Source organism: Salvelinus namaycush, chromosome 11, assembly GCF_016432855.1.
Source record: "Salvelinus namaycush isolate Seneca chromosome 11, SaNama_1.0, whole genome shotgun sequence".
Lineage (NCBI taxonomy): Eukaryota > Metazoa > Chordata > Actinopteri > Salmoniformes > Salmonidae > Salvelinus > Salvelinus namaycush.
Genome location: NC_052317.1, coordinates 6,715,424 through 7,003,781, shown reverse-complemented (window position 1 = coordinate 7,003,781; position 288,358 = coordinate 6,715,424). Strand labels below are relative to the sequence as shown.

General features: G+C 43.4%; 5 protein-coding genes across 6 annotated transcripts; 2 read left to right on the top strand and 3 right to left on the bottom strand.

Annotated features, from left to right (window-relative positions):
• Positions 1-4,804: 4,804 nt before the first annotated feature.
• Positions 4,805-15,513, bottom strand: LOC120055741 (phosphoglucomutase-1-like). Of its 2 annotated transcripts, none has more exons than XM_039003678.1 (11): positions 15,182-15,513; positions 14,256-14,418; positions 13,839-13,985; positions 11,649-11,774; positions 7,153-7,343; positions 6,534-6,688; positions 6,218-6,333; positions 5,976-6,111; positions 5,483-5,666; positions 5,255-5,389; positions 4,805-5,106 (listed from the first exon to the last, which is right to left on the bottom strand). In XM_039003678.1, exons 1-11 carry the CDS (start codon positions 15,437-15,439, stop codon positions 5,017-5,019), a joined length of 1,701 nt encoding a protein of 566 aa, XP_038859606.1. In that variant the 5' UTR covers positions 15,440-15,513; the 3' UTR covers positions 4,805-5,016. The 2 variants fall into 2 exon arrangements, with proteins under 2 accessions (XP_038859606.1, XP_038859605.1); XM_039003677.1 differs by having other exon boundaries at positions 14,220-14,418; positions 15,182-15,510.
• A 1,257-nt stretch (positions 15,514-16,770) lies between these two features.
• LOC120055742 (angiopoietin-related protein 3-like) lies at positions 16,771-20,092 on the bottom strand. The gene is made up of 7 exons (XM_039003679.1): positions 19,476-20,092; positions 19,012-19,122; positions 18,772-18,895; positions 18,498-18,611; positions 18,321-18,416; positions 17,874-18,146; positions 16,771-17,670 (listed from the first exon to the last, which is right to left on the bottom strand). The coding sequence occupies exons 1-7, from the start codon at positions 19,989-19,991 to the stop codon at positions 17,459-17,461; spliced, it is 1,446 nt and encodes a 481-aa protein (XP_038859607.1). The 5' UTR covers positions 19,992-20,092; the 3' UTR covers positions 16,771-17,458.
• A 26,765-nt stretch (positions 20,093-46,857) lies between these two features.
• On the top strand, positions 46,858-60,986 carry LOC120056247 (KN motif and ankyrin repeat domain-containing protein 4-like). Its single transcript, XM_039004497.1, has 9 exons — positions 46,858-46,873; positions 47,064-48,686; positions 50,611-50,686; positions 50,922-51,278; positions 51,532-51,625; positions 55,682-55,901; positions 56,142-56,284; positions 58,229-58,429; positions 59,614-60,986. The coding sequence occupies exons 1-9, from the start codon at positions 46,858-46,860 to the stop codon at positions 59,710-59,712; spliced, it is 2,829 nt and encodes a 942-aa protein (XP_038860425.1). The 3' UTR covers positions 59,713-60,986.
• Positions 60,987-66,204: 5,218 nt separating this feature from the next.
• LOC120056246 (low-density lipoprotein receptor-related protein 8-like) lies at positions 66,205-240,264 on the bottom strand. Its single transcript, XM_039004496.1, has 18 exons — positions 240,249-240,264; positions 239,915-240,041; positions 161,785-161,903; positions 135,445-135,573; positions 116,402-116,797; positions 103,286-103,362; positions 102,704-102,818; positions 95,854-95,973; positions 94,932-95,057; positions 91,481-91,652; positions 89,129-89,362; positions 88,465-88,583; positions 82,861-83,000; positions 75,159-75,300; positions 73,845-73,997; positions 71,636-71,932; positions 68,126-68,194; positions 66,205-66,551 (listed from the first exon to the last, which is right to left on the bottom strand). The coding sequence occupies exons 1-18, from the start codon at positions 240,262-240,264 to the stop codon at positions 66,205-66,207; spliced, it is 2,898 nt and encodes a 965-aa protein (XP_038860424.1).
• A 35,985-nt stretch (positions 240,265-276,249) lies between these two features.
• On the top strand, positions 276,250-277,425 carry LOC120056245 (transmembrane protein 125-like). The gene is made up of 2 exons (XM_039004495.1): positions 276,250-276,816; positions 277,357-277,425. The coding sequence occupies exons 1-2, from the start codon at positions 276,250-276,252 to the stop codon at positions 277,423-277,425; spliced, it is 636 nt and encodes a 211-aa protein (XP_038860423.1).
• Positions 277,426-288,358: the final 10,933 nt, after the last annotated feature.

The window sequence follows — 288,358 nt, the reverse complement described above, 5'->3', positions numbered from 1 at the left end:
TATTGGATCACTACACACATGATGCCCACAGACTGAGAACAAGATATATCTCATAGTAATGGCTGGATTGCCATAACATTTGTTGTGCAGAATCAAGACCCCATGTGGAATAAACCTATTGATTTGATGACCACTTGATTTTTCCTCTAGTGCCACCATCAGGCCTTTATTTCCATTTCGTTTTCCATTTTCCATTTCCTCTTTTACAGCTGCTTATTGTCTAGTTGGTATGTATACTTAGTTCAAAAATCTGCTGCTGATTTTATTATTTTGTTTGTTATATCATTCTATAGATGAGAATGTTCATTTATTTTAATTAAAGAGGTTAATGTATGTTTATTTTAAGTTATTCATTAATGTTAAGAGAATTTTCCATTCAAGAATTTTCCCATTAACATTACATTTAGACTGTAAAAGCACATTTCTTATAGAGGATATCAGTATCAGAGGATGATACATATATTTGTATTTATTATGGATCCCCATTGGTATGTTATGATCTGCATAACATACCAATTGACATACCTTTGTATGCCTCCTCATCTGTATACCTGCAGACACAGACACAAGTGTGTGAGCAGTTTAGTTTTTTTGTGTAGGCTTACCAGTGTTCTTAGAAGGGAGGGTCACTCTCATTGGCGCCACTGGGTCTCTGGCAGTCATCAGCTTGGTTTTCTAGGAGAGGAGGCGGAGGAGGGCCCGGCACTCATACTAGAGGAACTGTCACCATTGATTGATTAATATGATTTATTTAAGTGTCATACAGGTACCAGTGGCCAGCCCACATGGGATTGCAAGACAGTACAGAACAAAATAATATTTAACAAATGATACGAATACAATAATCATGGCATGTACAGCTTCCATCTAGCCACACTACACAAACAGTACATTTCTCTTTCTCCTCCAGGCAATGTGAACAAATTGAGCAATCTCAAATACGCCCTGTCTGAAGCAAAATACAAGCCTCTGCTCGTTCCGTAAGCAGAATACTTCATAGTTATCACAATCATTTTTCACAGAAAAGAACATGTAGCAGATCGTCATACAGAGGGCAATACAACACTAAATGGATTTGGTTTTAGATTTCTCCAAGATCACACAGTAGGCAAATTCTCTCCTCTTCAGGCATGCTGTTAAATCTACTCGTCTCTATAGCCAGAGGAAGGGTGCCAGATGACACAGATAATATAGAGCTGGTGGGATTTTCCATGCACCGGCAGAACAGAGAAGAAGCTATGTCTGGTAAGACGAGGGGTGGGTGTCTTTTTGTCAATAACAGATGGTGCTCGCCTGAGGTAGGGTACCTTATGATAAACTGTAGACCACACTATCTCCCAAGAGAGATCTCATCTATATTATTCGTAGCCGTCTATTTACCACCACAGACCGATGCTGGCACTAAGACCGCACTCAACCAAATCTATGAGGCCATAAGCAAACAAGAAAATGCTCATCCAGAAGCGGTGCTCCTAGTGGCCGGAGACTTTAATACAGGCAAATTTAGCATGTCACATGTGCAACCAGAGGACAAAGAAACTCTAGACCACCTTTACTCCACACAAAGAGATGCATACAAAGCTCTCCCCCACCCTCCATTTGGCAAATTTAACCATAATTCTATCCTTCTGATTCCTGTTTACAAGCAAAAACTAAAGCAGGAAGTACCAGTGACTCGCTCAATACGGAAGTGGTCAGATGATGCAGATATTACGCTACAGGACTGTTTTACTAGCACAGACTGGAATATGTTCCAGTGTTCATTCAATGGCATTGAGGAGTATAACACCTCAGTCATCGGCTTCATCAATAAGTGCATCAACAATGTCATCCCCACAGTGACCGTAAGCACATATCCCAACAAGAAGCAATGAATTACAGGCAATATCCTCATCAAGCTAAAGGGTAGAGCTGCCACTTTCAAGGAGCGGGACACTAATCTGGACGCTTATAAGATATCCCGCTATGCCCTCAGACAAACCATCAAACAAGCAAAGCGTCAATACAGGATGAAGATTGAATCCCACCACACCGGCGCAGACGCTCGTTGGACGTAGCAGGGCTTGAAACCTATTACGGACTACAAAGGGAAACCCAGACGCGAGCTGCCCAGTGACGCGAGCCTACTAGACAAGCTAAATGCCTTTTATACTCGCTTCAAGGCAAGCAACACTGAAGCATGCACGAGAGCACCAGCTGTTCTGGATGACTGTGATTACGCTGTCGGTAGCCGATGTGAGCAAGACCTTTAAACAGGTCAACATTCACAAAACCGCAGGGCCAGATGGATTACCAGGACGTGTACTCAAAGCATGCGCGGACCAACTCTCAAGTGTCTTCACTGATATTTTCAACCTCTCTCTGACCGAGTCTGTTATCCCTACATGTTTCAAGCAGACCACCATAGTCCATGTGCCCAAGGAAGCGAAGGTATTTTACGTTACGGCAAAAATGCAATGAAGTGCCTATGCAAAGCCCTAACTTAGTCACTCAGAAACGTATTCCAATATCTGCCGGCTGAAAATCTTTGCCAGTGTGTGTATAGGCTACCTGCCCCTCCCCTTCCTCCGATGCATAGTCTACTGTAGCTACTGACGTTACACGCATGATTCAGAAATTAGGGAGAGAGATTTTTAATAAGAGAAGAATAGATTCACTTTTTCAGAGCTAGTTAAGGATACTATAGTTATCACGTTTCACATTGGCTTTATTATCAATAAAAAGGTAAGACGTTGTTTTTATTTTGGTGCCGCTCTGCACACACAAGGTTGTTAGCTAGCTAGCTAGCTCTGGTCTAGCTCTCAAACTCTGGTCGGAACAGAACAAGAAAATTAATGGGTCTGTTTAGAATGAAACAATTGTACTTTTAGGGGTTTCCTGCTCTTCCCTCTGAGAGGGGAGCACCGTACTGTAATGCTTTAATGAGCTCCCCAGGGCCTCCCAAGTGGTGCAGTGGTTTCAGGCACTGCATCACAGTGCTAGCTGTGCCACTATAGAACCTGGTTCGAGTCCAGGCTCTGTCGCAGAGTCCAGGCCCTGTTCCTCTCTAACCAATAAAGAAGCATTTCTAAAATACTGATAGGTGGAGGGGCTGGATCAGAGCATGTCAGCAGCCTCTGGGTTCACTGCTCCCTCCAGGACCAGGTTGGACAGCATGGTTAGGAGAGGAGACCAACATCAGAGTGGATACTATAGGTCTATGAACATTGTAAATAGTACTGCTTTTAATATGCTAACTGCTGTTAGTAAAAACCTCTACATGTTATTAGGGACAGACAAATCTGCGGCGGCTGGCTTTTCTCAAGGCACCAGAAGTGATTTGCAAGACAAACACTAGTGGAATTGCACTAGCAAAATGTAACTAAGTTCAGTTTTATTGATTAAATACGCATACAAAAAAACACTGTAAGGGCATGAATATTGTAATGCAAATGTTCGACCCTAGCTATCTGGTGACTTTATTGTATTAAAAAATGTGCAGTACTGCATTACGCTGAGTAGAATGCTGCTAATCGAGAGGCTGGGGTTCCACTCGCTGTCCAGGCAGGGGATACATGGCCTACCTGTGTCCTTGTCCACTTCAGCCAAAACAGATAGGGAAACAGTTTCCTTTTTATGACACTATCATGGCAATAGATACAGTATTGCTGGCAACTCACCATTGGTGTGGAAGGGGACGGTGTTGATCTTGACAGTTGGGGGGACAGAGCTATAAGCCTCACTAAACTGTAACACCTTATAGAACAGAAAGATTCGAAAAATAAATAGCATTTTTTTTTATTTTGGCAGACAACAAGTTTAGACACCAAGTGTAGACACCATATAATCATCATCATCAGTAGCTGATCATCATCAACAATATATGCTCTGAACACTCCATGGCCATATCACACCTTCCGACAAGGTGTCCTTCAGTCCCTCCACTTTAGCCGCCCATTCACGCAGGTTGTCACTCACTGGCTTGGCCTCCACCCCCATAAAAAATAGTGCTCACAGGTTATTTGAAGGTGACATGAATACACACTTGTTCCCGTGAAAACATTTTGACAAGCACACACAGGTAGGATGACCTAATATCTGAAGATATGATGGATACAGAAAACATAGCTGTAAACTAAGTTAGAAAAACTCACTATTAGATCCGCTGTCTGCAGTTTTGAGGTATTGTTTTTGTTGCTGCACAACTTGACAACAGTATGTGGCAATATTTCATACAACAAATGCATGCTTTCCATGATAAAATATTGCATTGGAGCTAGGCACACTTGAACACATTCTTTACAAGAGAACAATGGAGCAAGTTGATACGTTTCGAAGCTGTTGTCAGCCAATTTGGCGGGAAGAACTGCTTTGGATGGAGCCAGACAGCCAACAAATAGTCCTAGTCTAGGCTACATACCTCTCATCTTCACTTGATGTAGTGTACCTAAAACGACCTATTTATAGTACGGTAGTTATAGATAGTATTACAGAAAGCACTTAATCTTAAATCCCACTTTGAAGACAGAACAGGCATATCAATATTTCTGTATTGAAATTATTTTGATATGGAATGTTTCTTTCATTTTGATGATGCAATATTTATGAAGACCAAGGCCTTCTCATTACCGATTCATTGGGGAATTTCCCATGCTACTGTCTGTAGACCTATACCATCTATGGCAGGGCTCTCCAACTCTCTGTTCCTGGAGAGATACCCTCCTTTAGGTTTTTGGAGTGAATGGACAGGACAGCAGCTCTCCAGGAACAGGGTTGGCGAGCCCTGATCGATGGGGATTTCACTAATGACACCAACAACCGAATACAAAGTTGAGAATGTTTTATTTTTGGTACAGTTCACTCGTTCTCAATTAATAAGAAGCTGAGTGGTGATAGTTGGGGTTGATCTGAAGGTACAAAATCGCACAAAGATGCCTTGGATGAAGGGTAAAATGACCATCTCAGTGAAGGTAGGATGGGGGATAGACAGTGTAGTTTGAGGCTTTTATTAGGAGGGGCAGGGGTGGTAATGGACGATCATGTGATGACTGATGGGCCACTGCGGCCTGTCCTCTCATGAAGCTGTGAAACCTTCAGGGCTATGGTAACCAGGGGTGCCAGCATCACCTGGCACACACACACACACACACACACACACACACAGGTTATACACTTAGTATGTAGCTACATGGCCATGATGATATTATTAGAAACACCATAGTTTGGTAAGTGAGATCTAATCTCTGAATCATCGTTTGCCTGGTGTTAGACTTACCTGTGGGTCTCGGAAGATCTTGTCAGGGTCTTTCTCATAGCTGTCGATGTAGACCCGAACTGTTGCCCCCATACTCCCTGTTCCACTGAGCCTGTAGATGATCCGGGAGCCATCTGTGAATATTATCCTCAGGCCCTGCAAGAGAGAGGAGATGAAAATGAATTAGTCCAATGTAACATGTAGGTCCAATTCTGCGTCCACGCCGAAATAGCCGCCTCCATTCCTCACTTGGTTTCTGCAGATGTGCCCGTCTACGGGATCAGTGTATTCAAAGTTGTCTGCCTTCTCCACCTGGTAGAGCTTCTCCCCCACAGCGAACCTCTGGCCCATAAAGGCCTTCTCCAGTATCATCAGCTCCAGATCCTCCATCATCTGAATGGCTGCATCCAGGTCGACTTCCTCATAGTCATACCTGCCCAAGGCAGCACAGCAGAAGATGAAATAAGAAGCTTTGGCTACGTCGCTCACGTGTTTCATCTTTCTGAGGCCAACCCCTCTGTCATTGTCTAAGAGAATCACACTGCCACTTTTTGACACTTTTTCAGCTTGATTTGATTTTCAGCATGTTATACAACTCTCGGGTTTCACTCAGACTTGAGCAGTAGCCAGCCTCACTACATCTCCCTGAGAAAGTCTGTGAAGATTCAGAAAAAGGATGTCTGCAATGATATGCTTTGACCACCAGAGGTCAGTACTGTGATTCACACTGTCCATTGCTCACTTGGTAAAGAAGTTCCTGCCAAACGTCTGCCAGTGGTCCTTTATGATATCCTCCACACTCTGCTCCCTCGTTGCCAGGATGGACAGCCATGCCAGCACGGCCCAAAGTCCATCCTTCTCACGGATATGGTCAGCACCTGACATGATAGAAACAGTGTAGATTGCTTGAGGTTCTTGCAGTGTTTGCCACTTTTCATGTAACTACAACATAGTTCCTGACATTTTGACTCACTGATGAGCTACCTGTGCCGAAACTCTCTTCTCCGCACAGTGACAGCTTGCCTGCGTCCATCAGGTTGCCAAAGAACTTCCACCCCGTGGGGGTCTCGTAAAGTTCAATCTTCGTTGCCCTGGCAACACTACAAAATACAGAGAAATGGGTGATTTAGTCATGTTGTTGTTTTGGTTATCATACATGATTATGGTTTATGATCATTCTGCACACATTCTGTACATTCAATATTCAAGTTCGTTATCATTTGTTCATTGAGACAGGATGAAATGCAGTAGTGGTCAATGGCTCATTTTCTCATTGGATAATGCCAGGCCGAGGCCTTACTTGTCCAGGGCAGCGCTGGTGGGCATGCTGCGGGCATAGCCTCTCACCCCTGTGTGCTGAAAGTAGGGGATGGTGAAGACATTGGCAGCGATGACAGCCACCGAGTCCGAGGGGTTGACAAAAAAGCCATGCTTACCCAGAATCATGTTACGGTCCTGGAACACCAGACAGAGGTTAGAGGTCAGGCGACAAGAGAGAGGTCGTCATTGTAAATATGAATGTGTTCTTAACTGGCTTGCCTAGTTAAATAAAGGTTAAGTAAAAAATAAAAAAGAGAAGGTTTAGCAGCATGGTGATTTATCTAAATACAATTCAAGGCATCTAACCCCTAACCCTAAAGTTGTGATATAAGTCTTCAGTCTGTCTGGGATGCTTGATGGGTACTATTTTAACATTTCCTTAATTATCTTGGATGAAAAATAAGAAAACGTTTCTCAGTAGATTTTCAGTTGTTGTGTCAGCATTGGCTGTTAAAGCACTTTAATATTTCTTGGGGGGGGGGGGGGGGGTTCTAGGTTTTTTTCTATATAAAGGAGAAATTCACAAATGAAAGATGATTACCTAAAATGGTGATCATGATTATAAAGACAGTAAAATGATTGGTTGATTTAGCACGCACACCGTCACCATCAAAGGCAGCTCCAAAATCGTACTGGCCCCCCCTCATGGTCTCAACCAGGTCGGCTGCGTAGGTGAGGTTGGGATCAGGGTGCTGGCCCCCAAAGTCTTGCAGGGGGACACAGTTAATGGCAGAGTTCGCAGGGGAGCCTAGCTCCTCACACAGTATCCTCTTCACATAGGGACCCATCACTGAGAAGTAGACAGAGTTACATAGAGAGAGCGAGAGGAGGGAGGGAGGGACAGAAAGGGGGATAGAGTCACGTTTAATAATAAACAGTTTAATGGGACAAGTGCCATGGGGTCCAAGAGACAGGATTAGAGAAATAGAGAATTTGAATTGGACCAGTCTCTAGTGCCTGTTTTATAGTGTGGCTGTTGAAAGAGACTGGAATTAGGGAAATCGCAGTCTTTGACAGAGTAGAGAAACAGGATCAAGGTGTGGGATTCTGTAAGTGGGTTTTGGCGGTTATGGTGAAGAATTTGAGAGTTAAATAGTGATAGTTTAACACTGTGATGGGGACATTTGGGAAACCATAATGATAGAGATTATTGAGAATTGGAAGGAAATTTGATTGAAAGAGTATCCTTTTTCTTAATGGATTATTGAATGATATTGTAACGGTATTCCTCCTCCTCTACAACCGAAGAGGAGGAGTAGTGATTGAACCAAGGCGCAGCAGGTTGTGATGACATAATTTTAATAAAACAAGACGGGAAAAACACGAAACCACTTGAAATAATTAACAAAATAACAAAACAAATGTAGACAAACCTGAACTATACGAACTTACATATAACACTAAGAACGCACGAACAGGGAAAATAGACTACACAAAAGGAACGATGTACAAACAAACCGAACAGTCCCGTATGGTGCGACAAACACTGACACAGGAGACAACCACCCACAACGAACACTGTGAAACAACCTACCTAAATATGACTCTCAATTAGAGGAAACGCCAAACACCTGCCTCTAATTGAGAGCCATACCAGGCAACCCTTAAACCAACATAGAAACAGAAAACATAGAATGCCCACCCAAACTCACGTCCTGACCAACTAACACATACAACAAACTAACAGAAATAGGTCAGGAACGTGACATAACCCCCCCCTTAAGGTGCGAACTCCAGGCGCACCAGCACAAAGTTTAGGGGAGGGTCTGGGTGGGCATCTGACCACGGTGGTGGCTCAGGCTCAGGACGAGGTCCCCACCCCACCATAGTCAATCCCAGCTTTCGTCTCCCCCTACGAATGACCACCCTCATATTACACCCCCTAAATTGAAAACGTAACCTTAAGATAAGGGGCAGCACCGGGACAAGGGGCAGTTCCGGGACAAGGTAGCTCAGGACAGAGATATAGCTAAGGACAGAGAGGTAGGTCAGGATAGAGAGGTAGCTCAGGATAGAGGGGCAACTCCGGACTGAAGGGCAGCTCCGGACAGAGAGACAGCTCTGGACTGAGGGGCAGTTCTGGATTAATGGCCGCTCTGGGCTGAGGGGCAGCTCATGACTGGCTGACGGCTCTGGACGCTCATGGCTGGCTGACGGCTCTGGACGCTCATGGCTGGCTGACGGCTCTGGACGCTCATGGCTGGCTGACGGCTCTGGACGCTCATGGCTGGCTGACGGCTCTGGACGCTCATGGCTGGCTGGCGGCTCTGGCAGATCCTGTCTGGTTGGCGGCTCTGGCAGATCCTGTCTGGTTGGCGGCTCTGGCAGATCCTGTCTGGTTGGCGGCTCTGGCAGATCCTGTCTGGTTGGCGGCTCTGGCAGATCCTGTCTGGCGAATGGCTCTGACGGCTCGGGACAGACGGGCGGCTCTGACGGCTCGGGACAGACGGGCGGCTCTAATGGCTCGGGACAGACGGATGGCTCAGACGGCGCTGGGGAGACGGATGGCTCAGACGGCGCTGGGGAGACGGATGGCTCAGACGGCGCTGGGGAGACGGATGGCTCAGACGGCGCTGGGGAGACGGATGGCTCAGACGGCGCTGGGGAGACGGATGGCTCAGATGGCGCTGCGGAGACGGATGGCTCAGACTGATCCTGTCTAGCGGAAGGCTTTGGCTGCTCCTGTCTGGCGGAAGGCTCTAGCGGCTCCAGTCTGGCGGAAGGCTCTGTAGGCTCATGGCAGACGGGCGGCTTTGCAGGCTCATGGCAGACGGGCAGTTCATGCGGCGCTTGGCAGACGGACAGTTCAGGCGCCGTTGGGCAGACGGCAGACTCTGGCCGGCTGAGACGCACTGAAGGCCTGGTGCGTGGTGCCGGAACTGGAGGCACCGGACTGGAGACACGCACTTCAAGCCTAGTGCGGGGAGCAGGGACAGGGCACACTGGACTCTCAAAACGTACAATTTGCCTGGTGCGTGGTACCGGCACTGGTGGCACCGGGCTGAGGGCACGCACATCAGGACGAGTACGGGGAGAAGGAACAGTGTGTACAGGGCTCTGGAGACGCACAGGTGGCTTAGTGCGTGGTGCCAGAACTGGAGGCACTGGGCTGGAGACACGCACCATAGGGAGAGTGCGTGGAGGAGGAACAGGGCTCTGGAGACGCACTGGAAGCCTGGTGCGTAGTGTAGGCACTGGTGGTACTGGGCTGGGGCGGGGAGGTAGTGCCGGAAATACCGGACCGTGCAAGCGTACTGGCTCCCTTGAGCATTGAGCCTGCCCAACCTTACCTGGTTGAATGCTCCCCGTCGCCCGACCAGTGCAGGGAGGTGGAATAACCCGCACCGGCCTATGTAGGCGAACCGGGGACACCATGCGTAAGGCTGGTGCCATGTAAGCCGGCCCGAGGAGACGTACTGGTGGCCAGATATGAAGGGCCGGCTTCATGACATTTGGCTCAATGCCCAATCTAGCCCTACCAGTGCGGGGAGGTGGAATAACCCGCACTGGGCTATGCACACGTACAGGAGACACCGTGCGCTCTACTGCGTAACACGGTGTCTGCCCGTACTCCCGCTCTCCACGGTTAGCCTGGGAAGTGGGCGCAGGTCTCCTACCTGCCCTTGGCCCACTACCTCTTAGCCCCCCCCCAAGAAATTTTTGGGGTTTCTTCACGGGCTTCCGTGCTAGCCGCGTACCTTCATAAATCCGGTCTCGAGCTTGATTCTCCGGCTTCCATCCACGTCTCCTTGCTGCCTCCTCATACCACCGCTGTTGGGCTCTCGCTGCCTCCATCTCCTCACGAGCGCGGCGATACTCCCCAATGTGCGCCCAGTGTCCTTTTCCCTCCAATACTTCCTCCCAAGTCCATGATTCCTGTGTAGCAGGCCACTGCTCGAATTCACGCCGCTTGGTTCTGGATCGGTGGGTGGTTCTGTAACGGTATTCCTCCTCCTCTACAACCGAAGAGGAGGAGTAGTGATTGAACCAAGGCGCAGCAGGTTGTGATGACATAATTTTAATAAAACAAGACGGGAAAAACACGAAACGAAACCACTTGAAATAATTAACAAAATAACAAAACAAATGTAGACAAACCTGAACTATACGAACTTACATATAACACTAAGAACGCACGAACAGGGAAAATAGACTACACAAAAGGAACGATGTACAAACAAACCGAACAGTCCCGTATGGTGCGACTGACACAGGAGACAACCACCCACAACGAACACTGTGAAACAACCTACCTAAATATGACTCTCAATTAGAGGAAACGCCAAACACCTGCCTCTAATTGAGAGCCATACCAGGCAACCCTTAAACCAACATAGAAACAGAAAACATAGAATGCCCACCCAAACTCACGTCCTGACCAACTAACACATACAACAAACTAACAGAAATAGGTCAGGAACGTGACAGATATTGACCCTCTTCCCAGTCCTGTTAAAACATTTGCCAAGTACACTGTTAGCCCACATTTTAGATATCAGAGTATCCAATTACTCATCATCATCATAACTTTGATCTCTCAATTTCAGAAGCTTTGAAGTCAGTTCAACATGGACACATCCTTGGGTTGACCGGCTGATTGCTCCAAGCCACATAGACATGAACGTCTTATTGGAGAGAGGGAGTAGGCATGATTCCATTCACGTCAAGATCTTCGGCGATTTGGCAGTCTAAGGACACCGGCTTTCCTGTGCGAAGGGGGGTCCCGCCTTTGGTTTCAGTGTTATCACAGGGGAGCTGTAACCCCTCTCTCCTGAAAGACTGGATCATGTAACAGATAGTGAGATACGACAGCTGAATTCTCGACTGGGCTTCTGCTCTCACAAATCGTGCTCTGCTCATCTTTACTGTGGCACCGTGTGAGATTATATGAAACCTAAGCTATATATCAACATATGCGCTTGTGAAAACAGCATAACTATAGTATATGTTTTGCTGTACTGTACATCTGAATAGAGTAGCCTTCTTCTTACCTCCTAATCTTGCAGAGCCAGTCGAGTGTGTCTCTGAATATTGCATATACTCCAACTACACGTCGACGTCGTATCTGTGAAGTCTGGCCCTCTAGATTACTAACCTCCATGCATGGCATCTAGCTGGATCTTGATGTGGTTCTCCCCAGACAGCAGCTCCTTCAGTGCAGCAAAGTCAAAGATGTTCCTTAGCATGTTGGCGTAAGACTCTACCGAGTCCACTATCTCCACTGTGGCAAAGACAAAGAATCCCTTCAGTTGTACATCTCAGTAAGCAAAGGAGGGAAACAGTTCAAAGAGTAAAAATAGAAGCAATGTTCAGCGGACAGATTAAGTCAAACCAGAAACTGTGCTGTTAAAAAGTCACATTGATCTTGCGCTGCAAACCTGGACTGTCATGGTTTTTATTTGTTTTTTATAGTGCAGGTTTTATTTAATCCTAGCCTAAGTATGTGAGTTATCTCTTGTTGCCGACTCTAAAACAGCCAACAAGGAACCAAACATCCAGTACTAGTTTACTTCTCCAGTTCTCTTGAGCTCCTTAAACCTGACCCCCAAAAAAACATCTGGGTCAGATGGTTTAGACCCGTTCTTCTTTAGGTTGCTGCCCCTGTCATCGCCAAGCCTATCTCTGACCTTTTTAACCTTTCTGGGGAGGTTCCCATTGCTTGGAAGGTAGTCATGGTTCTTCCTTTATTTAAGAGGGGGATCAAGCTGATCCTAACTGTTATAGGCCTATTTCTATTTTGCCCTGTTTATCAAAAGTGTTGGAAAAACATACTCTGGTATGTAATCTGGTTTCCGCTCAGGTTATGGATGTGTCACTGCAACCTTAAAGGTCCTCAATGATGTCACCATTTCCCTTGATTCTAAGCAATGTTGTGCTGTTATTTTTATTGACTTGGCCAAAGCTTTTGATACGGTAGCCCATTATTTTCTTGTGGGCCGGCTAAGGAGTATTGATGTCTCTGTGGGATCTTTGGCCTGGTTGCTATCCTCCTCTCTCAAAGACTGCAGTGTATAAAGTCAGAACATCTGCTGTCTCAGCCACTGCCTGTCACCAAGGGAGTACCCCAAGGCTCGATCCTAGGCCCAACGCTCTTCTCAATTCACATCAACAACATAGCTCAGGCAGTAGCAAGCTCTCTCATCCATTTATATGCAGATGATACAGTCCTATACTCAGCTGGTATCTCCCTGGATTTTGTGTTAAACGCTTTACAACAAAGCTTTCTTAGTGTCCAACAAGCTTTCTCTGCCCTTGACCTTGTTCTGAACACATCCAAAACAAAGGTCATGTGGTTTGGTAAGAAGAATGCCCCTCTCCCCACAGGTGTGATTACTACCTCTGAGGGTTTAGAGCTTGATGTAGTCACCTCATACAAGTACTTGGGAGTATGGCTAGACGGTACACAGTCCTTCTCTCAGCACATATCAAAGCTGCAGGCTAAAGTTAAATCTAGACTTGGACTCCTCTATCGTAATCGCTCCTCTTTCACCCCAGCTGCCAAACTAACCCTGAATCAGATGACCATCCAACCCACGCTAGATTACGGAGACGTAATTTATAGATCGGCAGGTAAGCGTGCTCTTGAGAGGCTAGATGTACTTTACCATTCGGCCATCAGATTTGCCACCAATGCTCCTTATAAGATACATCACTGCAATCTATACTCTTCTGTAAACTGGTCATCTCTGTAAACCCGTCGCAAGACCCCCTGGTTGATGCTTATTTATAAAACCCTCTTAGGCCTCACTCCCCCCTATCTTAGATATCTACTGCAGCACTCATCCTCCACATACAACACCCATTCTGCCAGTCACATTCTGTTAAAGGTCTCCAAAGCACACACATCCCTGGGTTGCTCCTCTTTTCAGTTGGCTGCAGCTAGCGACTGGAACGAGCTGCAACAAACACTCAAACTGGACCGTTTTATCTCAATATTGTTTGTACCATCTTTTGTGCTGCTGCCATGTTGTGTTGCTACCATGTTGTTGTCATGTTTTGCTACCATGCTGTTTTGTCATGTGTTGCTGCCTTGCTATGTTGTTGTCTTAGGTCTCTCTTTTTGTCGTGTTGTGTTGTCTCTCTTGTCGTGATCTGTGTTTTGTCCAATATTATTATAATATTTTTTTTATCCTAACCCCCATCCCCGCAGGAGGCCTTTTGCCTTTTGGTAGGCCGTCATTGTCAATAAGAATTTGTTCTTAACTGACTTGCCTAGTTAAATAAATGTTAAATAAAAATAAATAAAATGCTCATGTCAGGTTATAAGTGATGTGTTTGTGCTCACCTGTAAAGGGTTTGAACTTGTTCTCCAGGTCAAACGTCTGTTTGCTCAGGGTAGCCAAGTCCACCCGGAGCTCTGGGCAGATGGCATACTCCTCTATGGTTCTGCTGATCTGGAAGATTCTGTTGGTGACCGCATCCTGGGCTGGGCCTGGGTTGGGTCAAACAGAAGCAAGACTTAATGCTGTATCCTCTGAATACACATTCAACTTCATGTCTTGTGTTACACAAGGGCACTCAATTTGTGTCGACCTTAATTGTGCTGCTCTAGTCTTTGCAATTGTTAATATAGACTGAAATGGTATCAAATGTGTCAAATGTCTGCATCACTGAGGATGATACGTGTGAAATGTCTCTATCTCATCTTGTAACACTCTTGGCTAACCCTTTCCTCCTGTTCCCTCTTCTCTAGTTACAGCACCTCCATTAGCGGTGTTGAACTTGATGCCAAAGTCTCCTTCGCGTCCCCCAGGGTTGTGACTGGCTGTGAGGACGATACCGCCGATGGCCTTGTACTTTCTGATCACACAGGAAACCGCTGGCGTGGACATGATCCCATGATGACCAATCACGAGCCGTCCAACCTGCGAAGATGACACAGGTCAGTTGTGTATGTTTTGGCAGCGGTGTTGTGAAGTTGACTTTCAGGTTAGTGTATCTGTTGCGGTTACATATTTTAGCAGTTATTTTGAAACAAGCCACTATGGCTTGGAGTTGAACACGTTTCGTGACTGAAAGCCTCACGTTGATGGTATAGATTTCATTTTATTCCATTTTTACTTCTGGATTTTAACATGAGAAGTCCATAAGCTATGGTTGCTGGTGGTTATACTTAGGATGGCCATAGAAATGACAGCGGTAGAAACACATTAGGTGCAGGTGTCGTCATGTGCAACTTCCTTTTAATCCCCCTAAAAATCCCCCCATCTGCAAAAGCGTCCGAGGTTCTCTAATTTATGACCCAGCACCTCGGGGCCACATTAGTGCTGGCACTGGGACAACAACAAAGCTAGTTTAAATCTATTTCAAGACAGTGAGTCCTCAGTTAAGAAAGTTTGTTTTCCAGACCAACTTAGAATAAGTATTCAACAATTGTAATAAACGTGGCATATATAGACAGTCTTCCTTAAAACAGTATGTGATTCAAAGATATAAAACCAGTTGTTAATTTGTTAATTTCATCCTGGCATATTTTCAGACACCTTTAATCCATTACTAATGTTTGCATGCCCTGGATAGGCCACGTGGTGTCAAATAGGTAACACCACCAACCAGTGATTTGGAAAAGGTGACACTGATACACAGTCGCCCACATAGTGACAGGTTACAGTGACAGGTAACACTGACCCCATTCGCAGCTGCCATCTGAACAATGACCTCGATGGCTGTTTGATTGAAGTAGCGTCCATCTCCCCCAACTACCATTGTGGACCCCTGGCGGTCCAGCAGATCGATGGAGGAATATATACTCTGGACGAAGTTCTGAAGGTAGTCCTTTTTGGACTGGAAGACAGACACCTTCTTCCTCAGACCACTAGTACCTGGTCTCTGGTCTGGGTAAGGGGCTGTGGGTCGAGTCAGAACTTGCAGTGGACTATCATCCATTGTTTCAATGTGGTACAAAAACAAAAAAACAAGGAAAGAGGGGTAACCTGTTGCGTAGATGTGATCCCCTGACAGTTAAAAGGGTGTACAGGCGTAACGGGAGGGAAAAGTCTTAGCCACTCCCAGTATTTCACAGGCTGGTAGAGGGTAGTTATGGGTCCAAAAATAACCAGGCAGACTAATGTGTGTGCAGAGACAGATGGTAACTGAAGACGCTCCTTAGTTTGCACATTTACAGGGGGATCACTGTCAGGGCTGCAGCAGACCCTGTGTGGTCCTTCCAGGCAGTAGGTGGAAGTGCCATGTGGTTTAGGCTCTGTACTCTGCAGCTATGCTGACAATGATATTTGAGAGGTGGATGTTGCCTCCAGTAAGAGATTCCCTGAGCACTGATTCGTGGTCAGGTTTGATTTGAATTGACTTGCTGATGCACAGGATTGAGATGTGGTGGTAATACTAGCGCAGACCAGTGTGAAGGGTCAACTTCTTCTCTGAGAGTAGAATGCATTGCTGCTTCATAGGGCTAATGTCGGATATTGTTTTGCTAGTGCTGCATCGCCAACATTACGGGGGTCTTTCTTTCAACTTTTCTTGTGACCCTCCAGTCAGACAAAACAATATTTCCAGTTGAAAGCTGATTTAAAGTACAGGTGCACTCTTTTTGGAAAAAAACACTAGGGCTCTGCTGTCACATTATGTCCTCTCATTAGCTCGGTAAGAAAAGATCAATTGTAGGTCTGATTTCATCAGAGATCGGTGCGATATCGGCTATTTTTTCAGGTCAAGGCTGAACAGTGTATACAGGGGAAGTACCTGTCGGACACTCACCATGTTGTCATACGCTCACTGAAGGCCGTCCCTCTGTTTACGTAAAGGGGCAAGCTTATAGCCTGGGTACCCGTCTGTTTAGCGAACATTCCACTCCCGGCACTTTGTGCCATTGCGAAACAAGACACGAAGTACAAGGAGAGGAGTGTTAGCTAAATAGACTGGTACTCAGGCTATACTTATTCTGCCAATCATGACACTCCCATCCCTCCCATAACCTCTGATAAGTCCATTCAAGTCCATTTTAATTGAGTAGTAATAATACACTGTGTAAAGGCTTGAATAGAGTGGGGTTTTAGGGTACAGTATATTTACAGGTATAGCTACTAACGGCTATAGATAGACGTGGACATAGATAGGCATATAGACATTCCAATCTTTCAACTGGATAACCATGTTTTTGCTGATTAGCTCATTAGAAATCAAATGATTTGTGCTAGTCTTTCGTCGTAGTCGAAATACCGTTGTAGTCTTTCGAGGGTAATTATTCAGAACCACACCAGTAGTGTCATAAATATGATTTATTTTCCAGAACTGTAAAAATGTGATAAGTAACAAAAATACAGTATTTACAGTACAGATGTGCTGAGAGTCAATGTGACTAAGACCCTGGTGATAACTGCTGTCATTAAGGTGGATGCCTGTGTGCTGTCCATCCAATTCCTCACCACTTCATACCTGGTTATATTCAGACTTAAGATCTGCACGTTTAACACTAGTTTGACATGAAAGAATGATGTACGTTTTGCATATTTACAAGGTTTGTGCGCAGATCACATGTATGAATAACCGCCCACCATTAATTCATCGTTTCCAATGATTAAACAAGAACTCTATAGGATTCCACAAATGCATGTAACAATAGGAGGATGTTATCAATCAATTTCACCCAAAAATTTGACCGCTAAACTGAGTATAAAAATGTTTGACAATTCATTTGGTTCCTTGTGTCCCAAAGCCTTTAATGCTGAAGAAGAGAAGCGAGTCCTTTTTAGATTAGCTAAAAGACAAACAGTGGCTTAGAGTCCTATTTAATAAACTTGGTCCCACTGTGCAGTCGACAGAAGAGACCTGACTCAACTGGCCTCCTAATTCTCCTTAAGGCCTTGTTGTCAGGGACTGTCAGTCACATGTATCTTTGCCAAAGGTTGGTCAATGTCTTGTTTCTGTCCATACGTCTTGTGTTTGTTCTCAGCGGAAGTTGCCTGTTTCTGAGGAGGTTGAGGTGGCTGTAGTGGTGGGGGTGGAGCGAATGGAGATCTGGGTGGATCGGAGGTAGTAGGAGGCCCCTCTGGTGGGCTTCCAGTGGATTCCCCTCCTACACTCTGAACGTCCCTTGGGTCTCACGTGGATGTATCTCCCGTTCAGATTGGTGTCTCCACAAGCGTTGAACCACCAGCCACCTGCGAAAGCCCAGAGGATTAGTTCAACTTGATGCTGGTGTGAAAAACAGCAAACTCCATTCAATCTAATGTTCCATCAAACCATATTCTTCATAAATTAGATTAAAATCTTTCAATAAATAATTTTATTCAGAACAAACTTGAGCCTTGTGATAAACCATCCATCCATAAAATGTCGTCCTCCCCAGTCCCCACTACTTTACCTGTGTAGGTGTAAGCGCAGTGTGAGTCTTCAAGGTTGTCATTGTCCCGGTCCTTAGTGGAGAACTTCATACCGGTATGGTTGCTCATTGCATCAGGCAGATTTCCGGATGCCTGTGAGAGGTGGATAGTATAGTGGACCTCGGGTCCATCCAGAGAGAAGTTGTATCCGATGAAGCGTTTGCCCTGTTTCCAGTCCTCCAGTTGGATGTTCAGGAAAGAGTCACCTTGACTAGCCAGGGAGTGGACCTTCTTCAGACCCAGCCAGAACTCCCCTGGTAACACAGACAAATCAACAAGGCTCAGTGCTGCACACACACACACACACACACACACACACACACACATGAGGTGATGACAGCATCAGTGCTTTAATAATTGAGTACTCTGGTCTGGTGCACTGGTCATGAGAAAAAATACACATTGCACCTCACAACTCGATCACTCACCTCGAAAGTCTCCAAATCCGTTTTCATACTTCTCCCAATTCTGATCGAAATTCACGGAACCATCCTTCCTTCTCTGGATTATAGTAGCCCCTCCATCTGCAGAAAGGAAATAGGAAATACTTAATCAATAAATATACATTAGTACACAGCATTGGCGCGACTCGTTGTCTGTCTTACCTTGATCCATGTCGCAGTAGACCATGAAGGGCTCGGATTGGTTGGGCTTGATGGTGTACATTCCACTGGCTCTCTCGCCCCTGGTAAATAGCTCACAGCAGTCTGATGGGAGATCTGTAGCACAACCACACTCACAGTCAATCAGCAGCACTAAGGGGATCAATCCCGCAAACATTGTGTTTTGTAGGGCCCCTAAAATTGTAGCTGTTGCCAAAGAATGAGCTGAAGGGAATACAAATCAACAAATGATCATGACTCTTTTAAGCTACCTTACCTGTCATGTCAAAGCTGCCATTTGCAGAGGCGTTGGTCAGATACCCAGTGAGGTCCGGCGTGACAGACTGGAAGTTGTTAGATGGTTTCTCAATAGTCTCTTGCATGAAAGGGTTATAGGTGAGCTAAAAATGCGAAGGAATAATGTGGTGCTATAAAAATGTAGTCAATTGCCTGCTGTCATGATTGGAAGACTGTAAGGCTCAAGCTACATCATTTGTTGTACAATAGCAGCAACTACCTTCTCCTCCAGAGTCTTGATCTTGCTCCTCTGGTGAACAAGCTGGTCGCTCTGCTCTCTCACAGCCTTCAGCAGCTCAGCGATGCTTCTCTCCTGGGTGTGGATCACATCCTGAGGGACACATGATGGGACAGGGTAATTTCTCCAGACATATTTATCATTGGGTACAATATGTCTATCTGGTAGTATTGTGCTGTTCCTCTTCAAGAAAATGGAGTAGGCTAATCACTACTGTATGTTAAAGAACCAAAGGTGACTTTAGTTAATTTACCTTCTTGAGGTTTGTTGAAGTTTCTGAAAATCATGTAAAAATTCCCTGTAAACTTTACCTTGGTTTCTTACCATACCAATATTCTACATGGATATTTTGTGAGTTTTTTGAGAATGTTAAATCAGCTTTAACCCCATGCTCAATTCAAAACAGCATTTCCCCCATGGGTTAAGGTCAGTTTGGGGTGACTCACCTTCAGTGTGCTGATCTCAGCCAGCTGCTCGGCGGGCACCAGGCCCTGAGACAGGCCGCTCAATTTCTCCTCCAGCCCGCCCACCTTGCTTTGAAGCTGGCTACGCTCCTGCAGTATGCTCTCCACCTTGGAGTTGATCTCCAGCGATAGGCTCTTGATTTCCTCGTTGTTGGCCTTGAGCACCACCGTGGTCTTCTTCAACTCCTCCTCTTCCTCCTTGATCTCGCTGGCCAGCATAGAGAGCTGGTTGAAGGAGTGGTCGAATATGTTGAGTTTCTGGAAGATGCCATTGATCTGGTCCTTGGTCTTGTGGACGAAGTCCCTGAGGCTGTGGCCAAGCTGGAGGAGACCATTGGCCAGGAGACGCACGTCATCCAGAGCGGCGAAGTGGGAGCGGGCCTCGACGGCGGGAACCTGAAGGAGGGGAGGGTCTTCGGACATGGGCTCCTCCTTGGTAAAGAGGACCATTGGCCAAGAAGCCACAAGTACGAACATAAAGGTTAGCGTTAGCTTCATGACGTTGTTTCTGTCTTTAGACCGTCTCGTGTTGATAGTGAGCTGGCCAGCCGGCCACTTGAGTCCCCTCTTCCCTTGAAAAGACGCCACAGGACACAGTACTGGGAAACTATATAGGCTGCCTTGGATGAGGTTGATTATTAACTGACTTAGTCTCAACTGAATTTGCTTCTGCAAATATGGCTGCAGCATCCACGAGTCCAGCTTACAAAAGAGCTTAACCCTTTGATTATAGGCTTTGTTTGAAATGACTGCAGTCAGTTATTTCTGTTATTTCAGTGTTCTATTCTGAAATTCTAAACAAAAGAACTGAGTGGGCAGCTGTGTGTGATGCAATCAATTGGAATGTTCAGTTCAAAACACACTGGTGTGCCAGCCTGGTACCAGCATCCACCAACAATGGCTATTCCAAAATGTCCACTTCAGTGTCCCAGTCGGTGAATCATCATGGATGCCCAAATAAATTGTTGATGGTTCTCAATGGTGGGGCCAAAGTCCCCAAATATATTTGCACTTGGAACAGTGTGCACTATTATCAACAACATCTGTGCATAACATATTATATCTGATTTGAGTTTCTTATCTTCCTTTGTATAGCCATTCATAACATTCACATTTGGAGAGTCGCAGGTAATGAAGGGTCTGTTTGTCTCTCAGTGAAAAAGTTACTAATGAGGCTGGGTTGTTTTTGAACAGTTCCTGGCAATAGTTTGTAGTAAACTTCAGATGACCCAGTTTACATATTATATTGATTGCGTAACATGTCCTACAGGTGTAGGATCTTAATTGTATCACTATTTTGTTGCTGAGAATTATTTTGCGCCACAGGAAATGCAGATGAGCTTCAAGATTGACATCAATTCAATGACAACCCACACTAACACAGTTATATTAACATTATTGCACTTTTCATGTATCCTCATTTTGACCAGCTAATAGCCTAAACACTGATCAAGAAACATTATAGACAAAATGTTAAAATCATGTTGCTGACGGATTATTTTGCTACGACAATACAGGTGTAATTAAGATCCTACATTGTCCTATAGTTTTGCAATATTTTGTTTGAGCTATTTTTTACCTGAGAAAAGGTCAATGATGTAACTAAGGTTGGAAATGTAAGCAATGTAAATATTTAAATGGCAGCCCTCTGCAATGACTGAGAATGTACGGTCAACATTTCGCTCTGAGATCACCGTGACATATTTTTTGTGCGTCTAATTAAATCACCATGGGAGCATATCAGAGTTGCGGACATTCCTTTCTACTCGTGCATCTATCCTACAAAATAGGGTAATCCTTCCTGCTGATACAGCTGATACTGCTACATGTATAGTAGTGGTGATATCCCAGCTAGCACACAACGTTCTGAGAACCATATATTTCTTAGAGCTTGACTAATTCCATGGATAGAGAACATAATATCATAGCTTCTAATCTCACTGATGCCGTGCCACAATAAAAAATACATGTGTTTGCATGATTACTGCCTAAGCAAATTTCATTTAATTTTCACTTCTGTTCTCAGAACAATTAAAAAAGATTTAACATTCCAGTAATTAAACATATGGCTTCTGTTCCCACAACCAATGTGAAACCAAAAACATACGTTCCCACAACTTCCAAAGATCCAAATGTGCTAGCTGGGTAGTGTGCGACTTTATTTTTATACAGTTTACTCTTCCTTAGTCAGCACCTCCACAAACATTTTTGGGTGTGTGTCAGATCATGCTTTTTAATAGTCTACGTAAGAACACAAAAACAATTAAGCGCAATTGGCTATGCAAAATAGTTATCCTATGTAGTTGCACCGCAAAAATAACACGACAGGCATAAACCGTAATGGTTGCCAACAGTCTTTTGGCTATTGTCGTCTTTTGAATGTGGAACCAAAGGAATACAAAAAGGCAACGAGTATGATGCTGTGAACTACTTACAAACATATACAGTATACAAGTAGGACCAGATGACCATATTATATTACTGCAACGCATTTCGACCAAACAGGTCTTACTCAAGCAGTGTCTGACCAACCAAAGGATACTCAAAAATTCTCATAGTGATGCAGTAACCTAAGGTAGAAACGGCTGAGTGGAGTTCCCACATCCGTGTTTTAGCGGCAAAGGAAGCTAGGTTGAATTAGCTGTATCCCTGAAAACCTCATGCTTCCAGCTGTTGGCAGCTCCGCTAAGGGTGGTGATGCAGGAGCAGTTACAAAATTGTTGACACAATTTGTAACGCTAATTGTGGTCTTGCGTTCTGTAAACAGTAAATTAGGCTTGAAAATTGTCTCGTTGAGGAAAACCTGATTTGACCAATTGATCTTTAAACTCTAATTTGTACTTGATGTTTAATAGATTTCGATCAAAATTGGAGAAATAGCTTTTTAGATAAACTATTTCTCAAGCAAGAATTTTGCTATGACTGTCTGGGAGTGGTCTAAATGTTGAGGGGGAAACTGAAAACTAGCTGTTATTGGCAGAGAGATTTTGAACTCTCTTTGTTATTGGTCTATTAACCAATTTACCGTATGGTGATGTCACCATTGAAAGCCGAAACTCCCGTCCATGCAAACCTGCTGATTAGAAAGTCCTGTGTAGACTGTATTATCAACCAGCAACTATCAGGAAATAACACTGATCACATTTATTCACACATTTACAGTGTTGGTTTCATCAGAATTTTGACTGCACTGGGCCTAAAAATTCAGTAAGTTTGACAGTCGATAACTGGTTTTCCTTTAACTGTATGTGGCCAGGATATTGCCATGCTATGTGAGTGTACAGGGGTATTTTACAATCAACTAGTCAAACAGTTTTACCGGATGATAATCTACAGTAGACACATATTGGGGCCACAGTGTCGGATGGGGCCACAGTGTCTCCTGACCCCTCCTGTCTCAGCCTCCAGTATTTATGCTGCAGTAGTTTATGTGTCGGGGGGCTAGGGTCAGTTGGTTATATCTGGAGTACTTCTCCTGTCTTATCCGGTGTCCTGTGTGAATTTAAGTATGCTCTCTCTAATTCTCTCCTTCTCTCTTTCTTTCTCTCTCTCGGAGGACCTGAGCCCTAGGACCATGCTTCAGGACTACCGGGCATGATGACTCCTTGCTGTCCCCAGTCCACCTGGCCTTGCTGCTGTTCCAGTTTCAACTGTTCTGCCTGCGGCTATGGAACCCTGACCTGTCCACCGGACGTGCTACCTGTCCCAGACCTGCTGTTTTCAACTCTCTAGAGACCGCAGGAGCGGTAGAAATACTCTTAATGATCGGCTATGAAAAGCCAACTGACATTTACTCCTGATTATTATTTGACCATGCTGGTCATTTATGAACATTTGAACATCTTGGCCATGTTCTGTTATAATCTCCACCCGGCACAGCCAGAAGAGGACTGGCCACCCCTCATAGCCTGGTTCCTCTCTATGTTTCTTCCTAGGTTTTGGCCTTTCTAGGGAGTTTTTCCTAGCCGCCGTGCTTCTACACCTGCATTGCTTGCTGTTTGGGGTTTTAGGCTGGGTTTCTGTACAGCACTTCGAGATATTAGCTGATGTACAAAGGGCTATATAAAATAAACTTGATTTGATTTGATATTGCTTGTTTGTTGGCTCATGGTAACCAAACCAAAGCCAATATGTGCTTTTTGAGAAATCACATTTGATCCGTCATGTTTCAGGCCCAACAACAGATGTCTTTTGTTCTGTTCTTGCTGTCATACACCCGGCAACACATAATTGCTGATGAAATAACTCGTAACTTTGATGAAATGATGACGTCTTTATAAGGGTCAATAGCTAGGTTCCCATCCAAATGGCAACAGATTTTCATGTAAATATACTAAAATAAGCATAAAAACAATATACATGCTTTGCGGTTAAATTCCCTTTAAATTCCCATGTACCGAATAAAAAAATACAAGTTAAATGAGTTTTCCATTGTATTTTCAACTCTAAAAAATGTTGCGTTGCCTACTCTTGTCTTGGCACGTACACTCTAGCAAACAGTTTACAGATACAGTGCAGGTAGGCTAGTCTACATGATGAGATTATTATGGACAAAAGAGTGAGATCATTTTTATATGTCAAATGGCAGCCAAGCATCGATCGTCATGTCACCAGAAAAATACCCTTGATATTTATTAAACAGGAGCATCAAGCTCATCACCGTGCACTTTCACCACCCTGTGAAGTTCATCATAATTAATTTCATCTGTAGCCTAATAAACTGCATGCTTTCCCGAGTCGTAGTGAGAGACCACACAACATATCATCGCGTAACTTCAAATTTACTTTGATATTATGGTTAATATATATCAATATTTGCGCATAAAGGCGATTCAGTGGCCATCTCTCGCATAATACATTTTACCGACACAAAAAGATCCCACCTAGTCTAGTGTATTTTGTTTTGTCGACATTTGGAAAGTTTAGCGACAAATTTGCTGTTTCCATCAGGCCTGTCGTGACATTTTTTATCCGACATGTATTTTACTCGCAAATTAAATATATTATTATTCTCAAATAGTAAATTGAGCTTGTCTGGTGCATTGGAATGGTCCCAAAAGTGAAAAACCCTGCCTATCTGGCACTCTATGCAGGCTCAAACAAACACTCAGGAGAACATTTCCGTCACGCAAAAGAGCCCAGGGCCCGGTAAAAAAAATGTAAAAAGCATTTTAAGGGTAAATTCATCTTAGAACCATTGTTAAAACCATTGCACCATGGATTATTTTTTAAGCTTTATTGAGCTTTATTGAGCTTGCCTGGTGCAATGGAACCATGTGGTTCTTACTCATCACTCATGAATAGCGACTCATAACTCAAAATGTCATAGTCAAACTTTCAAGGTCAAATACAACATCATCATTGTCCCTGAGACAATGCCTATCTTATTTACATTGAATGATGGCTTTAGGGATGACTTGACATTCAACACAGGGAGATGTATCTAGCAGTAGGCAATGACACTATAAGGCTCACAATCACATGGACATTGACTCTATTGATTGACTTGAAATCTTGGTAATAAAATAGCTTATTCAATATGAGAGGACAAACAGATTTTATTTAACCTTTCGTTATTGTGTATGCAAACGTGTGAGGAAAATGGAAAGGGTACACAGAGACAGGTGAATATTAAATGTATTTGATCCTTGACATATAAACTCAGCAAAAAAATAAGCGTCCTCTCACTGTCAACTGCATTTATTTTCAGCAAACTTAATATTTGCATGAACATATCAAGAATCAACAACAGACATAAACTGAACAAGTTCCACAGACATGTGACTAACATAAATGGAATAATGTATCCCTGAACAAAGGGGGGGGGGGTCAAAATCAAAAGTAACAGTCAGTATCTGGTGTGGCCACCAGCTGCATTAACTACTGCAGTGCATCTCCTCTTCATGGACTGCACCAGATTTGCCAGTTCTTGCTGTGAGATTTTACCCCACTATTCCACCAAGGCACCTGCAAGTTCCCGGATATTTCTGGGGGGAATGGCCCTATCCCTCACCCTCCGATCCAACAGGTCCCAGACGTGCTCAATGGGATTGAGATCCGGGCTCTTCGCTGGCCATGGCAGAACACTGACATTCCTGTCTTGCAGGAAATCACGCACAGAACAAGCAGTATGGCTGGTGGCATTGTCATGCTGGAGGGTCCTGTCAGGATGAGCCTGCAGGAAGGGTACCACATGAGGGAGGAGGATGTCTTCCCTCTAACGCACAGCATTAAGATTGCCTGCAATGACAACAAGCTCAGTCCGATGATGCTGTGACACACCGCCCCAGACCATGACGGACCCTCCACTTCCAAATCGATCCCGCTCCAGAGTACAGGCCTCGGTGTAATGCTCATTCCTTCGACGATAAAAGCGAATCTGACCATCACCCCTTGTGAGACAAAAACGTGACTCGTCAGTGAAGAGCACTTTTTGCCAGTCCTGTCTGATCCAGAGATGGTGGGTTTGTGCCCATAGGCGACGTTGTTGCCAGTGATGTCTGGTGAGGACCTGCCTTACAACAGGCCTACAAGCCCTCAATCCAGCCTCTCAGCCTATTGCGGAAAGTCTGAGCACTGATGGAGGGATTGTGCGTTCCTGGTGTAACTCCGGCAGTTGTTGTTGCCATCCTGTACCTGTCCCGCAGGTGTGATATTCGGATGCACCGATCCTGTGCAGGTGTTGTCTGCCACTGCGAGGATGATCAGCTGTCCGTCCTGTCTCCATGTAGCACTGTCTTAGGCGTCTCACAGTACAGGCATTGCAATTTATTGCCCTGGCCACATCTGCAGTCCTCATGCCTCCTTGCAGCATGCCTAAGGGACGTTCACGCAGATGAGCAGGGACCCTGGGCATCTTTCTTTTGGTGTTTTTTAGAGTCAGTAGGAAGGCCTCTTTAGTGTCCTAAGTTTTCATAACTGTGACCTTAATTGCCTACCGTCTGTAAGCTGTTAGTGTCTTAACGACCGATCCACAGGTGCATGTTCATTAATTGTTTTTGGTGCATTGATCAAGCATGTGAAACAGTGTTTAAACCTTTTACAATGAAGATCTGTGAAGTTATTTGGATTTTTACGAATTATCTTTGAAAGACAGGGTCCTGAAAAAGGGACGTTTCTTTTTTTGCTGAGATTACGCTTCTGTTAGGCTAATTGACATCATTTGAGTCCATTGGAGGTGTACCTGTGGATGTATTTCAAGGCCTACCTTCAAACTCAGTGCCTCTTTGCTTGGCATCATGGGGAAATCAAAAGAAATCAACCAAGACCTCAGAAAACAAATTGTAAAACTCCACAAGTCTGGTTCATGCTTGGGAGCAATTTCCAAATGCCTGAAGGTACCCCGTTTATCTGTACAAACAATAGTACACAAGTATAAACACCATGGGACCACGCAGCCGTCATACCGCTCAGGAACGAGACTTGTTCTGTCTCCTAGAGATTAACGTACTTTGGTGTGAAAAGTGCAAATCAATCCCAGAACAACAGCACATGACCTTGTGAAGATGCTGGAGGAAACAGACACAAAGGTATCTATATCCACATTAAAACGAGTCCTATATCGACATAACCTGAAAGGCCACTCAGCAAGGAAGAAGCCACTGCTCCAAAACGGCCATACAAAAGCCAGACTATGATTTGCAACTGCAAATGGGGACAAAGAATGTTCTTTTTGGAGAAATGTCCTCTGGTCTGATGAAACAAAAATAGAACTGTTTGGCCATTATGACCATCGTTATGTTTGGAGGAAAAAGGGGGAGGCTTGCAAGCTGAAGAACACCATCCCAAACGTGAAGCAGGGGGGTGGCAGCATCATGTTGTGGGGGTGCTTTGCTACAGGAGGGACTGGTGCACTTCACAAAATGGATGGCTTCGTGAGGAAGGAAAATTATGTGGATATATTGAAGCAAAGACATCAGTCAGGAAGTTAATGCTTGGTCACAAATGGGTCTTCCAAATGGACAATGACCCCAAGCATACTTCCAAAGTTGTGGCAAAATGACTTAAGGACAACAAAGTCAAGGTATTGGAGTGGCCATCACAAAGCCCTGACCTCAATCCTACAGAAAATTTGTGGGCAGAACTGAAAAAGCGTGTGCGAGCAAGGAGGCCTACAAACCTGACTCAGTTACACCAGCTCTGTAAGGAGGAATGGGCCAAAATTCACCCAACCTATTGTGGGAAGCTTGTGGAAGGCTACCCGAAACGTTTGACCCAAGTGAAACAATTTTAAGGCAATGTTACCAAATACTAAATGAGTGTATGTAAACTTCTGACCCACTGGGAATGTGATGAAAGAAATAAAAGCTGAAATAAATCACTCTACTATTATTCTGACATTTCACATTCTTAAAATAAAGTGGTGATCCTAACTGACCTAAGACCTACATTTTTACTAGGATTAAATGTCAGGAATTGTGAAGAACTGAGTTTAAATGTATTTGGCTAAGGTGTATGTAAACTTCCGACTTCAACTATAATTCCTAAAATGCTTCCAGTCTCAGTGTGGCTAAGTAACCACAAGGCCACAGAGTTGGTCACATACAGTACATATACATAATACTTTTGTGGGTGTGGATTCTAGTAAAGAAGTTGTGATTGGTCCTTCTTGTTGAAAAAGGCCAGCTGTGTTTAAGGGTCTGTGAACTTCCGATCAAGGGGAGGCATCCGCATCATAGAGGACTATACCAACACAGTCAATATGTAACCGATAACCACAGTGGCCTACAGTAGCATAGAGTTACATAATGCACATCAATTATGGAGTCTGCTGTGACTGTCAAACCCAATGGCACCTACCTATTGATTGTGTATCACTTCCAATAGAATTTCTATTTTCAGTTTTCTATTTTCACACTACGCTATTGATACTTACTAAATGTGGGTTGAAAAGTTACCCACAAATATCATCACAGTAACACTTTAACCTAAAGCCTCAATTATAAAGGCTCATATAGTAGATGCTTAAAAGAAGTTATACAGCATTATATCTGCAGGCGTTAGGTAAAGTGTTACCAGTATCACATGTAAACCTTGTAAAAGCAACAATCTCCCCAATTGAACATCTTCTACACCGGCTATTCCCAAACTGGGGTGCACGCTTATGACGTCGGAGGTTACGCCAAATAAAAATGTGATTCACATTTTCAAACAGTCCATTTACATTTTCCAAAGGGGTTATACATTTGGGTGAGGTGTTTTTCTCGCCTGAGTAGCCTTGTTTCACTGCCAAAAATAAAATTAAACCATCTACAGTAGTGTTCAGCGAAATAACTACACAATTTAATTAACCGTTACTCTCTCACGGGAATTCCACTAATGGTCCGTACATAGCCAAATGTAGCTGCTGCTTATTCTGATTGCTCGAAAATTGATAAATGGTTGAAAAAAGTAAGGCCCGCCGCATCCATAGAGACACATACCAGCTCTACTGGTAGTACTGCTACTACCAGCAGTACTACACCTGCACCTGTTAATGACACAAGTTGTTCTGCTTCCATGAGCACATCCAATTCTAGCATCAGTAATTCTACATTTGTTGCTAGCCCAGCTAGCATGGACACTGACAGTTGTGAATCTGATGCAGCCGAAGAGCTACTGCCCCCTTACCTGGCAAAGCATCGAACAACAGACAGGGGTGTTGGACCATCGAAGAGGTGAAAATATGATGAGAACTACATTGATTTGGGGTTCACTTATATTGGGAGTAGTGCCTTTCCTCAGCCACAGTGTGTTATATTTGCAAAAGTACTATCTCACAACTCGATGAATCCTTCACTCTTGGGCAGACATTTAGAAACGAAAAGTTCCCATTTGAAAAATAAGCCACGGGAGTTTTTTGAGTGAGAATTAAGACGACTTTCGAGTAGTAAGACATGTATAAAAGCAACAGATACCATTAATTAAAAGGGGCTAGAAGCGTCTTATGTGGTGAGCTACTGAGTGTTTAGGACAGGCAAGCCCCATACTATTGTGGAGGACTTAATTCTTCCTGCTGCCGTGGATATGGCTGGGACAATGCTGGGGGAAAAGGCCCAAAAAACTATACAGACAATGTCTTCATCAAACAACACTGTTTCACGATGCATCAGTGACATGGCAGGAGATGTTTTGAAACAATTACTGCTTTGCATACAAGCCAGTGAATTCTATGCGTTACAGCTGGATGAGTCAACAGATGTGGCGGGCCTGGCACAGCTGCTGGTATATGTCCTTTACGTTTATGGGGGGTCAATTAAGGAAGACATCCTCTTCTGCAAACCACTGGAAACCAGGACAACAGGAGAGGATATTTTTAAAGTACTGGACAGCTTTGTGACATCAAATGGACGTTGGTGGTCAAGATGTGTTGGTATCTGTACTGATGGCACAAAAGCCATGACAGGGAAACATAGTGGAGTGGTAACGCGCGTGCAAGCAGTTGCTGCTGACGCCACTTGGGTACACTGCAGCATCCACCGAGAGGCTCTTGCTGCCATGGAAATGCCTGACAGCTTGAAAGACGTTTTGGACACTACAGTGAAAATGGTTACCCTTGTTAAAGCAAGGCCCCTGAACTCTCATGTATTTTCTGCATTATGCTTTTACAACATACAGAGGTGCGCTGGTTATCAAGGGGCAAAGAATTTTTTTTTTTTTTGAGAGACGAGATTCAAGTTTTCTTTACTGACCATAATTTTCACTTGTCTGACCGCTTGCATGATGACATGTTTCTCACACAACTGGCCTATCTGGGTGATGTTTTTTCTTGCTTAAATGATCTGAATCTACGATTACAAGGATTCTCCGTAACTATATTCAATGTGCAGGACAAAATTAAGGCAATGATTAAATTGGAGCTCTTCTCTGTCTGCATTAACAAGGACAACACACAGGTCTTTCCATCATTGTATGATTTTTTGGTGTGCAAATGAACTCAAGCTTATGGACAATGTCAAATGTGATATATCGAAGCACATGAGTGACCTGGGTGCGCAATTACGCAGGTACTTTCCCGAAACGGATGACACAAACAACTGGATTCGTTATCCCTTTCATGCCCTGCCTACAGTCCACTTACAAATATCTGAACAAGAGAGCCTCATTGAAATTGCAACAATTTAATCAGAAGCCACTGACAGATTTTTGGATTGGGCTGCGCTCAGAGTATCCTGCCTTGGCAAATCGCGCTGTTAAGACACTGATGCCCTTTGCAACCAAGTACCTATGTGAGAGTGCATTCTCGGCCCTCACTAGCATGAAAACTAAATACAGGCACAGACTGTGTGTGGAAAATGATTTAAGACTGATACTCTCTCCAATACAACCCAACATTGCAGAGTTATGTGCATCCTTTCAAGCACACCCTTCTCATTAACCTGTGGTGAGTTATTCACAATTTGTGATGACCAACTAAGGTTTAATATGTAAGATGGCTAAATAAAGAGCAAAATTATTTATTATTATTATATTATTATTTGTGCCCTGGTCCTATAAGAGCTCTTTGTCACTTCCCACAAGCCGGGTTGTGACAAAAACTCATACTCATTCTTATGTTTAATAAATGTAGGCTTACAATGATGGCAAAAAAACAACATTTGAGAATGCGCTGACCCTGGTGCTAGAAGGGGTACGAGGCTGGAGGTTGAATGTTTGAAGGGGTACAGGACTATAAAAAGTTTGGGAACCACTGTTCTACACTAAACCTTGGGATATTGTTAATATAGATAGATTTTTTTAAACTACTAACCTTGGTTACAACTTTGTGATGATCACCTTTCACCACTAGAGGGCATTCTTGGCAAATGAACAAGAGAGGCAAAAGGGGAAAGTTTACATTGAAAATACATGTATAGTAGACAGAACAAGGATTTGTACAGGTAAAAACAAACCTCTACATAATTTGCTGTCTTTGTACAAATCAAAAGATAATGATCTTCAACTAGGCTACATTAGCACTTAAAAGGGATAGTTCACCCAAATTACAAAATAACATATTGGTTTCCTTACACTGTAAGCATTCTATGGACTAGGTATGACAGCAGTCCATGCTTTGGTTTTGTTTACCTGGCCACTGTTTCAAATGGTAACTTTTTAGCATTTCTGGCACAAATCCAATGCAAGTCATTGGTGCTTACACTGAGTATACCAAACATTAGGAACACCTTCCTAATATTGAGTTGCACCCCCTTCATCAGAGTATGGACTCTACATACAAGGTGTCGAAAACGTTCCACAGAGATGCTGGCCCATGTTGACTCCAATACTTCCCACAGTTGTGTCAAGTTGGCTGGATGTCCTTTGGGTGGTAGACGATTCTTGATACATAAGGAAAACTGTTGAGTGTGAAAAACCCATCAGTGTTGCAGTTCTTGACATAAACAGGTGAGCCTGGCACGTACTACCATACCCCATTCAAAGGCACTTAAATGTTTTGTCTTGCTGAATGGGACACATACAATCCATGTCTCAATTGTCTCAAGGCTTAAAAATACTTATTTAACCTGTCTCCTCCCCTTAATCTACACTGATTGAAGTGGATTTCACAAGTGACAGCAATAAGGGATCATAGCTTTCACCTTAATTCACCTGGTCAATGTATGCCATGGAAAGAGCAGGTGTTCTTAATGTTTTGTATACTCAGTGCATATTAGCATTTTCACACTTCATGTGCAAATCATGTCCAAGTACCTTCCAATGCAATCAATTTTTAAATACTTTAGAATTTCTTCTCTTTATACTGTAGCTGCCATAACCAACTAAGGCAGCTCTGAGTTTTCTGTTGTGTACACTGCAGTATGTGGTCAGTCAGCAGTGCTTTTGTCCAATAAAATGTTTTTTTTTTTGCCCTCAGTAAAACCACAATCCCTTTCGGAGTCAGTGGTCTGTGTGTGTAATGGAAAATGAGCCTTTCTTCGCTAATTCCTTTTCCATCCGTGTTATGAACATGGCGAATGTGAAATGCTGTGGTCATGGCTCTGTGGGTATCTCTTTCTGCTTCATGGAATTCTGAATGTTATTTTGAGTAAGTCAATAAGATGTGTCGTTAGTTTGTGCACAGGCTGCAAACTTGTTTAAATATTTCAATTTTTTTAGGGGTACATTCTTCCTCTATTGCTGCTTGGATTATATTTATCTTGGCCTGAGAAGATTGCCCCACTTCACAAACAACACACACACACACACCCCTCTTAATTGCTCTAGCAAACAGTAGCTTGGCGGAAGGAGGGGTCATAGGGCTGGTTTTTGACAGTAATGACCTTACGACAAGGGGACGATTGTAGCATTGTGTAGAGGGGGGTAGACAGTATGGTGGTCATGGGGGAAAAGGGGACTCATGAAGAATGAGAGGTATGTCCTGTGAATTGCCCCCCACATCTCTGCCTCCTTGTTATTTTCTTGATTGTAAAGGGTGGTCACAGTCCACATAACAGAGGATACGTTTACACCAGTTGCCTGTGTGTACGTGTGTCCATGCATATGTAGTAGTGCCATTAGCTGAGTTAAAAAAGAACTGTGTGTGTGTGGTGTGTGAGTATTTTCATGCACAAAAGTGGCATTACTTGAGTTAAAAAAGAACTGTGTGTGTGTGGTGCATGTTGTGTGAGCATTTTCATGCATAAAAGTGGCATTACTTGAGTTAAAAAATAACTGTGTGTCTGTGTGTTTTGAGGGAACACTGCACACAGTACCCTCACTGACAACCGAGGGGAGTTTATTTTGAAAACCCACTACCAGCTGCCAGGGTGTGGGGTGAGCTGCTTTGAGTAAGGGGCCCCACCTGCATGCTCCTATTGGTCGATATCCTATGACATGGGTGTGGCCGCTCTGTGTGGGCCTCCACCCGCAGTCTCATTGGACAGAGGGAGAAAGTCCTGCTCTGAAACCCCTCCCCACTCTGCTCTTTACACACAACAACAACACCGCTTGTGCTATGAGAGGATTCCAAAGAGGTATTTGCCAAGCAGCCACGGCATCCCACTCTCCCTGATGGTACCTCCTTCTAGGAGAGAGACAGACAGGCAGGGCTGAGATGAGAGAGAAGTGACTGGAGAAGTACTGGAACTCAGACTGGAGTGGATACTCTGACACACTCACATCAGGTTACAGTGGAGAACACCAGCATTGTTAAAGGTAAGAGAAAGTAGCTTTTTCTTCTATTTCTCTGCTAGTTGAATGTACTGTTATTGTCCGTGGGTAAAAGTTGGTCATTCAAATAAGAATGGGTTGTTTTAATCTTAGAACTGAATAGATAGGAAAGTGTTATTTAGTAGTCTGAACGAATCAGGCATACAGGTTGGATTTGGTGCACTTAATGACCATCTGATAGACATCATCTGATAGACATCTGCACTCTTAGAAAAAAAGGGGTCCTCAGCTGTCCCCATAAGAAAACCCTTTTTGGTTTCCAATTAGAACCCTCTGTGGAAATGGTTCTATTTTGAACCCAAAAGGGTTCTACTGGAGCCAAAAAAGGTTATTCAAAGGGTTCTCCTATTGGGACAGCCAAATAACCCTTTAAGGTTCGAGAGAGCACCTTTTTTTTCTAAGAGTGTGACCTCTAAAAATTGATTGTCTATCACACATGCATTACCTCTCAACCCCTCACACACACACACATATAAACTCATTCACTCACTCACTCACTCACTCACTCACTCACTCACTCACTCACTCACTCACTCACTCACTCACTCACTCACTCACTCACTCACTCACTCACTCACTCACTCACTCACTTGCTGTTGGAGAGACACCAGGACAGAACAAACTGGATGGAGCGATAGAGAGAAAGTGTGTGCGCGTGTGCATGTGTGCGAGAGAAAGACACAGAAAGCGAGAGAGAGAGAGTTGGGAGGAAAGAGAGAGGGGTTAGGTGGAGGGAGTTGGAGTCATAGAAGTTGGCTTTAGTTTCTAAAACCAAGTCCAAATAGAAGACAAGGAATGAGGTTATGTGCTGGAAAAACCACACAGTCAGCATGTCCATACTGGAGGAAGAAAATATCCCTTTTTTAAAGAACAGAACACGAAGAGAGAGAGAGAGAGAGAGAGAGAGAGAGAGTTAAAGACAGACACATGCTGTACACATACATGTAAATGGTTATTGAGAACTTGAGAAGGGCCCACAGGATGCCATAGGATATCCAATTCATCCAAGTCACTGCCCCCTCCAGTTGTAGAGTGTGTCCCAAATGGCACTGTATTCCCTATATAGTGCACTACTGTCGGCCAGAGCCATTCTCGAGTCCACAGCACTTTGTAAGTAGCACTTTGGGTTTGGGAAAAAGTGCATCGCAAATAAGAGGCATACACGTCACCATCACAGTTGACGAGAGAGAGAGAGAGAATCATCTGATCTTAGCAGAATAATCAGTCCAGGAACAGCTGAACAAATTGGTAGTCTTCATGTTCATGATAGCGGTATATTTTCCACAACATTCTTCACAAAGCTTATATCAGAGCCCAAATCCCAAGGCTGAAAACTCTGACCTCTTTGTTTAAGTGTAGCAACGTCAAGGTAGCCTGGTCACAGATGTGTTTGTGCTTGCCAATTATGGTCATTGTCACATAGATAGGTGTTGCCAAGACAGCACAAATAGATCTGGGACCAGGCTAACTTCGAGGTGTTCCAGGAACATCAATCCAAAACAATGTGAGTATGTGCCCAAACTAATATCTAAAATGTGATATTCTGCAGCAGAGGCCTCAATGTTTTAAAACATGTCTTCTTAGTGAGGCTACCGTTTTAAGTGTCATGTGTTCAAATGTAATTTGTCGTCAAGAATGCTGTGGACGGAGATGTTTGGATTGCAAAGTTTATAATGATGTGAGGAGGCTGTGTGAGGAAGAAGGCTCCATTTATCCCCAGGACAGGAAAGGTGGGAACAGGAAGAAACAAAGCCCTGAAATTGGCCGCAAAATGGCTGTCGAACAAAATATTGACACTTCCTTCTTCTAAGACCTTTAAAATGGGAAAAGGGCTTTAGGAGGATAAATAGGGTGCCTTGATCTGGAAAAGTCACGAAAATATGAACATAGTGAAAGCTCTAAGTACTCTAACCTGGTCTCAGATCTGCTTGTGCTGCTATGGTCCATAAAACTTGACAAGGTAACAAACAGATCTGGGATCAGGCTAAAAGTACTGAAGTTCATATATTTGAGGTAGCTTACTCTAGGTTACAGTTGGATGGGGCTTATGTGGGGAAAGTGAATATTTTTCCTTTTGTTTCTCCCAAATGAGTTTCCTGTGAGGTAGGCCAGTCACGCTAAGCAGTGACAATTAAAATGTGTGCCATGGAAATGTGGAGAGGTTTAGGGTAGGACTGTAACCGATTGTGCTATATTCTATCCTCTGTGGTGAGCCGGTGGGGAATAAGTGTGTGTGTGTGTCTGTGTGAGTGAGTGAGTGAAGGAGTGAGTGTCTAGCTGTCTCTCTGTCCATCTCAAAATTACCATAAACATACCCACTGATACCCTATTAACATGAATGTAAACCAATCAGGTACTGTGTTTGCGCTATGGAGGTCAATCTCAAGAGCAATTAACACAACTCTTATCAATGCCTGCCTGTTTTATCATGATGCCGTTGAGAGATTGAGATGATCATAGCAATAGCTGCTGTAGTGTTGATGTGACTCAACGTTGGAATGTCTAGCTATGTGTAACGGACATGAGTTGGTCGTGGTTGCTCATGGTCACGTGATGAGGTAGCCCACCTGCGACTTAAAAATCAGTGTCGGCCCTTTGCCCTAGGGAGAATTTCATTTTGGTCTAATGGTCAAGACGTTGGTTTCTCCTGTGGCAGTCCTGGGTTCATATCCTGCCGGGTACATGTACACGACAGTAAAAGTTATGGTTATGTCTGTAGCAATACACCACAGTTAAAGTGTTGTATGTAGCTATGCACCATAGTGTGGACAATTCAGGGGGCAGCGTACCGTTAAGCCAAGAGGTTTGAACCCCTTATTGAGGTTGCTAGGTGTTGGGTTAAAGGGCGATTTCACCCTGGGGGAATCTGGGCTTGTTTTCATCATGTCCGAGGCATTTCTAGGACAGCGAGATGTGTTTCATCTCACTGATTTGTATTCTGGCCCCTGTCCCTCCCACAAGGCGTTTTAAAAAAAAGGAGGCCAACACTAACAACAACAATCCTTTGGGCAAAACTGAAAGAACTGTCCAGAGGCAATGGCTTCAAGTGATTCCTCTTATCAACATGAATTCGAGCATGGAGCACTTTGTGATGTTCTATTAGCTACATGGTGACATTCAACCGTACATGTTTCAACCGGAATATAGCGAAGACTATTCGAAACAAAGAGTTGGCTAGCTAACGTTTAGCTACAGCTGATGCCAGCACCAAGAGAGCAGATGACAAATACGGTGCCTAGCTAAGTTATTTTTCCTGCAAGCCACCTAGCTAGCTAGCAAAATGTAGTTTATCTACTGAAACCCATACTGTATTGCTGGCTGACATACTACTGTGTTACAGTGGGGAGAAATCAAATTATTTTTCTGTTTGCTAACTTGGCTATGTAGCTAGCTAAAGCTAAATCTATGACTAAAAATAGAAGAGATTTACAATTGGAGATATTTTGTATCTTGATTGTAAAACCTCTTCTCTTTTTAGTTGTAGATATGGCTACAGCAAGCTACAACATTAAAACCAGCCAACTAAACCTAGGTTTACCAGCAAACGTTACCAGGCTGTATCACATCCGGCCGTGATTGGGATTCCTATAGAGCGGCGCACAATGGCCCAGCATTGTCAGGACATTGTAAATAAGAATTTGTTCTTAACTGACTTGCCTAGTTAAATAAAGGTCAAATTAAAAAAAATCCAAACAGATGTAAATATCAAGTATTGAATATCAAGCTAGCTAGATAAGTTTACTAGCAAACAGTGAGGAGAAACAACAATACAACAATTTACTGGTGTATTTAGAAAATGTGCCACGCTGCCATCTTGACTATTTCAAGTCTTCTCTCATTTATCGAGACAGGTCTGTGTCATCAAGAGACATGCAACACTTTGGGGTTGACACCCACTTGTCTCGATCAATGAGAGAAGACTTGAAATAGACAAGATGGCGACAAAAATCTTTGAGTAAATCACAATGTCTTGTGTAACAATCTGTAGCTACATTTCTCTGCACTTGTGTGTGTCTACACCTGAGACACACTCGGACACACTGAACAGTACCACACTGTTCATACAATTTATTTGGTATGTTACTTTTATCATATAACATTCTTGTTGAATACCCAGTTCTCTTGAGTTAGCGATAAAAAGTGTACACTCCCCTGTATTTGAGATTTTGACTCAGCCATACTAGCTGCATTTACACAAGCAGCCCAATTCTGATATTTTTCCCACTAAGTGGTCTTAATCACATCAGATCTTTTTCAGAACTGATCTGATTGGTCACGACCAATTAGTGAAAAAAACAAAACAGAATTGGGCTGCCTGTGTAATTTCTGCACAAACTGTCAGAAACCATCTCAGGGAAGCTCATCTGTGTACTTGTCATCCTCACCAGGGTCTTGACCTGACTGCAGTTCGGCGTCGTAACCGACTTGGTAGACAGCGTGTATGGCGTCGTGTGGGCGAGCGGTTTTCTGATGTCAACGTTGTGCCCCATGGTGGCATAAAGGAGGAGCTTTATCTAGCAAAGACTTAGATGACCTGGAGCCAGTGGGTTTGGTGACGAATATGTAGCGAGGACCAGCCAACGAGAGCATACAGGTCGCAATGGTGGGTAGTATATGGGGCTTTGGTGACAAAACGGATGGCACTGTGATAGACTGCGTCCAATTTGCTGAGTAGTGTTGGAGGCTATTTTGTAAATGACATCGCCGAAGTCAAGGATTGGCAGGATAGTCAGTTTTACGAGGGTGTGTTTGGCAGCATGAGTGAAGGAGGCTTTGTTGCGAAATAGGAAGCTGATTCTAGATTTAATTTTGGATTGGAGATGCTTAATATGAATCTGGAAGGAGAGTTTACAGTCTAGCCAGACACCTAGGTATTTATAGTTGTCCACATATTCTAAGTCAGAATCGTCCAGAGTATTGATGCTAGGCGGGCGGGTGGGTGTGGGCAGCGATCGGTTAAAGAGCATGCATTTAGTTTTACTAGCATTTAAGAGCAGTTGGAGGCCACGGAAGGAGTGTTGTATGGCATTGAAGCTCGTCTGGAGGTTTGTTAACACAGTGTCCAAAGAAGGGCCAGATGTATACAGAATGGTGTTGTCTGCATAGATGTGGATAAAGAATCACCCGCAGCAAGAGCGACATCATAGATATATACAGAGAAAAGAGTCGGCACGAGAATTGAACCCTGTGGCACCCCTATAGAGACTTCCAGAGGTCTGGACAACAGGCCCTCCGATTTGAAACACTGAACTCTATCTGAGAAGTAGTTAGTGAACCAGGCAAGGCAGTCATTAGAGAAACCAAGGCTGTTGAGTCTGCCGATAAGAATGCAGTGATTGACAAAAGCCTTGGCTGCACAGTATTGTTTTTTATCGATGGTGGTATGATATCGTTTAGGACCTTGAGCGTGGCTGAGGTGCACCCGTGACCAGCTCGGAAACCGGATTGCATAGCGGAGAATGTAAGGTGGGATTCGAGATGGTCGGTGATCTGTTTGTTAACTTGGCTTTCAAAGACTTTAGAAAGGCAGGGCAGGATGGATATAGGTCTGCAACAGTTTGGGTCTAGAGTGTCTCCCTCTTTGAAGAGGGGGATGACCGCGGCCGCTTTCCAATCTTTAGGAATCTCAGACGATACAAAAGAGAGGTTGAACAGACTAGTAATAGGCAAATAGGGTTGCGACAATGGTGGCGGATAATTTTAGGAAGAGAGGGTCCAGATTGTCTAGCCCAGCTGATTTGTTGTTATCCAGATTCTGCAGCTCTTTCAGGACATCAGCTGTCTGGATTTGGGTGAAGGAGAAGTGGGGGCGGGGGGGGCTTGGGCCAGTTGCTGCGTGGGGTGCAGAGCGGTTGGCTGGGGTTGGGGTAGCCAGGTGGAAAGCGTGGCCAGCCGTAGAGAAATGCTTATTGAAATTCTCGATTATGGATTGTCGTGGATTTATCGGTGGTGAGTGTTTCCTAGCCTTTCTTTGCTGAGAGGAGGAGCCCTTATTCTCCATGGACTTTACAGTGTCCCAAAACGTTTTGAAATTAGTGCTGCAGGATGCAAATTTCTGTTTAAAAAAGCTAGACTTTGCTTTCCTAACTGACTGTGTATATTGGTTCCTGACTTCCCTGAAAAGTTGCATATCGCGGGGAGTTTTCGAAGCTAGTGCAGTTCTGGATGTTAGTGCAAAGCTAGTGCAGGATGTTTTTGTGCTGGTCAAGGGCAGTCAAGTCTGGAGTGAACCAAGGGCTATATTTGTTCTTAGTTCTACATTTTTTGAAAGGGAATGCTTATTTAAGATGGTGAGGAAGGCACTTTTGAAGAACAACCAGGCATCCTCTACTGACGGGATGTGGTCAATATCCTTCCAGGACCCCGGGCCAGTTCGATTAGAAAGGCCTGCTCGCAGAAGTGTTTTAGGGAGCATTTGACAGTGATGAGGGGTGGTCGTTTGACCGCGGACCCATAACGGACGCAGGCAATGAGGCGGTGATCGCTGAGATCCAGGTTGAAAACAGCAGATGTGTATTTAGAGGGCAAGTTGGTCAGGATGATATCTATGAGGGTGCCCATGTTTACGGATTTGGGGTTGTACCTGGTAGGTTCCTTGTTAATTTGTGTGAGATTGAGGGCATCTAGCTTAGATTGTAGGACGGCCGGGGTGTTAAGCATATCCCAGTTTAGGTTACCTAACAGTACGAACTCTGGCGATAGATGGGGGCAGTCAATTCACATATGGTGTCCAGGGCACAGCTGGGAGCTGAGGGGAGTCTATAACAAGCGGCAACAGTGAGAGACTTATTTCTGGAGAGATGGATTTTTAAAAGTAGTAGCTCGAACTGTGTGGGCATAGACCTGGATAGTAGGACAGAACTCTGCAGGCTATCTCTACAGTAGATTGCAACTCCGGTTGTTGTGTTAGCATTTTACACTTTTTTGTGGAAGGGACGTAGGGCAACATGCCTTTGTTGAATGCAACCGAATGGGACCAACTAGCGTATTGTTTAGAGGCAATGAAAGGAAATTGGGAGCTGCTTTTAAGAGGAAAGATCAGTCAACAAAGTGAATGGGGTGGGGGAGGCTAAAGAAGATTTGAAAAGTCTGTATAATCACAACCCTGCGCAACCAAACCCCCCCTTTCTTGTCTCAAAAGTATTGTCTGTAAACTTCCACCAATGACAGATCATTCTTGTCAATAGTAGCCCTTTGTCTTTGTGTAGTTTTTTAAGAATCCGTAGAGAGAAGAATGATGTGGTTGTGTCGTCACTGTTGTAGTCTTGATATTATACCTTTCAGTGTCCCTTGCTGGTTTCTGTCCGATAATGTTGTTGTGCTCCATAACCACAAGGTGTATCCGTTCCCCCATGCTTGTATACCCGAAATGACCTTCACCTTGTGCAGAGCTAGGGGTTGGAAGCACATGATGGTGGAATCAGATTCTGTACCACCTACAACAAAATACAGAACAATACACTATTTAACCACCCCACTAATTGTATTGACCTCTATTAGACTGGCTAGTTTACAATAGCTAACATGGACATTTCAATAGTCTGCTTACTGTTAGCTAACTGGCGTCACTAAATTGGCAGCAAGATTGCTATCCAGTTGAGACTGGCTGTGAACCCACCATAGATTATTTCTACACATTCATCATTGTTAGCTATATCGACAATTATAGTTTTAGTAACGGAGTGTTTTCCAGACCCAGTCCACCTGGTCGTGCTGCTGCTCCAGTTTCAACTGTTCTGCCTGCGGGTAGGGAACCTGAGACCCGTTCACTGGACGTGTTACCTTGTCCCGGACCTTCTGTTTTCATCTCTCTCTCTTAACGCACCTGATGTCTCAACCTCTGAATGATCAGCTATGAAATCCCAACTGACATTTACTCCTGAGGTACTGACCTGTTGCACCCTCTACAACCACTGTGATTATTATTTGACCCTGCTAGTAATCTATGAACTTTTGAAAATCTTGAAGAATAAACTGGCCTTAAATGGTCATGTACTCTTATAATCTCCACCCGGCACAGCCAGAAGAGGTCTGGCCACCCATCAGAGCCTGGTTCCTCTCTAGGTTTCTTCCTAGGTTCCTGCCTTTTTAGGGAGTTTCTCCTAGCCACCGTGCTTCAATATCTGCAATGCTTGCTGTTTGGGGTTTCTGTATAGCACTGTGACATCTGCTGATGTAGAAGGGCTTTATAAATACATTTGATTGATTGATTGGATTGAATAGATGGTTTACTCTGCTGAAGATAGTTACCAGTCTAGCAGTGACTACCATAGCATTGATTGATTTGATTGAATAGATGGCTACCAGATTGAGCTACTCTTATATGCTAACATTAGCTAGCTTACGTCAGTCAAAGATAGAATGAACAAACAAACATGTTTACTCTGCTGAAGATGGTTACCAGTCTAGCAGTGACTCCCATAGCATAGGCGAAATTGATTGACAGTGTGAATAAAAATCTCCGGAAGATAGAACGTTGAAAGAAAACTCATTTTTGCGCTTGTTTGTAATTAGCACAGCCAGGCACAGAACACCACACAGGCATGACAAACTTTACTGAATAACAAGTATTGTCTCAAAAAATGTGTTGTTCGTTCAAAGTACAGTCTCATAGTCCGAATTTGCGGGCACACCCCATCTACCTTGGCGGGCAGTATCTGCATTCGCTATGAATGCCGGACTTTGTGGTTCACTATGAGCAAACAAATACACAGTAAGTCAAAACTTCCCGATTCTACCAGTGAAAGGAGAATGTGCTAGTTCTAGCTTGTGGTTTGGATAATTGTGATATTTATGACAAAAACAGAATGTTGTTTATATAGTAATGTCTATATGCCGTGGCAGAGCCAAAGTGAAATTCCCCTTTAAGGTCGCTATGTCACCCCCTTCTTTTGGGGAGAGCATGTATCAATGCTTCTCCCCCAATCCCAATGCTTCTCTAGAAGTCCCTCACGGCGTCATTCCACTTTTGGGGGTAGCCCCGTCCAGGACTCAAACCCAGGTCCATCAACTGTCAACTGTCAAGGTCTGAACCTCTTGACGAGATCTGTAGGTTTTGGGTTAAGGTCGTTACAATAGTAACAGTTATGTATGTATACTGAACAAAAATGTAAACGCAACATATGAAGTGTTGGTCCCATGTTTTATGAGCTGAAATAAAAGATCCCAGGAATGTTCCATATGCACAAAAAGCTTATTTCTTTCAAATTTTGTGCACAAATTTGTTTACATCCCTGTTAGTGAGCATTTCTCCTTTGCCAATATAATCCATCCACCTGACAGATGTGGCATATCAAGAAGCTGATTAAACAGCGTGATCCTTACACAGGTGCACCTTGTGCTGCGGAAAATAAAAGGCCACTCTAAAATGTGTATTTATGTCACACCACACAAAGCCACAGATGTCTCAAGTTTTGAGGGAGTGTGCAATTGGCATGCTGACAGCAGGAATGTCCACCAGAGCTGTTGCCAGAGAACTGAATGTTAATTTCTCTACCATAAGCCTCCTTCAACGTTGTTTTAGATAATTTGTCAGTACGTCCAACCGGCCTTACAACCGCAGATCACGTGTAACCACACCAGCCGAGGAACTCCACATCCGTCTTCTTCACCTGTAGGATCGTCTGAGACCAGCCACCCAGACAGCTGATGAAACTGTCTGTAATTAAGACTTTTTGTGGGGAAAGACTCATTCTGACAGGCTGGGCCTGGCTCCCCTGTGGGTGGGCCTATGCCCTCCCAGGCCCACCCATGGCTCCAGCCCGGCCTAATGAATGTATTTCAATTGACTGATTACCCTTATATGAACTGTAATTCAGTAAAATCGTTGAAATTGTTGCATGTGGTGTTTATATTTTTGTCAGTATAGCTTTACACCACAGCGAACGTTTTACATGTAACTGCTAAAATAATGGAAACACTCAAGTAAATGAGGGCTACAAAGTATACTTAACGCATTGAATGCCTCAACAAATGTGTGGTTCCTGAGTTAATTAAGCAATTAACATCCAATCATGCTTAGGGTCATGTTTAAAAATACTGGAAAGGTCGTTAGTTTGGCCAATATTTTGGCTACCATGGCTTTGCCCCATAGGAATGACAATTCCCCCATCCACAGGGCGCGAGTGGTCACTGAATGGTTTGATGAACATGAAAACAATATAAACCATATGCCATGGCCGTCTCAGTCACCACATCTCAACCCAATTGAACACTTTTAAAAGATTCTGGAGCGGCGCCTGATATGGTGTTTTCCAGCACCATCAACAAAACACCAAATTATGGAATTTCTCCTGGAAGAATGGTGTCGCAACCCTCCAATAGTGTTCTAGACACTCGTAGAATCTATGCCAAGGTGCATTGAAGCTGGTGGTGGCCCAATGCCCTATTAAGACACTTTATGTTGGTGTTTCCTGTATTTTGGTAGTTACCTGTACATACAGTTTAACATCTCAGAGGTTTTAGAGTGTTGCAGGGAACACTTCACTAACTCAGACAGGTTGTTTTGATTGACATTTCCCACAAGCAAAGGGGCCTCCTCTCTTTCCTTCCTAACATGTCACTGTCTTTCCCAACTGAAGATATTAGTACTCTGTCAAAAGTCAACTTTGAACATGAATACACGTGTCCTATGATGTACAGTGTACCCTCTGCTGTCACGGGCCCCAGGTCTTCAGACTAAATATCAGCGCTGCGGGCAAGGCTTAGCTTAGTTAGGTGTTGAAAGACCTCTCTCATCTCTGTGAAAATGCCTGGCAGGACAATGTATCTATCATCTCTATCGACCATCGTACTGTAATTTTTTCATTTGTTTATATAGGGGCAATTGGTGCCAGCAGTGTGTAGCTAGGGGAATAGAACAAGTCACAGGTGGTGTGTGAATTGTTGTGGGTTACATGGCACAGGTCATGTGCTTGTATGTGTGTAACAAGAGCTGTAAATGTCAATACATACCATTGATACAGGATATGTACTGTACTGTAGTATGCACATGTATTTGAGTGATCTTTGTGAATGTTCTGTATGTATGGAGCATGTGTACAGTGTGTGTGTTACTGTGCTTAATCGGGGTGTGTGTGCTGGGCTACTTTTCCAGCGGAGCTGTTCAGTCAGTGTTTTCTTCTGTTTACTGCATAGCTGACATTGTTTGGGTCTGTGGCTGCGTGTGGCTGTCACTGTGGTCCCCCAAGAGGCCAGAGAGTCTAGCACTCACTGAGCCTGGTGGTCAGGAGCGAGAGGGAGGGGGTTAGGGTTTGAGAGGGGGAGATGGGGGAGGACAGACAGAGAGGGGGAGGGGGTTAGGGTTTGAGAGGGGGAGGACAGACAGAGAGGGGGAGGGGGGAAGTTTGGGAAGAGAGTAAAAGAAGAGCGAGAGGGATATACAGTATATGTTCAGGAAAGAGAAAAAGTAAAATAAGAGATGGGGAGAGATGAGGCAATAGGGGAGAAGGTAGCATGAGGGAGAAGGTAGGATAAGGAGGGAGAAGGTAGGAAAGGGAGGGAGAAGGTAGGATAAGGAAGGAGGAGGTAGGATAAGGAGGGAGAAGGTAGGATAAGGAAGGAGGAGGTAGGATAAGGAGGGAGAAGGTTGGATAAGGAGGGAGAAGGTAGAATAAGGAGGGAGAAGGTTGGATAGGGAGGGAGAAGGTAGGATAAGGAGGGAGAAGGTAGGAAAGGGAGGGAGAAGGTAGGATAAGGAAGGAGGAGGTAGGATAAGGAGGGAGAAGGTTGGATAAGGAGGGAGAAGGTAGAATAAGGAGGGAGAAGGTTGGATAGGGAGGGAGAAGGTAGGATAAGGAGGGAGAAGGTAGGAAAGGGAGGGAGAAGGTAGGATAAGGAAGGAGGAGGTAGGATAAGGAGGGAGAAGGTTGGATAAGGAGGGAGAAGGTAGAATAAGGAGGGAGAAGGTTGGATAGGGAGGGAGAAGGTATGATAAGGAAGGATAAGGAGGGATAAGGAAGGAGAAGGAGGGAGAAGGTAGGATAAGGAGGGAGAATGTAGGATAAGGAGGGAGAAGATAGAATAAGGAGGGAGAAGGTAGAATAAGGAAAGGTAGTGAAAGGTGAGAAGAGAGGGGGCAAAGTAAGAGGAGAGAAATATATGAGAAGAAAGAGAAAAACTTGAGAGAAAGCACTGGGAGAAAAGTGGGAGGCCGAGAGAGTAGAAGAGAAATGAGTCAGAACAATGGCTGTCTGTATTTATTTTTATATGTAGGAGTGTATTGGGTTCCATGGCTACTGGTCTCAACAGTCTAGGAGTTATTTTGAGATCTGTATTTGGACTGAAGGGCTATAATCAAGAGAACATCAGGTCCACCGCTGTTGTATGCAAGCCGGGAGGGTTCACTCTGATGTGTGAGTGAGAGAGAAAGAGAAATAATATATGAATGAGATTAAAGTGAAGGCTAGTGCCACACGTTCATAATAAGCTGTCTACTGGAAACCCTAGGGCGAATTTTCATTTGGAAATACTAGAACCTAAGCACAAGTCTACCAGTATCAAAACCTGTAGGGCCATAATGCAATAATGATGTATTGGAAGGTCACAGAAGGTTATGTAATAACTACATTTGTAATTAGCAATTATTGTGTGTAATTTCCATAGCTTAAATATACCACGGCTAAGGGCTGTTCATAGGCACGACGCAAAGTGGTATATTGGCCATATACTCAAACTCCCAAGGTGCATTATTGCTATTATAAATCGGTTACCAACATAAATAGAACAGTGAAGAAGTATTTTTGTGTCATACCCATGGTACATTGTCTGATATACACACGGCTGGAATGCTGTTACAGCCAATCAGCATCCAGGACCCAAACTACCCAGTTTATAACTTCTATTTAATCATGGATACCTTTCTTTTTTTTAAAGACCTGCACACTGCTCTCACCAGTATAATTTCAATTCAGTTTAAACTGCAAGTCTTTCTTTTCTTTAAAGAGTTCTAATTATTCCGACTCAGATGTGATCTTAGATGTGATCTCCCTTGAATCATGGAGAAATTAATTGTGGTTAACATGCTTAAGGTACAAAAATGACTTTTGATCAGCAATTTCTCACCTCTTCCTTTGTCCTGTTTTCACTCTCTTGCCAGGCAATCACCCGATTTACACCACAAGAACAGAGTCACAACACCTGTAGAAGTTGGCAAGAGAGCAGACACACTCAGACTGGCACTCAGACTACCAACAACCATGTGCCAACAAACAATGCTCACAGCTGAAGCCTGCAAATGATGGACAAGCAAAATGGTAACAGCCTTTAAAAACATATGAAATGTATCACCAAAAATTGGCATCTTTTTTTTATTGTTGGTTATCTATAACTGTATGTTAGATTATTCCTAAATACATGGTTTATGGTATGATCCACATACTATAGTGCTTATTATGTTTCAATACTATGGCAACAAGTATTGAAACACTGCTTTTACTCTTTTAGGAAATGGGCCCAAAGCCCCAGAGAATAGGGTGAAGGGGAAGCCTCCTCCGTACTCGGTGGAGACGCCCTATGGCTTCCACCTGGACCTGGACTTCCTCAAGTACGTTGACGACATCGAGAAGGGCCACACCATAAAGAGGGTCCCCATCCAGCGCCGGAGCAAGGGGCAGAGGCCCAGCACACTCCCCAGACACCTCAACCTCTCTGGGCTTGGCTATCGGCCTACCCCCTGGGGCTCCACTGGAGCTCTGGCCCCCAGGTCTCGCCTAGCCGACCCCCACTATGGCTCCTGGGCTTATGATGGCAGGTCGTCAGCCTCCTCTGGAGGGTATAAGTCTGTGGCTGAGATGGAGGCCAGTATCCGAGCCTTTGATGAGCAGCCCTTGGGGGAGCACATCAGGCCAAATCTCCTGCGGGCCTCCAGCCTGCCTCTCACCGTCCTGCTGAGGAAAGGTTCCGAGTCAACTGAAAACCCGGCCAGTCTCCAAAGCTCCAGAGACCGTCTCGGAGGAAGGGACATGTCCACAGAAGACAGCTTCTACTCCCTGGACTGCTCATCCGACTTTCGGTCAAGCCAGGACTTTTCTGGAACCCTCCGGCGCCTCACCGAAGCCCTGGGGCGCGTTGGCGAGCTGGAGGAGGAGGTCCGGGTCATCCCGGAGCTCAAGGCACAGATCTGCATCCTGCAGGAGGAGAGGGAGAGGTTCCGTCTTGGACTGAATCCCCGACCCAGATCCCAAACCCTGGTCAACGGGGCCAAAAACCCCTCTTATGTGACCTCTGACCTCAAAAGACCCAGGAAAGAAAGTCATCTCTTCACCCACAACAACGATGTCAGCGATGACGACTCTAACCAGACACACGAATGGAGGACGAGCACAGACCTAGACGAGCTTCTTACAGTGACATCCCTGCAAGCCAAAGTGGCCATGCTGGAGCAAAGGCTTCATGAGAGCAGCTTGGACCTCCAGAACGCCACCTTGCTGCTGAGAGAACAGCAGGAGGAGGGCCGGAGGAAGGAATTGAGGATGAAGCAGCTCACCAGAAACACTGGGGGCTGGGTGAGAGCGGAGAGAGTCCCAGTGGACCAAGATGATGAAGAGACCGATACTTATTCTAGGTGGTCTTTAGCAGGTGCGCATGGTGCGTCCAGTCGAGAAATGTTTAATGAAGGAGAATCTTTGTCGACCAATGCAGTGGCCATCGGAACAAATAGACAAAACTCTGGCACTCAGATCGAGGGCCTTGGAGATCATCACATTTGGATTTCAGCTAGCTCTTCCATGATTGAGGTCCAAGCTGGTCAACACAATTCAGAAATGGTGCTCCATCGCTTTGATAGAGAACCAGGCCTGGCAGTAACCATGGAGCACATGCCGCAGAAAGAAGCCTCCCCAGGTGGCATGGAGCAACCTGTGGCAGCCCTCCACGTGAAGAGGATCCAGGTTCTCCTGGAACAGCAGTGGGGGTGTCTGTGTGGGGGGACCGCAACAGAGGGGGGCAAGGCCCTGGAGCACCCAGACCCCAAGGTCAATTCGCTACAGGAGGAGATGATGAGTCTGGTTCATACTCTTTCCTCTTACTACAACAATGGATCCAGTGACGGAGAGGCTTTTCAAGGAGGTATGGTTTTGGGTTGATTTCAACTTTGGGTTGATTTCCAGAATTAGCATGCTCAATGGAGAATCTCCATTGAAAGTGCGTTCTAATCCAGGAAAGGCCTGGACAATAATGTACAGTCTACATTAACCATGTTTCCATCCACAGTTTTTATGCGAGTAAAGTCATATCGCACTAACAAAAAAAAATCACGACCGCTGTCATGAAAACAGTACGTTTTGTCACAGAAATGTAAATGCCGACAGATCATTTCTTCATTCGACATGGCGGGATCTTTTTGTGTCGGTAAAATCAATTATGCGAGAAATGGCGGTGGAAACGCCTTCATGTGCAATGTGTGTGGTCCCCCACTACGACGCAGGAAACCATGCAGTTTATTAGGCGACAGAGTAAATTAAATAACTTATGAGGAACTTGACTGGGTGGTGAAAGTGCACAATGATCTTGATGCTCCTTTCCAATAAATATCTAGGTTCTTATTCTATCTAGTGACATGATAGATACTTGACTGCCGTTTGACAAATACAAATATTAGGCTATCCATGATACTCTCATCATGTATACTAGGCCACGCGCACAGACTAGCAGTTGGCTAGAGCGCACGTGCCAAGACCATAGTAGGCACATTTGCTATTTAACGCAACAGTTTTTGTGACAAAAATATGGGTATAGTTGAAAATGCTATGGAAACATGAAAACGTAAGTGAAAAAAATACATTTTGTGTGTACTACATCATCACACAATGATTTTTATCCACAACAAGCCCGTTTGTTGGAAACACATCACTGGTGGGAAAATGTGCATACTTTCTTCATGCATTTTTTTTTTAATATTCGCAAGAAAATCTGTCGCCAAATGGATGGAAACCTAGTTACTGGCGCGAGTGAATTCCAATGTTTCTTTTATAGTACAGGGCTCTTTTCTGTCTTTCATAAGTCATTAGATATATTCCAACTCATTTGAATGCGTCTAACTGTAACACAATCCATTCCCAGTGTTTTGTTTTACTCCATTCACGTCATGTCAGCACATTTCACTCATAGCTTTGAGCTGTTTCTCCATCTATCATGAAAGATCAGGTCCGATATGCGAGTCAATGGCGGAAATTCACTGTGCGCAAATTCCATTGCCAATTTAAAGAGACCACTTTCAGACAACTTTATTTTCCTTTCTCAAATTGAGACCCACAATTTGCTATGCAGTGTAAATTGATGGTTGTAGTTAGTCTGGCTTTATGCATGATAGGTTTTTTATTGATGACTGTAACTCTTCCTGACTGTTTGTACTTGATTAAGGATTTTCTTTTTGCCATACTGGAATGCCCTGACTCAGTCCTAGGAGACTGAACCAGCACCAGTACTTCCCATTTCTTCCTTTCTTCTAAAACGAGAGCAGTTTTGGTCATAATTACAGGGAAACTATTTTGTTCTCATGCGAAGAACAATTCGAAGCTGCTATGGAAAGAACTCACCAGACCCATTTGTTTCACTAAAGCAGGGAAATGAACCGTAATACAGTTTATATGTAGTTATCATCCAACTGGAGAAAAAAAACTCCACTCAAAAACGATATTTTTTAAAGAATGAAACTACTAATACCAACAGTTAGTTTTTGACTGGAGTTTCACTTGAATTGATAGTTATCAATGCCTCCCATTGTGATTAGGCATCCAGCCATGTATAATAGAGTATGTCGACAGACTTTCTATCTCAATTTCTATGTCATGGGGGCCTCCTCATCATCCTCTTATGCTGTGGTTGGTCCAACTTAGCAAAGCGTCTACAATTCTGTAGCTTTTTATAAACGGTTAATTTAAGCCTTCAGTTGTGGTTGTCTTGTTTAGCTCTTTTTGTATTCAAAGTGGGAGCGTGTGATTTAACAGCTCCGGCCTTAAAATACGATCGGCCTCGTCTTTTTCTCTCTTAGCCCCGAAATCTATCATGAAGAGAAATGGCGGTGCTCAGACGTCAAAGAACCTCCACTTTGCGGGTGTGAACAGCGGGTAAGACACAAGGCTCCTGCTGTTTATTGTTGACAAATAACTAACTTGAGCATCACCCTTTGAATTTATGACCAACTTATGGCTAACCCTGACGATTTCACTGTGCAGCAACACTCATTTTGTACTGTCTGTGTTCAGCTACAGTATAAAACCCAATCATGATGGCTATAATGGCAAAGCACATTGGTTCATAATGACACTGTAGTGTCTGAATATTTTTTTCACATGTGTTTAGCTTTGAAACGACACCAAATGAGGATTTGGACAGTAAGAGCCATGAGAATGTGGACATCTCCGACCTACAGCGACAGCCAGAAGGACAACTCTACCCTGGGGAGATGGTGGAGAAACCTGCAGAACATGGTGGTTCCAACCATGGAGACCAGAAAGAGGGAGACCCAAGTCAAGAGATGATGGAAGGAACCAATCCAATGGACCAGACTACTCAATATGTACAACCAGACTCACATACAGATAGTGGTGAAAATCTGAAAGCTGGCCAAAAACAGGCCAAGATAGACACCCACAAAGATGAACCTATGGAGGCAGAACCAGACGCAAACAGAGATTCCAAACATGAACTGAAAGACAGGTGAAGGGAACTGAGTATATCTTTATATTTTTTTGTTCATGAATTAAACAATTTGAGGATTTGCCAGTTAACATTTGGGCATATTTATTTAGCAATTTTCACATTTTGAAGAGTGCCATGATTTGTTTTTCAGACTATGAAAAAAATTGCAATATTTATTCTAATTTATTGATGTTAGTGAGAGTATATGAATACTGCTGCCAATCCAACTCATGGGACTAATTGTCTGATTGTTGATTGTCTTTCCTCATAGGGACACTGTAGATGGAGAGTTCATAGCAGCGTGTAATTTCCTCAAAGATCACATGGACAACATGGATAACCCCAGTGATGAAATGGTACGCATGGTACAGCAATTCACTTAAACATAGGCACATAGACACAACCTAATTACACAAGCGTCATTCAAAAGCTCTGTGAATATCTGTTAAGATAAGACGAGGCACTACCAAACACAGTGTCTTAAAGATGAACACAATTGTTCATTTATTGTACGGAAGAGGATAGTTATGCACCTCATTTCTTTCTTCTATTTCACCAATATTTAACCAGATAAGTCAATTGAGAACCAATTCTCATTTACAATGGTGACCTGGCCAAGAGGCATAACATCGCAACAGTGAACAGGACAACACAAAATAACACAAATAAATCAATAAAAACACTATACAGAGGAACGGTAAGAAATACACAGCAGACTTAATGATCAGCAGGTACATTGATCCGATAGCAGCTCAGTTAATATGTTTTTGAAGGAGTGTGGTGGGATGAATGTGTCAAGATTGAGGGTCTTTTGCAGCTCGTTCCAGTCATTGGTGGCGAAAAAAATGGAATGAATGACGGGTGAAGGATGTGCGGGCTTTGGGAATGACCAGTGTGATATACAGTGCCACATTTAATTGTATTTTTTTTGTAAAGAATCTTCACAAAATACTAACGTCAAAGTGGAAGAGAAATTCTAACAAAAATATAGCCGTTGCATAGTTACACTGAACAAAAATATAAATGCAACATGTAAAGTGTTGGTCTCATGTTTCATGAGCTGAAATAAAAGATCCCAGAAATGTTCCATATACGCAAAAAGCTTATTTCTCTCAAATGTTGTGCACAAATTTGTTTTCATCCCTGTTAGTGAGCATTTCTCCTTTGCCATGATAATTCATCCACCTGACAGGTGTGGCATAGCAAGAAGCTGATCATTACACAGGTGCACCTTGTGCTGGGAACAATAAAATGCCACTCAACAATGCCACAGATGTCTCAAGTTTTGAGGGTGTGTGCAATTGGAATGCTGACTGCAGGAATGTCCACCAGAGAATTTAATGTTCATTTCTCTACCATAAGCTGCCTCCAATGTCGCTTTAGCGAATTTGGCAGTAAGTCCAACTGGCCTTACAACCGCAGACTGGTGTCGAGTGGGTGAGCGGTTTGCTGATGTCAACATTGTGAACAGAGTGCCCCATGGTGGCGGTGGGTTAGGGTATGAAAAGTCCAAGGCAACACAGCAGACTTAATGGGCAGGCATAAGCTACGGACAACAAACACAATTACATTTTATCGATGGCCGTTTGAATACACATAGACACAGTGACGATATCCTGAAGCCCATTGTCGAGCCATTCATCCACCACCATCACCTCATGTTTCAGCATGATAATACACAGTCCCATGTCGCAAGGATCTGTACACAATTCCTAGAAGCTGAAAATGTCCCAGTTCTTCCATGGCCTGCATACTCACCAGACATGTCACCCATTGAGCATGTTTAGGATGCTCTGGATCGATGTGTACGATAGTGTGTTCCAGTTCCCGCCAATATCCAGCAACTTGGCACAGCCGTTGAAGAGGAGTGGGACAACATTCCCCAGGCCACAATCAACAGCCTGATCAACTCTATGTGAAGGAGAAGTGTGGCGCTGCATGAGGCAAATGGTGTTCACACCTGATACTGACTGGTTTTCTTATCCAGAACACTACCTTTTTTTGAAGGTATCTGTGACCAACAGATGCACATCTGTATTTCCAGTCATGTGAAATCCATAGATTAGGGCCTAATGAATTTATTTCAACTAACTGATTTCCTTATATGAACTGTAACAATAGTAAAATCTTTGTTGAATTTATATTTTTGTTCAGAGTTTTTTAAGCCCATTTGTTTAGCCAAGCCTAAATTATTTCAGGAGTAAAATGTGACATAACAAATCACATAACTTACACGGACCCACTCTGTGTTAAATAATAGGGGTTGACATGATTTTTTATGACTACACCTTCCTCTGTTCCCCATACATACAACATCTGTAAGGTCCCTCAGTCAAGTATTGAATTTCAAGCAGAGATTCAATTACAAAGACCAGGGATCTTTTCGAAAGCCTCATAAAGAAGAGCAGTGATTGGTAGATGGGTAACAATAACAAATCAGACATTGAATATATCTTTATGGTCAAGTTAATAATTATGCTGTGGATTATCTATTAAACCACCCAGACACATCAAAGATACAGTCGTCCTTCTGAACTGAGCTGCAGGTAAGGAATGAAACTGCTTAGGGATGTTACCATGAGGCCATTGGGGATTTTAGAACAGCTACAGAGTTGAATGGCTGTGATGGGAGAAAACTAAGGATGGATCAAAAACATTGTAGTGACTTCACAATAATTGCCTACATTACAGAGTGAAAATAACAATACAAATATACAGAATAAAAATATTCAAAAACATGCATCTTGTATGCAACAGGCACTAAAGTAATACTCCCAAAAAATAACACAGCAAAGGAATACACTTTTTGGGCTAAATGCAAAGCTTTATGTTTGGGGCAAATCTAATACAACACATCACGGAGTAATTGCCTCCTTATTTTAAAGCATAGTGGTATGCTTGACATTGGCAAATACTGGGGAGTTTTTCAGTTTGAAAAGAAACTGAATGGAGCTAAGCACAGGCAAAATCCTTAAGGAAAACCTGCTTCAGTCTGCCTTACACCAGACACTGGGAGAGGAATTCCCCTTTCAGCTGGACAATAACCTACAACACAAGGCCAAAACTACGTTGGAGTTGCTTACCAAGAAAAGAGTGAATGTTCCTGAGTGGCCATGTTACAGGTTTGACTTAAATCTGCATGGAAATATATGGCAAGACTTGAAAATTGCTGTCTAGCATGATCCCCAAAATCTTGACAGAGCTTGAAGAATTTTGAAAAGAATAATGGGCAAATATTGCACAATTCAGGTGTGCAAAGCTCTTAGACACTTACCCAAGAAGACTCAGCTGTAATTGCTGCCAAAGGTGTTTCTAACATGTATTGACTCAGGGAGCTGAATATGTATGCGATGACCTTTATTAATCATAAAAATAAAAATAAATCTTCCACTTTGACATTACAAAGTCTTTTGTGTAGATTGTTGACAAAAAAGACAACTAAGTCCATTTTAATCCAACTTTCTAACACAATCAAAATGTGAAGAAATCCAAGGGGTTTGAATACTTTTGCAAGGCACTGTATCTACAGTACCAGAGTACAGGATGCTATTGGTAGTGGAGATGTTGAGGAGTGAGCTGAGGTAGAGGGGGGATTTGCCTATGAGGGACTTGTAAATAAATTGGTACCAGTGGGTCTGGCATCGTGTACTGTATGTAATGAGGGCCAGTTGACCAGGGTGCAAAGGTCACAGTGATGAGTGTTGAAAGGGGCACTGGTAACAACCCACTGGGCACACACTGGTTAAATCAACGTTGTTTCCACGTCATTTCAATTAAACCAATGTGGAATAGACGTTGAATTGATGTCTGTGCCCAGTGGGAAAGCGGCTGGCAGTGTGGTAAATGGCGTCTAGTTTATTGAGGGAGGTTTTGGGGGCAAGCCTTTAAACTACATCACCATAGTCCAGGATTGGCAGGATGGTCATTTTTACAAGGATGCGCATGGCAGTGCGGGTGAAAGATGTTTTGTTGAAGTAGAGGAAACCAAATTCTGGATTTAACTTTAGACTGAAGGTGGGTGACGTGGGTATGGAATGAGAGTGATCAGTCCAGCCATATACCAAGACATTTATAAGTGTCGACATACAGTACTCTAGCTCAGACCCGTTCAGGGTGAGAATGTTAGGAGGGCAGGCAGGTTGAGGTAAACTCCGGTTGAAGAGCATACATCATTTTGTTGCTATTGAGTAGTAGGTGAAGGTCAGATAAAGCATGCTGGATGTTGTTAAGGCTATGTTGGAGGGTGGTCAGCACGGATACTTTCATTAGTGCTATTAGCCTCAAGCTGTCTATCTGCTGTATGCATTTTCTCTCGGAAATCTCCAAGCGTTATGAACAGAAGTTGCCCTCGGATACAGATCTAGGACTAGCTTACCCTCCATTTTGGGGAGAAAAACGGTCAAATTTCATCTGCTCCCCAGAGGCGGGCTTTGGTGGTGCTGTTCCGAGATTGGTTCCGGGTGGCGGCTGAAGAGGACTCCTTGGCCAATACCGTGTCTGTGTACCTCAGAGAGGTGAGGAAGGCCACGCCCTCGCTCCTCCCCTTCCTTGCTAACATGGCGGACGACAACGGCAACACAGTGCTGCACTACAGCGTATCCCATGCCAACTACCCCATCGTCAGCCTGCTACTGGACACAGGTTGGTACCACTGTGTGTGTGTTATTACACAGCTATGGGGCAATCTAAGGTAAGACAGTGAGTGAGTGAGTGAGTGAGTGTATATAAACACTTATTGTATGGAATTATGTGTATCTAAATGGTTATACATTTGTACCTATGATTCCATATCTAACAAGTTGACATTGTGTATTGAGCATTCCAATACACCGTATGTGTTCCTAAATGTGTGTGTGTGTGTGTTTGTCCTTCCCCATACAGATGTGTGTGAGGTGGACCTCCAGAACAAGGCGGGGTACACAACGGTGATGCTGGCCTCCCTAACGGCCCCGGACGGCTCTGGGGACATGGAGGTGGTCCGCAGGCTCATGGAGCTGGGGGACGTCAACGCTCGAGCCAGCCAGGTCACTACCTCTATAACTGCCAAGTACACACCTCATACTTCATCCTAACACTCTTATATGGCACATAATGTACTATACGACCAAGTATCTTAGTATTCCAAATGTATAACTGTGTGTTGTCCAAACGGTTCCATAACACAAAGCAATAGACAAGAATGGCTCCAACAATCCACAGTGGGTGTTTCGGAGTTACATGCAGTACCATGGTGGTTATCACTATGAAACATCAAAGTCATGTACAGTAAATTGGACCTGTGCAGTGAGTAGTTGTTTTGAATAATAATAGATGTCAATTTCCATGTCGCAGACTATAAACTATAAACCATATGAATCCGCACCAAGGGCCAGTGGTCTGTCATGCTGCTCACACAGAGGGTAAAATGGCTTTAATAAACAGAGGCTTAGAGCTCTGCTTTGGAGAGAGGAGATATTGAGTTGACCTTTACAGCTCTCCCATGCGGCCTGGGTTAGGATGAATCACCTCTGTACCACTGAGAGCAGTGGGAGAAACCGGTAGCCTGGTTACACCAGAATGAACACTGTCCTCACCATTGTTTCAGAGCATGCATTCAGTCTGGTTTAACCAGGCTAAGGTACTGGAGCATGAATACCCTTATGTTTCTGGCATGGCTACAGAAGACTGGAGGTTATCATGAGCTCTCTCCTGCTGCCTGGGCCTCTGTCCTCTCATCTCCTCTCACATACAGAGAGAGCTTCACCTTCTCCATGATTACTCAAAAAGCAAATTACACAAAAAACCATAATAACATGTCTTAACGGACCCATGGGCCGCGCCTAGGGCTGTTGCGGTGGCTGTACTGCCACACCGGTAGTCATGAGTCATGACCGCAGTAAAATTCCACGTGACCATCACGGTAATCTTCTCTTATGCACTCAGGACATGCGTTGGTAGTACCCTAATGACCATCGGGTCGCTAATGGCCTGGTACTCAGGGCTCTATTGTCCCTCTACCCACTCTGACATCAATGCAAATGCAGTCGAAAACCACATCAAACACGTATCATCAAAACAGTATCATGCTTTTAAAGCTCACCTCACTGTGATGATCAATTTGAGGAAGTTCAACAGCAGGTTGAAACTGAGTGGAAAACATGGTCGTTGTGGATGTTGTTTCAAAGCCAAACACAACGAAATGGACAGCGTTTTCTAAGGTGAGGATTAATTCAAAACATCCATAACGCATATTAGAGTTTATGCATACCCATAGGTATGTTTTGATTTCATTCTAAGGTTTGCATTATACCCAACTAAAGTTGCCAAATAACTCAAAATCTAGCATATAGGACCTGTTTCAAATGATCACTTTTATGCTCAACATATCCACATCATATGAGCACTCTCTCCAGAATGGGATATATATCCTTTCTATTTTATTCAGCTAAGATCAATTGTATTCTTCTTATTATAAAATCGTATAATATAAAATAATGGCACGGGACTTATAAGCATATCTTGTCTGCTAAATGAACCAGCCTACAGCCTATGGCATGGCGCATAGCCAGACAAAGAGTTGGTCAACTCATTTTCTGTTCTTTTGAAATACATTTTCTTCATATCATAATGTTTCTTTAGACCTGCCTAAAATAAACAATGGATTTATTGTGATGGTGTATATTCAATTGATTCATTCAACTTTTTTCAAATGTTCCAAAGACGTGCATCAGCGGCTTGTATGCGTGGAGACCTGGAGATGCTAAACGTGTTTATGTTCATTAACGGTCAATTACCATGAGACCGGACGTCTTTTGCATAACAATAACAGGCGGACAAAATTTCATGACCACCATAGGCCTAGCCTGCATACTTTGTTTCTCTCTCTTTTAAACACACAGTAAAATATTCTCCCATAAGTTTCAGCTCGGCATATTGAGATGATTCTCCGCTTCTCCGCTCATCCCTCTCCCTGTCTCTCTCACCTCCAGGGGGGTCAGACAGCTCTGATGCTAGCAGCGAGACATGGCCGGGGCCTGATGGTGCGTCTGCTGCTACGCTGCGGGGCCGACCCCAATGTCCAGGACCGCCATGGGGCCACGGCCCTCATGTGTGCCTGTGAGAGGGGCCACACACACGTCGCCCGGATTCTGCTGGAGAGGGCCGAGTGTGACACCAGCCTCACAGACCAGGTGAGTGTTGGATGGATAGACTAGAGAATACACAAACACATGTGCATAGACACACACACTACACGCATAGTGTGTAGTAGCATCATAAACAGGTTTTGCCCTGTGCAGTAGGTCAGGATTTGGTATCTAGTGCTAACAGGAAGTCTATGCCTGCAGTATGTCACTGGCTCTCATTGTGCCTGTTGGACAACTCAGGAAGAGAAACAGATTAACAGTGCTATGCACTTTATCATACACACAAACACAGATATGGATGCACACACACACACACGCACGCGCACACACACACACACAATCCCCCACCCCCCTGCAGGCCCTCAGTTACTAACCACGACTTCAGGAGTAAGCAATACAGCTAACAACCAGACCCTACGCCACCTAGGGGACAAGTATACAAAATACGCCCTTGGGGGAATAAGAGCGCCTCGAGTATTGCCATTATAAGATTCAATGTGAACAGGATGTCAGTCCTCTTTTCTCACTAGATTTAGCGCCTTTGCTGAAAGAGCAGCTTAGGCTATTTGAAGCATTTGAAAGCCCAAATACCTTGGTTGCGTCCCAAGTGGAACCATATTCTCTATGGGCCCTGGTCAAAAGTAGTGGACAAAATAGGAAATAGGGTGCCATCCCGACTCAGCGATTAGCTCATCGTAGCCCAGTGAGGATTGCCTCTACAATAGGCTTCATTAATCCACAGAGAGCTAGCAGAGCGTTAGTCAGGCGGTCACGCTTAGCTCACTAAAAAGAGGAGAGCTCTCACGATTAAGGGCCTCCTGCCTTGAATTGACACTATCCTAGATGCAAAAGTGTTAATTGTATAAATTCTAATTCACCCGGGAATGTGCACTCTACCGTTCTCTCTCATTTTGTCTATATCCATGTCGTTTAGCATGGTTACATACCTTAGTAGTGTGTGCCAAACATTTCCTCAAGTACCCCCACCCATTCCCCTTATTTGATGTATTCTAGTACGAGCACACCTGATTCAATTGGTTAACTAATCATCAAGCCCTTCATTAGTTGAATCAGCTGTGTTAGTACTGGAATAGATTAAAAAAATGGAGGTACTCGAGGAGAGGTTTGGGAAACACTGCCTTTGCATAAACCAGAATGGTTTAAACTGCTTAGTGCATACCTCAAGTGTTGACCTTCTCTGCTTTCTTCCGCCTCTTTTCCTCTTCCAGCGTGGTCGCACGGCCCTCTTCGTGGCCCAGCAGGGGTCTCACGTTGACATCACAGCCCTCATCCAGGCCCACCATAGACACGCTGGGACATCTCTCTGAGACCTTGACCCCCCCTGTTCCCGTGGATAGGTCAAAGACACAGACGCCACAGTGCAAGGAATGTCCAATCCTAAATGGCAACTTATTCCCTACTGTATATAGTGCACTTTTGACTACAACCTAACTAGCTAAGTACATCTAAAAGCTATGGTAGAAAACTGTGTTGGTAGCCTTCTGGCTATCACTTGACTTCTCCAACACTCACCACTTACTGAGCTCAGCATGTCATGTTAGCATTTCTCACTGACTTCAAGTACTAGGCTCTGGCCAAAAGTAGTGCACTATACAGTAGGGAATAGAGTGCCATTTCAGACACAGGCGAAGATCCCTCACCTCTGCTCGTCTGATTCGGAGGTGGCCCGTCTCTCTTCTCATCTCCATCTTGGGCCACTAAGGTTCAGGTTGGGAGGTCAATGTCATTCACTATTCCCAACCATGCTTGAAGTTAGCTCTTCAGTTCACTTCCTGTTCCTGGACAGGAAAACATTTTATTTTAAGGCTCTTGTGTGCCAGTGGAAGTGTTATTATGACAGGCGTGTGCACAGCTCCAAACTTGGAGGGCGATATTGTCTGCTGGTTTTTGTCCTTGCCTATTAAAATTGATCCAGGTGTCTATTCCTACCTGGGCAAATAGCAAAGTGGACTCGTCAGCCGAGTTCCACAATGGGAGATTTTTTTTTTAAAACAGCCAAACTGCAGCCCTTGAGACCTCGAGCCGTCTATCCCTGTGTTATTTTCGAAAATGCATTATTACAGTATATGCTGGACCACCAATGGGTGGATGGGTTGATTGCTCTGCTGGTACTGTATACGTTTCAGTGCCGTTATGCTATCCCCTGTATGGCATTAGGGGAGTGACAATGTTCTATCTGTGTGTCAATGTCTTTACATCTCTTCACATGGCCTTTATTGTGTGATTGTAAGGTGGGACTTCTATTTTTAATATCTATTATTTTGACTCAGCCTTACACCATCTCTACCATGTGCAACAGGGAAGAGAGCAATTGTGTTAGATAATATAGAAATATCAGAGAAATCAAATCTAGTTGGTATTCAGGTCTGCACCACTACCCTCTGGGCATTTCATTCAGCTAGAGAGAATTATTACAGTAAATATGCAGTACATTTACATTGATGCTTGTCTGGATTGAACTGTTTCCCACTATCAGCAAAATGTTGCATGCATTTTAAAATATCCGTGCGCTATACTGGTAAAGTTTGTTTCATTATTATCAATATCAATTATAGACAAACCAGACAGTGGATTTCTCTACTCATTTTTTATGCATTACTCTTAAAGCTAAGCAAGATTGCTGACATACGACAGTTTGAATAAAATGTCTGATGTTTGCCAAAGATTTTGTATTGATATGGGGGAAACCGCATCACACCCATTGTACTCTGTCTATGTAATGAAATAAATGGCCAGCGGATGGCGCTATTTTTCCATACTGTTATAACTGCGCGCATGCAATGAATGCTACCCTGACTGAATGTCTTTCAATTCAGACACGTACATTCTGTACGTACGGGATTAGGAGATTTACAAACCCTTTGTAATATGACACACAATTCTTTCTGGGGAGTGCTACTCATTGGTAGTAGTGCATCTGGATAAGGTGAGTCCGCCCCCATGAAATGCCAAAATGCTTTAGGCGTTTACGAAAAGCTCCAATCCATTACTTGTATTATAATAATCATACAAGCATTCAAAGTAATCCACCTTGCGCTTACACTTTGAAATTCAATGCCCTGTCAGCCATAATAGATTATATGAATTCTTGGTACTGGACCGGTAGGTCTCATTCTCTATGCTGGTATGTGTATGTATGTGTGAGGCTTGGCTGTATGGAGATATGGAAATTGTGTGTGTGAGAAATAAGACTGAGATAGAGGCAGTGTGTGTGATAGTGAAAGATAGAGTGTGTGTGTGTGTGTGTGTGTGTGTGCATGTGGTTGGCTTTATCGCCATGGCAGCAAAGCCCCGCATTTCCCCATGGGATCCCCAGGATGCCTGTTACTGTCTGTCACACTGACCCCACGCCTGCAGTGTTGCATCCCCATCACACAAAGAAGAGACTGAGTCAGCACTATACGGTATCTATTACAGCCACACACATGCTCGCTCGCACATTAGAATGCAAGCACACCAACACACAATCACACACTTCCATCCCTGTTACAGAATCCAACAACAACTGCAATACCAAGTAAATATAAAGAGAGACCTACTGTATGTCATTTATATTCATACAGTATATGGTGTGTGTGTGATGCATCACTGTCACAGTAGGATGAAGAGCTCCATCCTCTCCATCATCCCCAGCCGGTGTTCACGGGGCTCGGATTTAAGGTGTCCATCTGGGCTCTAGTCTGGAGGACCAACATCTGTGACGCATCCCTGTCTGGCCAAAGTTCAACTGGGCTCCCTATGCATCCTGCATGATTTCCTGTTTAAATGGGGATCATAAAGGAACTATGCAGATTAATGGTGAGTTTAACTTTCGGGCTGTCAAATGCTGCCTTAAAAGTTAGCATCCTTGTGGAATGAGACAATTTTTGCTAATTAGCAACGATGTGGAGTCTGTGACTTGGTTTGCTCGCCGCCACTCTACTCCCTGCTCTTGAATACACACCTGAAATGTCCCGCGTCTTCCGCCAGCTACGCCATTTTAACGTAACGCATCGCAAATGGACTACTCTATAACTACAGTGCAGACGCAGTCCACATAAGACAATGTCGAAAGTCCCAGAGATTCTTGGTCAGTCTAATGTGTCTTGATAGGTGCTCTTGACAGAAATGATGTCTGTAAACATACGAAGATACAAATATTAAGAGAAGCAGACGGAAACAAAAGACACAGGGAAGAGATTTGCAATGAAGTTTTATATAGCAATATATAGATATTTAAGAACAACTTCATGAAATGATAAAGGTGAGCGAGACCATTTTGTCAATTCTGGGTACAGATGTTCTCATTTGCATGTACAGAAGTTGCTTGAAAAGAACCTATCCCCCACAGCGAAACAGCAGTACAAAATAAAAAGAGGGAGAAAAAGGCACCAGAAAACAACCATTCATACTATAAACACTGGGGTTGAGAAACAATGAGATATGGGAAATACTGAGGGGGAACCACGTTGTATTACTTGTACTGATAAAGAAGTACACGTTTGGAGAGAGAAAAGGATATCAAATGAAGCAAGACCAAGTAACAACACAAAACACTTGGGTGGATAATTCCTATTTCGTACAGTCTGGGATTGCAGTGCTCTTTTATACAAATAAATTCATATACTGTCATCAACACTTTATTCTTATCTAAAATCTTATGTACATATTTTTTTTTTTACAGAATTGTATAATACTTTATCAAAAACTTGTTTGCAATATGAAAATGTATTTACAAATCATGATTTCAAAAAACACCCTCGCAGTTACTCCGGTCCCAAAAACATACATACTCACATGCACTCATTCTGATAAACATGCACACACACACACACACACACGCACACACACACGCACGCACACGTTCTCCCATGCAACACACACAATACAGAAGGCATTCTGAGAGGGCTGAGCAACAAGGTGTACAAAACGTTTCCAATATGGCTGTGGAATGAACAAAAATACTCGCACACATGCATAAACACACACACAGGCACACACACATATCCACCCCCACTACACACACCTATCAATCTGTCTCTTTCCAAATCCCATTTCATCCCAACACCGTGATCGACAATACTACAATGGAGGGGACTCAGAAATGTACATTTTCTGAGCGGATCACCAATGTGCGGGACAGGACAAAAGGAGAGGTGGACAAAAGACAGTTGTGTTTACTGACAGGAGAATCTAACCTGACTGAACCTCATTACTGTTTAAGGCCATGTCCCAAATGACATCCTTTCCCCTACATAGTGCACTACTTTTGACCAGAGCCCTATGGGTATACCTATGGGTCCTGGTAAAAAAAATGTAGTGCACTATGAAGGGAATAGGGTGCCATTTAGGAAGCAAGCCAAAATCTGCCACAGTGATGTCGGCCACCAAATCAGCTGACAGGGGCCTTTTGTCAGCAGTCGACCTCCCTCTGACTGAGTGCCTCCTATATGAAAGCTCACATTGACATCTTCTCAAAGAATGAAGACAGGGGCATGGATGTTTGTGTTCGCGTGTCTGGTGTGTGTGTGTGTGTGTGTCTGTCTGTCATTGGAGTGAGTGGAATGCTTGTGTTTGTGAAGGGTCGAGCGATTATGCATGCTGTGTGTACATAGTATCTTCCTAGTGCAAGTGAATGTTTCTGTAGTTCCGTCCAATTTATGGAGTTCTGTCCTTGAGCTGTTCTTGTCTATTAATGTTATGTATTATGTCATGCTTCATGTTCTGTGTGGACCCCAGGAATAGTAGCTGCTGCTATCTCAACAGCTAATGGGGATACTAATAAAATACCCCCTGTGTATGATCTCTTGAGGGTGAGTGACTCTGTGTTGTACTGACAAAGAGAGTAGATGGGGAAATAAAATGAACAATAACAGATGACAAATTCACCAGTGGCCATGGAAAACAGCTAAAAAGAGGAGAGGAGAATAATAGCCGAAATGATTCACCTCAGTACAACAACCTTCTAATTGCTTTTCTCAAATGGCTAGCTAAGCATTAGCCTGGTAGCCATTAGCCATATCTGGATCTGCTTTAGCCTAGTTAAACATTAGCCGTCTAGCCTTCTAGCGAGCTAATTCTGCTCTAGCCAACTCTGTTGTCATTATCATACCTAAAGGCTGGTTTTTAGTCCATCTATTGACATGTTGTTGCAGTGATATCATGAAAATTATATTTACAAACTTGGTTGTTTGTATAAACACAAAATTGACATCATGAGCATCATATTGTCACGTGATAGTGAATTACATTCTATCCTTCGTATAAATGAGAAAACATGGAGGAAGCTGCCTTGCTCCTAATCTTTTTAAGTGCTGCCTTTCTCCTGAGAAGAGATGAATATTTGCTTGTTTGATTTCTCATACCCACACCTAGTCTAGAATTAGATTGACTAGATAGCCAGCTCAGCGAAAGTCAGTTTAATTACAGCTTGATATTAAGCTGGCTACCAATTGCTAACCAGGATTTTTTGTTGTTGAGAATCTTTGGAGTCTTCCCTCTCAACGGCAAAGAGACAAGGGTGCTCCATAACTAAACATCTGCTCTACAAAACATACAGTCGTCCATAATATTAAATGTATGTATATTCTGTATGCTAACGCAAGCTAGCTAGCTTTCAATCAGGCGTTTGGAATTTATTGTCATGGTTATGTAGCGCCAGTGGCTCAATCTACTCGTGACAATGGACACTGTGGCAGGGTTAAAGTAGAACAGTTTTCACTGTAGTGATGATCTACACAGTCAGCCTGAGTATAAATGAACTGTAGTTTTGACCAGCAATACTTGCCGCATTCTAATTGTCTAGAGACATGTCGTAGACACACACACAAAAGCCTTAACACGGATACTGTTAGCCACTAGCTAGACGTCTTCACTGGGCCTAAAAATCCAGCCTACCGCTAATAACTACAAAGGCTTCTCTCGCTAAGCCTTACGCTTTCTTTTGGATCCCAAAGCTGCCACAAAACTTTCTCAACGACCCTTTGCCCTGCTTGCCCTCTTGTAGCCTTTAAGGTTCAATCAGGAAAACGTCAAAGAAGAACTGTAGAGAAGTACACACACACACACACACACACACACACACACACACACACACACACACACACACACACACACACACACACCTCTCTCAAACCTTCCACTCCAAGACAAAAGCCCTGACCAAAATAACAAAACACTATGACATCTTTAGTAATCGTGAGGTGAACGATAAAACGTGTTGAATTAATAGCTTCAAACTATACAGATTGTCCCATCAACCAACTAAGGTGCTGCCCTCATTTTAAACCTCTTCCTAAAAAGCCAGAGAACGAGGATCCACCAGGGATTTAAAATGGAGAGCATAAATGTATAACGTCAAGGGCAAAGTGAATATCTTGGAACTCCTCTCGGCCTTAAACGTGAGACAGATAGCACAGCTCAAGACTGCTGAAATGGATCAAAAGTGGATGAACAGAATTGGTGTCGACTCAGTTGCAACTCAAGTCCAGTGATCTAAATTCAATTGATTCGTAGAGAATTCAAGAACTGAATTGACAGGAATTCAAACCGAACCAACCCCAACTCTGACATAACATAAATAAACCTTAGAAAGTGTCAAAACTGTCAATTTTGTGTGATGAATTGGCACAGCATGGTCCCGAATGGCTGGATGTGATGATAACATCATATGTCCATCCCTTGAACAGACTCAGTGAGTGACCCCTGACCTTGGTACGGGTGCATGTGTGTATGTATGTGCGCCTGAGCAGCGGCCATCTTGAAAATTAACCCCCTGAGCAGCCATTTAGTCTAGCCTCCATCCTCCTACTTTGCCCACCTCACTTAGCCGTAGTGGACAGCATAGGCTGCTCCGTGTACCAGTGAGTCCCCGGGTCGGGCATACTGCCACCCAGTGGCAGCGCGATAAACTGCGGGCATGTATTTCCGCCCCCGCCGACTACGCCACACCCCACTCCAACTGGGTACGGGTGATGCCCGTGCTGGCCGCTCATGCCACTGTCCGTCCGTCCGATGTGAATCTCGTCCTCTTCGCCCTCGCCTGTGGTCTTGCGGTAAACGGGGTTGTCAAAGTTCATACTCTTGGTAGAGTTTACACGATAGTTCCGCCAAACCAGGTAGACGCCAGTGCAGAGCAGACCGAAGACCACTGTGGCAACAATAGGAACTGCATGCGTTTAACACACAGTGGCAGGGGGAAGGGATGGGGGGACACGGGGAAGACGGAGGAGTGTTAATGTTGTCGGACCATGAGCATCGTGAGATGACAGGCACAGAGCGGAAGTATAGCAAATCAAGACATGCGGATGGACAGAGGGGGAGGGGACGGAGTGAACTGGCCTTGTGGTGGGGATTTCTGTGCTAGGCTTGGTGGATCAATTGACATTAACATCATCAGGGAATAATCTCATAACTTCGAAGAGCATGGTTTGTAGGCAGGTAGCCATATAGTTGTCACACAACTTCAAGCCAAGCCAGATGGGACATTTCTGAGAGATCTTGGCAAAACTGAGCTTGAGGCAGTATTGATGAAAAACAGTGGGTACGGTTTGTAACAGAGGAACCGCAACTGTCCAGCATGCTTTCAGCAAGCTCATAAAACTGAGAATTGACTATAATCTTTTTGTGTTGTATATTTTACTAGTCCATTTAAGTATTGAGAGAGAAGTGTGTCTGGAAGCTAACATTACTTAATTTGCTACTTCAATATAATATTTATATTGAGTATTACTACAGCTCGCAGGTTAGCTTTAAGTGTAAATGAAATACACTTATATATGAGCTGGATTCAAAAAAGAGTTGCAGATTATCTTCAGTCAAAAGGTGACATCATTTCATCACCATTTCATCATTTCAAAACCTGCCATAGCATCATAATACTATTACTTTTGCATGCAACTTTATTACCGTATAAGGGTATCCTGTCTGAGTCACTTTATGCAGATGAGAGGCGTTGCCAGGTGAAGGGGGGCAACCCAAAAATTGCTGGGTTATTTAGGCTGATTGGCTAATTCCCTGCTGACCTGTGTGCCCATCACCCTTGTCATTAGAAGGGCAGGAGAGACTGGCATTTCCCATATGCCCTCATTGCCCTACATGTAAAACCTCAGCTCCACATTAATTATGATAAAACACCCCAGAAAAGAAGAGTAGCATAGGGTTGTGTTCATTACGGCGAGCAATGTAAAACGTTTTGCTGCGTAAAACGAAAATGAGCTTTTCTTATTGGACAAATCCATGTACTCCCCCACTGTTTCAGTCAGTATTATTCCATTTGGAATGGGTGTTTTCTGACTGCCTGCAATAATATATCCAAACAAACTCGCCTGCCACCATGGTTGTTTTGGTTGGAACGTACCCGACACACAATAAATGAATGGATATGCAGTGGCAGAATGTCAAAACACAGACACACAATGGTTTCTGAGTGGCCATGTCTCTAGGCATGGTCCCTCTGGTCCAAACTGAACCAGGATCAGTGGATAGTGTAGACAATAGACTAAATATAGCAAGCTTGGGTTCAAATACTATTTGAAATAATTGTAACTACTTTTATCTATGCATGATTGAACATACCTGGCTTCATGGACCCTCCATCTGGCACTCTAGGGCAAACACTCAAAGTATTTGAAAGATTTCAAATACTATTTGAACCCAGGCCTAGTAGGGAGTAGACTAAATATAGCCGGTCAGACAGGACAAGCAGCCCCTGAGGGGTACAGAGAGAGGACATGTACTTACCTATAGGGATGACTACTCCCAGAACTGCCACTGTCAGGTTCTCCCCCAGGAGAAAATGCTCACTTCCAGCTACAGAGGAGGAGGCATGGAGGCAAGAGAAAGAGAGAGGGACATAGGAGTGACAGAGCGAGAAAGGGACATAGGAGAGAGAGAGGGACATAGGAGAGAGAGAGGGAGAGAGAAGAGTGGGGGAGACAGATGGTGAAAAAAAGAGTAAGGATGACAAAGGAGAGAGAGAGAGAAAAACAGATAGGGAGTGTCAGAGAAGAAAATAAAAGTGGGAGAGAGAGAGAGCGTGGTTAGCCCCGCTATTAGGTGTGTGTGCGTTTGGAACATGGTTTCCATTAGGAAAATGTGGCACCAGACAACGTGACCGGGAAGATTGTAATTTACCGGCCATTTGAGAAATTTACCGAACCCATATGGATTGGGTTTGTAACCCATTAGGGTGTCCACCCACGGTGCTCAGGAATCCCATTTCGATTATGGTAATTCATCTTAACAGAACATGCAACTCCCTGTAATGAAAGAGCCGATAAAACGTCAATTTCTAACATTTTCCAAAATGCAATTCGCAGGAAAACACCACTCTAAACAGCGCACCTGATGAGAGCGGTTCCATATGTGAGAGAGATGAAAATCTCTTCTTCATTTTTTTGTTGCTGTGGATTGTTTCAAATCACAAGCTCGTAGGCTTATGGCTAGTTGGGAGGCCCGCAAATTTGGGCAGCGCACGTGGCAATAGGCCTAGCTGATTATTAAGTTGCGGCTGTCAGTGAAAAGCATCTAAAACGTGTGAATTGGATGTGTATTGAGTATGATTTGAAATGTTGAGACAAGAAGAAGGGGATGGGTGTGTGGCGAAGATATAGGCAAGTCTCTCTCCAGAATGGCTCAGTTGTCTCCCACAAATTCTTGCACATTCATTGTTTCACTGTGTGAATTGTTTACCCTTTGATTGTTTCTTTTTGATCAATTCCCCATTACATGTGTCACCAGTAGTAAATTTACTGTTAATCCCCGTCATTTGGTTCCATTCATTTCTGTTACAGTCAGATTTCACAACCTGCTACACTTCTGAGAAACAAGTTTTGGTTAATTTCATAACCATCATTTCCAAGTGTTCCATGTGAGCAATGAGCATGTGTCTGGTTTCTCTGTCCTGATAATGTTGAGGGAGCGCGTGCGCCTGAGCAGGAATAGAAGTACCTGGCCTGCTGTGCGGAAATGTAGGAAGTGGTGAGATTCACCACGTCCCTCACTAATAAGCTGAGCTTCTAAGTCATTTTTTCTTCACCTCACACAGTAAGTCAGCGAAGTCTGTTTTAATAACATCCACTGCGGATTATAATATATTAAAACTATAGTTCCCCAGAGTAGGCTATTGAATTTTCTTTCAACAATCTACCCCTCAATAATCACCAATCCTCGGTGTGAAAGAGCAATGGAAGTTATAGGCCTACTGCTGCATTGGCCTATAGGCTGTGAATTCCATGCGCTCGTTTCTTTAGCTGCCAATGGATCACAGGGGTATCAATGTGTCCATATGGCGGAGGCTGGAGATCTCAAATTAGTTGAATTTTTACTTTTAGATTGGTAACAATTGAATTCAGATTTTTACAATTAACCACATGAAAATGATTTTGAGAAACGAAAATGCGCATATGAAAATCATAAACGGCACGCAGATCGGTAGCAATGGTAGCATAATTGTAAGCTTCCCGGAGCTTGAAATTCACGTGCCGCCAATGAAGTCTTAATAAAAGAATTGCCTCCACGTTTCGATGGTCAGATTTTGGCAATAAACTACTTTGAAGCAAGGTAAGACATGCATCATAATATGAAATAAAATGTTCAGGTTTCAAACAATTAAGTATGTTTTCAGAACGCATACTGTCTCCAGCTCTGCATCGCAGCGCTAGCTGTGCCACCAGAGTCTCTGGGTTCACGCCCAGGCTCTGTCGCAGCCGGCCGCGACCGGGAGGTCCGTGGGGCGACGCACAATTGTCCTAGTGTTGTCCGGGTTAGGGAGGGTTTGGCCGGTAGGGATATCCTTGTCTCATCGCGCTCCAGCGACTCCTGTGGCGGGCCGGGCGCAGTGCGTGCTAACCGAGGGGGCCAGGTGCACGGTGTTTCCTCCGACACATTGGTGCGGCTTGCTTCCGGATTGGTGCGGCTTGCTTCCGGGTTGGAGGCGCGCTGTGTTAAGAAGCAGTGCGGCTTGGTTGGGTTGTGCTTCGGAGGACGCATGGCTTTCGTCTCTCCCGAGCCCATACGGGAGTTGTAGCGATGAGACAAGATAGTAATTACTAGCGATTGGATACCACGAAAATTGGGGAGAAAAGGGGGTAAAATTTCCAACAACAAAAACAACAACAAAAAAAAGTGAAGTGGTGGGTGACTCGCTGATGGCCTGTCGCCTGCACTTGAATGGTGAATGGGAGGCGAGCTTCAATTACCAGTTCAGAAATAAAAATAGTAGCTCTTTTTAATTGTGCACCAAAACTGTTTTTAATAATAACTGTTTTTAATAATATTATAATTTATTAATTAATAATAATTAATAAATGCTTGAGGTCCCCCTCCTCAAGCATTTAGTGTTGAGGAGCTGCAGGAGAAATCCCGCTCAAAATAGTGCGTGTGTGATTGTTGTGTTGAATAAATAAGATACATGACAACTATCGAAAATACACACACAGGCCAATTGAATTATAAAAAATTACACAAATTAACCTATAGACCGATAAGCATGAAGATCAAACGTATTTCCATCGACTGGTATTTCTATCAATTAATAAAAAACATTATTTTGCATTGGGCAACACATTTTTTCCCCGGCTTTTGACAGCTAACAGAAACCCTGGTTTGGAAATGAAGCAGTATTTGGCAGGAGACAAAGAGGTGGTGGACTAGGCCGCGCGTTATCAGATAACACTCTGGCTGTGCCCAAAATGACACCCTATTGCCTATATAGTGAGCTATATGCCCTGGTTAAAAGTAGTGCATATAGGGAATAGAGTGCTATTTGCACCCATAATGTCCAGGATGGTTTCTGAAATATGATCATGTCAAATTCAGGTGAACTGATCATTTTATCGCTGTAAACTGCTGAAAATCACACTTCCATGCTAATGGCTGTAGGTAATTTCTTCAAATGATGTCCCCCTCTCCCTCACTGTCCTAACGAGTTCCAAATCTGACAGGAGGGCTACAAAGAGCTGGTTTCTGAAATGTTAAATATTGCGATCTTGCTCAAGAACTGTAGGTAATTACTACAAATTCATGTCAATTAAACATAGTACACACGGATACATATCTGGTACACACGCAGACATAGACAGACCTGTTACACACACACACACACACACACACACACACACACACACACACACACACACACACACACACACACACACACACACACACACACACACACACACACACACACACACACACACACACACACACACACACACACACAGGCATTGGTGGCCACTTGATGGCACTTACAGTGGTGAGAGAGGTTGCTGTCCTCCTTGATGACCTTAGTGTCCCCAGACCCTACTGTGGTGGAGGTAGTGTGATCCAAACGCCGGCCATCTTTCTCCTTCACCTCTGCCCCAGGTTTGGCGATGAGGAGGGGTTCTGGGGTGCTGGAGGGGGCGGGGGTGAGGTGGCGGACCCCGGCATCTGCCTGGGACAACCCAGAAGTGGAATGGGAGTCCTCTTTGTCCTCCTCGATACTTGCCGTGATGATGGCTACCGAGCTGGTGGGGAATGGCGACCGTGTGGTAATAGTCTCATTTGCTAAAAGAACAGGGAAATACAATTAGTTACAGTACATCCTTGTATGTATGCCATATCAACTATATGTAGCTGTTTTACAAGATTAGAACAGTAAGATTATCATAATAGAGTATTACTCAATCAAACCTCAACTATGGAAAACTCCCGATGGCGCCGGAAGTACACTACTTGACCAAAAGTATGTGGACACCTGCTCGTCCAACATCTCATTCCAAAATGATGGGCATTAATATGGAGTTTGTCCCCCCTTTGCTGCTTTAACAGACTCTACTATTCTGGGAAGGCTTTCCACTTGCTGTTGGAACATTGCTACGGGGACTTCCTTCCATTCAGCCACAAGAGCATAAGTGAGGTCGGGCACTGATGTTGGGCGATTAGGCCTGGCTCGCAGTCGGCATTCCAATTCATCCCAAAGGTGTTTGATAGAGTTGAGGTCAGGGCTCTGTGTCGGCCAGTCAAGTTCTTCCACACCGATCTCGACAAACCATTTTTGTATGGACCTCACTTTGCATGGGGGCATTGTCATGCTGAAACAGGAAAGAGCCTTCCCCAAACTGTTGCCACAAGTTGGAAGCACAGAATTGTCTAGAATGTCATAGTATGCTGTAGCGTTAAGAATTCCATTCACTGGAACTAAGGGGCCTAGGCCAAACAATGAAAAACAGCCCCAGAACATTATTCCTCATCCACCAAACATTACAGTTGGCACTATGCATTGGGGCAGGTAGCGTTCTCCTGGCATCCGCCAAACCCACATTTCTCTGTCGGTCTGCCAGACGGTGAAGCGTGATTCATCACTCCAGAGAACGTGTTTCCACTGCTCCAGAGTCCAATGGTGGTGAGCTTTACACCACACCAGCCTACGCTTGCCATTGCACATGGTGATCTTAGTCTTGTGTGCGGCTGCACGGCCATGGAAACCCATTTAATTAAGCTCCCGACAAACAGTTATTGTGCTGACTTTGCTTCCAAGGCAGTTTGGAACTCGGTAGTGAGTGTTGCAACCGAGGACAGACAATTTTTAACGCGCATTGTGCTTCAGCACTCTGTGAGCTTGTGTGGCCTACCACTTCACGGCTGAGCTGTTGTTGCTCCCGGACGTTTCCACTTTACAATAACAGCACTTAACAGCTGACCGGGGCAGATCGAGCAGGGCAGAAATTTGACGAACTGACTTATTGGAAAAGTGGCATCCTATGATGGTGCCATGTTGAAAGTCAATGTCTGTTTATGGAGATTGCATGGCTGTGTGCTCGATTTTATACAACTGTCAGCAACTGGTGTGGCTGAAATAGCCGAATCCACTAATTTGAGTATGTCCACATACTTTTGTATTTGAATTTGAAGCGAGCCATATTGCTGTATGGGGCTGAATGGCACCAAAAAATCGCTAAGGATCATAGAGAAAATGACCGTAACTATCAAAGGATCATGGTCGATGTAGTCATTTTAATCCTGCCTGAGAGACACGTGCAAAGAGCGTGCATGAGGGCGAGCCTCCTCGTAGCCTGCCGGCCTGTGATTGGTCTGTCAGCATGTGGTTCTGTGTTACGACAAATGTAGTAGTCAGAATGGATCAATATTTAATTAAATATCTCCTTTTGTAGCGAACGTAAAAATAATTCACAGTGGGGATCAAACTTGATCAGAATAAACCAAAATGGGCGCCTAAAAATACATTGTCGCCGTTCTGGCGATCGTAATTTACATAGGCTTTCTAGGGCAGACCAGGGCTTTTGGCACTGATAGGTTGCTACGCAGTAGCCGACCAGCAGAGGTCGTGACTTTGAAATGGAGGACAGGCTCATGGAAATGGTTGGAATTAATGGATGGTACCAAATGAGCCCATCCCCCCTTTTTCTCCCTCCACCAGCCTCCACGAACAGCCACCCACTGACACACACACTCTCACCTGGCACACAGCCCCGCATGTCGGGCCCCAGGTCCTGTCCTGTGGGGCAGGCGCAAGTATACTTGGGGGAGTGCTCTGTGATCTGGGGGGCTTTGAGACACAGGTACTCACAGCCACCGTTGGCCTCACTGCCCAAGTTACAGCTGTCTGGGCCTTAGAGAGGGAAATAGAGAAACACACAGTCAGAGACAGAAATACAAAAGGCTGTGTTTACACAGGCACCCCATTTCAGATCTTTTGCCCATTTATTGGCCAAAGAGCTGATCTGATTGGTCGAAAAAGATCAGAATTGGGCTGCCTGTGTAAACGCAGCCAAAGAGACACACAGAGACTCAGACGCATTGGGGTAAGGAGAGTCTCTCTAGCTAACTTCGACACCAAGCTAGATAAGCTAATAACCAACGTGCCAGGGGAGATCTGAGGAATTCCTTGCTAGGCGGCCTTTGCATTGCTTGCTCTTTGGGGTTTTAAGCTGGGTATCTGTAAATCACTTTGTGGCTGCTGATGTAAAGAGGGACTTATAAAATACATTTGAATGATTGATAATCCAGGCGAACTGTTCACTTATTCATATAATAAAAACATTTAACAGTGTAACTGCACTGTTAAGATACACGTGGCACTTTGATCTTCGTAACTACTAGCTTCTCAACTTAATAATGTGATGGGTCTGTTACATGAGACCAGGGATCAGTCTGTGAAGACCAGGTGGAACTAGTGTAGTTTGTGTGTTACATGGCCTTTTAGTCATTTAGCAGACGCTCTTATCCAGAGCAACTTACGGGAGCAATTAGGGTTACGTGTCTTGCTCAAGGGGACATCGACAGAGTCGGCTCAGGGATTCAAACCAGCAACCTTTCGGGTTACTGGCCCGACGCTCTTAACCGCTAGGCTTCCTGCCGCTGTTGTGTGTGTGTGTGTCTCAAAGGATCACAGAGGAAGAATGACTCACACCTTGTGTACTCAGGTAGGGACATGTGTACAGTCATAGGGAGAAGTGTACTGGAAGCATTGCATAACACACACACTAGGGACACAGATAAACAACCAGAGACAACAAGCTCTTTCTTGTTCTTTCTCTCTCTCAAACACACACACACACACACACACACACACACACACACACACACACACACACACACACACACACACACACACACACACACACACACACACACACACACACACACACACACACACACACACACACACAGAACAGAGAAAACAAGTTATTTTTTGTTCTCTTACTTGCTCTCTCAAACACACACACCACACACACAGATATACAGACCCCCCCAACCCTCACCCCCACACCTTGGGGCTGTCGGAGTGGGTGGAAGACCACTATGTCGTGGGGGTCGTTGAGGTGCTCGGCCAGCGTGCTGACATCTTGGCCTGTTAGCCTGTTAGCGCTGTACACCGCCTCCCTCTCCCTGTCTGTCCAGTAGATACGGTCCTGACAGGGGGAAGAGAGATGGAAAGAGGGAATAAGAAAGAGAAAAAAGGAGGAGAGGGAAGGAGAGAGGGATAAAGAGTAAGAGGAGGCAGATAGATAAGAGGCAGGAGAAAGGGAGGAGAAGCAATGAACGCACAATCACTTTGTCGGTCAATTAGCATTGTGTGTAAGTATCTGTAAAAACAATGAGGTAGACAGACAGCAGTTCGTAGTTTCTCTCGCCTGATTTATAAAAGGCTGAGCTAGCTAGCACAAGACTTTTAGTGCGGCTAGCAAGAGTAAGGACGTTTGGAACATGTTGTTGTAAAAACACATTTGATTGTCAGACAAACAGAACGACAGACAGACAGTGACCTCTGAATAAGCGGTACGTTTACAGTTAAAACTGTCTGGCTATAGCCCTCTCTGCAGAAATCCTTGCAAAGATCTTATCCGTGCTACTGTAAAGGGCGAGCATTCCAATCCACTGCTCCTCCGTTGGGAGGTTAAACAAACTCTGACTGCAACCAGACTTCACCTTGTGGTTGTTTATTTCATTATATCCTGTCTGTTTACCGGAACGTTCCCCTAACGTTATCAGCCTTCGGAAGATGCTGTGCGGAGGGGAGCTGGCATCGTTCCACGGTTGCTGTGGAAACCATGGGCTTAATCCCCATTAGAGTGCGGCGGCGAGACAGCACATCCTGTGGTACAGAAGTGTGTATAGGGGGAATGTGCGTGAGAGTGTGTCTGCATGTGCGTGTGTGTGTGTTACAATCCACTTAATAAAACTGAAGTAGAGCATGTTTAACCAAAAGCTAACATTGTCAAACAAGGTCAGTTAGAGTAGAAAGGCATTTCCTCTTCTCACAAAATGGACAATAAAGAATGTATTATTAACCACCTTCCTGCAGTAGCTTTTTCTTATTGGTCTTACATTTGTAGCAGCTTTCAATAAGACCATATTTTCCCTTTTAGCTACTTACTGTACCAATGCAATAGAGGATTTGCACTTTTAAAAGTAGAGCTCTACTGTGGATTCAATTGTGCTGTAAAAAGGTCCGTTCCAATCCACCAGCAATGTTAGGAGCAGAGAGTTAAGAGTCTCTTTAGCAATTTGCACAGTGGAATAGGCAGCATTACCACAGTGGAATAAGGCAGCGGGGTATATGTCATTACCACAGTGGAATAAGGCAGCGGGGTATATGTCATTACCACAGTGGAATAAGGCAGTGGGGTAAATGTCATTACCACAGGGGAATAAGGCAGTGGGGTAAATGTCATTACCACAGTGGAATAAGGCAGTGGGGTAAATGTCATCACCACAGTGGAATAAGGCAGTGGGGTATATGTCATTACCACAGTGGAATAAGGCAGTGGGGTATATGTCATTACCACAGTGAAATAAGGCAGTGGGGTAAATGTCATTACCACAGTGGAATAAGGCAGCTGGGTATATGTCATTACCACAGTGGAATAAGGCAGCTGGGTATATGTCATTACCACAGTGGAATAAGGCAGTGGGGTATATGTCATTACCACAGTGGAATAAGGCAGTGGGGTATATGTCATTACCACAGTGGAATAAGGCAGTGGGGTATATGTCATTACCACAGTGGAATAAGGCAGCTGGGTATATGTCATTACCACAGTGGAATAAGGCAGTGGGGTAAATATCATTACCACAGTGGAATAAGGCAGTGGGGTATATGTCATTACCACAGTGGAATAGGCAGCATTATAACAGTGGAATAAGGCAGTGGGGTATATGTCATTACCACAGTGGAATAAGGCAGCTGGGTATATGTCATTACCACAGTGGAATAAGGCAGTGGGATATATGTCATTAACCACATTGGCTAAACAGGCTGTGACAGTCCCAATGAGAGATGAAAGTGACACACACTTGGGAGTAGGGCTGTAACGGTGATTGTGTTACCGCCACATCGGTGGTCACGAGTCATGACTGCTGTCAAATTCCACGTGACCGTTGAGTCACGGTAACTACTCCAAAACTGCGCTCTGTAAATGGATGGCGCTGACTGCCGTTAATAGCCTGACTTGCTAACGGCCCTCAAGTCGCAAATGGCCTGGTACTCTACAGTCTTATATTTACCATTCGAATCACTCTGACTCTGACAAATGGAATCGAAAATCAAATCAAACACATGATTGAATTTGAGTAATCTGAATGATGAGGATAAATGATGGGAGTTAGAGGTCCCGTTCCAAATGAAAACATTCCATGGTCGTTGTGGATCTTGTTTCAAAGTCAAAGCCAAACACAATGGCAGGCATTTGGACGCATTTTGGATGCAAAGCTAATAATTAGCTGGTTGATAAGCTGAATCAGGTTAGTCACATCTGAGGTTGGAGCAAAAACCTTCAGGAGGGTAGCTCTCCGGGAACAGGGCATCATCACCTGTCGCGTAGCGAGAGCCAGTTCCTCAAATAGCTGGTCAATGCATGGAATGAAATACGTTTTCTTATAAGCCCAGGAATTGCGCAACATTTCTTTCACGTGTGAAAACATATGTTTTGATTGCCTCTATTCAAAAGAGGAGGATCTCAGCTATATTTGCTAGGCTATTTATTTCTCAACTTGGCATATGAGCACATTGCTATTCAAGTGCATACGGATTACATGTCCCGTTTGATAATGGCCCATTGTAAATCGAAACAAATTCCACACATATTATTTTGTATATGTAAAGACAGGATTAAATTGAGAATAGTCTGATAGGTGAAAATAGTATCGCTTGTGAATGAGAGACGGAATGCCCAAACGTGTGCAGTCTACTGAGGCAATAAACAGAGCCCATACATTTTTTGTAGTTGACTTTTTCAAATTAGTTGCATCATGCAGCCCATATATGTTTTGATTTAAAATACATTCTAAGGTTTGTAACACAACTTAAGTAGCCAAATAACTCTATATTAAGCATATAGGACCTGTTTCAAATGATCACTTTTTATAACCACTCAACACAGAACAGCTGCTCAATGTGCGCAATCACTCAGAAATCCTTTGGGGAAAAATATCCTTTATTTAATTCAGCTATGTTCAAATTGTATTCTTCTTACTATAAAATAATATAAAATAATGGCATATAAGCAAATCTTGTCTGCTAAATGAACTAGCCTACAGCCTAGGCTATGCCAGTGGCAAGGCATTTAGCCAGATCAGTAACAACTCCAGAATATGTTATTCTGCTCTTCTGAAATATATTTTATTCATATCATAATGTTTCTTAAGACCTGCCTAAAATAAATCATGGATTTTTTGTGATGGCTTTATTATTGTGATGGTGTTAATTAAATGGATTTATTATACTTTTTAAAACGGTTCCTCAACTGGCGGCCCGCAGGATTTTATTAAACCCCCCGAGATTCCAGCAAATTTTTTGTAATCAATAACTTTCTTTATTTTTTTGTATTGTTGGACATAAAATAATATAAAAACCCCAGCATATCAGCTCCAAGTGATTTTTAATTTTGGAAATTTGTTCCAAAGTATTCCCAAGTATAATATAGAGATATACTGAACAAAAATATGCAACATGCAACAATTTCAAAAATGTTACGGAGTTACAGTTCATTTAAAAAAAATGGTATTGAAAATCATATTGGCGGTTATTCCGAATACCCCGGTATAAACAGTATATTGCCCAAGCCTAGCGTCCACCTACGGTGCTCAGAATTAAAGAAAATGCACAGTGCATATAAGGAAATCAGTCAATTGAAATAAATAAATTAGGCCCTTATCTATGGATTTCACATGACTGGGCAGCGGCGCAGCCATGGATGGGCCTGAGAGGGCATAGGCCCACCCACGGGGAAGCTAGGCCCAGCCAATCAGAATGAGTTTTTCTCCACAAAAAGGCTTTATTACAGACAGAAATACTCCTTAGTTTCATCAGCTGTCCGGGTGGCTGGTGAAGAAGAAGCATGTGAAGGTCCTGGGCTGGCGCGGTTACACGTGGTCTGCAGTTGTGAGGCCGTTTGGACTTACTGCCAAATTATCTGAAGCTTATGGTAGAGAAATGAACATAAAATTCTCTGGCAACAACTTTGTTCGACACACTCCCTCAAAACTTGAGAAATCTGTGGCATTGTAACGTTCGTCTAAGTCGTTCTCCTCCTCAGACGAGGAGGAGCATGGATCGGACCAAAACGCAGCGAGGTGTGTAGATATAATGATAGAATTTATTAGACAAGACGAACACGAAGCACACTTGATAAATTACAAAATAACAAAACGACGTAGACCGACCTGAACATGAGAACTTAACAAACAACGAAGAACGCACGAACAGGAACAGACTACACAAACGAAACAGTCAGAACAGCCTACCTTGATATGGTTCTCAATCAGAGGAAACGTCAAACACCTGCCCCTGATTGAGAACCATATAAGGCTAATTAACCATGAACCTAAACAAGAAACAAATAACATAGACTGCCCACCCCAACTCACGCCCTGACCATACTAAACAAATACAAAAACAACAGAAAACAGGTCAGGAACGTGACAGGCATTGTGTTATGTGACAAAACTGCACATTTTAGAGTGGCCTTTTATTGTCTCCAGCACAAGGTGCACCTGTGTAATGATCATGCTGTTTAATCAGCTTCTTGATATGCCACACCTGTCAGGTGGATGGATTATCTTGGCAAAGGAGAAATGCTCACTAACAGGGATGTAAACAAACTTGTGCACAACATTTGAGAGAAATAATATTTTTGTGCGTATGGAACATTTATGGAATTGTTTATTTCAGCTCATGAAACAAACACTTGACATGTTGCGTTTATATTTTTGTTCAGTATATGTGACCGTATACAAATGTAAGCAAGGTATGAAATGATTATGTTTTAGTCTAATATTATATCTGTTTGGGCTTCTTGCCGTCAATTTTCAGTCCCCAAATTATTAGTAAATGTGTTCCGGCCCACTGACCATCCGCAAAATAAAAAGTTGTGCCACAGCTGAATTTAGTTGATGATCCCTGATGTAGACGTTCCAAAGTTTCATGACCACCGCAGCCCTACTTGGGAGTAAGCAAATGCACCACGCACAAACACACGCTGTGTATGCATAAGCACACACACATCACACAGACACACACTTCCCTCTGGCCCACCCGTTACCCAGCTGCCAGCCTGTCTGTGTGCGATATGACTAGGGCCAGCAGTAAAACTTTAATCTGGGTGGATGCCAGTGTGTCATAGCTGTGCCTGCAGTGTGTGTGTGTGTGTGTGTGTGTGTGTGTGTGTGTGTGTGTGTGTGTGTGTGTGTATGTGCCCACGCACTTGTGTGTGGCATCTGTGTGTGCCACTGTTGTGGCCAGTGCCTGCAGTGTGTGTGTCACTAACAACAACAACAGAGCTCTGGGCAGCTCTCAGCTCCCTCTCCTCTCCAGTAACTCCTCTGTTTATTCCGCACAGTCTGCCATCCCAGAGGGGAAGACAAAACAAACACAGCAGTCATAGACTAAACACACACCCGCACACACGGCAGTGGGAGACTAAACACAGACATCAAGCGCTGCGTGACACAGCAGCACTCAGCTAATGATAGCTCCTTCAGTCAGCGTTACACCATTCAATGACTTGAATGTCTTTCCGTCTGGGGTCCCTAGTCTGCATAGGTCAATAAGGACAGTCAAACAATGAAAGAAATACACAGTAAAAAAAACATCTAACGTGTGTTGATATTTGTTTAGGAGAAGATAGCAGCCCAGGGTAACGATCGCTCCGTCTGTGTAGCGCCATTAATTACTTAATGGCTGTCTTTACTTCTGGAGTTTCTGTCTCAGGAGGGTAATGGGGACAGTCAAGTCGGAAATTAATGATATTTGAAAGACATTAAAAACAAATGTGTCTAGATATTGAATTAGGAGGACATGGTACCTACAGTATATTAGCATGTTTGTGCTTCATGTCAAAATCATACTTAAGGCCCCCCGAGTGGCGCAGTGCATCGCTGTGCTAGCTGTGTCACTAGAGACCCTGGTTTGAGTCCACGCTCTGTCGCAGCTGGCCGCGACCGGGAGACCCATGGGGCGGCGCACAATTGGCCCAGCGTCGTCCGGGTTAGGGGAGGGTTTGGCCGGCAGGGATGTTCCTGTCCCATCGCACACTAGCGACTCCTGTGGCGGACCGGGCGCAATGCACACTTACATGGTCGCCTGGTGTGTACGGCGTTTCCTCTGACACATTGGTGCGGCTGGCTTCCTGGTTGAGTGGGTGTTGTGTCAAGAAGCAGCGCGGCTTGGCTGGGTTGTGTTTCGGGAGGACGCACGGCTCTCGAACTTCACCTCTCCTGAGTCCGTACGGGAGTTGCAGCGATGGGACAGGACTATAACTACCAATTGGATACCTCGAAAAAGGTGTAAAAAAATCACAAGTTGATTGTGTAGCTCAATGAAGTTACTTATGGATGATTTGGACATGACGCGCGAAAATGCTAATATAGAACCATAGACTTTGTGCATCAAATGCAAAAAAGTTAGCATTTGAAACAGTGGCCAGGTAAACAAAACCAAAGGATGGATTGCTGTCATGCATTGTCCATAGAATGCTTCAAAGTTCAATGCAGATGTTTTTATCTCAATATAAAATCCTTTCTGGGTAACAATTAAGTGTCTTACTGAGATTCTATTAAATTAAAATGGTAAAAAATAAACAAAAATAGCTTCTTGGCAAAGCTCAATTTCTCAATAAATAATTTAGCTAGGAATGTCTGGGAGTGGTCTGAGTGGGGATGGGGAAAACTGAAAACTAGCTGTTATTGGCAGAGAGGTTTGGAACTTTCTTTCTTATTTGTCTATTAACAAATCCACCATGCAGGCCAAAGCTCCAATCCCACCAAAACAGGCTGAATTTTAAGCTTTTACACTAAAAGGCTATTATCAAAATGTTTACAATTTCACAGTATTATTCCAACCTCATAGTATGGAAATATATATAAAACTAGTTTTTGACTGCACTGGGCCTTTAAGGAAACCGATGTGTTATTTTGCAATTTGGGTGAACTACACCTTTAACTTTTGTAGCTTGTACACAACGCTTGTAAAACTATTGGCGTTACACAAATAGTTACTGTGCACCCTGGCTGATCCTAGGACAAATGGGACAAGGGTTGCAAAATTCTGGTAACTTTACAGATTCTTGATTTCCTGCTCTTTCCTTCCTGATTCCGGTAAACTTCCAACTGGGAAACCTGGGAATTTTGGGAAAGTTACTGTAATATGCAACCCTAACTGAAAGTATATAATTGAATAGACAATTGTCAGGCCTTCATTTCCCATCTTAACCCACATAGAGAATGTTTTTATACTTTATTTTTACAGAATAAAGTTCTCTCTCTGCCCCTTCCCCTCTCTTTTCACCTTTTATTCCTCTCCTTCCCTTCCTCCCACTCTCTGTGTCTCCAACTTCTCATCAGCCTTTATTTCAGCTCATTAAAGGCGTGTCCACAGACACCTATCTCATTCCTCTGCTCGCTCAACCTTTCACTCGCAAGATGTTCCCATTAGAGCGGCACACACCGGCAAAACCACACACACACTCTCTCACCTCAAACACGGCCAGTGCGTAGGGGTGTCCCAGTCTCTCTGAGGAGGACAGGTGTGTCCGGCGGTGAGCCCCGTTCAGGTCCACGCTGGAGATGAGGTGCAGCTTGGAGTCTACCCAGTACAGACGCCTGTTGGCTACATCTGATGCACGCACGCACACGCACGCACACACACACACACACACACACACACACGCATTGATGGCCACTTGGGCAGACATACAGCTCCGAAAACATTGCTCATTATAATATTTAGTCAAACGATCAATTGGGGTTAGATCAAGAAGTTTCAACTCAAAGGAGATGAGTTATCAACTGTAAAAGTCTAAGTTCACTATGTAACAAAACTAGTGAAATCCAAACCAGAACAAAGCAAGAAACAAAGGAAAAGCACTTTACAAATGGACTGTATTATCATTATTAACATTGGAACTGCTAAAGCAGATATTTTGACTGCTCCTTGATTTTTCCAAAATAAGTCTATATAACACATCGTCAGTGTTAGAACCTTAATATCACAAACAGAACTGGAGTTATAACCAGTTTTAGGAGGGCATGTCATTTTTTAAATGGTTTTCCCCCGTTGACCCTCCTTTTCCCGACAGTTTGGCCTGCTCCGCTCCTTCTCCCCAGCTGATAATCACCCCGATAACTGCCTCGATACTGAACCTAAACTATACCAAAACTAATTTTAACTCATATAACAACAGATTAAATAAACTAAAGTATGATGGGCGAAAGGGGGAGAATGGGTGAGTTGATGAGCGAGGGGAAGTGAACGATGCATAATTATGTAATCACCAATTGTGAATGAAGAACAGGGCGGGCCATTCTATTGCATTGGTGTACTCTAATCATAATCTCTAAATGGTATGTACCCTATATCAGTCCACCAAATCAAAGCAGTCTTATCAGTCTACTCTGACCTACTTGGAGTAGGCTACACAGTGAGAGCATGCGTAATTGTACCGGAGACTATCAAGCACTACAAGCAAACAAGGCTTTGTTAAAGTGCGTCAAGCAAGTGAAGGTTACGAAGAACGTATCTGTTAGGACAAGGGATAACAGCTCAATTAAATCCAACTGATGCCATTGCGTGAAGACGCACTCAATGTAAGCACGAGCTGACAATAATCGACTATTTTTTACTACTGTCATATTGACACATTCATTATAATTCATTATAATGCCAGAGCATGCACAGACCAGCTGGCTGGTGTGTTTACGGACACATTCAATCGCTCCCTATCCCAGTCTGCTGTCCCCACATGCTTCAAGATGGCCACCAGTGTTTCTGTACCCAAGAAGGCAAAGATAACTGAACTAAATGACTACTGCCCCGTATCACTCACAACTGTCATCATGAAGTGCTTTGAGAGACTAGTCAAGGATCATATCACCTCCACCTTACCGGCCACAATAGACCCACATCAATATGCATAAAGCACTAACAGGTCCACAGACGATGCAATTGCCAGCACACTGCCCCATCCCATCATGTACAAGAGGAATACCTATGTAAGAATGCTGTTCATCGACTACAGCTCAGCATTCAACACCATAGTACCCACCAAGCTCATCATCAAGCTGGAGGCCCTGGGCCTCAACCCCACCCTGTGCAATTGGGTCCTGGACTTTCTGATGGGCCACCCCCAGGTGGTGAAAGTAGGAAACATCTCCACCTCGCTGACCATCAACACTAGGGCCCCACAAGGGTGTGTGCTCAGCCCCCTCCTGTACTCCCTGTTCACCCACGACTGCGTGGCCTTGCATGCCTCAAACTCAATCATCAAGTTTGCAGATGACACAACAGTAGTGGGCTTGATTACCAAAAATGACGAGACAGCCTACAGGGAGGAGGTGAGGGCACTCGGAGTGTGGTGTCATGAAAACAATCTCTCACTCAACGTCAACAAAACAAAGGAGATGATCGTGGACTTCAGGAAGCAGTAGAGGGAGCACCCTCCTATCCACATTGAAGGGACAGCAGTGGAGAAGGTGGAACGTTTTAAGTTCCTCGGTGTACACATCAACAACAAACTGAAATGGTCCACCCACACAGATAGTGTGGTGAAGAAGGCGCAACAGCACCTCTTCAACCTCAGGGGGGCTGAGGACACTTGGCTTGTCACCCAAAACCCGGACTAACTTTTACAGATCCATAATCGAGGCATCTTGTCGGGCTGTATCACAGCCTGGTACGGCAACTGCTCCGCCCTCAACCGCAAGGCCCTCCAGAGGGTGGTGCGGTCTGCACAACGCGATCACTGGGGGAAAACGACCTGCCCTCCATGACATCTATAGAACCCGATGTAACAGGAAGGCTAAAAAGATCATCAAAAGACAACAACCACCCGAGCCACTGCCTGTTCACACCGCTACCATCCAGAAGGAGAGGTCAGTACAGGTGTATCAAAGCTGGGACCGAGAGACTGAAGAACAGCTTCTATCTCAAGGCCATCAGACTGCTAAACAGCAATCACTAACTCAGAGAGGCTGCTGCCTACATGGAAACACAATCCCTGGCCACTTTAACAAATGGATCACTAGTCACTTTAAATAATGCCACTTTAATAATGTTTACATATCTTACATTACTCATATCATATGTACAGTTGAAGTCAGAAGTTTACATACACCTTAGCCAAATACATTTAAATGCAGTTTTTCACCATTCCTGACATTTAATCCTAGTAAAAATTCCCTGTCTTATGTAAGTTAGGATCACCACTTTATTTTAAGAATGTGAAATGTCAGAATAATAGAATAATAGTAGAGAATAATTTATTTCAGCTTTTATTTATTTCATTACATTCCCAGTGGGTCAGAGGTTTACATACACTCAATTAGCATTTGGTAGTATTGCCTTTAAATTGTTTAACTTGGGTCAAATGTTTTAGGTAGCCTTCCACAATCATCCCACAATAAGTTGGGTGAATTCTGTCCCATTCCTGCTGACAGGACTGGTGTAACTGAGTCAGGTTTGTAGGCATCCTTGCTCGCACACGCTTTTTCAGTTCTGCCCACAAATTTTCTATAGGATTGAGGTCAGGGCTTTGTGATGGCCACTCCAATACCTTGACTTGTTGTCCTTAAGCCATTTTGCCACAACTTTGGAATATGCTTGGGGTTACTTATTTGCAACCAAGCTATAACTTCCTGATTGATGTCTTGATGTTCCTTCAATATATACACATAATTTTCCTTCCTCATGATGCCATCTATTTTGTGAAGTGCACCAGTCCCTCCTGCAGCACAACAGGATGCTGCCACCCCCCGTGCTTCACGGTTGGGATGGTGTTCTTCGGCTTGCAAGGCTCCCCCTTTTTCCTCCAAACATAATGATGGTCATTATGGCCAAACAGTTCTAATTTTGTTTCATCAGACCAGAGGACTTTTCTCCAAAAAAGGACAATCTTTGTCACCATTTGCAGTTGCAAAAAAAGTCTTTTTTATGGCGGTTTTGGAGCAGTGGCTTCTTCCTTGCTGAGGGCCTTTCAGGTTATGTCGATACAGGACTCGTTTTACTGTGGATATAGATACTTTTGTACCTGTTTCCTCCAGCATCTTCACAAGGTCCTTTGCTGTTGTTCTGGGATTGATTTGCACTTTTCGCACCAAAGTACGTTCATCTCTTGGAGACAGAACGTGTCTCCTTCCTGAGCGGTATAATGGCTGCGATGTCCCATGGTGTTTATACTTGTGTACTATTGTTTGTACAGCTTAACGTGGTACCTTCAGGCATTTGGAAATTGCTCCCAAGGATGAACCAGACTTGTGGAGGTCTACCATTTTATTTGAAGTCTTGGCTGATTTCTTTTGATTTTCTCATGATTTCAAGCAAAGAGGCACTGAGTTTGAAGGTAGGCCTTGAAATACATCCACAGGTACACCTCCAATTGACTCAAATGATGTCAATTAGCCTAACAGAAACTTCTAAAGCCATGACATCATTTTCTGGCACAGTCAACTTAGTGTATGTAAACTTCTGACCTACTGGAATTGTGATACAGTGAATTATAAGTGAAATAATCTGTCTGTGAACAATTGTTAGAAACATTACTTTTGTCATGCACAAAGTAGATGTCCTAACCGACTTGCTAAAATTATAGGTTGTTAACAAGAAATTTGTGGAGTGGTTTGAAAAACGAGTTTTAATGACTCCAACCTAAGTGTATGTAAACTTCCGACTTCAACTGTATATACTGTATTTTATACCATCTATTGCACCTTGCTGTCACGTGTGTTCCCTCTCCGGCCTCTAGGTCACCAGGCTGCTCGTTAGGGCGCACACCTGTCACCAGCAGTGCGCGCATAATGACACTCACCTGGACTCCATCACCTGACTACCTGCACTTGATTACCTGCACTTTATATGTCATTCCCTTTGGTTTCTTCCCCAGTCGTCATTGTAGCTGTCTCATGTCGGTGCGCTGTTTGTGTTTCTTTTTTTGTTCATTTATTTATTAAATGTATTCACTCCCTGAACTTGCTTCCCGACTCTCAGCGTACATCGTTACCCTTGCCTATGCCGCTCGGCCATCGCTCATCCATATACTTATATGTACATATTCTCATTCACTCCTTTAGATTTGTGTGTATTAGGTAGGTGTTGGGGAACTGTCAGATTACTTGTTAGATATTACTGCACTGTCGGAACCAGAAGCATGAGCATTTCGCTACCCTCGCATTAACATCTGCTAACCATGTGTATGTGACCAATAAACTTTGCTTTGATTTGATTGCTTTTGTGCTGATTTTCACTATTTATCAAGGCCACTTGGCACTCATAATGATGTTTAGGCTACTGATGTTTTCATCATTTGGGGTATTTTTTCTTTTTTTGTCGTTATAAAAATAAACTGTTACCGTGTTCCAACACATATGCTTTCTGTTTCATAGTTGTAACAAAGACACTCCATGAATAAAATTCATTGAACACTTGAATTTTGTGTTTTTACAAAAAGCCTGCATAACATAATGAAAATTCTGTTGTGTTATAAAATAATAATAATAGTATTCTAATGTTACTCAAGACCTTATTATTTTTGCAATAGCATATATGAAATGTATTAATTACACTGTTAGAATGTTGCAGTCACAATGCCCAGCTGTTCTAGTGTTAAAAGGTTTCTAAGGCACACAGATATAGAGGATTTTTTTTTTAAGCTTGCTTGAAAAATACATTTTATTGTTAAAACCAAAGTATTTCAGCAAATGCTTTCAACAGGGTATATCTAACGCGGCGCCTCCTCTTGACAACGCTTCGCTCCAACACTTTACTCCAACGCTTCGTTCCAACCCAACGATTGGCTTGAAATTTGCATAAAGTAGAGCAAAGCTGAACTTTTTCTACCACTCCGCTAGCAGGATTCTCGCCGCTTACCTTCCTACAATCCCCCGCATATCTCTCTGGGGGCAGAACTTCTAATGCAGTGAAAACCCACTGTAAGGCGCTCACCTAAAAGTGGTGTTGTGTAAACCCCCCGTGTGTGTGTGTGCGTGCGTGTGTGCGTCTGGGTCTGTCTAGATCTGTTTGCGTTTGTGTGTGTATGTGTGTGTATATATGTGACCATATATGTGAGTCTGTGTGCGTGCCCTCTTACCTAGGGTGATGCCGTTGGGCCACTCGATGTTATCTGACACCAAGACCTGTCGGTCCACCCCATTCATCCCAGCCTTCTCAATCTTGGCCCGGGTGCCCCAGTCAGACCAGTACATGAACCTGGGAAGAGGAATGGTGGTCCTCTGTAGATCAGTTGGTAGAGCGCTTGGAACGCCAGGATAGTGGGTTGATCCCCGTGACCACCATTATGTAAAATGTATGCCTGCATGACTAAGTCGGTTTGGAAAAAAAGCATCTGCTAAATGGCATATATTATGATATTCTAGGGAAACCGACACAAAATCAAGCTGTTTACTGCTGTATGCATGTTTACACAGACAGACATACTCTCTACATATTGACAAACATTCACATCGGTGTCCAACTCATGTTCGTTCGTCATCATTGACGACAATGACATAATATTAAAACATATATCACAAGTACAGTGAATATGTGCTGACAGCTGGTGAGGTCAATCTGTGCCCTTAACACTCGTGGCGCAGTGGACATGATATATTATTGGTGGAAGTTCTGCCAGAGCAGCAGCTACTCGTTTTTCACTTGTGCTCTTGTCTTTTCCACATGGCATTGTTGGCCTTCTTGATTTATGCGATTGTTACGCCAACATGACCACAAACCAACACACAAACCCTCACACTTACCCGTGCTGGGGGTCCAGGGCTATGGCTCTGGGCTCGCTGAGTTCCGTGTCCACCAGCACCCTCCTCTTGAGGCCGTCGTAGGCCGAGGCCACCGAGACGGTCTTGTGGCCCGAGTCGGTCCAGTAGAGGTTGTGCTGGACCCAGTCTAGGGCCAGGCCCTCGGGCGAGAGGAGAGAGCCAGAGTCCACCAGGGTCACCTGCTGGGACGGGACACTGGCCTCCGGGATTAGAGCACTGGGGGATGGCAATATGACAATAGATAGGGGTGTAAAAAGAAAAGCTTGTGAATCACACTCAAAGACTTGCATCAGCTACCTCAAAAGAGGGAAAGTAAGAGCCAGGATTCAACGCAGATAGACGACCTGTGCACTGTGATTGAATTTTAAAGGGGATTTATACTTAAGCAAACGTCAGACGGGTAACGGTCTGCCAGAGGAGATTTATATCCCTGCTGAAGACACATTTATGAAGATTCTTTTAAATGTATGATTTCAAAATAGGATTATAATTAGCCATCTTTTTCCCCCAAATCAGTTCTTTAAATATGCAACAAGTGTTTTGTTTCATTATGTTCAGCCATTTTCTTTGGCCAAATTAAGTTCCAACTGTAGTTGGAAAGGCGAGATGCAAAACTTAATTTAATGCCACAATATAATAACCTGTTCATGTTTTCCCTATAAACAATGACTTGACTTACTTTCGATACTACCCTAATAAAGTTGTCAAGGTTTGATGTGGTATGGCTATTAGTAGGACTAGCTACTGCAGGCCTATGAAGGCAGAACGCATCAGCCCTCCCAACTGGCTCCGACAGTTGAACCTGAGGTGATGAAGAATGTTTTAGACCTACCAGAGTTAATCCTTTAATCTAACAATATAATGTTATGAAACATATTCTGATTGAAAAGTAACAAATTAGCTTCCTGTATGCTTTATCTGTGTAGCAGAAGCCTGTTGGTGTTGGGAACATATTGCCGGCATATCTCTATCTTTCTCTTGGTCTCTCTAGGGCTAGGAGTAAGCTTCTCTTCCTTTATGTATATTTTTTGCAATATTAATATCATACAGTGGATGCCTTAGCTTATAGGCCTACATGCAAGCAATGCCCTGATGAATGTAGCTCTTAAATCTCAGAGGGGGGCAATTCATGTTTTAGGAAAGTTAAAAACCAATAAAACAATAGGCTATGAAGTTTTGAATATGCTACACATCGAAACACAACTGAATATTTTTGTTGTTGTTATACGCAATTTTTGAGGACACGTAACTGTGGATCATTTGGACAGTATCGCTTGTTTATTGATGGCGCTGGCAGCACCCAGTCGGAGGTTTCTTTCGCTCTTTCGTTCTACTCTCAGATCTGAATGGGTGTCTGGGATCCAAACCAGCACGGGTCTGTTTGGGTCTTATTATCAACAGGCCTTTTCAGAACGGGTCTGACTGTCCTCAGGTTCATTCTGAGCGGGTCTGTTTTTAAAAAATGTATTAATGCATATCGGGTTGGGTGGGAAAGCCACAGATCCATTTCAGAACAGACTTAACTTTTTGGACCCGTGAAGACCTCTAGTGCACAGGTCAGTAATCTGTGTTGGTTTGAATCTCTGCCTCAGTTGCTGATGGTCCTAGTGGTGCCAGTAACAGAGTGACACTTGTGGCTGGCCATGGCTTAACGAAATAAATTAACCTTGTGTTAATTTCAAAGGGTTCATCTCACAGTCAGTCTCTGTAGGTGAGACACTGTATCCAGAATAGCAGCTGTCCACACAGGGAGCTGTCCTACAAGCTAATGACTGGGCACCTTTACAACAGGGGAGATGAGTATAGGTAATGGGTATAGATTCCAGTTCTCTGATATACTGTCCCAATTAGCACACTCCCATGTGGGATAAGAGACACCAGGTAGAGGTTAGAGAGGTATGAGGGATAAAACAAATGAGTTTATTAAAAGTGACTGGCTCCCACTCAAGTAGGAAAAAATGATAATATAATAATGTACATAATCCACTAGATTAATCCATATTAATCCAATCCATCTGTGTTGAAATGCGTTCAGATGAACAACTTTTGAAATATATTTATTTTTCAAGACAAACATTTTCAAAAACAAAGCAATCCTAAGAGGTGATTGCATAAGGAAATTAGTGAGTGAGTGATTGTCCTTCCCAAAGTTCATAGGTTATCTATTCGGAAAGGGGTCCGATTTTTTCCCCTCAAAGTTCCCAGGTGGGAATCAGGAAGCAATGATTAAATTGGAAATCCTCCAAGTAGGATTTCTGAAAAACCTGTGAACTTGGGGAAAGTTTCAGGAATTTTGTAAATTGCAGCCCTAAGGTCAAGTGTCAGAACCAGTACCTGTAGATGTTGCGGTGGAAGCGGTCGCACCAGAACAGGCGGTTATTGGTCACGTCTATGTCAAGTGCCACAGCGTTTTTCTGGGTTGCCAGCACCTGGCTGTAATCCTTCTTCGCTGGGTCCACCCGACGGATCTCATGGCGGTTGGTGAACATCAGGTAGGGAGACTTCCCTGTAGAAGGGAAAGTGGAGAGGTCAACTTATTTCGCCCATATTCTATGGCCAGAATTCATATTCTATGGCCTATCTTCCTGGGGTCTTTCTACAGAAGGGGTGAGAAAGTATTCACACCCCTTGACTTTTCCAATCAAATCTCATTTTATTTGTCACATGCGCCGAATACAACAGGTGTAGAACTTACAGTGGAATGCTTACTTACAAGCCCTTAACCAACAATGCAGTTTTAAGAAAATAAGAGTTAATAAAATATTTACTAGATAAACTGAAGTAAAAAAGTAACACAATAAACAAAACAATAACCGAGTCAAGGTAAATGAGGTCATATGTACATGTAGGTAGGGGTAAACCGAGTCAATGTGTGGGGTACAGGTTAGTCAGGGTAAATGAGGTCATATGTACATGTAGGTAGGGGTAAACAGAGTCAATGTGTGGGGTACAGGTTAGTCAAGGTAAATGAGGTCATATGTACATGTAGGTAGGGGTAAACAGAGTCAATGTGTGGGGTACAGGTTAGTCAAGGTAAATTAGGTCATATGTACATGTAGGTAGGGGTAAACAGTGAGTAGCAGCAGTTTAAAATGCAAATAGTCAATTTGATTAATTATGGCTCGGGGGTAGAAGCTGTTAAGTAGCCTTACCCAGAAAGACTTACCCTGAAAGACTCACGCTGTAAACCATTCTACTGCCAATGTTTGTCTATGGAGATTGCAAGGCTGTGTGTTAGATTTTATACACCTGTCAGCAACGGGTGTGGCTGAAATAGCCGAGTCCACATAGCGTACATGATACGCAAGTGCACACTGTATATGCTCTTGCCTGTATATACAGGCACACACACACACACTGAACCCCCCCCCCCCCCAAAAAAAAGCTAGTGGAGCAGGATAAAGAAACATTATCTAATTAAACCACACTACTTTCCTATCTAGCTTTAGCGACAGATTGACGTATTTACATTCTGAATCAATCTAATTACGCTCACATGCCCTCGAGGCACCAAGGTGAGTCACAGCAGTTTAGCTCATTACAACAAATTATTTCTAATAGCGTGACATGAGTACCTCTCCAAATAACAATGCCAAGAGGGTAATTTCTGTCATTTTTGTCTCATCAGAAAATAATCCCCAAAAGTTTGAAGAGAGAGGAATTGAGAAAAGAGGAGAGAAGAGGCCATGTTTACATTCTTAAAAAAACATTTCCTAATTGGAAGCAGTGGGAGAGTTACACACAACGCTCATTCACCGACTAAAGAAGCAGTGGTTTGTGTGTGTGTGTCAGTGAATGAGTGATTGAGTGAGTTTGTGAATGAGTGAGTGTGACTAAAGTAGCAGTGGGTCCCTCAAGCCTGTCGACTGCTGTGATATTACTGTCATTAAAATGCACTAATATCATTTAGCACGGCTGGGCTGTGTGTGTTTAAGTATGAGAGTGTGCATCTGTGTGTGTGTGTGTGTGTGTGTGTGTGTGTGTGTGTGTGTGTGTGTGTGTGTGTGTGTGTGTGTGTGTGTGTGTGTGTGTGTGTGTGTGTGTGTGTGAGAGAGAATCAGTAGTCACACTGACACTTGTTAGGTGTTTTAGATGAACTACGTACCATCCCAGGTGCGTGAAAAGACAATGAGGAGCAACAAGATAATTCAGAGGAAAATGTAAGTGCTTCTTTGTTATCAAAAACCAATATGGCATTAAAACCTTTATATGGGTGCTACGGGTGTTGTTTCTTTCCTGAAATACAGAAACACCTAATTGAACCTCTTGGGTGCTTGTTGATGCAGCAAACAGAGAGCAGATATAACCTTATAGTCTTCTGTATAAATATAAAACAATTATCCAGCTCCTGTGCCATGTGCCACACATCCATAGGCACTAGATCTCAGGAGAATGGATATGAACAACGCTGAAAGCTCCACCTTGCGATCTGATAGTCTAGGTAGAATTTTAACCATACTGCATACACCTATCCAACTCTTTCAGATTTACATGAGCGCTTAAAACTTCTTTAGGCTAGGGGGCAGTATTTTGACGTCCGGATGAAAAGCGTGCCTAAAGTAAACTGCCTGTTACTCAGGCCCAGAAGCTAGGATATGCATATAATTGGTAGATTTGGATAGAAAACACTCTAAAGTTTCTAAAACTGTTAAAATAATGTCTGTGAGTATAACAGACCTGATTTGGCAGGCGAAACCCAGAGGACAAACCATCCAGGGGGGTGGGAAATTGAGGTCATAGGATTTCCCAATGGTTTTCTATGGGAAGCCCTATTTATGAGGAACCTTGTTGCAGTTCCTATGGCTTCCACTAGATGTCAACAGTCTGGAAATTGTTCGATGTTTTTCTTTTGACAAATGAAGAAGTAGTCCTATTCATTGTAAGTGTCACTCCAGGTGGACTCTACTGTTTTGACGTGCGTGAACTGGAACGCGCTTCACGTTGTTTTTTATCAAGTATTAGAAACAGTTTATTCCGTCTTAAATTTGATCGATTATTTACATTTTAGGATACCTGAGGTTGGATTAGGAACGTTGTTTGAAATGTTTGGACCAAGTTTACAGGTAACTTATTCGATACTTTGTAGTCATGTTGGGCGAGTTGGAACTGGTGTATTTCAGAATCAAACGAGCCAAATAAATTGACATTTTGGGTATATAAAGAAGGAATTTATCGAACAAAACGACCATCCATTGTGTCAATGAGAACTTTGGGATTGCAAAAAGAAGAAGATCTTCAAAGGTAAGGCATTTTTATATGGCTATTTCTGACTTTTGTGTCGCACCTGCCTGGTTGAAAAATTATTTTTATGCGGGGCGCTGTCCTCAGATAATCGCATGGTCTGCTTTCGCAGTAAAGCCTTTTTGAAATCTGACACAGCGGCTGGATTAACAAGAAGTTAAGCTATATTTTGATGTATTACACATATATTTTCGTGAATGTTGAATATTGATATTCCTGTAGTTTGAATTTGGCGCGCTGCCATTTCACTGGATGTTGTCAAATCGATCCCGCTAAAGGGATTGGCGCGTGAAGGGATCCATAAGAGGTTTTAAGGGGTATGGGCTAGGGATCGGTTTGGGGTTCATCTCTTTTCCTTCTCCCTCCCTATCCCCCTTCCCTCCCGCTGTCACTCACCCTCTGCCTTGCCGGTCTTGGTGACGGGGTCCATCTCATAGCCTTCGTAGCACTCATACTTGATGTCTCTACCTCCCTCTGTCTGTCCTCCCTTCATCCCTTCAACCCTCACTCTATCCCTTCCCCCTTCCCTCCCGCTGTCACTCACCCTCTGCCTTGCAGGTCTTGGTGACGGGGTCCATCTCATAGCCTTGGTAGCACTCGCACTTGAAGTCTCCCTTGTAGTTGATGCAGATCTGGCTGCAGGCGTTGGGGCTCTCGCACTCATCAATGTCTGGGGCGGAATGGAAGAGGGGGTTATCAATCACACTGGACTCTAATGGCGGAGGTGTGTATGTTGGTTGGTTGGTTCTTATGTCCTCGTGAGGACCTAAAATCCCCCAAAGTCCCCACAAGGATAGAAAAAAAACAAGGACAATCCTCCCTTGTGGGGACATTTCCCACGTCCCCATGAGGACAAAGGCTACTTTAAACTTAGGGGTTAGGTTTAGGGTTAGGGTTACAATTAGTGTTAGGGTAAGGAGTTAGTGGTTAGGTTTAGGGTTACGGGTTAAGGTTAGAGTTAAGGTTAGGGTAAGGGAACTAGGATTTTGAATGGATACACATTTTAGGTCCCCACGAGGATAGAAGAACATAATGTGTGTGTATATGTGGGTGCAGTTGTGAATTTAATGTGGGGGGTAAAGAGCTGTCACCTTGGACCGACCAGATCTCGCTTGGTAAAATAAAAGGTACAATCAATTCTGTGGCTTAAAAGCTGTACTTTGAAGACAAAATTGCAATTCAAAAAGAGGTGAAAATATGAGACCGTCTCTGTGGGTTCAAGTCTTCACATTTCTTCCAACAGATAGCAGTCTTTAACTTTGAGTGAGATGGAGAAATGATACTGATAAAAAGGAATGGAATTTCGAGAAGGGGGTATAAAGGTCACGGTACTATTTATGTGTGTGTGTGTCTATACTGTTCTGTGTGTCTGTGTGTCTGTGTGTGTGTGTGTGTGTGTGTGTGTGTGTCTGTGTGTGTGCATCTGTATACTGTCGTATGTGTGTGCGCGCGCTCTCAATATTCACCTCCACATGTCCTCTTGTCCAGTAGCTGGTACCCGGTGGGACACTGGCACTCGTAGCCGATTGGTCGATCCAGACAGATGTGAGAGCAGCCGCCATTGTTGAGCGTGCACTCGTTGAGTCCTGGGAGACAGAGGTCAGATATAACCACTAAGAGAGGCCTTTTAGCACCTGGGTCATGTCCATTCAGCACCAAACAAAAGATAACGGACTGAAACAGCGAGGGACTACTTGGACTTAAAACGTTTTCTGGTGCGTGCCCAAATTAACACAACCATGACAGTAACTGAGAGAGTGGCCCAATTCCACTTCTCATTCTCCGTTCCCGTCGCTCACCCCACTTGCTCAGTTCTACTCCATGGAATCTCCCTTGAGTTCCGAAGGAGTTAACACCGTCCTATTGAGAGCCCTTCAATAATTCATTTGGAAGCTTCTCAGCATCTCTGATCCTCCACAATGCCCAGCTTTCTCCTCTCCTCTTCGGTAAAACCCTATCAAATAGCTGCCAGTCAAGTTGCGCTCACATGTTCCCTCACTGTTATGAAGTAGGACTGAGCGAGAGAAGGAAGCGAATGAATGAAAGCATTCAGGAAGTGAATTAGGATTGAACACAATAAAGATGAATTGAATCACCAATTAAACAATCAAAGATGGCTGAAAAATGCTTTCCACCAATAACGGTATATCAGTGAATAACAGCGTATCCCAGCGGTTCCCAAACTAGGGGTCGCGTGATATGAAGATGGGGTCGTGGGAGAATTTCCAAAATCATGATAGAAATAAATATATATATAAAAACATATACAGTAGATACACTACATGACCAAAAGTATGTGGACTTCGAACATCTCATTCCAAAATCATGGGCATTAATATGGAGTTGGTCCCCTTTTGCTGCTATAACAGCCTCCACTCTTCTGGGAAGGTTTTCCACTAGATGTTGGAACATTGCTGAGGGGACTTGCTTCCATTCAGCCACAAGAGCATTAGTGAGGTCGGGCACTGATGTTGGGCTATTAGGCCTGGCTCGCAGTCGGCGTTCCAATTCACCCCAAAGGTGTTCGATGGGGTTGAGGTCAGGGCTCTGCGCAGGCCAGTCAAGTTCTTCCACACCGATCAAACCACATACTTTTGTATATGTATATTGTATCATAATATCGTACTTGTATCTCAAAATCATTGTAATTTGGTTAACCTTAAAGATCTAAATGAAAATGATTCAAATCTAAAAGACACAATTCAACCACAGAGCCACCTTAGATCATGGGAAAAGGCAGCACTTGATCGTCCCACGGTGAATGGCTACGCTATGAAACAACACAATATTGCAGAGACTTTGATATTACCAGCCACAATTAATATGGTGAAGACAATGTGCGGGAAACGCAAAAGCACAGAAACTCAGATCAGTACCTTAGTCAGATAACACTGCTGCGTGGCTACGTTGACGATAAACAGATACCATACGGGATCGAATGGTGGGCTTTTTCACAGATGGGGATCCATCTATCACGGGACGGCGAGCAGGCTTCTGCACTCTTCTGCACTCCCTCTGCCATATGGACCACATTGTATGATACCCCGAGAACAATTGGCGGCAAAAGAGCTGGGCAGAGAACTCAGAGATACTGCAGCAGGTAACTTCGATTGTAAACTTCATCTAACTACATCCACTGCGCACACGCCTGTTTGCAATACTATGTGGAGATATGAGAAATATGGAAATATTTGTTGCATTGAGAGAGGAACTGTTGTAAAAAATAAATAAATAAAAAGATCTGGTTGACTTTCTGTGTAAAGGAAAGAAAATAACAGAAAACAGCATCAGTAAGTGTCCCACACGAGTGATGTCTGCTCACCTCCAACGCTTGGAAGAGCACTTTGGGACGGACCTACTTCCCAATCCGTTTGACTGTGATTCTGGATCAGTTGACATGCCAGTAAGTGGAATCAAATAGCTGATCGGGCTGTCGTGACCGAATGCGACAGACAACGCATTCATGGGTCACTACAGAGGAGTTTTGGTTCCTGACTCAAAGGGAATACCCCGCCGTCTCCCTCTGAGCATTAATGCCGCGTTCAAAACAACTGGGAACTCAGAACTGGGAACTCAGAACTGGGAACTCAGAACTGGGAACTCAGAACTGGGAACTCAGACCTGGGAACTCAGACCTGGGATATCGTAAATCTCAGACGTCTGGGAAAAATCACTTTGAACGGTCATCCAACTCGGAACTCCAACTCGGGCCCCTTTCTAGAGCTCCGACTTTCCGACCTAAAGATCACTGATGTCATGAGTTGACCTCGTTCTCAGTTGTTTTGAAAGCACCATGAAACTCATGGTAGGCTACCCTTTGCCGGCTCATATCTGTGTGAAGCTGGATTCAGTGCTCTCGTCTGCATTAAAACCAAATATCGATCCAGGTTGGATGTGACAGCAGAGATGAGGTGCACACTGTCGACCATCTCATGACATTCTTTTTTTTTTCATATGGTTGGGGTCACGAGAATTTTCAGATATCAAAATGGGGTCGTGGGCCAAAAAGGTTTGGGAGGCCCTGGGCTAGCTCAAGGAAAAGAAGAAAGATGCATCACAATCAATTTGTGAGAAGCCAGTCTCCACCTAGTGTGTGTGAAAGGTGTTCAATTTGGCAGGTGACCTCTAAATCATTCCTCTCTATTCATGAGAGCTGGTTTGGAAAGCTGCCACAGTTTTCACACTCAAGTAGCCTCAAAGGACCTTCCTGTCACATACACACACACGCACACACACACAGGTAACTGCTCAAATGACAGAAACACCAAGACAACGTGTCTTAATAAGGTGTTGGGACACCACGATCCAGAACAGCTCCAATGTACCTTGGCATAAATTCTACAAGTGTCTGGAACTCTATTGGACGGATGTGACACCATTCTTCAACGAGAACTACCATAATTTGTTGATTTGTTGATGGTGGTGGAAAACACTGTCTCCAGCACCGCTCTAGAATCTCCCATAAGTGTTCAGCTGGGTTTAGATCGACTGAGCATATGGCTTACATCATTTTCATGCTCATCAAACCATTCAGTGACCACTCGTGCCCTGTGGATGGGGGAATTGTCATCCTATGGGGCAAAGCCATGGTAGCCAAAATAATGGCCTGCCCAACATAATGGTATGTTAATTAACTTAGGAATCACACCTGTTTGGAAGCCATTGCTTCCAATACACTTTATATCCCTCATTTACTCAAGTGTTTCCGTTATTTTGGCAGTTACCTGTATGTGCTCACACACACACACGCACACGCACACGCACACACACACACACACACACACGTGCGAACACACTTTCTCTCCCTCTCTCTCTCTCTATCCCTTTTTATCTCCCTCCCCCCCTCTCTCCTTTTCCCTCTCTCTTTTCAACCTCTAATGCATCGGCGCTCCTCATAAGCTCATCCGGGGAAAAAAGCAGCATCTGCCTGTGTTCAAATGAGAAAGGCTGCATCATGATACAGCATTCAATCAATACTTGTGCTAATAGGCTTTTATTTCTAATGGAACGGTAAAATATCAAATACATAAAAATACACGCCTGAGCGCACCGAGAAATACACTCCGGTTTATTTTTGCAGCGTTAAGGTTGAGGGGAGTAAATTGGAGTAAATTGGGGCCCATTATCCTGGCCGCTGTGTGTGTGTTTGTGTATGTGTGCTTATAAATACGCTTATACATTTGTGTGCGTGTGTGTTGTGTCTGTGTATAAATGTTTGTGTGAGTATATAGGTGTGTGCGTGCTGTGCATGTGTGTGGTTTACGGCATCTGTGTCTTGGTGTGTCTACCGTATGCTGTATAAACATGAGTGTGTTTGCTGCTCCGCTTTAAGGGGAACATCTTGCAAGTGAAGGGTTGAGCGAGCAGAGGGATGAGCTAGGTGTCTGTGGACACGCTTTTAATGAGCTGCAATAAAGCCTGATGAGACCCTGAGTCGGAGAGACAGAGAGGGAGGGAAGGAGAGAGAGAAAAGGAGAAGAGAGGGGGAGGGGCAGAGAAAGAGAGAGATGGGGGCAGGAGAGGGGGAGAGATGGAAAAAGGGAGAGGGGGAGGAAGGGAAGAGAAAAAAAGGGAAGAGAGAAAAGGAGTTAAAAAGAGACGAGACAGATGGAGAGACAGAAAAAAGAAAGAGAGAACGAGAGAAGGGAGAGGAGCTCCCTTTGGGATTTCTGTTTCGGTTTCATACTTTCTCCTTCCTTGCCCTTCCTTTGCCCTTCCCTCTCTTATGTTCTCTCCACCCTCTTCTCACTTCTTTAATCTCACCCTTACACCACCCCTCTACCTCCCCTTCCCCCTCTACCTCCCCGTCCCCTGTACCTCCCCCTCCCCTTCCCCCTCAACCTCCCCTTCCCCCTCAACCTCCCCTTCCCCCTCAACCTCCCCTTCCCCCTCAACCTCCCCTTCCCCCTTTACCTCCCCTTCCTCTCTCCCCTGTCTCCAGGGATTTGGCGGTGTGTAGTCCGTGAGAAATCCGTGGCACAGCAATTTACAGATTTTCCAAATTCGATCTATGAATCCTATCAGTCTGGTTTTGACCTCACCACCCGTATAAAAGTCACTAATGCCTTATTACTTGTTATTACTTATTACCACGACACTAATGCTTCTCAGTTTAAGCTCCGCGTTTGATACTATCGACTATCACATTCTCATCAGGCGCCTAGAGACAAATGTTGCTCTTCAAGATCAGGCGCACTCTTGGTTTCGCTCCTATCTGTCAGACAGACTGTGCAATTAGATAATGAATCCTCGCCCATAACCAGTGTCAGATTCGGCGTACCTGAAGGGTCGGTTTAGGGACCGTTATTGTTGTCATTGCACACCCCTAGGAGATGTAATTTACAAAAACAAAATCAACTTTCATTCTTATGCTGATGATACTCAACTATATCTGTCAATGAAACCCGGTGACGTCACACAAATATTAAACTTACAGAACCTAAATTCATACAAAACCTAAATTATTATTATTTAACAACCCCGTTGTTAAAAATAGACGGTGCGGTCTTCCACTCGACTCTAACCTCTCTCTCCTTCGACACCCACATGAAAAACATTTCCAGAGGAACCTACTTTAATTTACCGATGCCGTACTGGCCACACACACCAGTGGTGGGTTTGGCACCGAAACGAGAATGCACAAGCAGAAAAGAACCCCATACGTACTGTAAAATAGGGTGGCGGATCTTTGATGTTATTGAGCTGTTTTGTTTCCACTGGTCCTGGGGCCCTTTGTTAAGGTCAACGGCATCATGGACTTTACCCAGTACAAGGACATTTTTAGAAAAACCTGGTTGCCTCAGCCAGGAGGATGAACCTTGCTAGCACGAACTAGGCTTGGGTCGATATACCGTTTATACCGTATGCCGGGGTATATCGAAATACAATACCGTCAATACCGTTTAAAAAAACAGGGGTGCGTGCTACGCCACTGCTTATAACTAACGATAAGTTAAGTATAACTATAATAAATCTTAAGATGTGTCAAATGAATTATATCCAGCTCAGGGCTCCAGCTATGCATTTGATTTGCTAACTTGCTAGCTAAGTAGCTCGATGTCAAGATCAAGCTTCTTGACTACAGCAGACATTCAATCCTCTCCTGTATCAAGGTCCCTGTTGCCTGAATGGTTTTGTCCCCCCCCAAGAAATACAAAATAACAATTATAATACTTCATTATTTCCAAAATAAATAGTGGCCCTAGTGTGTACTTCCGGTAATACCGTATACCCTGGTATAGTACAGAGACGGTATGGCGGTATGAAAATCTAGATACTGCCCAAACCCCAAGCACAATTACTAAGCACAACGATTCAACAACTTTGGGAGAGCAAGCATGCCAAATAAGTTAAAGTAAGAAATGCAATTGAAGCCAAAAAAAGCACAGTCAAAGAGGAGAATAATTACTCTGTCAAGGAAACTTTAAAAAAAAAAGAATTAGAGGCATAATAAGACAAAATAATCCTTGGTCAAAAGCAGTGCACTATATACAGTAGAGAATAGGGTGCCATTTGGGACAAACGGTCTGTCTCACTGTCTGTAAGCCCTACAACAATCAGGGAAATTAACAATTAGGTCAGGGCCTACACCACGAGGCACAATTAGGCCAGGCGCTACACCACGAGGCACCTGTATTTTGTCTTTACCCAGAGAGCGGTGAGATACAGGGAGCGTTACAAAAGGAAGGGACAGAAGACAGACACAGTTTCTTTACCTCTCTCACACACACATGCACACAAACGCGTACACACACACACACACACTGTTCACAGATCACTCCGGTCGTCTACTACACGACAGGTTGAGACCATGAGGAACCATGGGTGATTGGCAAGTGGCTAGTGAGCAGGGATTGGATGTAAAGTGACCATAATACCTTTGAAGAGGACTCTCTCAGTGTGTTTAAAAAAAAAACACAAAAAAAAGATCTTACTTTGAACAGACTGAAATACCAGCCCCTTGTGTCATGCCTGAACAGCTTTGGATATGAGTGCAAACTTATGGTAATGATATTTAGCAGTCCATGTACATAGGCTAACAGTACATGGCCTTCAGATTACAGGCCTGCATATAACAAAGCAGCTAGCCAGGTACTGCTCTGTGTCAGCCTTGCTGTACGGACAAAAAGTACTGTACTGTCAAGGAAACTTTTTAAAAAAGAATTAGAGGCATAATAAGACAAAATAAACCTCTTTAAGGTGTTTGAATCCTTTGACTGTAATGTGATTTGTGGATTCAAACAACGTATTTACAATGTGTGTGTGCCCGTGTGTGTGTGTGTGTGCCCGTGTGTGTGTGTGTGCACGTGTCCTTACCACACTCCTTCTTGGGCTCATCGGAGCGGTCCTTGCAGTCCTTGACGTTGTCACACACCTTAGCGCTGTCGATACACTCTCCGTTCTTACACAGGAACTTCAGGGGCCCCTCACACTTAGTGGCTGTTGCAGGAAGAGAGACGGGGAAATCGTTTTGCTACAGACAGGTAGCCAGGAAGACATACACAGAGAAGCAGTCAGACAGGCACAGACAGACAGACAAAAAGTCAGCCAGACATACATCCAGCCAGTCAGGAAGTTGGCCAAACAGCCAGACAGACACAAGCAGCCAGCCAGCCAGATACATAAATAGACAGCCAGCCAGCCAACCAGCCACACACACACAGCCAGCCAGCTATCCAGTCATCCACCCAGCCAGCTAGACATTCAGTCATCCATCCAGCCAGCCACAGACAGACATGTGACCGATATCCTGCCCCGAGATGGAGGCCAGAGTAGAATGGCCAGAGTGGAGCCGAGTCCACCCCCCCAGTCGCCATTAATTCCCTAGCCCAGACATGAAACTGCCTTCCTACCGTTGACACAGCCTGACTCGTCACTCTGGTCAGGACAGTCGTGGACCTTGTTACACTGCTTGGTGCCGTGGATACAGGAGCCGTCGCCACACTGGAATTCATCTGGGCGGCACGTCAGCAGAGCTATAGCACACACACATACCCCCACACAGACAGACATACCCACACACAAGGACATATCCATACACACACGGACATACAAATACACACGGACATACCCACACACACGGACATACCCACAGATACACACACACGGACGGACACGGACACACACACACACACACACACACACACACACACACACACACACACACACACACACACACACACACACACACACACACACACACACACACACACACACACAATGCTAAAAATGAGCATTGAAACTAGACTACAGGTAAAAAGAGCAGGAGATCTATAAACAATATACAGTTTCCCCTATATTCATTTATATTCATTATGAAAATGTATGCACTCACTACTACTGTAAGTCGCCCTGGATAAGAGCGTCTGCTATATGACGTTCATGTAAATTTAGCAGCGGTGGGATCTGATTAAGGCCCACTAATCTAGTGCTGCGCCAACACGAAAACACACTCTCATACACAGGCAAGACTGCGGCTGGGAATGCCTCTCCACATTATTTAATCATACTGTAGATACTGTACCAACAGTAGAATCTGATAGCTCAGAGGGGGTTTGCAAGTTGTGGGTGGCTGTTTTTCTCCTACCATTGTTTACAGTTTTTCCCAATTGCTAAAACACAATTTTGCAAACTAGGCTGGTTTTATCAAAATACTAAACACAAAACCACACACCCAAACTGCAAAATATCTCATATCCTGCAAAATGAAGCACTGCAACCAAAACTACATATAGCATTATCAAAATCAAACGTTTGCACGAAATGGCACACACTTCATTCATATTACCAGATTTTTGTCTAACCAACTACACACTGTTGGGCATAATGAAAAGCACTCTCATCTTTAGTATGCTTTGCCATAATACTAAAATAGTTCAAATTGTAGAAAATTCTTCAGATGCACAGAAATATGTGCAGATACACACACATGCTGTTGAAACATTTTATTTTTTATTTTTCACCAAACAAGTCAGTGCAACATATGTACAGCAGATATATTTACACTGGACTGAACAAAAATATTCTCACAAAAAAACAGTAAACTGAAAAAGAAAATTGCAGAAAAAATGTGCAGAAAGAATATATAGAAAAAAAGAGGCAAGAAAAATAATTAGGCAGCATCTTGCCGCACAGCTGGGTCTGGCCACAACGCCTCGTCTCACAGCTGGGTCTGGCCACAACGCCTCGTCCACATCACAGCTGGGTCTGGCCACAACGCCTCGTCCACATCACAGCTGGGTCTGGCCACAACGCCTCGTCCACATCACAGCTGGGTCTGGCCACAACGCCTCGTCCACATCACAGCTGGGTCTGGCCACAACGCCTCGTCCACATCACAGCTGGGTCTGGCCACAACGCCTCGTCCACATCACAGCTGGGTCTGGCCACAACGCCTCGTCCACATCACAGCTGGGTCTGGTCACAACGCCTCGTCTCACATCACAGCTGGGTCTGGCCACAACGCCTCGTCCACATCACAGCTGGGTCTGGCCACAACGCCTCGTCCACATCACAGCTGGGTCTGGCCACAACGCCTCGTCCACATCACAGCTGGGTCTGGCCACAACGCCTCGTCCACATCACAGCTGGGTCTGGCCACAACGCCTCATCCACATCACAGCTGGGTCTGGCCACAACGCCTCGTCCACATCACAGCTGGGTCTGGCCACAACGCCTCGTCCACATCACAGCTGGGTCTGGCCACAACGCCTCGTCCACATCACAGGCAATATCTTCCCTTGCCAGACATCGAGGGAAGAAGCGCCTTGAGTGCCTTATCCATCCCTGAATCGCACCCACATCAATCTCATCACAAGAGGCATGCGCACAAAGGGCTGCCGGTCGTATACCTTCCACCGCCATGCCAAAAATAACTCTTCTATGGGGTTCAGAAATGGTGAGCATGGTGGGAGGTATTGCACGAGAAATGGTGGGTGGTCAGCAAACCAGTTTTGGACTGGGGCTGCACGATGAAAGCTCACGTTGTCCCATACTACAACGTACCGGGTTCTTTGATGGTCTGCATCATTCATACGCTCTGGTGGTATGAGAATGTTGTAGAGTCTGTCCAGAAATGTGAGAATATGGGCTGTGTTGTATGGTCCAAGGTTGGCATGACCGGTGGAGGACACCATGCGTATTGGAGATGGCAGCGCACATTGTGATGTTCCCACCACGTTGGCCAGGAACATCTATAATGGCTCTGTGGCCAATGACGTTTCTCCCACTTCTTCTGGTCTTTGCTAGGTTGAACCCAGCCTCATCTATGAAGATGAACTCATGTGGGATTGCATGAGCATCCATTTTCAGTACTCCCTGAAAACAAAGAACAAAAGCAGTCAATATTGTGTTATCCAGCACACTGGGAAACAATGTTGCGTGTAGTGTACTGCAGTCAATATTGTACTTACATCCACATATGCTCGTCTGACCTCTTTGTTTCTTTGAGAGTTTCTCTCAAACGGCACCTTATAAAGTTGTTTCATTCTGATTTGGTTTCGCTTGAGAATGCGAGCCAATGTGGACAGACTGACTCGTTGAATGTTGTTGAATATGGTGTTGTCTTGGATGATGTGGCTTTGAATTTCTCGTAATCTGATTTCATTATTTTCCAAAACCAAGTTTACAATGGCAGCTTCCTGTACCCCGGTGAACATTTGGCCCCTTCTTCCACCATGGTTGCGTCTCTCAGTCCTTTAGAAAAACAAAAAAACAAAAATATAGGGCTTGGACAATGCAGCCTAAAGATATTTCCCGCACAGTAGAGTAAATTCTACAGGACATTTGTGCAGTAAGTGTATGACATTAGCCATTCATGAAGTAAACAGGTGTCACACAACTGATGACATGGGGTGTACTACATAGTGTGAAAGAAATTTTGGTTACATACCTGTACTCCAGTCTAAATGTCCGGATGACACAGGCGACAGTAAAACGGCTCAAGTTGGGCTGCACTCTCTGTCCAGCCTCTCGCATTGTCAGCCAATGGTTGATGACATGATCAACTAAGGTTGCTCTGATTTCATTTGAAAGTTGTTGTCTTCTTTGGCCATGAACTCCTCTACCAGCTCTACCCCTACCTCTCACTCTTCCTCCCCCTCTCATTCTCACCCTCCCTCTTCCTCTTCCTGTCACGAATCCCGCTTCCTGAGTCTGTTTTTGCCTGTGTTCTGTCCTGGAGTGTTTTTCCGGTGTCCTGGAACGCACCCTGTCTGGTTGCCGGGCGACGTAGCTAGTTGGGAGATCTCTGATTACCCGCACCTGTATCCCATCAGCTATCTGCACACCTGGTCCTGATCATCACCCCTCCACTTCATAAGCTCTGACCTGACATCCATTCCCTGCCGGATCGTTAGCCATGAACAGTATGTTGTGCCAGCGTATCAGCCTCCAGTTTGATAGAGTTTGTTTTGTTGTTTTGTACGTCTTGCTTGCCTTGAACTTACCTCCGTTTGTTCTGTCTACAGTCATTCACCCGGAACACTCACCCCATCCCTGCCTGGTCGTCGGTGGCTTCTGTTACTCCCTTGGATCTGCCTATTCACTCCCATCAACTCACCTCCGCTGCCCGCTCCGCCACCTGGATCATTCTACCTCTACGTTTAAACTTGTAAATAAATACTCACCTTCGTCCTACTCTCCTTGTCCTGGTCTGCTTCTGGGTTCTAATTTAGAAAACCGTGACAGAACGATCCGGCCAAGGATGAACCCAGCGGACCTGGACTCCGTTCGCCATGCCATTACCCATCAGGGGAGGATGTTGGGACAACACAGTACGGCGCTACAGGAGTTAGCGTTTTCGGTTCAGAACTTCTCTGCTAGTCTGACGAGTATCCAGGCTCAGCTCAGTTTGCCGGCGGATCATCCACCACCTGCTTCACCTCTCTCACCTGCCGCTTCTGGAGCTGTTTCCTTCCGTGAGCCCAAGGTTCCAACGCCTGATAAGTACGAAGGGGATTTGGGAAGATGCCGTTCATTTCTTATGCAGTGTGGTTTAGTTTTTGATCTGCAGCCCCACTCTTACGCCACAGACAAGGCTAGGATAGCTTTTGTTATTGAACTGCTGCGTGGTAGAGCTTTGGAATGGGCTTCAGCTGTTTGGGAACAACAGGACACCTGCATGGCGTCATACCAGGAGTTCACGGCAGAGATGAGAAAGCTTTTTGACCATCCAGTCCGAGGTAAGGACGCAGCTAAGCGTTTGTTCTCTCTTCGCCAAGAAGCTCGTAGCGTGGCAGACTTTGTGATTTAGTTCCGGACATTGGCTGTGGAGAGTGGGTGGAATGAGGAGTCACTACTAGCGGCTTTTTACCAGGGGTTGTCGGAGCAACTCAAGGATGAGCTGATCTCCTATCCAGAGCCTAGTGACCTGGACAGTTTGGTCGCATTATCTATTCGGGTGGATAACAGAGTCCGAGAGAGGAGGGAGAAGCAGTGGGTCCCGTCCAATCAATCAGCTACTCGGTTACCATTCGGGTCAGGAAGTGGACCAGAACGTGTCAATCATGTTTCCCCACACGGGATTAGTGGAGGAGTCCTGCCGCCAGATCCTGCACCTATGCAAGTGGGGCGGCACGGGTTAACTAAGGACGAGCGCCAACGTAGACGTGAGACCAACAGCTGCCTCTACTGTGGTAGCTCGGGACATTACATCTCCGCTTGTCCTCAGCGCCCGTTAAACTGCTCGGCTCGCTAAGTTTGGGAGGTCTTTTAGCGAGCCAGTTTCAACCTCTCAAGAGCCCTGTCAGACCTCGTTTTCCTGCTACCCTCATGAATAAGAATCAGAGTTTAGCGATTAACGCTTTCATCGATTCAGGTGCCGATGGCAGCTTCATTGATGCCGACTTAGTGGAACAGCTGGGGCTTTCCAAGGAGCAATTACCGGAAGCCATTGAAGCTACCACTCTGAACGGCAGTAGTCTGGCTCGGATCACTATGAGGACTGAACCGGTAAAGATGCTGTTGTCGGGGAATCATTCTGAGGTTATCTCCTTCCTCATTTTGCCTTCCCCCCATGTTCCTCTGGTTCTTGGATACCCCTGGCTGAGAGAACACAATCCCTCGTTCGATTGGGTGACTGGAAAGGTAACTAGTTGGAGCATTGAGTGCCATGCTAACTGCCTCAGGACTGCCTGTTCTCATGCTGTCCCCAGTCGGGTCAGTGAGTCTGCTCCTCCTGATTTGTCCCTGGTTCCTGAAACATATCACGAGTTGGGTGAGGTGTTCAGTAAGCAGAAGGCTCAGTCACTTCCTCCCCACCGACCTTATGATTGTGCGATTAATCTGTTCCCTGGAGCTGCCTTTCCCAAGGGACGGTTATACAGTATCTCTCGACCTGAGCGGGAAGCCCTGGAGACCTACATAAAGGAGTCTCTAGCTGCAGGTCTCATTCGTCCCTCGTCATCACCCCTGGGAGCTGGATTCTTTTTTGTGAGTAAGAAGGATGGCTCTCTTCGACCGTGTATTGATTATCGGGGGTTGAATGATATTACGGTTAAGAACAAGTACCCCCTGCCCTTGATGAGCTCCGCTTTCGACTCTTTACAGGGTGCTACTGTGTTTACGAAGCTTGATCTACGCAATGCGTATCATCTGGTTCGGATCAGAGAGGGGGACGAGTGGTTGACTGGGTTCAATACACCTATGGGACATTTCGAGTACCAGGTGATGCCGTTTGGACTTACCAACGCTCCAGCAGTGTTCCAAAGTTTGGTGAATGACGTGCTGAGGGATATGATCGGTCTGTTTGTGTTCGTTTACCTGGATGACATCCTTATCTTCTCAAAGGAGCTTTCCAACCACATCCAGCATGTCAAGCAGGTCCTGCAGCGGTTATTGGAGAACCGTCTGTTTGTGAAGGCAGAGAAGTGTGATTTTCACGCCCACACTACATCCTTCCTCGGGTACATCATCTCCAGGGGTGAGATCAAGATGGACCAAGAGAAGGTTTGGGCGGTTCGGGATTGGGCCCAGCCCGGTACGAGATTGCAGCTCCAGAGATTCCTGGGGTTTGCGAACTTCTATCGGAGGTTTATCCATGATTACAGCCGGGTGGCCGTCCCTTTAACTGCCCTGACGTCTTGCACCAGAACTTTCTGTTGGACTCCTGAGGCAGACCGAGCATTTCTGAACTTGAAGAGCCGATTCACCAACGCCCCGATTCTCTCTCAACCTGACACTTCCCGTCAGTTTGTTGAGGTGGACGCGTCTGATGTGGGAGTGGGCGCCATCCTGTCCCAGCGTAGCTCCACTGACGGTGAACTCCATCCCTGCGCCTTCTACTCTTGTCGTCTTTCACCAGCTGAGAGAAACTACGATGTGGGTAACCGGGAGCTTCTCGCTGTGAAGCTTGCCTTGGAGGAGTGGCGCCACTAGTTGGAGGGAGCGGAGCAACCGTTTGTGGTCTGGACTGACCACAAGAATCTGGCTTACGTGCAATCGGCTAGACGTCTCAACTCCCGTCAGGCCAGGTGGGCTTTGTTTTTTGGACGCTTCAATTTTTCCCTGACGTTCCGACCTGGGTCGAAGAACGGCAAGGCGGACGCCTTGTCCCGGATGTTCTCCAAGACGGAGGAGAGTGGGGCCAAGACTGAGACGATTCTTCCCCAGAACTTTGTCGTGGGAGCCGTTACATGGAGGATTGAGGAGGATGTGATGGCGGCCCTTCGGACGCAGCCCGGCCCCGGTAACGGTCCACCCGGTCGGTTGTTCGTGCCTGAGTCGGTCCGTTCTGCTGTCCTTCAGTGGTCCCACGCCAGCAAGATAGCTTGTCACCCTGGCGTTGCTCGGACTATGGCGCTACTGCGCAGACGATTTTGGTGGCCTGCCATGGGAGAAGATACCCGGAGGTTTGTTGCCGCTTGCCCTGTTTGTGCGCAGAATAAGAGTACCAATCGGCCCAGCTCTGGGCTTCTTCACCCCCTACCTATTCCCCGGCGACCTTGGTCGCATCTGGCCCTGGACTTTGTCACGGGGTTGCCCTCTTCTGTTGGGAACACGGTCATTCTGACCATTGTGGACAGATTCAGCAAGTTCGCTCACTTTGTCCCCATCTCCAAGCTTCCATCTGCCACTGAGACGTCCGAGATCCTTGTTAGGGAGGTTTTCAGGGTCCACGGGTTGCCCAGTGACATTGTTTCTGACCGTGGTCCTCAGTTTACCTCTGCTGTCTGGAGATCCTTCTGTTTGGCCATTGGAGCTACAGTCAGTCTCACATCTGGATTTCACCCCCAATCTAATGGTCAGGCAGAGAGAGCCAACCAGAAGATGGAGTCCACGCTGCGCTGCCTTGTCTCCTCTGATCCCACCTCTTGGTCCTCTCAGTTACCCTGGGTCGAGTATGCCCATAATACTCTCCCTTCATCTGCCACTGGGATGTCTCCCTTCCAGTGCCTGTACGGCTACCAACCTCCCTTGTTTCCTTCTCAGGAGAGGGATCTCTCGGTTCCCTCTGTCCAGGCCCACATTCGTCGTTGCCACCGGACCTGGCATCGAGCCAGGAAGGCCCTCAGAGTTTCTGACCGGTATCAGATCCAGGCGAATCGTCGCCGTATTCCTGCCCCCGCTTATACCGTCGGAGATAAGGTTTGGTTGGCTACACGGGACCTTCCTCTACGGACTGAGTCGAAGAAACTGTCACAGAAGTTCATTGGTCCGTTTGTGGTGGAGAGAATCATTAATCCTGTTGTGGTTCGACTCAAGTTGCCTGCAACGCTTAGAGTACACCCCACCTTTCATGTCTCCTGCCTCAAGCCGGTTCTCCTCAGTCCTCTGTTGCCCCCTCCTCCTCGTCCTCCTCCTCCTCGGATGATCGGAGGTGGTCCTGCCTACACGGTGCGCCGCATCATGGACTCCAGGCGGCGGGGTCGAGGGTTCCAGTATCTCGTGGATTGGGAAGGATATGGCTCAGAGGAGAGGAGTTGGATTCCTCGGCGTCAGATCCTTGATGCTGACCTGCTTCGTGACTTCTACCGCCTCCACCCTGGCGCTCCGGGTAGTCCGCCCGGTGGCGTTCGTCGGAGGGGGGGTACTGTCACGAATCCCGCTTCCTGAGTCTGTTTTTGCCTGTGTTCTGTCCTGGAGTGTTTTTCCGGTGTCCTGGAACGCACCCTGTCTGGTTGCCGGGCGACGTAGCTAGTTGGGAGATCTCTGATTACCCGCACCTGTATCCCATCAGCTATCTGCACACCTGGTCCTGATCACCCCTCCACTTCATAAGCTCTGACCTGACATCCATTCCCTGCCGGATCGTTAGCCATGAACAGTATGTTGTGCCAGCGTATCAGCCTCCAGTTTGATAGAGTTTGTTTTGTTGTTTTGTACGTCTTGCTTGCCTTGAACTTACCTCCGTTTGTTCTGTCTACAGTCATTCACCCGGAACACTCACCCCATCCCTGCCTGGTCGTCGGTGGCTTCTGTTACTCCCTTGGATCTGCCTATTCACTCCCATCAACTCACCTCCGCTGCCCGCTCCGCCACCTGGATCATTCTACCTCTACGTTTAAACTTGTAAATAAATACTCACCTTCGTCCTACTCTCCTTGTCCTGGTCTGCTTCTGGGTTCTAATTTAGAAAACCGTGACACTTCCTCTCTCTGCAACGGCTTCCATTGTTGTTGTAAAACAAAAGGTGCTCACCTGTGGTCTTTTCATAGTGCTTACTTCCTGATCGAAGTGGTAACAATTAACCATTGTTTGGCCAGGTGGCACATGTATTGGCCAATTAGCTCATGTAGTGTCATTTTGAATGGCAGTGTTTTGAAGTGGCAAACATGTGACTTTGTCAGATTGTTGTGTCTTATGCAGAGAACCGTGTGCAGTGCATTTAAAAAGTGCCATTTTGAATTGCAAAATGTGTGTAAAGCAGAAAATGTGTTAAGACTTTTGGAGACTTGAGAAGAGGTTTTGCTCTCTGTGTCAGTTTAAATAATTGTGCTGTACCTGTCATTTTAGTGTGTTAGCAATTGGAAAAAACTAATCTTCATTTGTCTTTCATTAAAAAGGTTGGTTGAACAGGACCTAGATTTAACACCCTGCTTGGAAAAGAATCTAGCTCGGGGAAACACTGCATTGTGCGTTGGATTCCTGTATATGGGCAACATACAGAGAATACAGTTTACACATACAGTATACTGTACTACTACTGAATGTACTACAAGTAACTCAATAGGTATGTGTGCTACATCATAATATAACAACAGTGTAGCTTGAACTTGTTCTGACATGACTTAGTTTTGGATTATGTGTGTATTGTTATTGAATTGCTAGATATTGCTGCACTGTTGGAGCGTGAAACATAACCATTTCGCTGCACCTGCGATAACATCCGCAAAGCTGTGTACGCGACCGATAAACTTGCTGTGGCCAAAAGGGACACAGCGATGTAATTCGCCCTAGCTCTGTCTTTCTTGTCAAAACTGAAGATCTCATTATTATTCAAAAGCACGGGCCACATAACAGTGAATAATATATATAAGTGTGAGTTACCAGTCACTTTGAATAATGCTACATGCCAGTGATTGTGTGGTGGGCCAAAAGCGCCACAGAGACACAGCGATATGATCGTTCTCCCTGGCTTTCTTGTCAAACCCAAGACCTCAATATTATTCAAGGGCTTTTAAACGCTCAAGGACATGAATGGGTTGCCTAGCAACTAGGGCTGGGCATAGCTGCGTGAAGTAAGGGTCCCGAGGGTACTGCAGCACCCCCTGAAAAAGCTGGGTTAAATATAAATATGAATTTTTTAAAAAGTCCTGCATTAGCGGGAACGATATAGTTGTCTGTAGCGCACGCAAAACACACTTTCTGCCACGAGATGTGAAATGATACGATGACTATGAGGTTAAAGTGCAGACTGTCAGCTTTAATTTGAGGGTATTTTCATCCATATCGGGTAAACTGTTTAGAAATTACAGCACTTTTTGTGCATAGTCCCCCTCATTTTAAGGGACCAAAAGTACTGGGACAAATTCACTTATATGTTTATTAAAGTAGTCAAAAATGTATTCCTAGTACACAAGGATTACATCAAGTTTGTGACTCTACAAACTTGTTGGATGCATTTGCTGTTTGGTTTGGTTGTGTTTCATATTACTTTGTGCCCAATAGAAATGAATGGTAAATAATGTATTTTGTCATTTTAGAGTCACTTTTATTGTGAATAGAATATGTTTCTAAACACTTCTACATTCATTTGGATGCTACCAGGATTACGGATAATCCTGAATGAATTGTTAATGATGAGGGAGAAAGTTACAGATGCACAAAAATCATACCCCCCCCCTAAAATTGCGAACCTCCCCTGTTATTGTAATTGTGAGAATTTAGTCATCTGGTATTGCCCCCTTGTTTCTGGTCACAATGGCTTAAAAATCACAATAGTCACTTAAAACAAACCCTACAAATAACACCGTTGGGCGATTTGCAAAACCATAGTCCATAAACGAATGTAATAATAATCTTAGCAAAAATATTCGTCTTAATTTACAATCTGTGAATACCATTAGAAATCATAATTCATGCAAGACATCATAGCACAGTTGAAAAATCTAAAGCACATGGTAATAAAGAGGGTGGTCTGCGGACATAGGTGGGATTGGCTGAGATTAGCTGAGGGCTGGCATGAAAAAGGCATGATCTGTAATAGTTAAGACCGAAAACACCATGCATCATGTATACCATGTAAAGTGCCTTCGTAAAGTATTCAGACCTCTTGACTTTTTCCACATTTTGTTAGGTTACTGCCTTATTCTAAAATAATCGACACACATTACCCCATAATGACAAAGCAAAAACGGATTTTTTGACATTTTTGCTAATTTATGAAAAAGAATTATTATAATATGACATTTACATAAGTATTCAGACCGTTTACTCAGTGCTTTGTTGAAGCACCTTTGGCAGTGATTACAGCCTTGAGTCTTCTTGGGTATGACGCTACAAGCTTGTCACACCTGTATTTGGGGAGTTTCTCCCATTCTTCTCTGTAGATCCTCTACAGCTTTGTTATAGTTGGATGGGGAGTGTTGCTACACAGCTATTTTCAGGTCTCACTAGAGACGTTCGATCGGGTTCAAGTCTGGGCTCTGGCTGGGTCACTCAAGGACATTCAGATACTTGTCTCTAAGCCACTCCTGCGTTGTCTTGGCTGTGTGCTTAGGGTTGTTGTCCTGTTGGAAGGTAAACCTTCCCCCCAGTCTGAGGTCCTGAGCGCTCTGGAGCAGTTTTCATCAAGGATCTCTCTGTACTTTGCTCCGTTCATCTTCGTCTCAACCCTGACTAGTCTCCCAGTCCTTGCCACTGAAAAACATCCCCACAGCATGATGTTGCCACCACCATGCTTCACCGCTGGGATGGTGCCAAGTTTCCTCCAGAAGTGACACTTGGCATTCAGGCCAAAGAGTTCAATCTTGGTTTCATCAGACCAGATAATCTTGTTTCTCATGGTCTGAGAGTCTTTAGGTGCATTTGGCAAACTCAAACCGGGCTGTCATGTGCCTTTTACTGAGGAGGGGCTACCGTCTGGCCACTCTACCATAAAGGCCTAATTGGTGGAGTGCTGCAGAGATGGTTGTCCTTCTGGAAGGTTCTCCCATCTCCACAGAGGAACTCTAGAGCTCTGTCAGAGTGACCATTGGGTTATTGGTCACCTCCCTGACCAAGGCCCTTCTCCCCCGGTTGCGCAGTTTGGCCGTGCGACCAGCTCTAGGAAGAGTCTTGGTGGTTCCAAAATTCTTCCATTTATGAATGATGGAGGCCACTGTGTTCTTGGGGACCTTTAATGCTGCAGAATTGTTTTGTACCCTTCCCCAGATCTGTGCCTCGACACAATCCTGTCCCGGAGCTCTACTGACAATTCCTTCAACCTCATGGCTTGGTTTTTGCTCTGACATGCACTGTCAACTGTGTGACCTTATACAGACAGGTGTGCACCTTTCCAAATCATGTCCAATCAATTGAATTTACCACAGGCAGACTCCAATCAAGTTGTAGAAACATCTCAAGGATGATCATTGGAAACAGGATACACCTGAGCTCAATTTTCGAGTCACATAGCAAAGGGTCTGAACACTTACTTAAATAAGGTATTTATGTTTTTTATTTTTTATAAATTTGCAAAAATTTATAAAAACCTGTTTTCGCTTTGTCATTATGGGGTACTGTGTGTAGATCTGATTTTTTTTGTATTTAATACATTTTAGAATAAGGCTGTAACGTAACAAAATGGGGAAAAAGTCAAGGGGTCTGAATACTTTCCAAAGGCACTGTACCTTTTAATGTATATATCAAACTATATTTCTGTCATGTAATACTGTGTATAAAAGTATCATGTATGTAAAATGTATGAATAATGTATAAAAAACACAAATAAATAAAATAATGTTACTTTTGTCCTCTGAAAAGTGTGGATGGGACAATAATAATAATAAATAAATAAAAATGTAAATACGTGACTGCCTGGGTGACAACGTCTTAGCCAGTTGTGCCACCGAAAAGGTACCAATTCGATAGTGAAGAGGAAACAGTTTAAACTGGGGAGTGAGGTTACGGTACCATTTAATTGTGTTACACATGTTTGTATATGAGTTTTGCTTTGTATGCATGTATGTGTATGTACAGGCGTGTTCACACTGCACTTAGCTCGAGGAGCAGCACAAAACTTAGCCGTTGCTATGGTTACCCAAACAGGCAGAGCAGGGGCAGTGAGGAGCGGGAGACAGACAAAGACAAGCAGCTAACTGATGGAGGAAGTTACTGTAGTTCGGACAGGTCTTGAACGTCGGTCGTGGGTGTGTGTAGGACTTGGGCTTAAATGTAATGCCCATGCAGGACTCTACATAGATAGAATGTCACATTGATTGCGTGTTGTGTTTGTCTGTTAGCCCATGGTTTAGAAATGCTCGTGTGAATATGGGATAAGTCTGAGGCTGGAGCTTAGGAGAGCTAAGAATAATGCAGTGTAATAAGGCCTAATATGTATCTAACAGAGAGAAAAAAACATTTCCATTCACTTACGACAATCCGCCTCGTCCGATTTATCCTTGCAGTCCGGATCCCCATCACATTTCCACGTCAGCCTCACACACTCCCCGTTGGCGCACCGAAACTCCTCCACTGTACAGTTCATCCTGCGTCGCGATTGCGACCCTTCACTCCCACAGCGCTCCGGCCACTCGTCAGAGCCGTCCGGGCAGTCTGGGTCGCCGTCACAGCTCCACATGACAGGCACGCACTCTGAGGTGTTGCAGCGGAACTCGTGCGGGCCGCAGGTGGTCGTTGGCGAGTGGCGGGAGGAGCATTTTAGTTCGTCAGAGCCGTCGTCGCAGTCGTCATCGCCGTCGCACACGTAGACAGGTGCTAGGCACTTGCGGTTGGCGCACTGGAATTCGCTTTTTGGGCAGGACTTGGCGTCTAGGTGAGAAGAGGGGAGGGAGATAGGGAGAGAGAGGTCAGCTAGAGTGAGAAAATCAACTGCTGATATAAGACACACAACAAGACAGAAATACCCAACACACACACCTCTGCTCCATGGTAGATCTCTATCTCTCTATTCTCTCGCTCTCTCACATTCAAGAGTCAGAGAATTACAGACATCCCATCACTCCTACAGTCTCTTGCTGTGTCCCAAATGACACCCTATTCCCTATGTAGTGCACTACTTTTAACCAGAGCCCTATGGGCCTTCGTCAAAAGTAGTGCAGTATATAATAGGGTGTCACTTGGGACACACTTCTTTATCTCAGAAAACTCACTGAGAGCGGAGCTTTGATATTCATATAGACTACAGGGAGTTACTCCCTGCTGCTGCTGTCGCCCTGGGTTTATTCTTAAAGGGGATTTAGGTCTGGGCTATGTTCATTAGGGCCCATCTTAGGGCCCAATATTTGATTTGATAATTAGCCTTTCTTATTGAACAAGGTCAGAAAATACCTCCCTGTTTCACTTCGATTTGTTTAACATTTACGTCATTTAGCAGACGCTCTTATCCAGAGCGACTTACAAATTGGAAAGTTCATACATATTCATCCTGGTCCCCCTGTGAGAATTGAACCCTGGTCCCCCCGTGGGAATTGAACCCACAACCCTGGCGTTGCAAGCGCCATGCTCTACCAACTGAGCCACACGGGACTGTGCCCCGTTTCATCCCTAATGAACACGACCCTGGGTTGCTGTCTTAAGCGTTCTGTTCTGTGTGACAAATGACAGGGGGGAAAAAATACAGCAGGCAATAAAATGTCATTCGTCAAATGGAGACATTTAATTTAGGATTTTAGTGACTCGTTTCCACCCGCAGAGTTTAAACAGTGTGTGAGTGTGTTTGTGCGTATGTGCGTGTGCCCGCCCACTGGTACATCTGTAAGTATGTTGAGTCAATGTTGTTTCCACATTATTTCAATGGCACACTGTATCAATGTCCATAACAAATGGGACCTCCAAGTCACTAACCTACATCATTTTTTTTATCTTGCCTTTAACCAAGCTTTTAAAGGCATGGCTTCAACGTTGAGTTAATCCCACATCGAAAATATTTTCATTCACAACTGTATCTCAACCATTACCACGAGAACTGCTAAAAGCAGTCAGTTTAACTGCTCATTAACGTATTTATTTTATTACTCTGCCATTTTAAAGTCATGCCCCCTTCCGTCCTTGACTTTTCCTAAATAAGTCTATATAACACAACGCTGTTGTTAGAAGCGTAATATCACAAACAGAACTGGAGTTATAAACAGTTTTAGGAGGGCATGTCATTATTTAAATGGTTTTCCACTGTTGGTCCCTCCTCCTCCCGACAGTAGGGTCTGCTCTGCTCCTCCTCCCGACTGTAGGGCCTGCTCTGCTCCTCCTCCCGACAGTAGATCCTGCTCTGCTCCTCCTCCCGACAGTAGATCCTGCTCTGCTCCTCCTCCCGACAGTAGATCCTGCTCTGCTCCTCCTCCCGACAGTAGATCCTGCTCTGCTCCTCCTCCCGACAGTAGATCCTGCTCTGCTCCTCCTCCCGACAGTAGATCCTGCTCTGCTCCTCCTCCCGACAGTAGATCCTGCTCTGCTCCTCCTCCCGACAGTAGATCCTGCTCTGCTCCTCCTCCCGACAGTAGGGCCTGCTCTGTTCCTCCTCCCGACAGTAGATCCTGCTCTGCTCCTTCTCCCGACAGTAGGGCCTGCTCTGCTCCTCCTCCCGACAGTAGATCCTGCTCTGCTCCTTCTCCCGACAGTAGGGCCTGCTATGTTCCTCCTCCCGACAGTAGGGCCTGCTCTGTTCCTCCTCCCGACAGTAGGGCCTGCTCTGCTCCTTCTCCCGACAGTAGGGCCTGCTCTGCTCCTCCTAGCGTAAGTAGGGCCTGCTCTGCTCCTCCTAGCGTAAGTAGGGCCTGCTCTGCTCCTTCTCCCGACAGTAGGGCCTGCTCTGCTCCTTCTCCCGACAGTAGGGCCTGCTCTGCTCCTTCTCCCGACAGTAGGGCCTGCTCTGCTCCTCCTCCCGACAGTAGGGCCTGCTCTGCTCCTCCTCCCGACAGTAGGGCCTGCTCCTTCTCCCAACATTGGAAGTGGCCAGTTGATAATCACTCTAATAATTGCCCTCGAAACTGAACCTAAACTATACCGAAACTAATTTCACACATACAACAACAGATGAAATAAACGAGGTAAAGTATGATGGGGGAGAAAGGGAGAATGGGTGAGTTGTTGAGCGAGGGGAAGCGAACGATGCCTAATGATGTAATCACCAATTGTGAATGAAGAACATGGCGGGCCATTCTATTGCATTGGTATACTCTAATCATAATCTCAAAGTGGCGTGTACCCTATATCAGTCCACCAATCCAAGTAGTCTACTATGGCCTACTTGGATGGCACGGCTGTACTCTGTGAAAGGAGGCTCCCGCCGCTCCCGCTGCTGTGTACTTGGCTGCTATCAACGCACACTTGTTGTTCAAGCAGTGCATCAACAACACCATGCCCAGTCTGGCATATGGGCTATTTAAGAGACATATGAGGGCCAAGGCAGCAGCAAAGATTCCACGCGAGCCTTTGAGCGAGCCAAATTGCGCACAGCTCCCAAGGAGGAGACCGTGCCAGGTGGCCAGATGCACAAAGAACAGAACCCAAGACATCTGTGTCACCTGCAAGCGACATGTTTGTGGGAAGTGTGTCAAGCAAGTCAGAGTGGCAAAGATTTCTGTCGGCTGTTAGGACAAGGGATAACCGCTAAATGAAATCCAACTGATGCCATTGCGTGAAAACGCAGACCATGTAAGCACGAGCTGACAATAATTGACTATTTTTGACTGCTGTCATATTGACACTTACAGTTGAAGTCAGAAGTTTACATACACCTTAGCCAAATACATTTAAACTCAGTTTTTCACATTTCCTGACATTTAATCAGAGTAAAAATTCCCTGTCTTAGGTCAGTTAGGATCACCACTTTATTTTAAGAATGTGAAATGTCAGAATAATAATACAGAGAATGATTTATTTCAGTTTTTATTTCTTTCATCACATTCACAGTGGGTCAGAAGTTTACATACACTCAATTAGTATTTGGTAGCACTGCCTTTAAATTGTTTAACTTGGGTCAAATGTTTCAGGTAGCCTTCCACAATCTTCCCACAATAAGTTGGGTGAATTTTGGCCCATTCCTCCTGACAGAGCTGGTGTAACTGAGTCAGGTTTGTAGGCATCCTTGTTTGCACACGCTTTTTCAGTTCTGCCCACAAACGTTCTATGGGATTGAGGTCATTGTCCATTTGGAAGACCCATTTGCGACCAAGCTTTAACTTCCTGGCTGATGTCTTGAGATGTTGCTTCAATATATCCACATAATTTTCCTTCTCATGATGCCATCTATTTTGTGAAGTGCACAAGTCCCTCCTGCAGCAAAGCAACCCCACAACATGATGTTGCCACCCCTGTGCATCACGGTTGGGATGGTGTTCTTCGGCTTGCAAGCATCCCCCTTTTACCTCCAAACATAACAATGGTCATTGTGGCCAAACAGTTCTATTTCTGTTTCATCAGACCAGAGGACATTTCTCCAAAAAGGACGATCTTTGTCCCAATGTGCAGTTGCAAACCGTAGTCTGGCTTTTTTATGGCGGTTTTGGAGCAGTGGCTTCTTCCTTGCTGAGCGGTCTTTCAGGTTATGTCAATATAGGACTCGTTTTACTGTGGATAGAGATCCTTTTGAACCTCTTTCCTCCAGAATCTTCACAAAGTCCTTTGCTGTTGTTCTGGGATTGATTTGCACTTTCGCACCAAAGTAAGTTCATCTCTAGGAGACAGAACGCGTCTCCTTCCTGAGTGGTATGACGGCTGCGTGGTCCCATGGTGTTTATACTTTGCGTACTGTTGTTTGTACAGATGAACGTGGTACCTTCAGGCGTTTGGAAATTGTTCCCAATGATGAACCAGACTTGTGGAGGTCTACAATTTTTTTTCTGAGGTCTTGGCTGATTTCTTTTGATTTCCCCATGATGTCAAGCAAGGAGGCACTGAGTTTGAAGGTAGGCCTTGAAATACATCCACAGGTACACCTCCAATTGACTCAAATGATGTCAATTAGCCTATCAGAAGCTTCTAAAGCCATGACATCATTTTCTGGAATTTTCCAAGCTGTTTAAAGTCAAAGTCTTCTGACCCACTGGAATTGGAATTGTGTTACAGACTATCTGTCTGTAAACAATTGTTGGAAAAATGACTTGTGTCATGCACAAAGTAGACGTCCTAACCGACTTGCCAAAACTATAGTTTGTTAACAAGAAATCTGTGGAGTGGTTGAAAAATTTGTTTTAATGACCAACCTAAGTGTATGTAACCTTCCGACTTCAACTGTATATTCATTATAATGCCCTTATTGCTTTTGTGCTGAATTTCACTATTTACCAAGCACAATTGGCGCTTATAGTGATGTTTAGGCTACTGATGTTTTCATCATTTTACTTTGCGTTTTGCCGACCATGCGTCTTTGTGGTTGGGGTATTTTGTTATTTTTTTTATTTTTTTTTTACAAAAAATAAGCTGTTTACACGTTCCAACACATATTATTTCGGTTTCATAGTTGTAACAAAGGCAATCCACTAATATAATGTATTGAACAGTTTTTAGTTTTTTGTGTTTTTACAGTAACAAACTAATGAAAATGCTATTTTGTTATTTGAAATAAAATAAAAATCATATTCTAATGTTACCTAACACCTTCATGAATACAACCAAACGATTATTTTAGCAATAGCATACATGAAGTTTGCAGACGACACAACAGTTGTAAAGGCTATCGTCATATTCCTCCTCCTCGGATGGATCGGACCAACACGCAGCGAGGTATGTAGACATAATGGAATTTATTAAAGAAAGACGAAACACGAAAACTCTTACACAAACTACAAAACAACAAACGACGTAGACAGACCTGAACTTGAGAACTTACATATAGACACGAAGAACGCACGAACAGGAAAGACTAGCCAAACGAACGAACAAACAAACGAAACAGTCCCGTGTGGTGCAACAGACACAGACACAGGAACAATCACCCACAAACAAACAGTGAGAACAGCCTACCTTAATATGGTTCTCAATCAGAGGAAACGTCAAACACCTGCCTCTAATTGAGAACCATATCAGGCAACACATTTAACCCAACATAGAAACACATAACATAGAATGCCCACCCCAACTCACGCCCTGACCAACTAAACACATACAAAACAAGGAAAACAGGTCAGGAACGTGACAGAACCCCCCCCTCAAGGTGCGAACTCCGGGCGCACCACCTAAAGACTAGGGGAGGGTCTGGGTGGGCATCTGTCTACGGTGGCGGCTCCGGCTCCGGACGTGGTCCCCACCCCACCATAGTCAATCCCCGCTTCCGTAGCCTCCTCCAAATGGCCACCCTCCAAATTAACCCCACTGGATTAAGGGGCAGCACCGGACTAAGGGGCAACACCGGAATGAGGGGCAACACCGGAATGAGAGGCAGCTCCGGACTGAGGGGCAGCACCGGACTGGCTGGCGGATCCTGGCTGGCTGGCTCTGGCGGATCCTGGCTGGCTGGCTCTGGCGGATCCTGGCTGGCTGGCTCTGGCGGATCCTGGCTGGCTGGCTCTGGCGGATCCTGGCTGGCTGGTTCTGGCGGATCCTGGCTGGCTGGCTCTGGCTGCTCATGGCTGGCTGGCGGCTCTGGCTGCTCATGGCTGGCTGGCGGCTCTGGCTGCTCATGGCTGGCTGGCGGCTCTGGCTGCTCATGGCTGGCTGGCGGCTCTTGCTGCTCATGGCTGGCTGGCGGCTCTGGCTGCTCATGGCTGGCTGGCGGCTCTGACTGCTCATGGCTGGCTGGCGGCTCTGGCTGCTCATGGCTGGCTGGCGGCTCTGGCTGCTCATGGCTGGCTGGCGGCTCTGGCTGCTCATGGCTGGCTGGCGGCTCTGGCTGCTCATGGCTGGCTGGCGGCTCTGGCTGCTCATGGCTGGCTGGCGGCTCTGGCTGCTCATGGCTGGCTGGCGGCTCTGGCTGCTCATGGCTGGCTGGCGGCTCTGGCTGCTCATGGCTGGCTGGCGGCTCTGGCTGCTCATGGCTGGCTGGCGGCTCTGGCTGGTCATGGCTGGCTGGCGGCTCTGGTCGCTCATGGCTGGCGGAAGGCTCTGGCTGCTCCTGTCTGGCGGAAGGCTCTGGCTGCTCCTGTCTGGCGGAAGGCTCTGGCTGCTCCTGTCTGGCGGAAGGCTCTGGCTGCTCCTGTCTGGCGGAAGGCTCTGGCTGCTCCTGTCTGGCGGACGGCTCTAGCGGCTCCTGTGTGGCGGACGGCTCTAGCGGCTCCTGTGTGGCGGACGGCTCTAGCGGCTCCTGTCTGGCAGATGGCTCTGAAGGCTCATGACAGACGGGCGGCTTTGAAGGCTCAGTACAGACGGGCAGTTCACGCGGCGCTTGGCAGACGGACAGCTCAGACGGCGTTGGGCAGACGGGCAGTTCAGGCGCCGTTGGGCAGACGGGCAGTTCAGGCGCCGCTGGGCAGACGGTAGACTCTGGCCGGCTGAGGCGCACTGTAGGCCTGGTGCGTGGTGCCGGAACTGGAGGTACCGGGCTAAGGACACGCACCTTCAGGCTAGTGCGGGGAGCAGCAACAGGACGCACAGGACTCTGGAGGCGCACAGGAGGCTTAGTGCGTGGTGTAGGCACTGGTGGTAATGGGCAGGAGACACGCACCATAGGGCTAGTGCGTGGAGGAGGAACAGGGCTCTGGAGACGCACAGGAGGCCTGGTGCGTGGTGCCGGCACTGGTGGTACTGGGCTGGGGCGGGGACGTGGCGCCGGATATACCGGACCATGCAGGCGTACTGGCTCCCTTGAGCACTGAGCCTGCCCAACCTTACCTGGTTGTATGCTCCCCGTCGCCCGACCAGTGCGGGGAGGTGGAATAACCCGCACTGGGCTGTGTATGCGAACCGGGGACACCATGCGTAAGGCTGGTGCCATGTATGCCGGCCCGAGGAGACGCACTGGTGGCCAGATGCGTTGGGCCGGCTTCATGACATCCGGCTCAATACTCAATCTAGCCCTGCCAGTGCGGGGAGGTGGAATAACCCGCACCGGCCTATGCACACGTACAGGAGACACCGTGCGCTCTACCGCATAACACGGTGTCTGCCCGTACTCTCGCTCTCCACGGTAAGCTCGGGGAGTTGGCGCAGGTCTCCTACCTGACTTCGCCACACTCCCTTGTAGCCCCCCCCCAAGATATTTTGGGGCTTGACTCACAGGTTTCCAGCCTCGCTTCCGTGCTGCCTCCTCATACCACCGCCTCTCGGCTTTAGCTGCCTCCAGCTCTTCACGAGGGCGGCGATATTCTCCTGGCTGTGCCCATGGACCTTTTCCGTCCAATATTTCCTCCCATGTCCATGAATCCTGCGATCGCTGTTGCTTTCTCCCACGCCGCTTGGTCCTTTGTTGGTGGGTAATTCTGTAATGGCTATCGTCATATTCCTCCTCCTCGGATGAGGAGGAGCATGGATCGGACCAACACGCAGCGAGGTATGTAGACATAATGGAATTTATTAAAGAAAGACGAAACACGAAAACTCTTACACAAACTACAAAACAACAAACGACGTAGACAGACCTGAACTTGAGAACTTACATATAGACACGAAGAACGCACGAACAGGAAAGACTAGCCAAACGAATGAACAAACAAACGAAACAGTCCCGTGTGGTGCAACAGACACAGACACAGGAACAATCACCCACAAACAAACAGTGAGAACAGCCTACCTTAATATGGTTCTCAATCAGAGGAAACGTCAAACACCTGCCTCTAATTGAGAACCATATCAGGCAACACATTTAACCCAACATAGAAACACATAACATAGAATGCCCACCCCAACTCACGCCCTGACCAACTAAACACATACAAAAACAAGGAAAACAGGTCAGGAACGTGACAACAGTGGTAGGCAGTGGTAGGTCTGATCACCGACAACGACGAGACAGCCTATAGGGAGGAGGTCAGAGACCTGGCCGGGTGGTGCCAGAATAACAACCTCTCCCTGAACGTGATCAAGACTAAGGAGATGATTGGAGGACAGGAAAAGGAGGACAGGAAAAGGAGGACCGAGCACTCCCCCATTCTCATCGACGGGGCTGTAGTAGAACAGTTTGAGAGCTTCAAGTTCCTTGGTGTCCACATCACCAAACTAGAATGGTCCAAATACACCAAGACAGTAGTGAAGAGGAAACGACAAAGCCTATTCCCCCTCAGGAAACTAAAAAGATTTGGCATGGGTCCTGAGATCCTCAAAAGGTTCTACAGCTGCCACATCGAGAGCATCCTGACTGGTTGCATTACTGCCTGGGACGGCAAATGCTCGGCCTCCGACCGCAAGGCACTACAGAGGGAAGTGCGTACGGCCCAGTACATCACTGGGGCTAAGCTGCCTGCCATCCAGGACCTCTACACCAGGCGGTGTCAGAGGAAGGCCCTAAAAATTGTCAAAGACCCCAGCCATAGACTGTTCTTCCTACTACCGCATGGCAAGCGGTACCGGAGTACCAAGTCTAGGACAAAAAGGCTTCTCAACAGTTTTTATCCCCAAGCCATAAGACTCCTGAACAGGTAACCAAATGGCTACCCGGACTATTTGCATTGTGTGCCCCCCCCCCCCCCCCCCCACCTCTCTTTTACGCTGCTGCTACTCTCTGTTTATCATATATGCATAGTAACTTTAACTATACATTCATGTACATACTACCTCAATTGGCCCGACCAACCAGTGCTCCCGCACATTGGCTAACCGGGCTATCTGCTTTGTGTCCCGCCACCCACCACTCGCCAACCCCTCTTTTACGCTACTGCTACTCTCTGGTCATCATATATGCATAGTCACTTTAACCATATCTACATGTACATACTACCTCAATCAGCCTGACTCACCGGTGTCTGTATGTAGCCTCGCTACTTTTATAGCCTCGCTACTCTATATAGCCTCGCTACTGTTATTCTTCAATGTCTTTTTACTGTTGTTTTTATTTCTTTACTTACCTATTGTTCACCTAATACCTTTTTTGCACTATTGGTTAGAGCCTGTAAGTAAGCATTTCACCTGTTGTATTCGGCGCACGTGAAAAATTAACTTTGATTTGATGAAATGTATTAATTACACTGTTAGAATGTTGCAGTCAGAATGACTGCTGGTTAGCTTGAAGAGGGGTCCCTCGAGGCCCAGCGGTTCTAGTGTTAAGAGAACATTGAAATAACATCTGTTCCCATTGGGTTAAGTCTGGTTAAGGGCCTACAAAACCATACTTTATTATGACAATCTTAGTGATACTGGCAAGAGCAGTGTGCGGGTTTTTCATTCCTCAAAGATTTTATTGGGCTATTCCCACGCACCTGCAACAAGCCAATTCAGATGTGCGAGTGCTGTTATTTTCTCACGCATTTATTGGCTGAAAATCATTACAGTACATGACTAGCTTTTTCAGAGTAGGCTTACCAGACCATACCAGTAGCTAAAGAAGAGAGAATCAAAGAGAGACTTATTTTTTCATTCTAATCACCGCTTATTATCAAGCTGACTGCTGTAAATGAACCTCCTCTGGCGGAATGTGGGACCAGAACACCATGATCATCCTGCTTATTATACCCATATGTGCAAATCACCATGTGTGTTCCATTACACCACACATTAATTCATTTAGCTAAGGCCACAGATGAGGATTATCACATACTAAACTATACCCGCTGCACCACTGATAGAAACAGAAAATCAAATCATATTTTGGGATTCGGCTGAGCTGCAGGCTTCATCTAATCTTCATCGATATTAAACCACAGCGTTCCATTTGAATTTCCCGTGTCTTATCAGTACAAATACACACATGTACGTGCGTGCGCACACACACTGAATCAGTACACACACACACACACACATCATGCGCAACCTAGCCCCACTTATCAACTAATTTGCAGTTAAATTATTAAGGAGACTCGATAAACATGCATATTTCACATGGGGAGGCTCATTAGTGAAATACATTAGCATTTCCTGCTACATCGGTAGAGCCATAATTTCAGTTGGGGCCTGTGGTAAAAGCATTTAAAGACTTCTGACAAACTTCCCTTGGCTTTTGCCTATGGGCTCAGAGTAAGTTTAATTCCTGTACATGTTCTTGACTTTGAAGGATGATGATCCAATCGGAATGTGACGTCATCCCCAGCCAGCCAATCATGAAGGGCGTGGCTGTGGTGTGACCCGGTTCTCTAGCTCTGATTGGACGAGGAGCCACAGTGATGGGGGGGGAGACGGTTGCCTCCATCCATCCACCCTACCCCTACTCACATCAATCCATGTCACGAGGTTAAGCGACGTTTGACTTTCACAGATGGCATTCATAGATACTAGAACCCTAAGGACCAATGTCACACTATTATTCATAGAAATACTAACTCCCTAAGGACCATAGAGCACAGTGCTACCCATCGAGGCCTCCATAGACCTTCTCTACAGGAAGGTCACGTTACATCCCGAATGGCAACCTATTTTCTTTGTAGTGCACTAGTTTTGACCAGGGCCCATAGGGCTCTGGTCAAAAGTAGTGCACTAAATAGGGAAATGCAAAACTATGTAGAATATTGGCCTGTTGTTGGCTCTCAGAATAAAACAAACAAAATCTAGTCAATTAGTTTAAAACCCCCAAAATTACTGACATTTTGATTAATTGCTCATCACCATGTCATACACACTCCCCTACTCTATTACCCAGAGATCCCATGCGACAGGCGTGTTCCTTGCTCCTGAGAGGACCTGTGAGTACAGGGCAGCACATTTACCTTACTACAGCTGACTGGACAGAGGAGCTCACCTTTCTCTTTAGGGGACTGCTGCCTGCTTAATGTAATGTTATGTAATGTGAGAGAGAGAGGGAGAGAGAGAGAGAGAGAGAAAGAGATGGATGGAGGGCAGGATTCGACTTATTGCATTATTTAACATGTGGATGACTCAATTAGCGAAACTCCTTGACGCAATTTACTTTTTTAAGCCGACTGGATGGAGTGCAGAGAGCTTTGCTAGGATTGGGATGGCTTCCAAGAGGGAGCACAACTGTCTCTAGGTGCCCAAGGCCCCAGACTCTGGCATGGAAGGCAAGGTTGTTGGAATGTGTATGTTTGTGTGTGTGTGCATACTATTGTAGTTCTCTCTAAGCAGGATTAAACAATAGCCGGTCCACGTACTCTGTCAATTATTGACATGTATTTTGGGGCCATTGTCAGTAAAGCGTGAAACTCAAGTAAAACAAAACAAGCTTATGTTTATACTATTACAAATATCTATACTTACTGACCCTGTGTCACCCAGAAAAAACTCCTAGAGTGTGTTTGTGTGTATGCTGCTTGTGTCTAGTGTCTATGTGTGTGTGTGTTTTAACACCTACACGTGTCCATGTAAAAGACATACTTATAAGATAGACATTGCTTGCATTTTGAATCTATCACAGTTTACTCCTGTATCTTTCCAAAACAGAACAATATTCTTGACCCTAACCAGTCAGGCTTCAAGATGGATCCCTTAACCGAGACCGCTCTCCTCTGTGCCACGGAGGATCTCCACACTGCCAAAGCTGACTCTCCTCTGTCCTCCTAGATCTATCTGCTACCTTCAACTCCTTGAACCATCAGATCCTTCTCTTCACACTCTCAGGGCTTGGCGTCTCAGGCTCTGCACACTCTTGGATTGCATCCTACCTAGCAGGCCGCTCCTACCAGGTGACGTGGAGAGGATCTGTGTCTACACCACATGCTCTCACTACTGGTGTTCCCCAGGGCTCGGTTCTAGGCCCCCGGCTCCGTCATGTCCTCATGGTCTCTTCTATCATTGATATACCGATGACACTCAACTACCTTTTTCCTTCCCCCCTTCTGACACCCAGGTGGTGACACACATCTCTGCGTACCTGGCCAACATCACAGCTTGGATGTCGGCCCACCACCTCAAGCTCAACAAGACAGAGCTGCTCTTCCGGAGAAGGCCTGCCCGCTCCATGACCTCTCCATCACAGTTGAGAACTCCACAGTGTCCGCCTCCCAGAATGCAAAGAACCTTGGCTTGACCCTGGACAACTGTCGTTCTCTACAAACATCAAAGCAGTGACTCGCTCCTGCAGGTTCATGCTCTACAACATCCATAGAGTACGACCCTACCTCACACAGGAAGCGGCGCAGGTCCTCATCCAGGCACTTTTCATCTCCAGTCTGGACTACTCCCTGTTGGCTGGGCTCTCCGCTTGTGCCATCAAACCCCTGCAATTTACGCTGCAGCCCGCCTGGTGTTCTCCCATGTCACCCCACTCCTCCGCACACTCCACTGGCTTCCAGTTGAAGCTCGCATCCACTCAGACCATGGTGCTTGCCTACAGAGCAGCAAGGGGAACTGCCCCTCCCTACCTTCAGGCTATGCTCAAACCCTACACCCCAATCCGAACACTCTGTTCTGCCACCTCTGGTGCTTGCTCAGCCCAGTCAAAGCTCTTCCCTGTCCTGGCACCCCAATGGTGGAACAAGCTTCCCTCTGATGGTAGGAAAGCAGAGTCCCTGCCCATCTTCCAAAAACAACTGAAAACCTACATCTTCAAACAGTATCTTAAATAAAACATTGAAATCTTATTCCAAACCCCCATTAAAAAAATATGAATAAAAAACTGCACTTGTCTTTTCCTACTAGCACCGACTTCGCTGATAACTTCTGTATTGAGGAAAAATGTATTTACTACGACTATGAGATGTGGTTATCTCACCTAGTTGTCTTATGATGAATGCACGCTTTGGATAAACGCGTCTGCTAAATCACTTAACTGTAATGTAAAATGTATCTAGCTGCTAACTGGCTGGCTGCGAGGAATGGCATGTTGTAACGGTTCTCCTCTTCCTCTTCATCCGAAGAGGAGGAGCATGGATTGAACCAAGACGCAGCGTTGTAGTTCGACATGATATTTATTAGACACGACAAAACAACGAAGACAAAAAACGAACTATACTTGAATTAACTAACAAAATAACAAAACGCATGTAGACAAAACCTGGACGTAAGAACTTACATGTAACACGAAGAACGCACGCACAGGGAAATGACTACATAAAAACCGAACGAACAAAATGAACAAACAAACCGAAACAGTCCCGTATGGTGCAACATAGACAGACACTAACACAGGAGACAACCACCCACAAACAAACAGTGTGAAAACACCTACCTTAATATGACTCTCAATCAGAGGAAATGAAACCACCTGCCTCTAATTGAGAGCCATATTAGGTCACCCTTTAAACCAACATAGAAACAGAAAACATAGACTGCCCACCCAAACTCACGTCCTGACCAACTAACACATACAAAACTAACAGAAAACAGGTCAGGAACGTGACACATGTATTATTATATGTGCCAATCATTGTCAATGCACCTTAATGCACATTCTCCTGGTGAATACAAACACGGAGACAGTGTGTTACAACTCCTTTGAAGTCAATTCTCCTCTCTGAATGGCGAGTCAATCTAATTCAATTCAATTAAAACTTTATTGTCAGTCAGACGGAGTTGCATTATCAGAGCTGCCGGTGGTAATTCCATCCATTTAGCATATCTCCAGGCACACGCACGTTTGTTTTACTATCCTTGTGGGGACCAAACATCTGATACCATTCAAAATCATATTTTCCATAACCCTAACCTTAACCCCAAACCCCTACCCTAAACCTAACCCCTAAACTTAAAATAATTATCCTTGTTTTACTATCCTTGTGAGGGGTTCTGGTCCCCACAACGATAGTAAAACCAAAAACACATACACACTATTAAAGATCTGAGGCCCTCGGACGTATTTAATTAGAGCTTCATAACACAGTACGTCTCCGACCGATGCCGGCAGGCAATCAATTATCATCTACTACAGACCAGGTGCATTATCACTGTGGTGGTGTGGTATCATAATCTCCATGTCCTCAGGATTCACTCAGGGTTTACAGGCTACAATACTGCAGTAGTCTATTTACAATCACTGATTTCCCTGACCATGTGGCCAGGTCAACATTGGAAGAACCAGGTCAGAAAAACTCAGGCCCCTACAGTATTATACCAATGTAGTAACGGTAGAAATGATGCCTATTATTAAAATCGAAGATCTACCGTAGCATCAGATTACCCGACCAGTAACTCCCAATCCTAATATTACAGCATCCATATTCTGAAGTCCTTCCGTACTCAGTCCTCAGACGCAACTTGACTGCCAAGACCGAGAGGGACTTTTGTCTGAAAACTGACCACTGACGGAGTTTTGACAATAAAGTGAGATCCGTCTGACAACTGAAGGAAATGCTAATATGGATGCCATCCTATATCCTATATACTCTACAAGCCCCGCAGTGTTTGAGCTCTAGGGGAGGCAGTGGCCACTGGCCTGAAGTCATCACTGAGAGGCTTAGTCTGGAGGGGTCAATGGAGAAATTAGATTGAGAAAGAGATTAGAGCAGGCTAGAAGGGCTCTCAATGGACCCGGGCTGAGTACAGCTAAAAACTTAAGAAGGTATTACGGCGAAAGTCAGTGGGATCTCGTAATACTAGTGGGTGTGCCATTTTCAGTCAACCATTAGCTCCTTTAGCCAAAGGAGTGTTATGGGTAAAGTGGCATAGATGTATATTACACAGACCTTGGATCAAATACGGTTGAATTTGGCTTGATTGTACTTGCGTGGCGCAATGGGACCAGTAGAATAAACGCAAAAGCACAAACCATGCTCGTCTGGCTAAATAAAAAACAAAGTTTTGAAATAGTACTTGAAACCAGGTCTATTTTTGAATGTTCTATGATGTACTGTAGTAAATGCTCACAGACCATATCTGAGAGGAGTAAATAGTTGTTTTGATTTACAATTTGATGAAATATAAATTGAGCGAATGCTGTGAAGTCGAGCGGCAGGTAGCCTGCGGCGGCAGGTAGCCTAGTGGTTTGAGTGCAGGACTAGTAACCAAAAGGTTGGAAAATCAAATCCCTGAGCTGACGAGGGAAAAATCTGTCATTCTGCCCCTGAACAAGGCAGTTAACCCACTGTTCCTAGGCCATCATTGAAAATAAGAATTTGTTCCTAACTGACTTTCCTAGTTAAAAATAAGAACACACAGGACACACAAAACCTTGGGGACCCAAACGATTCCAGGAAAACATACAGCATGTTTTTCTCCTTCTCTCTGCTCTTTCCCTCATCTGGGGAAAATAAGACAGGGTTTCTCCAAGTGTGGCTTTCGGTGCGCATGCCACGGCGGCACAGAATCTTCAAAGTCCAAACATTCAGCCTCCCGTGGTGCTTTCGCTTCAATCAATTTTCCCCCGACATGCGGGAGAGAAGAGGGCACGAAAGAAAAGGAGAAGTCAATTCTTCACGCTGCTGTGTAAAGTAGGGCAGGAGTGTAGTCACGGAGGGGTGTGTGTATGAGTGTGTGGAGACACACCAGGGTGGCACGTGATTAGGTAAAGAGGAGGGTGATGTCATCATCCATTGTTGATGGATTGGCACTTGCACCATGCAAAGCTGGGTCTAGTTGAATTGGTATCTCTTCCTATCGCTATGGTTGCGATAAGTCATGGAAGATACCAAAGCTCTCGCCGGCCGCCAAGGGAAAATTCTATACACACTGATTCTCATACTTGATATTGAATTGCAACCTTTGATTTGTGCATCAAAGTCTATGTATTTTCTCAGCAGAGCTGATTTATTCATTAGCCCCTGTTTCCATCGATAGGGGATGCGTCCCAAATGGGACTCTATTCCCTACACAGAACACTACTTTTGACAGGCCCTGATAAAAAAGTAGTGCACTACGTAGGGAATACGGTGCCATTTGCTATGCCGAGAAATCTCAAGTGCTGCACACCGAGCTGTCGTGTCCTCCATCGTCAGAAGATAAGCATACGGAGAAAAGAAACACCAAAAAGCCAGATATGGAGATGATAGGGATCTCTAAGAAGAAAACACTTTAATGTCACACAATAGTGGGCCTATTTAAAGATACATAGAATTGTAACATGGCGACAATTGTTTAAACCCAATTCTATGACAAGGGTACTGCTGCAGAATGACATACATGTTCAGTCAGTAGTGAATTTAAAATGGCTTAAATTAAGATTTTTTTGGTCACTGGCCTACTACACACAATACCCAATAATGTCAAAGTGGAGTTATTTGTACAAATTAATTCAAAATGATAAGCTGTTATGTCTAGAGTTAAGAAGTACTCAGCCCCTTTGTTTTGGCAAGCCTAAAAAAGTCACATAATAAGTTGCATGGACTCACTCTGTGTGCAATAATAGTGTTTAACATGATTTTTGAATGACTACCCCATGTCTGTACCCCACACATACAATTATCTGTAAGGTACTTCAGTCGAGTAGTGAATTTCAAACACAGATTCAACCACAAAGACCAGGGAGGTTTTCCGATGCCTCTCAAAGAAGGGCACTTTTTGCTAGATGTACAAAAAGCAGACATTGAATATCCCTTTTTGAGCATGGTGAAATTATTAATTACACTTTGGATCAATACACCCAGTCACTACAAAGATACAGGGGTATCTCAGGGATTTCACCATGAGGCCAATGGTGACTTTAAAACAGTTACAGAGTTGAATGGCTGTGATAGGAGAAAACTGAGGTTGGATCAACAACATTGTAGTTACTCCACAATACTAACCTAATTGAAAGGAAGCCTGTACAGAATACAAATATTCAAAAACATGCATCCTGTTTACAACAAGGCACTAAAGTAATACTGTAAAAAATGTGGTAAAGCTATTCACTTTTTGTCCTGAATACAAAGTGTTATGTTTGGGGCAAATCTAATACAACACATTACTGAGTACCACTCCCCATATTTTCAAGCATAGTGGTGGCTGCATCATGTTATGGATATGCTTGTAATCGTTAAGGACTGGGGAGTTTTTCAGGATAAAAAATAAACAGAATGAAGCTAAGCACAGGTAAAATCCTAGAAGAAAACCTGGTTCAGTCTGATTTCCACCAGACAATGGGAGATGAATTCACCATTCAGCAGGACAATAACCTAAAGGTTAAGGCCAAATATACACTGGAGTTGCTTACCAAGAAAACAGTGAAGGTTCCTGAGTGGCCGAGTTACAGTTTTGACTTAAATATGCATGAAAATCTATGGAAAGACCTGAAAATGGTTGTATTGTACCATACACATTGACAATAAGGAAGATTTTGTGTAGATCGTTGACAAATAATGACAATTAAATTAATTTAAATCCCACCTTGTAACACAACAAAATGTGGAAAATGTCAAAGAGTGTGAAAACTTTCTGAAGGCACTGTATTCTTTCAATAACCAAAAAATGTAATTTTTACAGCTGTTTAATGCTGGTGATTCCCTACACTATTCAGTGCTTGTTTTCTCACATAAACTGAAATGGAGCAAAAAGTTTAGAATTTTAGTAACCAGGAAATTAGCGATTTCCACAAAGTCAGAACAGCCAACCGAGAAATCAATAGGCGAATATCACAGCCAATCACAACATTGGTGGGTAAGTAATACTGTGAAACACTAACCTTCCACTATTAGCGCCAGATATACACCGTGTACAAAACATTAAGAAAACCTTCCTAACATTGAGTTTCACCCCGCTCCCTTTGCCCCCAGAACAGCCTCAATTTGTCAGGGCATGGACTCTACAAGGTGTCGAAAGCGTTCCACAGGGATGCTGGCTCAAGTTGACTCCAATGCTTCCCACAGTTGTGTCAAGTTGGCTGAATGTCTTTTGGGTGGTGGACCATTCTTGATACACACAGGAAACAATTGAGCATGAAAGACCCAGTAGCGTTGCAGTTCTTGACACATTCAAACCGGTGCACCTGGCACCTACTACCTGGTTAGTCTATGTCGTGGAAACACTCTCGGGTGGCGCAGCGGTCTGAGGCACTGCATCTCAGTGCAAAGGCGTCACTACAGTCCCTGGGTCGAATCCAGGCTATATCACATCCGGCTGTGATTGGAAGTCCCATAGGATGGCGCACAATTGGCTCAGTATCGTCCGGGTTTGGCCGGGTTAGGTCGTCATCGTAAATAAGAATTTGTTGACTTGCGAGGTTTGACACGTAATGCATCCTATTGATTAATTTTATGTCTCAAAAAACATGCACAAACACAGTGAATATACTGCACCCTATCTGGTAGCTTGGGGTAACCTACTACCTGGGGTAACACACCCCTGCCTCTATTTCTCATAGAAGCCACTTCATGTCACCCCCCCCCCAACACTTTCCCTGGTTCCCTTACTCTTGCTCAACTACAAATGTAATCTGTCTCGTCAACTGACAACTGAGCAGAACACCTTATAAAAGCTTTTTCCCCCTTATATTTTCACCATAGTTTTCCATAAAAAATTCAGTCAGGCACTTTGGCAGTAGGCTGGACTACTGCCCATCCTTAGCGTGAGGACACCTGTCTCTGCCAATAAGTCGTTTCTATGGCCTTCGATTGACAGCTGTCCATTACACTCACCGGCGGCACAGTCCTCCTCGTCTGACCCGTTCTCGCAGTCCCGCTCGCCGTCGCATCGCCACGACATTGAGACACACTTGTTGGTAGAGCCGCCGCAGTCAAACTTCTCCGGAGGGCACGTCTGTTTGCCTGGAGGGGAGGGAGGAAGGGAGGGAAGGCAGAGATGACTTGTTAGGCTGCGTTCCATTCCAACACCATCCCCTGCTGCCCTCACTCACTCCACTTCGCAGACCTGAGGCGACTGAGAAGGTGTAAGTCATTTGGCCACCGAGTTTCTGCTACATTGCTCATCGCCATAATACCAGATATGTGTATCAGGAGAGTGAGCGAGCCCTTCTATCCCCTTGGGCCTATTAAACACAATGGTGAAGCTATCACCATGATGCGTATATCTATCGAATCCTAGGTCTAGGTCGTAGAGGCTCGGTGTCGATACGGAATTCTATCCAATCCACTCACAACTACAGGAATGTCTAGGGTGTATGTAAGGGGCGAGGGGTCTAAATAGAATTCAACCCTAGTATCTCCACGGACCTACTGTATATTTTACATTTTAGTCATTTAGCAGACGCTCTTATCCAGAGCGAGTTACAGTAGAGTGCATACATTTTTATTACATTTTTCATTTACATTTTACATACTGAGACAAGGATATCCCTACCGGCCAAACCCTCCCTAACCCGGACGACGCTATGCCAATTGTGCGTCGCCCCACGGACCTCCCGGTTGCGGCCGGCTGCGACAGAGCCTGGGCGCGAATCCAGCCCAGCCTGGGCGCGAACCCAGAGACTCTGGTGGCGCAGCTAGCACTGCGATGCAGTGCCCTAGACCACTGCGCCACCCGGGAGGTATATAAACAGAACAACATCCCCATGTCACTGACGCACATCCAGAAGCACAACCACTCAGCCAACATATTTTGTTTTCTAGCATCAACCCTAGAGACATGACAAGAACATTTAATACAGCAAAAGTACAGTTGGCCGCAGTGTGAAAGAGAACCCTGGTCCTCCCCAGCTCACAGTCTCCTCCATCTCCCCTTCTTTCTAGCCCAATCTGTTGGTTGGTGTAGCTGGCACGGGCGCCGTTTGATCCAGATTACTCAGCGTTTAGTATCAAGCCCTGCTGTCGTTAATTATACATCTCTGCTTACAGTACATACAGCCGGCTGGATTTAAGCCGTTTTTCACAGTCGCCCCCGAATCGAATCAACGAAGAAGAAAAATCTGGTGGTAATTTGATTTGGTCTTGTTTTCGAGTGTGTTAGATGTTAATAGTGTCACAACCTTTTATTAGCTTGTCGTAGTCGAGCTGAGGGTTGGTTTAGCAGGGTCTCGGATTTTCATGTAATGCGCTGTCTGACAGGTTTTCTGTGGTGGTTTTCAAAGGCAAAAAAAGCATTGGAGATGATAAACGATTAACGAAAATGATTAACAGTATGATGGTATAGATGTACTATACATATTTGAAATGGCATCATGTATTTTAATTTGATCAAATACAATTATTTATTTCATGGTGGTAAAAAGCAAACAGGAGAAGAATCTACAGTTGAAGTCGGAAGTTTACATATACTTAGGTTGGAGTCATTAAAACAAAATTTTCAACCACTCCACAAATGTCTTGTTAACAAACTATAGTTTTGGCAAGTCGTTTAGGACATCTACTTTGTGCATGACACAAGTCATTTTTCCAACAATTGTTTAAAGACAGATTATTTCACTTATAATTCACTGTATCACAATTCCAGTGGGTCAGAAGTTTACATACACTATGTTGACTATGGCTTTAACCAGCTTGGAAAATTCCAGAAAATGATGTCATGGCTTTAGAAGCTTCTGATAGGCTAATTGACATCATTTGAGTCAATTGGAGGTGTACCTGTGGATGTATTTCAAGGCCTACCTTCAAACGCAGTGCCTCTTTGCTTGACATCATGGGGAAATCAAAAGAAATCAGCCAAGACCTCAGAAAAAAAAACTGTAGACCTCCACAAGTCTGGTTCATCCTTGGGAGCAATTTCCAAACGCCTGAAGGTACCATGTTCATCTGTACAAACAACAGTACGCAAAGTATAAACACCATGGGACCACGCAGCCGTCATATCACTCAGGAAGGAGACACTTTCTGTCTCCTAGAGATGAACGTACTTTGGTGCGAAAAGTGCTAATCAATATCTCTATCCACAGTAAAACGAGTCCTATATCGACAACCTGAAAGGCCGCTGAGCAAGGAAGAAGCCACTGCTCCAAAACCGCCATAAAAAAGCCAGACTACGGTTTGCAACTGCACATGGGGACAAAGATTGTACTTTTTGGAGAAATGTCCTCTGGTCTGATGAAACAAAAATAGAACTGTTTGGTCATAATGACCATCGTTATGTTTGGAGGAAAAAGGGGGATGCTTGCAAGCTGAAGAACACCATCCCAACCGTGAAGCACGGGGGTGGCAGCATCATGTTGTGGGGGTGCTTTGCTGCAGGAGAGTCTGGTGCACTTCACAAAATAGATTGCATCATGAGGTAGGAAAATGATGTGGATATATTGAAGCAACATCTCAAGACATCAGTCAGGAAGTTTAAGCTTGGTCGCAAACGAGTCTTTCAAATAGACAATGACCCCAAGCATACTTCCAAAGTTCCAAAGAACCCTAAACGTTTGACCCAAGTTAAACAATTTTAAGGCAATGCTACCAAATAGTAATTGAGTGTATGTAAACTTCTGACCCACTGAGAATGTGATGAATGATGAATAAAAGCTGAAATAAATAATTCTCTCTACTATTATTCTGACATTTCACATTCTTAAAATAAAGTGATGATCCTAACTGACCTAAAACTGGGAATTTTTACTCGGATTAAATGTCAGGAATTGTGAAAAACTGAGTTTAAATGTATTTGGCTAAGGTGTATGTAAACTTCTGACTTCAACTGTATATAAGGCAGGTAATCAAGGTGGTGATGGAGTCCAGGTGAGTGTCATTATGCGCAGATGTGCGTAACGCTGGTGACAGGTGTGCGCCATAACGAGCAGCCTGGTCACCTAGAGGTCAGCTGACGTAGCCTCGCAAGCCAATAGCAGAACGTGATGACAGAACTGTAGCAAATCGTAAAAGACTGAATCCGACGTACAGTATCTTCAGAAAGTATTCATGTTATTGTGTTATAGCCTGAATTTAAAATAGATTACATTGAGATGTTTTGTCACTGGCCTGCGTACCATAACCCATAAAGTGGAATTACATTTTTCATTTATTTATTAATAAAAAATTAAAAGCTGACATGTCTTGAGTCAATAAGTATTTAACTCCTTTGTTATGGCAAGCCTAAATAAGTTTATTAGTTAGAATTTGCTTAACAATCACATAATAAGTTGCATGGACACATAATAAGTTGCATGTGTGCAATAATTGTGTTTAACATGATTTTTGAATGACTACCTCATCTCGGGAACCCCACACATACAATTATCTGTAAGGTCCCTCATTCGAGCAGTGAATTTCAAACACAGATTCAACAAAAAAGACCAGGGAGGTTTTCCAATGCATCGCTAAGAAGAGCACATATTGATAGATGGGTACAAAGAAAAAGAATCTGACTATGAATATCCTTTTTTGAAAAAAGGTGAAATTATGAATTATACTTTAGGTGGTGTATCAATAAACCCAGTCACTACAAAGATACAGGCGTCCTTCCCAACTCAGTTGCCGGAGAGGAAGGAAATCGCTCAGAGATTTAATTATGACATAACATTGAAGGTTGTGCAATGTAACAGGAATATTTAGACTTATGGATGCCACCCGTTAGATAAAATACGAAACGGTTCCGTATTTCACTAAAAGAATAAACGTTTTACTTTCGAAATGATAGTTTCCGGATTTGACCATATTAATGACCTAAGGCTCGTATTTCTGTGTTATTATGTTATAATTAAGTCTATGATTTGATATTTGATAGAGCAGTCTGACTGAGCGGTGGTAGGCAGCAGCAGGCTCATAAGCATTCATTCAAACAGCATTTTCGTGCGTTTGCCAGCAGCTCTTCACAATGCTTCAAGCACAGCTCTGTTTATGACTTCAAGCCTAGCAACTCCCGAGATTAGGCTGGTGTAACCGATGTGAAATGGCTAGCTAGTTAGCGGATTGCGCGCTAATAGCGTTTTAAACGTCACTCGCTCTGAGACTTGGAGTAGTTGTTCCCCTTGCTCTGCAAGGGCCGCGGCTTTTGTGGAGCGATGGGTAACGATGCTTCAAGGGTGGCTGTTTTCGATGTGTTCCTGGTTCGAGCCCAGGTAGGGGCGAGGAGAGGGACGGAAGCTATACTGTTACACTGGCAATACTATAGTGCCTATAAGAACATCCAATAGTCAAAGGTATATGAAATACAAATGGTAAAGAGAGAAATAGTCCTATAATTCCTATACTAACCTCAACCTAAAACTTCTTACCTGGGAATATTGAAGATTCATGTTAAAAGGAACCACCAGCTTTCATATGTTCTGAGAAAGGAACTTAAACGTTCGCTTTTTACATGGCACATATTGCACTTTTACTTTTTTCTCCAACACTTTGGTTTTGCATTATTTAAACCAAATTGAACATGTTTCATTATTTATTTGAGGCTAAATTGATTTTATTGATGTATTATATTAAATTAAAATAAAAGTGCTCATTCAGTATTGTTGTAATTGTCATTATTACAAATAAATAAATAAAACATTTAATTAAAATAAAATCGGCCGATTAATCGGTACCGGCTTTTTTGGTCCTCCAATAATCGTTATCGGTATCGGCATTGAAAAATCATAAATCGGTCGACCTCTATTGTCTAGCAATGATCAACAACCAATTTGACAAAACTTGAAGAATTTCTTAAATAATAATGGTCAAATATTGTACAATCCAGGTGTGGATGGCTCTTAGTGACTTACCCATTTACATTTACGTCATTTAGCAGACGCTCTTATCCAGAGCGACTTACAAATTGGAAAGTTCATACATATTCATCCTGGTCCCCCCGTGGGGAATGAACCCACAACCCTGGCGTTGCAAGCGCCATGCTCTACCAACTGAGCCACACGGGACCACATAAACATTACCCATTAAGACTCACAGATGTAATCGCTGCCAAAGGTGATTCTAACATGTATTGACTCAGGGGGTTTAAATAGTTATGTAAATTATATATTTCTGTATCTACAAACACGTTTTTTCTTTGTCATTATGGGAATTTGTTTGTAGATAGATGATTAAAAAAACATATTTATTCCATTTTAAATTCAGGCTGTAACACAACAAAATGTGGAATAACTCAAGGGGTATGAATACTTTCTGAATGCACTGTACAGTGTTGGAAGGGCTTTAGCAAGCAAGCTAGCATTCTTGTACCTAAACCATAATTCACAGAGAGGGACGTGGCTATGCTAGCCCAGCTTAATGAAGCAGTACATCTGCCTGTAACTCATGGTATCTGATCGTTTGGTGCCATTTATTCTGCCCAGCGGACCGGGCCAAGTTACTCTCTTATTCTCCCCACCACCCACCACCAGGCAGCATGACACACTGGCTGACTCTGACTGCATTGTGGGGCTGTACTGCAGAGCCAGGAATACTCGGAGGCAGGCTAAGAAATAGTGTCACCTTAATTTTACAAGGTTTAACCTTGATGACAGTTCAAATCAGACCTGGATGCAAATAGTATTTGTTTTCCTGTCAATACTTTAAAAACTTTGAACGCTTGATTGGGCCTGCCTGAGTGACAGATGGGCAGGGTTTGCTAATGATTCCATTAGTTTCATATCACCAGACGATCTCAATCAAAAAAAGTGTTTGAAAGAAAACAGATACTATTTTGAACCACGGCTGGTTAAAATCCCCTTTAAAGTGAGACATGCCGAATAAAACCGCAACACATAATTAGTAACAATAAAAGTATCTACCCTGCTGAAAAAAGGACCACACGAACCACACGCACACCACAGTTCGTGCTGACACAGCTAGCTCACTAACTTTAGCTATTATTTTTGCTCAATCACAATAGACCTGAATCAAATGACGAAACCAGCTGCCAAAACGATTGAAATTTGATATTCTGACGTTTTTCAGCGCAATGTTAGTTTTTATTAGTCTGTATAGTAACGTAACGCTATTGATCTGTCAGTTTCCCTAGCTAATTCCCTACTTTTCACACTGCCACGGTATAAACCGCTCTACAAGCTTCACTATCACACTATGCTCATCGTGTCTTAGCAGGATCAGATGGTGACATGTGTCCCTGCAGGGTCAGACAGCCAGGGAAAGGGAAAGGGGGATACCTATTCAGTTGAATGCATTCAAGTGAAATGTGTCTTCTGCATTTAATCCAACCCTTCTGAATCAGAGAGGTGCGGCGGGCTGCCATAATCGACATCCACGTCTTCCGGGGAACAGAAGACCAGTCTATGGCGCTCAGGTGCATTTTGCAGTATATTATTACAATCAGTGAATGGATACAAAATGCCATCTTGAGTTGATGGGTAGGCTACAGTCTGGGATCTGGGAATAATGGTCATTTAAATGATTGAACCATTGATTCTATTCATTGGTAATATAATGTATAAATGTACACCAAGGTAATTCTTTGTAATGCCTCATCTGAGCAGGATCAGATGGTGACAGGGGTCTCAGCAGGGTCAGGAAGCCAGGGAAGGCCAGTCTGTGACAGCGCAGAGGTACATTTTTGCCGATACAAGACTTTATTCTTTCTGTGCAGCAAACACTGGACAAGCAAGAAGCTTCAAAGATTGGAACTGTTTTAAGGCAGTCTGACAAACCTCTAAAGTTGATTTGCAAACTGTATCAAGGGTTGATAGAGGCTTTTCCCGATGACACAAAACATGTAAAACAAAAATGTGAGAAAGAGCTGGGAGACGCTACTGATGATTAATGGATAAAGATATGTTAGAATGCCAAGTCGTGTTCATATAATCTCAGACATAAATTACTGCAGTTTAAGACCATCCATATAACGTACATATATGCCAGTTAAACTGAATAACATGCACTCAGAAATTGTATTATTCTGCTGGAGGTGTAAAGAAATATTTGCATACACTACCAGTCAAATGTTTTAGAACACCTACTCATTCAAGGGTTTTTCTTTATTTTTACTATTTTCTACATTGTAGAATAATAGTGAAGACGTCAAAACTATGAAACAACACAAATGGAATCATGTAGAAATCAAATAAGTGTTAAACAAATCAAAATATATGTTATATTTGAGATTCTTATAATAGCCACCCTTTGCCTTGATGACAGCTTTGCACACTCTTGGCATTCTCTCAACCAGCTTCATGAGGTAGTCACCTGGAATGCATTTCAATTAACAGGTGTGCCTTAAAAGTTAATTTGTGGAATTTCTTTCCTTCTTAATGCATTTGAGCCAGTCAGTTGTGTTGTGACAAAGTAGGGGGTATACAGAATATAGCCCTATTTGGTAAAAAAACAAGTCCATATTATGGCAAGATCAGCTCAAATAAGCAACGACAGTCCATCATTACTTTAAGACATGAAGGTCAGTCAATCAGGAACATTTCAAGAACTTTGAAAGTTTCTTCAAGTGCAGTCGCAAAAACCATCAAGCTCTATGATGAAACTGGCTCTCATGAGGACCGCCACAGGAACTAAAGACCCAGAGTTACCTCTGCTGCTGATGATAAGTTCATTAGAGTTACCAGCCTCAGAAATTGTAGCCCAAATAAATGCTTCAGAGTTCAAGTAACAGACACATCTCAACATCAACTGTTCAGAGAAGACTGTGTAAATCAGGCCTTCATGGTCGATTTGCTGCAAAGAAACCACTATTAAAGGACACCAAGAATAAGAAGAGACTTGCTTGGGCCAAGAAACACGAGCAATGGACATTAGACCGGTGGAAATGTGTCCTTTGGTCTGGAGTCCAATTTGTAGATTTTTGTTTCCAACCGACGTGACTTTGTCAGACCGGTGTGGGTGAGCGAATGATCTCTGCATGTGTATTTCCCACCATAAAGCATGGAGGAGGAGGTGTTATGGTGTTTAGAATTCAAGGCACACTTAACCAGCATGGCTATCACAGCATTCTGCAGGGATACGCCATCCCATCTGGTTTTGGCTTACTGGGACTATCATTTGTTTTTCAACAGGACAATGACCCAACACACCTCCAGGCTGTGTAAAGGCTATTTTACCAAGAAGGAGAGTGATGGAGTGCTGCATCAGATGACCTGGCCTCCATAATCCCCCGACCTCAACCAAATTGAGATGGTTTAGAATGAGTCGGACCGCAGAGTGAAGGAAAAGCAGCCAAGACGTGCTCAGCATATGTGGAAACTCCCTTTCCAAGACTGTTGAAAAAGCATTCCAGGTGAAGCTGGTTGAGAGAATGCCAAGAGTGTGCAAAGCTGTCATCAAGGCAAAGGGTGGCTACAAAAGGGGGGTAGGTGGTGAGGTTGGCCGACCAGCTGGTGATGCTGGTGACCAACTCATGCTGGTATGCTGGTGACCAATTTATGCTGGTGTTGCTGGTCACCAATAAAAACACAGCGAAAGCTGGTCACCAGAAAAAACACAGCACTAGTCACCAGCATTTTTTTCAGAGGGGAACATATAATATTAATAGATTAATGACTGTGAATTAAACCGTTTGTTCCAGTTAGAAGAAACTGACCAATCACATCAGTCAGGAGTGATTTATCAATATACAACATAAAACAGTGAAAGGAGAAACATATGGGTCAAAATGGACACCTTCAAAGTACACACCATACTTTACCGACAAATGTGGACATACAAATCAAAACATAAAGCCACACGTCCCTCACGTCATAGAAACTTCAGTGAACTTCAAATTAAGTTCAATGAGCCAACTCCTTTACGACAGATTATGAATTCCTTACCAGCTCCCATGTCATAACGTTAAGTCCTCGTTTGTCACTCCAGCGGTAAACAACTGAGACACAAATGTCACTCTGCCTCTGAGTAATTGTTGTTTACGAGGCCTATATGGCCGCCTTCTCCAACAAAACACATTAGCCACAACTTTAGCGGCAGCTTGTGGAAGTCACCGGGGTTTAGCGTAATCTAATCAATCACTACCTTGTTGTTTAGGTGTCGTGAGCCACTTTGGCACGCAGTTGGTATTTGATTTCCTTGTGTGCGTCGAAGGGGGATTAAGTGTGTAGTTCATCAAAGGGCGATCGGTTAGAGGATAGAACAGCTCTATCCACTCTCTCTTTCTCTCTCTGTCACTCTCACTCGCTCATCTCTCCCTCTCTCTCTCTTACTTGCCACCGTATCTTGCTTTTCTGATTCAACACAAGGCCTTCATCCAGCCCTCCCTACATTCACCCCTCCTTCTCTCCTCCCTTCATTATTCTCCGCTCTGCCACTCAGTATGGAGGGCTTTGATTTTGCTCGAGGGTAAGAATTGAAAAGGCCATTTGGCAGTGCGTGTCTGTATCACAACCTCCTTTTTTCTTTCTCTCTCCCCATGTGTCACCCACTCCTTCCTCATCTCTCCTTCCCTTTGTCTTTCTCTTCCTGCTATTGAGCGGTTCTCATTTTGGAATTGGTAAATCTCTGTGTCATGCTGAACTCTTAGGACCTCATTCATTTCTCTATTGCTCTTGTTCTGTATCACCGTTTCTCCACTCAAATCCACTCATCTCATTTGCCCTTTGTCTTGCTCGCTCTCTTATCTCCTCCTCTCTCTCTCTCTTTCTCTCGCTCTCCCTTTCTCTCTCCCTCTTTATTGTATTAGTAAATATATCAGTGCCATACTGTGCTATCTGAGTACTTAGGCTACCTTGTTTTGCAGCTATAACACCCAGGGCCCAGGTCAGCATTTCTCCAGGGGGCAGTTGGCGGATACATCAGGCCCCACCACTCAACCTGCCTCCCCTGGGCACCAGCTGCTTCCCTCACCACCTAGCGACCTTCACACGTTCAGGCCAGAGTCACACCAACACACACTGCCTCTAAGTGAATGTGACTTGGTGATGGGCCCTGTTAGGGTTTGCAAAATGTCGGCATTTCCTTTCTGATGGCTGGTTTGAACAGATTTAGATTTCAAAGGAAAAGGAAAAGCATCGATCAAAGCTTCGGGTGCATAGCTTTCACAGATCCAATCAGTGATTACTTCTAGGAAGGAAGGAAGGAAGGAAGGAAGGAAGGAAGGAAGGAAGGAAGGAAGGAAGGAAGGAAGGAAGGAAGGAATCAAACAGGAACATGGTCTGTGGTTTAGAGAGAGATGACTGAGCACCATCATCCACAATGTCTACACAGCATTGATCACCTGGCATAGTGGTTAGAATTTATAAGTCTGATTTCTGCTCAGCTGCTTTGACCGAAAGCTTAGAACATTGCTTACTGAAATTGCCATCTGATCTAATTCTTACTGAAATTGGCATCTAAGTGCACTGTGAGTTTTTTTCTCTCTTCATCTTAGTCTAATCTTCCAGCACCGTAGTTACTTTGTTGGCTGTGCAGTAGATTTGTCAGAAATCTGATTTAAACACCACCTGTAGATTCATTGTGACAGATGCCTACACCAAAAGAGTGCCTCATATCACTGAATAAATCCTGTTTTGGCTTTTTCTTCAAAATAGCTAGAATTCAACAGCACCTACAGTTGAAGTCAGAAGTTTACATACACCTTAGCCAAATACATTTAAACTCAGTTTTTCACAAATCCTGACATTTAATCCGAGTAAAAATTCACTGTCTTAGGTCAGTTAGGATCACCACTTTATTTTAAGAATGTGAAATGTCAGAATAATAGTAGAGAGAATGATTTATTTCAGCTTTTATTTCTTTCATCAGATTCCCAGTGGGTCAGAAGTTAACATACACTCAATTAGTATTTGGTAGCATTGCCTGTAAATTGTTTAACTTGGATCAAATGTTTCGGGTTGCCTTCCACAAGCTTCCCAAAATAAGTTGGGTAAATTTTGGCCCATTCCTCCTGACAGAGCTGGTGTAACTGAGTCAGGTTTGTAGGCCTCCTTGCTTGCACACGCTTTTTCAGTTCGGTCCACAAATTTTCTTTGGGATTGAGGTCAGAGCTTTGTGATGACCACTCCAATACCTTGACTTTGTTGTCCTTAAGCCATTTTGCCACAACTTTGGAAGTATGCTTGGGGTCATTGTCCATTTGAAAGACCCGTTTGCGACCAAGCTTTAACTTTCTGACTGATGTCTTGAGATGTTGCTTCAATATATCCACATCATTTTCCTACCTCATGATGCAATCTATTTTGTGAAGTGCACCAGTCCCTCCTGCAGCAAAACACCCCCACAACATGATGCTGCCACCCCCATGCTTCACGGTTGGGATGATGTTCTTCGCCTTGCAAGCCTCCCCCTTTTTCCTCCAAATAAAACAATGGTCATTATGGCCAAACAGTTCTATTTTTGTTTCATCAGACCAGAGGACATTTCTCCAAAAAGTACAATCTTTGTCCCCATGTGCAGTTGCAAACCGTAGTCTGGCTTTTTTATGGCGGTTTTGGAGCAGTGGCTTCTTCCTTGCTGAGCGGCCTTTCAGGTTATGTCGATATAGGACTCGTTTTACTGTGGATAGAGATCCTTTTGTACCTGTTTCCTCCAGCATCTTCACAAGGTCCTTTGCTGTTGTTCTGGGATTGATTCGCACTTTTCGCACCAAAGTACGTTTTTCTCTAGGAGACAGAATGCATCTCCTTCCTGAGCAGTATGACGGCTGCGTGGTCCCATGGTGTTTATACTTGCGTACTATTGTTTGTACAGATGAACGTGGTACCTTCAGGCGTTTGGAAATTGCTCCCAAGGTTGAACCAGACTTGTGGAGGTCTACAATGTTTTTTCTGAGGTCTTGGCTGATTTCTTTTGATTTTCCCATGATGTCAAGCAAAGATGCAGGTAGGCCTTAAAATACATCCACAGGGACACCTCCAATTGACTCAAATTATGTCAATTAGCCTATCAGAAGCTTCTAAAGCCATGACATCATTTTCTGGAATTTTCCAAGCTGTTTAAAGCCATAGTCAACATAGTGTATGTAAACTTCTGACCCACTGGAATTGTGATACAGTGAATTATAATTGAAATAATCTGTCTGTAAACAATTGTTGGAAAATGACTTGTGTCATGCACAAAGTAGATGTCCTAACCGACTTGCCAAAACTATAGTTTGTTAACAAGAAATCTGTGGAGTGGTTGAAAAATGAGTTTTAATGACTCCAACCTAAGTGTATGTAAACTTCCGACTCCAACTGTATGTCATTCCCTTTGGTTTTTCCCCCAGTCATCATTGTTTCTGTTTCATGTCTGTGCGTTGTTTGTGTTTCTTGTTTTGTATTATGTTGAATTTGTTTATTAAAACACTCACTCCCTGAACTTGCTTCCCGACTCTCAGCGCACGTCGTTAAAGCAGCGGTGTATTTGATCTACGCATGTGCCAGCACCCAAAGCACAAGCCTCCCTCTTATCTGCGAGTGAAGTGAGTTCGGAAAAACTGAAAGTGTTCATCTAAGAAAGAGTTTTGAAATACAAACTTTATATATCTGAACTCAGAATCAAATAGGCTTTCCAAAAATATCATAGTCGCTATGGTAGAATGTTTATTTTGATTGCCGATTTTGTGCATTGATCAAAATCCCATCAGGTAGACTGATTTCAGATGTCATGTAACCAACAATATTAGGGAATCGTGTGTAAATGTTTAAATCAAACTATTGGATTAATCTGACTATTCACTATTCTATACTATACTATCACTATACTATACTTATTGCCGGCCGTGTTCCTAGGCATCGGCTCATAACACCAGCCACACTACACGACAAAGGCTAAACATTTTTGGACACTGCCAGAACTTTGTTGGAGACTACGAGCGCACGTAGTGGTACTTAATTGGCAGACCTAGACCCTGTCACAATGAATGAGCCAAGACGTCCGACAATCGTTTACGACCTAACAATTTGCCCACGATGTGGACATTTTGTCTGGGACGGCAAAATCGTTGCATAAGAAGTCTAAAATTGTACAGTCCCTTAGCATAGCTAGCGTTAGCATACTACTGTAACCTATCCAGCTCACATTGTTGTATATCACAATATGAGTATCACCTGGGTTCAATGCAGGCCATCATGCGGTATGTGGCATGACTCAGTACACGTGAAGGTGTGTGAACCTTGAAAACACGTTAACTAGAATAAAGTGCATTCAAAGAAAGAAATCTTCACACACACATACTGCCACACACGGAAACACCCTCCCACCCGACTGAAATGCACATCTTTACGTAACTAAAATCCTCTCCGTTATTAAGTCAATAAAGTGAGGCAAAGCCTTATTTCTCATACCCCCTAACAGTGGAAAATCTCAATGGAGTTGAAACTCAATATCTACAAAGAGACTGGATGAGGCTGTTTTCATTAAACCTCCTCAGAGAACGATCCATAATCCTCTGTGGTTATGTCATTTAAATGGGCCAAAATTAGGAAATAATGCAAGAGGTTTAAGAAATCCGATGTCGATCGATAGAGAGGATTCGTATCGTGTGAAGGATGTGTCTTCAGGTATTGCAGGTTTATTCCGGAAGCTGCACATTAGTTAATACTGAGTGTGCAGTACTACTCTTTTCTAGCTGTCTCTTTTAGCTGTCACTCTAAAATGTCTGGTGTGTGTCATATCAAGCAACGGCGGATATTACCAACAGTCAGTGCTTGAAGTAGAACGTAAACGGCACCAGCGCTCATTTTAGGTGCCAGGACATATTTCAATGTTGCAGTACCAGTGTTCATTTATTAGAACAAATATTCTGTAAGAGGTGCAAGTACTCAGGTACAACATTGTAGTTGTAAAATCTGTACCGTTGTGCCCAGGCCCTGTATAAAACCCTCACAAAATATTTCTGGCCCAATTGAACCAGGCTCAAAGGGGAATGGAAACAAACCCAAAGTTACCCATTTTAGCCAATAGTGATTCAAACTTTTCAACAAAAGCCAAGGCTCAACCACTTGCAGATAGTGGATTTCCACATAACCAAGTCAGCCATTTTTCTGACATGAAGTCAGCATAATGGCCTTTCACTTGGCGTCAAAATCCTAACTTCCACTTAGTTGAATTTTCACTTAGTCATGCATTGATGTCTTTCTGCTATTTTGTTCCTATATTTCTGTAAATCAGTGATATTTATTCCCATAGTAATTTGTTATGGATCCATAACTAAATCAACATCTGCATTTTGAGAGTCCCATGTTAACTACAGTATGTATTGCAGACTGCACAGTAGCCTAATAAACAAATAAACACATTTCGTTAATAAAATAATGATAAAAAAATACTCTTTCAAAATGCAGATGTTGATTTAGTTATGGATCCATAATGGATTACTATGGGAATAAATATCACTGATTTACAGAATATTGGAACAATTTAGAATCCTCCAATCCTGTAGACTACTCCCAACCGTCATGTCGTACATCGCCATATTTTCCAATCCATCCTAATAGACACCCTGAGGGTTTCGTTTTTCATGGAATAGAAACACCATAGTATTATTCAAATTAATTAAACAAGTACCAGTCAAAAGTTTGGACACACCTACTCATTCCAGGATTTTTATTTTTACTATTTTCTACATTGTAGAATAATAGTGAAGACATCACAACTATGAAATAACACCGGTCTCCTGCGTGCCCTGCATTCTGTAGTACAGACATGGCCTGCTCTCCCTTATGTAAGGGATTAGGCACTTTTCCATGTTTTTTATTTTATTTTTTATTTAATTTCACCTTTATTTAACCAGGTAGGCAAGTTGAGAACAAGTTCTCATTTACAATTGCGACCTGGCCAAGATAAAGCAAAGCAGTTCGACACATACAACAACACAGAGTTACACATGGAGTAAAACAAACATACAGTCAATAATACAGTAGAAAAATAAGTCTATATACAATGTGAGCAAGTGAGGTGAGATAAGGGAGGTGAAGGCAAAAAAAAGGCCATGGTGGCGAAGTAAATACAATATAGCAAGTAAAACACTGGAATGGTTGATTTGCAGTGGAAGAATGTGCAAAGTAGAGATAGAAATAATGGGGTGCAAAGGAGCTAAATAAATAAATAAATACAGTAGGGAAAGAGGTAGTTGTTTGGGCTAAATTATAGATGGGCTATGTACAGGTGCAGTAATCTGTGAGCTGCTCTGACAGCTGGTGCTTAAAGCTAGTGAGGGAGATAAGTGTTTCCAGTTTCAGAGATTTTTGTAGTTCGTTCCAGTCATTGGCAGCAGAGAACTGGAAGGAGAGGCGGCCAAAGGAAGAATTGGTTTTGGGGGTGACCAGAGAGATATACCTGCTGGAGCGCGTGCTACAGGTGGGTGCTGCTATGGTCACCAGCGAGCTGAGATAAGAGGGGACTTTACCTAGCAGGGTCTTGTAGATGACCTGGAGCCAGTGGGTTTGGCGACGAGTATGAAGCGAGGGCCAGCCAACGAGAGTGTATAGGTCGCAGTCGTGGGTAGTATATGGGGCTTTGGTGACAAAACGGATGGAACTGTGATAGACTGCATCCAATTTATTGAGTAGGGTATTGGAGGCTATTTTGTAAATGACATCACTGAAGTCGAGGATTGGTAGGATGGTCAGTTTTACAAGGGTATGTTTGGCAGCATGAGTGAAGGATGCTTTGTTGCGGGAATAGGAAGCCAATTCTGGATTTAACTTTGGATTGGAGATGTTTGATGTGAGTCTGGAAGGAGAGTTTACAGTCTAACCAGACACCTAGGTATTTGTAGTTGTCCACATATTCTAAGTCAGAGCCGTCCAGAGTAGTGATGTTGGACAGGCGGGCAGGTGCAGGCAGCGATCGGTTGAAGAGCATGCATTTAGTTTTACTTGTATTTAAGAGCAATTGGAGGCCACGGAAGGAGAGTTGTATGGCATTGAAGCTCGCCTGGAGGGTTGTTAACACAGTGTCCAAAGAAGGGCCAGAAGTATAATGTTAACTACAGTATGTATTGTAGACTGCACAGTAGCCTAATAAACAAATAAACACATTTTATTGTTAAAATAATGATAAAATAATAAAGTTCCTAATTCCTAACAGAGAACAGGCCATGTCTGTACTACAGAATGCAGGGCACGCAAAATTCAAAAGGCACTCGCACATCTGAGCTATCTTTTTTGCAGGTGCATGGCAACAGCCGGATAAGATGAGGAAAAAGAAGAAGGAAACCGCACACTGGTCTTGATCGTATCACTGATCTTTAAGCCTTACGTATCGGCATCACAGCCTTCGTCAGAGCTTTTGTGAGTTTCTTAAATTAGCACCCTTATGTAGACCTAGCCACACCCACATCCGTTCCACGCATCGAAAGGGGTTGGAGGCAAAGGAAAAACAAATAAGTGCTACCAAATATAACAATATGCATTTCATAAATATTCAAATAAAGTGTGTACATAAAACGTCTTAAACACGTCTGTAAAACCACAATGAGGATATCGACCTACCAAGCAAGTTTTCATAAATCATTGGGTACAGTGTAAGAACAACGTCAGAGTAATCTGAAACAGGGGCATAATTCATGTTCAAATTTACAACATAACATACATAGGCATTTCATCATCAAGACCTTTAGGAAATAACGTCTGGAGGGTGAAAATCCCAAAACATTCTGGCTGATTTTCTTTTGTGGCTGGCAGCTGGCATGGACCAATTTATCACATAATTAAAACATGCCAGTGTTTCTTGACCGCATCTCCCACTTTTCGCGAGTTCAAAGTAGTTGTAGCTGTGAACATTACAGAGTGTTCTTTAGGTTTCGCGGGTCTTTTTTGTAGCAGTTCATCTCGTGTTTTCCCCAATGCCAAATTTAGAGCTTCATCCACATTGTGGAGAATAGCCTCTTCTTAGAAACCTATTGTGCATCTCCGCTGCTTTTCCTAGATAGTCCTGAAAATTATTTGTTGCAAGTTTGGGGGGGTTCATACCTAGCTCAAGTTGGGGAGGGGAGGGGTGGTTCACACCTAGCTCAGCTTTAGACAATTATTTAGTAAAGGTTGAATAGTCTATTGTTCAGCTAATAGCCCATCCTGCTACACTAGTAAAGGTTGAATAGTCTATTGTTCAGCTAGTACCCCATCCTGCTACACTAGTAAAGGTTGAATAGTCTATTGTTCAGCTAGTAGCCCATCCTGCTACGCTTGTGAAAAACGAATAACAATACTTTTTCCCCTTTCCACGTTAAAGATTCCAATTGATAAAGTGTTTTTAACCACAATCGGACCCAACCCCAATTAATACATTTGGGCACAGTCGATTGCGTGCTGGACTTCGGGCTAGAATGTTGAGAGTTCGAAACCTGCTCCCTGCTTGCTATAATGAATGAGTTTGATACACCTGGTATTGGCGGCAGATAGCCTAGTGGTTAGAGTGTTGGACTAGTAACCGAAAGGTTGCAAGATCAAATCCTTCAGCTGACAAGGTAAAAATCTGTCGTTCTACCCCTGAACAAGGCAGTTAACCCACTGTTCCTAGGCCGTCATTGAAAATATGAATTTGTTCTTAACTGACTTGCCTAGTTAAATAAAGGTAAAATAAAGTGGGATATGGCAGAAAGAAAACTTGCTAAATAGTGATTTTCATAAACTAACAAAAAAATATGCACAATCTTTTGTCTCTACATTAACATATTCCTCTCAATTGTAATTTTTTTGCTTGACTCGTTATGACGTTATAACTACATACATTTGCTTCCCTGTAATGTTTTGTCAGCCATCTTTGCTGAAGTCGCAACTTTTAAAGGAGGAACCACTGTATACATGAAGGGAAGTATACATGTTTTGATGGTCCCCCGTGATTCAACCTTACCTCGCTGGGAAATCAATGAGGTCTGGCATTTCACGTGAATCTCCGCAGATAGCCATTAATTTCTCAGTACTTGGCCAAAACCCCAGCCTAAATCTTTAATGTGCCAGTGTAATGCTACTTTAGCGTGTGATTGCGAGCCCACTCATTGCGCTACAATGATCTGGGCTGGCACAGATCTAGGGCCTGTCTCTGTCTCTATCGCTCTCAGTGTGTGTGTGTGTCTATGGATGTGAATGAGGCAAAGATAAAAGAAAACGAAATAGAAAGAGAGAGAAGACACGCAGCATGCCTCATAGCTGATTAAGCTTCAGCGTAATTGGAGCGTGAGTGCGGAAGGTGAGTGCGCTGTACGTTAATTAGCATTAGCAGATGTAAAACAGAGGCTCCACTATCACTGCAAACATAGGTCTCTGTCTGGCACCAACAGAAGAGAAATACACACTAACACACGATTTGTAGTATGTCAGAAGGTCAAGGTTTCTTGCTAAATGGCGCTATTAATTAATTCTCAAAGTTCTACTGAATGTCCATCAAAATCAGTTCACAGCGTCCGCTAATAATGTGCTTCTGACACAGCAGGTTGATCAGTTCAACAAGGAGATGAAAGAAAAATGTTATTTTGATGAAGAGACGTTCACTATGGTGATATGAACAGGTTTCCTGGCTCTCGTGGCACTATTTAGTCGCTCGCTTCTCCATCCATTTTAATGCGACTGTGACAGCAGGAGCTGCTCTCAGAGCCAGCTGTGATGGTCTACTACCTGACACCACAGCAGCCATTAGGAAGTCCTAATTTGCACACCATCATGTGGACTACACACTGTGTTGAAAAGGCCAGCCCTTAGTAAGCAGTTTCAGCACCCCTGAACTAGTAGTTTGTTGTACTTGCCCAACACCCCTACAAGTCCCCCCACTTGTATCCGCCAATAACAGTCCGCTATTCCCGGTGCACCTCACTGAAACCCGCTCTTGCCATTAGAGCGAGATCGTGGTCAGAAGAGAATGTACCAGGACTATACCTAAAGATTATCTGAATTTGACTTGTATAAGTACAGTGACGTGTCATTGCATATTTAGTTGGGTGTTGCTAAGGCAGCTCAGATATTTACCATGTTTGTAATATTTATAGAGTAATGTTCATGTGCGTCACGCTACTGCTAGCCAGCTAAGCCAAGATGTTAGCTAGTAATGCTAGCTCGTTAGGCCTGGTGTAACTCACATATAATTTCAGGGGTAATACTATTCTGTTCATAGTCTGTATATGCTCATAGTCATGTTTATAGACATTTACAACCTTTTTATAGCCTCACGCAACCATGCACTGTATGTAGCCCTAGTAGTAGCATGTAGCCTAATTTAGCCTGTGCCTTTCTTCGTGGCGCAGTTACTAATCTACTCTGGTCGTGGTCTTGTGCACATGCGCAGACCCTAGTTGCATTGCAGTCACGTTTAAGTTGCTAGTCCAGCTACTATTTTTCTCATTACATTGTTGTAGATCTGGCCTACACTTATCAGTGGTCATTCTATGCTGTGTGCATTATTCACCTGTATGCTCCATTGTATTTAGTCCTACAATTGTGGTATTACTTTCTGGTCATTATAGTGTTTTTAGCGATGCATAGATATTATTTGACATGCATGCATGTACAGTGCATTCGGAGAGTATTCAGACCCCTGAACTTTTCCCACATTTTGTTACGTTACAGCCTTATTCCAAAATGGATTCAATATGTTTTTCCCCTTCATAAATCTACACACAATACCCCATAATGAAAAAGCGAAAAACTGTTTTTTTAAGAAATGTATGCAAATGTGAAGGGAAAAAAACGGAAATATCTTACTTACGGAACAACCAAGACTCTTCCTAGAGGTGTCCGCCCGTCCGACATAGCAATCTGGGGAGAAGGGCCTTGGTCAGGGAGGTGAAAAGGCGACTCCTGGATGCTGGCCTTCTAGGCAGAGTTCCTCTGTCCAGTGTCTGTGTTCTTTTCCCCATCTTTAATCTTTTCTTTTTATTGACCGGTCTGAGATATGGCTTTTTCTTTGCACTCTGCCTAGAAGGCCAGCATCCCGGAGTCGCCTCTTCACTGTTGACGTTGAGACTGGTGTTTTGCGGATACTATTTAATGAAGCTGCCAGTTGAGGACTTGTGAGGCGTCTGTTTCTCAAACTAGACACTAATGTACTTGTCCTCTTGCTCAGTTGTGCTCAGGGGCCTCCTACTCCTCTTTCTATTCTGGTTAGAGACAGTTTGTGCTGTTCTGTGAAGGGAGTAGTACACAGCGTTGTACGAGATCTTCAGTGTCTTGGCAATTTCTCGCATGGAATAGCCTTCATTTCTCAGGACAAGAATAGACCGACGAGTTTCAGAAGAAAGTTCTTTGTTTCTGGCCATTTTGAGCCTGTAATCGAACCCACAAATTCGGATGCTCCGGATAATCAACTAGTATAAAGAAGGCCAGTTTTATTGCTTCTTTAATCATCACAACAGTTTTCAGCTGTGCTAACATAATTGCAAAAGGGTTTTCTAATGATACATTTTTTTAAATGATAAACTTGGATTAGCTAACACAACGGGCCATTGGAACACAGGAGTGATGGTTACTGATAATGGGCCTCTGTACGCCTATGTAGATATTCCATAAAAAAATCTGCCATTTCCAGCTACAATAGTCATTTACAACATTCACAATACACTGTATTTCTGATCAATTTGATGTTATTTTAATGGACAAAAAATGTGCTTTTCTTTCAAAAACAAGGAAATTTCTAAGTGACCCCAACCGTTTAAATGGTAGCGTATATGTCTATGATGTATGTAGGCACCTGAGCTGAGCCATAAGGGAAACTGGGAATCTACTACCTATCAGATAAGGTGGGCAATGTTCGCTTTGGGTCCCCCCACTTTTGATCTGAAATAACCATTACCCACTAATTCATGTTGTTTTTGCAAATTCAAAGTGTTTGAGCTAGTAATGTATCAATATTTATCTTTAAAAATGTGCTATGACATAGCCAATGAATATATAGCACAACTTTGGATTTCATCCCATCTCAAAATCTAATGGTTTAGACTTTTTGGAAGTTACACCGAGTGGACTTTTCTTCTCCTCTGCTTTGACCATGCAGTGCCGGTAGCAGAGATTGCTGTCCTCTTGTGAAATTATCAACTTCCCCTGTATAGCTAAAAATGACCATATTCAGTAATTGTTTAAACTAAAACTATTGCCGATGGTGAACTTGAACAATCAAAATAAAATGTAATGTAGCCTAAGCCCTGATCAGCAGTTAGGTTATAGCTTGTAGCCAAATGAGAGTAGGGTCTCAGAAAACGACATTTTCAACAGCGCATTTAATGACAATAACCTAGCAAATTAAGTCCTAAGTTCTGCAGTGTAAACCTCACGGTTCACCTGAGAGCGGTTCAGCAGGAAACTAGAAATCTACCCGTCCTGAGGAGAGCTTTAGTGAACGAAGTCACTTCCTCAAGTAAGAGAGGTGAGAATGACCAGTTTGTCAAGTGAGTGGCTACCTTTATGGAGGAGAGGGGTTCACCTAATTTTCCACTCGACCTGTCTGTCTCCAACAGACACTGTTTGATTGTTTACTTCGAGCTTGTGGTTACACCCAGGCATATCCCATTTTTCTGGCCAAATCTTTGGGCATGAATCCCAAAGAATTTACCATTGACTGAAATGCTACATGAATATAACACATATATGATTTTTCGTGATCTGTATCTCCTTTCTTCATTCTTTGTTCATGAGATACCGGCCCACTACCTGCTAAAGCGGTACAAAATTAGGAGAAAAAAATGTCAAAGATAAATTGTATTTTTCCAATTCCCTTTCTGCATTCAAATTCCTTTTTAATAACATGCACTATTGTAGGGCAGCCCAGCCCCAGAAGTGACTCTTCTTATCAACTACATTCAAGAATTTGCTGTGTTATCTTAGGAATTCATCATTCTCTGTGTTGGTCTTGCCAACCCCCATTGTCACACCATCATGTAACTCTGATATCTGTAATAAAATGTAATAAAATGTATGCACTCTACTGTAAGTCGCTCTGGATAAGAGCGTCTGCTAAATGACTAAAATGTAAAAAAAAAAAAAATGTAAATGTAATATCTGACTGGAGGTTAACTTTACAGAAATACTATTGGTCAACAACTCAGGTTTTGAATCCAACCAACTCAGATGCTTATAAAAGGGTCTAAGATTCATTGTTCATTCTCTTATTTGTTCCTGACCTGCTGTAGTGAGATACTCTTTCTTTCTTTCTTTCTTTCTGTCTCCACCCAATGGACTTTTGGGGCATGTCCTTTCAGGCTATCGTTTTTCTCTCTCTCTCTCTCTGACCATGCTTAGAATTATGCCTTGTAATGCGTGTTAATGCCTTGTAACTTAAGCTTTATGCTTTGTATGTGAATCCATTTGTTTTACAAAGTAATAAAATACACTTGTATTTAGAATTCCATTCTCAGACATGTCTTCCTTGCCTATTACTGTAACTCTACCATAGTCTCTTGCATATTGCCAATTATCGGTATGGAGTCAGATAAACAGGCTAATAGCCAAATTGCTTACTCTTATTACGAGTCGCATTTGATGAATTTATAATATACATGTAACGTTCGTCTGGTGGTGTATTAACGGACCAAGGCGCAGCGGGTGATGAATACATACTGACTTTATTACAAACAGACGAAACACTGACAAAACACTAGAACAAACTACAAAACAATAAACGAAGGCAACAGACCTGAAACAAACGAACTTACATATAGACAAAGGCCGCAAGAACAGGAACAGACTACCTTAAACGAACGGACATACGAAACAGTCCCATGTGGAATACACTGACACAGGAACAATCACCCACAAACAAACAGTGAGAACAACCTACCTTAATATGACTCTCAATCAGAGGAAACGCCAAACACCTGCCTCTAATTGAGAGCCATACCAGGCAACCCATTAACCCAACATAGAAAACACATAACATAGACTACCCACCCAAACTCACGCCCTGACCAATTAAACACATACCAAACAACAGAAAACAGGTCAGGAACGTGACAATACACATATAAAAAAGGACCACCTACTACACAATGACAAACTTTGTAGGCCTGTGCAATCAACCAATGGTTCACCAACCACAAGATGAAAACATGGTACCAGTGTTGTAGTATTCAGGTTGCTACGGTCTAAGTCTTGATCCCACCTTGGTCTCGGTCTTGACTCAGCTGGAATACCTGTAGTCTCAGTCTTGACTCTGACTCGAATAGTTTTGATCTCTGTCTTGACACGGAGTAGAACCCACCTTGGTTCCCCCTGGAATATCTCAGTTCTCAGATTTGACTCGGACTGGAATAGCTCTGGGTCCGGTCTTCACTCGGACTGAAATAGCTGTGGTCTCTGTCTTGACCTGGACTTGAACGGCCCCAGTCTCCGTCTTGTCGCAGACTTGAATAGCTCTGGTCCCTCTTGAATTGGACTCGCTGAAGGCGGTCTCGTCTACAACTCTGGTTGGTACAAGAGAAACAAGTGCTGACGGATAAATGTCAATCAGATAAACTTAGAATAACATCTTAATGTCATTCCTCTAAATTATCTGCTTGAAAAGACAAGATAATGATCTTGTCTCAAGTCCACACTGCTTCCCATGACTCAGAGGAAAACCGACTGCGATGGGGAAACGGAATAGTTCAGAACCCCTTTGATCTCCCATTTCCCAATTCCCACACCTGTGGCCCAGCTCAGTCCAGACAAGCCGCAAACACGTCTCCCCCGCCCTTCTCCTCCTCCCGGACGAGCACGGTCTCAGTCAGTCTGACACAGCCTAAATGAAAGTATGAAAGTGTTCCCCCTTTACCCCTCCTACTCTAAGAGCTTGGCATTAATCAGGTTACACCTCTGCCTCTCTCCAACATCAGACGCTGGTGTAATGGGGAAGTGTGTGGGCGAGGGGAAGCGAGCCGAGGCAAGGGCCCTGGCTGGATGCGTGAGGGAGAGGCGGCTGAACCGGTGCCTGAGTGGAGTAGCAGGGGAAATTATAAACGACGGGTCTAGGTTTCAAGAGCCAAATTAGATGCTGACTGTCTTGCTGGTGCATCGGAGCGGGGAGAAGCTGCATAATATTCAAATGGGGCGTGAGTGTGAAGAATAGACCTGTAATTAAATTGGCCTGGCCTATTAGCCTCTCAAATGCAGAGGTATGATGATCTGGAATGTTAGTTGGTTAGGACCTCATCTTCCCTCTGGACCTATTGATGAATGATACTTAGGTACCCAATATCTCTGTAAATGTTTTGGGGAGCATCAATCTGACGAGCTTCCAAGGAACAGAGAAATATTAAGCTCAATCACTCGCTGAGCAGAGTGAGGTAGAGGGATAGAGTGGAGAGGAAGAGAAGGTAGGGTACATTCTGAATCACTGGATGGGTAAATATACTGAACAAAAATATAAATGCAAATTTTTTTTTTTACTGAGTTACAGTTCATTTACGGAAATCAGTCAATTTTAATAAATTCATCAGGCCCTAATCTATATACTGTATTTCACATGACTGCGAACACAGATATGCATCTGTTTGTCACAGACACCTTTAAAAAAAAAAGTAGGGGCGTGGATTCAAAAACCAGTCAGTATCTGGCATGACCACCATTTGCCTGACATCTTCTTCGCATAGAATTGATCAGGCTGTTGATTGTGGCCTGTGGAATGTTGTCCCAGTCCTCTTCAATGGCTGTGCGAAGTTTCTGGATATTGGCGGAAACTGGAACACACTGTCATTCACGTTGATCCATAGCATCCCAAACATTTTCATTGGGTGGCATGTCTGGTGAATATTCAGGCCATGGAAGAACTGCATGTCCGGTTGGGTATGCAGGCCATTGAAGAACTGGGACATTTTCAGCTTCCAGAAATTGTGTACAGATCTTTGCGACATGGGGCCGTGCATTATCATGCTGAAACATGAGGTGATGGTGGAGGATGAATGGCACGTCAGTGGGCCTCAGGATCTCATAATTTTATCTCTGTGCATTCAAATTGCCATCGATAAAATGCAATTGGGTTTGCTGTCCGTAGCTTATGCATGCCCATACCATAACACGCTGTCTGCCATCTGCCCGGTACAGTTGAAACCGGGATAATCCGTGAAGAGCACACTTCTCCAGCGTGCCAGTGGCCATCGAAGGTGAGCATTTGCCCACTGAAGTCGGTTACAACGCCGAACTGCAGTCAGGTCAAGGCCGTAGTAAGATCGACGAAATGAGCTTCGCTGAGACGTTTTCTGAGTTTGTGTAGAAATTCTTTGGTTGTGCAAAACCAGTTTCCTTAGCTGTCCGGGTGGCTGATCTCAGACGATCCCGCAGGTGAAGAAGCCGGATGTGGCGGTCCTGGGCTGCCGTGGTTACACATGGTCTGCGGTTGTGAGTCCAGTTGGAAGTATTGCCCAATTCTCTAAAACAATGTTGTAGGTGGTTCATGGTAGACAAATGAACATACAATTCTCTGGCAACAGCCCTGGTGGACATTCCTGCAGTCAGCATGCCAATTGCATTCACCCTCAAAACATAAGACATCCATGACATTGTGCTGTGTGACAAAACTGCACAATTAAGGTGGCCTTTTATTGTCCCTGGCATAAGGTGCACCTGTGTAATGATCATGATGTTAAATCAGCCTCTTGATATGCCAAACCTGACCCGGTGGATGGATTATGTTGGTAATGGAGAAATGCTCACTAACAGGGATGTAAACAAATTTGTGCACAAAACTTGAGAGAAACAAGCTTTTTGTCTCACCCTGATCTGTTTCACCTGTCTTTGTGCTTGTCTCTACCCCCCCTCCAGGTGTTGCCAATCTTCCCCATTATCCCCAGTGTATCCCCTGTGTTCTCTGTTTGTCTGTTGCCAGTTTGTTTTGTTTCGTGAAACCTACCAGCGGTTTTCCCCTTGCTCCTGGCTGTTCTAGTTCCTGTTTTCTAGACCATTCTGCCTACCCTGAGCCTGCCTGCCGTTCTGGACCTTTTGCACCCTATCTGGATTACTGACCTCTGCCTGCCCTTGACCTGTCGTTTTGCTTGCCCCTGTAGTATTAATACACTTTTACTTCGTCACTGTCTGCATCTGCGTCTTACCTGAAACTTGATACTTTTTGTGCGTATGTAACATTTCTGGAACCTTTTATTTCAGCTCATGAAACATGGGACCGATACTTTACATGTTACGTTTAGATTTTTGTTCAGTATAGATGGTTGGGTGATCATGTAAGGGTGGTTGAGTTGGGTTTAGGGTGGTTGGTTGAGTGACTATGGATAGCTTGGTACACTTGGAATGGAGTGGTGGAATGACAGAATGGGGAAACGTTGAGTGTTTGAGTTGGGTGAGTGTTGTTGGGTGACTGCGAACGGGGGAAACCATTAGCGTTGAGTAGACCAAGTCAGCTCAGACTTACTACAGGTGGCGTCTGCCTCATCTGAGCCGTCGGGACACTCTGGTTCCCCGTCACAGCGCCAGCGGCCTGGTACACACTGGCCGTTTGCACAGGCAAACTCTGCCGGGGCACACGTCTTCCTGGCTGCTCAGAGAGAGAGAGGGAGGGAGAGAAGAGAGGGATGTTGGGAAGACGGAGTCACTGATCATTCGTTCATTACCATTTCCCCCCCCCAACTCTTATCTAACTCATCACGCATTCTCTCCTACCCTCTGTCTGTCTCTGAGAGCATCTAGTCTAATCCTAGCTGCAGGTCTTTCCACACGGCAAAAGAAAAGTGGATGCTGATTGCTAAATGCTGTGTGCTCCGGGTTATACTGAAGCTTAGTTTTCTTTGTTCCAGACATGGTTATCGAAATAGACTATGACTGTAGACAGCCACGGACAGATAGAAAGCAAAGGTCTTACTCTTTCTGAATGGAAATGTTCGTGGGGAGAAAAGACTGAAAGAAAGACCCATACAGACAGACGTTGCTCCCACCAGACCTGGGTTCAAATACTATTTGAAATCTTTCAAATGCTTTTTTGGGGACTTTTCTATTGGTTCCATTGCAACAGGCAAGCTCAATCGAACACAAGTTAGTAGTTGAAATTATTTCAAATGGTACTTGAAACCAGGTCTGATTAACACATAGTACAGCCCAGCCCTGCAGATCACCATGGTGATGAGCCGACCCAGCAGACCGGCTGTGTTACCGCCATAAAGCGTTCGCCACCTGTAGTGACGGCACACGCATGGCAACGAAAATGCAAACACAGCCAACACAGAGGTCAGAGCCATTCCATTTCTCTGGGCCATTACCCCAACTGCAATGGGACTGGCAGTGCAGTTAGTCTAATAAAATCAAACCGTAAGAGACTTTCAGTCTAGCTTCCTGGTGTTGTTCCACTGGCCACTACTTTTCAAGAGGTAGAGGAAGCCCAGGCTTAATGAGTTTGGATTATATTTTGTTATTTATATTTTTATAGTTGTGAAGATGAAGCAGAGAGGCCCTGGAGGCCCTGGTGGGTACAGAGAGACAAGTTGACCCTGTTCTTTTGGATTGTCTGCACCTCCTGTCTGTCTGCACCTCCTGTCTGTACCTCCTGTCTGCACCTCCTGTCTGTCTGCACCTCCTGTCTGTCTGTACCTCCTGTCTGCACCTCCTGTCTGTCTGTCTGCGCCTCCTGTCTGTCTGTCTGCACCTCCTGTCTATCTGTCTGCACCTCCTGTCAGTCTGTCTGCAACTCCTGTCTGTCTGTCTGCACCTCCTGTCTGTCTGTCTGCACCTCCTGTCTGCACCTCATGTTTGTCTGTCTGCACCTCCTGTCTGTCTGTCTGTCTGTCTGTCTGTCTGTCTGTCTGTCTGTCTGTCTGTCTGTCTGTCTGTCTGTCTGTCTGTCTGCACCTCCTGTCTGTCTGTCTGTCTGTACCTCCTGTCTGCACCTCCTGTCTGTCTGTCTGTCTGTACCTCCTGTCTGCACCTCCTGTCTGTCTGTCTGCACCTCCTGTCTGTCTGTCTGTCTGCACCTCCTGTCTGTCTGCACCTCCTGTCTGTCTGTCTGTCTGTACCTCCTGTCTGCACCTCCTGTCTGTACCTCCTGTCTGTCTGTCTGTCTGTCGGTACCTCCTGTCTGCACCTGCTGTCTGTCTGTCTGCACCTCCTGTCTGTCTGTACCTCCTGTCTGCACGTCTGTCTGTACCTCCTGTCTGCACCTCCTGTCTGTCTGTCTGTACCTCCTGTCTGCACCTCCTGTCTGTCTGTCTGCACCTCCAGTCTGTCTGCACCTCCTGTCTGTCTGTCTGCACCTCCAGTCTGTCTGTCTGCACCTCCAGTCTGTCTGCCTGTCTGTCTGTCTGTCTGTCTGCACTTCCAGTCTGTCTGCCTGTCTGTCTGTCTGTCTGTCTGCACCTCCAGTCTGTCTGTCTGTCTGTCTATCTGCACCTCCTGTCTGTCTGTCTGTCTGTCTGTCTGTCTGCACCTCCTGTCTGTCTGTCTGTCTGTCTGTCTGTCTGTCTGTCTGTCTGCACCTCCAGTCTGTCTGTCTGTCTGTCTGTCTGCACCTCCTGTCTGTATGTCTGTCTGCACCTCCTGTATGTCTGTCTGCACCTCCTGTCTGTCTGTCTGTCTGCACCTCCTGTCTGTCTGTCTGTCTGCACCTCCTGTCTGTCTGCACCTCCTGTCTGTCTGTCTGTCTGTCTGTCTGTCTGTCTGTCTGCACCTCCTGTCTGTCTGTCTGTCTGTACCTCCTGTCTGCACCTCCTGTCTGTCTGTCTGTCTGTCTGTATGTACCTCCTGTCTGCACCTCCTGTCTGTCTGTCTGCACCTCCTGTCTGTCTGTCTGTCTGCACCTCCTGTCTGTCTGCACCTCCTGTCTGTCTGTCTGTCTGTACCTCCTGTCTGCACCTCCTGTCTGTACCTCCTGTCTGTCTGTCTGTCTGTCGGTACCTCCTGTCTGCACCTGCTGTCTGTCTGTCTGCACCTCCTGTCTGTCTGTACCTCCTGTCTGCACGTCTGTCTGTACCTCCTGTCTGCACCTCCTGTCTGTCTGTCTGTACCTCCTGTCTGCACCTCCTGTCTGTCTGTCTGCACCTCCAGTCTGTCTGCACCTCCTGTCTGTCTGTCTGCACCTCCAGTCTGTCTGTCTGCACCTCCAGTCTGTCTGCCTGTCTGTCTGTCTGTCTGTCTGCACTTCCAGTCTGTCTGCCTGTCTGTCTGTCTGTCTGCACCTCCAGTCTGTCTGTCTGTCTGTCTATCTGCACCTCCTGTCTGTCTGTCTGTCTGTCTGTCTGCACCTCCTGTCTGTCTGTCTGTCTGTCTGTCTGTCTGTCTGTCTGTCTGTCTGTCTGTCTGTCTGCACCTCCAGTCTGCCTGTCTGTCTGTCTGTCTGCACCTCCTGTCTGTATGTCTGTCTGCACCTCCTGTATGTCTGTCTGCACCTCCTGTCTGTCTGTCTGTCTGCACCTCCTGTCTGTCTGTCTGTCTGTCTGCACCTCCTGTCTGTCTGCACCTCCTGTCTGTCTGTCTGTCTGTCTGTCTGTCTGTCTGTCTGTCTGTCTGTCTGTCTGCACCTCCTGTCTGCACCTCATGTTTGTCTGTCTGCACCTCCTGTCTGTCTGTCTGTCTGTCTGTCTGCACCTCATGTCTGTCTGTCTGTCTGTACCTCCTGTCTGCACCTCCTGTCTGTCTGTCTGTCTGTACCTCCTGTCTGCACCTCCTGTCTGTCTGTCTGTCTGCACCTCCTGTCTGTCTGTCTGTCTGCACCTCCTGTCTGTCTGCACCTCCTGTCTGTCTGTCTGTCTGTCTGTCTGTACCTCCTGTCTGCACCTCCTGTCTGTCTGTCTGTCTGTCGGTACCTCCTGTCTGCACCTGCTGTCTGTCTGTCTGCACCTCCTGTCTGTCTGTACCTCCTGTCTGCACGTCTGTCTGTACCTCCTGTCTGCACCTCCTGTCTGTCTGTCTGTACCTCCTGTCTGCACCTCCTGTCTGTCTGTCTGCACCTCCAGTCTGTCTGCCTGTCTGTCTGTCTGTCTGCACCTCCTGTCTGTCTGTCTGTCTGTCTGTCTGTCTGTCTGTCTGTCTGTCTGCACCTCCTGTCTGTCTGTCTGTCTGTCTGTCTGTCTGTCTGCACCTCCTGTCTGTATGTCTGTCTGCACCTCCTGTCTGTCTGTCTGTCTGCACCTCCTGTCTGTCTGTCTGTCTGCACCTCCTGTCTGTCTGCACCTCCTGTCTGTCTGTCTGTCTGTCTGTCTGTCTGTCTGTCTGTCTGTCTGTCTGTCTGTCTGTCTGTACTCCCTAATGCAGAGAGACAACAATATTAACAAGACCCTGTGGTTTTCACATTGAAATAAACAGATGGGATAGACCCAGTGAGAATAATTGGTTGACGTCATTTCAACGGCAAAACTCAACCGGTTTTCGCTCATCTGAGAAGGAAAGGATGTATGCCCTGCTGTGTGCATATCTTACTGTTGGACGGTTCGGAACCACCGTTGCGTGAAAAATAGCTGAAAATGTGTTGTCTCCCCGAGCTAACGATAGGTTTAAGCTCAGCAGGATAACAATAAAGTGGTACACAGGAAACCTGGGTAGGAATAACAAAGAGGTAGAACATCTTTTGAAACACTCTAAAAGCGTAGACAAAGACCTTTGTCTGCAGGGTATTCAATTGTCCCACCTCCCCTTCTCTGTCCCATTCCCTCCCTTTCTCCCTCAGTCCACAAGTAGGGCTGGCACAACTACCGTATAATCGGAACCAACGATTATGGTTGAAGACCGTCATGAAAATAAAATAACCGTCATAACCGTGTTTTCTGTTGTTGTGTGGAACGAACACATGACTGAAGATGGGACGGCTTGACGGCTTGTTAAGTCTTGGTCCAAGTCTGACACAGCAGACCGACCTGGCTATTCGTTTCCAGTGAAACTATCTGGGAGTTGTTCCCAGTCAGACTCAATGAGGGTATTTCCCAGTCAAATTCTATTGGGGCCGTTCCCAGTCAAAGGAGCCCATAGTGGTTCACTCTTTGATAATTACTAAAGCCAGCTTGTGCCATCTGTTTGGATTGACTCTCTCCTTTTTAACTAGGCTAGGTTTAAATGTTAGGCCCATATGAGAGAGAGAGAGAGAGAGAGAGAGGTGGAGATAAGAGAGCGAGCAAGACAAAAGGCAAATGAGATGAGTGGATTTGAGTGGAGAAACGGTGATACAGAACAAGAGCAATAGAGAAATGAATGAGGTCCTAAGAGTGCAGAGATTTACCAATTCCAAAATGAGATGAGAATCGAGAAGGTTCATCTAGTGTTGGGTTCTAACTTGAAATATATTTATTCCTGTCACTATATAATAACTTATTGGCTACGTTACATGTATGATCTGTGTCAATGAAGGGTGAATAAGGGATGTGTATGGAAAGTCATTGAAGGAGGCAAAGGGCAACAGTTAGTCTCTGATAAGGCAGGCCAGCTGCGGAACTAGGGAGGAGCGAGGAATTCGGCTGGAGGTCAAGTCAACAGATTAAGTGAGAATAAACCTCTGGGAGGGGGGCCAGAGGGGCCCACCCCAAAGACCCTCCTACTACAGTCCTATCTCACACACATACACTTCAACGCCCACGAAGGTTCTAGCATCAGGCAGGGCCATGACTACACCAGTGAGAGGAACCAATTCAGTTTCTACCTAGCAACAGAGATGCAGGGCCTACCTAGCATCAGGCAGGGCCATGACTACACCAGTGAGAGCAACCAATTAAGTACCTATGCACCCACACACCCACCAGGGTTTTTGTCAGGAAAATGATGGCACCGGACTTTTGACCTGCAAACATTTTAATTTCCCGGACATTTGAGAAATTTACCAGACCCATATACATTGGGTGCGTAACCTGATTAGGGTGTCCACCCACGGTGCTCAGAATGACGGAAATCACATTTATAGTATGGCCATTCATATACAAATAGAATGCAAGTGGAGGATGCAACGACGTGCGGTCCTTCTCACCGAATTCTGACGTGCACTTTGAAGATGTTAGCATAACTGTCCTCAGCCAATAAGACGAGTAACAAACAGAAAAATCACTAGCCTATGTCAATCTACTGTCCCCCATGGTGGAAAAGTTGACCTATTCTATTGGTCAGCTTGTCGAGACAGCTGACCAATTCAAAACAGACTCTGGGACAGCTGTGAGAGGATAGATCCCAAATTCATACAACCAGTAGGCCAAGGCTACAGATCAGAACGTTTAGCTTAAAACGCTGAGAAACTATTATTTCTTCACGTTATAAGCGCAACAGCGCGCACAAGGCAGGAGGCTAGTTGCATTCATCACAGAGACACACACACACTAAAACAAACACACACACACAGCAACACCCTCCTCTCCCCATTGGTTTCCTTCTCGTGTAAGCAGTCTATGGACAAGGTATGACAGAAATCTATGCTTTGGTTTAGTTTCCCTGGCACTGATTCCACATGCTAACATTTAACAATTTGTGGCACAAATCCCATTCAAGTCATGGGATTTATATTGGTCCCATGACTTGAATGGGATTTGTGCCACAAATTATAAAAACGTTATCATGTGGAAACAGTGCCAGGCCAACTTAACCAAAGCATGCATTGCTTTCATACCTTGTCATACAATGACATTTTTGTAATTTGATTGAACTATCCCTTTCATAGGTAATGCATCAATAAGCACATTCTCTTGAGCAACAGAAGAGAAATGGCCTCATTAGCCTAGAGTGAATTGGGGAAGTGTTGTCTGAGCAGGAAACATAATGGCTCCTGTTAGGCGCCCTCAGCGGCATTGTCAAAAATCGGAGAGCAGTGTGACGCGACTTCCGCTTTTGGACGTGTGCCTGGCTGTTTACAGTCCCCGGTGAAACATATAGCGGATGAGCAACGGCACGTTTGCTAGCTTGCTCTCTGAAGTGGTTTCCATCCAGAATAATAACAAGGCGTCAGTGGTGGAAAAAGTACCGATTTTCAAACTTGAGTAAAAGTATAGATAGATACCTTAATAGAAAATGACTCAAGTAAGTGAAGGTCACCCAGTAAAATACTACTTCAGTAAAAGTCTAAAAATATTTGGTTTTAAATATAAATGTATATCAAAAATGTAATGCAATTGCTCAAATGCATTTAAGTATCAAAAGTAAAAGTACTAATCATTTCAAATTCCTTATTTAAAGCAAACCAGACGGCATTAAATTTACGGATAGCCAGGGGAACTCTCCAACACAAACAAATCATTTGTGTTTAGTGAGTCCGCCAGATCAGAGGCAGTAGGGATGACCAGGGATGTTCTCCTGATAAGTGTGTGAATTAGACAATTTTCCTGTCCTGCTAAGTATTCAAAATGTAATGAGTACTTTTGCGTTTCAGGGGAAATGTATGGAATAAAAAGTACATAATTTTCTTTAGGAATCTAGTGAAGTAAAAGTAAAAGCCGTCAAAAATATAAATAGTTGTCACGCCCTGACCATAGATTGCTTTGTATGTTTCTATTTTTTGTTTGGTCAGGGTGTGATGTGGGTGGGCATTCTATGTTTATATGTCTATGTTTTCTATTTCTATTGTGTTTGGCCTGGTATGGTTCCCAATCAGAGGCAGCTGTCAATCGTTGTCTCTGATTGAGAACCATACTTAGGTAGCCTGTTTTCCCACTTTGAGTTGTGGGTGGTTATTTTCTGTTCAGTGTTTTGTGGCACCTTGCAGAACTGTTCGTTTGTCGTTTTGTTGTTTTTCTTCGCGTGTTAAGGAATCTTTATTAAAAGTATTATGGATACGTACCACGCTGCACTTTGGTCCTCTTCTCCTTCTCCCGACGACAATCGTTACAATAGTAAAGTACAGATACCCCAAAAAGCTACATAAGTAAAAATACTTGAAAGTACTACTTAAGTACTTTACACCACTGCAAGGTGACACTCCATCTTAATTCCTCCTCCACATTTACTGGATTGGTTTAACAGTGAAGAAGAAAACCTTGCCCGCCAGTTTGACCAGTAAACTTTCCCAAAAGTCCCTGTTTTTGGGGAAATTCAGGTATTTTGGGAAAAAAACTGTGATTTGTTTTTATTTGCTGAATTTCTTAAAAGTAGAAAGAGTTACAAATCAGGCCAAGGGGAGAATTCAAATGTCGTGCAATGCACACGAAAGATTGACATCTTGTGGCATTTGAGGCTAACCTTCTCCCATCCATAAAATATGTTTTGCTTGAATCCCAATCGCTGTACAGTAGCCCTAGTTGCGGAAATGGATTGTTTACTTTTTGGCACACTTTGTGACAACCACTGATGTAGGCTAAAACTGGTTAATAAATACATTTAATTGATTTCACTGAATGGTAAACAATTGGATTTCACCCAATACTATTCCCAATAGCCAGTAGTTCCAATTGAACTGCAATCGAAAAGGGTAATTATTCAGCCAATTGAACCAACTGTGACAAAAATTCCATGTTGATCAATTCCTATTGTATTGGTTTTACTCGTTCAATTAGGGGAGAAAGTGGAGACAGACAGACAGTTGCTCAGTGGTAGTATATCACTTATTGACCTGGACACAGAAAACTGTCCCGAAGAGGCACAGTGGCTGTGTTTACACAGGCAGCTCAATTTTGATATTTTGCCACTAACTGTCTTTTGACCAGTCAGATCAGATCTGTTGATCAATTCTTGTCTTGTTGCTTTTTGTTCTATGTTGCTCTGTCTGTATGCTATGTCTTGCTTGTCCTATGTTGCTCTGTGTGTGCTCACTGCTCAATGATTGTTTATATTGTAATTGTTTTTAATAACCTGCCCAGGGACTGCGTTTGAAAATTAGCCGGCTGGCTAAAACCGGCACTTTTACTGAAACGTTGATTAATGTGCACTGTCCCTGTAAAAATAAAATAAACTCAAACTCAATCTATTGCCAATAATTGGGAAAATTGAGCTACCTGTGTAAACACAGCCAGGGACTCGGGTGACATTATCTTCTCCGCTGCTACTGCTGTGCATTTGAGCATTCGTTAGCTGTTTAAACCAAGATTCAATACGATTCTCACAATGATAACACGCCATTGGCCTACTGAATAGCTGAATAGGGGCATCAGCACTTCTATCCCAGAGAGACATCAGTAAACTGGATACAATGTCATACCATGCTAGGGCCAGGATTTTTTCAAGACCAAGTGACTCGACTAAGCAAAACTTTGAACCCTTGTTTATGAGATCATCGGTGATCAAATTCCAGTCATGTCGTCAGGAAATACTCCTGGTCCTCGGTAAGAACCATTCATGGCCTATAATTATCCCCTATAAGTTCAGCAGCTAAGCCTGATTTAAGACCCTGAGCTTTAACCCCATGTGATTCCTCCTCAGTAGAGCATGGCCTACAGAGATCAGGGCTGTGTTCCAAATGGCACCCTATTCCCTATGTAGGGCACTACTTTTGACCAGAGGGCCCTGGTCAAAAGTAGTGCCCTATATAGGGAATCAGGTGCCATTTGGCCATTTGATCAGAATGTGGTCATACTGTAGCTCACTGGACAGATATGATCAGAGGATATGTGAGTGGGAAATAAAGCACAATGCTCCCTCGGAGCCACATTGACATTTGGAAGTAGCCTTTGATTTATTGAGCTCCTTTCAGGTTTCACTGCACATTTTCTATTTATGGTGAACTTAGGCTACCCTGATCTCCTCCTCCACGGACACACACACAAAAAAAAACACATAAAATACATAAACACACAAGAAATACACAGTACACACACGTACATAACAACTGCTCTCGTTCACACACACAAACTGAGGTTGGGCGGTATCAAGATATTCATGCTGTCATACCGTTTCTGTACCATACCGGGGTATACAGTATTACCGGAAGTGCACACAAGGGGCGCTATTTCTATTATTATATATTTTTTTCTTCTTCTCTGTATTAAAAATCCTACCGTCAGTATTTCGAAAAATACCTGGATATACGGTATATTGCTCAGACACACAGACACACCCACACTTCAGTACAGTTCCGGTAGTTTCACAACCCTGCCCCTTAGCACCGTTAAAACCCACTCCACGCGGCTGCCCTTAGCCTAACTGCGGCTTTCTATGCTGCTACCTTACCCTGTGTTTACTCTGTGCGTCTAGTATCACGCTATACAATACGCCGACAGTCTAAGCTTCACAACTGCACACCATTAGACAGAAGATCAAGTCACATCTCTGGAAGCTCTGCGAGAATGGAGCGATGAGAGAGCAAACGAGAGGTTGCACTGTAGAGTACAGGAACACAAAGATGGATGGAATGATTGATTTAACTTACCAATATAGAGCCACCAGCAGCCAGAGAAGAAAGATTAGACTCTACAGGCTAGAATCAGTTAAGACAGACTAGTCATATTGGCGAGAGGAGATAAGTAAGAGTATGATCTGGCAACAAGAAATACATGGATGAAATGAATGATTGATTTAGCAGACCAATGTAGAGCAGTCAGCAGCCTGGAGGCAGATAAGATGGTGCAGCACATCAGTTAGGTTAGTCATAGCAGTTCGGTGTGTCAACATCTAACACTCTACAACCATCTACAGCTCTAAAACGGCAGCATAATACCAGTGCAACATTGATGAAATGCCATCCAGTGAAACTACAACTGCCAGAGAGTCTAAATTCAAGCCGCATTATGTTCTCCTGAAATAATCTTTTGTTTGAAATAGCAGGGGGGGGGGGGGGTCGTTGCGGAGAGTCTGGTATTAGGTGGCGGGGAGTTGCTTCAATTCTCCTTCACTGCTGTTTTCAAAATCTCTAGGAAGGGTCATGCGGTGACACTATTTTCCTCTGCTGCCTCCAAATCCCGCTTTCATTAAAAAGTGAGAAGGAAAATAAAATGATTCCGCAACACATCTAAGCCTGTTGGGTGGGATGTGGTTTTGGGGGTTTGAATTTGTGTTAAGAGGATTCATTTCTCTGTAATACTGTATGTGTGTGAATCTCTGCAAAGTTCACACAGAAGCCAATAAAGTAGACTTCTGTAGTCATTTCTCGATAATGAATCAATATTTCTCATGTTAAAGAGATAGCTCACCCCAATTGCAACATAAGATGGTTGCTTACCACACATACGATGGTTCCTTACCCTGAAAGTAGTCTAGGGGCCAGAGGGGTATAATACTGTACAAAGCAAGATCAAGGAGTTAGCCAGCTAAGTAGCCTAAATATTCTGATACAACGTTTTATTTCTTATAAAGATAAGCTTGAAATTGGTATGGTCTAATTGACGCAACAACCAAAAACACATATCGAACTTTAGATTTCTTAAATGAACCAGAAAATCATATATTTCTGATTGTTGGTCAAAGTAAGCTAGGCCAACCTGTTTTGTACTATCCTCTCAGGGGCGACTGTAATCCATAGTTCAAATGTTTTTGGCTACCCATTGACATCAATTGACACCAATTGCTACTTTTGCATTATTGACCAAAAAACGAATGGAACGAGAGGCAACACTAGTGTGCTCCAAATGGCCATTCATTACCCTCTAAGTGACATCTAATCATGTAATTGAGTGTTAAAGAAACCATCTGAACCGTGACTAACCCCATAGACTACTTTCAAGTGGGAACAAACTCTTTAACTGACATTGTAATTTGGGTGAACTATCCCTTTAAATGAATGGAAGTCTTGTAACCTGAAGGACCAAATTAATATTTGACTTGCAGCACTGCACTAGGTGCCTCCCAACTAAAAGGATACACAAGCTGCCACTACTCTCTGTCACCTGCATCTGTAGCCATTAGGAAACGTGTCACGCTATCCGAGTGAACATTTAGGGGAGATAGGGAGTACCATACACAGCCTAACAGCTGAAACCTTATCTGGTCTGGTCAGCCTCACATCCAATTCCACTGAACCGTGATCCAATCTACACACTATCCAGGGAGACACATTTTCAGCTGCTGTCATACCCAACACTATAGTAGTCATTGCCCAATGGACTGAAAACGGAGAATTCTCTCAGAAGCAGTCCAAGGATATACCATTGAAAAAGCTATTTTTTTCATAGTGCCATGTTATATGATTTATCTACACTGAACAAAAATATCAACGCAACATGCAACCATTTCAAAGATTGTACTGAGTTACAGTTCATATAAGGAAATCAGTCAATTTAAATAAATAAATTAGGCCCTAATCTATGGATTTCACATGACTGGAAATACAGATGTGCATGTTGGTCACAGATACCTTCAAAAAAAGGTAGTGTCCTGGATCAGAAAACCAGTCAGTATCAGGTGTGAACACCATTTGCCTCATGCAGCACCACACTTCTCCTTCACATAGAGTTGATCAGGCTGTTGATTGTGGCCTGGGGAATGTTGTCCCACTCCTCTTCAACGGCTGTGCTAAGTTGCTGGATATTGGCGGGAACTGGAACACGCTGTCGTACACGTCGATCCAGAGCATCGCAAATATGCTCAATGGGTGACATGTCTGGTGAGTATGCAGTTCATTTTCAGCTTCCAGAAATTGTGTACAGATCCTTGCAACATGAGGCCGTGCATTATCATGCTGAAACATGAGGTGATGGAGGTGGAAGAATGGCACGACAATGGTCCTCAGGATCTCATCACGGTATCTCTGTGCAATCAAACTTCCAGTAATAAAATGCAATTGTGTTTGTTGTCCGTAGCTTATGCATGCCTATACCATAACCCCACCGCCACCATGGGGCACTCTGTTCACAACGTTGACATCAGCAAACCGCTCGCCCACACAACACTGTCTGCCATCTGCCCCGTACAATTGAAACCGGGATTCATCTGTGAAGAGTACATTTACAGTGTACCAGTGGCCATTAAAGGTGAGCATTTGCCCACTGAGGTCGGTTAAGACGCCGAAATGCAGTCAGGTCAAGACCCTGGTGAGGACGACGAGCACGCAGATGAGCTTCAGTTGTGCAAACCCACAGTTTCATCAGCTGTCCTGGTGGCTGGTCTCAGATGATCCTGCAGGTGAAGAACCCGGATGTGGAGGTCCTGGGTTGGCGTGGTTACACGTTGTCTGCGGTTGTGAGGCTGGTTGGACATAATGCCACATTCTCTAAAACGACGTTGGAAGCGGCTTATGGTAGAGAAATAAACATAACATTGTCTGGCAACAGCTCTGGTGGACATTCCTACAGTCAGCATTCCAATTGCACGCTCCCTCAAAACTTGAGACATCTGTGGCATTGTGTTGTGTGACACAAAACGGAACATTTTAGAGTGGCCTTTTATTGTCCCCCAGCACAAGGTGCACCTGTGTAATGATCATGCTGTTTAATCAGCTTCTTGATATGCCACACCTGTCAAGTGGATGGATTATCAAGGCAATTATCTTCGCAAAGGACAAATGCTCACTAACAGGGATGTAAACAAATGTGTGCACAAATTTTGAGAGAAATAAGCTTTTTGTGCATATGGAACATTTCTGGGAATATTTTATTTCAGCTCATGAAACATGGGACCAACACTTTACATGTTGAATTTATATTTTTGTTCAGTGTATTTCCTCAGCTGAAAGATCAAGAACATGAGAGCACTAGCTCAGTTCAATTCGACCAGGATTTTCACTTTTATGGCTATTGATACATATACAGTATTATTCATGTTCTTTTGACAGTTCTGTTATCTTAATCAAGTACCACTGCAGAGAGATCAAGAGCATGATGTAATGCAAGTTCACAGGCCATGGGGCAGAGCACGGAGAGAGCTGGCAGCCTCTGTACAGAGATCTCAGGGGAGAAAATTAGAGGCGTGAGTTTACAGTAAAACACAAAACTAGCAGGTCAATTAATTAAACACACACACACACACCATTACATAATCTTTGTTATGTAAAATAAAACTATACTGGAATTTAGAGCATCAAAACCCCACACTGTCTAAATGCTTCCTCGTCTTCAAGCGCGCGCAAACGCACACACACTCGTTGCCCAGCAAAGTGTATTCATCCACAGCCAAGCTCCAGTTGGATCAGTAAAAGACTTGTTTTTCAAAGGGATCAAACAGAAAAGAACAAGTATGACTCAGACAACGGGGTTGTGTGCAAAATGGCACCCCTTTCCCTATTTAGTGCACTACTTTTGACAACGGTCAAAAGTAGTGCACTATGTAGGGAATAGGGTGCCATTTGGCACGCAGGCCCAGTGTTTCAAAGGGAGATTATTGGAGATTAATGAGGACAAATTCCCACAGCTCTGATGATACTCTATTGACGAGGCAATCTGTCTCTGTTGGCTTCAGTCAAAACACAGAGGCTTCATTATACTGATGATCAGTATCTTTCTGTCAAAATCATTACAGCACTGGGGACCAGCTTTATGTTGTGTGTGTGTGTGTGTGTGTGTGTGTGTGTGTGTGTGTGTGTGTGTGTGTGTGTGTGTGTGTGTGTGTGTGTGTGTGTGTGTGTGTGTGTGTGTGTGTGTGTGTGTGTGTGTGTGTGTGTGTGTGTCATCTCATCCACCAAAGTGTAGCACCTCCACTTAGGTGACACCACTGCAGTCATTTTTCTCACAGTAGTAATCCATCATAACTACACACACTAGAGGCCTAAATTGAATCCATAATCAAAAAACAATGATCGGCTATGGATAATACAACGACGTTACGACAAAACACCGTAATTGAGACCCATTAACGCAAGAGGCTATCAAATGAACTGCCCATAAAGATACACAGAGTCTGGGCAGTAAAAAATAGCAGCTGTGTCGCAGCACATGTATACTGGCCAGACAGTGGAGGCTGACACAGAGGAGCTACGGTGAATCAGATAGTGGACTACGGCCATTTGTTATCAGAATACATGATACAGCTCTTGATAGAGAGTAGAGAGTACACAGAACAGTTGGGGCATAATTGCTCAACAGGTACAATGGTTTATTACCTGTTCTAAGCACATATAGTCTTTATGATGTCTCATTGTAAGGCTTAAGTTTATAAAATGGTCTCTACGTAGGAAATTTTCAACTGACCCAAATGGCTGGTATTTAGCTCGTCGGGATCATTATGAGATGATAATAAGACATTATAAGAGGTCATACATGCTTGTGACAAGTCTCACAATGCCGTATAAGCACAACATTATGCATTAACGATGTACACCAATTCCTTCCAGTAATAGAGGACCTGTTAAGTTTGGTTTCGTTGCCAGATCTGGTTTCTTGACACAGGTTTAACACTGTGAGTTCCTTGTAGTCATGGCTCTATGTAGTACTGTGTGTTTCCCAGAGTCTGTTCTGGACTGTGAAGAGACCCCTGGTGGCTTGTCTTGCGGGTTATGTATAGATTTTACACTGTGCATGTAGAGCTCGAGTCAACTCCACTCTATTGTACCTCAGAGGAAAGCGACAGACGATGCTTAGTATTTAGTATTTATTAGGATCCCCATTAGCTGCTGCCAAGCGTTTTTTTGGGGGCGTGTGTATGTGTGTGTCTCTTCACAGTCTACATTAAAGATGTGAGGTGTTGCTTTATCACTTGTTTTTTTATCAGATTTTACTGCTCGTTTGAGTTACTTGATGTGGAAGAGAGTTTCGTGTAGTCATGGCTCTATGTAGTACTGTGTGTTTCCCAGGGTCTATTCTGGACTTGTGGACTGTGAAGAGACCCCTGGTGGCATGTCTTGTGGGTTATGTATGGGTGTCTGAGATGTGTGTCAGCTGTTTGAACAGACAGTTCAGTGCTTTCAACACATCAACACATCAACACCTCTCACAAAGACAAGTAGCGATGCAGTCAATCTCTCCTCTACTGTGGATGCATTATGCCCTAACATAGCCATATATGGACGTCACAATGGATCCCTGTCGGGTGGTTGGCTAAATAAAGCACTGCAACTGGAAATGGGAGGTTAGCCTTTTGCCCTGGTTTTCGAGTGATCATCTACTGTCCCACTGTGCTCTCAGAGAATGACTGCAATAACGCAGAGTAGACACACACAGAAAGAGAGAGACACACAGAGTTACGCCCAGACAGAGTTAGACACACACACAGACACACACACATGCGAACAATCCAAGCAGTCAGTGGCTGAATCCCCAATCAACAGAAGGGACCCTAAAGACTGAAGAAAAGCCAGATAGCTGGAACAATGAACATTGACTGTAGTTATTATGCATTTCCCCATTGCCTACTCCAGACGTGAATTACCATAACACTGATACCGCCCGCGGTTAAAATCCCCATTTCAGATCAAATCTGCCAACAGCTAAAATGCAGCAGTGTAATTAAGACACTTGCTTTAGGGGTCAGATGCTGTTTGCCAATGAGCATAGGCTAGCTGCTCGTAAACACACGTGCGTGAACACAAACACCAACAATACACACAGACACCGTGGCGATCACATACATTCTAATACACATCTGTGTGTGAAAACGATTGCATTTACTGCACACCCATGCCACGTACGGACGGACGTACGGACGGACGTACAGACAGACAGACAGACAGACAGACAGACAGACAGACAGACAGACAGACAGACACAGACAGACAGACAGACAGACAGACAGACAGACAGACAGACAGACAGACAGACAGACAGACAGACACACACACACACACACACACACACACTGCACATAGTGTTGCCAACTGTCCCGTATTAGCCGGGATGTCCCTTATATTGGGCTGAATTGGTTTGTCCCATACGGGACCTCCCTTGTCCCGTATATTCATCCAATCACAGTATAGTGTAAACACGCCAATTCCTGCAAAGTAATTTTTGTTATTGTTCGGTCGGTTTGGCATATCAAGGAAATATGGATAAACATGCAAAAAAGACTGTGCACCTACAACAAACAATGTGAAGCAAAAAAGACGTGGGTTAAGCCCGTCAGTGGTGACTCGACGAAAGCTTTCTGTACTTTATGCGTCGGGAATTCTCAATTGGCCATGAAGGGGAGAATGACCTAACTCAGCATGCATCCACAGAAATGCACAAGGCCACGCTGTCACGACTTCTACCGAAGTCGGTTCCTCTCCTTGTTCGGGCGGTGTTCGGCGGTCGACGTCACCGGTCTTCTAGCCATCGCCGATCCATTTTTCATGTTCCATTTGTTTTGTCTTGTTTTCACACATCACCTGGTTTCAATTCCCTAATTACATGTTGTATATTTTCCCTCTGTTTCCCCCCTGTCCTTGTCGGGAATTGTTTATTTGTAATTACTTGTGCTATGTGTTACTGGTGCGCTACGGATTTTGTACCCATGTGTTTGTTGTTTTGTATGTCGTTAGTTTTATATATTAAACTGCTCCGGCTATTCACCAAGTTCTGCTTTCCTGTGTTTGACTTCCCTGCCACCAGTTACGCACCCCTTACACGCGCTAGTTAAAGGTGCTAGCAATATCGGCGCATTCTTCGTGACGTCTACAGCCATAATTGGAAAACACCTCTCCGTTTACCAGTTATTGAGCAGTGCCAACAATCGCATTCTGAAAGCTAATTGCCCAGCTCACATAGCTCATAATGCCTGCAAGCACGCCTGCGATCAGCGGTCAGTGGATATTGAGACAATTGTTTTACAAATCTACAGCCACTCAGTATCTGCTTCCCGAAGAGAGGAACTGCGTGCATTTCCTTTGCCTTTGTTGACACTGAGTGGCGTGAAATTCTGCGACATGTTTGCACACGATGGCTCTCTCTTCATCCAGCTGTCGATCGTCTCCAGCAAAGCTGGCCAGCTCTTACATCATACTTCAGGTCCCTTAGGGAGACCTGTCCTGTGGCACTGAATAGTGTTTTTGAGTATGAAGAAAAAACGGAAGCTGCTGAGATTTATCTGTGCTTTTTCCACAAAGTGGGTGTGTTTTTGACCAACTCGTAAAAAATCTGGACGAAACAACGCTCTGCATCACAGATGTTTACGAGGAAGTACAAAAGTTCAACATTTAAGATGCTTCAGCTGAAACGGGACCGTTTTTTTCTGAGTAGACCAAGCAGCTGATGGTCAAACAATTGTCAGCACAAAGGTCCAAGCAGCAACAGGACTTTGAAGTTCTATCACACTGTCATTACATACTGTACATTGACAAGTGGTTTGATTTCTCACCAGAACATGTAATGGTGAAACCGATCGGCCTCTATGAGTAGCTCTCCTTCACTGACCTGGAGCAGGTGGTGGTTGCCCTCAAAATGACAGAGACAGTCAGTATGGACCAACTCTATGAAGAGTTTTGTGCTAGCCGGGAGGAAATACAGAAAGCCAGACAGGATACCACAAAATCCTCCAGTGAGTAGGTGGCAGTTTTCCAAAACCTAGGGAAAGCCAACTTGATCAACATGTTCAGGATTGTCTCATTTGTCCTCAGTGTGCCAGACTCAAATGCCTTTGTAGAGAGGATTTTCTGTCTGATGACCATTAAATGGTCAGACTCAAGAAACCGATGTAGCACAGAGCTAATCAAAAATTAACTTCAAATTACTGGGAACTGTGATTTGTCATAAAATGACTTCTCTCTGGCTATGCAAGATGAGAAAGGACTGCTTGAATCAGTCAAGAGCAGCAAAAAATATGTAGACTTGGTGAGTGACTCATGCCCCTCTTTTCCTTTTTTGCATTTGAAAAGTTATATTTTTTTGCTGTAAAGGTCCAAATTGTGATTTCTTTGATCATTTATTTTGAGGTTTATTCACATAAGTTTACATAATGATACAGTTTTAGTAAAGCTATAGGTTAAATGGAATATACAAATGTTTTGCCTTTCCAATTAAATAAGAATATGAATATACACTGTATATTCATTCACACAACACCATACTGCCATGGCACCATGCACCTTTTGTCCCTTATTTGGTAGTGGAAAAAGTTGGCAACCCTAGCTGCATGATATGGGCAAAACATTTGGAATACAGTGGGCACTTGGAATGCAGTTTTATTTGACATGACTACAAATTAAAAAGTAAGGGATGAGATGGTTGTGACAGTAGGAACCAAAGTGTTGGTCAGTATTTCCGAGGGCACCCAAATTCGATTTAAATAGATAGGTACATTCAGACAAAGAGTTTAGAATATTCTTAACTTTTTCCACTCTGATTAATAACAAGCTGTTGTACTCCACCACTGGTACCAGTCTGTACTTGAGGAAAAGTTTGCTAGCAAGATTTGCCCTATCTCAGTGGAGCATTAGGTGCTACCACGCATTTCTTAGGCACATTTGCAGCTTGCTAATTCCAACTGCTGTGGAATGCTGTGTCGTTCTTGTTGGGAAAGAAATCTATTGTTTGGTCAAACCATCAATGCATGCAGAGTGAATCTCAAGCATTAGGAACTGTCTGCTTGAGTGACAGGGGGCGGGGCTTGGTGTGTGTGGGATTGGGAAGCGTCCAAAAGAGGAGCGACGGAGGAACTGTAACTGGCGTTACAGACGGCTATGTGGCGTATCAAAATACTGCAGCCTCTTGCAATATGGATATTGTGCATGTCAATAATCACAATTTCGATTGAAATAGGATTAGCGGTGCAGCCCTAACACACACATGCACATGAAGACACACACACACACAACACACACTCACACACACATAAGCAAAGTGCTTTTCAATAACCCAGGCAATACCCCAAAGAAAAAGTAAACACCCAATACGTGAAAATACATCTCTCAGTGACGATGGACTCTCTGTGTGAACAGAGTCATGCCCTTTGTACCGAATACACCAGAGATCTGCAATGACAAGATCATGCCTGGGCTGCGCATCACACTCGCAGAGAGACAGAAATTACAGAGCACACTGAACATGGCAAAAAGCCTCTCCTCGTCGCTGTCTGAAGAGAGTCTCGTACCATGATAACGATGCAGCAAGAACAACAAAGCAATACCGTACAGATACACCAGTGTGAAACATTATTGCATCACAGTGTCTAGGGCTATGATGAAATCCAGCAAGAGCAACACAGCACAGTCTGTCTGTCTGTCTGTCTGTCTGTCTGTCTGTCTGTCTGTCTGTCTGTCTGTCTGTCTGTCTGTCTGTCTGTCTGTCTGTCTGTCTGTCTGTCTGTGGGCGCACTATTGCAGTTATTGTGTTGCTCAGTTAATCTGTTGGAATGAAATGGGAGAATGGGCTTTGGACCTTAGAGGGTTTAGCTTAGATAGATTTAGCCGATCGTAGATCTGTACCTAGGGGAAACTTTGCCCGCAGCATACTGTATATAAGGGTGGTCTAGGGGCCAAGGCCTAGCATATGTACTGTAGGGTCTGTAGGGTTGTTGTTGCTAATGAGCTGGAGAGAAGCTGACTTATTAGGCTACTCCATCTCAATGATCAGTCATTTAACCTTACACATGCCCTTTCACAACTGTCACGCTGCATAAATATCCTACATCACACCACTTTGCAGGTGTGTGTCTGTGTGTACTTGTGTGTGTGTGTGCGCGCATGTGACTGTGCGCCTATGTGTGTGTGCTCCCACAGTACACGTGTCCGTCTGTCCGTGTGAAAATGTTCAGAGGATGCAAATGTGTATGTTTCGGTGTTATAATTCCATGCCGGTACGCTGCATATGATGCTCTTTGATCACAGCTTTGATGGTTTTCTGAAGCGTGCAGGCATAAACCGAGGTGGATTCATTAAAAGCCAAGCACATTGGTAATACATCAAAGTGTTGGCATCTCCACTGACCTCAACTAACACAGGAGGGAACCTGCTTCATAAACTGTTCCATAAACACCAAACAGTCACTCAGACCTTCATGTGACTGCAATAGAAGGGCGGCCTGGGTATTCTGCAGACCAGGGTTTTCTTTCAAATAGCTGAGTTTGATTGAGCTTGCCAGGCTGGCTCAATGGAACCAATGGAATAGTCAAAAAAGTGCAAACCTCGGCCATCTGGCACTACTGGCAAGCTCAGTCAAATACGCAAAGTATTTGAAAGAAAACACATACTATTTGAACCCTGGTCTGGTTTCCTTAGAGTCAAAGGTTTTTACTGACCAGGTAAAAGTGATGCAATATCTGAATATCCAAAGTCAAAGTAAGTATGTATCTGGTGGTTTTAAAAAGTGTGTGTCTAATATTCAGTATCCAGTATCTCACGGTTCACTAGTTTCAAACTACTTTCTGGTGGGAAAGGAGGGATTAAAACCAGTGTCAAACATTGAGCCTACATGATGTTTGGCACCTACACACCTACAGTACACCTTTAAGCCAGCAAGTAGGTTGACTTGGCAATAGTATCGCTCTCTGTCAACAGGAGACTCCAATCATGACTGAGAGACAGCAAACAGACACTTCAAATAGCCTAGAACTAGGGCAGTAGACTAGAGGTACATCATGCGTCCCAGATGTTCCCCAGCACTAGGTAGACATCTGTTCCCACTGTATCAGACCCTCCCCTAAAGATGCTCTGCTCGGCTCGCCCTCTTTCCAGGTGAAAGGGAAACTACTACTAGCCTGGAACTAGGAGAAGACGACCTACTACAAAGCGCAGCATTTGGCCACATTGGTTTTTGTTTCTAAACCAACCCCTTGTTTCTGAGAGGACACTGATGAGAGTGTTTTTTTTTCCAACATGGCTTCAATTGAAATGTTTGGTTAAATTGGCGCTGGATGTTTAGTTGGGGGCCTTGGGCACCCTGCCTGGAAAATAATGTGGGTAGGGGAAGCACTGCAGCCAGACATCCATTGTTTTTTTGCTAGGGCTGAGTCATATGGCCAAAATATCAAAGCACGACGGTATTTTATGTTTTTGAATACAAGTTCTACAATACAATACAACTTCTAAATTTGCTTTATGAGTAGTGCATGACCCTAGGGTGGAAACACATACATTCTAAGTGATTTCAATGGGTCTTTCTGCATTCTGATTGTTTTATACTGTTCAATTCAACTTTAACCCCCCAAAATATTCAGCATTTTCATAAATTTCTGCATTTCCTACACTCATTTGAGGTCATTTCCACACTGCCACGTAGGGCTGCACGATATTGGCAAAAGAAATCGAGGCCTTATTTTTAACCAAATGTTATTCTTAACAAAATGCAATTGCGAGTTGACTTGCAATTTAGATCAAAACACTTGGGTGAACTGTTGGAATCATGGAAATATAATGATTATTATAATTATATAGTTCTAATATAATTGTGGGCACTTAGAATACAGTGTTGTTTGACATGACAATGAATGAAAATGCCAGGGATTAGTTATTGTGATAGGGTAGAAACCAAAGTGTTGGTAAGTGTTTCCTAGGGGACCCTATAATCTTTGGTAACATTAAATGTTTTCTCTTAGCTATTTCATGTAGCTAACATATTCATGCTTCACCTAATCCTTTTTGGTTTATAAGATACTGTTGCACAAACAACATTCTGATGTATGCCTACACCATCACTGGTATCAGGCTGTATAGCTAGCTACGTTTGCTCTGACTCAGTACATTTATTAGCTAGATAGCTAGCTAGCTACCCAGCTATCTAGCAATTAGCATTAGCAGCTAACACGATTTAGCCACAACTTGCTAAGAAAATACAAACTAGCTGTTTGCTGATGTAAAAAACACAAACTATTACTGAGCTACAGTTCATAGAAGGAAATATGTCAATTGAAATGAATGTATTAGGCCTTAATTTATGGATTTCATATGACTGGGCAGGGGCGCAGGCATGGGTGGGCCTGGGACGGCATAGGACCACCCACTGGGGAGACAGGTCCACCCACTGGGGATCCAGGCCCAGCCAATCATATTTATTCTTTCCCCACAAACAGGCTTTATTACAGACAGAAATACTCCCCAGACGAACCCGCAGGTGAAGAAGCCGGATGTGGAGGTCCTGAGCTGGCGTGGTTACACGTGGTCTGCGGTTGTAAGGCCGGTTGGATGTACTGCCAAATTCTCTAAAACGACGCTGGAGGCGGCTAATGGTAGAGAAATTAACATTGAATTATCTGGCAACAGCTCTGTTAGACATTCCTGCAGTCCGCATGCCAATTGCACATTCCCTCAAAATGTGAGACATCTGTGGCTTTGAAAATGGATGAAATGCTCACTAACAGGAATGTAAACAAACGTGTGCACAAAATCTGAGACAAATAAGCTTTTCGTGCATATGGAGAAAAAATATAATTTCTTATTTCAGCTCATGAAAAATGGGACCAACACTTTATGTGTTGCATTTATATTTTTGTTCAGTATAACAGTGTAATTATAGAACGCTTATGGGTTTATATTAAGACGCAAAGTGGAGAGAGCATCGTTGTCACCAACACTGTTGCATGTGCTGCATTGACCACGCAGACTGAACGCAAGTGTCTAGTGGTCGAGCAACAACAAATGTGCTCCTTGAGTGATAGGGGGTGGGGCTAGGTCTGTGTGGAAAACGGCATGGAGAGTGAGAGCGGTGAGAGATGTCTCAAGTAAATTATATTATAAAAAACTGAACGTTACACACGGCGTATCACATTTAACAAACCATTCAAACATTCAAAAGTAAAGTAAAAACCCAAACCGGTCGTGCATCAATACTGGTATATAGTAATATACGGTATACCGTCCAGCCCTATTTTATGCTCCCCATCAATGATGACAGGGTTATGGCCATAATGTACAGCCAAGGGTTATACACTATTTAGATGGACATATAACAAGCCTGAATCCTGTTCTGCTCTATGTACTGTAGTGTAGGTTTATGATATAGTCCAATTTACAATACATAGACATCCTTTTCCGTGTAACCTTTATAAACTTTTAAGTCTCATAGAGATGAAAATAACATTTCAAGAGAGACCTGGTCAAGATAGCAGCAGTCGGCAACCTACAGTACATCTTCAATATAATTTAACCTCAACCGAACCACTGCATCCTCAGGAACGTGCCATTCTTGTCCAATCAACCACATCTGCATCCACAACAAAAACACCACAAACATCCCCTCCAAAATCAATGGCACTGCAGTAGTCCTGTGCTCTCCTGCCCACCGTCACCCAGCTTTAGTTGTCTCTAGGGGTTTATCCTGCCTTTGAAACCAATGGTCGGGCCTAGCAGTTAGAGTCATTACTTACACGAGTCATTACTTTGTAGAAGCACCTTTGGTGTAAAGGCTTCCTTCTTTTTACTCTGTCAATTAGATTAGTATTGTGGAGTAACTACAATGTTGTTGATCCATCCTCAGTTTTCTGCTATGACAGCTATTAAACTTTAACTGTTTGAAAGTCACCATTGGCTTCATGGTGAAATCCCTGAGCAGTTTCCTTCCTCTCTGGAAACTGAGTTAGGAAGAAAGTCTGTATCTTTGTAATGACTGGGTGTTTTGATTCACCATCCAAATTGTAATTAATAACTTCACCATGCTCAATGGGATATTGAATGTCTGCTTTTTATTTTTTACCCATCTACCAATAGCTGCCCTTCTTTGCGAGGCATTGGAGAAACATCCTAGGTCTTTGTGGTAGAATCTATGTTTGAAATTCACTGCTCGACTGAGGGACCTTACAGATCATTTTATGTGTGGGGTAAAGACATGAGGTAGTCCTTCAAAAATCATGTTAAACACTATTATTGCACACAGAGTGAGTCCATGCAACTTATTGACTCAAGACATTTCAGTGTTTAATTTTTAGTACATTTTTAAATGTTTTGAAAAATATAATTCCACTGACAATATGGGGTATTGCATGTAGGCCAGCGTAACAGAACAAAATGTGGAAAAAGTCAAGGGGTGTGTATACTTTCTGAAGGCACTGTACGTATTAGGCCTGTTGGCTGCGAGTCATCTGTTCTTTCAAACAATCGATTGGTCTGAATGTTAAAATGTGTATATAGACAGCCTATGTGTTTTAATCAAATCAAATATGCACTGAGCTTGTCTGATGCTTTAAGCGCTGTCACACCCTGACCTTAGAGATCCTTATTATTCTCTATGTTTGGTTAGGTCAGGGTGTGACTCGGGTGGGAAAGTCTAGGTTTTCTATTTCTTTGTTTTTGGCCGAGTGGGGTTCCCAATCAGAGGCAGCTGTCTATCGTTGTCTCTGATTGGGGATCATATATAAGTTGTCATTTTCCTTTTGGGTTTTGTGGGATCTTGTTTTCTGTATAGTTTCTTAGCCTTACAGAACTGTGCGCTTTCGGTTTTTGTCTTTGTTGTTTTGGTGTCATCAATAAAAAGACGATGTACGCCTTCCACGCTGCGCCTTGGTCCACTCTTCCTTCTACCAACGAGAGCTGTTACAAGCGCACTGTTTGATTAAATAATTAAGGAACACAGATGACTAGAAGGAGTCCGAATGCAATTGATTTGATTGTGCCGGGCCAGGCTCAGACTTCAAATCAAAGCAAATTTTTAAAAAATTGTCATGTACACATAGTTAGCAGATGTTAATGCGAGTGTAGCGAAATGCTTGTGCTTCTAGTTCTGACAGTGCAGCAATAGCTAACATGTAATCGAACAATTCCACAACAACAACCTAATACACACAAATCTAAGTAAAGGAATGGAATAAGAATATATACATTTACATATAAATACACTACCGTTCAAAAGTTTGGGGTCACTTAGAAATGTCCTTGTTTTTGAAAGAAGAGCACATTTTTTTGTCCATTAAAATAACATCAAATGAATCAGAAATACTGTGTAGACATTGTTAATGTTGTAAATGACTATTGTAGCTGGAAATGGCAGCTTTTTTATGTAATATCTACATATGCATACAGAGGCCCATTATCAGCAACCATCACTCCTGTGTTCCAATTGCACGTTGTGTTAGCTAATCCAAGTTTTTCATTTTAAAAAGGCTAATTGATCATTAGAAAACCCTTTTGCAATTATGTTAGCACAGCTGAAAACTGTTGTGATCATTAAAGAAGCAATAAAACTGTCATTCTTTAGACTAGTTGAGAATCTGGAGCGTCAGCATTTGTGGGCTCAAAATTACAGGCTCAAAATGGCCAGAAACAAAAAACTTTCTTCTGAAACTCGTCAGTCTATTCTTGTGCTGATAAAATGCATGCAATAAAATGCAAATGAATTACTTAAAAATCATACAATGTGATTTTCTGGATTTTTGTTTTAGATTCCGTCTCTCACAGTTGAAGTGTACCTATGATAAAAATGACAGACCTCTACATGCTTTGTAAGTAGGAAAACCTGCAAAATCGGCAGTGTATCAAATACTTGTTCTCCCCACTGTATGTGTTTTTGGTCCTGTCTAGGGGTTTTGTATGTCTATGGGTGTTTTACTAGTCTAGGTGTTATATGTCTATGGTTGTCTAGATTGGTTCTCAATTGGAGGCAGCTGTTTATCGTTGTCTCTGATTGGGAACCATATTTAGGCAGCCATATTCCTTGGGTATTTCATGGGTTATTGTCTATGTGTTAGTTGCCTGTGTCTGCACTTTTCATATATAGCGTCACGTTTGTTTTGTAAGTTTGTTTAAGTGTTCTTCGTTTCATTAAATGAGAAGATGTATTCATCTCACGCTGCGCCTTGGTCTCATCCATACAACCAACGTGACAGACACTGTCTGTGATTTATTTAGAATTCAAGGCACACTTAACCAGAATGGCTACCACAGCATTCTGCAACAATACGCCATACCATCTGGTTTGCGCTTAATGGGACTATATTTTGTTTGTCAACAGGAAAATGACCCAAAACACACCTCCAGGCTGTGTAAGGGCTATTTGACCAAGGAAAGTGATGGAGTGCTGCATCAGATGACCTGGCCTCCACAATCACCCGACCTCAACCCAGTTGAGATGATTTGGGATGAGTTGGACCGCAGAGTGAAGGAAAAGCATTCCTCACTCCTCAGCTGGTTGAGAGAATGCCAAGAGTATGCAAAGCTGTCATCAAGCAAAGGGTGGATACTAGGGATGCACGATATATCGGTGAACATATCGGAATCGTCCGATATTAGCTAAAAATGGCAACATCAGTATCGGCCCAATGTCTAGTTTAACGGCAATGTTAAAAACCGATGTCAAAGCTACCGTGCATACCTATATAACGTAGGCACATCACGTAATAACGGCACGTAAAATTTGGCGCTACACGTGCAACACAAAATTCCTAACCTAGCCCACACAATGTCTGCTGTGTGGATCGAGCAGTCAACAAGTCAAGCAATCATTTGAAAGAGTAAGAACATTTCAGCGAGACAACTCAAAGGCAAAATCCATTAAACCCAAGATAATGGAATTCATTGCCCTTGACAATCAACTGTTCTCTGTCGTGGATGATGTTGGCTTTCGCCTACTGGTCGAGCACCGGTACACCGGTTTGCCTTCAAAATAAAAGTATGTCCTTGACAGTGATGGAAATGAATACACAAAGTATAATTATGCCATACTTTTATTTTGAAGGCTAACCGCAAAGTCCACTATTGTGGCTAATCCTTATTGTGGATAGCTACACATTGTCACGCCCTGGCCTTAGTTATCTTTGTTTTCTTTATTATTTTAGTTAGGTCAGGGTGTGACATGGGGGATGTTTGTGTGTTTTTGTCTCGTCTAGGGTGTTTGTATTGTCTAGGGGGTGTTTGTAGAGTTCATGGGGTTGTGTTCATTGTAGGTGTTTATGTAAGTCTATGGTTGCCTAGATTTGGTTCTCAATTAGAGACAGCTGTCTATTGTTGTCTCTGATTGGGAGCCATATTTAGGCAGCCATAGTCATTAGGTAGGTTGTGGGTGATTGTCTATGTGTAAGTTGCCAGTGTCTGCACTTATTGTTTGTATAGCTTCACGTTCGTCTGTTTGTATAGTGTTCGTTTCATTTTCGTCTTCATTAAAGAAGTATGTATTGTTATCACGCTGCGCCTTGGTCCTCTCTTTCACGTAACGACGATCGTGACACACATAGATGGATCTGACCACCATTAATCAAATAAATGAGGGTATAAATGATAAATTAGGGTTATTTTAGATGATGACACCTAGCTATATAGTTAGCTAGCTAACTATAGCTACTGAAACAGATTATGTTGTGTTATTTGACACGTCAATTCGTGTTATTTGATGTGCATCTTTTTTGACACGCAAAGACCCAAACGGCATTCCATAGAAATCCTGGTTGAGAATGAAACGACTGAACAAATGAACAATGAAACAGCACAGCAAGTAAGTGAAAGAAATAGGTTTTGATTATGCTTTGCTGGTAATGGGGACATACGTAAATGCCAACAAAATAACTTTTTGGTCAGTGTGGTGTGTGTGTGTGTTACCTTTATTTAACTAGGCAAGTCGGTTAAGAACAAATTCTTATTTACAATGACAGCCCAGACGACGCTGGGCCAATTGTGCGCCGCCCTATGGGACTCCCAATCACGGCCAGATGTGATACAGCCTGGATTCGAACCAGCGACTGTAGTGATGCCTCTTGCACTGAGATGCAGTGCCTTAGACCGCTGCGTCCATGGGTGTGTGTTAACTATTTAACTGTACTAGAATGCTTAAAAGGCTGCAAAAAAATTTAATATCGGTATCGGGTTTTTTTTGGCAAGGAAAATATTGGATATCGGCATTGGCCAAAAATGTCATATCGGTGCATCACTAGTGGCTACTTTGAAGAATCTAAAATATATTTTGATTTGTTTAACACTTTTTTGGTACTACCTAATTCCATATGTGTTATTTCATAGTTTTGATGTCTTCACTATTATTCTACAATGTAGAAAATAGTAAAAATAAAGATAAACCCTTGAATGAGTAGGTGTGTCCAAACTTTTGACTGGTACTGTATGTAGAAAATATAATATAATCTTTGAGAACTAACAATCACCAAAATTAAAGCTAGACAGCCAGGGAAAATTCCAAAAACACTGAATTTAGCAGTATTGATTTTGTTATATTTGAGCAAAATAATACAGAATTATCCATGGCAAAATGCATAGAATTCCAGGAAATTAGCTTTAAAACTGCAACATTTTCTCTCAGCTCCATAGAAAAATGTGTAGAATTTCAGGAAATTGGCTTAAAAATGCTAATATTTCTCTACACCGCCAAGATCGAGGGCTCTAAAATGTTCTCTAAAATTCAGCCGCGCCAACCAGCTGATGTGTCCATTGCCACGCCCACCACCCAAACCCCTTGTTGATCCAGAAAACCCCAGGTCTCATCTCCCCTCCTGGCTTCTCTCTCCTCTGTACACCTCCACCTTCTTTTTTCTCTTTTCTCATTCCCTCTTTCTGTTGTGATCATTCTGTGGGATGGGTACTGGAGGGTGCAGCGATCAATAGAACGAGCTCACACTGTGTGTGTGTGTCCTTCCTTTTTTTGTGCCTCTCCATGTGTGTTGTGTGTGTTTGTGCTGTGTTTCAATTGCTTTATGTGTGTGTGTGTGTTCCTGCCTGCCAGAGTACAGTGGCCAGCAGCACTGCATAAAAACCAATCCACCTCCGGGCTGGGCTCAGCTCAGCTTTGATCACAACTCGAACAGACGTCAAAACTCGCTCTTTAACCAGAGAACACCATTTTTTTTTTATACTGTGAAACTATTTGGTATGAAATTTTATCTTGAAGACAATGTTAATTTGCTTTGACTCTAGTGTTCCATTTGTACATGTGCATTTGCGGGACACAACAAAAAAGAAACCAAGCCAAGCAGTACACAGTTCTTCTACCTAAACTCCCTTTCCCGTGTTTCACTTCACTCAATTGCGTTCAGACTGCTCCCTTTACACACGCGTGCTCCGTTAGGCCTACAGAAATAATTGCCTATAAAAACATATGTAACAGATGGGATACACAAGCTACATTCCATGCCAAATTATGACAGTTTCATCACAAATTCTAAATGGACTAGTTGACTGAAATTGGGAAATGTGTGTTCCAGCTGCTGTTTTGGAATAATTCTGTCTCATCTATTATCAGCTTAGACTACTTTGAGGTTGTCACTAGTTACCACAGCCACAAAGTCAAAATGGGCTATATCAGAAAAATGTATGAAAACAAAAATGAGCTTTTTGGTCTTAATTTAAGGTTAGTCATAAGGATAGCAGTGTGGTTAAGGTTACTGTTAAGGGTCAGGTATGAATTCTGATTTTAAGAAGATAAATTGTAGAAATAAGCTGGGTTTATGACTTTGTGGCTGTGATAACTAGTGACGACCCTACTTTGCACACTGCTAGTGCGATTTAGAATTGGTTAGCATAGGCTATAACCCCCCTAAACATAGACAGGTTCCACACTGAAAATACACAAAAACAGTTTGATAAAGACAAGAGTGTATTTTCATCAGAAATGTTTGCGGCCTACTCACCAAACAGATGTTGTGGTCGTAATTCATTCCAATGCAACGTTCAATATGGAATTTAACAATTAGGATTCGTTATGTGTAATAGTTAAATTGGGCATTGTTGCACACTGTTGGCATATAGATAAAGGCGAACATTTTTTTTCTTCCAGTGCAGGCTTTGGGTTCTAAAAATTGTGTTTTTATTTAATTTGAGTACTCAAAAAACATAATCTGAGTACTCAAAGAGTAAAAAAAATGTCAAATGCCCATCCCTATATTTTATCATTATTGATACAAATACCAATATTATTGCTGGTACTACAAAATCTACTACTGACGCATACACTAAAACTGTATCTGTATCATTATGTGCTACTACTACTGCTGCTGCTAGGCTACTACTACTACTACTACTACTACTACTACTACTGCTGCTGCTAGGCTACTACTACGTCGACGACCACTACCATTGCTAAAGCCGCTCCTACTGCTATTATTGCCATTTCTACTAATAGGGTAATAACTATCCAAACTACTGTAATAAGAGTTGTGGTTGTTATTCAGTTTAGTCACAACAAACGATGAAGAAAAGGTCTATGTACAGTATATCGCTACTTAGCCATAATCTCCGTCTTGGCAGTTTAGCCTGTGACAATACCATTAGCCTGTGACAAAGCATTAACATATTCACAGCTAGCCAACTTTGGGGCCCCTTATCCCTTTTCTCTCAACGTCTCTCGACACCCCAGTCACACTTTTGAGGAATGTATTAGCGTTAGCGTTTAAGTCCGAGGCCAGGCAAGAAGTGACGCCTCCGTGCTGTGGTTGGTTATGGGGTAAGGAGACGAGTGGGCGGACGGTGTGATTTCATGGCTCTGACTGACTGCCAGCCCAGCGATTGAGCAGAGTAACCATAGCCGAGCGGATTGACTGAGCAGAGTAACCTTAGCCGAGTGGAGTGACTGAGCAGAGTAACCGCACCATACAGGCTTTTACTATTCTAATCCAGCCCTCTGTGGGAGTCAGTGACACTTAGGCTATATCCCAAATGGCCCACTAGTCCCTATATAGTGCACTAGTGTTGGGCCATATTACCATAGTATCTTCTATCGACAATGATTGACAGCCATAGTCGATGGTGACATTGTGATGTGACAGATGATGGTTTAGCCTATTTGAACTTGACTGGTGCCGCACAGTAGGCCTAAAAACGGAACCAGGCAGCACACAGCAGGGCAGAACATGAGTGACATTACGAGTGATCTGCCTGTTCCTATTTACTATAGCCTATTTCAATAAATAGCCTATGTTTTATAGAATGCAAGAGAGGAATGTAGGCTAGACAGAGTGGAGAATTCCACCAAAGCTGCACAAAAACTCCAGTCAGAAAATATTGTCTCCCTCTCTCTCGGATGCATGGGCCTTGTAGCCTAAACCTATATATGTTTTTTATAACAGACACTCGTTATTGTGTCTAGCTGTTTTAAAATTGTAGGCTATAATTCCTTGTCTCTCCATTCAATATGAATATGACTTTGGGATAATACGCTTTCATCTAACAGAGTTCCATCCTAAAAACTCAAGCTAGCAGGGACTAATAATGAGAGAACAAACAAGATCAATGGCATGTAGAAAAATTGAATGATTTAATCAAGTTTAATGATTTAATTACGTTTAATCAGTTTAAGCTTGTTAAGAGATGAATGATCCGTGCAGGGTGGAAAAATCTCTCCACGCAAGGTTAAAAACCAAATGGCCAATAACCTATCCTTCTACTAAGCCTATCATAAAAGCTTTAAGACAAATTAAAGTTATGAACAGTAGCCTATTTACAAAATATTCGAATAGCCTAAGGAGGTACTATTGTCCTAAAGTTGCCGCTTTCAAAAAGTTGGAGATATAGGCCAGGGGTTCCCCAAACTTTTTTAGCCCAAGGCCCCATTTTGATATTTGAAAAATCTCGCGACCCCAACCATATGAAAAAAAAATATGTAATTAACATCTTATGTTTATTTTTTTATTTGGTGCTATGGCAGTCAATTGAAAACCATTCTAACATTATTTCTGATTATCTTTTCAAGTCACCATCACATACTTTTAATGTGAGGCTTTGACAGTTAAATGCAAATTAGTCTGACATAATGTATCTCATCTCACCACCACTAATGAGATGGGTGTGCTTAATGCATGTCGCGTCGGAGCTTCACAAGTCAGGGGGCGTGGTCGACAGTGCGCACCTCATCTCTGCTGTCACATCCAACCTGGATCGATACTTCGTTTTAATGCAGACGAGAGCACGTCAGTGATCTTCAGGTCAGAAAGTCGGAGCTCTAGAAAGAGGCCTGTCAACTAAGCCAGGATGACAGTCAAACAGATTGGGAAGTAGGTCCCAAAGTGCTCTTCCAAGCGTTGGAGGTGAGCAGTCACCACTCGTGTGGGACACTTATTGATGCTTTATTCTGTTAGAAACATGGACAGCCGAGGGAAGGAGGCATGGTTCGCTTTTGAAAGACTCTCTTCAATAAGATTCTTTCCTTTGAATCCACTGATTCGGTCGCTCATCTGTAGAATGTTTTTGTATTTCCCTTGAATGCTTGCATTCAGTTTGTTCAGTTTCCCAAATAGGCAAGGAGACACATTTTCCTTTCATTACACAGAAAGTCAACCAAGTCAGAATTTTTTTTTTACATCCCATTGTTAAGGATAACAGTTTGTCTCTCAATGCGAAAAATCTTTCCAACACTCCCCATCGATAACCACCAAGCCTCAGTGTGAAATAGAACATTGTCATGCTCTGATCCCATATCTCCACATAGTTTTTTCAAACAGGTGTTTGATGTAGTTTGTTGAAGCACCTTTGGCAGCAATTACAGCCACGAGTCTTCTTGGGTATGACACTACAAGCTTGGCACACCTGTATTTGGGGAGTTTCTCCCATTCCGCTCTGCATATCCTCTCAAGCTATGTCAGGTTGGATGGGGAGTGTTGCTGTACAGCTATTTTAAGGTCTCTCCAGAGATGTTAGATCGAGTTCATGTCCGGGCTCTGGCTGGGCCACTCAAGGACAATCAAAGACTTGTCCTGAAGCCACTCCTGTGTTGTCTTGGCTGTGTCCTTAGGGTCGTTGTCCTGTTGGAAGATGAACCGTCGCCCCAGTCTGAGGTCCTGAGCGCTCTGGAGCAGGTTTTCATCAAGGATCGCTCTGTACTTTGCTCCGTTCATCTTTGCTTCGATCCTGACTAGTCTCCCAATCCCTGCCGCTGAAAAACACACCCAAAGCATGATGCTGCCACCACCATGCTTCACCGTAGGGATGGTGCCAGGTTTCCTCCAGATGTGACGCTTGGCATTCAGGCCAAAGAGTTGAATCTTGATTTCATCAGACCAGAGAATCTTGTTTCTCATGGTCTGAGAGTCTTCAGGTGCCTTTTGGCAAACTCCAAGTGGCCTGTCATGTGCCTTTTACTGAAGAGTGGCTTCCATCTGGCCACTCTAACATAAAGGCCTGATTGGTGGAGATGCAGAAATGGTTGTGCTTCTGGAAGGTTATCCCGTCTCCACAGAGAAACTCTAGAGCTCTGTCAGAGTGAACATTGGGTTCTTGTTGACCTCCCTGACCAAGGCCCTTCTCCCCCGATTGCTCAGTGTGGCAGGGTAGCCAGCTTTAGGAAGAGTCTTGGTGGTTCCAAACTTATTCCATTTAAGAATGATGGAGATCACTGTTCCTGGGGCGCTTCAATGCTTCAGATTTTTTGGGTAACCTTCCCCAGATCTGTGCCTCGACACAATCCTGTCTCAGAGCTCTACCGACAATTCCTTCGACCTCATGGCTTAGTTTTTGCTCTGACATGCACTGTCAACTGTGGGACCTTATATAGACAGGTGTGTGCCTTTCCAAATCATGTCCAAACAATTGAATTTACCATAGGTGGACTCCAATCAAGTTGTAGAAACAGCTCAATGATGATCAATGGAAACAGGATGCACCTGAACTAAATGTCAAGTCTCATAGCAAAGGGTCTGAATACTTGTGCAAATAAGGTATTTTATTTATTTTTATTTTATTTGTAAACATTTCTAAAAACCTGTTTTCACTTTGTCATTATGGGGTATTGTGTAGATTGCTGAGAAAAAAAATATGTATTTTTTAGAATAAGGCTGTAACATAATAAAATGTGGAAATAATCGAGGGGTCTGAATACTTTCCGAAGGCACTGTAGGGCATAGAGTGCCTTTTGGGACGCAAGCTTATAGGAATAGAATTACTAGAACGGGAAAAGCCCTTCAGACCATGGAACTTTGACTGCACCCCTCATGGGTAGTTCTATTTCTATGGTGACACTCCAGCTGAAGGAGCTGCTATTGTGACTGGTAGGGCTGTGGCGGTCATGATATTTTGTCAGCTGGTTATTGTCATGCAAAAAACTGCATCTCCAGACCTCTACGTATACAAGTTCCATTCAAGCCGCTGATGTGCGCCTTTGGAACATCTACATTTAAAAAGTCTAATAAATCAATTTAATATACACCATCAAGGCCTCCCGAGTGGTGCAGTGGTCTAAGGCACTGCATCACAGTTGCTAGCCGTGCCACTAGACATTCTGATTCAAGTCCAGGCTCTGTCGCAGCCGGCCACGACTGGGAGACTCATGGCGCAGCGCACAATTGGCCCAACGTCGTCCAGGTTAGGGGAGGGTTTGGCCGGCAGGGATGTCCTTGTCCCATCGCACTCTAGCGACTCCTGTGTTGGGCCGGGCGCATGAACGCTGACACGGTCGCCAGGTGTACAGTGTTTCCTCCGACACATTGGTGAGGCTGGCTTCCGGGTTAAGCGGGCATTGTGTCAAGAAGCATTGTGGCTTGGTTGGGTCGTGTTTCAGGGGGACGCATGGCTCTCGACCTTCGCCTCTTCCGAGTCTGTACGGGAGTTGCAGGAATGAGACAAGACTGTAACTACCAATTGGATACCATGAAAAATGGGTAAAAGTAAAAAAATATATATATATTATATTACAAAAAATATACACCATCACAATAAATCCATTATTTATTTTAGTCAGGTCTAAAGAAACATTATGATATGAATAAAATATGAGTTGGTTTACTGTATGTTATCTGGCTATGTGCCGTGCCATAGTGTCACGTTCCTGACCTGTTTTCTGTTAATTTTGTATGTGTTTAGTTGGTCAGGGCGTGAGTTGGGGTGTGCATTCTATGTTTTGTGTTTCTATGTTTAGGTCAGGTGTAATTAGCCTTATATGGTTCTCAATCAGGGACAGGTGTTTGACGTTTCCTCTGATTGAGAACCATATAAAGGTAGGCTGTTCACACTGTTTGTTTGTGGGTGATTGTCTTCTGTGTCTGTGTATGTTGCACCACACGGGACTGTTTCGGTTTGTTCGTTCGTTTGATGTAGTCTGTTCCTGTTCGTGAGTTCTTCGTGTATTTATGTAAGTTCCATGTTCAGGTCTGTCTACGTCGTTTTGTTATTTTGTAGTTTGTTGAAGTGTTTTCGGTTTTTCGTCTTTACTTTAATAAACTTCGTTATGTCAAACTATCACGCTGCGCTTTGGTCCAATCCCTACTCCTCCTCTTCTTCCGAAGAGGAGGAGGACACCCGTTACACATAGGCTGTAGACTTGTTCATTTAGCAGACAAGATATGCTTATAAGTCCCGTACCATTATTTTATATTATATGATTTTATAGTAAGGAGATTATAATTGAACTTAGCTGAATAAAATATTAAGGATATTTTTCACATTCCAGAGAATCTGTGCATATGAAGTGGCTATGTTGAGCATGATCATTTGAAACAGGTCCTATAAACTAGATTTAGAGATACTTGTCCATTTTTGTTCTGAATGATACAAACCTAAGAATGTCTTAGAAATCAAAACATATATGGGCTGCATGATGCACCTATAGTCTACTGATGACTTGAGAGAGTCGGAAAAAAAGCTTGCGCTCTGTTCCTTGCCTCAGGCTGCACAGCTGTTCTCTCACCAAGTGATCATATTTTCACCCATCAGACTTCTCAATTTAATCTTGTCTTTACTAATATGTCAAACTAGTTTTGATTTAGAATGGCCCATTATCAAATGGGCAGAAACAGGGGCAGGGGGAAAAAGATGTCATCCGTTTGCACTCGAATAACTAATGGCGGCAGCAGGCTTTCACACCTGTCCTTACCCACAGGTCTGTTTTTCAGTGATGCCAGATAGACCTAACTTCGGTTTCATAGAGGAGCTGTGCTTAATATGAGCAGCTGAGAAATACATATGAGAAGACTTATTTAACTCCACACATCAAACACTGTTTGAGGACCATGCTCTCGCTGCGCGACAGGTGCTATTATGCCCAAACTCTTTATGCCACGGGCTCTCCAACCCTGTTCCTGTAGCTACCCAGTGCTTAATTTGGGAAACGAAATGAAATCTGTTCAGGAACATCGATAGTGTCATGATTTCGCAACTAAACGTATTTCACTAAACTGTGAATTTCACAAAACGTATTTCACTAAGCCCCTCTATGTCCTTGAGAAAGGAATAAGAGAGAGAGAGGCGATGGGAACGCATGGTGGTAAGATATTCTCTAGTTAAAGGAACAGTGTCAGCCTATTAATTATGAAAATATACAAAAATTCCTTATTACTAGGCTATTAAAAAATCACATACAAATGCACTATAAATAGTAAGCTAACTGTAAGCCGCCCTGCACAATCAATGAACCAACAGCCTCGCCTAAGGCTATACTTTCTCTCCCAAACTCATAGATAGACTTTTGGGAGTGTAGTATAAGGTAACCAGTCCATCCAGTATGCATGATAATACATTCTACACTCAAAGGCGATTACTCAAATGTGTTTAATATTGGAGTATAGGCTAGACCAATTATGTACCAAATACATCTTAAAATCAGTTTTGTTTTATGTTTTTCGGCCATGTGTAATATGCAATATGCTATATATTGTATAACAGCAGAATCATCATTTTTATTCAGGGTTTTTTTCGGGCTTGGAATTTATGCCTATGGATGTTTTGAATTAATCCTCACCTTAGAAAACGCTGTCCATTTCGTTGTGTTTGGCATCGAAACAACATCCACAACGACCATGTTTTCCACTCAGTTTCAACCTGCTGTTGAACTTCCTCAAATTGATCATCACAGTGAGGTGAGCTTTAAAAGCATGATAATGTTTTGATGATACGTGTTTGATGTGATGTTTGACTGCATTTGCATTGATGTCAGAGTGGGTAGAGGGACAGTAGAGCCCTGAGTACCAGGCCATTAGCGACCCGATGGTCATTAGGGTACTACCAACGCATTTCCTGAGTGCATAAGAGGAGATTACCGTGACTCGACGGTCACATGGAATTTTACTGCGGTCATGACTCCTGCCAGTCAGTGTGGCGGTGATACAGTCACCACAACAGCCCTAGTGACTGTTGAAAGTCAGAGACTGCCTTTGAACCACTCCTAATGCAGCCTGCAATTAAATGTCATACTTCACACCATACCAAAGGGGCCAAGAGGAATTATCTATAACTAGTATTATAGACTAGAATTAGGGCATGAGTATTCCCCAGTTAATTCAGGTGCTCATGAAAAACTCCTGGTTTGGCTTTGATTGATGACCCTTTACTTAACCATTACAAATTGGCCAATGAATGAAGTCTTACACCAAAGCGGGGCAGCTTTTGTGCCATTTACTCCGAAGGAGTGCTTATGATTCCGAATGCAGTTATATTCGTAGAAGAAAGTCAAAAAATGAAATCAACCAATCGCAAACAAAATAAGCCAATCAAAACAACACACAGAACAGTGCAGCCAATCGGATCATCCATCCTCGCGGTTGTTCTGCTGTGGATTAACGAGAATGCCAGCTGAGTCAAAAGAAACACATTTCCCCCCGCAGCGGAACATCAACTAGCAGTGAGCTCTGAGTGAGGAGCAAAAAGCAGAGTATTTGGTATGTGTGCAAACATCCCTCTTGTGTTAGGCCCAATCTGACATCCATTCTGGCTGACAGAGGCTGTCTGCCTGTATCCCTGTGGTTCAGACTCGGGAGTCTCCCCAACAGGCAGACTCTCTCTACAGCGACTAACCCAGGTCCAACATGTGTCTTATCGATCTCATTCTCTGACCTTAACCTTGCTGCTCACCCAGCAGACTGCTTCAACATTGGAAAAACAATATAAATAAACTACTGTATCTATCGCTATATGGAAATCTAACTTGCTTTTGATTTCTTAAACACACATTATAGTAGCAGTCTAGCACTAGACGATACAGCCTAGAGGCACACAACAGGTATGCTACACAATCCTAAATAAAATATGAGCTGTGACAGTCAGATCGTGTAATGGAGTTGACATGACGTGTCTATTGGGCCACGTCCCCAGCTTCTGTTCTCTGTCTACTTATCATTTGGCAAAGTGTTTCTACTTTCTAGCAATCCCGCTGTGCCTCCAAGGGAGATAAATCCGAGTAGCACTTATGTAAATGATAGCACATCTGGTACTACTGTATCCCCATTGACTGGAGAGTGGAATAATGTCATTCCCACAACCTTCTATCAACACCGAGCTGCCAATACATGAAAACGTTGTGTTGGGGATTGACTAATGGTTTTGCGATGCAATAGGAACACAATAACACAAGGCATTTGAGGGCACTAGCAATTCATAGAAAGTCAGTTGTGGTCTGATACAAACCGACAAACAGCCCGTCAGCTACGAAACCTTCGACTGTCACCGCCGAGTTCCAGGCGACGGCAAAAACCCCCTAATAGCCAATCACAACCAATCTACACTTTAGCTTTTGCGTATTATTAACAATTTACGATGCTGTTTCAATGCTGAAGCAAAACAGAACCGAAATGCAATGTTTTTCAAGGGAACATGTAGCTCCTACATGTGACTCCATAATAACCCCCACCCCCAAAAACATTTTTAAATTGTGTTCTTTAAAGAACGCCAAAGACTTCCGAGGGCACTGACATTCAAGGCTAAAAAAAGGCTAATGAAGCAATTAAACTCCCATTCCTACCAACAAAAGGGGGTGAACAGTGAAAAGGGCATTGAGGGAGCAATGCTGTGCCAGCGTGTGTGTGTGCACCCACACATTTCTGTTCATGTGTGCGCGCGACGGTCCGTTTGTGTGCTCATTTTAATGAGCCCAAGCCCAAAAAAGACCAAAAGATTGTGCTGTTATCCAATAAGCTACATATGACAGGCCAGGGGTAGGCAACCCTAGTCCTGGAGTGCAGCAGATACTTCATGTTTTTGATTTAACCGATCTGGAAGGGGAAAGGGGGATACCTAGTCAGTTGTACAACTGAATGCATTCAACTGAAATGTGTCTTCCACATTTAACCCAACCCCTCTGAATCAGAGACCAGGTTTGTTGAATCTAGGCAAACACTGAACTGATCAATTAGCTCAGTTAGCCAGGAGCGGTGCCTACTAGTTGGAACAAAACCCTGTGGCATTCCAGGAAAAGGGTTGCCTACCCTGTGATGGTCTATAGGCCATTGCACATTACGCACGACAGAAAAACATAAAAGCCCATTGACCCTCTTGGGTAACTAAATGAATCAAGTGTGGACTGTATTACTGTACATTATATGGATTATTTTATTTATCTATTTTAAATTGTTATATTTAGTAGGCCGACGCATTAACCTTTAATATTTCCCCTACGGTTCTGGCCTGCTTATTAGGTTCTCTTTCTCTCTCTAGTAGCCTATTGTTGCTTCATTCCTTCTTTCCTTCCTTTTGTAAGGGGTGCGTAACTGGTGGCAGGGAAGTCAGACGCAGGAGAGCAGAACTGGGTAATAACCGGAGCAGTTTAATTATCAAAACCAACAGCATCCAGAAATACAAAATATGGGCACAAAACCCGTCGCGCACCAGTCAAAATGTGCACAAGCACTTACAACAAACAATTTCACACACAGACAACAGAGCGTTAAATACATGACAAGTAATGAGGGAAATGTAAACCAGGTGTGTGGGAAAACAAGACAAAACAAATGGAAAATGAAAGGTGGATCTGCGATGGCTAGAAGACCGGTGACGTCGACCGCCGCCCGAACAAGAAGAGGAAGTCGTGACACCTTCCTTCCTTCCTTCCTTCATCGCGCTCAACAGTTAAATTAAATATGTTTCGTTGTCCTTTTCTTCATCATTGTAATGACACAATGATATTGAGTTACTTTTTATTAAAACTTTTTATTTTAGCCTACTTGGTAAATATTTTCTTCTTCTTGAACTGCAATGTTGGTTAAGGGCTTGTAAGTAAGCATTTCACGGTAAAGTCTACACTTGTTGTATTCGGCGCATGTGGCAAGTAAAGTTTGATTTGAATTTGATTTGACATGCTTGAGTAATATAGGACTAGAATAAGATGCAAACGGCGTTCACGTCACTTCACGAAGATTGAATGGTTATGGGTCTGCACAAATAACTGCTATAGGGCCTCACGCGTTCTCACTCTTCTTTCAAAATCGTCACGAGTTATTCTGCTGTAGAGTAAGCTTGCTTCCCTCTTCCAATGCTCCATTAGTATAAGAACTGCAACAACAACAAAAATCCAACGAGCTAGTCTAACTTTTCCTGGACTCCACAAGACCTAAAAGAATGAGAGAGGCCAGCAGAGAGCAGGTGCGTACTGAGCAAAAAAACAGTGCAGAGGCTATAACTTAGAGGTTTATGCATGCTAACCCATCATTCCTTAGATAAATATAAGGCTAATACTGCATTGAATTTATTGCCTGAAAGAGGTAGGCTAGGACATCGATACATGCACTGAGTGTACCAAACATTAGGAACACCATCCTAACACTGAGTTGCACCCCCTTTTGCACTCAGAACAGCCTAAATTTGATGACTCTACAAGGTGTCGAAAGTGTTCCACAGGGATGGTGGCCCATGTTGACTCCAATGCTTCCCACAGTTGTGTCAAGTTGGCTGTATGTCCTTATGGGTGGTGGACCATTCTGGATACACACAGGAAACTGTTGAGCGTGAAAAACCTTGCAGCATTGCAAGTTCTTGACACAAAACGGTGTGCCTGGCACCTACTATCATACCCCTTTCAAAGGCACTTACATTTTGTGTCTTGCCCATTCACCATCTGAATGACACACACACACAATCCATGTCTCAAATGTCTCAAGGCTTAAAAATCCTTCTTTAACCTGTCTCCTCCCCTTCATCTATACTGATTGAAGTGAATTTAACAAATGACATCAATAAGGGATCATAGCGTTCACCTGGAGTAAGATGGTGCCGGAGGGGATGGCTGCCGTTTTATGGGCTCTTAACCAACCGTGCTATTTTGTTTGTTTTTTCGCATTGTTTGTAACTTATTTTGTACATAATGTTGCTGCTACCGTCTCTTATGACCAAAAAGAGCTTCTGGACATTAGAACAGCGATTTCTCACCTTGAACTGGACTAAGAATTTTTCTTTAATGAGTCGGACGAGAGGGATTTACTCCAGACACCAAAACAGACCCTCATCCCCGTCATTCGCAGAAGAGACAGAGGTTTTCCGGGAAGGAGATCGGGGTAACTTGTGAGGATCCGGTGAAGAGCGGCTAATCTTCCTTTGCCATTGGTACTATTGGCCAACGTACAATCACTCGATAATGAAGTGGACGAACTACAAGCACGTATATCCTACCAACGGGACATTAAAAACTGTAATATCTTATGTTTCACCAAGTTGTGGCTGAAAGACGACATGAATAACATACAGCTGGGGGGTTATACACTGTATCGGCAGGATAGAACAGCAGCCTCTGGTAATACAAGGGGTGGCGGTCTATATATATTTGTAACAACAGCTGGTGCACGCTATCTGAGGAAGTCTCGAGGTTTTGCTCGCCTGAGGTAGAGTATCTCATGAGAAGCTGTAGACCACACTATCTACCTAGAGTGTTTTCATCTATATTCTTCGTAGATGTCTATTTACCACCACAAATCGCTGCTGGAACTAAGACTTCACTCAATGAGCTGTATACAGCCATAAGCAAACAAGAAAACGCTCATCCATAGGCAGCGCTCCTAGTGGCCGGGGACTTTAATGCAGGGAAACTTAAATCCATTTCTACCAGCATGTTAAATGTGCAACCAGAGGGAAAAAAACTCGAGACCACCTTTACACCACACACAGAGACGTGTACAAAGCTCTCCCTCACCCTCCATTTGGCAAATCTGACCATAATTCTATCCTCTTCATTCCTGCTTACAAGCTAAAATGTAAGCAGGAAGCACCAGTTACTCTGTCAATAAAAACGTGTTTAGATGAAGCAGATGCTAAGCTACAGGACTGTTTTGCTAGCACAGACTAGAATGTGTTCCGGGATTCTTCCGATGGCATTGAGGAGTACACCACATCAGTCACTGGCTTCATCAACAAGTGACTGTACGTACATACCCCAACCAGAAGTCATGGATTACAGGCAACATTCGCACTGAGCTAAAGGGTAGAGCTGCCGCTTTCAAGGAGCGGGACTCTAACCCGGAAGCTTATAGGAAATCCCGTTATACCCTCTGACGAACCATCAAACAGGCAAAGTGTCAATACAGGACTAAGATCGAATCGTGCTACACCGGCTCCGACGCTCGTCGGATGTGGCAGAGCTTGCAAACCATTACATATTACAAAGGGAAGCACAGCCGAGAGCAGCCCAGTGACACAAGCCTACCAGACTAGCTAAATGACTATGCTCACTTCAAGGCAAGAAACACTGAAACATGCATGAGAGCATCAGATGTTCCAATCGACTGTGTGATCATGCTCTCCGTAGACGATGTGAGTAAGACCTTTAAACAGGTCAACATTCACAAGGACGCAGGGCCAGACGGATTACCAGGACGTGTACTCCGAGCATGCGCTGACCAACTGGCAAGTGTTTTCACTGACATTTTCAACTTCTCCCTGTCTGAGTCTGTAATACCAACATGTTCCAAGCAGACCACCATAGTCCCTGTGCCCAAGAACACTAAGGTAACCTGCCGAAATGACTACCGACCTGTAGCACTCACGTCTGTAGCCATAAAGTGCTTTGAAAGGCTGGTCATGGATCACATCAACACCATTATCCCAGAAACCCTTGACCCACTCCAATTTGCATATCACCTCAACAGAACACTCCACACTGGACAAAAGGAACACCTATGTGAGAATGCTATTCATTGACTACAGCTCAGCGTTCAACACCATAGTGCCCACAAAGCTCATCACTAAGCTAAGGACCCTGGGACTAAACACACTCTGCAACTGGATCCACTTTAATAATGCCACTTTAATAATGGGAATTTATGGAAATTATGTAAAAATGTATCACTAGCCACTTTAAACAATGCCACTTAATATAATGTTTACATACCCTACATTACTCATCTCATATGTATATGTATATACTGTACTGTATATCATCTACTGCATCTTGCCATCTTTATGTAATACATGTATCACTAGCCACTTTAAACTATGCCACTTTATGTTTACATACCCTACATTACTCATCTCATATGTATAGACTGTACACTATACCATCTACTGCATCTTGCCTATGCCGTTCTGTACCATCACTCATTCATATATCTTTATGTACATGTTCTTTATCCCTTTACACTTGTGTGTATAAGGTAGTAGTTGTGGAATTGTTAGGTTAGATTACTTGTTGGTTATTACTGCATTGTCGGAACTAGAAGCACAAGCATTTCGCTACACTCGCATTAACATCTGCTAACCATGTGTATGTGACTAATACAATTTGATTTGATTTGATCCTGGACTTCCAGATGGGCCTCCCCCAGGTGGTAAGGGTAGGTAACAACACATCCGCCACGCAGATCCTCAGCACCCCCGGGCCCCTCAGGGGCACGACTCCGACACCATCATTAAGTTTTCAGATGACATGACAGTGGTAGGCCTGATCACTGACAATGACGAGAAAGCCTATAGGGTGGAGGTCACAGTCCTTACAGTGTGGTGCAAGGAAACAACTTCTCCCTCAACGTGATCAGACTGGAATATGTTCCAGACAAAGGAGATGATTGTGGACTACAGGAAAAGGAGGACCAAGCACGCCCCCATTCTCATCGACAGTGCTGTCGTGGAGCAGGTTGAGAGCTTCAAGTTCCTTGGCGTCCATATCACCAACAAACAAACATGGTCCAAGCACACCAAGACAGTCATGAAGAGGGCACGACAAAACCTATTCCCCCTCAGGAGACTGAAAAGATTTGGCATGGGTCCTCAGATCCTCAAAAGGTTCTACAGCTGCACCATTGAGAGCATCCTGACGGGTTGCATCCCTGCCTGGTATGGCAACTGCTCTGCCTCCGACCGCAAGGCACTACAGAGGGTAGTGCGCACGGCCCAGTACATCACTGGGGCCAAGCTTCCTGCCATTCAGTGACTCTATACCAGGCGGTGTCAGAGGAAGGCCCTAAAAATTGTCAAAGAATCCAGCCACCCTAGTTATAAACTGTTCTCTCTGTTACCGCACGGCAAGCGGTCCTGGAGTGCCAAGACTCCTGAACATCTAATCAAATGGCTACCCAGACTATTTGCATTGCCCCCTCCCCTTCTACGCTGCTGCTACTATCTGTTATTATCTATGCATAGTCACTTTAATAACTCTACCTACATGTACATATTACCTCAATTACCTCGACTAACCGGTTCCCCCGCACATTGACTCTGTACCGGTACCCCCTGTATATAGCCTCGATATTGTTATTTTACTGCTAGTCCTTAATTATTTGTTACTTTTATTTCAAGCATTTCACTGTAAGGTCCACTCATGTGACAAATACAATTTGATGTGATTTGATTTTATTCTTAATGTTTTTTATACTCAATGTATATTAGTGTTTTATTTTCCATTAATTTTGGTTCTAGATAGTACCTTTTTTTCTAACAGCGTACTTTCTGAATACACTGTATATCTATATTAATCTTTTTGGGATGCAATTTGAATGGAATTGATGGGGAGAGAGAATGCTTGCGTGCACTGATTTAAAGAAACACCTATTCGAGTGATAGGCTGTTTTAAAAAACTCTGTAGCTGCAATGACCCCCGAAAGACAGATGGAGATGTGTAAATTACACATGCATTCAGATATACAGTATTAGTCCTAATATTACTGTAGCATAGGCTATGCTGCAGAAAATGTAGCATACCTGTCACAAGAAAAAAACGTTTCCAGCTAATGAGATGATACATGCATTGTGAACTGTGCTCCATACTGAGATGCGCTGTCTGTCCCCACCCTGATCGATCATGCTGATAGCAGAGCAAAGAAGACCGCAGAGAGGCCAGATTTTGACATCACATATAGACCTAATTTAACAGTTCTATGTCACGTCAAGCTGCTCATAGAAATAATGTATTATATTTTACCGGTTTTCCGCAGTCATTTATCCCGGGAAACGACTGTGGGTTTGGGCGGGACATCTCAGTAACCCGGTTTCCGCTATTAAACCCTAGTGTGTCTGTCTGTCTGTGTGTTTGTGTGTGTGAGTGAGAGAGTTGTTGTTTGTGATGCCTGCCCCTGCCACCCCTATTAATACCCTTTCCTCTCTCTGTGAGGATACACTCATCTCCCTGCAGCATCACGCCCTAATCTGAGATAATAGCTGGACTTAAGCCGTGGACTCCTTAATGATTACATTAGAGGACTGACTAACTCGGAAACAGTGCCAATAGTCCAGGGTTGAACACGACATACACGACAAACCCACACAAACACATTTGTGCGCACACACATACATGAACACGTACACACAGACTAACTCACATAGACTCACTCACACGATAGACACACTCGCATAGATACACATAGCAACACTCACAAGGATACTGACTGACACATACCTCTGAGAGCTTCTCTTCCACACAGAGAAGCTCTTACAAAATCCCACGGTAACAGGGTGACGCTGATACTTACTTTTTCACTTTAAAATGTATGCCAAGCTAAAAACGTTGATTGCAAAGTTGAACAAACCATACAGCGACATGGAGCAGTCTACTTTTAACAATTGCCAATGTAAATGTACTAAAACATATTTATTTGAGGAACAGTGCCGATGCAAAGTTCGGTAACAGAATGACAGTAAAATGTGTTTATTTTATGTGACCACGTTTTCCAAAATCTCCTAAATATCTAGTCCGAATTAAGATTCAAAGATGTCTGCAGTAAGAATGGGGTGTCAGCTATGACATGGCACCTTGAGTTTCCCCAAAATATATTTTGGTTATAGAACTACAGCAAGTAAAGTGGATCAACAGCCGGTAACAGAATGACAGTAACAGAATGACATCCTGGGTTCTTAATCTGTACTGTACAGAATTGCATACATGTTTACGTCATTCTCTTCATGGTAATGGTAAATAGGTACACAAAGGTAGAAAAAGGTAATATCCTTCTTTGCATGTTTGGGTATTGTTCTTCACCCGGGCTATTATTCTAAGGAGCTCTGATCGCAGATAAGACGGAATTTGGTTGGTCCAAATCTGTACCAATCATAGACGTCTACGTATCACAAGTTTGGACATCACAGTACAGCACAGTAGAGTTCAGTACAGCAAAGAAAAGTAGAATAGAATATAAACTCAGCAAAAAAAGAAACGTCCTCACTGCCAACTGCGTTCATTTTCAGAAAACTTAACGTGTAAATATTTGGATGAACATAACAAGATTCAACAACTGAGACATAAACTGAACAAGTTTCACAGATATGTGACTAACATAAATGGAATAATGTATCCCTGAACAAAGGGGGGTCAAAATCAAAAGTAACCGTCAGTATCTGGTGTGGCCACCAGCTGCATTAAGTACTGCAGTGCATCTCCTCCTCATGGACTGCACCAGATTTGCCAGTTCTTGTGTGAGATGTTACACCACTCTTCCCCCAAGGCACCTGCAAGTTCCAGTACATTTCTGGGGGGAATGGCCCTAGCCCTCACCCTCCGATCCAACAGGTCCCAGACGTGCTCAATGGGATTGAGATCCGGGCTCTTCGCTGGCCATGGCAGAACACTGACATTCCTGTCTTGCAGGAAATCACGCACAGAACAAGCTGTATGGCTGGTGGCATTGTCATGCTGGAGGGTCATGTCAGGATGAGCCTGGCAGGAAGGGTACCACATGAGGGAGGAGGATGTCTTCCCTGTAACGCACAGCGTTGAGATTGACTGCAATGACAACAAGCTCAGTCCGATGATGCTGTGACACACCGTCCCAGACCATGACGGACCCTCAACCTCCAAATCGATCCCGCTCCAGAGTACAGGCCTCGGTGTAACGCGCATTCCTTCGATGATAAACGCGAATCCGACCATCACCCCTGGTGAGACAAAACCGCGACTCGTCAGTGAAGAGCACTTTTTGCCAGTCCTGTCTGGTCCAGCGACGGTGGGTTTGTGCCCATAGACGACGTTGTTGCCTGTGATGTCTGGTGTGGACCTGCCTTACAACAGGCTTATAAGCCCTCAGTCCAGCCTCTCTCAGCCTATTGCGGACAGTCTGAGCTCTGATGGAGGGATTGTGCGTTCCTGGTGTAACTCTGGAAGTTGTTGTTGCCATCCTGTACCTGTCCCGCAGGTGTGATGTTCGGATGTACTGATCCTGTGCAGGTGTTGTTACACGTGGTCTGCCACTGCGAGGACAATCAGCTGTCCGTCCTGTCTCCCTGTAGCGCTGTCTTAGGCGTCTCACAGTACGGACATTGCAATTTATTGCCATGGAACGTTTCTTTTTTTGCTGAGTTTATATATATACATATATATTTTTTTGATGACAGCCTTGCACACTCTTGGCATTTTTCTTTTTTTGCTGAGTTTAGTTCAGTACAGTACAGCACAGCACAGTAGAGTACAGAACAGTAAAGTAGAGTAGTTCAGTCCAGTATATTACATTATACTGTAATCTACTCATGTGTGCTCTACTGTACTCTACTGAACTATACCAGGGTTTCCGTTAGCCGGTAATACAAAAATATCAAAAGCCTCTAAATAAAATTGGCACCGGCTAATTGTTCGGGAGAAGAAAAAAAATCACATTAATTGATGTAAATACCAGTCGATGTAAATACATTTGATCGGTCATGCTTATCGGCCTATAGGTTAGTTTGCATACTTTTTGTGGAATTAAATTGGCGCGTGTGTATTTTCATTAGTCGTAATGAAAACGCATACAGATAAAGAGCCTATATTTGAGCTGAAAATCTGTCAGACAGCACAAGAGCTGCTGCTAATAATTTTTTTATTTAACTAAGCAAGTCAGTTAAGAACAAATTCTTATTTACAATAACGGCCAAACCCCGGCCAAACCCTAACCCGGACGACTCTGTGCCAGTTGTGCGCTTCCCTATTGGACTCCCAATCACAGCCTGTTGTGATACAGCCTGGAATCGAACCTGGGTCTGTAGTGATGCCTCTAGCACTGAGATGCAGATGCTGCGCCACTCGGGAGTCCCCTGCTACAGCTCATTCGTTGCTGTTGGAGTGAAACATGCTTTTATAAGCCCAATCATTGCGCAAACAATTCTAAATGCAATCCCGTGTTAAAACAGTTTCAATGGCCACGATTAAAAATAGCTACTATTTTTAATGCTCAACTGGTAATTAAAGCGTGCTTCCCATTCGTCATCCAACGTAGGCGGTCGTCATCCAACACACCACTTTGTAATGCATACTGCAATAAGCTAGGCAGTATGCATTTTGAAAACATATACTGTACTTAATTGTTTGAAACAATTATGAGGCATGTCTTACCTTGCTTCAAAGTAGCCTAGCCAAAATTATTTTATAAAGACTTCCATTTGCCATGGAAACCAGTAGCCTATTTCTCTAATGTTCTATTGGTTTTCAAATCAATGTTCTTTTATTGTCCAGTAGCCAAAGACACAATCCTAGTCATATTAACAACCCATGCTAGTTGTTGCATCTTTAGATCTATCCTCTTTCTAAATTTCAAATGGATATTTTCATCTCTGTAACATGAAATCGCTCGCATGTGTGCTCTTGGCAGCTGTTTTCCTGCTAATTGCATTATGTAACAAACATTCGCGCGTAGCCTACTGACTTGTGCTGCCCTGTTCATATGTGAAGAACTCATAGTTTCGACATTTTAAACTAAACTGATCTGTTGCATTGCTTTTGGTTTTGGTTTATGTAGCCTGGTCCTACTGGTTGTATGAATTTGGGATCTATCGTCCCACGACTGTCCCAGAGTCTGTTTGGAATAGGGCTATTTCTTTCTCGTACAGAACGACAAGCTGACCAATAGAAATGGTAAACTTTTCTACAAATGGGGGATAGTAGATTGACAAAGGCTAGTGATTTTGCTGTTCGTTACTCGTCTTGTTGGCTGAGGAAAAGTAAATGTGGACAGTTATTCTAACATCTTCAAAGTGCGCATCGGAATTCGATAAGGACGCATGCTGTTGCATGTTCTGTTAAGATGAATAACCATAATCTACACTGAACAACAATATAAACACAACATGTAAAGTGTTGGTCCCATGTCTCAAGAGCTGAAATAAAAGATCCCAGAAATGTTCCACACGCACAAAAAGCTTATTTCTCTCAAATGTTGTGCACAAATTTGTTTACATCCCTGTTAGTGAACATTTCCCCTTTGCCAAGAAAATCCATCCACCCGACAGGTGTGGCATATCAAGAAGTTGATTAAACAGCATGATCATTACACAAGTGCTGGGGACAATAAAAGGCCACTCTAAAATGTTCAGGTTTGTCACACAACACAAATGCCACAGATGTCTCAAGTTTTGAGGGAGCGTGCAATTGCCAAGCTGACTAAAGGAATGTCCACCAGAGCTGTTGCCAGAGAATTGAATGTTCACCTCTCTACCATAAGCCGCCACCAACGTCGTTTTAGAGAATTTGGCATTATGTCCAACCGGCCTCACAACTGCAGACCACGAGTAACCACGCCAGCCAAGGACCTCCACATCCAACTTCTTCACCTGCGGGATTGTCTGAGACCAACCACCTGGAGAGCTGATGAAACTGTGGGTTTGCACAACCAAAGAATTTCTGCACAAACTGTTAGAAACCGTCTCAGGGAAGCTCATCTGTGTGCTCGTCGTCATCCCCAGGGTCTTGACCTGACAGCAGTACGGCGACGTTACTGACAGTGGGCAAATGGTCACCATTTTTTGTTTTTTGGGGGGGCGGGCCCCTAGCAGAGACATTCAATCCCCCCCTGGATCAAGATCCCGGTTGCCTAAATTGTTTTGCGTGTCCCTCCCCAAAATGATTTATATTTATAGGGACAGCCCTTCAAATTAGCGGATTCGGCTATTTCAGCCACACCCGTTGCTGACAGCCTTGCAATCTCCATAGCGAAACATTGTCAGTAGAATGGCCTCACTGAGGAGCTCACTATTTGTATTGGGGGGGGGGCAATACAAATAGTCTGGGTAGCCAATTGATTAGATGTTCAGGAGTCTTATGGATTGGGGGTAGAAGCTGTTAAGAAGCCTCTTAAAAATAAGCATTATTGCGTTCTAACTACCCGCTACTCAAAGTGCTCTGAACAAATTAAGGAAATCGTTCACAAACATTGGCACATTCTAAGATCGGATGATAGTATTGGTAATGTGTTTTCGGACCTTCCCTTGGGCAAATTCTCGCGGGGCAGAAACCTCAGAGATCAATTGGTAAACTCTGATTTACCACCCCAAGATATCCCTGCACAACGTGTATTTGCGCCCCTACTGGATGGAAACTACAAATGTAATGGCTGTGGCACTTATAAATGTAGATCCTTCAAACACCCCCAAACAGGGAAACAGATCCCAATCAAAGATGTTATCACGTGCTCCACTAAGGCAGTTATTTATCTTATAACTTGTCCTTGTGGTAACAATTGTGGGTAAAACAAAGCGCGAATTAAAAGTACGTATCTCGGAGCATCATAGCACCATTCGGTGCAAAAAACTCGACTTACCCAGTTGCGGCCCACTTTTTGGAAGAAAACCACTCGATTTCGCCTCTACGTTATATTGGCATCGAACGTGTCACCCTCCCTAAGAGAGGGGGTGACCTCGACAATTTGTTGTTAAAACGAGACGCTGCCTGGATCTTTAATTTAAAGACCCTTGCTCCCTTCGGTCTCAACGTAGACTTTGATCTGAAGCCATTCTTGTGATTATTGTGATTTTGCTATTGTAAATGCTTGTAGGCTTATGTAGCCAAATTGTATCTATGATCATACGCTATCCATTTATGTTTTTTGTATGCTATTTTAATATATGAGAAATAACCAATGATATCAGGCCACACCCGACCATGATTACAGACACCTGTGTGTGTCTTTTGACACTATATAAATGAGTCATCCCGCAGTGATTGTCATTCATCATACCCTGATGAAGACACCATGTCGGTCAAAACGTTGGACATAAATATTTTTGCATCTGAGCTCCTAGAGTGCGCGGTTCTCCTTTATTTTTTTTAAGTCTTCCACTCCGCTAGCCAGCACCTAAATAGGTGTGCGTTTCTTCCGCCTCAAGAAGCCTCTTGGACCTAGACTTGGCGCACCGGTACCGCTTGCCATGCGGTAGCAGAGAGAACAATCTATGACTAGGGTGGTTGGAGTCTTTGACCATTTTGAGGGCATTCCTCTGACACCGCCTGGTATAGAGGTCCTGCATGGCAGGAAGCTTAGCCCCAGTGATGACCTTCAAGTCAGCTTTGCTGGGAGAGTGGCAGTGGAGAGCACACAGATGGAGTTTCTGGCACTATAACCCTTGGGACCCTACGACGTTCACAGAGCGCGTTGTACACCAAAATGTCATTTAGGAACCGGTCCAGGACCATATAGGGGACTTAACATCTTCCTATAAACTTCCCATTTTGGTGCTCATGGGTCCTTTTACGTGGAAATGACCAACAGGTACAGATGACTGACCCCAAGACAGATCTAACGCAGATCTCTTGGGCCGAGGTACTGCTGGCTTTTTTGGCACTAGCCAGACTGACTTGGGAACAGAGTAGTTGGAGATACTGCAGGAGAAGTCACATTTATTGTGTTCTCTAAAAACCTTCCTTCGGTAGGACTGACTGAGCAACCTCTTTGTTTCGGTGGAAAAAGATTCCCAAAGGCATGAGAAAAGACAGGCATTGTGTTGAACACTGTATAGCTCTCAGCTGTGTTTTATAGGCTATTTTATTCAACTTTTATTTATCCGGACGAGATGGTTAAGAACAAATTGTTATTTACGACAGCCTGGTTTCTGAATAGCTGAAATGAGAGGGGCAATGAAAACACTTATTAATTCCATTGAGGGATTATCATTTTCATACATCTGCAAAAAAATTACAGAGATAATAAAAGAAAGCGGCTGTCCTCCCGAACTCTCCTATGTCTCCCTGTGGGACTGACTGTTCTCTTACCCAGTCTCCATCACTCCACCGCAATCCCTAGTTTTTTTCACCCCACCTCCTTTCTCTAACATCACACTTCTCTCACTCACACATCCACTTTGCCGTCAATCCATCTCTTTGTCGCGTACTCTGTCTCACATCCCTGCACGTACATAGACGCGCACATCAAACCTGATTTTAAAAAGTATTTGTTTCCTTTCAAATGCTTTGAGTGTTTGATTAAACCTGCCTGGAGTGCCAGATGGGTGGGATTTTCAGTGCTGCGACTATTCCAATGGTCCCACTGAGCCAGGCAAGCTCAATCGAGATGTATCACGTCATTGATTATTCGCAGAAAGCATTTGGAAGAGAATAAAAAGTATTTGGACATAGACATCAGACACACAGATTCAGAGACACACGCCATTCCAAATAATATATAAAATGATGAAGCTGAATACAACCACTCATGTATTGACTGTGATGTCTATGGCTCTCTCTATTGCATTGTGTGGTGGATGACAGCACGCAGGAGAGACTCACATTATGACGCAAGTATAGAAAGGACCCTGTCGGTATGTCTCAGTCTCACAGCATCCCCAAGGCTTACGACAGGCAGGGGAGGAACATAATGTTAGTGGAGCGCCATTGAGCACTGACAACACACACTGGCAACAGCAGGAAGGAAAGAGACTTGAAGAGATGGCTTCAACTGTAGTATGCCTTTAGGGTCTGGAGCTTGAAATATGAAGGAGAGGAGAAGATGTAAGGAAGGAGGGAGGGAGAGGATGAAGGGAGGGAACAAGGAGAGGAGGCAAAATGAAGGAGAAAAGAGGGTTTGGTTGTCCTCAGAAACGCTATCCTCACAGAAAATTCCTTCAACCAGTATTCTCTCCCACAGTATTCTCTTCTAAGTTGTTTCGCAGTGAAAATCCTAGGGAGGCTTTAAATTTGAACAGTGAAGCAATTCTCTCCAGACATCATTAGCTTATAGCGAATCATTAATAGAGTTTAATAGGATTTCCAAATAGTGGGTTCTCTGCTCTTTTCTTAAAAATGTGAGGGAGTTTTAAAGTTGCAAGCAAGGAATAGTAGGTGATAGATACGTGAAACTGTAAAAACACAAAACAAATCCTAGTTAAAGCCTGCTTGCTTACTGTTACCTTCGGTAGGCCTATATGGGATTATATTCATTTTCTCATGTGCGCACACACACACACACACACGCTAAAGACCACAAGGTTACCTGAAAAATGTACTCTGCAACTCGTCACCTGACAAAGATACCATTGGGATAGAAACATTGTCTGATATGTGTCTAAAAAAATTCAGACGTTACCTTTTTCATACCGGTATATATACAGTTGAAGTCAGAAGTTTACATACACCTTAGCCAAATACAATTTAAATCCGTTTTTCACAATTCCTGACATTTAATCCTAGTAAAAATTACCTGTCTTAGGTCAGTTAGGGTCACCACTTTATTTTAAGAAATGTGAAATGTCAGAATAATAGTAGAGAGAATGATTTATTTCAGCTTTTATTTCTTTCATCACATTCCCTGTGAGTCAGAAGTTTACATACACTCAATTAGTATTTGGTAGCATTGCCTTTAAATTGTTTAATTTGGGTCAAACGTTTCAGGTAGCCTTCCACAACAAGTTGGGTGAATTTTGGCCCATTCCTCCTGACAGAGCTGGTGTAACTGAGTCAGGTTTGTAGGCCTCATTGCTTTTTCATTTCTGCCCACAAATTTTATATAGGATTGAGGTCAGGGAATTATGATGGCCACTCCAATACCTTGACTTTGTTGTCCTTAAGACATTTTGCCACAACTTTGGAAGTATGCTTGTGGTCATTGTCCAATTGGAAGACCCATTGGAAGACCCAAGCTTTAACTTCCTGACTGATGTCTTGAGATGTTGCTTCAATATATCCACAATTTTCCTGCCTCATGATGCCATCTATTTTGTGAAGTGCCCCAGTCCCTCCTGCAGCAAAGCACCCCCGCAACATGATACTGCCACCCCCGTGCTTCATGGTTGGGATGGTGTTCTTCGGCTTGCAAGCCTCCCCCTTTTTCCTCCAAACATAACGATGTTCATTATGGCCAAACAGTTCTATTTTTGTTTCATCAAATTAGAGGACATTTCTCCAAAAAGTATGATCTTTGTCCCCCATGTGCAGCTGCAAACCGTAGTCTGGCTTTTTTATGGCAGTTTTGGAGCAGTGGCTTCTTCCTTGCCGAGCGGCCTTTCAGGTTATGTCGATATAGGACTCGTTTTAATGTGGATATAGATACTTTTGTACCTGTTTCCTCCAGCATCTTCACAAGGGCCTTTGCTGTTGTTCTGGGATTGATTTGCACTTTTCGCACAAAAGTACATTCATCTCTAGGAGACAGAACGCGTCTCCTTCCTGAGCGGTATGATGGCTGCTTGGTCCAATGGCGTTTATACTTGCGTACCATTGTTTGTACAGATGAACGTGGTACCTTCAGGCGTTTGGAAATTGCTCCCAAGGATGAACTAGACTTGTGGAGGTCTACAATATTTTTCTGAGGTCTTGGCTGATTTCCTTTGATTTTCCCATGATGTCAAGCAAAGGGGCACTGAGTTTGAAGGTAGGCCTTGAAATACATCCACAAGTACACCTCCAATTGACTCAAATGATGTCAATTAGCCTATCAGAAGCGTCTAAAGCCATGACATAATTTTCTGGAATTTTCCAAGCTGTTTAAAGGCACAGTCAACTTAGTGTATGCAAACTTCTGACTCACTGGAATTGTGATGCAGTGAATTATAAGTGAAATAATCTGTCTGTGAACAATTGTTGGAAAAATGACTTGTATCATGCACAAAGTAGATGTCATAACCGACTTGCCAAAACTATTTTTTGTTCACAAGAAATTTGTGGAGTGGTTGAAAAACTAGTTTTAATGACACAACCTAAGTGTATGTAAACTTCCGACTTCAACTGTATATATATATATATATATATATATATATATATATATATATATATATATATATATATACACTTTTTTTAATAGCACCAGACAATTGGATGTGCATATTTATTTCCTTGTGAAGCGCCGCAAGGGTACCTGAACCAACCCACATCAATACCTGCTGTCTATCATGATTACTCGGTAGGGAAATGGGGAAAGAAGAGTAAAAACTTTTTGGAAAGCTTCTTATTTTCGCTTTCAGAAAACAATACTGACTGATTCCTCACGAATCCAGGCCGAGAAAAGACCATGATTTTGGGGATTTCCATGAGATTTACCCATAGAATGGTCCTTTTGGAGGAAGGATTGTTGACATATTTTTGACATTTGTATCTAAAAGCGTAATTGAGAAAGAATTTAGCAAAGTTGGCATATTTATGAGATTTAGGCCTAACCCAGACCTCGTTTAAGACTCCACAATGTTTCATCTGTAGGTGCTACAAAGCAAACACTGGTGTCATATAAGACTTTACCGCTTGATCTGTAATATGAGTAGTATTGTGATTTCAATAGAAAACAATTACATACATTTTTGAATATTGAAAAATATAAACATGGATATTGAAAAATCTCCCAAAATTATTTGGTAAATTTTCTATATATTGTTGAACATAATATACTCCACGGCATATCAAAGTTCCAGAGTGGGATCTCTGCTACTTTTAGAGTTATGATCCATTTTGCAAGCATTATCACCAGAGTGAATGTGAAAATGGATTGAAAATGGTCGCCCTCTGCTGGTGATTTGTAAGATCAAATCAAAATCAAATCAAACTTTGTCACATGCGCCGAATACAACAAGTGTAGACCTTACCGTGAAATGCTTACTTACAAGCCCTTAACCAACAGTGCAGTTCAAGAAGAGTTAGGAAAATATTTACCAAATAGACTAAAGTAAAAAATAAGAATAAAAAGTAACACAATAAGAATAACAATAATGAGGCTATGTACAGGGGTACCGGTACCGAGTCAGTGTGCGGGGGTACAGGTTAGTTGAGGTAATTAGTAGATGTAGGTAGGGGTGAAGTGACTATTTTTTTATTTAACATTTATTTAACCAGGAAACACCCATTGAGACACAGAGTCTCTTTTTCAAGGGAGACCTGGTCAAGTAGCCAGCAACAATCAATACATTACAGAATTAAAACATACAATACAATAGAACAACATGATCCAGTCTAAAAAAAGCATTTACACTTCTCCATAACAGAGTCTCCCATCAATATTTGTAATTCATTCAGTGGCACTAACATATCTAGATGAAGCATGGATTGTAGATTATTCCATGCGTCCGGTGCACAAGAAGAGCAGGCAGTATTGCCAAATACTGTGAATGTCCTGGGGACTTTAAGTAGCAAACACCTAGCAGACCGGGTATGGTAACTGCTGGTGGTGAAGGAGACCAGACTACAGAGGTAAAGAGGGTTTACCCAAAAGGGCTTTGTAGACAACCACATACAAATGTATCTTTCTGTGCATATAAAGTGAGGTCCAACCTACCAATTGGTACAATGTGAAACGGTGGGTGAGTGACTTGGCATTTGTAATAAAGCGCAAGGATGCATGATAAACAGAGTCCAGTCTCTGTAAGACGGAGGAGGTTGCATGCATACGCCCCGCCTTATCTCAGCTCACTAGTCACCATAGCAGCACCCACCCGTAGCATGCGCTCCAGCAGGTATATTTCACTGGTCACCCCCAAAGCCAAATCGTCCCTTGGCCGCCTTTCCTTCCAGTTCTCTGTTGCCATTGACTGGAATGAATTGCAAAAATCACTGAAGCTGGAGACCCATATCTCCCTCACTATCTTTAAGCACCAGCTGTCAGAGCAGCTCACAGATCACTGCACCTGTAAATAGCCCATCCAACTCCCTCTTCCCCATACTGTTATTTATTTTTTATTTTTGCTCCTTTGCACCCAAGTATCTCTACTTGCACATCTATCACTCCAGTGTTTAATTGCTAAATTGTAATTATTTTGCCATTATGGCCTATTTATTGCCTACCTCCCTAATCTTACCTCATTTGCACACACTGTATATAGACTTTTTCTCTATTGACTGTATGTTTGTTTATTCCATCTGTAACTCTGTGTTGTTGTTTCTGTCGCACTGCTTTGCTTTATCTTGGCCAGGTCGCAGTTGTTAATGAGAACTTGTTCTCAACTAGCCTACCTGGTTAAATAAAGGTGAAATATATATCTATATATTTAAATGCATATACAACAAGTCACCATAATCAATTACAGAGAGAAAAGTGGCCTGAACAAGCTTCTTTCTAGCCATAAGCGGGAAGCAAGCCTTATTACGAAAATAAAAACCCAATTTCAATTTAAGCTTTGTCACAAGATTATCCACATGAACTTGAACACATGAACAATGCATAGACAATAAACAGCGAGTAGCAGCAGTGTACACAAGGGAGGGGAGGTTAATGTAAATAGTCCGGTGGCCATTTGATGAATTGTTCAGCAGTCTTATGGCTTGGGGGTAGAAGCTGTTAGGGAGCCTTTTGGTCCTAGACTTGGCGCACCGGTACCGCTTGCCATGCGGTAGCAGAGAAAACAGTCTATAACTTGGGTGACTGGAGTCTCTGACAATTTTTAGGGCATTCCTCTGACACCTAGAGGTCCTGCATGGCAGGAAGCTTGGCCCCAGTGATGACCTTCAAGTCAGCTTCGCTGGGAGAGTGGCAGTGGAGAGCACACAGATGGAGCTTTCTGACACTATAAGCCTGGCACCCTCTTTCTAACACCCTCTGTTGCGCCTTACGGTCAGATGCCGAGCAGTTGCCATACCAGGTGGTGATGAAACCGGTCAGGATGCTCTCGGTGGTGCAGCTGTAGAACCTTTTGAGGATCTGGGGACCCATGCCAAATCTTTTCAGTCTCCTGAGGGGGAAAAGGTTTTGTCGTGCCCTCTTCACGACTGTCTTGGTATGTTTGGACCATGATAGTTCGTTGGTGATGTGGACACCAAGGAACTTGAAAGATGTGCAATGATACAGGTAAAAGGAAGGCTGTGATTGGTTACATTGCCTGCTATGCCAATTTATCTGTATAAAATGGGCCACAACTTTAAACCTAGCAGAGATCCCACTCTAGAACTTGATATGCTCGTAGAGTAGAGCTGGGTCCGATAAACCAAAAATTATCGACACCGACCAAACTGATCACTTATCACAGGCACTTTGCTGATTTCATTCATTATCATAAGTAGCCTATACTAAAGAATGAAATACGTTTGCTAATATGGGTGATGTTAATGGTACAATTGACGGCTACAACCATCAAACTAGTAAAGGATAATAAAAAAAAACTGTGGCGCACTTAAGTGATAATGCCCTCGAAGCCGGTGTTTGGAGGATATATTGGCACGGTTTGCTGGCCCTTGATTTCATCTCGGGCCTAATGCCAATATATCCTGCAAACACCGGCTTCGAGGGCATCACTTTTATACAACGGGTTACCAACATATTCAAACAATGATTGACATATTTTCATTAAAAAAACATATTATTTCATCCTTACATGAGATATAGTCCCGACACAAATCTAAGGTTGCTGCCCAAGCCGGCTGGTTGTTCGTTCTATCGGTTCGGTTGCCAGACACGAGACCCAGTCATTAAGTATTTTTTGTTCTGTATCTATGGACATTCGCGACCCAGCGACTCAGTCATTCGCGACCCAGTTAAATAAAGGTTAAATAAAATAAAAAATTAAAATAAATAATATGATCCAAATAAGGCTGTAACATAAGAAAATGTGAAAAAAGTCAAGAGATCTGAATACACTGTATGTCTCAGGACTGGAGGAAATACATTCTGAAAGGCTTTTAGTTGTTTTGCTGTCAGAAGACAATACTGCAAACCTGAACCAACGATCTGTTGTCTGTCTATATTATGACTCAGGAGAAAATAGATGTGGAAATACATTCTGAATAGCTTTTGTTTTTAGTCGTCAGAAAATAATACTGCAAACGTGGAACCAACCACATGACAGAAGGCAATACATTTCTAAAAAGCGTTCATTTTTTCTGTCAGAACAGAAGACGGTACTGTCAACGTGGGTAAATAAATCATCTCTTTGTCCCCAAAGCACAACGGGGATTGAGTGCTGCATTGGGACACGGCAACACTGCAGCTCCAAAGTCACGACTAACCTCTGCCGCCAATCAAACTGGTGCCCCCACCCAAAACAACTTCCTGATATAAGCCGATTGTGGTGGGTATTGGAGGAAGTGTTCTGGCACAGAATAAGAATAGACCACATCCAATCGGAGACTTGGTGTGCATCCAAAATGGCATCCTATTTCCTATATAGGTCTAGTGCTTGTCAAAAGTAGTGCACTATACAGGGTACCATTTGGGATGCACACCTGGTATGAAGAAATAAGAAATAAACACTACAGGGGGTAAGAAGAGAGAGAGCGTCCAATGTTTTTTACCCCACGTCGCCTCCAAAAGACAAGCCTGGATTTATTTTAGCTATAAAAATAGAGCAAATAGACCAGGACTCAAACTTAGGCTAACTGTTGTTCTTGTCCATCGTTCGTACTTTTCTTTTCTTACTTATACAAGCACTGATATTTGTAGATAGAAGCAATTTCTTGTAAATCAAATCACATTTTATTGGTCACATACACATGGTTAGCAGATGTTAATGCGAGTGTAGCGAAATGCATGTGCTTCAAGTTCCGACAGCGCAGTAATATCTAACAAGTCATCTAACAAATTCACAACGACTACCTTATACACACAAATGTAAAGGGATGGAATAAGAATATGTACATATAAATACAGTATATGGATGAGCGATGGCCGTGTGGCATAGGCAAGATGCAATAGATGGTATAGAATACAGTATATACCTAAGAGATGAGTAATGTAGGATATGTAAACATTATTAAAGTGGCATAATTTAAAGTGACCAGTGATACCTTCATTAAAGCCATGAATTAAAGTGGCCAGAGATTTGAGTCTTTAAGTTGGCAGCAGCCTCTCTATGTTAGTGATGGCTGTTTAACAGTCTGGTGGCCTTGAGACTGATTGTGATATGTGGTTGCTTTAACTACCATAGTTGAATTTACTGGTTTGTTACTCACAGTAAGAGCATCTGCTAGATGACTAAAATGTAAATGTCTGTTTATAGACAAACAGAACTGTTTGAACCCGACATGGACAATGTAGAGCCTCTCTCAAAACATGTTATATTCATGAGTAGCCTATTGTTGTTGGAATAGGCCTAGATATTGTATAATCTGCAGTCTGGATGACAACCCAATAAAAGAAAGGGAAAAGAGTGCGGCCAGCGAGATTTTAAAGGGACGCTCGAAAAGAATACATGGAGAGACACACTCAGCGTTCCATATGGAACCCTATTCCCTTCATAGTGGGCCCTGGTTAAAAGTAGTGCACTACAAAAGGAATAGGGTATCATTTGGGACGCAACCTGGGAGATATTGCTATATTAGGCACCATGTCAGGGTTGGCACAAATCTGACTTCAGAACACGATACAGGATTCCTTTGTACGAGCCACAGTGCTGTCAACTTGTTAGAAGATGAGAAGAGTGTCTCTGCATTATAAAATTCTGTTTGGCCGAGAATGGAATAACTAAGTTACGTAACAACATAGAGCATATCACAATGGTGTTGTGGTATTGCATATTAACTAAATTGATTGTTTGAATATTTTCATAATTCATAAGCAGAAAAATAAGCTGTGAGTGCAAAATGTGCCACTAATGCCAGTGTCTGTGTGTGTCTGTGTGTGTCAGTGTGTGTGGGGGGGGGGCATGCACACGTATGCCTGAGTGTGTGAGATTATGCATGCAAGTGTGTGTGTCAGTGTGTGAGGGTTTGTAAGGGGGCCAGTCAGTGGGAGCTAGGATGAGAGTTGGAGGGGATGGGATTAAGAGAGAGCGGGGTGCTTAGGGGGAGGACTGGTGAGGGATGGGGGTAGCAAGAGGAGGATGGTGTAGTGGTGGAGATAGCAAGAGGAGGATGGTGTAGTGGTGGAGAAGATGGTGGGGGATGGAGACCAGGAACAGTGACAGACTAGCATCAGTACCACCATCAAATGGTTGGTTTGAGAACGCACCTGTCCGTCTACCCAAGGGAACGGCCATATTCTTAAGAAATGCAACGCCTTATTCAAGCCAAAGGAACGCAGAACAGATTCCTTCAAAGTGTTCATAGCGTTTGACTCAATCTCCAACATACACACAGCACTTTATACAGTATAAATGCACAATGCTGGGCACGCACACACACACATTTTTTGAAACATGATTCTACAGTGTATTTTGAAATGTGTACTGACCTGACTGGGGCATAGTGTGAGACACAGTATAGTAGTTCTTTAACCAGAACAATAGTAAGATTCACTCCAAATAATTGGGCTGTAGTTTCTCGAATGGCTTTGCTCTCTGAAACATCTAAATCCTCTCCATTCTCTCCTTCTGCACGAAATATGTTGGAAACTACGGGATGTAACAATTCACCTATCAACATTGGTCCCCGGTCCAAATTTTTAAGACAAGAGTGCATCAGTCCACAAGACCCCAAACCGATCCAAATCTAGCATGCAACGGTCAGAAAATCGATTCAAACATTGCGAATCGCCTGTTCACTGAAATGCTTTTCTCATATTACTTTTTGTCTTCCTTCCGAAAAGACATATTTTGTGATAACTGATGCTTCCTCTCCTTCGGTGTCGATCTAAGTAACTGCGTTGACAGTTATTGATCTACAAGTCCTTTTGCATGCTGAACAACCCCAGGCTATAGTAGTAACCTAGACGAACTGCACACTATGTGCAGCAAGTGCTGACCAAAAATAGGTATATTCCTGATCTTGCATATCTGCACGTTCAGCATTCAAATGCTTGTAAAATGGCTTAGGCAATACTAGGCTTTACTAGTTTAGTGTCAACCAATGTAATTTGCTACATTATTGTTATCCAATGCGCTGTTGAAAATTGTGTTTTACCGGAGTAAAAGCAAGCTATTATATTCACTTTATGACCAAAAGTATGTTGACACCTGCTTGTTCAAAGTCTCATTCCAAAGTCATGGGCATTAATAAGAAGTTGGTCCCCCCTTTGTTGCTATAACAGCTTCCACTCTTCTAGGAAGGCTTTCCACTAGATGTTGGAACATTGCTGCGGGAATTTGCCTCCATTCAGCCACAAGACCATTAGTGAGGTCAGGCACTGATGTCGGGTGATTAGGCCTGGCTCACAGTCATTGTTCCAATTCATCCCAAAGGTGTTCGATGGAGTTGAGGTCAGGGCTCTGTGCAGGCCAGTAAAGTTCTTTCACACCGATCTCGACAAACCATTTCTGTATGGACCTCACTTTGTGCACGGGGGCATTGTCATGCTGAAACAGGAAAGGGCCTTCCCCAAACTGTTGCTACAAAGTCGGAAGCACAGAATCGTCTAGAATGTCATTGTATGCTGTAGCGCTAAGATTTCCCTTCACTGGAACTAAGGGGCCTAGCCCAAACCATGAAAAATAGCCACGGACCATTATTCATCCTCCACCAAACAGTTGGCACTATCCATTCAGACCATTAGCCTTTTCCCAGATTCGTCCGTCTGACTGCCAGATGGTGAAATGTGATTCATCACTCCAGAGAACGTATTTCCACTGCTCCAGAGTCCAACGGCGGCGAGCTTTACACCACTACAGCCGACGCTTGGCATTGCGCATGGTGATCTTAAGCTTGTGTGCGGCTGCTCAGCCATGGAAACCCATTCCATGAAGCTCCTGGCGAACAGTTATTGTGCTGATGTTGCTTTCAGAGGCAGTTTAGAACTAGGTAGTGACTGTTGCAACCGAAGACAGCCGATATTACGCGCTACACACTTCAGCACTCAGCGGTCCCTTTCTGTGAGCTTGTGTGTCCTAGCACTTTGCGGCTGAGCCGTTGATGCTCTTACACATTTCCAACAGCACTTACAGTTGACACGGGCAGCTCTAGCTGACTTGTTGGAAAGGTGGCATCCTATGACGGTGCCACATTGAAAGTCACTGAGCTCTTCAGTAAGGCCATTCCACTGCTAATGTTTGTCTATGGAGATTTCATGGCTGTGTGCTCGATTTTATACACCTGTCAGCAACAAGTGTGGCTGAAATAGCCAAATCCACTAATTTCAAGGGGTGTCCACATACTTTTGTATACATAATGTATTTTATTAAGATTTTTCAGGATCACTATCAGCAATAGTATATATGGTCCTTTAAAAATAATAATAATAAATAAAATAAATTATCGTTTTTAGATATACAGGGCAAAGTTGATAATTTCCTAACGAGGACAGCAATCATTCTTGTGAGCTGTACTGCATGGCCGAAGCTAAAGGAGAAGAGAAGCTTTGTAAAAACTTCGAAACAGTCAGAACCATTCCATTTTTAGACGGGGTAAAATCCAAAGTTGTGCTATATATTCATTGGCTATGTCATAGCACATTTTTTATGATACATATTGATATATTACTAGCTCAAACACTTATAATCTAAGTTAATTCGTGGGTCATGGTGATTTCAGATCTAAAGTGGGGGGACAAAAAGCATACATGCTTGGCCCCCTTTCATCTAAATGTGGGGTGGTAGATGCCCAGTCTCCCTTATGGCTCAGTGTAGGTAAATACACCATAGACATATACAAGTCAGCTCAGACAGTCAGATTTGAATTACGAAAGGAAAATGCATGTGTTATTGCAACAAATTAGGGCTGACCCCAATTATATATATACACACACACACAGTGGGGAGAAAGAGTATTGGATACACTGCCGATTTTGCAGGTTTTTCTACTTACAAAGCATGTAGAGGTCTGTAATTTTTATCACAGGTACACTTCAACTGTGAGAGACAGAATCTAAAACAAAAATCCAGAAAATCACATTGTATGATTTTTAAGTAATTCATTTGCATTTAGATTCCGTCTCTCACAGTTGAAGTGTACCTATGATAAAAAAAGACCTCTACATGCTTTGTAAGTAGGAAAACCTGCAAAATCTGCAGTGTATCAAATACTTGTTCTCCCCACTGTATATACTGTACTCGATACCATCTACTGCATCTTGCCTATGCCGTTCTGTACCATCAGTCATTCATATATCTTTATGTACATATTCTTTATCCCTTTACACTTGTGTGTGTATAAGGTAGTAGTTGTGGAATTGTTAGGTTAGATTACTCGTTGGTTATTACTGCATTGTCGGAACTAGAAGCACAAGCATTTCGCTACACTCGCATTAACATCTGCTAACCATGTGTATGTGACAAATACAATTTGATTTGATTTGAAGCTGTCATCAAGACAAAGGGTGGCTATTTGACGAATCTCAAATATATTTTGATTTGTTTAACACTTTATTGGTTACTACATGAGTCCATATGTGTTATTTCACAGTTTTAATGTCTTCACTATTATTCTACAATGTAGAAAATAGTACAAATAAAGAAAACCCCTTGAATGAGTAGGCGTTCTAAAACTTTTGATCGGAGTGTATATATATATATAAAAAATTTTATGGCACACAAGACACCCGTCTGATTCACACTGATCTCAGTGAACTAATCCATTGCGGAGGCCGAGACTAATCCATTGCGGAGGCCGCAGGGATGGAACAGTCCAAGAAGGGGAGTGTGGCTCTGGAGAGAGATGTGCACAATGCACATCTCTCTCCAGAATGCGCTCTCTCCCGCCAATTTGTGCACATTCATTATTTCATAACTTCATCGTGTGAATTGTTTGCATTTGTGTCTATCAATTCCCCATTACATACTGTATATCAACAGTAGTACATTTACCGTTAATTCCTATAATTTGTAATCTACAATGTTTGTTTGGTTACGGTCATTTCTGTTAATACATTGAATATATTATTATTCCAGTCTTTTACCTTTCCCATTGTCAGAGTGGACATGTTGTTGGCAGTGTAAACAACCTATCCTACACGTGAGAACCACATTTTTGTTTATATAATTCCATTTACAAGTTTTGTCAATTTAGTCATTTTGTTTTGTTTTGTTTGGAGTGCTCCTATCAATGTTTAGTAAGGACGCGGACCTGATTATGCATAGTAGTAGGCCTATAGGCTACCTGGCCTGCACGCAAATTTAGGCATATAAATGTGCCGATTTGGGGATCTGATTGTATTTCTGATTGGCTTAAAGCATCACCGCTAATGAGCTGTGGAGCTTCTCAAAGTCATGTTTTCTTCACCTCAAACAGCAAGAAAACTGAGTCTTGACATCCATTGAGGATGACAATAGTTCCTCAAAATATTTTTTACATCTTTCCAGCTCTCTCCCTTTCATTAACCACTCAGCGTGAAATGGAAAAATGTCATGCTCTGATCCAGTGGAAACGTCCTAAAATACCTGATGACCTGTTATTCCTTGCACAAATAGCCTACAGCTGTGTCTGTCCTGAGCTCAATGGTGCGGAAAAATCTTGAGGGCCCAGAATATTTTATCTAATGTTGCAAGTTTGCTGGCCGAGCTTTAGCAGGACCCAAGTTGACACAATGTTTGAAGTTTGTTGCAGACTGGCCATGCGTAGACAATGTGATGTGATTCATTGGATATTTCTTTTTATCAGGGTATTTTCTACCTGCAGGTGGCAATGTTTTTATTTTGTTGGCTTTATGTACACTATTTTTACATAGATAGCAATGGCAATAGAATAAACTTTTTAGGTTTGAATCATTTTCATTTATATTTGGATAGAATTTTGATCAACCACATGACAATTATTTTGCGATACGAAGTTATTATAAATTAAATTAAACTGTTAATGAAAATGTGCATATGAAAACCATAACTAACAAGCAGATCAGTAGAAATGGTAAGATAAATTGGCATTCCACATGAGAAAGGTAGCCGACTCCTCGTGTAGCCTATTACTGATCATTTCAGGAGAGTGGTTGGGTCAGGTTAAGGTTTTTCTCTTCTGCTTATCTTGTTCTCTGGCTCCCTCTTGAGTCATTTGTGTCTTATTTAATCAAACAGTGTGCTTAAAGCATCAGACAAGCTCAATGCATATGGCTGATTTGATTAAAACACAAAGGGTGTGTCTATATATGGAAAAATACACATTTAAAAAATGTAGACCAATCGATTGGTCAAAAGAACAGATGACTTTTGGTCTACCAAGAATGTTTGTCACGGACAGCACGACAACAAATGTTCGTATCAAACCGAATCGCATCGATTTGTTCGTCTAACAAACCGAATTGCACCGAAACGTTTCAAACTAAAATGTATTAGTCCTGTATCGTATAAGAGCACATACAGAGTTGAAGTCGGAAGTTTACATACACCTTAGCCAAATACATTTAAACTCAGTTTTTCACAATTCCTGACATTTAATCCGAGTAAAAATTCCCTGTCTTAGGTCAGTTAGGATCACCACTATATTTTAAGAATATGAAATGTCAGAATAATAGTAGAGAGAATAATTTATTTCAGATTTTATTTCTTTCATCACATTCCGTGTGGGTCAGAAGTTTACATACACACAATTAGTATTTGGTAGCATTGCCTTAAAATTGTTTAACTTGGGTCAAACGTTTCAGGTAGCCTTCCACAACCTTCCCACAATAAGTTGGGTGAATTTTGGCCCATTCCTCCTGACAGAGCTGGTGTAACTGAGTCAGGTTTGTAGGCCTCCTTGCTCGCACACACTTTTTCAGTTCTACACACACATTTTCTATAGGATTGAGGTCAGGGCTTTGTGACGGCCACTACAATACCTTGACTTTGTTGTCCTTAAGCCATTTTGCAACAACTTTGGAAGTATGCTTGGTGTTATTGTCCATTTGGAAGACGCATTTGCGACCAAGCTTTAACTTCCTGACTGATGTCTTGAGATGTTGCTTCAATATATCCACAATTTACCTGCCTCATGATGCCATCTATTTTGTGAAGTGCCCCAGTCCCTCCTGCGGCAAAGCACCCCCACAACATGATACTGCCACCCCCGTGCTTCATGGTTGGGATGGTGTTCTTCGACTTGCAAGCATCCCCCTTTTCCCTCCAAACATAATGATGTTCATTATGGCCAAACAGTTCTATTTTTGTTTCATCAAACTAGAGGACATTTCTCCAAAAAGTATGATCTTTGTCCCCATGTGCAGCTGCAAACCGTAGTCTGGCTTTTTTATGGCAGTTTTGGAGCAGTGGCTTCTTCCTTGCTGAGCGGCCTTTCAGGTTATGTCGATATAGGACTCGTTTTAATGTGGATATAGATACTTTTGTACCTGATTCCTCCAGCATCTTCACAAGGTCCTTTGCTGTTGTTCTGGGATTGATTTGCACTTTTCGCACCAAAGAACATTCCGCTCTAGGAGACTGAACACGTCTCCTTCCTGAGCGGTATGACGACTGCATGGTCCCATGGTGTTTAAACATGCGTACTATTGTTTGTACAGATGAATGTGGTACCTTCAGGCGTTTGGAAATTGCTCCCAAGGATGAACCAGACTTGTGGAGGTCTACAATTTTTTTTCTGAGGTCTTGGCTGATTTCTTTTGATTTTCCCATGATTCAAGCAAAGAGGCACTGGGTTTGAAGGTAGGCCTTCAAAATACATCAACAGGTACACCTCCAATTGACTCAAATGATGTCAATTAGCCTATCAGAAGCTTCTAAAGCCATGACATTATTTTCTGGAATTTTCCAAGCTGTTTGAAGGCACAGTCAACTTAGTGTACGTAAACTTCTGACCCACTGGAATTGTGATACAGTGAATTATAAGTGAAATAATCTGTCTGTAAACAATTGTTGGAAAAATTACTTGTGTCATGCACAAAGTAGATGTCCTAACCGACTTCCCAAAACTATAGTTTGTTAACAAGAAATTTGTGGAGTGGTTGAAAAGGGAGTTTTAATGACTCCAACCTAAGTGTTTGTAAACTTCCGACTTCAATTGTACATGTGATTGGCTAACAAGTTGGAAGACAAGGGTTGTTGAAATACTAAAGTTTAAGTACATCTTCTCTCGCTCTCTCTCTCGCTCTCTTTAATGACTCCAACCTAAGTGTATGTAAACTTCCGACTTCAACTGTATCTACACTGAACAAAAATATAAACACAACATGTAAAGTGTTGGTCCCATGTTTCATGAGCTGAAAGAAAAGATCCCAGAAATTGTCCATATGCACAAAAAGCTTATTTCTCTCAAATGTGTGTTTAAATTTGTTTACATCCCTGTTACCTTTGCCAAGATAATCCATCTAATTGACAGGTGTGGCATATCAAGAAGCTGATTAAACAGCATGATCATTACACAGGTGCACCTTGTGCTGGGGACAATACAAGGCCACTCTAAAATGTGCAGGTTTGTCACACAACACAATGCCACAGATGTCTCAAGATTTGAGGGAGCGTGCAATTGGCATGCTGACTGCAGGAATGTCCACCAGAGCTGTTGCCAGATAATTGAATGTTGCATTTATATTTTTGTTCAGTATAGATACGTATCGAATCATCTTGAAAGGTAAAGATGCACATCCCTATTGGAAACATTTATATTTCTCTGCCCCACATTACCCCTTTGTCATTACACCATACAGTAAACTCATCTTATGTTTAGCCTTGAAAACAATTTCTACATACTAATGCAATTATCTCAATATCAAATAATTTCTGTGTTACAATTAAGTACCTTACTGTGATTGTTTTCCATAAAAATTTGCTCAAATAAATAAAAATAGCTTATTTTGCTAAGAGCAATTTGTCAAGCAGTAATTTTACTAGGACTGTCTGGTATCTGAGTGGGGAGGGGAAAACTGAAAACTAGCTGTTATTGGCAGAGAGGTTTGGAACTCTTTCTTATTGGTCTATTAACTAACCAGGCAGGCCAAAACTCTATCCTACCAAAACAGGCTGAAATTTCAGGTGGCCTTTTCAAACAGCCTTTACACTAAATTATCATAATTTTCGCAATTTCACAGTATTATTCCAACTTCATAGTGTGGAAATATATGTAAAACACGTTAAACTCATGTTGATGACTGCATTAGGCTTTTAACATTGTCACGTTCGTCGTAATGAGCAGACCAAGGCGCAGCATGAGTTGAGTTCCACATACTTTATTATACAGTGGAACTACCAAAAAAACAATAAACATAATACAAACGTGAAAGCCATGGTGCTAAACACACTAACAAACAATATCCCACAAACGCAGGTGGGAAAAAGGGCTACCTAAATATGATCCCCAATTAAAGGTAACGATTACCAGCTGCCTCTAATTGGGAACCATACAAACCACCAACATAGAAATACAAACGCTAGAAACCCCCCTAGTCACGCTCTGACCTATACACCATAGAGAACCCAGAGGGCCTTCTCCATCACACAATTGGAAATTCATCTTATTATACATTAGCCTCGAAAAGGGGATACTCTCATACAGTACAAGTAGCCTACATGCATTCTTCTTTAACATACAGTACAAGTACAAGTACATGTACAGTCATGGCCAAAAGTTTTGAGAATGACACAAATATTAATTTCCACAAAGTTTGCTGCTTCAGTGTCTTTAGATATTTTTGTCAGATGTTACTATGGAATATTGGAGTATAATTACAAGCATTTCCTAAGTGTCAAAGGCTTTTATTGACAATTACATGAAGTTGATGCAATGAGTCAATATTTGCAGTGTTGACCCTTCTTTTTCTGCAATCCGCCCTGGCATGCTGTCAATTAACTTCTGGGCCACATCCTGACTGATGGCAGCCCATTCTTGCATAATCAATGCTTGGAGTTTGTCAGAATTTGTGGGTTTTTGTTTGTCCACCCGCCTCTTGAGGATTGACCACAAGTTCTCAATGGGATTAAGGTCTGGGGAGTTTCCTGGCCATGGACCCAAAATATCAATGTTTTGTTCCCCGAGCCACTTAGTTATCACTTTTGCCTTATGGCAAGGTGCTCCATCATGCTGGAAAAGGCATTGTTCGTCACCAAACTGTTCCTGGATGGTTGGGAGAAGTTGCTCTCAGAGGATGTGTTGGTACCATTCTTTATTCATGGCTGCATTCTTAGGTAAAATTGTGAGTGAGCCCACTCCCTTGGCTGAGAAGCAACCCCACACATGAATGGTCTCAGGATGCTTTACTGTTGGCATGACACAGGACTGATGGTAGCGCTCACCTCTTCTCCAGACAAACTTTTTTCCGGATGCCCCAAACAATCGGAAAGGGGATTCATCAGAGACAATGACTTTACCCCAGTCCTCAGCAGTTCATTCCCTGTACGTTTTGCAGAATATCAGTCTGTCCCTGATGTTTTTCCTGGAAAGAAGTGACTTCTTTGCTGCCCTTCTTGAAACCAGGCCATCCTCCAAAAGTCTTCGCCTCATTGTGCATGCAGATACACTCACACCTGCCTGCTGCCATTCCTGAGCAAGCTCTGTACTGGTGGTGCCCCGATCCCGCAGCTGAATCAACTTTAGGAGACGGTCCTGACGCTTGCTGAACTTTCTTGGGCGCCCTGAAGCCTTCTTCACAACAATTGAACCGCTCTCCTTGAAGTTCTTGATGATCCGATAAATGGTTGATTTAGGTGCAATCTTACTGGCAGCAATATCCTTGTCTGTGAAGCCCTTTTTGTGCAAAGCAATGATGACGGCACGTTTTTCCTTGCAGGTAACCATGATTGACAGAGGAAGAACAATGATTCCAAGCACCACCTTCCTTTTGAAGCTTCCAGTCTGTTATTCGAACTCAATCAGCATGACAGAGTGATCTCCAGCCTTGTCCTCGTCAACATTCACACCTGTGTTAACGAGAGAATCACTGACATGATGTCAGCTGGTCCTTTAGTGGCAGGGCTGAAATGCAGTAGAAATGTTATTTTGGGATTCAGTTCATTTGCATGGCAAATAGGGACTTTTCAATTAATTGCAATTCATCTGATCACTCTTAATAACATTCTGGAGTACATGCAAATTGCCATCATACAAACGGAGGCAGCAGACTTTGTGAAAATTAATATTTGTGTCATTCTCAAAACTTTTGGCCACGACTGTATTCATTTTATTATATCCAACCTTCATAATAAAGCCTAGTCCTCTGAAAACCTAGCCTATATGAAAAAGGGAGTAATTCTCCAATATTGCAAGGGTCTTGGCCCATTGAGAGCAGGTCAACTGTGTGAGGAATGAGGATGCTGGCGACAATCTGGCTAACAATAACTCTTATCTGTGGGCTCACACAGATATGACACACCACACACAGCAGCTATTCAACATAGTGAAGATTGCAAAATAAAATAAAAATGTGATGCCATTTTGAAAGTGTAATCATCAAATAGCAGGTGGCCCCTGCTAAAACCATGTTGGTAGCATAATCATTTACCTCGATTATGTATCAGAGGAAGACCGTAAGGCCCAAAGACTCCAGCCACCCAAGTCATAGACAGCTCTCTCTGCTACCGCACGGCAAGTGTTACCGGTGCACCAAGTCTGGAACCAACAGGACCCTGAACAGCTTCTACACCCAAGCCACTGCTAAATAGTTATTTAAATAGTTAACGAGTAGCTACACGGACTGTCTGCATTGAACCTTTTCGCACCAACTCTTTTGACTCACATTCGCTGCTGTTACTGTTTATTATCGATCCTGTTGCCGAGTCACTTTATCACTACCTATATGTTTATATCTACCTCAATTACCTCGTACCCCTGCACAGAAACTCGGTACTGGTACCCTGTGTATATAGCCAAGTTATCGTTACTCATTGTGTATTTAATCCTTGTGTTATTATTTTTCTATAATTTCTATTTTTTCTCTCTCTCTGCATTGTTGTGAAGGGCCCATAAGTAAGTGTTTCACTGTTGGTCTACACCTGTTGTTTACGAAGCATGTGACAAATACAATTTCCAGAAGTATTTGCAATGCTGGCATTTCCAAAATGCAACCCACCCAAACATAACATTCCGTTGTACAGCAGGATTCAAGTCAATTACATGTCAGTTCAGTCAACTCAGGAAGTAAACAGAAATTCCAATGTTCCACTATGAGAAAAATTGGGTTTACTTCCTGAATTGACAGAATTGAAATGGAATTGAAGCCACCAGCCCTGTTGGACAGTAAGAAGGCGAAAATGGGTCCACCAGACCGATGCCCTTAATCTTTAATAGAAAATAACAAAGAACAAAAAAACAATAATATAAATGTCCCACACAGTATCGCGGGTGTGGAACAGTGACACATAAATCTTTTAGGGAGACGAAGAGAGAAGCTCCAAATGACCTGTTTTCACTGAGGCCTGAGGACTCAACCTGCTGGTGTCACTGTCAGAGACGAGGGGGCAAGGATACCAAGCGGCCTCCGGAGACTGGCTTTATCGCCACAATAGATCTAAATGCTCTACAAAGTGGTTCTGTGTGTGCGTCAATAGAGGCTGCAGAGGGGAGAAGGGCTCATAATAATGGCCAGAATGGAGAGGATGGAATCTATTCCAGCCATTATACTCTATTCCAGCCATTATTATGAGCCATCCTCCCCTCAGCAGCCTCCACTGGTATGCGTGTGTCCATCTGTGTAAGTAAAGGCGTCCACATGCTTCCCATCCGAATCAATTCGGAACAGTTTGTGACGTTTTTTGTTTGTTTTGGTCTTCGGCAAGGGTTTTTTCAGCTGTTCATGCACACTACATTTTTTCTCGAGGCAAGCGTAAGCTTGGAGATGAACTCGACGCCCCTTCGTTGGCCATTGGTCAACAGTAGGGATTCTTCAATTAAGTGTTTGTTGTCATTCAACGGTTGATTTTTTTACTTGAGAAATAGATGTAAAACTGCACAACTAAGATCTTGGCAAAAACGTCAAAATTAATGAAAGACTTATTGAATTATTTTAGATTTAATTGGGACGATTTTGAGGAAGTGTATCCTGGACAAACAGTACTATTATTTATATTACTATATTTTTCTAATTTTTCAAGTGAAGGTCTTTTAAGGCAGTACGCAAGCACACTCGTTTGGTTTGGCGCCAGCAGAAGCCTTAAGACAGACACAAAGGAGAGAGAAGAGCGCGAGAGAGTGAAAATGTGTGTGTGCGCACGTGCGTGCGTGTGTGTTCGTGAGAGAGGGCGACAGAGAGAGATGTGCACAGAGTGGGTACCAGTAGGAATTCCTCTTGAGCCACAATTAACCCAGAGAGACAAAAGAGAAACGCATGCCAAGAGTACAACCAATGTTTTTGTTTGTGCTGCTCCTGAAAATATAGGACACGGGCTGGGTTCACAAAGAGCAAGGGGATTGGAATTCTATTGTTTTTTCTGACGGAGTCTGACAGGATTCTGGCTACCTATCAAAGCTCTATATACTCTCATAGGCTGCTATATACTATATGTCAGCTGGTTTCTCTATGTGGGTGGGAAGAGATGGGAAGATGTGCTGTCCAATCATCGTTCACGCCTCCACCACAAATTACCCCTGAGGCCTGAGAACCAAACATAGCACCACTGCCCTAAATGAAAAATAGCCAGGAACTCTCGATAGGAGTTAAATCACCTGCACACAAATCAGGCCCATCATGCCAAATAGTGTCCACCTGGCAAAAAGTGTCCCCACCCCCCGTGTCACAAGGGGATTTGATGAGCTCTCGCTTCTGTTGCTAGGGCAGTTTCTAGAACTGGAAAAATTCTGAACGGCCTACGTAATGAACCAAAGTGTCCGTTGCTTGCCTCTGTAGCGGTCGTGGAGGACGGAGGACGCGGACAGTTCTAGTCTCCAAGGACTGTGTTTTGAGGGTGACTACCTGCTGACTACATACTGCTTCAGAAGACTGAAAAGACTGGATAGACAAAACTTTCTTTACCACATGTTGCTAAATATATTATATATTTGAGATTCTTCAAAGTAGCCATCATTTGCCTTGGTGACAGCTTTGCACTGTGCAAAACTATCAAGGCAAAGGGTGGATACTTTGAAGAATCTCAAATATAAAATACATTTTGATTTGTTTAACACTTTTTAGGTTACTACATAATTCCATATGTGTCATTTCATAGTTTTGATGTCTTCACTACTATTCTACAATGTAGAAAATAGTACAAATTAAGAAAAACCCTTGAATGAGTAGGTGGGTCCAAACTTTTGACTGGTACTCTATGGCATTATATATGAAAATATTGTTAAATAGGAATAAATATTGACATTGCTAGCTACTTATTTACCTCAGCCTGCCTAGTCAGCTAGCTAGCCAGAAAGTTATATTTAGCTAACGTTAGCTAGCTAGCTAACTGTTATTGTACCGTTCTGTTTGTATGTAGCCTGCACTTTAATGGCATCCCTCGAGGAGATTTATTTTTATTTTCTAACCAGCCAAAGTACTATGAAGGCACCAGTGATCTCGACAAGAGGCGCAACATTCGTAGGGGGGCAGATAAATTCACAATTCAGGGTAACGTTAAGTAGTTAACTATTATTAGATCACTGGAAGGATTTAGTGTACAACCATTTTTCAATACTTAGCCATCTAGTTGGTCATCTACATGTTGCTAGCTATACATTTAGTTACAGTATATGTCTATGTCATATTGAGGTATCTAGCTATAAGTTTACCCAGAAAAAACAAATAGATAGATGTAAGCAATTATGGTCACTCCAACTGCCCTTAACTAGGTGTCACACAGAGAGAGAGAGAGAAAGAGAGAGAGAAAGAGAGAGAGAAAGAGAGATGTACTTAAACTTTAGTATTTCAACAACCCTTGTCTTCCAACTTGTTAGGCAATCAAGTCGGAAGTTTACAAACACAGGTTGGAGTCATTAAAACTTGTTTTTCAACCACTCCACAAATTTCTTGTTAACAAACTATAGTTTTGGCAAGTCGGTTAGGACATCTACTTTGTGCATGACACAAGTAATTTTTCCAGCAATTGTTTACAGACAGATTATTTCACTTATAATTCACTGTATCATGTATGTAAACGTACGACTTCAACTGTATTTGAAACTTGGCAGTAAATGTGTACATTTGCATAGTCAATATATTTATTGCAAGTAAAATGTTCAGTTGACTGAAATTGACTGTTCAGTTGCCTAGTTCCTTACTGGTCATTAGCCCCTTTTCCCTAGCCATTCATCTTTTGTGCCCAATTCCAAATCAAATTTTAGGCCAGGGTTGGTTTTGGAATTGGACATTGGTTTCTAGTTAGTGTTTGCATATCTGTAGGTTCTAGATTTGTGTAAGTAATATGACAGAGGTGTCCCGGAGCCCATTACACAGCAGGGTGGGGTCATCACCATATTGTTACACCTACCTGAGCCCCATCAGATCAAACACTGAAGAAATAGAGTAGGGGGTTAAGGGACTTAATTTAAAAAAATAAAAACTCACAGCCTATACCTTGACGTGGTGAGGGCTTTCAACTAAACCAGGCCCATGATATTGAAAATTAAGTAGCCTTTGTGTTTGCTTTTTCATCCCTCCACCTCTCTTCCCTTTACTCTGCTTTGGATCTCCAGGGGTTCTGCCATGTTTCAAGACGAGACGATGACCAGCTTGAGCAAAATTCAAGCCCCCCTTTGGAGACCGGCTGCCTGTCGAATACAAGTGACCGGAAGAAGTAGCACCTCCTGTCTCTTGATTCTGTCTCTTCCATCATCCTTCAGCTCTTTCTCCTCTCCCTCCAGATGAAATTCTGCATCTAGTGGCATCTGATTGCAGAACAATCTGCCCACTCATCCCATCCCTTCTCCATCTCTGGAGACCTCCTCCCATTCCTTACCGCACTCATCAACCCCTCTGGTGTAAAAGATTACAGACAGACATCCTTTCTTTTTTGTCTGACATTTACATTATTGCATGTCTAATCGAACATTTAAATCAATCAATATCTGATCTACCTGTCACCTGTGCGTTTGCTTGTTATCATCTCTGTCCCGTTCTCTTAACCCCCTAGAGTCGATTGACGCACCTGTTTCACAAGGCGTTCACTGTTGTAAATTGTAACGTATCCCTTGATGGTAATTTGTTAGTTTAACATTATTCATTGTTGGCCTAGGACCGACAGTAGGTACATATACATTCAACCACAAGCCATGCGAGATATATATATATATATTTTTTAATCATAATAGAGTTTCAGTGTAGACAAGACAAGCTCAAAATAAAAACATGCCAGCCAGACAAGCCAGGGTATGAATCAAATCGATGTGCATATGAATGGAGTGGAAATTAGCTGACTTTGTGATCTGTAAGGTAAGCAATATTAACGTGTCAAGCAGAATAGACGTTTCCTGTGCCATTTCCGAAACGTAGCAACTTTTAAGACATGGATTTCATGTTGATGACATGTCAACAAGGTACCCAAAAGTAGTTTGAAATAGTTTTCATCTTATTAGCTCAACAAAAATAGCTTAAGCAGCTAAATTGTCACAGAAATCTGATTTGTTTACATAGCGGGGATAAAAAATAAAAAAATGGGGGCTGTAATGATCTCCAAAATGCAACGCATTAGGTCATCCCACACCGCTGATATAGCAACGGACGCTAATAGCATATCGATTCCCATTGTGATGCAGAGAGGACACTTTTTGGAAGGTGGACACTGTTTGGCATGACAGGCCCCTAGAGCGTCCCAACTCAGGTGTGATGTTGCACCGGTCCCCTCTGTGTGTTATTCCCCCAACTGTATGCCATGGGTCCCTATCCACCTGTTCTTTCAAACATTAAGGGGAATGATTTACATGCAAGGCACTAGCCACCCGATCCAACATAGCTACTGTGGAGAGTATAATTAATGTTACTTGCTTTTAACATTATCTGACATAGGCATACATTTTTGTTGGTGATAGAAAGAGAACAAAACACCATAGTCTACAAAATAGCTTGGAATAAGGAGCCCCTTCAAAGCCTTCAGAGAAGGCCTAAGGATTTATAAATAAATGTCAAATAAAATGTTGTTTTAATTTCTATTTCATCTTTACAATCAATTTGTATGACCTTCTGATTTCATCGCTTCAGTTTGTGTTGGAAAGACAAGGGTTAATACTGATTTATATCCCATCAGGATTTATTTTCATTGGTGGTCTATGGGTAGAAACATCTAGCTCAGCCAGCCATTGGCTAGGCCTTCAGAAGCTAGACAGAAGGCCTCTGCCATTAAACTCTATTAGAGCAGAATTTTGGGGTGACAGTGCAATGAACCAATCACATTTTGACTTGTAATTGGTGGGTCTGTTAAAAAGAATCTCATGGAAATTAAATGTCTATTGGTGCTTTCAAGAAAACAGGGAACTCCAAAAATATAAACAAGGTCAAAATCATGAGTTCCTGAGTTGGAATTCTGAGTTGGATGACCGTTCAAAAAATAATAATCCCAGTCGGAGCTAGTTTTTGTCAGGGTTCCAAGTTGTCTTGTTTGACCAAAACTGTCTCTCCTTCAGCGCCATGGAGTGCACAGGTATTACGGTCCCTGTCCTTTCAGCACCACAAGCCTGTCACCTTAGATGTGACACTTTTGCGGTCACTTTTGGTGATAGTGGTGTTGGGCTACAATAGGTTGTGTAAAAAGTATGTTTTTTGTTTTGCTGGTCGCATTATTTTATGCTGGGTGTCACATGTTGTGTCCATGCCTGTTCTATCTCTGTGAGTGCGGCAGCCCAAAGCGCAGCCAGGCCTGTTTGATTCATTCATAATGTCAAAAAGAATTGTTCCTCCTTCACTATAACGCTCCATCTACAGAAGACATGTTGGGCACATTATGTGATGCTATGTTTTCTGTTATCTTCTTGATTTCTGAGTTTGATACAATGTATTGGAAGATTTTTGATCCCTCTGAAGGTCCTATAGTCACAGTTCGCCATTGCCACCAAATGTGCCAGAAAGTCACTATTATTCTGAGTAGCCTAGTCATGGTCTGTTTCTCAAGTGTCCATGTGTGTTTTTAGAAATTGAAAAGTTGCCCAAGTGTGACGTGTAGGCAATTGGAAGGCAGTTTCAGACATTATTATGAATTGTTTTACTTACCACAGTGTTCCTCGTCGCTGTTGTCTGAGCAGTCGTCATCATCGTCGCACCTCCATATGGTCGGTATACACCTTTTGTTGTTGCACTGAAACTGACCATCCTCACACTCTTCTGCTTCTGCTCCTGCAATGTTGGAAAAAACATCAATATACGCGCACCTCCCGCCATCCACCTAACACATAGGCATGCGCTCAAACTGTCATTTGCAAATGAATGCCTATGATATGCCGCATATTCATCCAGTCAGTCAGTATTGAAATAGGATTCCGTTATGAGCGTCACTTGGGGCTGTTGTTTTGCTACAATAGACACATAAACCACTTGGCAAACGTTGTTTCCACGTCATTTTAACAACAAAATGAAATGGGATGACGTTGAATCAACGTGGAAAACTGATTGGGTTTGAAAAAAGTAATCAATGTAAGGGAATTTCGTTTTTTTTTTTTCACACAACTTTTAACCTAAATGCAATGACATGGTACATTTTTGGGGGTTTATTTCACGTTAGTTGACATTGACAACTCAACCAAATGTAAATCAAAACTAGAAGTTGAACTGATGTCTTTGCCCATTGTAAGGACCGATTCTGTAATTTATAATTATAGCATTTTAAAAAGGGGGTGGGCGCACATTAGGCCTAACCATCGTATCGTTACAATGAGACAAATATTAATATAGCCTAGGCTACTACCACCTATGTTGCAATTATATGGATGCTGTCTCACATCCAAGGAACACATGTCAACATTGCCAAGTAAACGCTGACGCACACATTTCCCATACATTTTCCCATAAATGTTGATAAAACATACAGATTAAATGACCGCAATTTGTATTGTGATATTTTCATTCAGTTTTCCACTAACAATGAGTGGCTCTCCCACATCGTTGCAACAGTAGGCTAGCGCATGAAATCATTCGCTACCCTCCGGAGGAGACCGCGTATGGATGGATCCCTCTCTGTTTAGCTCATTACGGGCATACTTTCATCCGATTACCATAATTTTAAGGAGCAAAGAAAATAGGACAAACCTTTTGAGGAATGAAGTTTCAGGGCTAACAAATGAAAGAGCAGTAGTTTCCTTATATCCGTCCACATTTCTAGAGGAGGTGATGGAGCTCATCCACAAACAAAGCCTGACCTAGTATCCGTTCCTCTAGCGATGCGACAGTGGTACTTCACCGAACTAAACCTCACTGGCAATTTGAATCGGTGACGACGGCGTGTATGGGCAGGAATTGTGCTCGTAAAAATAATCATAAAGCAGTCTTTTCAATTATTTCCCCCGATAACATGAAGATGTTCAGGCCTACTGTAGACTATAATTATTTTATAATGTTCTTCACAGAGCCAAAACATTGGCGGGAATTCCTAAAATATTGAACTTTGTTTTTCACGCGCCAACAGGCAGAAAAAGATGAAGATGCATTGACCAAGAACACATGAAAAAAAACGTATTAGCCTACAGTAGCCTATTCTATTTGCAATAGATGAAAGCAATATATTTCAAAAGTTTTAAATTATTAACTTCACAGTGGACCATCAGAACAAAGCTCTCACCTGAACAACAGGTCTAAGGTTGAATTAATATAGTTTACTAATTGGAGTCCCCTGGAAAACACAGACCAAAACCAAGGTTCCTCCCACCACAATAATACACAATACACTATTTTCATTAATTGAATATCTAATTTAATATGTTCTGAAAAATAATTGTATGTAGGCCAACACATAAATATTTAAGCGAGAGAAACCTTTCCCTGGGGCACACACACACACAGAGCGAGCGAGATATACACAATCACATCTACCCAGACAGATTTTTTGGGGGGGCATGACAGGCAGTTAAGTGAGGTAGAGGAGGGTGCTAGGCAGAGGAAAACAGTTATACAAATAATACATGGGACTTGTTTAGCGCTTTTCAAGGACCCAAAATCACTTTACAATTGTAGAAATAAAATAAAAAACTGGAGTCAAAACATAACAACATCAGACTAAACAAAAACATGAACAAAGAGAGGGGTCAGCTCAAGAAAGGGTTAACGTGTGACGTACTGTATCAGTGTATGAGGAGGGTAGGATTTGGGTTTAGATGCAAACCCGGTTTAGGGTAAAGGGTGAGATTGGGGGGGCTTTAGGACCCTGAAAGATGGTGAAGGACTCAGAGTCACAGATGGCTGGAAGGAGGGACTTCCAGAGCCTAGGAGCAACGCTGGAGAAGTCCCTGTCGCTGAAGCTTTGGAGCTTCGACCTGGGATGTGGGTTGGTAGGCGAGAAGAAGGTCTGAGAGGTAAGGAGGGGCAAGGTGGTGAAGGGCTTTGTAGGTGAGAAGGAGGATATTGTAATCAATGTGTTGGGAGACAGAGAGCCAGCGGTGTTCACGGAGAACATGGGTGACGTGCTGCCAAGACTTAGTGTGGTGAGCTGCAGAGTTTTGAACCATTTGGAGCTTATGGAGGCAGTTTGAGTTGATGCCGGAGAGTAGTGAGTTGCATTAGTCAAGACAGGAGGAGATTAATGCATGTATGAGGGTTTCAGTGGCAGAACGGGAGAGGGAGGGCCTGACTTTGGCAATGTTGCGGAGGTGGATGAATAAGGATTTGACAATCTGTCTCATGTGGTGGTCAAAAGAGAGGGCGGTGTCTAGAATGACGCCAAGGTTCCCTGTGTGGGGGAGGGAGACACAGTGGTGTCGTCAATGGTGAGGGTCTCAGCTTTGTTGAGGGTGGATTTGATGCCTAGGAGTAGGAGTTCCATTGTATCACTGTTGAGGTTGAGGATGTTTTGCTGCATCCATGTATTTATTGCAGAGAGACAGGATTCAATGTGGGTCAGAGGTGGGTTGAGGAGAGATTTGGTGCTGAGGTAGATCTGGGCATCATCGGCATAGCAGTGGAAGTCAAGGTTGACGTGATAGAGGATCTGACCAAGAGAGGGAGAATGATCAGTCAATGATGAGTTTATTTTGGTGTCTTGTCCTTGAAAAACTGAAGGAAGGAGTGGAGGGAGTACAGAAGGTGTCGTAAATGAGATTGCGAAGGTTAAATGATTCTGCACCTGCAGGTGTCCAAAACACGTCCAGACCTGTTTACCAAAAACACTCAATTTGGGCACCTTTTAAAAAGGGTCTGCGAGTCCCTAAGTGACATTGCTGTCCCCACCTGCGTGCATAGTTACAGAATCGATTCCCTTTTGACACTGCCATATCTTTTTAACAACCCTAGTCTTAGTAGACTATTCACCAAACAATTATGCAAAATAATACTCCTCGGCTACAGCCAGGTAATGGCCACATGAGTGAACAGCACCACTACTTCCCCTCATTACCCACCATGAAACTGTTATTGGTCTTGCCCAACACAATGAGGTTGCTGCACTGTGGCGAGGGAGAAAAAAGTGCAATAATCCGTATCTACAGAACGAACGATGCTGTCAGTCAAATCTAGGCCACGACCATTGCTGACAGCATAATAAGTAATTTTAATGGAGATAAACTGAAGCAGAATTTATATTCTAGTGCTACAAATTTTTTTAGCTGGGTAGATTACAGAGCAGAGTGCTGTGCAAAGAAAAATACAATAACTGACTTCAAGACCTCCATGGAAACCTGCTCTCGCACCAGTGAGCAGAAGCAGAAATTGGGGGTGTCACGTTCTGACCTTTATTTCCTTTGTTTTATCTTTATTTAGTAGGGTCAGGGCGTGAGTTGGGGTGGGTTGTCTATGTGTATTTTTCTATGTTGGGGTTTTGTGTTCGGCCTGGTATGATTCTCAATCAGAGGCAGCTGTCAATCGTTGTCCCTGATTGAGAATCATACTTAGGCAGCCTGGGTTTCACGTTTGGTTTGTGGGTGTTTGTTTCCTGTGTCAGTCTTTGTGTTTGTGCCACACGGGACTGTTACGGTTAGTTCTTTTGTTATTTTGTATTGTATCTTGTTTTCGTGGATATTAAAATCATGGAAACTTACCACTCTGCATATTGGTCCTCCGATCCTTCTCGCCTCTCCTCGTCCGAAGAGGAGGAAGAGATAGACTGCCGTTACAGGGGGCCTGAATATCACTGATTAGGGGTGTCTCATTCTCCACAGGGCTATGGGCAAGAGGCAGCTGTTCCCTTGCCAGCTGAGAAATACTGGAGTACTGTACTCTACACCTCTTGAAAGGTACACGTACATGATCTTCAATATTTTTTATTTATTTAACCTTTATTTAACGTCAGTTAAGAACGAATTCTTATTTACAATGACGGCCTACCCCGACCAAACCCTAACACGGATGACGCTGGGCCAATTGTGTGCCGCCCTATGGGACTCCCAATCATGGCCAGTTGTGATACAGCCTGGAATCGAACCAAGGTCTGTAGTGACGCCTCTAGCACTAAGATGCAGTGCCTTAGACTGCTGCGCCACTCAGGAGCCCACTATAAGGATTAGGGAATTATAATAATTCTCAGACAAAGATGATGCTACACTTGTTGTCACCGTCTCTGTCATAATTTAAGTGTTAAAATAAAAAATAAATCACTCTCAGGTTTAAGGTGTAATGCTTAGTTATGTAATAGGCATGGGAACACCACAGGCAAAGTTTGGATGCAAAAATATGCAAATGTATACCTAAATATAAATAGTCTCAAACCTGTAAGCCCACTCATAGAACAGAATTGCTGGCCACAGCACAACCGAGAATGATAGATGGCACAATGTTGTGAAATCACTTGGAATTTTTAAGTGGCAGAAATTCACTAGATCAAATTGGAATCTCATCTACTGAAGATAACGCAGACGGAATTTCGTTTTCAGCCAATTTGCCGCCGAGAGTGAATAAAGATTGAATGAAAATGCATTTGGCACACAGAGAATTAAGTAGGAGGCACTACATAATTTTTGTGTCTGTGTGTGTCTGTGTGTGTTTGGTTTTATTATCCTTGTGGGGACCAGAAGTTCTCAAAAGGATAGTAAAACAACTTCTCAAAAGGATAGTAAAACAAGGAAAATTCAATGGTTGTTTTTCAGCGGCAGGGACTGGGAAACTAGTCAGCATCGAGGCAAAGATGAAGGGAGCAAAGTACAGAGAGATCCTTGATGAAAACCTGCTCCAGAGCGCTCAGGACCTCAGACTGGTTTCACCTTCCAATAGGACAACGACCCTAAGCACACAGCCAAGACAACGTATGAGTGGCTTCAGGACAAGTCTCTGAATGTCCTTCAGTGGCCCAACCAGAGCCCGGACTTGAACCCGATCAAACATCTCTGGAGAGACCTGAAAATAGCTGTCCAGCAACGCTCCCCATCCAACCTTACAGAGCTTGAGAGGATCTACAGAGAAGAATGGGAGAAACTCCCCAAATACAAATGTGCCAAGCTTGTAGCATCATACCCAAGAAAAATCGAGGATGTAATCGCTGCCAAAGGTGCGTCACCAAAGTACTGAGTAAAGGGTCTGAATACTTACGTAAATGTGATATTTCCGTTATTTATTTTTACTAAATTGGCAACAATTTCTAAAAACCTGTTTTTGCTTTGTCATTATGGGGTACTGTGTGTAGATTTATGAAGGAATGTTTTTTTCCTTCATAAATCTACACACAATACCCCATGATGACAAAGCAAAACCAGGTTTTTAGAAATTGTTGCCAATTAATACATTTTAGAATAAGGCTGTAACGTAAAAAAATGTAGAAAAAGTCAAGGGGTCTGAATACTTTCTGAATGCACTGTATACTATTCTATCCACGTATTCTTCAGATATACTACATATTCTCTCCACATACTGTCCATAATGTCTGTCCATAATGTCCATATCCCATCATTCATATATATATATATATATATATAGTAGAAGTCTGGACACACCTACTCATTCAAGGGCTTTTCTTTATTTGTACTATTTTCTACATTGTAGAATAATAGTGAAGACATCAACACTATGAAATAACACATATGCAATCATGTAGTAACCAAAAAAGTGTTAAACAAATCAAAATATATTTTACATTTTAGATTCTTGAAAGTAGCCACCCTTTGCGTTGATGACAGCTTTGCAAACTCTTGGCATTCTCTCAACCAGCTTCATGAGGTAGTCACCTGGAATGCATTTCAATTAACAGGTGTGCCTTGTCAAAAAGTTAATTTGTGGAATGTCTTTCCTTCTTAATGCGTTTGAGCCAATCAGTTGTGTTGTGACAAGGTAGGGGTGGTATATAGAAGATAGCCCTATTTGGTAAAAGACCAAGTCCATATTACGGCAAGAACAGATTAAATAAGCAAAGATAAACGACAGTCCATCATTACTTTAAGACATTAAGGTCAGTCAATGTGGAAAATGTCAAGAACTTCAAAAGTTGTGCAGTCGCAAAAACCATCAAGCGCTTTGATGAAACTGGCTCTCATGAGGACTGCCACGGGAAAGGAAGACCCAGAGTTCCCTCTGCTGCAGAGTATAAATTCATTAGAGTTACCAGCCTCAGAAATTGCAGCCCAAATAAATGCTTCACAGAGTTCAAGTAAATCAGTAATTGTCTCTGGCCCCCTCCCAGTTAGGGGGAGTGATGAGTTCTACAGCAGAGTCTTACAACTCAATCGCTGGTTGAAAACTGTTTTCTGCCCCTCCCAAAATATAGAATTTGTAGATAATTGGCCCTCTTTCTGGGATTCACCCACAAACAGGACCAAGCCTGGCCTGTTGAGGAGTGACGGACTCCATCCTAGCTGGAGGGGTGCTCTCATCTACGAACATAGACAGGGCTCTAACTCCCCTAGCTCCACAATGAAATAGGGTGCAGGCCAGGCAGCAGGCTGTTAGCCAGCCTGCCAGCTTAGTGGAGTCTGCCACTAGCACAATCAGTGTAGTCAGCTCAGCTATCCCCATTGAGACCGGGTCTGTGCCTTGACCTAGGTTGGGCAAAACTAAACATGGTGGTGTTCGCCTTAGCAATCTCACTGGAATAAAGACCTCCTCCATTCCTGCCATTATTGAAAGAGATTGTAATACCTCACATCTCAAAATAGGGCTACTTAATGTTAGATCCCTCACTTCCGAGGCAGTTATAGTCAATGAACTAATCACTGATCATAATCTTGATGTGATTGGCCTGACTGAAACATGGCTTAAGCCTGATGAATTTACCGTGTTAAATGAGGCATCACCTCCTGGTTACACTTGTGACCATATCCCCCGCGCATCCCGCAAAGGCGGAGGTGTTGCTAACATTTCCGATAGCAAATTTCAATTTACAAAAAAAACCCGACGTTTTCGTCTTTTGAGCTTCTAGTCATGAAATCTATGCAGCCTACTCAATCACTTTTTATAGCTACTGTTTACAGGCCTCCTGGGCCATAAACAGTGATCCTCACTGAGTTCGGACCTTGTAGTCATAGCAGATAATATTACAATTTTTGGTGACTTTAATATTCACATGGAAAAGTCCACAGACCCACTCCAAAAGGGTTTCGGAGCCATCATCGACTCAGTGGGTTTTGTCCAACATGTCTCCGGACCTACTCACTGCCACAGTCATACTCTGGACCTAGTTTTGTCCCATGGAATAAATGTTGTGGATCTTAATGTTTTTCCTCATAATCCTGGACTATCGGACCACCATTTTATTACGTTTGCAATCGCAACAAATAATCTGCTCAGACCCCATCCAAGGATCATCAAAAGTCGTGCTATAAATTCTCAGACAACCCAAAGATTCCTTGATGCCCTTCCAGACTCCCTCTGCCTACCCAAGGACGTCAGAGGACAAAAATCAGTTAACCACCTAACTGAGGAACTCAATTTAACCTTGCGCAATACCCTAGATGCGGTCGCATCCCTAAAAACATTTGTCATAAGAAACTAGCTCCCTGGTATACAGAAAATAGAGCTCAGAGCTCTGAAGCAAGCTTCCAGAAAAATAGAACGGAAATGGCGCCACACCAAACTGGAAGTCTTCCGACTAGCTTGGAAAGACAGTACCGTGCAGTATCGAAGAGCCCTCACTGCTGCTCGATCATCCTATTTTTCCAACTTAATTGAGGAAAATAAGAACAATCCAAAATTTATTTTTGATACTGTCGCAAAGCTAACTAAAAAGCAGCATTCCCCAAAAGAGGATAGCTTTCACTTCAGCAGAGATAAATTCATGAACTTCTTTGAGGAAAATATCATGATCATTAGAAAGCATATTACGGACTCCTCTTTAAATCTGCGTATTCCTCCAAAGCTCAGTTGTACTGAGTCTGCACAACTCTGCCAGGACCTAGGATCAAGGGAGACACAAGTGTTTTAGTACTATATCTCTTGACACAATGAAAATAATCATGGCCTCTAAACCTTCAAGCTACATACTGGACCCTATTCCAACTAAACTACTGAAAGAGCTGCTTCCTGTGCTTGGCCCTCCTATGTTGAACATAATAAAATGTCTCTCTATCCACCGGATGTGTACCAAACTCACTAAAAGTGACAGTAATAAAGCCTCTTGAAAAAGCCAAACCTTGACCCAGAAAATATAAAAAAGTATAGGCCTATATTGAATCTCCCATTCCTCTCAATTTTCGAAAAAGCTGTTGCGCTGCAACTCACTGCCTTCCTGAAGACAAACAATGGATATGAAATGCTTCAGTCTGGTTTTAGACCCCATCATAGCACTGAGACTGCACTTGTGAAGGTGGTAAATTACCTTTTAATGGCGTCAGACCGAGGCTCTGCATCTGTCCTCGTGCTCCTAGACCTTAGTGCTGCTTTTGATACCATCGATCACCGTATTCTTTTGGAGAGATTGGAAACCCAAATTGGTCTACACGGACAAGTTCTGGCCTGGTTTAGATCTTATCTGTCAGAAAGATATCAATTTGTCTCTGTGGATGGTTTGTCCTCTGACAAATCAACTGTAAATTTCAGTGTTCCTCAAGGTTCCGTTTTAGGACCATTATTGTTTTCACTATATATTTTACCTCTTGGGGATGTTATTCGAAAATATGTTAACTTTCACTGCTATGCAGATGACACACAGCTGTACATTTCGATGAAACATGGTGAAGCCCCAAAATTGCCCTCGCTGGAAGCCTGTGTTTCAGACATAAGGAAGTGGATGGCTGCAAATGTTCTACTTTTAAACTCGGACAAAACAGAGATGCTCGTTCTAGGTCCCAAGAAACAAAGAGATCTTCTGTTGAATCTGACAATTAATCTTGATGGTTGTACAGTCGTCTCAAATAAAACTGAAGGACCTCGGCGTTACTCTGGACCCTGATCTCTCTTTTGACGAACATATCAAGACTGTTTCATGGACAGCTTTTTTCCATCTATGTAACATTGCAAAAATCAGACATTTTCTGTCCAAAACTTATGCAGAAAAATTAACCCATGCTTTTGTCACTTCTAGGTTAAACTACTGCAATGCTCTACTTTCTGGATACCCGGATAAAGCACTAAATAAACTTCAGTTAGTGCTAAATACGGCTGCTAGAATCCTGACTAGAACCACATTTTTATCATATATTACTCCAGTGCTAGCCTCCCTACACTGGCTTCCTTTTAAGGCAAGGGCTGATTAAGGTTTTACTGCTAACCTACAAAGCATTACATGGGCTTGTTCCTACCCATCTTTCCGATTTGGTCCTGCCGTACATACCTACACGTACGCTACGGTCACAAGTAGCAGGCCTCCTAATTGTCCCGAGAATTTCTAAGCAAACAGCTGGAGGCAGGGCTTTCTCCTATAGAGCTCCATTTTTATGGAATGGTCTGCCTACCCATGTGAGAGACGCGGTCTCAACCTTTAAGTCTTTATTGAAGACTCATCTCTTCAGTAGGTCCTATGATTGAGTGTAGCCTGGCCCAGGAGTGTGAAGGTGAACGGAAAGGCACTGGAGCAACAAACCACCCTTGCTGTCTCTGCCTGGCCGGTTCCCCTCTCTCCACTGGGATTCTCTGCCTCTAACCCTATTACAGGGGCTGAGTCACTGGCTTACTGGTGCTCTTCCATGCCGTCCCTAGGAGGGGTGCGTCACTTGAGTGAGTTGAATCACTGATGTGGTCTTCCTGTCTGGGTTGGCGCCCCCCCCCCCCCCTTGGGTTGTGCCGTGGTGGAGATCTTTGTGGGCTATACTCGGCCTTGTCTCAGGATAGTAAGTTGGTGGTTGAAGATATCCCTCTAGTGGTGTGGCGGCTGTGCTTTGGCAAAGTGGGTGGGGCTATATCCTGCCTGTTTGGCCCTGTCCGGGGGTATCATCGGATGGGGCCACATTGTCTCCTGACCCTTCCTGTCTCAGCCTCCAGTATTTATGCTGCAGTAGTTTGTGTCGGGGGCTAGGGTCAGTCTGTTATATCTGGAGTATTTCTCCTGTCTTATCCGGTGTCCTGTGTGAATTTAAGTATGCTCTCTCTTTCTCTCTCTCTCTCTCTCTCTCTCTCTCTCTCTCTCTCTCTCTCTCTCTCTCTCTCTAGGACCTGAGCCCTAGGACCTGAGCCCTAGGACCATGCCTCAGGACTACCTGGCATGATGATCCCTTGCTGTCCCCAGTCCACCTGGCCGTGCTGCTCCTCCAGTTTCAACTGTTCTGCCTGCGGCTATGGAACCCTGACCTGTTTACCGGACGTGCTACCTGTCCCAGACCTGCTGGTTTCAACTCTCTAGAGACAGCAGGAGCGGTAGAGATACTCTCAATGATCGGCTATGAAAATCCAACTGACATTTACTCCTGTGGGGCTGACCTGTTGCACCCTCGACAACTACTGTGATTATTATTATTTGACCATGCTGGTCATTTATGAACATTTGAACATCTTGGCCATGTTCTGTTATAATCTCCACCTGGCACAGCCAGAAGAGGACTGGCCACCCCTCATAGCCTGGTTCCTCTCTAGGTTTCTTCCTAGGTTCCGGCCTTTCTAGGGAGTTTTTCCTAGCCACCGTGCTTTTACACCTGCATTGCTTGCTGTTTGGGGTTTTAGGCTGGGTTTCTGTACAGCACTTTGAGATATCAGCTGATGTAAGAAGGGCTATATAAATACATTTGATTTGATTTGACAATGACCCAACACACCTCCAGGCTGTGTAAGGGCTATTTGACCAAGGAGAGTGATGGAGTGCTGCATCAGATGACCTGGCCTCCACAATCCTCCGACCTCAACCCAATTGAGATGGTTTGGGATGAGTTGGACTGCAGAGCGAAGGAAAAGCAGCCAACAAGTGCTCAGCATATGTGGGAACTCCTTCAAGACCGTTGGAAAAGCATTCCAGGTGAAGCTGGTTTAGAGAATGCCAAGAGTGAATCAAACTGTCATCAAGGCAAAGGGTGGTACTTTGAAGAATATAAAAAATAAAATGTTATTTCATGGTTTTGATGTCTTCACTATTCTACAATGTAGAAAATAGTAAAAATAAAGAAAAACCATGTGTGTCCAAACTTTTGACTAGAACTATATATATATATATATATATACACACACGCATACTCCGGACTCCGACATTGCTCGTCCTAATATTTCTATATTTCTTAATTCCATTATTTTACTTTTAGATTTGTGAGTATTGTTGTGTATAGTTAGATATTACAGCATTGTTGGAGCTAGGAACACAGGCATTTCGCTACACGCGCAATAACATCTGCAAAATATGTATATACAACAAATACAATTTGATTTGACTTGATTTTCTCAGCAGAGGGAGAGTGGCGAGATGGTGAGTCGGTGAGAGGCAGCCTCAGCATTGCTCCCTCCCTCCTCTCAGACTGACCATCAGATGCAGGCCATCGGTCCATAAAAAAAAACAATTGATTATGCTCACTCAGCAGTGCCTCACAAGTAATATAACAAATGATCTATTACCAGTGTGATCATATACCAATTTCTTTTAAAATATAATTTCCAAATGGTCTGAGAAGAAGAACATTGGCAGGGAGATTCCAAGCATAGCCAATATGCAGTGATCATGTACTGGCCCTATAGCCTACTGCACAAACGTGCTACAGAACTGTTAATTGGTTAATGTTGCATAGGCACGTTATTTAAAACAAAAATCGTATTTTACCCCATGTCTGTAGTAATGCCTCAAGCACTGCAATGCAGTGCCTTAGACCGCTGCGCCACTCGGGAGGACAGGCTTATGTTTTTTAAGTCATGTTTAAAAACAATCTGAGCGGTAGATCTCGGCTTACGTTTCGACTCAGAAAGTTATCTTGACACAGAAAAGGTTGGTGACCACTGGTGTAGATGAAGGGGCGGAGACAGGTTAAAGAAGGATTTTTAAGCCTTAAGACAATTGAGACATAGATTGTGTGTGTGTGTGCCATTCAGAGGGTGACAAAAGATTTAAGTGCCTTTGAACGGGGTATGGTAGGTGCCAGGTACACCAGTATGAATGTCAACATTCTACAAACTATACGCCCTAACGACAAAGCAAAAACAATTATTTAGAATTTTTGCAAATGCTTTAAAATAAAATAAAAACATATCACATTTGCATGTATTCAGACTCTTTAAGTACTTTGTTGAATCCCCTTTGGCAGCGATTACAGCCTCGAGTCTTCTTGGGTATGATGCTACAAGCTTGGTACAACTGTATTTGTGGAGTTTCTCCCATTCTTCTCTGCAGATGCTCTTAAGCTCTGTAAGGTTAGATGGGGGGCGTCTCTGCACAGCTATTTTCAGGTCTCTCCAGAGATGTTCGATCGGGTTCATGTCCGGGCTCTGGCTGGGCCACTCAAGGAAGGACATTCAAAGGCTTATCCCGAAGCCACTCCTGTGTTGTCTTGGCTGGCTCTTCCCAAGAACTGTGCCTCGACACAATCCTGTCTCGGAGCTCTACGGACAATGCCTTTGACCTCATGGCTTGGTTTTTGTTCTGACATGCACTATCAACTGTGGGACCTTATATAGACAGGTGTCTACCTTTCCAAATCATGTCCAATCAATAGATTTTACCACAGATGGACTCCAATCACATTATAGAAACATCTCAAGGATGATCAATGGAAACAGGATGCACCTGAGCTCAATTTCGGGTCTCATAGCAAAGGGTCTGAATATATATATATATATGAGAGAGAGCGAAAGAGAGAGAGCGAAAGAGAGAGAGCGAAAGAGAGAGAAAAAAGAGAGAGAGAGCGAAAGAGATGTTTGTCTATCGATTCCAGCAATGTAGAATTCCCAGAGGGAAGAGTTACAAAATGGTTTTACAAAATGCATTTTAATATATCAGCCGGGAAGGTTTAATTTAACAAGACAGAGCTGCATACAGATAAAGACAGTCGGGTTACATTAGAAGGATATGTCTGTAGTTACACAGTGTGTGGTCATTGTGATTCTCAGTGGTGACAAAGGCAAATCACTAAAATAGATTAACCTGAACGAAATCACTGGAGCGGAACCAAAATAAGGCAGTGTACATAATACTAATGCAAAAAACTCTTCAGATGAGTACAGCATCTTTCGTGGGGAAAAAAACATTACAATTTGAAATTATACCTCTGTCTAGTGCCATAATAATAATAATAACTGGGTAGGCTGGAGCTATAACAACGCTAGCCTCTTCCCACAGCCTATACCAACTGTATTGTGGCAGAGGCTGGAAATGCCAATGCCTGTCTCAGCTGAGTTGCCAATTAGTTACACTGCATATGTCACCTCATATCCAGTCAATGATGTGCCATTCTGCCAGAGAACACCATGGGTCCTGTTTGAATACTCTGAAAATGCTTCCTTCCATCCTTGAAGGAATCCCAGATCTGACATGACATAATAGGTGAACGCTATGAAATGGAAAGCTTACTTACACCAATCCAGTATGTCAGATCAGATCACTTCAATGAAGTAAAGAAGGAATGATCAATTGATGAGTATTGGAACAGGGCCCATGTACTGTATCATGAACCGCATGATTTAATAGCAGCAGCATACCCACAGCACAACTGCAACTGTTGTTATGAGTTTGGATGCACTTAATCTGGGTTAAACAAAAAGTAGTGTCACGTAATTTGGTCAGTTGCATGATTAACTTCTGTTAGAAATTGAGAGTTCTGGCAGTTTGCGAAGTCTCCACCCTTGCAAAAGGAAACTCAGCCAAAGCGCACATTTCCGCTAAGCACTCGAAGCGAAGAACATGCGCAAAGCACTCGAAGCGAAGAACATGCACAAAGCACTCGAAGCGAAGCACATGCGCAAAGCACTCGAAGCGAAGCAGTTTAAGCACTGCCTTTGCCCAATCCTGATATGTCCATATAACCAGTGACAAAAACCCAAATACCGGAAATACTGCATCTCGTTATCTCAATTTTGTGTGGTTATCCTTCAATATATTCTTGAGACTTGCCCAGAGGGAATTGTTGATATGTTGTACATTTCTTATTCTATACTGAACAGAAATATAAATGCAATGTATAAAGTTTTGCTTTAGCTCATGTTTCATGACCACCAAAACCCCAGAAATTTCCATCCCTAACTATAACATTTTCCAACAAGATAGAACTGCCAAAGGGGGCGGAGTTGCAATCTACTGCAGAGATAGCCTGCAGAATTCTGTGTCTGTGTCCAAACAATTTGAACTTCTACTTTTAAAATTCTACCTTTCCAGAAACAAGTCTCTCACCGTTGCCGCTTGCTATAAACTGGGACATGCTTAACACCCCGGCCATCATACAATCTAAGCTTGATGCCCTCAATCTCACACAAATTATCAATGAACCTACCAGGTACAACCCCAAATCCGTAAACACGGGCACCCTCATCAATATCATCCTAACCAACCTGCCCTCCAAATACATCTCTGTCTTCAACCAGGATCTCAGCGATCACTGCCTCATTGCTTGCGTCCGTAATGGGTCTGCGGTCAAACGACCACCCCTCATCACTGTCAAACGCTCCCTAAAACACTTCAGCGTGCAGGCCTTTCTAATCGACCTGGCCAAGTATGCTGGAAGGATATTGACCTCATTCCGTCAGTAGAGGATGCCTGGTTATTCTTTAAAAGTGCTTTCCTCACAATCTTAAATAAGCATGCCCCATTCAAAAAATGTAGAACCAGGAACAGATGTAGCCCTTGGTTCTCTCCAGACCTGACTGCCCTTGACCAGCACAAAAACATCCTGTGGTGTACTGCATTAGCATCGAATAGCCCCCACGATATGCAACTTTTCAATAAGCATTTTTCTACGGCTGGCCATGCTTTCCACTTGGCCACCCCTACCCTGGTCAACAGCCCTGTTCCCCCCACAGAAACTTGCCCAAGCCTCCCCCATTTCTCCTTCACCCAAATCCAGATAGCTGATGTTCTGAAAAAGCTGCAAAATCTGGGCCCCTACAAATCAGCAGGGCTAGGCAATCTGGACCCTCTCTTTCTAAAATTATCAGCCACAATTGTTGCAACCCCTATTACTAGCCTGTTCAACCTCTCTTTCGTATCGTCTGAGATCCCCAAAGATTGGAAAGCTGCCGTGGTCATCCCCCTCTTCAAAGGGGTAGACACTCTAGACCCAAACTGCTACAGACCTATATCTATCCTACCCTGCCTTTCTAAGGTCTTCGAAAGCCAAGTTAACAAACAGATCACCGACCATTTCGAATCTCACCGTATCTTCTCCGCTATGCAATCTGGTTTCCGAGCTGGTCATGGGTGCACCTCAGCCACGCTCAAGGTCCTAAAAGATATAACCTCCATCAATAAGAGACAATACTGTGCAGCTGTATTCATAGACCTGGCCAAGGCTTTCGACTCTGTCAATCTCCACATTCTTATCGGCAGACTCAACAGCCTTGGTTCCTCAAAAGACTGCCTCGCCTGCTTCACCAACTACTTATCAGATAGAGTTCAGTGTGTCAAATCGGAGGGCCTGTTGTCCGGACCTCTCGCAGTCTATGGGGGTGCCACAGGGTTCAATTCTCGGGCCAACTTTTTTCTCTGTATACATCAATGATGTCGCTCTTGCTGCTGGTGATTCTCTGATCCACTTCTACGCAAACGAATCCATTCTGTATACGTCTGGCTCTTCTTTGGACACTGTGTTAACTAACCTCCAGACGAGCTTCAATGCCATGCAACTCTCACATTAAGCATCTCCAATCCAAAATATAATCTAGAATCTGCTTCCTATTTCGCAACAAAGCATCCTTCACTCATGCTGCTAAACATACCCTCGTAAAACTTACTATCCTACCAATCCTTGAATTCGGCTATGTCATGTACAAAATAGCCTCCAACACTCTACTCAGCGAATTGGATCCAGTCTATCACAGTGCCATCCGTTTTGTCACCAAAGCCCCATATACTACCCACCACTGCGATCTGTATGCTCTCGTTGGCTGGCCCGAGAATTGAACCCTTGTGCCAATCTCGCTTCATATTTGTCGCCAAACCCACTGGCTCCAGGTCATCTATAAGTCTTTGCTAGGTAAAGCCCCGCCTTATCACAGCTCCCTGGTCACCATAGCAGCACCCACCCGTAGCACGTGCTCCAGCAGGTATATTTCACTGGTCACCCCCAAAGCCAATTCCTCCTTTCCTTCCAGTTCTCGGCTGCCAATGACTGGAACTAATTGCAAAAATCAGTGAAGCTGGAGACTCATATCTCCCTCACTAACTTTAAGCATCAGCTGTCAGAGCAGCTCACAGATCACTGCACCTGTACATATCCCATCTGCAAATAGCCCATCCAACTACCTCATCCCATACTGTTAATTTTTTTTCTCCTTTGCACCCCAGCATCTCTACTTGCACATTCATCTTCTGCACATCTATCACTCCAGTGTTTAATTGCTAAATTGTAATTATTTTGCCACTATGGCCTATTTATTGCCTTATCTCCCTAATCTTACCTCATTTGCACACACTGTATCTAAACTTTTTCCTATTAAGTTATTGACTGTATGTTTGTTTATTCCATGTGTAACTCCGTGTTGTTGTTTGTGTTGCACTGCTTTGCTTTATCTTGGCCAGATCGCAGTTGTAAATGAGAACTTGTTCTCAACTAGCTTACCTGGTTAAATAAAGGTGAAATAAAATAAATAAATAAATAATCTGCTCTGAGTAAATCCAGTCCTGGAGTATTTTAACAAAATGAAACCAAAATACTTAGGCTGACTTAATCCAGTGTCCTGAAAATGGATTTGCTAGATATGCAAATATGCACATATTTATTGAGATAGTGTCTCATTGGCATATTTCAATCCAATATTTGCGAACATTATTATTATTTTTTTTATCATTTGTTTTCATCACTTCACCATTTATTTTCTGTATTCAGGGTTCACTCAAACATCGTTTTAACAACAATTTGATAAAAGGACTGACCTTTGAGATCCATTTCATTCTCTATTTGGTAGGTCAGGGTGTGACTAGGGTGGGAAATCTGATTATATTTCTTTGTTGGCCGAGTATGGTTCCCAATCAGAGGCAGCTGTCTATCGTTGTCTCTGATTGGGGATCATACTTAGGCAGCCCTTTTTCCCACCTTCAGTTGTGGGATCTTGTCTTTTTGTGTTGCTATTGTTGCACTCCTAGCTTTACATTCGTTGAGTTGTTTATTGTTTTTGTGGAACATTTAAAAATGAAAGAAAATGTACGCCTACCACGCTGCACCTTGGTCTTCATTTAACGGCGGACGTAACAGACTATCAAAACAACAATACATAATAATCTGTAATCATTTCTGGAAAAACTGTCAATTTGGTTATTTTCAAGGTAATTCACAAACAAAAGAATTGTATATAAAAAAATATGAAGCAATATTATGCCTATTTTTAAAAGGGAAGGGAAAGGGAATACCTAGTCAGTTGTACAACTGAATGCATTCAACTGAAATGTGTTTTCCTGCATTTAACCCAACCCCTCTGAATCAGAGAGGTGCGGGAGGCTGCCTTAATCAACGTCCACGTTATAAGCGCCCGGGGAGCAGTTGTTGTTGATGGTTAACTGCCTTGCTCGAGGGCAGAATGGGAGATTTTTTCCACTTTACCGGCTCTGAATTCAAATATAATCCCATATTTGTTCATGTTTTTGTTTTTTTTTGTAATTTGTTTTGTTTATCTCCACTCATATGGAACAAATGTGTTCTTGCTCAATCGGTTTAGCTGTATTACGTTCACAGATTTTTTTTTTCAGTGTTCATGAAATAAATATGTAACAGAATATCAATGCTGTTGTTATTACCTGTTCGTAACAACTGTTGATGCCCTTAATTAATGTAAAAGCCTGTGATTTTAAGCATTTTTTGTGTAAAGTACAAATAAGAAGAATATTACCAGTCAAACTCAACACTTCCAATGTCTTTGTATGACAGTGACTTTTTAAGACCAGAAGATAATCTATATGGATTTATTGGTACACTGCAAAAACAGCAGTGCAGTGTCATTGCTAATATTCCATTTGTACATAAGGAATAGCTTATAGTTTTAAGATGACATGGTCATTTTAGCCAGATCTCTGTGTGCTTATTGCTCTCAGTATTTCTTAATTCAATGATGTATTGATTCTTTTTCAGACAAGCATTACATTACACCCACCTTCACACCAGGAGTATAGCGAATGAGGAACTCACAAAAAATGAATTAAACTGCAATATTTCTCCCAGACTTCAAACAGAGTCGTTGGGTTGATAAGCCAATTGTTGACATTTTAGTAATTTAGCAGATGCTCTTATCCAGAGCGATTTACAGTAGTGAGTGCTTACATTTTCCCCCATACTGGTCCCCCGTGGGAATCGAACACACAACCCTGGCATTGCTAGCGCCATGCTCGACCAACTAACTGATCCACCACCGGACAACCGACAGCAATTATATGTAGTACTCATTCATATTAATACAGTCTTATGGCACAGAAACACAAAAGATGGATTCATTTTGAGCATAAAATCGGTTTACAGCATAGTTGCAGTAATGTGCAATAACAAATGATTATGAAGTTCATCATGTTGATATCAAAATAATATCGTACGTGGTATTATCAAGTATTATTGTAGTAGTTGGATATCATTGAAATGACAAAATCACTCACATCTAAAGAATGTGCAGTATTTGGCGCCATCCAGTGGTCGAGGATTGAGTGGCATCCTCCATGGTTGCTATGGTATCACTCCGGCTTCATATATTCTTGGTAAACACACACCCAAGATGCATGAAAAAGTTTATATAAAGACAGATGCACTTCTCTAAATGTTCCAATTTCCAACCGTGCATAACTTGCTAGCTAATAATTTTACAAAGTTTCAATGACAGACCAGGGTAGTGTCAATGCACGAGAGTGGTTGTCTGAATTTCTAGCCAGTTAACGTTAGTTTTGCAAGCAATGTGTTTGGTAGAGGGTCTAGTTTCCTGAATTTCCGCCTGACTGACATGCCCAAGGTAAACTGCCTGTTACTCAGGCCCAGAAGCCAGGATATGCATATAATTGGTAGCATTGGATAGAAAACACTTTGCAGTTTCTAAAACTGTTATAATAATGTCTGAGACTATAACAGAATTGATATGCAGGTGAAAATCCGAAGAAAAACCAACCAGATTTTTTTGGGTTTTAGGTCCCAGGCTCTTACAATGGAAAGCTATGGGTCCTATGTAATTCCGGCTCCCAGATTGCAATTCCTATGGCTTCCACTAGATGTCAACAGTCTTTATTCAAGGTTTCGGGCTTTAAAAAAAAAAACAAGCAAGAATTTTGAGTTTTGTGAAGAGACCACCGGAACAATATCAGTATTTCGGCACGAGGAAGAGGGCGTGCGCTTACTAATTTTACTTTCCTATTGAACATACTACTTTCCGTATGAAATATTATACTTTATTATACATATTAGGATACCTGACGATTAAATAGAAACGTCGATTGACTTGTTTGGACGAAGTTTAGCGGTAGCTTTTTGGACTCCTTTGTCTGCATGTTGAACGAGTGGATTACTGAAATCGATGGCGTCAACTAAACTGACTTTTTGGGATATAAAGGATTTTATCTAACAAAACGACCATTCATGTTGTAGCTGGGACCCTTGGACCCCATTGCAAACAGAGGAAGATATTCAAAAGTAAGTGATTTATTTAATCGCTATTTGTGATTTTGTGAAGCCTATGCTGGTTGAAAAATATGTTGATGGTGGGCGCTGTCCTCAGACAATCGCATGGTATGCTTTCTCTGTAAAGCCTATTGTAAATCGGACAACGCAGTTAGATTAACAAGAATTTATGCTTTTAAATGATATAAGATACTTGTATGTTCATGAATGTTTAATATTACAATTATTTATTTGAATTGCGCACCCTCCAATTTCACCGGATGTTGTCGACAGGTGTCCCGCTAGCGGGACGCCTATCCCTATTAACAAGCTACTGTAGCTAGCTAGCTATATCAATGGTTAGCTAAATGTGTGTGTTATGCCTTACAGACAGGTAAAAAGTTGATTCCTATAACGTGCCACCGGATTGAACAATGAAAAAGTGTGTGCGAGCAAGGAGGCCTACAAACCTGACTCAGTTACACCGGCTCTGTCAAGAGGAATGTGGAAGGCTACCCAAAACATTTGACCCAATTTAAACAATTTAAAGGCAATACTTCCAAATACGAATTGAGTGTATGTAAACTTCTGACCCACTGGAAATGTGATGAAAGAAATAAAAGCTGAAATAAATCATTCTCTCTACTATTATTCTGACATTTCACATTCTTGAAATAAAGTGGTGATCCTAAATGACCTAAAACAGGCAATTTTTACTAGGATTAAATGTCAGGAATTGTGAAAAACTGAGTTTAAATGTATTTGGCTAAGGTGTATGTAAACTTCTGACTTCAACTGTATATACCCTGAGTATGTATGGCTCTTTAAGCACAACAGATGGACCATGACCCTGAGTAAAGGTTATCTAGAAGGATAATGTATTCATTGGATAATGCATATGCACATCCATAAAATGATCTGTGCCAGGTGCTGCATTCGAGTAAATAGTCATGTTTGTTTGTAAGCAGTGGTTTTGTACAATGTTTTGTAAACTCGGTGTTTGTAAGCTCAAAAACACACTTTTCTTTACAGTTGCAGACCTGCTAACCTTGATGAATCTGTATGAATAGCAATTTAGCGCAGCGGGGGCGCGCCCCCGGCCTCGGACCCCTGGACGACGCACGTGCGACACCCACACACCACTCAAATCATTAGCAAATGCACCTTTTCAACCTAATAATGATGTTGGCAGAACCAGACCTCTGGTTACGGTTGAAGAAAACAACCTGTAACCGCCTTTTCCTGAAACTTATAGTCTTAAATGAAATGCCTTCTCCAAAAAGTACGATCTTTGTACCCATGTGCAGTTGCAAACCGTAGTCTGGCTTTTTTTATGGCGGTTTTGGAGCAGTGGCTTCTTCCTTGCTGAGTGGCCTTTCAGGTTATGTCGATATAGGACTCGTTTTTACTGTGGATATAGATACTTTTGTACCTGTTTCCTCCAGCATCTTCACAAGGTCCTTTGCTGTTGTTCTGGGATTGATTTGCACTTTTCGCACCAAAGTATATTCATCTCTAGGAGACAGAACGCGTCTCCTTCCTGAGCGGTATGATGGCTGCGTTGTCTCATGGTGTTTATACTTGCGTACTATTGTTTGTACAGATGAACGTGGTACCTTCAGGGGTTTGGAAATTGCTCCCAAGGATGAACCAGACTTGTGGAGGTCTACAATGTTTTTTCTGAGGTCTGATTTCTTTAGATTTTCCCATGATGTCAAGCAAAGAGGCACTGACTGAGTTTGAAGGTAGACCTTGAAATGCATCCACAGGTACACCTCCAATTGACTCAAATTATGTCAATTGGCCTATTATCAGAAGCTTTTAAAGCTATGACATCATTTTCTGGAGTTTTCCAAGCTGTTTAAAGGCACAGTCAACTTAGTGTATGTAAACTTCTGACCCACTGGAATTGTAATACAGTGAAGTATAAGTGAAATAATCTGTCTGTAAACAATTGTTGAAAAAATTACTTGTCATGCACAAAGTAGATGTCCTAACCGACTTGCCAAAACTATAGTTTGTTAACAAGAAATTTGTGGAGTGGTTGAAAAACTAGTTTTAATGACTCCAACCTAAGTGTATGTAACCTTCCGACTTCAACTGTACATATATACTGTCTGTTTATATACATAATATGTTGCAGACCTGGCTTCAAATACTATTTCAAAGCATGTCAAATGCTATATTGGGCTTGACTGAGCTTCCCTGTGTTTCAATGGAACCAATAGAAAAGTCCCAAAACTACATATCCCGTCCACCTGGCAGCAAATGCTCAACGTATTTGAAAAATGTCAAATAGTATTTGAACCCAGGTCTGATCTGTTGTTGTAGGTCCTGAAAACCAAGAAGGAGAAGCAGGAGTTGGCTCATCAGGAGGCTATGGGGGAGGTTGTGGAGAAACACTCTAAATAACAGCAGGATTCTGGTAAGGGAAAGAAAAAAATCTAAGTAACCACACTTGAGTGCCATTTCCTAAGAGAAACTTGAGTCTAAAAAATACTCTCAAAGAACTTAAGGATTTAGCTAGGTAAAATAAATAAATATTTTTAAAGCAACGTTCAGAAACGCCACATGAGTCTTAAGATTGGGCTGTTAGTAATGTTGTATAATCACCTTGAGTGCGGAAAAAAATCCCTTAGGAATAAAATCCATGATTATTATTATGACTGCTCTTAGAAACACTAAAGAACAGCAGGATTTAGGTAAGAGAAAAAAACGCCTCGTTAGTGCCCACTCCCTTAGAAACGGTTTGACCTTAACTGAATGTAAACTCGTAATACTTTACAACAGATCTCATCCAACAGATTTCAAGTCAACTTTTGTATGCAATAACCCTACATCTATTGAGAACACAATACTGTAATAGTTTCATACGGTGCCCCATTTTTTTTACTGCAACATTTGCACACATACAGGGACACACTCCACACACTGAGGGGTTGAGGTGGTTGGAGGAGATCAGAGTTGTGGGTTTGATTTCTGTATGCCTCGTGAGTATATGTGTACTCTGTACTTGGTTTAAGGTAAAAGTATCTGTTAGATGAACATATATATCATCAGATTGTTCATTTCCCAGAGTTGACCAGTAACCAGAAGCTGATGCTAGAGTACGAGAACTGCCAGGAGCTGCAGCTCAAGTGCAGGCCATGGAGGAGAACAAGGAGGAACAAGGAGAACAACATCTTCTCCTGGAGCTTGGCCTTGTAGAAGAGGTTGAGCTCCTCCAGGGTCCCCTGGATCCAGGGTCCCCTGGAGGAGCTCAACCTCTTCTACAAGGCCAAGCTCCAGGAGAAGATGCTCATGCTGGGCCAGGTGAGGGGTGAGGGTAGAGACTGGGAGTCTGGGGGTGGTCGGATGGGGCTAAGGGGCGCTTTGGAGGGGATCACCCTCTTCCAAGAGAAAATGTTATTGCTGGGCCATTGATTTGGGGTCATCCCGACTCATTTGCGCTGCGACGGTGTAAAACAATTGTAGCCAGCTGAATGCGCCGCACATAGATGAACTAGATGATCACTTCAGAACCGTTTTGATTGGGACAGCACCATAGCGCTGCTTTGAGACTCATCTTGATGAATCAATCAATGTCAGATTTTTCTATTCAATGAATCTCCATTTGGATACTTGGTTAACATTAGGATGGGAAAGTTGTGAGTGCTCATGATCATTAGTCTCGTTGTCTCATCTATCTATTAGCAGGACTGATCAGAACATTTTGCTAGCATGCTATGTATAGCCTAGTGGATTGTTTTGCTCTTTTATTTAACTACCTGCCGCCCCTCCTACTTGCGTAGGAGACATGTTCCCATTCCTGAAGGTAAGACTCTCATGAACATGGATAGGCCTACGTGTTTCCCTCTAAAAAGCTCACCAGCTGCATAGGAGACGTTAGAAGGGACTGTGACAAAACCACAATTGAATGCAATGCAGATCTTCTCTACACACACAATTAGGCCTATTACCTGATGAGCTTCCCTGATGTTTACCTGAACTTTCCAATACTTTTCTAATGCATTTCAGTCATTTAACCTACTGATGCAAATACACATTTTTACACCTTTCCCATAGGCTATTCAAGTAATTTGAAATATGTTCTTATTTGCCTTATAAACATATAAACTTGGTGTGGTCTCTTTTTCTTATTGGTGTTCTTTAGTAGTGGTTTCTTTGCAGCAATTTGACCATGAAGGCCTGATTCACGCAGGCTCCTCTGAACAGTTGATGGTGAGATGTGTCTGTTACTTGAACTCTGTGAAGCATTTATTTGGGCTGCAATTTCTGAGGCTGGTAACACTAATGAACTTATCCTCTGCAGCAGAGGTAACTCTGGGTCTTCCTTTCCTGTGGCGGTCCTCATGAGAGCCAGTTTCATCATAGCGCCTGATGGTTTTTGCGACTGCACTTGAAGAAACTTTCAAAGTTCTTGAAATGTTCCGCATTGCCCTTCATGTCTTAAAGCAATGATGGACTGTCGTTTCTATTTGCTTATTTTATCTGTTCTTGCCATAATTTGGACTTGGTCTTTTACCAAATAGGGCTATCTTTTGTATACCACCCTTACCTTGTCACAACACAACGGATTGGCCCAAACGCATTAAGAAGGAAAGAAATTCCACAAATGAACTTTTAACAAGTCACACTTGTTAATTGAAATGCATTCCAGGTGACTACCTCGTGCAGCTGGTTGAGAGAATGCCAAGCGTGTGCAAAGCTGTCATCAAAGCTGTCATCAACCTGTTGTGCAGAACCTCTCTGGTTTGGAAGATGGTACAGAAACGACCTGCTGCATCGACTGTCAGCGCCAACAGTGATATTTTTCTTAGATTGCTGTGCCACCATTTACATACATTACATTTAAGTCATTTAGCAGACGCTCTTATCCAGAGCGACTTACAAATTGGTGCATTCACCTTATGACATCCAGTGGAACAGCCACTTTACAATAGTGCATCTAAATCTTTTAAGGGGGGGGGGGGGGGTCAGAAGGATTACTTTATCCTATCCTAGGTATTCCTTAAAGAGGTGGGGTTTCAGGTGTCTCCGGAAGGTGGTGATTGACTCCGCTGTCCTGGCGTCGTGAGGGAGTTTGTTCCACCATTGGGGTGCCAGAGCGGCGAACAGTTTTGACTGGGCTGAGCGGGAACTGTACTTCCTCAGTGGTAGGGAGGCGAGCAGGCCAGAGGTGGATGAACGCAGTGCCCTTGTTTGGGTGTAGGGCCTGATCAGAGCCTGAAGGTACTGAGGTGCCGTTCCCCTCACAGCTCCGTAGGCAAGCACCATGGTCTTGTAGCGGATGCGAGCTTCAATTGGAAGCCAGTGGAGAGAGCGGAGGAGCGGGGTGACGTGAGAGAACTTGGGAAGGTTGAACACCAGACGGGCTGCGGCGTTCTGGATGAGTTGTAGGGGTTTATTGGCACAGGCAGGGAGCCCAGCCAACAGCGAGTTGCAGTAGTCCAGACGGGAGATGACAAGTGCCTGGATTAGGACCTGCGCCGCTTCCTGTGTGAGGCAGGGTCGTACTCTGCGGATGTTGTAGAGCATGAACCTACAGGAACGGGCCACCGCCTTGATGTTATTTGAGAACGACAGGGTGTTGTCCAGGATCACGCCAAGGTTCTTAGCGCTCTGGGAGGAGGACACAATGGAGTTGTCAACCGTGATGGCGAGATCATGGAACGGGCAGTCCTTCCCCGGGAGGAAGAGCAGCTCCGTCTTGCCGAGGTTCAGCTTGAGGTGGTGATCCGTCATCCACACTGATATGTCTGCCAGACATGCAGAGATGCGATTCGCCACCTGGTCATCAGAAGGGGGAAAGGAGAAGATTAATTGTGTGTCGTCTGCATAGCAATGATAGGAGAGACCATGTGAGGTTATGACAGAGCCAAGTGACTTGGTGTATAGCGAGAATAGGAGAGGGCCTAGAACAGAGCCCTGGGGGACACCAGTGGTGAGAGCACGTGGTGAGGAGACAGATTCTCGCCACGCCACCTGGTAGGAGCGACCTGTCAGGTAGGACGCAATCCAGGCGTGGGCCGCGCCGGAGATGCCCAACTCGGAGAGGGTGGAGAGGAGGATCTGATGGTTCACAGTATCGAAGGCAGCCGATAGGTCTAGAAGGATGAGAGCAGAGGAGAGAGAGTTAGCTTTAGCAGTGCGGAGCGCCTCTGTGATACAGAGAAGAGCAGTCTCAGTTGAATGACTAGTCTTGAAACCTGACTGATTTGGATCAAGAAGGTCATTCTGAGAGAGATAGCAGGAGAGCTGGCCAAGGACGGCACGTTCAAGAGTTTTGGAGAGAAAAGAAAGAAGGGATACTGGTCTGTAGTTGTTGACATCGGAGGGATCGAGTGTAGGTTTTTTCAGAAGGGGTGCAACTCTCGCTCTCTTGAAGACGGAAGGGACGTAGCCAGCGGTCAGGGATGAGTTGATGAGCGAGGTGAGGTAAGGGAGAAGGTCTCCGGAAATGGTCTGGAGAAGAGAGGAGGGGATAGGGTCAAGCGGGCAGGTTGTTGGGCGGCCGGCCGTCACAAGACGCGAGATTTCATCTGGAGAGAGAGGGGAGAAAGAGGTCAGAGCACAGGGTAGGGCAGTGTGAGCAGAACCAGCGGTGTCGTTTGACTTAGCAAACGAGGATCGGATGTCGTCGACCTTCTTTTCAAAATGGTTGACGAAGTCATCTGCAGAGAGGGAGGAGGGGGGGGGGAGGGGGAGGAGGATTCAGGAGGGAGGAGAAGGTGGCAAAGAGCTTCCTAGGGTTAGAGGCAGATGCTTGGAATTTAGAGTGGTAGAAAGTGGCTTTAGCAGCAGAGACAGAAGAGGAAAATGTAGAGAGGAGGGAGTGAAAGGATGCCAGGTCCGCAGGGAGGCGAGTTTTCCGCCATTTCCGCTCGGCTGCCCGGAGCCCTGTTCTGTGAACTCGCAATGAGTCGTCGAGCCACGGAGCAGGAGGGGAGGACCGAGCCGGCCTGGAGGATAGGGGACATAGAGAGTCAAAGGATGCAGAAAGGGAGGAGAGGAGGGTTGAGGAGGCAGAGTCAGGAGATAGGTTAGAGAAGGTTTGAGCAGAGGGAAGAGATGATAGGATGGAAGAGGAGAGAGTAGCGGGGGAGAGAGAGCGAAGGTTGGGACGGCGCGATACCATCCGAGTAGGGGCAGTGTGGGAAGTGTTGGATGAGAGCGAGAGGGAAAAGGATACAAGGTAGTGGTCGGAGACTTGGAGGGGAGTTGCGATGAGGTTAGTGGAAGAACAGCATCTAGTAAAGATGAGGTCAAGCGTATTGCCTGCCTTGTGAGTAGGGGGGGAAGGTGAGAGGGTGAGGTCAAAAGAGGAGAGGAGTGGAAAGAAGGAGGCAGAAAGGAATGAGTCAAAGGTAGACGTGGGGAGGTTAAAGTCACCCAGAACTGTGAGAGGTGAGCCGTCCTCAGGAAAGGAGCTTATCAAGGCATCAAGCTCATTGATGAACTCTCCGAGGGAACCTGGAGGGCGATAAATGATAAGGATGTTAAGCTTGAAAGGGCTGGTAACTGTGACAGCATGGAATTCAAAGGAGGCGATAGACAGATGGGTAAGGGGAGAAAGAGAGAATGACCACTTGGGAGAGATGAGGATCCCGGTGCCACCACCCCGCTGACCAGAAGCTCTCGGGGTGTGCGAGAACACGTGGGCAGACGAGGAGAGAGCAGTAGGAGTGGCAGTGTTATCTGTGGTGATCCATGTTTCCGTCAGTGCCAAGAAGTCGAGGGACTGGAGGGAAGCATAGGCTGAGATGAACTCTGCCTTGTTGGCCGCAGATCGGCAGTTCCAGAGGCTGCCGGAGACCTGGAACTCCACGTGGGTCGTGCGCGCTGGGACCACCAGGTTAGGGTGGCCGCGGCCACGCGGTGTGAAGCGTTTGTATGGTCTGTGCAGAGAGGAGAGAACAGGGATAGACAGACACATAGTTGACAGGCTACAGAAGAGGCTACGCTAATGCAAAGGAGATTGGAATGACAAGTGGACTACATGTTCAGAAAGTTAAGCTTACGTTGCAAAAATCTTATTGACTAAAGTGATTAAAATGATACAGTACTGCTGAAGTAGGCTAGCTAGCAGTGGCTGCGTTGTTGACTTTGTTAGAAAGTGTAGCTGGCTAGGTAACCTCGATAGCTAGCTAGGTAACCTCGGTAACTGGCTAGATAATTAGTCTAAACTACACAATTGTCTTAGATACAAGGACAGCAAAGACAACTATGTAGCTAGCTAACACTACACTAATCAAATCGTTCCGTTGTAATGTAATAGTTTCTACCGTGCTGCTATTCGGTAGAAGTTGGCTAGCTAGCAGTGTGACTAGGTAGGAGAACGGCAGCGCGGCGGACGAAAATAGCTGGCTAGCTAACCGATAATTACTCTAGACTACGAATGTAATAGTTTCTACAGTGCTGCTAACACTACACTAATCAAGTCGTTCCGTTGTTCCGTTGAATGTAATAGTTTCTACAGTGCTGCTATTCGGTGGCTAGCTGGCTAGCTAGCTAGCAGTGTTGACTACGTTACGTTACGTCAAAAGAACGAAAATAGCTGGCTAGCTAACCGAAACTGGCTAGCTAACGCAACTATCTTAGATACAAAGACAGCAAAGACAACTATGTAGCTAGCTAACACTACACTAATCAAGTCGTTCCGTTGTTCCGTTGAATGTAATAGTTTCTACAGTGCTGCTATTCGGTGGCTAGCTGGCTAGCTAGCAGTGTTGACTACGTTACGTTACGTTACGTTAAAAGGACGAAAATAGCTGGCTAGCTAACCGATAGTCTAAACTACCCAATTATCATAGATACAAAGACAGCAAAGACAACTATGTAGCTAGCTAACACTACACTAATCAAGTCGTTCCGTTGTTCCGTTGAATGTAATAGTTTCTACAGTGCTGCTATTCGGTGGCTAGCTGGCTAGCTAGCTAGCAGTGTTGACTACGTTACGTTATGTTAAAAGAACGAAAATAGCTGGCTAGCTAACCGAAATTAGTCTAAACTACACAATTATCTTTGATACAAAGACGGCTATGTAGCTAGCTAAGATCAAGCAAATCAAACCGTTGTACTGTAATGAAATGAAATGAAATGTGATACTACCTGTGGAGCGAAGCGGAATGCGACCGGACAGCAAGGTGGAATCAGGGGCAGACCATGTCCACCATGTGGAAGATCCATGTCCTCTTCATCTCCCAATACTTTTCCCATATTTCCTTTTTCCTACCCTCTGAAATATACTGAGTACATTTCCTCTTTCATTTTGGGACCACGTGGCTTACCCATTGGTGGAATCTTGGATTTCTTGTTTGGTATTACGTCTGGTTGTGTCCACGGGTGCAGCTGCCACTTGTGCTGGGACATCCAACTCTGAAGGTGGATGATATTCTTCATCATCATCATCATCATTGGCAATTGATTTCTCATCTGATGAGAAATGATGATGTCTAAGGAGTCGGAGACCACCGACTGGTTCTCAATTTCTTCAAATAGTGTTGACACTGTGACTTCAGTTAAAGGGGGTAGATCAGGAATCTTTGTTGGAATGTGGCCCTCAAACTCACCTGAAATAAATAGAGAAAATAATCAAGGACATGCATCCTGATGATTCTATTCTGTCATGGATGATAATAATTAACACTGACATGTTGTGGTGTGCAAACATATGATCATAATCCTTTTCAGTTATTCTATAATATAGGATATAATCAATGTTGATTTTATCTTGTGCAAACATTATCATAATAATTTTCACTGTCATAACTCAGCTCATTTATTCATTTCATACCTGCTCCCAAAAAGGCTCTAAAATTTGCATCTTTATTTACAAATACAAAAACAATTGCATAGATGGACATTGACAGGAATAAAACCTAGTATCGACGTGGTTGTACTGTCCTATTGCACCCTGACATGGCAACTTTGATCCGCATAGATACTAATCATCTAGACCACAGGGATTGGTGGAAGTCATTTTGGCAAAACTGTCTTTTCCACATTCTTGTAATGATGGCACCGAAGCAGACACACTGAGCACACATTTGGCATGTCAAAGCTTGTTGTACCAATTACATATGCCACCAACAAAGGTGATGGATACAATTTGGGATTTTAACTTTCCTGACCAGGACAGTCATGCAATACTGGAATATAAAAAAGAACCAGAAACCCTGAACATGTGAGTGTATATATAATTAATCAGCTAGCAATGCTGTGTGTGTGCTCAAACGGAAAACTAGTGTGCGTGGCTTTTGACAATTCAGTATGGGGTGCACGCCTAACTGACCGTCAGCTGGCTAGAGATCGTGTGTGTGGTGTAATGTTACTGATTCAAATAACCCATGGAATGTCAGAATACCACTATAGGGATTATATCAATTCTAGGTATAATATATTGAAGCCAGTATAAACTGCCGATCGCCTCTTATGGGAGCATGTAGCACAAATCTATCGCTTCATGCTAATGCTAGCTAGGTAGGTTTTGAAGTTTTGGTAGGGGCGCGTGAGTTTTAGCTAGGTGGCTGTCACTGGCTAGAAATCGTGTGTATGGTGTCCTGATTTAAAGAAACCATCAGATTTAAATTTCAGAATATAATTCATTATATGGCTAATAGATTTAAGTTGGTATCAATTGCAGATCTCTTCTTATGAGAGCAGGTAGCATTGTTAGTCTATGCTCGCTAGCTAGTTAGCTTAGCTTGCTAGCTAGCTAATTAATTTTGATCTCAGATCTATTTAGCTAGCTAGTTCTTACCAGTGTCTGGATGTCGGCGTTTCAGAGCAAGTTCAACCATAATTTTCCCCTGAGAATGCTGTGTCATGGTGTTGTATCCCTAGATTAGCAATGTATGTGTGTGTACCTGTCAATCAGTGTCATACAGGTTCAATTGCATCACTTTCAGAATAAAATGATATGATACCAAGGTAAAATGCAGTAACTGCAGCCAAGGGCAGGTTGAAACCAAGCAAATTATATTCAGTAAGTTACTGCCATTTACCTTGGTTTCACAGTAACTTTTTGCAGTTACTGCTAATATGACCCCCATTTTCTCCCAAACACAATACAATAGAGGCAGGATACTTGTCCACATGATTAAGCATGTATTTAATGTAGCAAAAATGACATTTCGACCAAATGAGCAGTTACTGCTTTTTCGCTTGGGAGGGCAGTGCAGAAGGATATACACATATGTTTTACAATGGATTATAGACACTGTAGTTCATCATGCTACCGCATAGAGTAAGAATTAGTAGAATGGACACTGCCATTCAAGTCAACAACTACCACAGTTGTCACGACTTCCACCGAAGGTGGCTCCTCTCCCTGTTCGGGTGGCGCTCGGCGGTCGTCGTCGCCGGTCTACTAGCTGCCACCGATCCTTTTTCCTTTTCTTTTGGTTATGTCTGTTTTGTGTTTCACCTGGTTTCATTTTGGTTAATTAGGGGGGGTATTTAATTCGACATTTCCTTTGGGCTTTTGTGCGGGATTGTTTTCGTTTGAACTGTCAGTGAGTTTGGGTTTCGTTTTTATTAGCTCATGTTTTACAGGTGTTTTTCCCTAGACTGTGTCTGAGTGGGGTTTTCGTGGCTATTGCTGTAGTCCGGTGTTCCTGTTGTTTTTTGAGCTAGTTAAATAAAACACCCTTTTCTTTGGAACTTGTTTCTCCTGCGCCTGACTCCACACCCACATCTCCTTGGGGAGATCTGACAACAGTAGCTATTAGTACAACATCATGTTTTTATATAAAAGGGTTATAAGAAGAAGAGAATCTATGACCTGAAGAACCAGGGGCTAGAGAAGTTCAAGTTTGTCCTGGAATACAAGATCAAAGAACTGAATAAACAGATCGAGCCCTGGGAGAACATCAAGGAGATAAAGAAGCAGTTGGAGGACCGGGACAGGGAGATCCAAATCAAATTTTATTGGTCACATACACGTATTTAGCAGATGTTATTGCGGGTGTATCGAAATGCTTGTGTCCCTAGCTCTAGCAGTGCAGTAATATCTAACAATTGAAAACAATATACAAAAATCTCAAAGTAAAAGAATGGAATTAAGAAATATATAAATATTAGGACAAGTAATGTCAGAGTGGCATTGACTAGAATACAGTATATAGATATGAAATGAGTAAAACAGTATGTAAACATTACTAAAGTGACCAGTGTTTCCAAGTAAAGCCCCCCACCTGGCCAAACCCTCCTTTAACCCGTACGACACTGAGCCTAATTGTGCGACACTGGAACTCCATGTCATGACCGGTTGTGACATAGCCTGGTATTGAACCCGGGTCTGAAGTGACGCTCAAGCACTCTGTTTATGCTCCCACCGCTATATTGACACATTTTCTGAAAAAATCAGTTTGGGATTGAAACGTTGTCAGTAAAGCGATTAATTGGGAGCATAAGCCTTCCTGTTCTTTACTAGATCTCACCTGACTGCAGAGATATCGATGACACAGTCTTTCGGACCTACCAGGTCATTGCTGATAAGAAAGTCTTTGCCAACGTCAACAGTTTCATGGGTGTAGTGTTCCCCATCCTCCCTTAGAGGAAGCCTCACCTGCCTTTTATTTTTTTACCCCTTTTTTCCCCAATTCCGTGGTATCCAATTGGTATTTACAGTCTTGTCTCATCGCTGCAACTCCCGTACGGACTCGGGAGAGGCAAAGGTGGAGAGCCGTGTGTCCTTCGTAACACAACCCAACCAAGCCGCACTGCTTCTTGACACAAGCTTAACCCGGAAGCCAGCTGCACCAATGTGTCGGAGGAAACACTGTATACCTGGCGACCATGTCAGCGTGCACTGCATCCGGCCCGCCACAGGAGTCGCTAGTGCGCAATGGGACAAGGACATCCCTGACGGCCAAACCCTCCCCTAACGCAGACTACGCTGGGCCAATTGTGCGCCGCCCCATGGGTTTCCCGGTCAGGGCCATCTGCGATAGAGCCTGGACTCTAGAATCTCTCGTGGCACAGCTAGCACCGCGATGCAGTGCCTAAGACAACTGCGCCACTCGAGAGGCCTTCACCTGCCTTACCTACTTCAGAGGGGTTGGGTTAAATGCAGAAGACACATTTCAGTTGAATGCATTCAGTTGTGCAACTGACTAGGTATCCCCCTTCCTCTTACTACCTCAACAGTTTTGTTTTTCACTGAAACCAAGTACTGTCTAATAATAGTAAACCCGCTTTCAAACTTGCAAGTTCAATAGAAAGGCAGGTTTTAAATTAAGATGATGCATTGTTTCTAAGGCCCAAATTTAACTTAAAAGATTTACAATGTTATCATACCATCCATGGTAAATACAACACATTATACAAAATAATCTGAATAAAGAAATACCTTACAAACAGATACATTCTTGAATATCGTCAATAGGATACTTCCCCTGAAACCTGAATGCCTAGGCTACTTCACATATTCATAGATAGACAAGGCTTACCTTGCTTCTAAGTAGCCTAGCCAACATTTGATTGAGGGGATATTTTTATATGAACATTGGTATGCATGGTTCAGTAGGTCTGAAGGGTATACTACAAAGCACGGTCAATGAGTTAGCCAGTTAACTTTGATAAACAACCTAAAATATCTACAGATTTTCAGCTTCATTAATAAAGCTAAATTTCAATATGTTTTGTGGGTTTTTGAGTCAATTAGACCATGCCCATTTCAATATTTAGGCAAGTTAACTGGCTAATTCATTGATTCTGCTTTGTAATATAGCCCACTGGTGTGGGACATGGAGAAAGCAACAACTGTCTTTCCTTGGGAGGTTCTCAACTGGGAAAAAGTACGTCCTCTCCTCGACTCCTCCTTAATCCAAAAAAGCAGTTGCCATATGTAGGAGTGTCAATTTGTTAATATGCGAACGAAAGAGTGTCCTCTCCTTGATAGCCTCCTCCTGCAGAGGAAGTGCAAGTGTATCCTTCCGACGGCTAGCGCGGAAGTGTTTTAAAAGCCGCCACACACCCTTCGAGTCAGCAGTTGTTTCCTCGAAGGAGAAAAGCATGCATACATTTAAAAACAATACGCTACTTATCTATTAAATGTCTCGCACAGAAATTAATTTATTTTTACTACTTCACACATTTATTTTAGGATTCCACCCCTGTGACACGCTAGCAGAGAAGGCGAGTCTCATTTCATACAACTACATTTGTTTCCAGGTTTCCTCCCCTCCTGTCTTCGATTACCTTTTCAGCTTTTTCAAAAGGAGTTGAGGACGGAGGCGTTGGAGGTCGTAGACTTAGTTACACTTCTCATCTTTGTGTCTGTCCCATTACGGTGTCTGTGACAGCATGGGCAGCACCATTGAGGCTATCTCCATTTTAAAGTAGTCAATTTGTTCTTCTACTACTTCTATGAGTTGGTTCTTCTACTTCTACGAGTTGGTAAATAAACTGAAAGGGTGCATACTGCCACCAGGAGTGTTTTGTTTGAACATGTATAAAGCCAAGGTTGGTGATATACTGCCACCTGCAGTTATGGAATGTTTGCTCACAAGTACAATTCAATGGATGATCTCTCCTGATGACCTGGGTGGAATTGTCTATCTAAGTCTACGGTGGAGGTGCAAAAAAACAAGTGGAGGGCCAGTCACACCATCAACCAATCAGAGCACACAAACAATTCAAACGGACTGATGGGAGAGCATACACCGTTCATAGTTACTCTAACAAGGACACCTCCACCCAAGAGGGTATTCATATGAAGTGTTCCCATTTTCCTTCAATAGCATAAATCACATAGCCTGCAATAGCATAAATCACATAGCCTATCTTTATCTTCATGTTTTGGCTCTGGCATTAACTATATGTAGTATTATGCCTACACATCAGGAGCTGACATTGGAGTTTGAACAGTATAAGATGGGAAGGGCCAGTTAGAGCCTTCATTGTGGCCAACACAAGAGGCAATCTTAGATCATGTGAATCAATGACGCCATGCTCGGAGTGACAGAGGGGGCATTATCTGGGGACACTGACATCAGAGCCACCTCCACAAACACACCAGCCGTCTCCAGCTCAGTCGTTGTGTCCATCGGCTGCCCCATTGTCTGTCTGTCCGCGTGCCGTCTCACTGCGAAGCACTGGTCGATGTCACCAATGCCACACCATAACAATCCCACCCCTCCCCCCCTATTTCCACCATATGTATTGTGATTTGTGATTGTGCTTTTTGACCACTTAATGACGTGGTAGTTTTCCTTTATGAGAAGAGTAGAGAGGTTGTCCTCTCTCATCGCCCATGTGGAGTGGGTGGCGCTGTGTGTGTGTGTGTGTGTGTGCCGGTGTCCACGGTGTCAGCGAGCCCGTGATGCCAGCTTTGACAGAACCAAGTCAAATAAGTGGGCAGTGTGTCACTGTCACCAGGCTTGCCATCTTGTGGGTGAGCGAAGCGTATACAAATCTTCTGCCTACCCACCCTCACTACCATTATCATCACCACCACTAGCATCCCCATTCATGATGGATTGTCCTTCGACTCCCTCCTTCTGTGTGTCATCATCCTTGATTCACTGCCCTGACAATTATCACAACTCACAGTGAAAGTGTGTGTGTGAGAGAGAGAGAGAGAGAGAGAGAGAGAGATAGGAGAACAGACCAGAGCGAGAGAGAGCGATAGGAGAGGAGACCAGCGAGAGAGAGAGCGATAGATGAGCAGACCAGAGAGAGATTACACTAAGGAGGGAGGACCTGTTGACATATCTCTCAAGTCAGCCATGAGGATCTCCTTCAGGACTGGAAACTACCTCAGATAATCTGACACCACTGCAAACAAGCATACAGTCAACGCTGGAGCACATGGACCATGACACAACCAGGATGACTCCACTCTCTGAGACCCACCAAGACCCACAGCTTTGGAATTATGAACCACAACTGTCTCAACCAGCCTCCAGGAAGTGTTGTGGAGTGTGTATGTCTATCGTGATGTGTTTTTATTATGACGATCTGATTGGAGGACTGACAGATGGGATGACTAAAGAGAGGCTGGAGGAACAGGCTCGTTAGTCTGCACTGGTAAGTCATCTACATGTGACATTGTTACTATGACGCCAGCACCATCACGTGCACATTTCAGCACAACTCCAATAACAATCTCTGGAGAACTACTGTAGTATACACTGCGTCCCTCGAGAACTTTGAGTTTTGCATTGCTAATATACACAATGGATGTTGATGAGGCAACTAGCACAAAAGATAACAAGTAGAATGTGATAAGATTTGCATGACATCTTTAACCATTGATATAGTTCACAACATAGCTCAATGCTAGTTACCAACTGCTCTTAACCCCCTCAGGTATCTATTGTGAGCTGGCTGGATTAACCTCGAGGGGGGCTCCCCTAGTAGCCATGGCTGAGATGGAGGAGTTCTCCCCCATGTCCCCGCGGCGCACCCCACGCCGGACCCCCCGTGTGCTGCGCCTGGACCCGGCCCTGCTCCAGCGGCGCGTGTTGGAGGACCAGGTGGAACTGTGGTGGTTCCGCGAGCCGCGGCGCTCCCTGCTCTGCTACTGCATCTCAGTGAGCCTCGTCCTGGGCTTGGGGCTGGGCGGCGTAGGCCTCCTCTCCACCACCACCAGCCTGTCCGGGGAGTGGCGCCTAGGAGTGGGCACCATGCTCTGCCTCCTAGCTCTGGCTGTCCTCCTCAAACAGCTCCTAAGCTCCGCCGTCCAGGATATGAATTGCGTTCGCAGCCGGAGGCGGATAGAGTTAATGAAGAGCGGTGGACGGGCGGACCCTGTGGTCATCCTTTTCACCGGGATGGCTTTGGCACTCTGCGGAGGGGTCCTACTCTACATGTCGCTGGCCAGCGGGCACCATGGGCCCGGGCAGCGCCACAGGGATATGTTCCTGTCCGGGGTGGTGCTACTGTGGGTAGGGGGCACCACCGGGTTGGCGGTGGCTGGGTACTTGCTGGTAGTGCACCTCCAGCAGAGGAGAGAGAGGAGGATGTTGCAGAGGCGGAGGAGGGGAGGGAGAGGGTTGCGGGACAGGGCAGTCAGGGTGTTTACAGTCTCCTCTAGTAGAACTAGCCTCATCTGAGAGAGCAGACCTGGGTCTTGTTCATTAGGCACCACACGGCGTTGCCCTAATGAACACTACCCTTGGTTCAAATAGTATTTGTATTTCTTTAAAATACTTGAGCTGTGCTTGATTGAGCTTGCCTGGCGCAATGGGACCAGAGCCATAAATACTGTATACATCCCAGGTCTGTTGAAGAGGAGAGGAAAACAAGTGAGGAGAGGAGAGCAGGAGGTGAAAAGAGGAGGGGAGAGGGAGGCAAGTTAGGAGAGGAGAGACAAGACGAGACTAGGGGACTTAATAGATGAAGGGACTTGAGGGGAGGGAAAGATAGGAAAGGGGTATCACCACTCACTCTCCCGGGTCTGTAACAGAGTCCTGTGTTTGTTGCTGGCACTGTGACTGCGTCATCCTGTTGACTAATGCCCATTGCAGACCATGCCCACTATGCCAACTATGCCATTCACCACTGATGTGTTGTGGGAACCAGGCTGTGCAGGGTGACACCAGCCTCACGGACCCCCAGGACCCTCTGTCAGACTGGCCATTGTTTCTGTCAGTGGCAGAATGAGTGCTACACTGCCATCGTCACAAACAAGCCACTCGCATGGGGGAGACCCTACTAAGTCACATTGTTCTAGTTCCTCTATGTTGTTTTGACTCACTTGTCCTATTTGATGTTGCTATATTGATCCACATTTGGTAGTCTAATCAGTGCTTAACTTGTAAATCGGAAGGTGCAGGAACACCATTTTTGCATGAAATCGGGTGACCTGGGGAGCTCAGAGGTACTGGAAAACATGACAAAATAGATGCACCTTTATAATAAAGCATAACGTGCATATCGTCGCATTCACCTAGTGGCATAGAGTTTACAGAAGTTTGCGCTTACAGAAGTTGCACACATGGGCAGTGGTGGAAAAAGTACCAAGTTGTCATACTTGAGTAAAAGTAAAGATACCTTTAATGGAAAATGACTCAAGTAAAAGTGAAAGTCACCCAGGAAAATACTACTTGAGTAAAAGTCTAAAAGTATTTGGTTTTCAATATACTTAAGTATCAAAAGTATATTTAATTGCTAAAATATAGTTAAGTATCAAAAGTACAAATCATTTAAAGTTCCTTATATTAAGCAAATCAGACGGCACCATTTTCTTTTTTTCTTTTTTATTAACGGATAGCCAGGGGCACACTCCAACACTCAGACATTATTTTCTTTCGGAATGTAGTGAAGTAAAAGTTGTCCAAAATGTAAATAGTAAAGTAAAGTACAGATACCCCCCAAAAAACGACTTAAGTAGAACCCTTAGTAGCCTAGGTTCTGGGGAAAATGTGTCCTTTTATAAACGCATTTCATGCAACTCTACGTACTTTTACGACTGCAGACTTTGGAAGAATCTTTTTTAATACCACACAAATGATTGAAATGACAGGCTAGTTTGACACTGACAAACTGAGAATCTGAATTCATTTAAAACGACCTAGTCTTGATTCCATCAATAGCCTAGGCCTAGATGTGTGGAGACACATATTGTACAATATGAGGAAGAAATTACAGTCCTAAAATAGCTTTCCAGTTTCACTGACTCACCCAATGATGTGCAGCGCACTCGTGGCAAAAGCCTATCTCTTTCTTGTTATACTTTGTAAAACATTGTAAAACAATGCTGTTCGCTCAATAGGCCTATTTGGAAGTTGATCAAATATTTTGGTAGCCTACAGACAGATTCGTCTTCTCTTTTAAATGGAGGAGTATTCTGAATTATTTCATTTATTTCTGTACAGACAGCAGTAATTCTATAACTTTGGCAAATGTATTTCAATTTATCAGGGGTGCTGACTCCGTAAGGAAAAATTGGCATATACATTTTTTTTACAAACAAATGTGATGAAGTGCAATGCTGGACAAATAAGAGTCGCAGGCTCATGTGTATCAGAGCAGAGAGAGAGAGAGAGAGATCATAGAAAGTGACTCTCATTCTAGTTCTGTGAGATACAAGCGTGCTTCTCTCTCTCACCACAGCAACGACCATTCGTTGGTCTCAAACAGGCTACGGTGTTGCGCAAACCTAAATCAACTTTTTATTAGGGGGCAGGAAAATGAATGACAAGGCAACTCAAATGAACTTTGATCGCTTTTATTTACATTTTTACATTGCAAACAGTGAAAGTTATTTGTCGAAGCCACAAGCGGTATCGGATCCTACCAAATAGGTTCCGGAACGAAACAGTCCAAAAATTAGAGGTACCGGATCCTGTTCAAATTAAGCACTGGTAGTCTTTCTAATGAACAGTTATGTGTAAAATATAAGATCAAATGCAGGGATGGTTGCAATGTCCATATGAGGAAAGTCTCAGCAGCACTTGTTCTAAGCTGTCCTAATATGGACACCGCACATTTATTTTGTATGTACTGTATCAGATGAATATCAACATTTTTACGAATATGATGATATGGACTCAACATCTACAGGTCAATCTGTCTGTATAGATTGTATATTCTACTGTTTTTAACTAAATGCTGAGAAGAAAGTGACAGTGTATATAAACCTGAGAACTGTAAACGATCGATGAGAACAAACTAAGGTGAATCTTTTCTCCATGAGACTTATTGTCTTAATTCTTCATCAATGATGATATAGTGGCAAAGAAAATGACTGAAAATATTTTTTTTTGTACAAGAGCCACATTTCAATAATTTATTTACCAAGTAGATTATAATAAATGTATCAATACCAATGGTTACATACAAGTGTTGTTCATTTTTATGGCTTGATAAAACAACATCACTTGAGCATAGTGTTTAATGGATCTCGCATCTTGAACATAATACAATTTTTACATTATATAAAAAGTGTCAAAAGACTACACAAAGTGCCTTCAGAAAGTATTTATACCCCTTGACTTATTTCACATTTTGATTAATTACAGCCTGAATTCAAAATGGATTACATTGATAAATTGTCTCACCGATCTAGACACAATACCCCATAATAACAAAGTGAAAACGTGCTTTTAGAAAAGTTTGCACATTTATTGAAAATAAAATACAGAAATATCTCATTTACATAAGTATTCACATTACCGTACATGTTAGAATGACATTTGGAAGTGATTACAGCTGTGAGTCTTACTGGGTAAGTCTCGAAGAGTTTTTCAAACCTGGATTGTGCAATATTTGCCCATTATTCCTTTCAAGCTCTGACAAATTGGTTGTTGATCATTAATAGACAACCATTTTCATGTCTTGCCATATATTTTCAAGCAGATTTAAGTCAAAACTGGAACTCGGCCACTCAGGAACATTCACTGTCTTCTTGGTAAGCAACTCCAGTGCAGATTTAGCCTTGTGTTTTAGGTTATTGTCCTGCTGAAAGGTGACTCCATCTCCTAGTGACTGGCTGAAAGCAGACTGAACCAGTGATTCCTCTAGGATTTTGCCTGTGTTTACAGTTGGAGTCGGAAGTTTACATAGCCAAATACACCTTAGCCAAATACATTTAAACTCAGTTTTTCACAATTCCGGACATTTAATCCTAGTAAAAATTCCCTGTTTTAGGTCAGTTAGGATCACCACTTTATTTTAAGAATGTGAAATGTCAGAATAATAGTAGAGAGAAGGATTTATTTCAGCTTTTATTTCTTTCATCACATTCCCAGTGGGTCAGAAGTTTACATACACTCAATTCGTATTTGGTAGCATTGCCTTTAAATTGCTTAACTTGGGTCAAATGTTTCGGGTCGCCTTCCACAATCTTCCCACAATAAGTTGGGTGAATTTTTGCCCATTCCTCCTGACAGAGCTGGTGTAACTGAGTCAGGTTTGTAGGCCTCCTTGCTCGCACACGCTTTTTCAGTTCTGCCCACAAATTTTCTATGGGATTGAGGTCAGGGCTTTGTGATGGCCACTCCAATACCTTGACTTTGTTGTCCTTAAGTCATTTTGCCACAACTTTGGAAGTATGCTTGGGGTCATTGTCCAGCCTGAATTCACAATACACACAATAAATATTTAGAAGACCCATTTACGACCAAGCTTTAACTTCCTGACTGATGTCTGGAGATGTTGCTTCAATATATCCACATAATTTTCCTGTCTCATGATGCCATCTATTTTGTGAAGTGCACCAGTCCCTCCTGCAGCAAAGCACCCCCACAACATGATGCTGCCACCGCCGTGCTTCACGGTTGGGATGGTGTTCTTCGGCTTGCAAGCACCACATGTTTTCCTTCAAACATAACGATGGTCATTATGGCCAAACAGTTCTATTTTTGTTTCATCAAACTAGAGGACATTTCTCCAAAAAGTACGATCTTTTTCTTTAACACAGCGCGCTTCCAACCCGGAAGCCAGCCGCACCAATGTGTCGGAGGAAACACCGTGCACCTGGCCCCCTTGGTTAGCGCGCACTGTGCCCGGCCCGCCACAGGAGTCGCTGGAGCGCGATGAGACAAGGATATCCCTACCGGCCAAACCCACCCTAACCCGGACGACGCTAGCCCAAATGTGCGTCGCCCCACGGACCTCCCGGTCGCGGCCGGCTGCGACAGAGCCTGGGCGCGAACCCAGAGACTCTGGTGGCGCAGTTAGCACTGCGATGCAGTGCCCTAGACCACTGCGCCACCCGGGAGGCCCAGTCTGTCTTTTTTATGGCGGTTTTGGAGCAGTGGCTTCTTCCTTGCTGAGCGGACTTTCAGGTTATGTCGATATAGGACTCGTTTTACTGTGGATATAGATATTTTTGTTCCTGTTTCCTCCAGCATCTTCACAAGATCCTTTGCTGTTGTTCTGGGATTGATTTGCACTTTTCACACCAAAGTACGTTCATCACTAGGAGACAGAACACGTCTCCTTCCTGAGCGGTATGATGGTTGCGTGGTCCCATGGTGTTTATACTTGTGTACTATTGTTTGTACAGATGAACGTGGTACCTTCAGGCGCTTGGAAATTGCTCACAAGGATGAACCAGACTTGTGGAGGTCTACAGTTTATTTTTTTAGGTCTTGGCTGATTTCTTTTGATTTTCCCATGATGTCAAGCAAAGAGGCACTGCGTTTGAAGGTAAGCCTCGAAATACATCCACAGATACACCTCCAATTGACTCAAATTATGTCAATCAGGCTATCAGAAGCTTCTAAAGCCATGACATCATTTTCTGGAATTTTCCAAGCTGTTTAAAGGCACAGTCAACTTAGTGTATGTAAACTTCTGACCCACTGGAATTGTGATACAGTGAATTATAAGTGAAATAATTGGTCCGTAAACAATTGTTGGAAAATTTACTTGTGTTATGCACAAAGTAGATGTCCTAAACAACTTGCCAAAACTATAGTTTGTTAACGAGAAATTTGTGGAGTGGTTGAAAAACTCATTTTAATGACTCCAACCTAAGTGTATGTAAACTTCCGACTTCAACTGTAGCTCCATTCCGTTTCTTTTTTATCCTGAAAAACTCCCCAGTCCGTATCGATTACAAGCATACCCATAACATGATGTAGCCACCACTATATTTGAAAATATGGCAAGTGGTACTCAGTAATGTGTTGATTTGGATTTGCCCCAAACATAAGTCTTTGTGTATACAGGACAAAAAGTGAATTGCTTTGCCATATTTTTTGCAGTATTACTTTAGTGCCTTGTTGCAAACAGGAAGCATGTTTTGGAATATTTTTTTCTGTGCAGGGTTCCTTCTTTTCACTCTGTCAATTAGGTTAGCATTGTGTATTAACTACAATGTTGTTGATCCATCCTCAGTTTTCTCCTATCATAGCCATTAAACTCAATAACTGTTTTAAATTCACCATTGGCCTCATGGTGAAATCCCTGAGCGGTTTCCTTCCTCTCCGGCAACTGAGTTAGGAAGAACACCTGTATCTTTGTAGTGACTGGGTGTATTGATACACCATCCAAACTGTAATTAATAACTTCACCATACTCAAAGGGATATTAAATGTCTGCTTTGTATTATGGTACTTGTTAAGCACATTTTTACTCCTGAACGTATTTAGGCTTGCCATAATAAACGGGGTGAATACTTATTGACTCAGGACATTTCAGCCTTTTAATTTTTTTATAATTTGAAAACATTTTGAAAAACATAATTCCACTTTGGCATTATGGGGTATTGTGTGTAGGCCAGTGACAAATACATATACATTTGAACCGTTTTAAATTGAGGCTGTAACACAACAAAATTTGGAAAAGTCAAGGGTTGTAAAAGGCACTGTACACCCCTAAAAATCAAGGATATGTTGTTTGTGCAAACAGATCATCAGCATTGCGGAGTGTCTTCAGAAAATTAAAATCATTGCATATCAAACAATAAGATTTGCATCATCATTACTCATCTTCAATATGCATCATCCTTATCATCCTAATAATAAATTACATTTAAAAGCACTTCTCATTTGATGGGTGGCTCATTTAGTCCCACACCTGAGAATAGTCCAACTTTAAACTAAACATAACTTTTAAGTCTTAATGAAGCCGTCATAAAACCTTTATAAGGCTGACATTTAAATCATTCATAAGCAAACATCATGCCATATAAGTCCAACTTTAAACTAAACATAACTTTTAAGTCTTAATGAAGCCGTCATAAAACCTTTATAAGGCTGACATTTAAATCATTCATAAGCAAATATCATGCCATATAAGTGTGGATTGTGTTAAATCCAACAATGTATAGTTGGTGTCCCTGTAAGGTGGTGTCCCCAAGGTTCTATTCTGGGTCCTGTGCTTTTCTATACTGTTATTATGCATAATTAGATGTAATTACCTTATATATCATCATTTATGTATGTGTTTGCGTACAAATTATTTCAGTGTACAAAACATTAGAAACACATGTTATTTCCATGACAGACTAACCAGGTGAACCCAGGTGAAAGATTTAATCCCTTAGTGATTTCACTTAAATCCACTTTCAAGTAGTGTAGATGAAGGGGAAGAGACATGTTATCATCAGTGACAAAATCTATGACTCATAGCATACGTATCGGTGAATCGGCGTGACATATGAAATACGAGTGAGAGTGTAATCAATGTGTAATAACTACGTAAAAAATGTATGAACGTGTTAAATTATTATGTGACTTGGATCTTTTTGACACGCAAAGACCCGAACGGCGTTCCATAGTCAACATGGGCCAGCACCCCGCTTTCGACATCTTGTAGAGTCCATGCTATCACAAGGCTTTTGAGGCTGTTATGATGGCAAAAGTGGTTGCAACTCAATATTAGGAAGGTGTTCCTAATGTTTGGTACACTCAGTGCACAAAGTGTGCTCTTCACGGATGAATCACGGTTTCAACTGTACTGGGCAGATTGCATGTAATTGCGTTGTGTGAGCGAGCGGTTTGCTGATGTTAACATTGTGAACAGAGTGCCCCAAGCTGGTGGTGGGGTTATGGTATGGGCAAGCGTAAGCTACGGACAACAAACACAATTGCATTTTATCAATGACAATTTGAGATAACGTGACAAGATCCTGGGGCCCATTGTCGTGCCATTCATCCACCGCCATCACCTCATATTTCACCATGAAACGTTAAAGAAATGTTTTTTAAAGGAACATACCAAACCCTGGCCCCATGTTGCAAGGATCTGTACACAATTCCTGGAAGCTGAAAATGTCCCAGTTCTTCCATGGCCTGCAAACTCGCCAGACATGTCACCCATTAAGCATGTTTGGGATGCTCTGGATCGACGTGTGCGACAGAGTGGTCCAGTTCCCGCCAATATCCAGCAACTTTGTACAGCCATTGAAGCGGAGTGGGACAACATTCCACATGCCAAAATCAACAGCCTGATCAACTCTCTCCGAAGGAGATGTCACGCTGTATGAGGTATCTGTGACCAACAGATGCATATCTGTATTCCCATTAATGTGAAATCCATAGATTAGGGCCTAATGAATTTATTTCAATTGACTGATTTCCTTATATGAACTGTAACTCAGTAAAAGCTTTGACATTTTTGCATGTTGCGTTTCTGTTTTTGTTCAGTGTAGTATTTATGAAGACTTGATGAATGTTCTATAAAGCCTTAATAATAGGTTGTTGTTTGTTTAAAATGGGACCATGATCATTTCTCAGTATCTTTCATCTATCAACATATTCTCACCAGACCTGGATTCAAATAGTAATTTTTGTCCTTTCAAATACGTTGAGTGTTTGATTGAGACTGCCTGAAGTGCCTGTTTCACCTGGAGGGCGGATTTTTCCACTTTAGGGTGCCACACAAGCTCAATTAAGCACAGCTGGAGCATCTGAAAGAAAACAAATTTTATTTGAATCCAGGTCTGGTCTGGACAGCATCTGCTCTGTGAAGTGAACCCACCACTGTCACCCAATCAACAGTAAATAATCATTTTCAACCAGTCCTGAAATCACCCAATGGTGAACTGAAGATCATCATCACTATCCTCCACCACCTCTCCTTCCATCCCTTCGTCCTCGTGACTCTCTGCCCTAGCCCGCTCGCTGGCCTGGATGTAATTATCCTCTATGAAGCCATCGTCGTCATCAGTATCCAACCCTCGATGGGTCCCATTACCTCCACCTCCTCGGCCCACCAGGCCGTGCCCAGGGAAGGTCACCTCGTCTGGGCTCTGCTGGCTGGCTGTGTCCCCCTCGGGGAGCAAGGAGTGGTGGTAGCTGGCTAGGTAGCAGTGGAAAAGGCGGCACTTGATGGCCACCACGATGAACAGGGAGATGGTCAGGGCGGAGGCCAGCGCTGCAGCCATGTAGGGCCAGGTCTGGGAGCTAACGTCCTCACCAGGGGGAACAGCCTTGCTGGAGTTGACAGCTGTGGGATGCAGGGGACAGGAGAATGGGGTAAATTCTGAGAATATCCTGAGAATTTACCAAATACCCACCACACTAGCATACTACATAGATTGAAGCAATGTATTGAGCAAGCAGGTATGCTCGTGTGAAAATTGGAACATAAGCATATTTATAGTAATTGAATGATTATTAAAGGGTTACTGAACATGGTTATTTGTTCACTTTGTCCAAACTAATACTTTATTTAGTCTATACCAAACCAAAGATAACTCGTCAAGGTATGTCAAGGGTTAACATATGCCAGTAAACTGAAACAGTGTTATAATTTAGCACTGGATTAGTGGACCTTATATGTAGTCTGTGAAGGTGTTAAATGTAACCTGGGCTGGCGTTATGGGCGGGACTTAGAGGGCCTGGCCTGGCCTGCCCTACCAAATTAAATTGTATTGGTCGCATACACATGATTAGCAGATGTTATTGCGAGTGTAGCAAAATGCTTGTGCTTCTAGCTCCGACAGTGCAGTAATATCTAACAAATTACACAACATATACCCAATACACACAAATCTAAGTAGGAATGAATTAAGACTATATACATATTGACGAGCGATGTCAGAGCGGAACGGACTTAGGTTACAGTAGAATAGTATAGAACACAGTATATACATATGAGATGAGTAATGCCAGATATGTAAGCATTATTAAGTGACTAAGATACCGTGAATAGTATAGAACACAGTATATACATATGAGATGAGTAATGCAAGATATGTAAGCATTATTAAGTGAATGAGATACCGTAGAATAGTATATAAAACAGTATATACATATGAGATGAGTAATGCAAGATATGTAAACATTATTAAGTGACTAAGATACCGTAGAATAGTATAGAATACAATATATACATATGAGATGAGTAATGCCAGATATGTAAACATTATTAAAGTGACTAGTGTTCCGTACCTACCTCACACATCGAAATAAAATATTGAAATATTGATAATTTATCTGTCCAGACAGCATCAGATACATGGATTTACATGTAGTAAGTAAGACAGAGGGGCGCTGTTTCGCTCACTAGGATGCATTCTCTGGTGAGTTTCAGCAGAAAAGAAGAGGAGAAGAGAGAGGACTCACTCTCACAAGAATACGTCCAGAATAAGCACAATGGGTTGCTATGGAGATAATATGGAGACCTAAGCTTGTCACTTGCCTTCCCGCCTTTGGGACAACAACTCCCATTGTTAGGGTTGAGACATGAGCATCTCGTCATTATATTCAGATCTCCGGTTTCAGCCTCTCGCGAATTGGAATGGAAAGTTGGCATGTGCACAGGGCTTCCCCTAAAGTAAATGGATGTTTTGCCAAAATTATGTAATTACTCGTCTAAATAAAACATTCAAAATACTTCACCAGAGAGCATAACTTAACCAGAGGACCATTAGCTTATTTTAATATAGCTGTGGATTGTTTCCAATCACTTGTGTGTAGGCCTATGCCTATTTGGGAATCTAGCCATTTGAGCAGCGCACATGGCAATAGGTTGCGGCTGTCAGTGAAAAGCATCTAAAATATGTGTGAAGATAATGTGTCTTGAGTATAACTTAAAATCCTGCAACAAGTGGGAGGGGTGTGTGACGAAGATATGGCGTCTCGCTCCAGAATGCGCTCAGCTGTCTCCCGCCAATTATTGCCCATTCATTGTTTCCTTGTGTGAATTATTTGCCCTTTGGTGGTTTATTGTTGATCAATTCTCCATCACATATGTCACCAGTGGCCTAGTAAATGTATTATTAATCCCACTTCATTTGGTTACATACATTTCTGTTAATGCATTTTTTAATTACAGTAATTTACCATTCTCATTCTCAGAGGGGAAACATTGTTTGCAGAGTTCACAACATGCTACACTTGTGAGTAAAACGTTTTGGTTGATTTCATAACCATTACGCGTTTTGTCAATCTTGTCATTGTCTTTTGTTTAGAGTGCTCCGTGAGCAATGAGCATGTGTCTGGTTTCACTGTCCTGACAACATTGAGGAAGCACGCGCCTGCGTGTATGCATAAAAGTAGGCCTACCTGGTGCCGATTTGGCAATGTCTGATTTCTGATTGTCTTAACTCACCACATCCACCACTAATAAACGGAGCTTCTCTGTCATTTTTCTTCACCTCACATTTTGTAAATTAAGTATTTGTTTTAACATACATTGCAAATGATAGTTCCTCAGTATTTTATAAATATGTCCAACACTCACGGCCTTGATAAACACCAAGTCTCGGTGTGAAAGAGCAAAATATCATGATCTGATGATCCCATATATCCAGTGGAAACGTCACTGGCGCAGGAAACTGTGAGTGATTGAAATAAAGATAATTTTCATCAGGATATTTTATACCGATTTTTTGGCTTTAGGCCTATGTACTGTATTTTACTCAGTTGATGATAGGCCTACTGCAAATATTTATATAATAACCATCATATCGAAGTAAACTTGGAGTTACGCCATGACATGTTGTGTGGTCCTTCCTCTACGACTCATCAGAAAAGCATGCCGTTCATTAGGCTACAGATTAAATCAATTATGATGAACTTCACAGGGTGGTGAAAGTGCAAGGTGATGAGCTTGATGCTCCTTTCAAAT

Bases quoted from the DNA above. Each gene is read 5' to 3' on its own strand.
- LOC120055741 (XM_039003677.1), bottom strand. From the start codon at position 15,439: ATGGATGATAGTCCACTGCAAGTTCTGACTCGACCCACAGCCCCTTAC. The intron at 11,775-13,838 runs GTGAGCACAAAC...TCTTTGCCACAG, and splicing joins CAAGTTCAAACCCTTTACAG to TGGAGATAGTGGACTCGGTA. The intron at 6,112-6,217 runs GTAGCTCATCAG...CTATCATGTCAG, and splicing joins AGAAGAGAGTTTCGGCACAG to GTGCTGACCATATCCGTGAG.
- LOC120055742 (XM_039003679.1), bottom strand. From the start codon at position 19,991: ATGAAGCTAACGCTAACCTTTATGTTCGTACTTGTGGCTTCTTGGCCA. The intron at 18,612-18,771 runs GTAAGGTAGCTT...GTTGTGCTACAG, and splicing joins TGGCAGCTTTGACATGACAG to ATCTCCCATCAGACTGCTGT. The intron at 17,671-17,873 runs GTAAAGTAGTGG...GGGCTTTCGCAG, and splicing joins CTGCGCTTACACCTACACAG to GTGGCTGGTGGTTCAACGCT.
- LOC120056247 (XM_039004497.1), top strand. The intron at 51,279-51,531 runs GTGAAGGGAACT...CTTTCCTCATAG, and splicing joins AAACATGAACTGAAAGACAG to GGACACTGTAGATGGAGAGT. The intron at 58,430-59,613 runs GTGAGTGTTGGA...TTCCTCTTCCAG, and splicing joins ACACCAGCCTCACAGACCAG to CGTGGTCGCACGGCCCTCTT.
- LOC120056246 (XM_039004496.1), bottom strand. The intron at 116,798-135,444 runs GTGAGTGTAATG...CTTCTCACCTAG, and splicing joins CGAGGAGGACTGTGCCGCCG to ACGCCAAGTCCTGCCCAAAA. The intron at 73,998-75,158 runs GTGTGGGGGTGA...TCCCTCTCTAAG, and splicing joins CCCACTCCGACAGCCCCAAG to GCCCAGACAGCTGTAACTTG.
- LOC120056245 (XM_039004495.1), top strand. From the start codon at position 276,250: ATGGCTGAGATGGAGGAGTTCTCCCCCATGTCCCCGCGGCGCACCCCA. The intron at 276,817-277,356 runs GTAGTGCACCTC...TGCCCATTGCAG, and splicing joins CGGTGGCTGGGTACTTGCTG to ACCATGCCCACTATGCCAAC.